The 209,227-nt window shown below is 43.5% G+C and overlaps 4 protein-coding genes and 1 long non-coding RNA gene across 7 annotated transcripts in view; 2 read left to right on the top strand and 3 right to left on the bottom strand.

Moving 5' to 3' along the window:
• Positions 1-20,649: 20,649 nt before the first annotated feature.
• Positions 20,650-23,389, bottom strand: LOC309515374. Its single transcript, XR_014212432.1, has 3 exons — positions 23,087-23,389; positions 21,764-21,918; positions 20,650-20,807 (listed from the first exon to the last, which is right to left on the bottom strand). It is a non-coding gene; the product is annotated as an uncharacterized lncRNA (long non-coding RNA).
• A 1,379-nt stretch (positions 23,390-24,768) lies between these two features.
• LOC309515845 (transmembrane channel-like protein 2) lies at positions 24,769-187,490 on the top strand (the record flags this gene model as incomplete). The annotated part of the gene is made up of 18 exons (XM_082194059.1): positions 24,769-24,787; positions 120,667-120,871; positions 122,737-122,827; positions 130,488-130,569; positions 132,654-132,760; positions 139,010-139,108; positions 142,756-142,901; positions 147,723-147,870; positions 149,197-149,385; positions 161,226-161,405; positions 162,682-162,834; positions 169,406-169,534; positions 173,081-173,148; positions 176,662-176,901; positions 179,656-179,781; positions 180,499-180,577; positions 182,537-182,657; positions 185,681-187,490. Coding segments are annotated over 18 exons (2,418 nt in total), but the record flags the coding sequence as incomplete, so codon positions are not given.
• LOC309515629 (uncharacterized protein) lies at positions 113,510-118,654 on the top strand. Its single transcript, XM_082193603.1, has 3 exons — positions 113,510-114,005; positions 114,447-114,494; positions 117,833-118,654. Exons 1-3 carry the CDS (start codon positions 113,951-113,953, stop codon positions 118,156-118,158), a joined length of 429 nt encoding a protein of 142 aa, XP_082049729.1. The 5' UTR covers positions 113,510-113,950; the 3' UTR covers positions 118,159-118,654.
• A 2,350-nt stretch (positions 187,491-189,840) lies between the features above and the next one.
• Positions 189,841-196,352, bottom strand: RPSA (ribosomal protein SA). The gene is made up of 7 exons (XM_082193178.1): positions 196,198-196,352; positions 194,025-194,191; positions 192,761-192,879; positions 192,338-192,583; positions 191,686-191,814; positions 190,207-190,378; positions 189,841-189,990 (listed from the first exon to the last, which is right to left on the bottom strand). The coding sequence occupies exons 2-7, from the start codon at positions 194,155-194,157 to the stop codon at positions 189,896-189,898; spliced, it is 894 nt and encodes a 297-aa protein (XP_082049304.1). The 5' UTR covers positions 194,158-194,191; positions 196,198-196,352; the 3' UTR covers positions 189,841-189,895.
• A 6,172-nt stretch (positions 196,353-202,524) lies between these two features.
• SLC25A38 (solute carrier family 25 member 38) overlaps positions 202,525-209,227 on the bottom strand; it is an 11,877-nt gene continuing 5,174 nt past the window's right edge. For all 3 annotated transcript variants that reach the window (XM_082193129.1, XM_082193127.1, XM_082193128.1), the window contains exons 4-7: positions 209,103-209,227; positions 208,780-208,948; positions 207,362-207,528; positions 202,525-204,035 (exon numbers count right to left, since the gene is read on the bottom strand). The exon at positions 209,103-209,227 is cut by the window's right edge and continues 55 nt beyond it. In XM_082193129.1, coding sequence (XP_082049255.1) covers positions 203,913-204,035; positions 207,362-207,528; positions 208,780-208,948; positions 209,103-209,227 — 584 coding nt within the window. In that variant the 3' untranslated portion in view covers positions 202,525-203,912. The remainder of the gene's footprint in view (positions 204,036-207,361; positions 207,529-208,779; positions 208,949-209,102) is intronic.

Here is a 209,227-nt window from a genome sequence, read left to right as displayed (position 1 = left end):
TGGCATTTGGACCAATCATATGTTATGACCTATACTTATGTTTCATTTGCTGTAACAAACAGCCCGGCCATAACTCTCCCATAGTGATAAAATGAACAGTATTCTCTGGAGCTTCATTGTAGTAATTGCAAAAGAACCCAAGATATTGATTTATGAAGAAAGCATGCTACCTTCAACCCGAAGCATTCTATTTTCATTCCTCAATATTGGCTATATTTCCCAAATAGCAACTGCCATCAGATCGCCTTTATTAAAAACTAGCAAAATGCCCATCAGAATGATATGTGGAGAGGAAAGTACTTTGTGCTTTCTCCTTCCTGCCCTCAGTCAGTCATAGAGGTGACTGTTGGAAGAGGGAAGTTTTTAATGTTTGATGCTGTATTTTTTTAATATTCGGTTGGAAGCCGCCCAGTGTAGTTGGGGAAAGCCAGCCAGATGGGCTGGGTATAAATAAATTATTATTATTATTATTATTAGGCCTGGTGAGCAATGTATTTTGTTCCATGACAGCAGCAGAGGCCTAGGAGAGCCTAATGGGCCACTCCCCGTAAGCTGACAAGGTGGCTGCTAGGATTATGGACCCATTAGCATTTTCTTTCTGAAACTAGAACTTAGAGCCACTAATCTTACACTATTCCTTAAAGATCCCCAAGGTCATATTATTAATGGCACAGGATGCTTCAGAGCCTGTAAGTATGTCGTGGAACGGTCATGTTCCATGAATACGAATTGCCATTCAGGAAAGGAAAGTTAGGATCCAACTCAAAGCCATTAAAATTTATCCAAAATTTCAACCTAATTCTAAAATCCACTGCTTCTTGTTTCATTAGGCAGGAAAGACCATTCTTCTTCTTCTTGACCTCATTTCAAGTATATGATAAATCCCATAACTTTCCTCTCCTTTGGCCTAACTGGACCTATCTTATCAAAATAAATTGCCTCCCAGTGGACTTAGCATCCTCACAATTCTTCCCCAGTTTGTCCATGTGGTGACCTGCAGATTCATCTTGAAAGGAGAACATTAGCAATATTGTTCGCTCATAATATATGATCAACCATTGGGAGTGGGAGTTCTTCAAGCTGATCTTTGATCACCCAAGGAGTGCTATTATGTGTATTTCTAAAACGGGTTTGTAACAAATGGTAATACCAATCGGCATCACTGTGTTGTAAACAACAAAGGTCAAAACTAATTTGCTGCATCACTAGGCACATAGTAATACAACAGCCGTGCCTATAAATATTTAAAGGGCTTAAAATATTTAATGTGCAGTCCTAAAAATACAGACGCTATTTACAGACTTATTATGCACTTGAGGCCTAGAGTCAAATTTCCACTTAATTCAGTTTTTCTGTAAATAGCTGCTTCTGGTCACTATGTGGACTAGGATGGTAAATCACATGATGGATAGATGGATGTGATTCTTCAGTAGCATTCATCTTCCTGACACCATGCAGAATCAGGCCAAGGATGAATCCAGCATCCTGCCTACAGTGGGGTGCAGACGATGGAAAGCCCAAAAACTTCTAGGAAGTCTGCAATTTGGGCACAATAGCCAACACCCTCCCCAGTTGCTTGTCCCCTCCAGGACCTGGTGCCGCCATTGTGTGAATTCCAATCCTCACAAGGTGTAAAGCTCCCCAGACAGAGGTGTTGTTCTTGGTAACTCCCTTTGTAGTTAGGCCATTTCTTGACTCTGCAACTTACTTTGCCTCTTGGTTCTGCCTTTTCTCTTTGACTACAGTTGAACTTTGGGCTGCACCTCTGCACAAGCCTCCAACAAGCTTCAGAAGATGTGGACAACAAGCCAGCCAGGCCACCCACCCACCCAGGGATCAAGAAATGAAAAAGGAACTGAAAGAGAGCAAAGAAAAACACTTGCTCTACAAGTAGGTGGCTTTAAACAAGGAAATTGCTCTTGGACTGCAGCCAAGGACCAAGGCTGTCAAGCCTGTTATGCAAAAGTGGGGAGGAAGGTGTTTGTTCTGGGTTTCCACAAGAGACATAAAAACGACACCTCTGAAAAGCTGAGGAAGAGAGTGTGCACTTGTCAGAGCTGCCCGAGGTCCCAGCTCACAAAGGACCAACGCCAGTCCGTTATTATATACAAAAGTCTTTATTGAAGTTCAGTTCTGCTTTCACAGCCGCAGCGCGCAGCTCTACGTCTTAGACTCTAGACCGCTGAAGCTCCGTCTGAGTCTCCTCCCCCGATACACCAGTTTAAGACCCTAGCCTTGCTCCACCTCTTCCTTTGTTCTTTCCTCCGCTGGGTCCGCCTGTCAGCTGGGGTTTCTCCCTTCCTAGACTCTTCTGACGCTGAATTCCCTGAGTCTTCCCCCTGCCTCCGGCGGGCTTTAGGACCTGGTTCCCGATCCGGGCTGCCTGCTGTCTCGCGCGCCTGTACATTTGAACTTGGCGCGCGCGCCCAGCCGGTAACCTTCCTCCTGACCGTTTCATTGCTCCTGTCACTGCTTCCCCCTTCGGGGGGGCTAGCTGGACCTGACACCTGGGCCTCTTCCCCCCCACTCTGCTCTGGTGGGGAAGCTGGTCCTGATTTCCAGCTGCTGCTTTGGGAGTCCCTGCTGGCCCCCTGTTTCTGGTGTGTCCCCCCTGGGACCCCCCTCGCCCTGACCATCGGCGGCTCCTTCTGGGAATCTTCTGATTTGCTGGAGAAGCTCATGGAATCTCTCGGGTCACTGTCATACTCCCCTATGCTGCCCTCAGATCCCTCCCCTTCGCTCTCCATCTCCTCTCTCCCCTGTGCCTCTGTCCCTGAGCCCCTGACATCCCTCATTTCACCTCTGGGCTTCCCAACCTAGGGAGCAGGATTATTTACATTGGCAATGCTGCTTCTGCTTGGTAACTGTGATCTTCATCGACTTCCTCCAGTTGTGGCCTTTGCTTTTGTCCCTAATCTTCCACGCCAGTGCCAGGAGCATATTGTTGCAAAAGTTGGGTGCCACCCCCACTCTCTGCCAAGCAATAGTAAGTTCCCAGAGTGTTCCAGGCACTCACCCATGGTCTGTGTTCCTTTGGAGAACTGAGACACGACAGATTGTAATAGCTTTAAGAAATGTGTTTTATTCACCTATTTACACCTACGGCCTGCATGGAGGGAGTCCAGCTCTTACAGCATGGTCCTTTCAAGAGGGGCTTGTAAGCCACAGCAGTGCAGCCCTAGAGTCCAAGGCATCTCTCCCAGCCAGCCTGCAGCCAGCCTGCCCAAGATGGATACTAGTATTTCTTCTCCCCATAACACCTTGCTAAAAGACTCCCTTTTTGTGGCACCTCACACCCAGTTACCCTGACACCATCTGTCTCCCCAGGCCAAAGGATCCCTATCTGATGGCCCACCAACCCCTTCTGTCATATGAACAGATTTGCTCTTCGCTCGGCCAGCCAGGCTGGTTTGCATAAGTGGCACTGTGGTTTAGATCACAGCGCCACCTGCGTGGTATTGTTACCTTACAGTGGGTGGCTAGTTCACACTGGTTCTCCAAGTCAAAAGAAGACAGCAGTGCATGGAAATTATTCAGTTTTTATTCTAACCACAGGGAGAATACAGTGGTGCCTCGCAAGACGAAAAGAATCCGTTCTGTGATTCTCTTCGTCTAGCGGTTTTTTTGTCTTGCGAAGCAAGCCCATTGACGGATTAGCGCTATTAGCGGCTTTTAGCGGCTTAGCGGATCAGCTGATAAGCGGCTTAGCGGCTTAGAAAAAGGGGGGAAGGGGAAAAAACCCGCAGGAACTCGCAAGACATTTTCGTCTTGCGAAGCAAGCCCATAGGAGATTCGTTTTGCGAAGCACCTCCAAAACGGAAAACTCTTTTGTCTAGCGAGTTTTCCGTCTTGCGAGGCATTCGTCTTGCGGGGCACCACTGTAATTTGGAGAGAATTCTCCAAATTCTGGACAGAGAATACAAAATTCAAGACACCTTTCTAACTTCTTACCCTGTGCCCTGATTCTTCTAAACACAGGAGCCAACTCCTAGGGGCTTTGGCAAAACAGATCATGGAGTTCTCTTGATGGTGGCTGCTGCCTCTGCCTGGTTCTCTTGCATTGAGGGAGCATTGCAACGTGACAGACATGCCTCCAGCTCAATCTCCACAGATTAGTTCCTTCTGTGTGTGATAGGTCGGCATCATCATCACCTCTACCACAGTTGGCAATTGTAAGTGTTTTTCTTCCATTTTCAGATTTCCCAAACAACTTGTTTCCTCTCTCCTCCCACCTGTGTATCGCATATGGCAGCCTTTCCACTCAAGCAGTGGTAGTGCATCTTCAGACCCAACATAACTGGAGTACAAAATTGCTTGGCCCATCATGGTAGTCTTTCCAGCAGCCTTTTCAGCGATGACAGATGCAAGGAATTAATTTAGCTTTTCTGCAGATTCACTATCATTTCCCAGTCATTCTTTCTCAGGTTTGTCATCTAGCACTAGAATTGCCTCTCTGGCCAATTTCTTGATTCGAATGCATTTGAAGAAATGTGCACTGTTTGTTTTAAGCAATATAATCCTCAAATTATTGTGCTTTTTACAGAGTTGTGCTTCTCTTATAGTTTTCTCATTTTGGTAAAGCCTCCACCATTTACAATAAGCTTTTTGCCTTTCCTCATTTCCTTGTTTGTTCTTCGGCTTGTTTGTACCTTTTCGCCATGGCTGTGCTCTGACCTGAAGTCTGGAGCGGGTGACCAAACAGAAATCAGAAGAAGAGGGCAAACCAGAAGACCAAACCTGGAAGTACCAAACACAGCAGAGCTCAGATAGAACTTGTTTCTAAAGCTCCAGTGAGGCAGGAAGTCTTATCCTCCTTCCTGTCTAGGAGGAACCACACTTATCTGTGCCTAGAAAGCCAGAGGCCAAAGGTCTGTGCTTTCAAGTGCCATGTTGGAGTCCTTTCTTTCTTTCTTTCTTTCTTTCTTTCTTTCTCCCAGTGCTTCCCCCATGGAAACCCATTCTTTACTGCTGAATCGACACAAACATTATTCTGCTTCTATCATAGTAGTTTAAGGCTCTGTACACACTTAAAACACATAGTGCCCCCTCAAAAAAAATCATGGGACCTGTAGTTTAAGTCGCTGCCATTTATAGCTCTGTGAGGTGTAAACTAAAGTTCCCAGGATTCTTTGGACTAAGCCATGTGCTTTAAATGTATACTGTGTTAAAAAAAAAAAGGTAAAGGACCTCTGGACAGTTACGTCCAGAGAAAGGCAACTATGGGATTGCGGCACTCATCTCTGCTTTTAGGGCAAGGGAGCCGGCGTTTGTCCACAAATAGCTTTCCGGCTTATGTGGCCAGCATGACTAAACCACTTCTGGCACAACAGAACTTAGTGACCAAAACCAGAGTGCACAGAAACGCCGTTTACCTTCCTGTCGCAGTGGTACCTATTTATCTACTTGCACTGGTGTGCTTTTGAACTGCTAGGTTGGCAGGGGCTGGGACAGAGCAACGGGAGCTCACTCCATCACAGGGATTCAAACCACCGACCTTCTGATTGACAAGCCCAAGAGGCTCAGTGGTTTAGACCACAGCGCCACCTGCGTCCCTGCATACTGTGTACACAGCCTTTGATAATATCCAAGCTTCCTGAAGATATTTGAGACTCTTGACTGTCCCCTTCCAACTTCCTTCAAACTAATCCCATCATGATTTTAAAGAGTTTTCTCTTCTGAAATTAAATATGACTGTGTTAGACTTTCTGGACAAGTTTTCATATTTCTTGAATTTAACAGAACTGTCCCAAGTGATTAAAAAACACACCATGAACCAAATCCTGGGCATCCCTGACTAAATGTACAAAGAGACAACCATTTATCTAAAAGTTTTGTCTTTTTGTCACAAGTTGCTCTCTTAATCTCTTTGTTAGGTCCTGTTCTCTTAAATGACTCCACCTAATCTCCTTTGCTTCCTCCTATGCCTGGCACACTATAGAGCTTTTACACAATGCCAGTTCACTCTCTTCCTCCATATTCCTTGCCAATAATCATTTTTTCCTTGTAGGTTTCTCCCCTTAACTCCTTAATCCTCATCTGCAGGCATTTTGCTTTTAAAGTACCATATATTGAGATGTCATCCTCATTTGTTCCAGGACCAAACACAAGCACAATTTCCAATGCCTTAATTTCCCAGCTTCCTTGGCCCAAACAAAAGCTTACTCAGGTTTTTTCCTGGCGATAATATTGGTACGCATGTGGATAAACATCATTCAGTAATTGGAAATTGTGATTAGTCTTTTTGGAAAGATTGCCAAAAGTTCCCGTAATGTGTATGCTGAGAACACAATGCTCTGATAATGAAATTGTGGTGTGGTTAGTAATTTCAGCTATCACCGAGTCATGCAAAATTCGAAGCATGCAACCCTTAGCCAGAATCTGCTGCAAAAGGGTAACTTCCTTTTCATGTTGGCCTGAAAACGTAAGAGCCCTGCTGAATCAGATTCAAGGGTCTATCTGTACACCATCCTGTTTTACACGGTGGCTGGCAAATGATATTCTGTTTTTTTTTTTATAAAATTTTTATTAGGGTTTCCAAAAGGTTTTTTAGACAAACACAACAACAAACAAACACAGCACAAATGGCAAATGATATTCTGAGATATACTGCCTTTGAATCTGGTGGTTCCATTTAGCTATTTGGGTAATGCTCATCAACAGACCTGTCCACCTAGGTCAAAGAAAGACTTCTGGTGTTCTTTACAGTCTGCTTTGAATATTACCACCCTGAACAAGTTGGTATCATCTGCAGAATTGGCTGCTGAGATTGTTCCCAATACAGATCCTTGGGGGTCCACACTGCTTCCTTCTCTCTGCCATGAAAACTGCAGCAAGATACGTTGTTGATTGATTTTTCTTGTTGGCTTTCCAAGTTAAACCCTAGGTGTTTTTGTTTTGGAAAATATGGATAATGTATTCACAAAGCTATACAGCAAACTTTCCTCTTATAAATTTGAATAATGGAAGTTACATATGCAGGATGCTAACACCTTACCTACACACACAATTGTTCTTAAATTGTCTCTGTGAAATATCTCCAGAGGCACTTTTCATGCATTAGTAGCCCTGTTTCAAAAATGTAAAACATCCCGTTTTTCTCATTTTCTTAGGGAAAAGGTTAGTCATACTCAGTTGCAGCATTGTTCACACAAAACATGGCCTGGTAGAAAATAAATCTGGAAAACCTGCAATGCAGGCAAAGTATAAAAAATCAATTATTTGCCTCTATTAGAACAACATTTTTTTAAAAAATCCTCAAATTTGTTTGAAAGCAGGGGGTGGGGCAGGGGGTGGGGCAGGGGGTGGGGGTTTGAAAGCAGGGGGTGGGGTTTCTTTCCCAGAAAACCATCAAAAGAACTTGTACTTCTAGCTAGTTCTTCTTGCTTTGGAAGAAATACGTTTTTGAACCTGTTAAACATCTCATATGAATTGAACGATATCAGATATAAAGGGCAATAGAGCTAACTCTACATAGCCATATTATTCTTGCAAATCTGAAAGAGCTGCTTCACACAAGGGCTTTCTGCTCATGCCTGGGGTATAAACATTGTTCTGTTTCGCTGCTAAGGTATAAAAGATGCAATATAATAGATCCATCCATACCAATGTTCAAAGAGTTGCTCTGGCTTAGCAAAGTGTTAAGTATAGAACAGAGTCTCAAGTGCAAGATGCTCAGTCAAAGTTCAAAATAAGAGATAGTCCGGGACAACATTGCCAAGCCTAAAGAAGAAGAAGAAGAAGAAGAAGAAGAAGAAGAAGAAGAAGAAGAAGAGTGTTGGATTTGATATCCCGCTTTATCACTACCCGAAGGAGTCTCAAAGCGGCTAACATTCTCCTTTCCCTTCCTCCCCCACAACAAACACTCTGTGAGGTGAGTGGGGCTGAGAGACTTCAAAGAAGTGTGACTAGCCCAAGGTCACCCAGCAGCTGCATGTGGAGGAGCGGAGACGCGAACCCGGTTCACCAGATTACGAGTCTATCGCTCTTAACTACTACACCACACTTAACACATTTCCATTGAACCTGGCTGGCAGATACTATCAAAAAGGATTTTGGGGGGAACTATTCGACACTCAAAGAAATCATAAATAGAACAAAGTAATACATGCTATTGTGCTGCGTATCATTCCTAGTATAATTTTCGGGATTTCAAATGCAGTTGCAGTTACAGGGAACCAGGCAAGAGGGCCTTCTCGGCAGTGGCACTCTCCCTGTGGAACGCCCTCCCTTCAGATGTCAAGGAAATAAAGAACTAAACAACCTTTAGAAGACATCTGAAGGCAGCCCTGTATTGGGGAGTTTTTGATGTTTGACGTGTTGTTATGTTTTTATTTGTACTGGAAGCCACCCAGAGTGGCTGGAGGAACTAAATAAAACAATAAAACAAAATAATAAAACAATAACATAACATGTTGTTGTTGTTAAATATGCACTTGCAAAGGTACCAGCTATATTGAATGTTTAGTTGGTGTAATGCATAATTTGGACATACAGTACGTTTCTGAGTACAATTCAAAGTGTTGGTGCTGACCTTTAAAGCCCTAAACGGCCTCGGTCCTGTTTATCTGAAGGAGCGTCTCCACCCCCACCATCTAACCCGGACACTGAGGTCCAGCGCCGAGGGCCTTCTGGCGGTTCCCTCACTGCGAGAAGCCAAGTTACAGGGAAGCAGGCAGAAGGTCTTCTCTGTAGTGGCGCCTGCCCTGTGGAACACCCTCCTGGCAGATGTCAAGGCAATAAACAACTATTTTACTTTTAGAAGACATCTGAAGGCGGCCCTGTTTAGGGAAGTTTTTAATGTCTGATGCTGTATTGTTTTTAATATTTGGTTGAAAGCCGCCCAGAGTGTCTGGGGAAACCCAGCCAGATGGGCGGGGTATAAATAATAAATTATTATTGCCTTTCTCCTGGGCATGGTCGGCCAATTGGTGTTAAAGAAGGATAGAACTTTTTTTATGTATGCAACAACAGCAGCAAGAAGACTCATCGCAAAATATTGGAAGACACAAGATTTACCCACCAGGGAAGAATAGCAGATGAAGTTGGTGGACTACATGGAATTGGTGGAAATGACTGGCAGAATCCGAGACCAGGGGGAAGAGTCGGACTGGAAAAAGTTTAAAGACTATTTACAGAAATACTGTAAAATTAATGAATGTTAGAAAAATGTTGGAATTAAGTTATATGGCTTTAGTAGAAATGTTACAAGGAATTAAGTATAAATAGATTAATAGAGCTTTAAAGGGGAAAATATGGTTAGAATGTGTTAAGACAATTATAGGATAGAAAACAGAGGAAGATGGAAAGGAATTGCTGAAACAATTAATAGAAGTGGAATACAAAAAGGGAGGTGTGAGGAGGTCGAGGAAATAAGGGAAAGAAAGATAAGATGTTGAAATTGGATTGTGTTTTAAATGGTTTTTGTTTTGTTTTGTTTGTTTCTTTTTTTGTATTGTATTGTATGTTTTTTTCCCTTTTTTGGTGCTTTGTAGTGTTGTGTTTAATTTGTTGGAAAACTAATAAATATTAATTTTTTTAAAATAAATAATAAATTATTATTTTTATTATATACAAGATATGCTAAAAGATGTTGATACAAAATCCAATCACTTGTATTCACCATGCAACTACGGTATATTTTCAGTCATTCAACACAACTCATTCAATACAAGGAGGGGATAAGCAAATGATGAAAACAAAGCAAAGCAAAATAAAGAAAAGCATTGAAACATCCGTTGGGAGTCTGCAGAATCTTTAAATGATGTACTAGGATGCTGCTGAATGACAAATCGCATCCCACACGTAGATAAGAATTACTCCAGTCTGAGTCCCATTACAGTTTTCTGGCATAAAGTTCCCATTTAAGTGAGTTGTTGCTCGGTCCCTGCTCTTGCCAACCTAGCAGTTCGAAAGCATGTCAAAGTGCAAGTACCGGTAGATAAATAGGTTCTGCTCTGGCAGGAAGGTAAACGGCATTTGCGTGCGCTGCTCTGGTTTTGCCAGAAATGGCTTAGTCATGCTGGCCATATGACCCAGAAAAACTGTCGGCCAGTAAAGCGAGATGAGCACCGCAACCCCAGAGTCGCTCATGATTGGACTTAACTGTCAGGGGTCCTTTACCTTTACCTTTTTAGCCTTATCCTGTGCTAGAACATGTAGACAAAAATGCCATCACAAAATCCAAATTTTGAAACATGCCGCTGCCATTCAGTAATTATTTGAGTCTATATGAATTCAGCATATACATTGGATCTTATTTGTATAGATCTATTTCTCAGAGAGGCAGTGAAGATATAGCTGGGCAGCATCACTTCACACCTGCAATCAGAAGTGGCCAAGACACAGATTTACCACCTCAAAGAGAAATAGGCCATTCATAGGTTCCATCATTTGCCAAATAAAGAAGGCATAGAAATAGCCATTTGTTATGTTTGATCCTCCCTATGTAGTCCTTTATGCAACCAGATACCTGTACACATACCCTCCAACATTTATCTGATGAAAATAGGGACATCCTATTCAATGATGAGGATTATTATTATTATTATTATTATTATTATTATTATTATTAATACCCCATCCATCTGACTGGGTTGCCTTAACAAATTGAAAAACCTAATAAAACATTAAACATTAAGTAAAACTTCCATATACAGGGTTGCTTTCAGATGTCTTCTAAAGGTTGCATAGTTACTTATGTCCTTGGGGGTAGCATGACTCCATACTTTTCAACATTTCTCTGATGAAAATAGGGACATCTAAGGAAAAGCAGGATATTCTGTGATCAAATCAGAAACTGGACAGCTTCTGTAAGTCTGGGAATGTCCCTAGAAAATAGAGACATTTGGAGGGTCTATGCACAGCATCTAAGAGCCTCATTTGAATGTCTGCTGTCACCTTTGCCTTAAGTCTCTTACCAGATGCATACTAATGGGGCTTATCCACACTTACTTTTCCTCTGCTCTTTCCAAGCATAAACCAATTTAAAGCTCTGTGTTTGAGCACCCCCAACTTTATTTCTTAATTTTTTTGCTCCAGAACTTTCCCCGCAAAACCCCACTCTTTAAAGCTCAATTGGAGGAAATGTCAATCAACAGAAAACCCAAATAGACGTTTACTCCGATTCTGCTTTAAAGAGCAGATTTTCACGAGGAAAGCTTGGGGGAAAACAACCAACCAAACACACTTGGGACATGGAGCTTTAAGGACGGGCCTCTGTCTGGAAAGAGGGGGGCAAAATGTAAGTGTGGATGAGCTCGCGGCCTTGTCACTACAAGTAAAAATTTTTATTCCACCTGAAGGAAGAGTTCTGGAGAACATGAAAGCATGCACATTATTTTGTGATCTTTTGGTTGGCCCTGGTGGGGATTTTGGAATTTTCATTATGGGACAAGATGACTATCTTTACTTTTTGCACAGAGTGTTTTCAAAAACCGTGTAAAGCACCACACATATATCAACTCTATAAAAGCCATTATTGAAATAAATACTTATGTGTGGTGCATTTTAATCTGTAGGAACCAAACAAAATGAGAGTTAAAAAGCCAGATTAGTAAACAAATTATTTGCTTGCAGATGAAGCAGGTCAATTAAAAACAACTTGTTAATTTCATGGTTCAAGCACATGCTCTACAATGATATTTTATTTTCACTGGAGAATGAACATAAGACTTTGCAATTTGGTTGCAATGTTCACATAGCTTCGCTCAGTAATCATGACAAACATCAATTATGTCTTGTGTTGCTTATTAGAAAGCAGACGTCTGTGTTACAAATGGGGTATGTGCACACTCAGCAAATGTTTAAATGAATTGCCAATATTGCAAAAATTATTTCTGTGAACGAATATTAAAATGAACAGAAGACATGTGAAGTAATGACCTTAACTAAAAGGAAAAGGGGGCGGGAGCTAACATTACAGTCCTATCTGTGTCTACTCAGAAGTAATGTCCATTAAGTTCAACTGGGTGTACTCCCAGGTAAGTTTCTGCAGCATTCTAACCTAATGTAGCGAAGAAGTTAGGCCGCAATTCTAGCCCCTCTTACCTGGAAGTAAACCGCACTGAATTTAGAGGGATGCATTCCTGCGTAGACAAGAGAGTAGACATACATCATTACCTGGCAATAAATCCCATTGAATTCTAAGCATTAATCATCTTGCACATGCATAGGGTTGCACTTTTAAGGAAACAAGAAGGTAATGTGCTTCTGTCTGCCTCATTATTAACATTCAGACTGAATTTTAAAACATCCCTTTTCACATAGGCCAGTGGTTTTCAAGGTGTGCCGTGACACCCTGGGGTGCCTTGAATGATGGTCAGGGGTGCCGTGGGCAACACTGGCCTCTGTCCCCTTTTCCTCCCCTCGCTCCTCTGATGCCCTCTCGCGTCTCTGCCTCCCAAAGGCTTGCACAGCTGTTCGTTGCAGCAGCCCTGGCTACAAGCTCCCCAGGCGAATGATGCCTCTGGGGCTGGCCAGGGGGTGTTTCCCAGGCCCCTGTGGGGCAGTGTGAGGAGGCACCTCTCTTTGGGGCAGGGGGGGGCAGCAGCTGCTGCAAGGGGTGACCTAACTGGACTCCTGAGCCCCACAGGGCTGCCGCAGAAAGCATATACAGTAGTACCTTGGGTTACAGACGCTTCAGGTTACAGATGCTTCAGGTTACAGACTTCACTAACCCAGAAATAGTACCTCGGGTTAAGAACTTTGCTTCAGGATGAGAACAGAAATCACGTGGTGGCAGTGGGAGGCCCCATTAGCTAAAGTGGTACCTCAGGTTAAGAACAGTTTCAGGTTAAGAACGTATTTGCAAAATCATATTGAAAAATCAGAACTCCTATTCGAATAAATAAGTTCCATTATAAATACTGAAATACTAAATAAGATGGATAACAATGTGTAACAGAAAAAGAAGTAGAAAGTTGGTTTAAAAGTGTGGGAAAGAAAGTAATAGAAGTGGAAAGAAATTGCAATTGAGTACTGGTAGATTGGAAGTCTAACACAAGGGTGGGGTGAGGGGTGAGGGATGGTGGTGGGAAAAGGAAGTATGTGTGGGATTGAGTATGGGTATGTATGAATATCTTTAAGGATTGTATGAAATGTATGTTTGTCTGTATATTCGTAATATGTATGTATTAATGTTGAATTATTTTAATAAAATAATTTTTTTTTTAAAAAAAGAACAGTTTCAGGTTAAGAACGGACCTCCAGAATGAATTAAGTTCTTAACCCGAGGTACCACTATAGTTGGTCAAGGGAGCCATGGACACAAAAAGTTGATAACCTCTGACCTAGGCATTTGACCTTTAAATTTTTAGCTGCAGAAGATATTTTTGAAATGTTTTTTGTTTTGTTTTCTTTTCTTTGTTTTTGGCCACCCAGCAGTCCTTGAAATTAAAGGTGCAATAGAAATTTAATAAAGAACAACAACACAGGAAATATCTGTGAAAAGGATCTAGGAGTCTTGGTTGACCACAAACTTGACATGAGCCAACAGTGTGACGCGGCAGCTAAAAAAGCCAATGCAATTCTGGGCTGCATCAATAGGAGTATAGCATCTAGATCAAGGGAAGTAATAGTGCCACTGTATTCTTCTCTGGTCAGACCTCACCTGGAGTACTGTGTCCAGTTCTGGGCACCACAGTTCAAGAAGGACACTGACAAACTGGAACGTGTCCAGAGGAGGGCAACCAAAATGGTCAAAGGCCTGGAAACGATGCCTTATGAGGAACGGCTAAGGGAGCTGGGCATGTTTAGCCTGGAGAAGAGGAGGTTAAGGGGTGATATGATAGCCATGTTCAAATATATAAAAGGATGTCACATAGAGGAGGGAGAAAGGTTGTTTTCTGCTGCTCCAGAGAAGCGGACACGGAGCAATGGATCCAAACTACAAGAAAGAAGATTCCACCTAAACATTAGGAAGAACTTCCTGACAGTAAGAGCTGTTCGACAGTGGAATTTGCTGCCAAGGAGTGTGGTGGAGTCTCCTACTTTGGAGGTCTTTAAGCAGAGGCTTGACAACCATATGTCAGGAGTGCTCTGATGGTGTTTCCTGCTTGGCAGGGGGTTGGACTCGATGGCCCTTGTGGTCTCTTCCAACTCTATGATTCTATGATTCTATGAAATAGACAACCAATCACTTTTCAAGCATTTAGAAGCAAAGGAAGCCATTCTTAGCAGTCAGTGTAGCTTTAAGCAACAGAAAAGTAGAAGAGATAAACCAAATGATTCTTCTTCAACTCTGTAAGCTTATGAAAAAGTTATGTTTGCTTGAAGATCTTACCAATTTAAGTTAATTGTGAGAAGAGAAATAGATAAGATACAAATATTTAGTTGTTACATTTCTAACTCAGTGGAAATGAAACGTTATTAAATTAAAAACAAAGTTAAGGGGGGAAGGCAAAAGCAAACACACATGCACATATATTCTACCAATTGCAAAGTCACTGCAGTGAGCTTATAAAATGAAAAACGCAGATTAATCGTTTTTTATTGGGTTTTTAGCCTGATGGAAGCCACTCAAACATAATTCAGACTAAAGAGAGGGGTATGAAAGTGCATGTAACAAATGCAACCGATTCACAAATAGGTCATTTTTTCTATTCTCCCCCTTAAAAGGGTTTTTGAAAGCATCTGATGGCTTGTTACCAAAAAGGAAGCAATTGCACAGTGTTTTTTCAGTAGCATTAGATTTCACTAGACAATCACTCAAGTAGTAAATCCTTCATCAAATCTATTTGCTTCTGTGGAGAGAAAAACTTCCAGGTGAAACAGCGGCAGCTGTGACTGTTCCACAGCAAGACTTCTCGCTCTTGCTTATCTTTTAATAGTGCTCAGATAACACACACACACACACAGAGAGAGAGAGAGAGAGAGAGAGAGAGAGAGAGAGAGAGAGATATGCCTTTAGGTTTTCTGGCAATATTATTGGAAATGTCTACTGGAGCAACTCCCAAAGGCTTTAATTAGAATCAGTCCTCCATTGTACTAGGCACTATGCAAACACTTGCGAATTCATTTTGCCCGTCCCTGCGAGCTTATGCCACAAAACCACTCCAATTCCCTTTTCACATTTGTATAATCAGCTCAACCAGCTACGCTGTAATAATAACAATAATAAACCCTCCTTCTACCTCCTACTCAATAATAGCATTATCTTGATGAAGAATTGCATTTGCCGACAAATGCAAAAAATAATCTTGTCATTTTAAGGAACTCGAATTCTCCAAGGATTGCCCTACCCTAGTTTTGCAAAACTGTACAGTATACTCTATGTTAATATTTGCATTGAGTTATGTATATACTATGAATATTGTTCCATGCCACGCCAATCTCCCAGCAGTATGAGATTCCAGGGGTTCTGGGTGCTTACCAAAAGATTGCTTTCCTCAGCATGAGGAACAGCAGAGACTGTGCAAATCTATGGTTTATTTACACATATACCGTGAGGGGGGAAAGTATTTGATCAACCAGCCAGATGTCAGGCTACCTGGTATCTTCACTGTATGTAACGAGCTGAGATTAGAAGCACCTGCTGTAAGGGAGAGGTCTTACCTGTAATCCCAGCTTGTTACAGTACCTGTACAAAAGACACCTGTAGACAGAAGCAATCAATCCAGCAGATTCAAAACTAGCCACCATGACCAAGACCAAAGAGCTGTCCAAGGATGTCAGGGAAAAGATTGTAGACCTGCACAAGGCTGGACTGGGCTACAAGACTATTGCCAAGCAGCTTGGTGAGAAGGTGACAACAGCTGGTGCAATCATTCGCAAATGGAAGAAACACAAAATAACTGTCAACCTCCCTTGGTCTGGGGCTCCATGCAAGATCTCATCTTGTGGAGTTGCAATGATCAGGAGAACGGTGATGAAGCAGCCCAGAACTACACGGGGGGAACTTGTCAATGATCTCAGGGCAGCTGGGACCATAGTCACCATGAAAACAGTTGGTAACACACTACGCCATGAAGGACTGAGATCTTGCAGAGCCGCAAGGTCCCCTTGGTCAAGACAGCACATGTACAGGTCTACAGTTTGCCAATGCACATCTGAATGACCCAGAGGAGAACTGGGTGAAAGTGTTGTGATCAGATGAGACCAAAATTGAGCTCTTTGGCATCAACTCAATTCGCCGTGTTTAGAGCAGGAGGAATGCTGCCTACGACCCCAAGAGCAGCATCCCCACCGACTTCTCGCCGGGCTCCCAAGGCTTGCGGATAGCAGCCTGTTCTGCTTCCCCTGCCCCAGCCCCACACCTGGGGGGGAAATAATTTTTTTCTTTATTTCCCCCCCAAAAAAAAACTAGGTGCCCCCTATGGGCCGGTGCGCCCTATGGGGTGAAAAATACGGTATATATATATTTTTAAAAGGGCTAAGTAGCTTCCTGTGTTTGTTCACATGCATCACAAAAGCCCTCCAAGTGGCAGCAAAGTCCAAGTGACAGCAAAGTCCAAGTGGCAGCAAAGTCACAGGGATAGGCAACCTAAGGCCCAGGGGCCGGATGCGGCCCAATTGCCTTCTCAATCCGGCCCGTGGATGGTTCAGGAATCAGTGTGTTTTTACATGAGTAGAATGTGTCCTTTTATTTAAAATGCACCTCTGGGTTATTTGTGGGGCATAGGAATTTGTTCATATTTTTTTTCAAAATATAGTCCGGCCCACCACATGATCTGAGGGACGGTGGAATGCCCCCCTGCTGAAAAAGGTTGCTGACCCCTGGCTTTAGCAGTTCCCTTCGAAATCTGAAAATGATGGGTTACTTTTTCTGAGAAAGGTGGGGGGGAGGGGGGTTACACCAATAGTCCACATTAATAACAGAAACATCCCTGTGTTGCAACCAGTCTGGCTGCAACTAAAAGGGAAATGACCAAAGGTTTTTAAGGGTAGTCAGCCTTAACTCCTGGGAAAACAGAAAGAATATACAATTTGCAGTCTAGGAGTGGTGAACGGCCAATAACGATGCCAATTTCCTTGAGAATTTGTGCCGCTTCTTGGCCTTTTGCTAAGATCACGCAAAACCATTATCTAATGACTAGGTAATTTGTGCGACTGCTCAGTCTGGCTGTCTGGGTGCTAACTGGAGTTGGGCAGCTTCCAAGGTCCTTGCTATTTTTGTACCAGTCTTGGACAGCGCAGCTCTTCAAATAGTAGATGCCTTCAAAATAGAGGACTCTCTTCTGTAAAGCAAGGTGCACGGCCACCTCGTTTTTAGCCATTCCGCTACACCAAGATTACGACAGCATTTTTCTGTGTAGTGACAGCTATGGCATTTTTATCCTTGAGGGACTTCAAAGTGACAGCCATGTGATATTGAAGAATAATAGGTAGACAGAAAGAGATGTTTGTGAAAACTGATGGACCACGCTGAAACAGAGAGAGAGAGAGAGAGAGAGATCTGAAAGATGTGGTGGTAGAAGTGGACTTGGACAATGACAAAGACAAGAGGAACTATGATCCATCTGTCTAAGTGTAGCACAGATCAAGATAGGACAATATATTACTCAAAGACTGCATAGTTATAAGTGGCCTTTACTAAGCCAAATTAAATAAAAATTAGCAGAGACCTACCTACCAAAAATGCCACTTTAGAAAAGTGACATATATCATTCATTTACTACAATTTTGAGGCTGGGGGAATCTGCTTTTAATGACTTGGTTTTTTTTGGGGGGGGGGGTTTCAGGCCAGAGGGTTATTTGATTTTTAAAGGCCACACAGGTCCATATATTCATTTAATGAGGAGATTATTTGATTGCTGAATATTTGATACAGGTTATTGTACTGTCAGTTTCATGTGTTGGGATTTATATAGACTGCAACTACTCTCTTTATCAACAGCTGTTGATTGAAGTATTTAAAACACTAATTTACAGATGTACAATCAAAATAAGCATTTCATAAAGATCTGGGTAATCTAGGGGTAGAGGGATAGAAAAAGGTTTTAAGAAAACAGTTGCTAACAGAAATTGAATCCCAACAATATTCTTACATATAACTTCAACTATAATTAATGCATAGGAATAAAGACGTCATTTTTTTTTTTACTATTAAAGGAAATTAAATGAAATATATTCACATTCTCTTACTCAGAAAATGTTTTCCTTAAGACTGCATTAAATATTATAAAGCATCGGTTTCAGGATCGCTTTCACCCTCTACTAACCTCTTCATGGAATGAGAAATCATCCCCTCTACCCAATACAAAACCTTTTCTGTTAAAAATTGTAATTTATAACTGAAACAAGTTTCACCAAATGCTGCCAAGAACACATTCTTAGCAGGATTTCTAAATCACATGCTACAGTAATTCATTAGAAAATCGCAAAGACGTCTTTGCTACTGTAACCATGTCCACATTATCCCATTTCAATATACTGCCATTGTACAAGGTTTTAACTAAGTTAGCCACGTGGTGTCAAGAAACCTAATCATAAATCCAATTCTAACTGTTTGCATTCTTCTAGTAATAAATGCACTTATTGTATAAAGAGTTGCTGTACTGAGTAATAAAGGTCAAGCACAATCTCCGTTAGAGCTAGGCTCTGCTGTTGTCCCTGCTTACTAATGGAAGTTGTAGTCTTCTTTCAAGAACATCATCTTTTTTCAAGGTTTATTTCTTATCCAGGCCAAAGGTACCAGAGTTACAGGAATTCTCCAGTGGTTTTTCCCTGGACTGTCAGGCACGGAATGTCCAGAGTGAGGAATTGATTCTTTATTGTCAAAAGTGAACCTAAAAGTTAGGGAAAGGCCTGTCCACAAGACCAAAGTCTCTTAGCTACTCCTAGGTGTGCACCAGATGAGGCGGTTGCCGCAACAAAGCTCTGACCTCAGCTTGTGTAATTTCCCAAGCCAAGCTGCGTGCAAACAGTCTAAGACTTTGTCTGTGCGTGACCTGCTCCTGCTCCTTCCACTTCAATCCTTGCCTGGTCCCAGGAGAGGAGAGGACAGGAGGAGGAGTGGTGGAAACCCATGACTCTACACCAGCCAGACCTCTCTCTCCTTTCTCCTCCACCTATCATTCACCCTCTGCCAGGGCTGGGGAACGTGCCCTCCCTCTCCTCTGCTTCCCTCAGAGGAGGAGGGGTGTGGGGGGGGAATTGCCCCCACTTCCCCAGTAGTTTCGGGAGAAGAGAGAAACAGGATTGAATTACAGCAGAATGCAGAGCTGCCAAGTTATGAGCTGTTAGGAGAAGAAGGAGAACTGCCAGCAGAGACGTCCTTGGAAAGCAAAGAAAGCATAGAAGCACCACCATCCCCTTATACTCGTCACTCAACTAGAATTCAAGAGCAAAGGGCTCAATGACAATTGATTCCCGAGGCAAGGACAATTGCTGGGGAAAGGAGGGGAGTTGCTCAGAGTGAGCAATGTCACTATGGAGTTAGGAATGGATTCTTTGTCTTGCAACACAGGAACTGAATAAAACCATAATACGAACTTTCTTGTTTCTTCCTTGATCCTTGATGCTAAGGGGGAAGGAGAGAACTCCCCAAGCCTGACACCTTCCAATCCTGCAGCTTCTCCTGCCTCTGACTCTCGTCTCTTGGCTGTTATAGGTTCCCCTAGTTCACTGATCCCTTCTTCCAAGTCAGTCTCCAACCCCACTTCTCCTGGTGCCCACTCATCAGTGCCCAGCCACCATGCCTCAAGAACCAACCAGTCCCTTATATAGTTTGACAAAGCACAAAATACTGGAGTCCACCAATGCATGGTATCCTCCTGATGTTGTTGGACTCCCACGTCCCATCAATCCTTGTCAGCCTGGCCAACAGTTGGGGTGATGGGAGTCGTAGTTCAACAACATCCGGAGGGCACCACTTGGCTACCCTTGCTTGAGTCCTAGTTCCATAGCTGTCAACTTACAGATTTGAAAATAAGGGACCAGCAGCCTTGAAAATAAGGGACCAGCAGCCAAAATAAGGGACCTGCAGCCTCACCTGTTCCAGGAACTCCAGTCTTCCTGTCCTCCTGCAGTCTGGTCAAACTCATGCTGGTAGCTTCGAGAACACTGTCCAACCAACTTGGTAACCAGAGGTTTAACTGAGTAGAATCTGAATCACATGCACCACAAGGCCTATGCAGCCTCAACTTAAGATGGCTCCCTGGCCTGGCAAAGTTTGCAGCAGCACGTGCAACAAAAAGGAGTCCAGCATTCAAAAAACCCCTCAGCTTGCATTAACTAGCCACACACAAGGCATGCAAGCTCCACCCCCCCAGTCGTTCTTAGACTTCTTATTGGGTGAGCAACACAGCCAAGCAACACAGTTGGAGCCTCCCTCCTCCCTGGTCGGCAGGGAGGGAGGGAGAGGAGCTGCTTCCTTTGAAATTTAAGGAACATCATTTAAGGGACATTTAAGGGACATCCATCAATAAGGGACAGCAGCGGGACATGCCGCTGGAATAAGGGACTGTCCCTTCAAATAAGGGACACTTGACAGCTATGCCTAGTTCAACAGAGCCTCACCATTTCTGCACCTACATAGCTCATGGATACAGTTGGGAGTTAGGAGGCAGGTAAAATAAAGACAAGGTTAAAGATGGCTGGCTCCAAAAGAAGCCAGAGAGTCCTGTGGCAAATAAACAAATCCAAATTGTAGATAGCTTGGGTCAAGGCTACATGCTGACAATAGCAAGGAAATGAAGGACACATGAATCTAGCTTCTGTTTTTACCCATTTAATTAAATGGGTTAAAATCCACTTGCAATTGGATGTCCTCTGTTTTTACGCTATGCAGTATAGAGTCTGGTGAAAAATCATGACTCTTCCTTTTAGTTTCTGGCATTGGTGTACTTTGGTATTTTGCTGGAATGTGCCTGCTGAGGACAAAGAAAATTAAGAATGCACTGGAGTCAGAAATAGGAGTAATCAAGGTCGCCCTGCACAGCTCCCTGCCCCTTCTCATCTATCTTAGGCCTTGTTACCATTGCCACTGGACTGTCATCATTACTCACTTCTGGAATGTTTTCTGGTTGTGATCCTCCATCAGGCTCAAAGGCATCCTCAGAGTTAGAGGAGGCATCACCTGTGGAGTCATCAACCCCCACTCTCCCAAACCATCCAAGCCAAAAAATGTGGTCTAGTCAGACACCTCTGGCTCAGAGGATACCCCTCCAATGCACCCATCATTACCTCCTTGCTTAGGAGCCAGTGACTGCAGAACAGAACAGACCTTTTAAATAAACAGACAGCTCCTTGCAAGGGGTGGACCCCCAAGTATATGATTTGCCAGCTATTAAAAGGCTCCAGGGACGCGGGTGGCGCTGTGGGTTAAAGCCTCAGCGCCTAGGGCTTGCCGATCGAAAGGTCGGCGGTTCGAATCCCCGCGGCGGGGTGCGCTCCCGCTGCTCGGTCCCAGCGCCTGCCAACCTAGCAGTTCGAAAGCACCCCCGGGGGCAAGTAGATAAATAGGTACCGCTTACCAGCGGGAAGGTAAACGGCGTTCCGTGTGCGGCTCTGGCTCGCCAGAGCAGCGTTGTCACGCTGGCCACGTGACCCGGAAGTGTCTTCGGACAGCGCTGGCCCCCGGCCAATAGATGTGAGATGGGCGCACAAACCCCAGAGTCTGTCAAGACTGGCCCGTTCGGGCAGGGGTACCTTTACCTTTACCTTTACCTTTAAAAGGCTCCAGCATGCTGCTGAGGCAACACTAGCCCTAGGGAGCTCTCCAGGGTCCTGAACAAGCTATCTTTTGCCCTGCCCTGCATGGGACAGCAGCCACCTGGAACGAATGAATGGGTTTGATGTTACCACTAGACTCCACTACTGGACATGCCTTGTCCTCTCCCTGCTCTTTGAGATAGTCCAATGAGTATCCTGGCTTCAAGTTGGGCTCCACTGGGACACCAATCCAGGAGAAGACAGGACAACTTCCTTGCTATATCTATCATGGCGCAACTGTTCTATTTCAGTGAAAGCCAGGTATTAAAACTAGAAAAGAAAAACCAAACCAAGCAAACAGCACATATGGGATTGTCAAGGTGGTGCCTGTGGTTGCAGTGGTGTCCTTGAGTACTTCACCTGAAAAGTCTCTGGAGCTTTTCATTTACTGTCTATGTTGCCATGAAGTGGTGAGGGTGGTTACCTCTTTTCCTCTTGTAAAGGGGAGCTGAATGAGTTGGAAAAATGATGGCTTATCCCACTTCTCTGTATGCAGCCCTGTATGCTTTTCAAAGCTCTGATAAGCACCTGCGTAGCTGAACAGAGCAACTGAGAAGACTGGAAGTTTAAAGGAGTGATCTGGGAGACTGGGGGGCAGGGAGAGAGAACAAGACAGTGGACAAAGGACAGCTGTGGGTGTCAGGGGAGAGGTGGAGAATGATGCACCAGAAAGAGAAAGAGAGATAAGTGCATGCACATTGCTCCAGTAAAATGGTACTTCTTGAAATTGTGTATTTTTTCACAGGTTTCCCCCTGCCCCCAATCAAAATACACATAACATATATCTCCATTGACTGAACTGTAAAAAATCATTGATCTGGCACTTTCCAGTGGTGTTGTGATACAAAAACGTAGATCTGAGACACAGATCCTTATGGATCCTCATAATTTTCACAAGGGATGGCTTTGAAACATCAGGTGCATTCGGTGATTTGTTGGTGGTTTTGTTGTCATTCTGTGTAAAAATCATTAAGTTCCATGGCGATCCATGCCTTAGATCAATATTTTTGTGGAGCTGGCAAGCGCCAGATTTACAATTTTAACTGTGTCTTCCAAAGCAAGCATTAATTTCATGGTGTTTGAGGGTGGGGTGGGTGTGGAAGGACCCTGTGTAAAATCATGCAAATTCAGGAGGACCCAATTTAATTGAAAAACAAAGTGTGCTCACTCATGCACAGGCAAGTGGTCTGGTGATCCCTGCAGCACCATTTCCACAGAATTTAGAGCTCCGTGGTGCAGAAATGATTATTCACCATTCAGAGTATATTCAGCACATGCCCAGAAGATGGACTTCAAAATGGTTTCAGGGAGATTTTTTAAAAATGTTGACTATAGTATCTCTTGAACTGGTAGTAAAATAAAATAAAATGATACTGTTGAACACCGCCCATTGGTATGATTAAAATGAAATAAATCCTTTCAACTTTTGCCAGCGTACGGCTCACATCGCAATCCCTGCTGGGCACCAGAACTTCAACGAACTGTTTGCTTCCTTTCGCCTTTGCTCTTCAGTAGCTTGGATGGAACCCTGTTTCTCTTCAAGAGACCCCTGTGGGGGAAGAGCTGCTGCCTGGCTCACAACAGTTTGCTAAAGCTGAGTTTTTGTTTCGCGTTTTGTCTTGAAGTATAAATCTCCTGGCTCTAACTCCATGCACAGTTGTTTGGGGGAGCTTGGATTCAGAAGCCAGAGTGCAGAAGCATCTTCAGAGACTGTAGTGTAGCATTGCTTCTGATAGGCTCATCATAAAGCCACTTTCGAGCTAGAAAGGAGGTGGGGTTGCGGGCTTCACGCCCCTCCCCACACTTGCGGGGGCTGCCTCCAGCCTCCGTGATGTCAGGGAATCCCCGGGCCAGCCAATGGGCTGCCCTGGGGGGCGTGGCCTCACACATTTAGGTCTGGCACGGCCAAAGCTCTCCCTCTTTCTTGCGCCGCAGCTAGCCAAGGTTTTTTTCCTTCCTTCCCACCCGTTAGGATAGGCGCTATGACGATGCTATGGGCTTCGGCCGGTCGCCGTCAAGGGGCCTGGTAGGAATTTTTCCATTTGGCAGATTGGCACCAGCCACTTGGTTTTCGCCTGCCTCATAGCAATCCGTCACAACTCCCCGGTATTGGCGGTTAGGCATTGGTAGGGGTATGGATCTTTGTTATGCAGATGATGGGGGGGGGGAGAGAAGCGTCATCACCTTCCCCCAAAGCAAAGGGTAGTCCAGTTAAGGATTCCAGGGGGCGTGGCCTTGTCCTAAGCCTATGGAGGTGTGGGCCCACGGCACGCCCCTGAGCGGTAACTCCAGAGGAAGCTCCTAGTTGACATGCCTAAATGCATGCAGGACTCCCTCTACTGGTGGTTAACCCTCACCGGTCTTCCTTTTTTTATTTTTTTAAAAAGATATTTATTAAAGTTTTTTTAAAATATAACAATGAAAATGAAAAATAAAAAGAAACAAAATACAACATAAAAACAATTAGAAAGACAAATAATTTTCCATAACATATCTTCCTTACACTTATTTCCCCAGACCTCCTCATACCTCCCTTCTTTGTATTCCACTTCAATTTGTTAGTTCAGCAAATCCTTACCATTAAGTTTTTACCCATTTGTAAACCTCTTTTTTTTCGTATCCCTAAAGCATTACAGCTGGAAACCCCTTAGTTTCTATCCAACATCCTTCTAGCATTCATTAATTTTACAATATTTCTGTAAATAGTCTTTAAATTTCTTCCAGTCTTCTTTCACATCTCTTCTCCCTAGTCTCGGATTCTGCCAGTCATTTCTGCCAATTCCATGTAGTCAATCACCTTCATCTGCCAACCCTCACCGGTCTTCCAGCCAGCGGGCTGAAGCTGGTTAATTGTTAGGACCAATGCCTCAGCCAATACCGCTCAATTCTGTAATCAATAAAGTTGTGGCCTAATTTGACCCATTAACTCAAATTCTTGTGTCTCGTGTCTTTATTTCTAAGGGGGGAGGCGGGAACTCGCCACACAACCAGTTCTCTTTTTTCCAGGGGGTACTCAAGGATACACAGTACTGGCACCTCTTTTGTTGTGGTTGGTGTTGAAAAGTGTGACACTTACTGTAACAACTTCATAGTGAGTACTGGCCATAACCTTCCCCTTCCCAATGCAGGGCACATTTGTGTAGGGGGAGAAGGGAGAAGAGGCGGCTGTGGGGAGGGAATCGGTCTGTTATTCAGAGTTACTGGAACAGCAGTCCTTCAGCAGAGCCAATAAATTTAGCAATTTAATATGAAGTAGCAGAGGACTGGGGTGAGGGTGGGAGGGATGGAGGAAAAAACAACAATAATGAAACATCACCAATCTTGAAAAACCAGATTCTTCCAAATGACATCAATGCGTTAAATGAATAAAGTGAAAGTGGTGCTTCTTCTATTTATCCATTATAAAATACTTTCGATTTGCAAGTTCATTTACTATCTGTATTGTGATTGCCTGCAACATATGCCTATGTTGCAGATCAAATACTGCCCACACTGAGCACAAGGTTAATTGAGGGAAATCTGTCTTTCGGTGATCCTTTACAGCTTCACATATTTTTGCTCATTCTTCCTCCACATTAATAGGTGTATTTTTTATTTTATTTTTAAAAACCACACCTCTCAAAATGTATTATTTTTCTTTTAAAAGCAATGTTTAAATGCATGCTTTGATATGTTTATACTGCCAAGAACATTGAGAGATGTGCGAACTCAGGGGAATAGCTAAGTTCCAGTCTACAGATTGGTCCAGTATCAGGTTGTTTCATCTAGGAATTTGAAAAGATTGAAATCCTTAAATATGAGACAATGTGGCTTGGCCAAGGCTCTTCCACATCTAGAAGCAAATGGTAAGTTATCCAGAGCAGTCTCCACTGAATAATAACACCATGTTCTTACACAACTACCAATCATTTCAATGGGGCTTGTTCGGAAAAAACTTTCTGGTGGATTGTGGCACAGGACCTTACAAAGCAATTTTTTTAAAAAAAAACCTCTCACTTTTTTATTGAGAAAGCTTGCTTGTCTCTACATGAAATTATATAGCCTAGCCTTCCCCAGCCTGGTCCCTCTGGATATTTTGACTACAATTCCCAGCATCCCTCACCACTGACCATGCTGACTAGACTGATGGGAGTTGTAGTCCAAAATATGGGAGGAGGGGCAGGTTGAGTAAGGCTGACATAACTTTTAAAAAGAAAGGCACACCATAGAAGGAAGCTACGACTGGTTTCAAGGAATGGCTGACAGAGAATATAGAAAGTCAAGAATAACATAGAAAATCAATAAATTAGGGCCTTGGGGCAGCAAGGAGAAGAGATGGCTCCAAAAATGTTTGAACCGTTAATCAATTGCTCTTTTACAAACCCCTTTCTCCTGTTGATGATTTTGAAAGACTCTGTTGTACTTGGTGGCTATTTCCACAAGGGCTGTGCTACTTTCATATCAGTCTGAGAAGTATCTTTCCAGCTTTGTGTATCTTTGTATATCTCCGAACAGTTTGTTACTGTGCAGATTGATCAAGCATTATAAGCACTGGCTTACTTCTAGAAGGAGAAGAACACACACACAAACACACACCCCCTTCTGTCATTGCTCATAACCTGGGACAGGAGGTCAAATAATTCCCAAAAGTGTAAATATGACTTTGGTGACACTAAGTAACAAGCATTCATAAAAAAAGATTTACAACAGTGCAAGGCTGTGCATGTTGGGATATGAGTGCTCAGCAGCTGCGAACAAGCAGTTCGATGTTTACATCACATGATGGGACTAAGCATGGGACAGGATATTCCAGGCGCTTCTCGGGGCTTTGTTCTGAGTGTAACTTGAGGCCTTCATGTTGTTTGTGTCCGGGAAGTCTGAGGCAGTTGCTCGGAGACTTCTGAGTGAGCAGACATGTTTTGTACAGTGTACAGTCGGGAATAAAGTAGAAATGAAATCGACTACTTTCTGACTGTTTTCTTTCTCCTGCTGCTATGCAAGGGGGAATGGGGTGTGCACCTTTCATTAGGGAGGTGTCGCCTATCAAGATCTCCCTGGTCTGCCGGGACGTCAGCTAGGGTAGGTCACTGGCAACAGGCCCCGACGAGTCTGGGAAGAGGAGTCAGCCTTTCCCGAGAGGGCCAGTTTCCAACAGTGCATGCCTACTCACAAGTAAATTCAATTGATTTATATGATGTAAGAAGTGCAGCAGGAGTGCAGTCAACATTGCTAACCTGATTTGCTATTTAAAAAAATGAAAGAAAGAGGAAAAGTTGAGACTACATTAATGTTCTAGATGAAATTCTGCCACATCCATTTTATTCAGAAGGGCTTCTGTGGGCAGCATAATTATTCATAGTCTTCGAATTTGAAGATTCCCACCCCCTTCCATTAACCAAGACAACCATTCAAAGCAATAACCCCAAGGGCAGAGGGGTAATTGCAGGCAATTGTACCGGAACAGGCATTCCTATTTCTCCTTAATACGATACAATATGAAATGAAAACAACCTGAAGCTTTCTGAAGCCGCAGCAAACTGAAGTGGAGCAAGAGCAAAAATCACAAAAACCCCCGAACTGCTGCAAACCAGGATTGTATGGAGATAAACTAAGAGGCCTTCCACACTTCTGTTCATCCCGTGATTCCAAGTTCCGGGTCTGAGAAGGTTTTCTTTGCTCTGCTCTTTTCTCTCCAGTCAACTAAGCTGTGAAAGCTCTCTTAGTGTTTGAGTGTGTTGCAATATCTTCACATCTGAGAAAATGAGGCCCTTCTTGCAAATGGTTTGCCTATCTTTGGTCCCCAGGTGCCAAATCTATGCACGCATCTATAAGATGAAACAGTCCACCGTCAAGACACAATTTAGGTATGTCAATTCTTCACACTTAATAATCAATAACCCTCCACGATAACTAGGCTGGGGGCTCTTCAGATCTTGCAACCTAAATGCTTGTTTTCCACACTTTGGCTCATTTTTGCGCCCATCATCACAGTATATCAACTTTAATTTCCTGGACCAACATTTCTAATGACATTTTGGCAAGGTTCCCAGGAATGAATTTGCACATGCTGTCATTTTGCTGCTAGGGCGCACCTCCTCGTGATCAATGTGCATCACCCATCAAACAATCTGTCACACTTAAGTTGCCTCGCCTTAAGTGAGGGACAACATGGGGCCATGTCACTCTTCTTCCTTCCAAACACGTCCATTAATGATGCAAAAACAAACTCGTTCCATTCAGCTGGAAACTGTCAGAGTGGAGGTGGGGGATACGCAAAATATTCTACCTTCTACCTTTAATAGTTGCAAACTGTGAAGTGGGCAGGTGTCATAAGCAAGTCTGTCAAGCATTTTTACAAGATCATGGGTCAAGTGTAAATACAGGGGGTGGTATTCAACTGAGTTTTACTCAGAGAAGACTTATTAATGGCCCTAATGATGCCCTCTTTCTTGATTTGCATAGGTCTACTCTAAGTAAAACTTAGTTGAATTATTATTTCTATACTTCTCTTCACCTAAGGATCACAGAGTGGTTTACAATATAGAGACACAAAAATAAATGCCATAGCAACAAACAATAACCATCCCTCCTACAGTTTAAAAGACCATAGATTGTTTAATTAGCCAAAGGCCTGGAAGAAGAAGGTTTTTGCTTGGCACCTAAGATAGGTAATGAAGGAGCCAGGTGAGCCTCTCTAGGGAGAGCATTCCACAGGTAGGGAGCCATCACAGAAAAGGCCCATTCTCATGTTGCCACCCTCCAGACCTTTCATGGAAGAGGCACATGATGAAGGGTCTCAGATTATGGTCACAGATGCATACCACCCTTGATCCATAAGCTGGTGGTATCTTCCAATGGCTCAGCCGTTGGCAGGAGTCTGATGTGAGCCAGGGGCTGAGAAGCATTCTTGCAGTCAGGATTAAAGACCAAAGCAGGAGGCGTGTTTGAGGAGCTAGCAAGGAGTCCGTGGACCAAAGACAACAAAGAATACAGAACTCAGCAGTAAAAAGGAAGATGTTTTTGCTCAAGCAAGGCTCCATTGGAACATGACTCTACCTAACTAGGAGGAGCCAATGGCTAACCTGGGTGGGCAGAGTCAGTCCAGGGCTGACCAAGAAGACTTCACTGAGAAGGCAGTTCAGTGGCTCAGCAGATGGGGCAACCGTCCACTGATTCCTTCTCCTGACTGCGGAAAAATGAAGACGCAAGAGCATTGCCAACAGTGGGCAGTGTCAGACACCCAGAGAAACAGTCCAACTACCGTGCATTAATGGGAAGAAGAAGATTCTCTTTGTTTATCAAATGACTGTCATAGGTATTAAGTATAATAGAAAGGTTGGTAATTCATGTGGAGTCTGTGCCAAACAAAATGCAAGAGGACAGCCATGCTTATGTATTCACACACCTTCACCATTTAAAAACCATAAAATGTAGGGCAGGGGTCTAGTTTTTACATGTACAGTGGAACCTCGGTTTTCAAACTTAATATGTTCCGGAAGACCGTTCGGCTTCCGAAAATTGTTCAAAAACCGGAGCAGTCACTTCCGGGTTTTCGGTGTTCAGGAGCCGAAATTTTCTAAAACAGAGGCATTCGGGAACCAAGGTTTGACTGTAATAGAATGAGCAGGGAAGAGGAGAGACTGCATCCTTTTTCTTTATTCTTTATTGCTTCTAACAAGGTTTACCCAACACATTTCTAATACCGGGAATGAGGGAGGCCATAGCTTGAAGCAATGAAGCACATCTGGGGAAAGCGGAAGAGACCAGCTAGCTTTACACCCTTTCTCTCAAACAGTCCCTTTTGTGCAAAAACAGAAAGAGGTTCCACCACTCACTTTCTATGCCATCAGGACAGACCCTCCTCCACCACCATCACATCCAGCTTAGTTCTTCTGGGCAAGAATAATTAGAGAATCTTAAGCGTTGGAAGGGGCCACAAAGGCTATCTAGTCCAACCCCCTGCAATGCCCCAATGACCCTGAGATTATGAGTCGCATGCTCTACCAACTGATCTGCCCCGCCATCAGTGTTTGACACCTTCCTAACAAGATTTTCTGAGTGCACCTGCAGACGTGGGAGAAAGCTGCAAGAGTCGTTTTATGCTTGCTAAACCGTGGTGTGAGTGACGGGGCCATTAGAATATTGTTCTCTATATGATCCAAAAGAACAAAAGAAAGAAAACTGTTTCAGGCATTTTCTTCTCTCCCATAGGTTTTCCCAAAGGGGGGAGGTAAGAACAAGGCTTTCTCGCCTAAATGTTACAGGGCCCCTTGGAATGTCTAGCTTAGGCAGTAAAGATAAGAGCAAGGTTGAATAGGCTCCAGTCGGGGGGAGACTGAAGACAAGAAGGCCAGGGGGATAATAATGCGGGAAACAAAGCCCCATTTTATTGCCACTAGTATAAATCACATGTTTTACATTTGAGCACGTGTTGAGGTTCATGGCGTGGAGAGGTGGTGCAAGCAAGCCCATATAAGGTCAAGCCCATATAAGGACATAGGAAGTTGGTAAAATTATGATTTCCCAGAAATCATGTGGCATTATTCTGCAAATGTATAAAAAGGGCTAGCAAGCCCAGAGAGGGCGGGCAGACATTGGGTAACGCGTGTCTGTACCATTACTTTGTCATGACAAAATAAGTATTTTACTGCTGTCTGATTGACTCTTTGAAGCAAATTCTGATACTCCAAAGGAAAGGTCTATCATGAGTAGGACCCCATGGGGAACAACTGAAAAGGAAAAATAACCTTCCACAAGAGAACATCCCAATGTCAAGGCAGCACCTTGGATTTTAAACCGAGGTGCAGAAGCAGGCAATTTGGTAAATATTTAATGAAGTGCTCTGTTCCTAGATGCTACCAGAAGCATAAATCTTCCCTAGCCGCAGACCCCCAGCCTTCCTCTGAACTGTCAAATGGGATAATGTGCCGGCACAGCATTCGTGTAAGAGAACAAGCAAGGGCAAGCTAATCAGCAGAAAGTGCAGTAATGTCTGGAGCGCTCGTGTGCTGCGGAGACTGGCTCCCCAGAGCTCTTCTTCGCAGGCAGCTTGTGGCTTTAGCCACTGCCAGTTCCGAAAATATGCCACGCTTTTTCCCAACCTCCAAACAATATGACAGCTGCCAATGTCAGCCATGCGCCTTTCCCCATTTCCCCAAACACCGAGCTGAATCACAGACTTATCCCTGCCTTTGATTTCAAAGAGGCTCGCAAGCCACCTTTTGTATGTTCTCTTTGGAGGGAGGGAAAACGTTGTGTTTGGGCAAAGGCAAAACTGCTACACTTTTCTTCCAGCTGGAAAAAAAAAATTCTTCCACTTGCAAGGATGCATCTTCTTATTTGTTTCACTGATGCCCCACTCCCCCCCCCAACAAGGAAACATCGTAAGACACATCATGCTCCACCCACCCCCTGCCAAAAAAAATCATCTCTACAACAACCCTGTGTGGCAGGTTAGTCTAAAAAAACCCGACTGTCTGACTCAAATGCACCTGTTAAGTCTCTTGGCTGAGTGGGGATTTAAAACTGGGCTTCTCCTCTGTCTTGGCCCAGCACTCTGAACCACTAAAACACACACCTGACCATGTGCACAGCCTGGAGAAAGGTCAATGGAAATAAAGTTATTCCAGTGCCTCTGAAATATACTCAGAGTCGCAAAGTGATTTCATGCTCTTTATTCAGCTCATAGTGGTGAGGAGGAATGAAAGTCCCCTCACAGTATCTGCTTTATATACATTATTTACACAATGGGCTGCACATGATTGGCTAATTCCGGAATTCTACTGTAAGCCAATCAGGTTGTGGATTCACTTCTATCTGGAGCAGGATTGGGTGGTTCCTGCCAACCAATCATACTGCTGCATTGTTCTAGGACCAATCAGACTGCTGCATTCTGAATCCTATTGTTCTAGGACCAATCAGACTGCTGCAGTTTGGATCCTATTCAACTCAGTACATAACAGCCTCTCTTAAACATACTGAACACAGCTTGAGGCCAACAGGGATTTCTGCTTTTCATCTATGAGGCAGAATACTTTTTAAAAACAAACTTTTCTCTTTTTCCTTTCCAAAGGACATAGTACAAAGAGCGAATGTGAACAGAAAATATACCTTGACAGTAGGGTTACAGTACTTGGTATTGTGTTGCTTAGTTCTCATTCAAATCAGGAGACTTTATTTGCCTCCAGAGCAGAAAAGGGAAGCTCTGTGGAGTTGTGCATGCACAATGGAACTGCTACATGGCCACAGGTTGCATATAGAAGTAACTGCATTCTAGGCTGTGGGTGCCCCATTTGTTAAAAGCTCTGAGCACATAACAGTTAAGTTTTCTGTCAAAGCGAAGCTCAGTTATTTTCTGTCTGCTCCGATGAGGCCCATAAACTCTCACAGACTAGGGGGCAATACTAATTGGGCTTTGCTTAAATGGCAAATCCCTTTTCAACTTGTCTGATTTTATAAATGTCACATTTTTATATGTGTGACCTTTACTGACTTTTCTCTCAGACTTGGAAGGAAAGAGGGAGAGAGAAGTTCAAAGATGGGAAGGGGAGATCTCTTTGATAATAACAGGGAGATGCATTTATTTCATCATCATCATCATCAACAACATTGTTTACTTGACATTCATAGTCCACCCATTAACCATGCCATCTGGGTGGTACACAGCTGAGCTGTGTGGTTTTATTTTTTAAATCAAATATAAACAAAGAAATCAAAACAATAAAAGCAATGCAACTATGCACACAAAGCCAATGCAAGCATCATAAAATCATGCTAAAATGGCATTAAAAACGCGTAAAGACAATATATTCTGAATATTATTTTATTATTCAGGTGGAGATAAGCTCACAAATAATGTCTGCTCTTTCCATTGTATCTTTTACATGCCAACCCCAAATAATTAATTGGGGGGGGGGAGGGACAGAGGAAGACAAAGAGGAAGACTCCTTCCCCTCCCTCCTTTCCCCATCTCCAACAATTTCTCACCTAATCCACTAATAAGGAAATCAAAGCAGTTTTCTGCCACCTATCACTTGCTAAATGTCCTGTGCTGGCCAAGGGTACAAACCAACATGGCAGGACAAAATTCCCAGGGAACTCCCACAGAAAGACACACAAGTTGCTAAATTGCTAAATGCCCTTTTTATTGCAGTTTACCAAATAGGTATGAAAAATGTGCAGGTACAGCAAGGCCTATCAAACACAGAGAGGGGTCCAGATTTTACAAATATATATGAATTGAGAGCGGGGGAGGAGGGCTAGCTTGGGCCTCATCCACTGCCAGCACTGCCCCCCCCATATGATCCTTGAACACTTTCACCCACAGAAACACAGCCTTTGATATCAAACATTTTCCCCACTTCTGATTTAAGGAACTGAGTAATCCTGTCAATTTTAAAAAGCACTGAATATTGCAGGCTTGTATATCACTTAATTCCACTTAGCAAAGGAGCTTTTGATCTGCTTAACCAAAGGGAAAATAACAGCTTAAGGACTCATTGACCGAAAGAGATGGCGTGCTGATTGTTCTAGAGAGCTACATTTTATTTTAATTTGGAAATAAAGCAGCTAGATAGCTAAGAACCCAAGTCTATTACAGCCCACTCTTCAGCTATTGCATAGAGGGAGGGCAGGAGGGGGAGAGGTCTGGGGGGCAAGAGGATGTTCCCTTCTTCCCAGCTATGGAGCAAGGAAGGCCAGATGAAGCAAGCCTTGTCACCATTTCCTATCACGCTGGTCTCTCACATCCCACTAAAGGAGCTTGCCTTTGCCTCAGGCAAAGGTTTGTCTTTTTTTCAGTTGTGGCTTCCATCTTGTCCAGTGCTCTTTCCTGTCAGGATGTTGTCAGTGGCTCCCAGCTGGTTGCCCGGGAAAATATAAAGACAAGGAAAAGTTTCTTACCCTCCTTTTTTATTTTAATTTTTACAGATTACTTCAAATCACTTCAAAATATGTTTAATCGTATAACTAGTGGACGATATTGCTGGAATTATTCAAATGCCGCTACGGATTTTAAGTCAGTATTATTAATTTTCAAATACTTCCCATTTTGAAATGAATTCTTTCCTTGGTTTGTTTTTTAATTTTTCGGATAAGCTATCTAATTCAGCATAATCAATCATTTTTTTGGACCCGCTCTTGTCTTGAAGGAACTTTTTCACTTTCCCACATTGTAGCTCATCCATCACTTCTATGGGTGCTGCTCTCTGTCTTTGAGCTCTTTACTCTCCTACTTTCAAGGCTCACCGGATTCTGGGAGATGGAGGGTCTGGAATGCTTTCGAATGACAACGTGCCAGCCAGGTGTTGCTCTGGCTCTCCCATGATTGCCCAACTTTCCCCCTCATCTGCCTCTGAGCTGCCACCTCCCTTAAACCCCTGTTGTAAATCTATACTGTCTTCCTCTTCCTCCTCCCTGGAAGGGTCAGGATGGGGAGGTGGTCTCTATCATTCCTCCTTTGCCCAGTCCCTGACATTTCCAGCAAGACTCAAGGCTGTCTGGAATCCTGGGCATGAAATTTTCACACTAAACTGTCCTGTTATGAGTTCCACTTGTCCATTATTCGTTAAGCTGCTTTACCCAGAAGGTTCTCAACAGTTTGTCCAAGGATATTGCAAGTTAAAATACATGAAATGTTGGAGAAGGCTGAGTATTTGTCCTGGAACAAGAGCCCATTTTAGGCATTTGTAGATGAGCATCCTCCAAGCACTGAGACCCAACAATCCTGGACCCCCGTTCCTTGACAGTGAGAACCTGAATGCAAAAAACGGACAACAATGGACTGTCAACTGTGAAGGGTAAATCCAAATTAACCACATTTTTGTTTTAGCTATAAGATCAAATCTAAACATGCTGCTTCTGGTTAGCAGAGCCACTGTGTCAGCTGCTGAGTTCTGAATGCTAATTCTGGAATCCAGGAGCTTATAAGAAAAGGTTAAATGTATTTAAGAGCTCAGGAACAGAAATCAGATCAGTACAGAAGAACGGCTTGCCATCCGTCCACTGGGATAAATGGAACATATGATTCTCCCTCTAGATCGTCTTTGTTATGTTGGATTTGATTTAATTATTTGAACCAGTGGTTTCAGAGCCTGTGGTTAGTTAAATAATAAACGTTTCAAAATAGTGCCATCCAGTTAAATCAATCTACATGGGGCAAATCATTCTCATCTGCCATCAGCAATCAATATGAAGGTCTTTGGCTTAATTAGAGCATTACAAAGAGAGGTTAATAGATATTCTTTTATATCAAAATGAGACTTCAGTGAACAGACTAGTTAAACAAAAAATAAAAGACAGACTTGCATTTTTGCCTACATTGTTTGTAAATGGAATTTGTGTGGGCCAAACACCTTGTGAAAAAAATTCTTCATCACCGAGTGCATAGTTAAACTATGGAATCCATTCCCACAAAAGGAAATGATGACCACCAACTTAAAGTGATGGCTTTATAAGAATATAACACATAATTATGGAAGTTAAGGCTAGCAGAGGCTACTAGCTACAATGGCTATACTCTCCTCTATGGTGGGAGGCAGTATACTTCTGAATACAGTGGTACCTCTGGTTATGAACTTACCGTACTTTGTTCCAGAGGTCCGTTCTTAACCAACAACTGTACGCACATAGAGTCCAACCAGAAAAATCCAAGGGTCCTCAGTTTTGCAGTCTTCAGATTGTCAGTCAGCACCTATGAACATTAGACCTAAGTTCAGCTTTCCCCAGGTGTGGCCTCTGTGTTTTTATCTGTGAGACAGGTTTTGTTTGAAAAGAGACTGCTAAAGTGGTCGACACAGTCTCTTTACTACGTTAATAGCTCAAGCCAAGTCTGTTAACTGTCTCTTTGCAGGTCTAAAGAGTTCTAGTGACTAGTTGACACAGAAGGTACTAGCTGGAGATGCTTCCATTGTCGTGTACATATATAAAAATAATTTTTGATGCTCTACAGTGTCTAGACTCTTTATATTCAAAACAGCTTTACTTTCATAAACACATAACTGAGAAGAGCATATCTACAATCTCATGCTTATTCACTTTGTTCCTTATAGAGAGCACAGGTTTCTCCCTATTAACATTTAAGGAACTTCCTCCCTCTTCTTCACCCCAGACTGACCACACCAACACACACTGCCTCAGCAGCATCCAGAGAAACCTCTCTCAGTAGCCATTCTCTCTCTCACTCACTCACTCTCTCACCCTCACACACACATGAGCAGAAAGCAGTTAAAAATGACAGTTGCTTGAATAACAGTCACAACAGAATGGAATGCCTTTCTCATGTGACTCACAGTCAGCCAATCACATGAGAGAGCTACTACCAAAGGAAAAAACCCCATGCAAAAAATACACAGCAATTCAGCATAAGCACACTTTCCCATTTCAGGAAATTAAGCCATTATCCTTAACATCTAGAAGCTGGTCTATAGGGACCAGGCCTCCCCTGGCTGGTGGTGATATCATTAGTGAGGGTAAAAGAGCTGTTGTAGGTTTGGGGGGAGAACAAGGAGAGATCCATCTTGGGCAGGCTGGCTGAAGACTGGCTTGGAGAGATGCCTCGGGCTCCAGGGCTGCACTGCTGTGAATGTAGCAAAGCAACATCTTCCAACTGCAAAAATCCAGTCCTAGGCACCAGAAGCACACAAACCGCACACAAGGAGCACTTGCCTGGAGGGGCAGCTTATATATTACACGCTAGACTGAAAGTCCCTGATTTGAATCCCAGGGTATATCCTAAACTAGGAAAGTTTTTTGAGGGGTCATGCACAGCTGAGGAGGGATGCGGGTGACGCTGTGGGTTAAACCACAGAGCCTAGGACTTGCCGATCAGAAGGTCGGCGGTTTAAATCCCCACAACAGGGCGAGCTCCCGTTGCTCGGTCCCTGCTCCTGCCAACCTAGCAGTTCAAAAGCACGTCAAAGTGCAAGTAGATAAATAGGTACCGCTCCGGCTGGAAGGTAAACGGCGTTTTCGTGCGCTGCTCTGGTTCGGCAGAAGCGGCTTGGTCATGCTGGCCACATGACCTGGAAGCTGTACGCTGGCTCCCTCGGCCAATAAAGCGAGATGAGCGCCACAACCCCAGAGTCGGTCATGACTGGACCTAATGGTCAGGGGTCCCTTTACCTTTTTACACGGCTGAGGCAAGAAGGAAGAAGGACAGACACAAACAGAAGTCAAGAGGAGGGAAATGCTTTCACTAAAGCTTGAATGAATGTGAAGGTTGAACGAATCTCAGTTGTGAAGCTTGAATGAAATTGCTCCACTGACTAGGGTATGGCCATTGTTTGAAGGAGTTACAGTGTAAGTGTTTTCCTTCCTTGTGTGGCCCAAGCCCCAGACATAAGTCCACCCCTTTCCATCCTTTCTGATAGTGTGTATGAGGCATTTCACTCAGAAGCAGCCAGTGTGGTAGAGCCCTGCCATGCCACTACTCTCCTGACAGTGGCAGCGATGTTGCTGTCAGAGAGGAGCTCTCCACTACAATGGCCACCGCTTAGTTCCACCTGTGTACATGTTATGGTGGCAGTGTATCTGGTGTTCTTCTGGCACTGAGAGAGGGATTCCGTCCTTCAGCTGGTGGGTGATGAGTGCAGGATTACGCCCTGAGGCATTTGTGATTCCTTGATCACTGTGTTCCTTTTGAGTTCACTCCATCAGGGGGATTCAAACCACCAACCTTCTAATCAGCAAGCCCAAGAGGCTCTGTGGTTTAGACCACAGGGCCACCTGCATCCCATTGCTCTGTCCTAGCTCCTGCCAACCTAGCAGTTTGAAAGCACACCAGTGCAAGTAGATAAATAGGTACCACTGCGGCGGGAAGGTAAACAGTGTTTCCGTGCACTCTGTTTTCCATCATGGTGTCCCGTTGCACCGGAAGCGATTTAGTCATGCTGGCCACATGACCTGGAAAGCTGTTTGCGGACAAATGCCGGCTCCCTTAGCCTGAAAGTGAGATGAGCGCCACAACCCCAAAGTCGCCTTTGACTGGACTTAACCATCCTGGGGTCCTTTACTTTTACCTTTACTTGCTCCTTTTGAATGGGAGGGAAAACCTCCAGCCCATTAGCTCCCCAGATGTCCATCATTCAGGCAGACTGCAAAGCAGCAATACTTTTATATCATTCCTACCTAAAGTCATGCAAACTTTGTCAAATCCCAATACCATATTATTACTTCAGATAATGGGTCTTTCTCCAGTTACACAATTATTTCCCCTGTCTATCTGGCTGTCTTCTTATTTTTGAGGTTTTAACACTGATTAAAGACAAAGGTGTGTGTCACTGCTAATTTTAACTTTAAATTACTTCAAAAGAAGAGCTTTTACACTAGGGCATATTTGAAGGAAAAAGAATGTCTCTGCTCAAATAAATTATCTTTTCTTTTTATATTTTTTTTCCCTTCTCAATATGATTTAATATCTTTTGAGTTTGAAATTGAGGTCTCATTTCTCTCTGTATACCTAGAGATATAACTTATTTGATCCTCAGCGATAAAACTAAAGATACTTGTAATTCTCTGAACTTTATCGCAGTTCCACTGGATTACCATTCAAAGGAGATTCTTCCCCCAACACCCCAATGGCTTTTATTTGAAAAAGAGATTGAAAACAATATTGAGTGAGAACATTTTTTATGTATGCCACAACAGCAGCAAGAATACTCATAGCAAAGTATTGGAAGACACAAGATCTACCCACTCTGGAAGAATGGCAGATGAAGGTGATAGACTACATGGGACTGGCAGAAATGACTGGCAGAATCCGGGACCAGAGGAAAGAGACGGCGGAAGAAGATTGGAAGAAATTTAAAATTTATCTTAAGAGATATTGTAAAATTAATGAGTGTTAAAATGTTATGATTATAGAAAGTAAGTGGACTACAGCTGTAAAAGATTAAGTAAAAGAAAAGAAAAGAATATAACTAGATAAAATTAAGGGTGAGGATTTGCTGAATTAAATTTGAAATTGGAATGCAGAAAGGGGAGGTATGAGGAGGTCGGTGAAGTAAGGTTTAAGAAAATAAGGTTTTGAAATTATACTTGTTTGTTTTTGTGTTTGTTTGTTTGTAGTATGTCTATATAATTTGTGAAAATTCAATAAATATTATTATTAAAAAAAAGAGAAGCAGGGCCAGCCCATGACACATTGATGCCCAAGGTGGAACAATAAATGGTACCCCATCCAGATGCAGACTACCCAAGGCAGGGCCATCTTTGGCAGATGCGGTGCCGGGGTGCAAATATCCGCCCAGCACCCCCAAATAACCAGGCAAAGCTGTCAGGAGCTCAGCCTACACTTGAGTAGGACCCTGGCAGAGACACATGCCCAACTGGCATGTTCTCTCCCTCCTGGTCGATTGTTCGGGAGCTTCAAAAGCTTTCTTCAGCCCGAATATCACAGCAACCGATGCCAACTGACACCGGCACACTTGGGGATCTGTGGAGTCTGCGCAGTTCGCGTGACAGAACTCAGCATTTTGGCTAATCTACTTTATTTACATATAAATACACACGGAGCACTGCAACATGGCTCCCTCTCTCTCTCTAGCATCAGACAGCAAAGAGAAAAAGAACAAAGGATAACAGTCCCACTTCACGGAACACAGTAACAGACACATCCTGTCTCTGTCACTTCCCACTCTGTGGAGTCAAAACATATACCGTCATGTCAAAGACAACAATCCCATGACTGCAGTCACGAAGCAGGAATTCTAACAGAAGCTGCACACTGCCAGCCATGGGGGGGGGCACAACTCTCCCCCATGCCGTTGTGGGAGAGCAATCCCCGCAGAGGCTTGGGAGGGAAGCCACATGCCTGCCATCCATATAGTTGGCAGGGTGCAGCTTCCATCCTAAGCTTCTGCAGCGATCACTTCTGCAGGGAAGATAGTATAGATATACAACAGGGGTTTGAGGGACGTGGCAGCTCAGAGGCAGATGAGGGGGAAAGTTGGGAAATCGTGGGAGAGCCAGAGCAACACCTGTCATTAGAAAGCATTCCAGACCCTCCATTTCCCAGAACCTGACAAGCCTTGAAAGTAGGAGAGCGAAGAGCTCAAAGACAGAGGGCACATAGCAGCACCCATAGAGGAGGTGATGAGGATGGCGAATGAGGACGTGGGAGAGATGGGGTGTTGGGATTCACTCGGGACAACTCCATTATCCAAGAGGCTGAGTTCTATAGCCTCTCTCTGTAAAGATTGAAATAAAAAAGGACAGTAAGAAACATTCCCTTCTTTGTACTTTCCTGGGCAACCAGCTGGGAGCCACTGACAGCATCCTGACCCCGTGTTTGATGTTTTAATTTGTTAGAAGCAGAGTGGCTGGGACAACCCAGTCATATTGGTGGCATATAAATAATATGCTGTTGTTGTTGTCGTCGTCATCACCAACCTCTCTTCATTTCAACAGTTGGAGGAGTGCTGAAGAAGTACAATACAATGGTTGGCAGTGATGCTGGATTCTTAAGCCAATGAGCCTGGAGATGCCCTGGCCAAGGAGATCAGAACTGGTGTCTTGTTTCTGAGCATCATGGCCAAGGATAATCCGGTTCTGCGGACTTGAAAAGTTGGTCTCCTGCAATTTAAGCTATACATGAGTTATAGCTGTAAGGTGGCCTTCCCCTCCAGATTCTTTGGACTTTAATGCCCACCCCTACCTCCAATATGGTCAATATCCAGGATGATGAAGCACTCTCAGCCACTTCTTAAGACTGTTGAGGGAACGGGATTTATTCAGTCCATCATCTGTTACATCCCCCATGCATGACCTGAAAAATACATAGGGCATCATGCACATCAGTATGCAGTGAATACTAATACTACTACTAATAATAATAATTTATTATACCCCACCCATCTGGTGGCTTCCAACAAAACACTAAAATACAATGACCTATTAAAATTAAAAGCTTCCCTAAACAGGGCTGCCTTCAGATGTCTTCTAAAAGTCTGGTAGTTGTTTTTCCCTTTGACATCTGGTGGGAGGGCATTCCACAGGGCAGGTGCCACTACCGAGAAGGCCCTCTGCCTGGTTCCCTGTAACTTGGATTTTCGCAGCGAGGGAACTGCCAGAAGGCCCTCGGCACTGGAACTCAGTGTCTGGGCAGAACAATGGGGGTCGAGACACTCCTTCAGGTATACTGGACCGATATAAATAGCTAGCATGCCCACAGTCTCCATGAGAAAATCCCTAATACTCATCACAGAAATACTGGCAGTTTCAGATTGTGACAGGTCAATGCTCAGAACCAGTTTGCTGCATGTGCACGTTCTGCTTTGTACAGCAAATTGAAAAATACTCCCCTGCACACACACAATGGCCACATGTCTTATCTCTTACTGCCATCTGCATAAGAAATCTAGAAGAACGGTTGTTTAGGGAGATTTGGTGGGGAGGTAGAGTTGATTAACATATTACTTTAAACAGCATAATAAAACCATCATCCTCCACCTGCCTAGAAGTATCAAACTGCCGTTTAAACCCAGGCTTGTTTGTGAAGGAGGTTTCTGGCAGAAATGAGCATGGGATGCTAATGTTCTGATTTGTATTCCAGTCACAAACTGCGCTAAAATTGCCACCTACCATGAATATTCCATCAATAAAAATTCAGCCAGCATTTCTCACTCGCAAGTCAATGATCACAATAATTTATTTACTAAGGAGACCTATTGGCAATAGTTCCCAGGCGCTACATGCATATATAAAAGAAATGGGAAAACTTCAATAACCAGTAGAATAATAAAGCCTCAGAACATCTTCTTAGTGACTGAGCTTCTGTGAACTTTTACAAAGATCATTTGGTTGGTGATTAAATAAAAGCAGGGGAAATCTGCAAATGGTAGCGGTGAACAGAGGTACATTCTACAAGGTTTAATCTTGCATGGGGGGGGGGGGAGCTGATCCAGAAGTAAATAGTGGGGAGGGAATAGCTCCAGTGTATAGCTGGAGGATAGTCTCAAGTTTGTTTCCACCTGTAGCTAATGGGTGCAACAACTGCTCACAATAAAAACAGAATGAGAAACATTCTAGGAACTCAAAATAAAAAATTTTTTTCTTCCAGTAGCACCTTAAAGACCAACTTAGTTGGTCTTTAAGGTGCTACTGGAAGAAAATTTTTTTATTTTGACTATGGCAGACCAACACGGCTACCTATCTACTCTAGGAACTCAGTTACATAAGTAAAAACAAACAGTGTTTTGAATGGGTTATAAACATGCAACACCAGATGGTGCTGTAGAGCAGAAAACTTTTCTACACAGTTTTACATAGGGTTTTTTTCTCTCTTTTGTTATAACGATCTAATTTCTGATTTATTTAAAGCGCCCCCCCCCCCATGTGTAGATCCACCCCAGGCTGCCTATACCATACTATCCAATCTTGCAAAATCTACACCAAGCTCTAGTTTCAGCTCTGGTTCATAGTAAAGTTGGAAGAGTCCCCACCACCGCTGCCGCTCTGCCCTCAGACCCAGACCCACAGTTCATCTCAGCCCTGAGAGAAATGCCATATCTCACTTCAAATCCTTGTGGGGGGAAAGACACATGCAACTATTTTGTTACATACCCGCCAACATTTCTCTGATGAAAATAGGGACGTCCTATTCCATCATCATCGTCATCACCACCACCATATCCTGCCTGTCTGATGAGGTAGCTTCCAACATTTATAAAAACATAATAAAACATTAAACATTTAAAAACTTCCCTACACAGGGCTGCCTTCAGATGTCTTCTAAAGGTTGTATAGTTACTTATCTCCTTGGCTCAGGGATCGCAAATTTAATTTAAAAAAAATTATGCAGTATAGCATATTTTTAGTTACAACAATCCTACAAATTACTTCATCGGCATGATCATTCCTTTACCCCTCAGGTGAGGTTGAGAAATAGTGGCTTATCTTAAGGCCACTAGTGCATGTTTACTTGGGGAAATGAGAGGTGTTCCCGCCGCCCCAAAAACATATTCCCACCCATTCAGAAAGTTGTCTGCCACCACTGGAAGCCCAAATGGGAGCAGAAGGCACTGAGCATTTCCCCCAGAAGCAGCTTCTAGCTGACTTGCTTGGGATTTGTCTTTCTCTCAGCTTGCATGAATGACCCAGCTGGCAGAAAGCCCCAGGTGCACAACTTTATCTCTTCTGCACTGACATCATCTCTGGTTAACAGTTAAAGGTTTGAAGGTAACCCTATGTGAACTATGGACATCAATGGAGTCTACATCTTGTCAAACCTCTGTAGAGGCCAATTCAGTTACAGACTCCCTATACCAGGGGTTGTCAACCTGGTCCTTGCTGTCCACTTGTGGGCATTTCAGGGTTCTAGGTGGGCGGTAGGGGGTTCTACATAAAAAACTGAGTCCTCCTTCCATTGAGCACTGGTGGGTGGTAAGGAAATTTTACCATCAAGAAAGATGCATTAGTGGGCGGTAGGTATAAAAAGGTTGACTACCCCTGCCCTATACAAACTTTGCCAATGAAATGCGGGGTGATGATGGTGAACTGGTGGGTGCATGACCTTGAACCTTTTCCAAACTGGAGATTATGTTTCCTGCTTTCCGGCTGCAACCCTTGCTTATCCTTTCAGTTTTCTCTAAGCATTTTGCTGCACTGTACTGAAGCTGCTGTTATTTATAGTAAAATAAGCAGACACTTCAGGCAAGTGTTTCACATTCCATTCTGTATGGTTATCAAAACCTTTGCACTGCGCTCTCCCTTTCTGTCTCTCTCTCTCTCCCCTTCTCATCTAATATAATCCTTTCAGCATTGCTTTGGAGCACTTGATCATGCAAGTCTGCAATCAATGTAATTTTGGTGTGTAACACTTTGGATATCGTATGGATTTTGATACTTGTTCAAACAGGTTGCCATTATCTTTCAAGCACATGCTTCTAAGGAAGATTACTGATTTCCGATTCACGCCATCATATCTGCTGTTCTCAGAAAACGAAACGACAGTGGAACGGACTCCCTCAGAAAGTGATGGACTCCCCTTCCTTGGAGGTTTGTAATAATTGTAATAATAATAATAATAATAATAATAATAAATAATAATTTTATTTATACCCCGCCCTCCCCGGCCAGAGCTGGGCTCAGGGTGGCTAACACCAGTAAAATTAGAGTAAAAACATAACGGGGGGGGGGGACCAATTTAAAATACAGGTTAAAATGCAAATTAAAATGCAGCCTCATTTTAAAAGTAGCCCATAAAACCATAAGGGGAGGGAAACATAAGGGTCAGACTGAGTCCAAACCAAAGGCCAGGCAGAACAGCTCTGTCTTGCAGGCCATGCGGAAAGATGTCAAGTCCCGCAGGGCCCTAGCCTCTTGTGACAGAGCGTTCCACCAAGTCGAGGCCAGTACTGAAAAGGCCCTGGCCCTAGTTGAGACCAATCTAACCACCTTGTGACTTGGGACCTCCAAAATGTTGTTATTTGTGGACCTTAAGGTCCTCTGCAGGGCATACCAGGAGAGGCAGTCCCGTAGGTATGTGGGTCCTAGGCCGCTGAAACGAGCACTGTTTGTGTATACAAGTCATTATATGGGGGAGGGGTCTGTCTCTAATTACGTAATCATGCTTATGAACAAAACCAAAAATGCTCTGAAGGATGCGGAATTAAATCATGTTGCCAAAGAAATTTAATTCAAAGCCTCCTGTTCATTTCCATGTTTGTCTCCCATTAACATGGGTGCTGCCTACTAGGAGCTGAACACTTGGCAGGACCTGTGACCGAGTCTTCTCAGTAGCATCTCCATGGTTGCAGAACACCCTCACTGGTGAGGTGGGTTCATTATTAACATTTAGGAGGATTTCCAAAACATTCCTGTTCACCAAGGTTGTTGCTGGCAACCTTGACATTCTTAGTTGTGAATGTATGTCCTTGTTTTTAAATGTTTTCAGACATTTTTAAATGTTCTTAATGTGTTTTAGGGTCTTTTGCTGTGTTATTTTTACTGCTTTGTTTTTCGCTGCCCTGGGTGCCTTTATGAGGCAGTATGGGCTAGATATTTAATAAAGAATGTTGGTTATTGGTTTGTTTTTGTTTTCGTTGTTATGTTATGTAACCCATAAGGCCTATTACTGGTAGAAATCAATCTTCTCTCTCTGCTTCTCATCAAGAGGTTTATGGGTTCATAAATCCTCTCACTTCAGTGGAAACAGAGTGTTTGTATTTGAAAAGAATAATGAAACAGTGCAGAGTGAGGTTGAGGTCTTTTATCATAGCAACGGGGTACAGGTTCATTCCTACATCTTTCCTTATAAGGACCCCAAATGAATGATGTTGGGAAAGATTGAGGGCACAAGGAGAAGGGGACGACAGAGGACAAGATGGTTGGACAGTGTTCTCGAAGCTACGAACATGAGTTTGACCAAACTGCGGGAGGCAGTGGAAGACAGTAGTGCCTGGCGTGCTCTGGTCCATGGGGTCACGAAGAGTCGGACTCGACTAAACAACTAAACAACAACATCACAAGGCTAGGGGGCCACAGAGGGATGTGACAAGTGAAGAAAAAAATCATTTTAAAACTAAATAAATAAATAAAATAAAGCGTGTGGGCAGCTATAGTATTTTATCTAGGCAGCCAGGGCTCCTATGGATGACAAGATCTTTTTGCACCAGGTCAGTGAAGACCACTTGCTTTTTAGAATTCTCTCATATATACAGAACTCCCTGTGTACCATTTGGACTGTATCTGCAGGTTTCCCCCTCTGTGTCAAATAACTGGGGTCAAATAAGCGTTTACTTTTTATAATACAGTGGTACCTTGTTGAGCATCCGGGATCTGTTCCGGAGCCCCGGACGCTCGACTGAGCATTGCTCTACGCATGCATGTGGAGTGGTTTTGCGTTTCTGCACATGCGCGAAGCGGCAAACACTGGAGTAACCTGTTCCGGTACTTCTGGGTTTGGCGCAGACGTCCACCGAAATGGACGATCAAGGGGGTGGACATTTGCGGAGGTATGACTGCACAGTGGTACCGCGGGTTAAGAACTTAATTCATTCTGGAGGTCCATTCTTAACCTGAAACTGTTCTTAACATGAGGTACCACTTTAACTAATGGGGCCTCCCGCCTCCGGGTTAGCGTAGTCTGTAACCCGAAGCGTCTGTAACCTGAAGAGTCTGTAACCCAAGGTACCACTGTACATGGAAGATGGATCTCCCTTGGAAGCCTCCTGACTCCCCTTCCTTGGAGATTTCTAAGCAGAGGTTGGATAGCCATCTCTCATGGATACTTTAGCTGAGTTTCCTACATTGCACAATTTACAAGATGATGTTAGACCACATAGTGTGCCTGGGGAAGAGTTTAGGACTTCCCTTTGTTTATTTTTATTGCCTGAAACTAGATTTGTTTTCATTTGTCCCTGGAGAACACACTTCTTGATTTTCACTCAAGGTGCATTGCAGCTATCACAGCACCTCTATTTTAAGGAGGAATTTAATTTATTCTCCTTCATTCACTTGCTCTGTACAGGGAGCTGCCCTCCCCTCCTCATTGTTGATTTTTAAATAAATCTTGGAAGCATTTTGGAAATACACAACAACAGAAGTATAAACCTTACACAGGGAACCTTAGCTCAAGGTCTATTTTAATTCCCTGCAGATCTAAAGACAAAGGTAGGTCGTGTCAACTGAAAGTCACATGCGGATTTTCTCCACTGCTCTGCCCTTGCAGCTCTTCAAAGTGACCAGAAAGCTTAGAAATGGATAAAATCGCATCACCAGCTGCAATGAAAGATGTTAGTGCTAGTGTTAATATTGTTATTACTTGTGGGGCTCAGTCAGCCACCAACTTGCAACTGCACCAGCTACAAGACATTCTGTTTCAAGAAATCACCCCAGCTTCCCTGTTCTGTTCTGCAGAACCATTTTGCACCCGTTTTCACCTTCACCCCCATGCTGATGCCCTCTTCTCTCACTTCCTATTCTGCAGCACCCCTTGCATACAGACAACCATCATGGCAAATCCCTGCATCCTTCCCTCCCCGCTTCCCCACAGCAACTACTAGGCACCCTTTTCACATTCCATCCAGTTATGAAGCCACCATCCCCTTCTCTTCTGAAGCCCACTTTCTCCTTCACCTCTTTTCATGACTTCTACTCATTCCTTCTTCTGGGCTATTTTTTTTCCTAGGAAAAAAGGTGCCATAACTCACCATGAATGCCTCCCTTGTTCTCTAATAATGGCAATGGCACCCATTGGAGAGGTGCTGGAATGGCGTTCTAGTGAGTTCTGGCTGAAAAAAGGCCCTGCTTCTTGCACCCCCTCTTTGCACTTCTTTTTTTTTCAAATTCTTTTTTATTTTTGTTCCATAAAGACAAACACACACATAGAATAAACAAAACACAGGCATATAAAAAAAAGAAAAACTTATCAACAAAAGCTAAAGAAGAAAAAGATACACAAAATTCTTATTTCCATAGTTCTTTCATAACATAGTTCTTTCTTTTGGGACTTCCTTCAGCCTGGCCGCAAATCATACGAAGCAAGTAAATAAAATCACACGTTTCATCATTTATATTGTCATTATATCCAGTTTTGTTCCCTATTTTCCTTATACAATAACCTTGGTCTATCACAGTACATCTCTAAACCCCTTTAGCGTTATTTGTCCATCACTGATGTTTTCCAGATAGTTTACGTATTTTCCCCAGTCCCTGATGAAGACTTGGTCTTTTATATGTCTAATTTTTCCCGTCAATTTATCTAGCTCTGCATATTCCGTTAATTTAAATCTCCACTCCTCCACTGTTGGGGTTTCCTGTTGTTTCCATCTCTGAGCTATTAGGATCCTTGCTGCCGTAACCGCATAGTATACCATTTTACAATCCTCCTTTTTTATCTCTCGTTGTAATATTCCTAATAGGAAAGTTTCTGGTTTTTTTATAAACGTGTACTTTAATATCTTTTTCAGTTCTGTGTATACCTTTTCCCAGAACTGTTTTACCCTTCCACACTCCCACCACATATGGTAGAAGGAACCCTCTGCATCTTTACACCTCCAACACTTGTTATTCACTTTGTACATTTTTGAAAGTTTCACAGGTGTTAGATGCCACCTATAGAACATCTTCATAACGTTTTCTTTTATCGCCGTACACGCTATAAAGTTCAATCCCTCTTTCCATAATCTTTCCCAGTCCTCATATTGTATACTATGGCCTACGTCTTTTGCCCAACGGATCATCACTGATTTCACTTCTTCGTCTCCCAAATTCCAATCTAACAGCATCCTATATATTTTAGATATATTTTTCACTTTGTTGTTTATTATTTCCGTCTGGAATTTTGAGTCTTTATCTATATACCCTCTTTCTTTAATATCCTAACAGAGCATCTGGTTGACCTGTTGATGACCTCATCAACATCATCATCATCATCATCGTCATCCCCTCTTTGCACTTCTTTCTTTCTTTCTTTCTTTCTTTCTTTCTTTCTTTCTTTCTTTCTTATTCTCTCTCTCTCTCTCTCTCTCTCTCTCTCCTTCTCCCTCCCTCTCTCTCTTTCTTTCCTTTCCTTTTCTTTTTAGGACTAAAAGTTTTGTTGTTGTGGTTCAAGGACCCGATCCCCACTTGGAGGAATAAAGACACGTGGACACAGTGTATAAGGTTAATGGGCAAGAAAAGGCCACAACTTTATGGATTACATCAAGTGAGAAGGTATTGGCTTAGGCATTGGACCACGGAAGATTGACTCCACCCACTCAGAGAGGGGTGAGTCTGAATAGGGGTTAACCACCAGTAGGTGGAGCCTGTTGATGCTAATACAACTATAAGCTCTCCCCTGATGTCACCGAGGGTCGTGCCATGGCCCCCCGCCACACAGGGCATCGGACAGGATCCACGACCGCCGGATTCCTTTAACGGAATACCCAAATTTGAAGGGGTAGGCGATGGCCACACCTTGCCCTTCCACACACCAACAACACATTCCATCGCGGCGAGAAGGTGAAGCAATGGGCAGGATGGCTGGTGCGGCTGCATCTTGAGCAGCAAACCACACCCCCACCAAGCCGCCCGATTGGGCACTCAACCGGGGGCGTGGCACGCCAGCCATGTGACTGGGGCAGGGGGCATAACGCCCCCCTGCGTGATGCAGGAATCGCATCCTGCCCACAACACCTCCCCTCCGGAAGGAGGAGAGGCCTTGCTGCTGCTGCTCCTGCTGCTGCTAATGATTTTCAGTTTTATACATTTCAGTAATTTTACAATCATTTGAACATTTCAAAACTCGACTTCCTTTCCCCTCATTCTGTGGTTCCTTAATTTTTTTATCCCCCCCCCCGCATATTCCAAATTAACTTAATTTACTCATTTATCCATCTGCTTTAAATATATACTCTTTTAAAACTGCAGTTCTCCATTTTCACCCTCACACCCTTTCCCTTCCAATGGGGCCGGAACACTCTGACTATATGCAAATCCGGAATTGCGACGTGGTGCTACAAATCCTCCCAAAGGAGCTATGCAATGATGGACTAGCATAGATATATTAAAGGGAGATTATCATTAGGAATTTATACCTTGCTGGCTGCCGGGCATGTGAGGAGCCAATGCCCTTTCAGCTGGTGAGGCACACCTCCTGGAAGAGGCCACTCACTGGCCAATTTGTAATCCAACAGCTGGCGGAGAAACTTGGGAAGCATCCATTATAGGGAGATTATTATTCAGAATTTATACCCACGCTTCCAATAAATTCCCAGGGTGACTATGAAGGACCTAAACCACTAGAAACCATATTGCCACTAACACCTGAGGTTCCTTTTCAGGAAATCTTCAGAGCTACATAGAAGCATGCTTGAGAGAGAGAGAGAGAGAGAGAGAGAGAGAGAGAGAGCACACCGAGATACTCTGGAGGCTGAATTCTGCATTCTTGCCACATCCTACACTGATTTTACACTCCTGTGTACATCAACCTGCCTATAAGTCCACATGGGGTCACTCAACAGATAATTTCCATATTTTTAGCAGTGCCCAGTTGGGCAGTGAGAGGACATGCACACAAACACCTCTGCCTCTACCTTTGCTGTTTCTGTTACTGCCAGAGCTCCTCTCAGATTCTCAAGCAAGAGCACCGCATTTTGCGACCTCTTGCTACTCTGTCTGAATAGCAATTTGTTTGGCTTGTTCATTAGAAAAATACCCTCTGGCGAAATCACACTGTCTGAAAGCCGAGCTAAAATTTTTGTTCAGCCATTTAAAGCCGTAGTCTTTTGCTGTAGGTCATTAGTGTGCACATTATCGTACCCAAGAAACTATTAGCATTAAGCATGGGCTCTGGGGGGAGGGAGTGGATTGAACCTCAAGCATTTCTGCCTGGGAAGCAGCTTCTTATCTTTTTTTTTTTTTAAATATTTTATTAAGGATTTTCTTGTTTTACAGAAGTGTAGTGCCTCATATATATTTTTTCCCCATGTAACATTTTTACAAATCCGTTTCATTTGCTGAGGCATTAGGGGGAGAAGAAAATAAAAATAAAAATAAAAAAGGAGAGAAAAAAGAAAGGGGGGTGGAGAGAGGGAAGATGGATGAGGGTGGGATTGGGTGGTGGTGTTTCTATTATGTTTAATGTATGTAGAGTTTGGTGTCAGCGTGCTTTTGTTGTTCACTTGTGTTCCTTTGGTGGTGAGAGAGGTTGGGGTTGGCCTAGGGTGTGATTGTTTGCTTGTGATTGGCTGTGGTGATCTTTGTTTTCGTGTGTGAGTGAGGTGGGTGGGTGTTTTGGATCAGGTTAGCCATATTGATTTGTATGCTGTTGGTGGATTATTGTCATTGTCCTGTTGGGCTGTGTGTGTGATAAAGGGGAGCCATACCGGGGTGAAGGCATCTTCTTCCGTTTGTCCCCGTGTCAGTTTCAGTTTATTAGTTAATTTTTCTAGTAGGGCTGTTTCCCATACTATTTGATACCATTGGTCCATGCTTACTCCTGACAGGTCTCTCCAGTGTCTGGTTATGGTGTTTCTGGCTGCTGAGAGCAGGTGGGTTATGAGTTCTTTGTGGTGTAAATGGGCATTGTTGTCTTGGAAGATGTTTAGTAGGGCCAATTCTGGGGTGGTGTCTATTACTTGCTTAGTTATTTTACAAATTTCTTGTATGGCTGTTGTCCAGAACAGTTGGATTTTGGGACACTCCCACCACATGTGGAAGTATGTGCCTGTGGAGGTGCACCCTCTCCAGCATTTTGGTGAGGTTCCTGGGTGTATTAGCGCTAGTTTCCTTGGTGTTAGGTACCACCTGTAGGTGAGTTTCAGTGTGAGTTCTTTTCTTTTCGTTGATATGGATTTAAAGGGGGGTTTAGACCACATTCTGGTCCATTGAGTGGGGTTTATCTCATAGCCTATGTCATTCTCCCATTGATTTTTGATTGCGTCTAGGGGATTTGCGAGATTTTGGAGTAGTATTTTGTATATTGCGGATACCATCCCTTTACCGTTTCCCTTTGTTGTTAGAAGGAGGTTTTCGAAGGTTGTCAGGGGCCTAGTTGCTGCTGATTTTACTGTTGGGTTGTTTAAGAGGGCATGTAGTTGGTGTTGTGTTAACCAGGGCATTTGGGTGTCTTCTAGTTTGTCTTGTATTTCTTGTGTTGACAAGGGTTTGTTATTTTTATAAAAGTCTATTAGGCGATACAAGCCTTTGGTTCGCCAGGTTTTTATCTTGAGGTTTTGTGCTGCATGGTGGAATAATGGGTGGTATGCCAGGGGGATTAGTGGGGATGGGGTTGGGGATAGTTTGCCTATTTGTGTTTTCCATGCTTTGAGCATGGTCTGTGTGTACCTGTTAAGTGTTGTGGGAATTTTCTTTAGTTTGTTTGGGAGGAGTGGGTATGTTGTGGTGCAGGTGTTTTCAATTGTGTCCTTCTCTAGGTGTACCCATTGTTTTGTCTCATCTTCTAGTATATATGGGATTATATGGCGTATTTGGTTGGCGTTGTAATATGCATCAGGACAAGTCCTCAGACAAGCCATCTGCACTGCTGCAACTGGAACTTGAATATTGCAGCCTTTATAAAACGTTCATTATGGTGAGCACTACCAGTAGCTGAGTAATGCACCAGAAACTGCAACAGCACATGCTATATTCATTTTCAAAGTCAAGCAAGGTTTAAACAATCAACAAATATCGCCAATGGAAAGGATAGGCATCAAGGTTCGCAGCAATGTTTACGTCAAGATACTCCACATACTTCCCTGCAAAAATCAACTGCAGACTACATTTCTTCCTGTGATATGCTTGAACGTAGCATAGCGCTGTCACTCAGACCTTAAAACCATGCATCGTTTATCACCTTTCCTTTCTTCGCGGCTGGGTCTACATGCCTCCTGCTGCCATCTTCTCTGGCCCTGTTCTTTCCCTTCCTCTTCTGATCTCTTTGTATTCTGCAAGGGTGTCACTATCCATAATTCATTCTCTTTATGAGTTTCTGTACACAGAGAGCTCTAAGGAAGCTGCCAGCTTCCCCGACTTTCAATAAGGCACTGCTAAACACAGAAGCTGATGTTCAAGAGAAAATGGGCAGTGAGGCTCATGGAAGCGAAAGGCATTTACGCAGATGGTAACAAGCAACAAGTTGTGCATTAAATGATTATGGTTTGGACAGCTCCTAGGATCCCATTACAGGTATTCCGTAAAAATCAAGCCTTATTATTATGTACAATGAAGAACCATTTCAAGGGTCACTTGCCACATGGGGTGAGGCAGTGGACTGGCACACACACCAATCCTCCAAGTGCCCCTATTTTCCAAGGACAGTCCTGGATTTATAGAAGCTGTCCCAGTTTCTGATTTGATCCCAGAATGTCCCGTTTTCCCTTAGGATGTCCCTAGTTTGAGCAGAGAAATGTTAGAGGGTATGGAGTTATGCGACTCCCGAGCCAAGGAGAGAAGTAACTATATAACCTTTAGAAGACATCCAAAGGCAGCCTTATATAGGAAAGTTGTTTAATGTTTTATTATGTTTTTATATATGTCGGAAGCCGCCCAGAGTGGCTGGGGCAGCCCAGTCAGATGGGTTTAAATAATAAAATTGTTGTTATTATTATGGAATGCTGTTTATAAGTCGTTTAGTCGTGTCCAACTATTCGTGACCCCATGGACCAGAGCACGCCAGGCACTCCTGTCTTCCACTGCCTCCCGCAGTTTGGTCAAACTCATGTTAGTAGCTTCGAGAACACTGTCCAACCATCTCGTCCTCTGTCATCTCCTTCTCCTTGTGACATCAATCTTTCCCAACATCAGGGTCTTTTCCAGGGAGTCCTCTCTTCTCATGAGGTGGCCAAAGTATTGGAGCCTCAGCTTCACGATCTGTCCTTCCAGTGAGCACTCAGGGCTGATTTCCTTCAGAATGGAGAGGTTTGATCTTCTTGCAGTCCATGGGACTCTCAAGAGTCTCCTCCAACACCATAATTCAAAAGCATCAATTCTTCGGCGATCAGCCTTCTTTATGGTCCAGCTCTCACTTCCATACATCGCTACTGGGAAAACCATAGCTTTAACTATACGGACCGTAGTTGGCAAGGTGATGTCTCTGCTTTTTAAGATGCTGTCTAGGTTTGTCATTGCCTTTCTCCCAAGAAGCAGGTGTCTTTTTATTTCATGACTGCTGTCACTATCTGCAGTGATCATGGAACCCAATAAAGTAAAATCTCTCACTGCCTCCATTCCTTCCCCTTCTATTTGCCAGGAGATTGATGGGACCAGTGGCCATGATCTTAGTTTTTTTGATGTTGAGCTTCTGACCATATTTTGTGCTCTCCTCTTTCACCCTCTTTAAAGGTTCTTTAATTCCTCCTCACTTTCTGCCGTTAAGGTTGTGTCAGCTGCATAACTGAGGTTGTTGATATTTCTTCTGGCAATCTTAATACCAGCTTGGGATTCATCCAGTCCAGCCTTTCACATGATGAATTCTGCATATAAGTTAAATAAGCATGGAGACAATATACAGCCTTGTCGTACTCCTTTCCCAATTTTGAACCAATCAGTTGTTCCATATCCAGTTCTAACTGTAGCTTCTTGTCCCATATAGAGATTTCTCAGGAGACAGATGAGGTGATCAGGCACTCCCATTTCTTTAAGAACTTGCCATAGTTTGCTGTGGCCGACACAGTCAAATGCTTTTGCATAGTCAATGAAGCAGAATAGTACATCCTTATTTTCATCGGAGAAATGTTGGGTATGGTGGAGAGAGAGAGAGAGAGAGAGGAAGAGAGAGAGAAACTGATTATAAACCTAGAGTCTCACTACATAAACAGGATCTTTAAAAGACAGAAACAACAGAATGTTTAACCAATAACTGTTTGAACTGGACTAATATCTGGACCCATTCATGAGTAGGTGTCTATATAAAAATGGATGATTCTCAGGAGCCTGCATGCTTCACTTGGTCATTAACAGCATTTATTAAATCAATAAATCCAACAAATGCCTTTGGCAGAAGCAAATACCCAATGAATATTGATGAATCCAACAGAATTTCATTCCAGATTAGCCTTTCCACAGAAAAGTGCAGGTGCCAGAAGAAATATATTTTTTCCTCATCTCTTATTCAAAACAACATTTGAGAAAAGATGGCTCCTAGATCTCAGAAATTTCTTAGGAGGAATCTGCCCCCAATTCACCTACCAAAAAAATGTCAAGGAAAGGTTGCTAAGGGAGCAAAGCTGGCAGACATTTATGAAATTGAAATCTGAAAGTGGAACAGAGCACAACTCTTCCTATCATTCTTTTCATGCACAGATCTAAGGAGAAATGAAAAGGACTACAATTCACAGTTTACTGCTGAGGTTACTCAAGGACACAGTAAAGGAAAGTGACTTGGCTAAGTTTAGCAAATGATTTAGTTAATAATAGTGACTAGAACAAAGGTACCTAGAATTAAGGAAGGGAGCAGATACTTGCAGTTTCATAAATCGACACTGCAATTTGTCACATAGCAGTAATGGTGACAATCATATTCCTGAAGGGAAAACAAAGTCGGGGCGAGTCTCCAGAGGCCACCACTTTTGTTTTAATCAGATCTGTCATGTTGGGGGTTTTATATTTTATTTTTGTTAAAATAAACATGCAGCCTTATCTATGGAGCTGCTTGTCTTTCATATGATCACACAGTCACTGTGATCATCTCTGGAAGAATGTAGCGTCGTTGCTACTACCAGACTCTGTACGAAACAGCTAAATAACTGCTTTATATTTTTCATAAAAGCACATTTTGACAGAAAGCATGAAAACAACCCAGTGTAACTCCATGGGAGCTGCTATCCTAGGCTGAATGTTTTGAATATCTGAAAGAAATCCCTTTAGGGATGTTTAATTATGGCTCTCCACCAGGAGCATCACTGATAAGCTGAAGGCTTCACAAAGCAGCAGCAAGAAGTTGCATAATTGCCTGAAAGAACGGTAGAATATGGGGTGGGGGGGGATCCACCTGGAATCACCATACTAAGGCCAGGAAAGATATTTCCATTGCACCTATTATTTGGTTTATTTGGTGTGTGTGTGTGTGTGTGTGTGTACACCCACCCACACACCCCAAATGCTATAGCAGAGACGGAAAAGGACAATATACATGCACAACGGATGGATGAATTGTATACAGTTTGAAGACACACACGCCCATCAAGACCAGCAATCTTTAAAGAAGAAAAGTATTTGGAAAGCAGCAGCAATATTCAGGGATGAGAAAGGCACCTCTCCAAGTGTCAATTTTCTTTTCAAAACTCACCAAATGGTATTCTTCATTGCGTATTAGTTTTAGGCCTGAAAATGGCACAATGTCCCATTCTCATAAAATTGTTAGGTAGTTTTGCTGCATGGAAGAACAGGCTTACTGTGAGTAGACACTAGTTTTTCCGCTTGTTTTCCCACCTGAGGTCAGTCATCAGAATTGTGGCAGGGGTGGAGGGGGAGAGAGAGATTTAACCAGCCAAGAAAGTTTAGCTCTGCCTACTACAAAGATCGAAAGGTCGGCAGTTCGAATCCCCGCGGCGGGGTGCGCTCCCGCTGCTCGGTCCCAGCGCCTGCCAACCTAGCAGTTCGAAAGCACCCCCGGGTGCAAGTAGATAAATAGGTACCGCTTACCAGCGGGAAGGTAAACGGCGTTCCGTGTGCTGCGCTGGCTCGCCAGATGCAGCTTTGTCACGCTGGCCACGTGACCCGGAAGTGTCTCCGGACAGCGCTGGCCCCCGGCCTATAGATGTGAGATGGGCGCACAAACCCCAGAGTCTGTCAAGGCTGGCCCGTTCGGGCAGGGGTACCTTTACCTTTACCTTTACTACAAAGTTCAGTTACTATATGCACATTTCTAGGGTTGCCATATTCCCAAATGTTGTTGCTGCTGTTTGAGCTTTTTGGGGGGGCAGGGGGACATCTCCGTTTCCTGGATACACATTTCCCCAAGGCCTGCTGGAGATTCTGCATATTGACTAAGCCTGGTCAATGTGCATACTGTCCAGTTGTTATGCACATTAACCACTAAATTTACATTCCTCTTCAGTAGTTCATTTATGCCACCGCAATTCAAACATCACAAACTATCACAGCAGGACCGCTGCATTTTACATGAATCAGTTCTGCCACATTTCCAGTATAACGTCTTTGCAATACAACTGCTTCCTTGAGGGAAGACACCTGAATTTCCTGTAATAGCTAAGTATTTATAATGCAAGTCATCTGGAAAGGTCAGAATGATAAAGTATTGGAAGACCTGAAGCAAGTAGCTGGCCTGTCAGTAAAAATGAATAGCTGATAGAACACAGGCAATAATTGCCAAATTGGTCCAGATACCTTAGATAACTTAAAAAATAAATTAAATAGCTAGACTCAATACATACATGCATACAACCTTTCCACAGTTCAAAGCATGCCCGAGGCAGCTTACAACATGAAAAAAATACATGACTACAACCAGTGCTTTTTTTTCTAAAAAAAATGTTTAGGGGTACTCTCATTTTCCTACTCATATTGAAATACTGCCCCTCAATGAGGCCAAAATTAGATTCACAAAAGGTTTAGGGGTAGGCATACCCTTGTGTCCCTCCAGGAAAAAAAGCACTGACTACAACATACAGTAGTAGTAATAAACAATAAATACAACATCGAAAAATACGCAACCAACCTGAACAATTTCCACATATATCACAGTATCTAAAATAAAGATACAAAAAACCATCTGCAACAACAGCAACAACGTCCCACAACAAATACAAACAAACAACACCCAGCCTTAGTTATCCTAAATAAATTGGTACAAGTTGTTCCAGTGTAGGGAAATGTTTTACCACTTAAGCCATACCGTCATCGAAACAGGAAGCTTAACCAGTACAGATCAGACTCAACTATAACAGATAAATAAAGGGACTCAATGAGTTTCTGTTCAGGTCAAGTAGAGATTGATCAGTGGTTCAATAACCCAACTTCCTACAAATGAAAAGTGAAATGAAATATGTTATCCTTTAAATAATCAATAATCAAACGAAGAGCTCAAATTTCAGAAAGTCGAGTTTGCAAGTCCACCATCACATCCAAACAGTGCGCATTTAAAATGCTGGTTTTCCCACAAAGAATTCTGGGAACTGTAGTTTGTTCCTCGCTGAGCTACAATTCCCACACCCTTCACAGACTACAGTTCCCAAGAGTCTTTGTGGGAAGCCATGTGCTTTACATGTATGGTGTGACTCTGCTGCAAGAGTGTCTAGTTTATAATCGAAAGGCAGCTGTGGATTCAAACCGACGAGTATTTATGTATCTCCAGGTGTCTTTGTACATTGAAAAGACAACAGCAGAATCACTGGTAAGACAATTATGCCTTCGGGTAGCGCTTCTGAGTGTCACATTAAAGGATAATTTCCCTACTTATTTCCATATAGTCTTCAGGGTGTTGAGCAGGAGTCCAGACACTAGAATTGAATTCTTCCACATTAATTATCTGTTTGTTTAACTAATGAACTCTAGCCTGCAGGATTCAGAAGAGCTATTTATCTGCTGTTGAATGGTAAACTGCTGCAGGGGTAACTGGTAAAGAGCAGATTTTTTTTTTAAATCTCCCCTTCTAGCTTTTCACCACTATAGAAGCATTTGCTTCTAAGGACTGAGCCAAAATACACAGTATCCTATTCAATCCATTTCTGAACTACATCTCAGGTCATTTCAGATAATCTGGAACAGCAGAAATTTAGTTTAAATGCATCGCTCCTTGCTACCCCACCTCCTCACCTCCCTCTCCAAAATTATGACTTTGATATGATAGATACAACATTACATATGTATACAATTCATTTCTGGAGGATGTTTTCAAAGGGTATATTTCTAATTTGTGCTTAAATAATCTCCCCATGAGCCACTTAAGAGAGAATATGTAATGCTACACATTTTGAAGGAAACTACCCCAATGGACTGGAGTAGATATTATGTACATTTGGTGTTTGACACATGGCATTACTGTCATATACACTAATCCTGGCATGCTTCCAGGGGGAGGGCGAATAAGCATGTAATGTTTAAGCGTCTTCCCAAACATGGTGCCTCTCAAAATGTTTGGCCTACAACTTCCACCATCCCTGGCCATTGGCTGTTTTTGCTGAGAGTGTTGGGGATTGTGGTCTAAAACATCTAGAGGCCGCAAGGTTGGAGAAGGGCGACACAGAGATATAATTAGATTCACTCAATATAATGCATGTAATAATTGTGGGAAAGTTAGTGCCTTGTGTGACCCTTCACATCACTGAAGCTCTACTCTGGCTAAGCTGTGGATGGATGAAATTAACCAGTCAGGTATCAGGATCTGAAAAGCTAACTGTGGAGTGCTTGGGTATGTCGAGTGAATTTCTTGATTTGTCTGTTTTAACAGCATTTCTTCTCATGCACCACTAGGGCTGGGCAATATACAGTGGTACTATGGTTCTCGAACTTAATCCGTTCCGGGTGTCCGTTTGACTTCCAAAACCGTTCAAAAACCAAAGCGTGGCTTCCGATTGGCTGCAGGAGATTCCTGCCCTCAAGCGGAAGCTGTGTCAGACGTTCAGCTTCCGAAAAAACGTTTGCAAACCAGAACACTTAATTCTGGGTTTGCAGCATTTGGGAGCCAATTCGTTCGGCAACTAAGCCGGTCAGGAACCAAGGTTTGACTGTATTGATATATCATCCAGAACCGGTTTGAAGTCCGTATTGCGATATCGGTTTCATAATTTTTTACCTGGCAATATATTGCAAGTCATGACGTGTGTGTGCTATGCAAAAATCACAATGTGGGGAGAACCGTGAAGCCAGCCAATGCTTCTCTTAATTTCTGCAGCCCTTGTTAACTCTGCCAGCTCAGCTCTTCCCTGCCTCATGCAGCAGCAAATCACAGGAGCAGCCACCGGCAAAAATCACGATGTGGGAAAAGCAGCGAGCCTGTCAATGCTTCCGCATAGCTCCATCCTTATTTCAGACATTGCCATATATCACAATGTTGAAAACCAGGGATTGCCCAACCCTACCCCATGCTATACTGTGAATCATAGAATCATAGAGTTGGAAGAGACCACAAGGGCCATCGAGTCCAACCCCCTGCCAAGCAGGAAACACCATCAGAGCACTCCTGACATATGGTTGTCAAGCCTCTGCTTAAAGACCTCCAAAGTAGGAGACTCCACCACACTCCTTGGCAGCAAATTCCACTGTCAAACAGCTCTTACTGTCAGGAAGTTCTTCCTAATGTTTAGGTGGAATCTTCTTTCTTGTAGTTTGGATCCATTGCTCCGTGTCCACTTCTCTGGAGCAGCAGAAAACAACCTTTCTCCCTCCTCTATGTGACATCCTTTTATATATTTGAACATGGCTATCATATCACCCCTTAACCTCCTCTTCTCCAGGCTAAACATGCCCAGCTCCCTTAGCCGTTCCTCATAAGGCATCGTTTCCAGGCCTCTGACCATTTTGGTTGCCCTCTTCTGGACACGTTCCAGTTTGTCAGTGTCCTTCTTGAACTGTGGTGCCCAGAACTGGACACAGTACTCCAGGTGAGGTCTGACCAGAGCAGAATACAGTGGCACTATTACTTCCCTTGATCTAGATGCTATACTCCTATTGATGCAGCCCAGAATTTCATTGGCTTTTTTAGCTGCCGCGTCACACTGTTGGCTCATGTCAAGTTTGTGATCAACCAAGACTCCTAGATCCTTTTCACACTTCCAAAGGTGGTTGTCTGATAAAGAACTGCTGTTTGAGCAGGAGAGCCCCAAATTTCTGGACACTGAGGTCCAGCTCCGAGGGCCTTCTGGCGGTTCCCTCGCTGCGAGAAGCCAAGTTACAGGGAACCAGGCAGAGGGCCTTCTTGGTAGTGGCACCTGCCCTGCAGAATGCCCTCCCATAGGTTTCAAGGAAATAAACAACTACCTGACTTTGAGAAGACATCTGAAGGCAGCCCTGTTTAGGGAAGTTTTTAATGTTTGATGTTTTATTGTGTTTTTAATATTCTGTTGGGAGCCGCTCAGAATGGCTGGGGAAACCCAGCCAGGTGCATGGGGTATTAATAATAAATTATTACTATTATTATTATTAGAGTTAGGGTTAGGGTTGGATCCTAGCCAAGATCCTCTGTTCTGCACACCTATTAAGAGCACGGGAAATTCCTCCCTGTGCCAGTCATGACCAAGCTATTTCCATAATGCCATTTTTCACTAGGGGCAGATGAATCAACAATGCTAGATTCAGAGGAAAATTTATAACATCCTTAGTTATAATTCAAACCAGGCTCCACGTATGCCCCTGAAATAAAGCATGTCATGCTACGTAGTCATCTAGTATAGGGTAAATGCTTCTGAACACCATTTTAATGAGATGCAAATAAAAATACACACTCATCACTATAATGGTTAACAGCAATAGCTGCTGACCTTTGTCTGCAACCACAACGTTTTACAAAATGGTTGAGAGATGATAGGCTGAATCTGCCAGATGTATCAACTGAGCAAACAAGGAAGTATCTTCCACCCCTTTCTCACCCCCCCCCCCGAACTGTTACCAATAGCAAAACCTTTCTGAATGGGAAAAGTCATTACACATTTCTGTGAATGAGTTAAAATATTTAAATTAGTGGCAGGAGGGGTGCATCATTCACATCTGCATTTTTTAACATAATGGAAACCAAAGAAAAACACAAGCACAATTAGATGATCTATCAGAAAAAATAAAGAATAAACCAAAACAGGAATTTGTTTCAAAATGGGAGGTTTTCAAAGAATATTTGAAATATAATTGCAGTAGTTTAAACTCTGTTGCAGCATTCAAGGAACTTCAGTAATAGTTGCAAGTTAGACATAAGAGTTAAGATATATTAAGAAAGTGTGTATTGGAAATAAGTAATATGAAATTGAAATAAGGAATAGACGGGAGGTGGGGTCTATAGTGTTAAGACCAATTTATGTTTTATTTGTTAAGAAATTTTTGTGTTCATTGTTATTCTTGCATGTAATTCTGTATCTGTGTTTTCCGTTTTTTTGTTGTACAGTGGACACTCAGGTTGTGAACGTGATCCATGCGGGATGCACATTCGCATCCTGCAGCGTTCGCAACCCACAGCTGAGCATCTGTGCACGTGCAGGTTGCGATTCGGCGCTTCTGCACATGTGCGACCGCCAAAACCCGTAAGTAACCTGTTCTGGTACTTCCGGGTTTCAGCGGTCTGTAACGTTAAAAAATGCAACCTGAAGCATCTGTAACCCGAGGTATGACTGTATCAATAAAAAGAAAAGAAAAGAAAAGAAAAACACAATCAGAAAGTGAGCCCATAAATTAAGCTGCAGACGTCGTCTCTAAAATCCATGTCATAAGGAGCACACTCTAGTCCAAGCGTAGGAAAGATGTGGCCCTCCAGATGTTATTGTGCTACAACTCCCATCATCCTTGTCCATTGGCTATACTGGTTGGAGCTGATGGGAATGAGAGTCTAAGGACATCTGAAAGGCCGCAGGTTCCTCCTGATGTAGACCTTCAATAAGTACAGTTCTCACAAGTTCAGTTCTCTCAATGCAGCCCTGTTTTCCTCCTCTCGGTCTATGCAGATAGACAGTGTGCCAGACCATTATACCAGAAAGGTAGAATCGTAGAACAAGGTCCTAGCCTCCAGAACAGGTGAAAACAACCTGGGGCAGGAGATGGCTGGAGAATGGGCCACTTTGGTTGCAATCCCCATCTTTAGAATGCACTCCTGTTTCCTACTCTGATATCATGTATGGAGGCATGTAAAGAACACAACAGGCTGTTTACCATAACTAGTCTGAGGTTGGAGTTGGGTCGGTGGGGGGGCAGCAGGACAAATTGCTCAATACTTGAAGAAACAGCATGCTATTATTGTCATTACTCTTCTTCCCACTCTGGTCTCATCTTTTATTCTCCTTCATTTTTTGGATGTGATATTGGAATACTAATGAGCCAGTGCTGGATCTCAGCCCAGACACTCACGTTCACCTTAACTCATATCCCAAGATGCCCAGCACAGTTGCTTTCAAATCATTTGCACAGTGGCTCGGTTGCCAGATTCGTGCCTCAGAGTGCCAATGTTTTGTTTTGCTTTCCCCCACTTGTTGCTTTACTGTGTTTGCTCCAACAGGTTTATCGGGCTTATTCACATATAGTTTGGGTTGGATCTTAGCATCTATAAGCCCAGGATTGTGTTTGAAATCTGGTTAAAAATTAAAAATGCATTTAGGTGTCATGCATAGTTGCTAAATAACTAGGAAACCATGGAAAGCCTTGTGAGACCATGGTAACTAATTGCTTAAGTCAGCCTTTCCTCCCCATCTGCCCCCCTCCAAAAAGTAATGTTTTTGAATATAAATTGTGCACTAACCATTCTCAACAAGAGCCCTATCTAGGGTTGCCATACTTTGAAGAGCAAAAAAGGAGGGTACTATGACAACTCTCATTTTAGATACATCTACAATATGTAGGCTATAGAAGTTGTGATATATTGCTGAGAGGGGCAGGGGAAGAGAAGAGGAAAGCAGGTCTTCAGCCACCAGTTATGTCTATGTCTCATCCAGAAAGTATAGCCAGAGACAATTTGGCAAATTTAAAAAATCCACCCGGACAGAAATTTTACCCCTGAAAAAGAGGACGTGTCCTGGAAAAAGAGGACACATGGCAACCCTAGCCCTACCACCATGTAAAAATTTAGAACAGATTAAGAAATGGGTCCACAAATGTTTGGTTGGGTTAAAAGTAGGCCCTGGGTCTACAAAGGTTGGTGATACTTGCCTGTCAGGGGCTGGACTGAGGAGGAATGGTGGGGGCTGCCCCACTTCTCCTGAACCTTCCCAAGAAAAGGAGGACAGTATAGATTTAGATCAGTGGTTTGCAGAAGGGCATAGTGCAGAGGCTACAGAGGCAGAAGCTGGGAAATATTGGAAGAGGAACAGCAGGAAGAAGAGGAAGCACCAGGGAGAGACAGCTGACAGACTCAGTGTCCTTGGAAAGCATTCCTGACCCCACTTCTCCTAGGACCAGACAGGCATTGAGGGTAGTAGAAGAGAGAGCTCAGTGGCAGAAAGCTCAGATCAGCCAGTGCAGGACTGATGTAGAACAGGGGAAGATGGGAGCAACACCATTTCTAGAGAGAGACCACATTCCTTTGTTTCTCGCTGTGATTACTGAATAATAATAATAATAATAAATTTTATTTATATCCCGCCCTCCCCAGCAAGGCCGGGCTCAGGGTGGCTAACATCAAAATATAAAAGGTAAAGGAAAAGGGACCCCTGACCATTAGGTCCAGTTGCGGACGACTCTGGGGTTGCGGCGCTCATCTCGCTTTATTGGCCAAGATGCCGGCGTACAGCTTCCGGGTCATGTGGCCAGCATGATTAAGCCGCTTCTGACCAGTTGCACGGAAATGCCATTTACCTTCTCGTCGGAGCGGTACCTATTTAGCTACTTGCACTTTGTGCTTTCAAACTGCTAGGTTGGCAGGAGCTGGGACCGAGCAACGGGAGCTCACCCCGTCACGGGGATTCAAACCACCGACCTTCTGATCGGCAAGCCCTAGGCGCTGTGGTTTAACCCACAGCTCCACCCGCGTCCCTAACATCAAAATATATAATACACTAAAACATTAAGTCAAACAATCGATTAAAACACAGCTTAAAATTAGGTTAAAAGTGAAATGGAATCATATGGCAACCTACGAATTATAACTGTGGGGGTTGGGAGCATTAAGTGCTCACCAATTAGAATAAATTAATTGGCAAGAACTCTTCCCCTTTTTATCTGCTTCTTTGCTGCCATCGGGGGAGGGAGTCTGAAACTGCCCTAGACTAGAGTTAAACCATGAGCTATAACGCAGCCTCACAAACCATTGTCAATTTCAAGTCTCCCCTCCCCCTGGGCATTCTGCAGAAATAACTTTGCACCTCCGAATGGCACTTCTCTTTAATAGCCTCGTAAAATTCAATTTGCAGAATGCCAAACTGCAATATAAGCTGGAAGTGTTACGTGAATTGACTTGCCTTTCACACAAATTATTGGGAATGATTTGGTTGTCATTGACATTTCAGCATAATGCAGGTGTCTGAAGCGTCTTTCACACGCCTTCTTTGGCCATAGTATGCTCCTGTTCACATCACACATCACACTTCCATTATTATTTGCTTGCCTGAGTACTGTCCTTCCCATCATGTGCTTCTGTTTAAGACTGGTAAATAAACAGCCTCTCATACCGGTTATTTCCCCCTTAGAAGCAACATCCTTATTTTTAAAAGGGAAGCATGGGAACTAAATAGCCAGCCTCAAAACCTCAATACAACAGAAGACACCAAATTGGTCCCTCTGTCCCTGCTGTTTATGAACCCTGCTGTGAGACTCATCTCATGCATTCGCCAGCGTAGTATTTACACGTCCAGCAGCTAAACCAGCAATTGTAGGGCAAAACGTATTGGTTTTTAAATTGAGTAAGTAACAGAAATGGTTGATATGTAGCTTGACCTGGTTTCCCAGGGAACAGGGGGAGGGGAGAATTACTTAGGAAAAAAAGACAATCAAAGAGTCCCTCCCACCAATTAAATTTATAAACTGGGATTTTATTGGTTTTTGCACACATGTCCTGATTTTTCCAGAAACACTCTGGATTTCTGTCATGGAGAATTGAGAAATTGCTTTCTTCTTGATATGGTGAATGAAAATAATTAATGGGTTATTAATGTAAAGATGTCTTTGGAACTTGTAAAGATGTAAAGATGTCTTTGGAACTTGAATGTAATGTAAAGATGTCTTTGGAACTTGTTTGTCCCCAGCCATCAGGAACAATGCGAGGATGTCATGGACTAGCTGGACGCAGAGGAATGTTGGGGGGAACCAGCTGGGGAACCCCTAAGGGAAGAAGGCTCAGAGCCGGGGGATTGGTGGTGGGACAGTGGTGATGGTCAGAGGGAGAAGACTGGGAAGAGGTGGTGTCAGAAGCTGAAGAGATAACAAGGTTTGGTGAGCAGGAAGAGGCTGTGGCAGAGAGCAGCCCAGAAGCAGAGGCAGAAGCAGAGGCTGGAGAGGAGCGGATCCAAGATTCAGAGATGAGGCAGGCTGGTGAAGAAGCCAAAAGGTCTCCCCCTCCTCTTCTCACAAGCTCCTCTCCCTACCCCAGCCTCCCAGGACCAGGAGAGGTATGAAGTGGGAGCAGCAAAGACCGACACACTGGCATAGTCTCAGATTGCTTGAAAAAGACCCTGGGGAAGAGGAGACTTAGGCAGCTATGGGAAGACAGGGACGTTCAGGCTCCACAACTCATAGGGGCAAAATCTACTGAAGAGTTGCTGTGCAGTTCCTGTTTCTTCTAAGTTCACTTAATCAGTGTGATTTATTGATGGCTTGCTTTGGTTCGCTTCTGGCAGAGAATAATGAAATAGCTTCCAAAGAGGACAGCCAGAATAAAGCCCATCTTCTTTAGCCAAAGATGTCAAGAGAGCCAAGGATGCTTACTAGACTCTGAGTGAACTGGTAAAATGGGCAGACCTCATTGTGAAGTGGAGTGGAATGGGATTGGGTTCAAGTTCCTTGGAAGTTATTGAGCTAGGAGATCCCAATGGGACAGTTATCCCAGTTCAGCTGGTGCCAAACATATCACTCTGCTTTCCTTTGGACCACATCAGCGAGGCTGAGAGGGGAGGTCATATCTTCTGGGCAGCTAAAGACCTACACACACTTCTCAGGCTTGCGCCCCAGGGAGGTCACTTCGGTACTGCTAATGCAGTGGTTTGACTTCACCCACAGAGGCACACTCCATTGCCTCTCAAGACAGACAGATGACAACAACAACAAGAAGAACAAAAAGTTATAGGAACAGGATGACGTGTGTGTGTGTGTGTGTGTGTACATGCGCACGCTTAACCACACAGACTGTATCAACGAGTTGCTTAAAACATCCAACATACTCCTTTTTTAAGCAGCACTCCTGCTTCAGTTGTGCATTTCACCTTTTCAGCCTTCCCTCTGCTCTGTGATTAGAGCTGCAGGACATTCATTCCCCCCATTTGTGGCATTAGCACAATTATACCAGCTGTGTTGCCATACACTTCCCATGGTTGCACTTAACAGGATTAAAAGGTATTGAGATGTTTGGAAATGTTTTTTTTTCCCCCAATACAAAACACCAACGTGAGACATCCAATACAGATTATGTCAAAAAGGATTTGCCTGCAGCCGGGGGGGGGGGGACTCTCCCATTATACCAACCTCAGCCTGTTCTCAGCCAGCCAGCCTGCCTGCCTGCCTGCCTTCTTCCCTTCATTCCAGGGAAGGCACTGCTTCCTTTCCCTTGGCCTCAGTGCTGCCCTTGTATAACTCAGCATGGAGAATTGTGGGATAAAACTAGAATTAGTTAGTTCTCGCTGCACCAACTATTGGTCTCCCTGTATTCTGCTTAACCCATCCCAATGGGCACCACCCACCAGTCATGGATGGCATTCAGACTTCATTTTGCTCAGAGTAGACCTATTGAAAATAGTAGCGCTCAATCCTGTTTTGTCACATCGTGTATTCTGCACCAGCGCAGGGCTGGCCCATCGTGAGGCAGAGTGAAGCAGCTGCCTCGGGTGGCGGAAGTGCCAGAGGCAGCATCACCACGGGCAGCCCACCCAGGGAAGTGGCACCAGCTCCTGCTGAGATCTCACTGAAATCTCTCAAGATCTCGCAGAGTGCACAAGGTCTTGTGAGATTTTGGCGGGATCTCGCCAGAAACTGGTGCCACTGCCAGCGCTGCTTCTCCAGAGTAGAAGATGGGGTGAGCGACGAGGTGCCTCGCTTGGCAAAACAGGGCGCACCACTCCTGCACTGGGAGGTGTTTGATCCTACTGCTAACTCCTCTTTCCCCTGCTTCTGCATTCCTGCGTATACATAGCAGCAGCCTGATCTGTCTATCTGATGAAGTGAGCTCAGATCCACAAAAGAATATATCGTAATTTTTTTTAAAAAGATATTTTTATTCAATTTTCAAACATAAGAAAGCATAAGAAAGAAAATCACCAACCATGTATCAAACATACACAGTCCCTTCACCAAACAAATAACAGCTAACAAACAAAAAAAGAAAAAACAAAACATATACTTACACCAATATACAATACAAAAAAGAAAAAACATAACTATTTATAACTCTTTTTATATAACTAATTGGACTTCCTCACATCTCCCTTCCCTGCGTTCTCTGTAATAAACTAAAAAACAGCAATTTATTACCTTATTTCAAATCTTATTTTATACCTCTCAAGTATTATGTCTCTAAACTTCAAATAGATCTTATCAACTAGTTATAACTTAAATTTAAACAGAATATTACTTTAAATTTCAACCTTTTCTTACACATCACTTAGTTTCCCGTATCTTTCAACTAAATTACTAGACCCATATTTTTTCCAATTGTGCAATTTCTTAACATTCATACAGTTTGTACTGTTTTTGTAAATAGTCCTTAAACTTTTTCCAGTCCTCTTCCATTGTTTCTTTATATCGTAATAAACTGGCTAGTGTCAGGAGTGCGTGCAGGAGCCAGGCCCTGTGACCAGTAGGGCTTCGCAGGACTGGGGCCTTCCTAAGTTTGTTCTGCAGAGGCAAGGCACGGCCGCACAGGTGAGGCTGCTTGGTAACTCACTGCACCTGGTGGCTAGAGCCGGAAGGGATATAAGGTCAGCATTTCCCTTCGGCCCTTTGCCACAGCAACTTGTTTCCTGCCTTGCTGCGTTTGGCTTCTTGCTTCCTGATCCTTGGACCTCGGCTCCTTGACTCCTTGCTTCTTGACCCTCAGAAACCCTTGACTTTGTGACTCCCTGCTTCCTGACCCTCGGACCCCTGGCTTCTGGACTCTCGTTCCTGCTCCCACCCCGCCATCTTGCCCCCGGTCCCGACGTCCTCAGCCGGGACTTCGATCACCCATAGACCAGACCGTGACAGCTAGTCTTTAAAGTTGCTACAGAACTCTGTTGTTTCTGCAGCTTCAAATTAACACAGCTACCACTTTGGAAGTGCTCTGTAACAGCTGATGTTCCCCCAAGGCACCCTCACATATAACACAGAATAGAAATTAAGCCTAGAAATCTCTGAGTCTAAAGGCCATTTTTTTATTCCCAGAAGGTGATGCAGCTGGCATTCTGACTAAAATTGGGAGAAGGCTCTCCACAGTACATGGATAACACTAAGGCATGTAGCACGTGGCTGCTATCTGCACAATAGGACTTTCAAGTAGGCTTCTCCATTACTACCCCACACCTAAAGATGGGCAAATCTCTTAATTTTGGTTTCTGTTTCTCATTTTTCCTATGTTAAGTTTTAGTTTGCCACATTTCTACATGACTTCGTATTAAAAATGAAAAAAGAAAAGCATTCCAGAAAATTCAGCAGCATTTTAGTTTTCTTTTTCCCTGATGTATGCATTATTACAAGTTGGTTAGAGAACTCTACCAAACAATCCAGAGACGTGTGACTTTCAAAGGATAGTGGAGATTTGGTTCATGTATCACTTCAGGAACTTCAAACTGGGTTTGTTTGCATTAAAATGGAAACTGACCCAAATTTCTCCCCCACCGCTCTCCACATCCAGGCTGACCACTTGAATTTTTGTCTTTTACTTATTGCAAAGGCCATTAAAGCCTGAAAAAAGATAAGTGCATTCCAAAATATGCAATGGTGCAGTTAGTGTTGTTTTTATTCCATGACCGTGTGATAGGTCTAGATTCACATAAATTTTTAAAGCCACCCCGGGAGCTAAGAGCTATCTCATTTCCATTGTCTTTTCCTTTGTAACCATGAATATACAATGTTTCCAAACAGATTAAATTTGTACTTTTTATGGGCAACGCAGCCATTTGGAGAGACTGATGTAAAATTGCTTTGGGAGACAGCCAAATCAGTGACCAGAGATAATGAAATTTCATTTGTTGCAGCCAAGAAACATGCAGTAGTGACCCAGAATAGTGATGTTTTAAACCCACTAAGGTGGGGGGGGGGAGAGAACATCAGCAATGCTTTTAAAGAAACTGAAGGGAAATGGTCAGGAAAGAATACAGAAGGATGGTTATTTTAGAAAGGAACCTATCTAGTAAGAAAATATTTGTTGATATTTATAAGTAGAACAGTGACCAGATTCATAGGAGCATTGTGATTCCATTGTGATTCTGTAGAGTCACACCCGTAAGGGGAGCAATTCACCTGAAATGTCTCCCACGTGGTTCAAAATTGATGAGAACTACACCAGAAGAGAGGACACGGGTGGCGCTGTGGTCTAAACCACTGAGCCTCTTGGGCTTGCCGATCAGAAGGTTGATGGTTCGAATCCCCGCGACGGCGTGAGCTCCCGTTGCTCAGTCCCAGCTCCTGCCAACCTAGCAGTTTGAAAGCACGCCAAAAAGTGCAAGTAGATAAATAGGTACCACTCTGGTGGGAAGGTAAACGGCGTTTCCATGCACTGCTCTGGTTTCGGTGTTCCATTGCGCCAGAAGTGGCTTAATCATGCTGGCCACATGACCCGGAAAAACTGTCTGTGGACAAACGCCGGCTCCCTCGGCCTGTAAAGCGAGATGAGCGCCACAACCCCAGAGTCATCTGCAACTGGACTTAACTGTCAGGGGTCCTTTACCTTTATCTTTACATTTTTTTACACCAGAAGAGAAACAACTGGTAGCAAGAATGGCCAGGAGTCTCTTGCAGAAGAAGATGAAGTTATTTATAGAGGCCTCCAGACTGACAGTGTTCTGTGGGAGGCATTCAAGCACATACTAAAACATTAGGTTCACGCACTTAAATGAACTAAAGCATTCTAGCACGAAAATCCATTTTAAAAAAATTAACCAGACTTCTTGTGGTTTGGAAAGTCACATGGCAATGTTTTGAAAAGCGTGGGGTGAAGCCATGATGGAAACAACCCACAAGCACAATGGGATGAGAGCAGGATGAATGGCTGTGGCCATATAACCACTCCGTAAACGAATTGGAACAAATCCTCAGTAAAAACTGGGCATAGCTTTGCGCAAGCCAATCGGGATGAATGCTAAATCTGGAGGACCCCTGCTCTTAATCTGTGGTCATCAGTAGGTAATCCATCCATTTACACACACAAAATTCAATACCGCCCTTCATCCAAGGATAACAAGATGGTTTACAACATAAAAACACACAACAGAGTAACAAAAAATAACCGTAACACACACACACACAGTTTAAAAGGCCATTTGTTGTTGTTTAGTCGTTTAGTCGTGTCCGACTCTTCGTGACCCCAGATTGTATAATTAGCCAAAGGGCTGGGAGAAGAGAAATGTTTTTGCTCAGTGCCTAAAGATATGTAATGAAGGTGCCCGGCGAACTGCCCTGGGGCGAGCATTCCACAGGCAGGGAGCCACCGCAGAAAAGGCCCGTTCTCGGGTTGCTAGTCTTCCAGGCCTCTCATGGAAGAGAAACATGAAGAAGGGCTTCAGATGATGATTGCAGATGACTGTCCAGAAGGCTGTGGGATAGTAGCTTGGTCAAAGAAGAAATGATAACACCAACAGCAAGGCCTGGAGTCACCACGCAGCATCATCAGACAGCTACCACGCCCTAATACCTGCTTTGATTCCCGCCCCCCGTGCTCAGTATTTCCATTTCCCGCAGTACCCCCAATATAAGTGTCTGAGATAGCTCAGAATCTAAGGTTTCTTTTGTTCCGCAATATGATACTTCTATTATGCAAAAATTGGAGGTTGGGGGGAAGAGACCTGAGGGAATAACTCCCCATTTGGGGAACAATCTCTGAATTAAAATTATACCCTTTGTTTTTTACAGGGAGTATTCCTCCTACAAACTCTCCAACTCTTTCATACACATTAAGAGAAATCTGATGAAAGTCCCCCATTAACCTTGTTATAGATATCAAAAATTTCTGCTTAAAAAAAAAGTTTGGTAACACTTTGGTAACATAAAAGTAGGCGAATTACAAGGGACCCGCGAGAAGATCTGGTAGGAAATTCCCACCTCAGAGAAAATCCCCTTTCACTTTAGACTTCATACTTCCTCGTGTAGTTTCTTGTGGATTTGGAAAAGTAAGAGCCTCTTGCATTGTCCTTCACTCTTGAACTATTCAATCCAGCGAGGCAAGAACAAAAATGGCCTTATCCTCCTGCTATTTGTGGTTCGAGGACCCGACCCCCGTGATGTGAAATAAATACACAAGGACACGTGATATAAGGTTAATGGGCAAGAAAAGGCCACAACTTTATTGATTACAGCAGTGAAAAGGTATTGGCTTAGGCATTGGATGTCTAAAACAAGTGGGTTTATTCACCAGTAGGTGGAGCCTGTTGATGCTCATCCAACTATAGGCTCTCCCCTGATGTCACCGGGGGTCGTGCTATGGCCTCCCGCCAAGCAGGCATCGGACAGAATACACGACCGCCAGATACCTTTAACGGAATACCCAAAAATTGAAGGCATAGGCGATGGCCACACCTAGCCCTTCAACACACCACAACACATTATTCCAATGCCTAACCTACCCACCAATACCACAAAAAGTTGTGACAATTGCTACGAGGTAGGCGAAAAAACCAAAAAGCCTAATGCCAAATGGAAAAATTCCTACCAGGCCCCCTAGACAACCAGGGCGACCAACCTAAGGTCCATAGCAAGGCCAAAGAACAAAGACCCTGAGCTAAAAGGGAGTGGAGGGTGGGTGACTCGCAACGAGACGATGGCGAAGAATGAGGCCGAGGAGAGGCTGGCGCCGCCGCAAAAGGCTGCTGAACACGCCCCCTCGAAGGCACCTGGTTGGATGCCTGCCGAGGGGGCGTGGGCGCCAGCCAGGTGAGAGGAGAAGGCAGGGGGCTAATGCCCCCTGCTAGGGGCGGTGCCCGGGCTCCCGCCCACAACCACTCCTCTCTCTTCCAGGGAGGAGAGTCTTTGTAGAACTGTCACATGGAGAACACTCAGGATAAAGAGCACAGGAAGCCCTCTTCTCCAGCCCTCCCCTGTGCTAAGCTTATGCCTCAGGGATAGCTGATATGGTGCCCACCATATGTTGTGGGACCCCAACTCCCATCAGTCCCAGTAAGCATGGCTAATGGTCAGGGTGGTGGAAGTTGTAGTCTAGCAACATCTCATTAGGATGTTCCTAATGAAAAGACAGGCAGCAGCTCTGCTGATACAACAAATTCTATGAAACAGCGATAGCTTCCTGGCAAACAGGAATCCAATGGCTATCCCAGGTAGCAGTAGAAACCAAACAGGTGCCAAAAAGTGCTCAGAAGAAAATACTCATTTTCTGAACATTTTGGTGGATTTTTTGGTTTAGGACAAATTATCTGGTGTCATGAGCATACTGGCTAAAGTGAATTGACATCTTTCTAAAAGAGGCAAAGCATTGCAAAATTAAGCTCACAGTAGTATCACTGATATTTTTTGGGGGGGGATGAAGGTGAAGAGTGGCGTCAATAGAAAAAAGTTTTTATTTTATTTTAATTTTTAATTGTGCTAACATTGTGATATATTTTGGGAGTAGAGCATTGGGGAAGGGACTGAAATAGTTTTCCGTGCTGGCTGACTGGCTGCTTTTTATGGGCATGGGAGCTCTGATATATATACAGTCATAGCTTGGTTCTTGAACGCCTTGTGACTCAAACGTTTTGGCTCCCAAATGCCGCAAACCCAGAAGTGAGTGTTCCGGTTTACGAACATTTTTTGGAAGCGGAACATCCGGCGCAGCTTCCGTAGCTCCTGCAGCCAATCGGAAGCCACACCTTGGTTTCCAAACGTTTTCAGAAGTCAAATGGACTTCCGGAATGGATTCTATTCGAGAACCAAGGTACGGCTGTATTGTGCTTTTTTATTTTTATAACATTTTTAAATGGTGAAGTGTGCCTGCTGTGGATATGGGCTCTCCTTAAAATGGCAGCCTTCTTTGAAACAATGAGAAGGTCCATTAGCTTGAAGAAGACTTTGGAGGAAGATCAGCCCTGTTCAACTGTGACTCATGATTTCCTGCATTTTCTTAAGTCAGTAAAAAAAAAAAACATTTCTGCATATTCTTGCTCCATATTTTCTTCCTTTCTTCCCCTCCTTTCTAAATATATTGGAGCAACAGGAGCTTAATGTGCCAAGTAGAACATTTCATGGAATACTGAGCAATTTACAGATATTTTCTGTGTGATTCAGGGCAGCCTGAAGGATACAGAGATGTGTAATTAAAATGCAAAACTCAAAACAGCAAATTCAAATCAGGATGCTTCCATTTCTGCACACTCTTACCATGCCATCAAAGAAAGGCATCTAGATTGCAGACTGCAGGCTCCTCTTCCTGCAGACCCTCCGTCTTTCAAGATAACAGACATTCCCGAGTAGTTAGAACAATTTAAATCCCCTTTAAATTCTGGGGTTTTTACAGAATGCGTTGCAAACCAGAGGCACAGCCAATGGGAGAATGCTATTTTAATAAGCGTACAATCTGCCAGCCTCAGGAACGTGAGAAAAGGGAGCAGCAAAGAGAGAGAAGATGGAACACTGGAGGGGGACAAATTAAATGGGCACATTATTTAAAGAGCTGTTTGCAAGAGTGATAGAAATTTTCTCCTTCTCCCATCGAAAAACACTGTTTCAGTAACTGAGCCATCCGAGTATCAACTCCTTTGCTCCTAAGAGTAAGCAGGTCTGATGCTGGTTAAATCTAATCTAGAATTATCCATAGATGATGATGATGATGATGATGATGGAATTTTGTTGTTGTTTAGTCATTTAGTCATGTCCGACTCTTCGTGACCCCATGGACCAGAGCACGCCAGGCACTCCTGTCTTCCACTGCCTCCCGCAGTTTGGTCAGAGCTGTAGCTTTGTCCAACCATCTTGTGCTCTCTTGTCCCCTTCTCCTTGTGCCCTCCATCTTTCCCAACATCAGGGTCTTTTCCAGGGAGTCTTCTCTTCTCATGAGGTGGCCAAAGTATTGGAGCCTCAGCTTCAGGATCTGTCCTTCCAGTGAGCACTCAGGGCTGATTTCCTTCAGAATGGATAGGTTTGATCTTCTTGCAGTCCATGGGACTCTCAAGAGTCTCCTCCAGCACCAGAATTCAAAAGCAAGAAAAATGTTGGGGGGTATGTAGAGGCACGCCCACATGGCAAAGGGTCAAGCTCCCCACTTCCCTCACACCAGGGTGCCACTTCAAATCAGTTGAAACCCATTTAAAAAGGATCATTAAATGTTAACTTCTGCTGTTTCAGAACGAAGTAGCATCTGCTTCCTTCTCAAAGGGCTTCAGGACAAATCTTTGTGCCCTCCACTTCAGCCTCGACATCTCCGTTTTCGCCGTGGCGTTTCTTGTTTGACACAGGCTTGCTCTTTACCATAAAATGCCTTGGCAGAGACGGCATGCCAAAGACCACGGCACAGAGAGCTTTGACACTGCTAGTCATTAGAGCTGTGCTTCAAACATTCTTTCCCCCCCTTTTTCAAAGGCAATACTGGTGCTTCAGAGCTACAGGCCTGATTGCACTGTTCCCTGCAGCTCTTAAAGAGAATAGCTGTACCTTGAAATAAAGAGACTTTCACTCTGCCTTCCTGGAATACAAACAGCACTCTCCAAGGGAGGAAGCTGGGCATAAGACACTTCACTTTACTTCCTACTTCTTTATATGGTTCTTTTTCACATTTGGGGGCTGCAGTCAGTTGTAATTTTTTAAAATGCGCATATTTGCACATGGCTGAATACCTGTAGTTAGCGATCATTTTCCCAAAGTGTGGAAGAAGAAAAGAAGAAGAAGAAGAAGAAGAAGAAGAAGAAGAAGAAGAAGAAGAAGTCCTCTCCAGAGGACTGGCAAAATAGATGGGAGTGCTCAACTCAAACATCAAGTTTCCAATATGGTTCATTGTATGAACTTCTGTGAATTAAGTAGACTGAATGTTAAGCTTACTGTAAAATCTTCCTGTCCTGAAATAAAATGGCATTTTTTTACAATGGATTTCTCAAGACAGAAGGAATGACTGTTGACCCCTTTAGCAACATTAGGCCAGGGTGTGTGTGTGTGTGTGTGTGTGTGTGTGTGTGTGAGAGAGAGAGAGAGAGAGAGAGAGAGAGAGAGAATTCATTGGTATGGAATACTATCACTTCTTTTCTTTTCTTTTTGCTACCCATGGCAGACATTTTGTGTTGGCACCCGTAGCACTTTCATCAATATTTTTTTTTTTATAATAATTTTTATTACATTTTTTCCAAATTACAGAGAAAACAAAAAGAAAGACAGAGCTAAAGAAAAAAAGAAAGAAAAAACAGAAAATCTCAACCATTTCGACAACTTATTTCAAATTTCCATTGGACTTCCCCACATCTCCCACATGAGTGCATTCTTGATAATAAAATTGCCAGCAAATTATACCCTTATTTCATGTGTTTCTTTACATTTTCAGTTGCAATTTAAGTTTAAATCTCTTATTCTCCAATTACTCTAAGAATATAACATAATATCCTTTTTACCCGTTTAAACTTTGATTCTTTCATGAATGTTATCAGTTTCATAGATAATTAAATTTCATTTCTGGGGCTAACGTTCCAAATCATACGACGTCTTATGTTTCATACAACTTATAATACTTCTGCAAATAGTCTTTAAATTTTTTCCAGTCCTCCTCCATTGCCTCTTCTCCCAAGTCTCGGATCCTTGCAGTCATCTCGGCCAGTTCCATGTAGTTCATCAATTGCGTCTGCCAGTCCTCCAGTGTGGGCAAATCTTGGGTCTTCCAATGCTTAGCAATAAGGATTCTTGCTGCTGTTGTAGCATACATAAAAAAAGTTCTATCCTTTTTTAACACCTTCTGGCCGACAATGCCCAGAAGGAAGGCCTCTGGTTTCTTGGGGAAGGTGTACTTAAACACCTTTTTTAACTCGTTATAAATCATTTCCCAAAAGGCCTTCAATCTTGGACAAGTCCACCAGAGGTGAAAGAATGTCCCTTCAGCCTCCTTACATTTCCAACATTTATTGTCAGACAAATGGTATATCTTAGCAAGTTTGACTGGGGTCATGTACCACCGGTATACCATTTTCATAATGTTTTCTTTCAAGGCATTACATGCCGTAAATTTCATACCGGTGGTCCATAACCTTTCCCAGTCTTCGGACATAATATTGTAACCAATGTCTTGAGCCCATTTTATCATGGCTGACTTAACTGTCTCATCCTGAGTGTTCCATTTAAGCAGCAAGTTGTACATTCTCGATAATACCTTGGTCTTTGGTTCTAGCAACTCTGTCTCAAGTTTCGATTTTTCCACCTGGAATCCTATTTTTTTATCTAGCTTAAAAACCTCATTAATTTGGGCATAGTGTAGCCAATTTTGCACCTTATCCTTTAGTTTTTCAAAGCTCTGCAACCTCCAATTACCTCCGATGTTTTCTATTATTTCCCAATATTTCGGCCAATGTGCCTCCATATTGGCTGTTTTCCGAGCTTTGGCCTCTATTGGTGAGATCCACCTCGGAGTTTTACTTTCCAATAAGTCTTTGTATTTTTTCCAGACCATATATATTGCTTTCCTGACAATATGGTTTTTGAACATTCCATATGTTTTCCCCTTGTCATACCACAAATACGCATGCCAACCTAACGAATTGTTAAAGCCTTCCAGATCTAGGACATCAGTGTTTTCCAATAAGATCCAATCTTTCATCCAGCAGAAGGCCGCAGCTTCATAGTATAACCTTAAGTCCGGCAGGGCAAACCCCCCTCTCTCCTTTGCATCAGTTAGTATTTTAAACTTTATTCGGGGCTTTTTGCCCTGCCAGACAAACCTAGAAATATCCCTCTGCCACTTTCCAAAACATTCCACTCTGTCCACGACCTGCAAGGCTTGAAACAGAAACAACATTTTTGGCAAAACGTTCATTTTTATAACTGCAATTCGGCCTAACAAGGATAATTTCAGTCTTGACCAAATTTCAAAATCTTTTTTAACCTCTGACCAGCATTTTTCATAATTATCTTTGAATAGATTCAAATTCTTAGAAGACAGATTAACCCCCAGGTATTTCACTTTTTTAACAATGTTTAGTTCTGTTTCCTTCTGGAACCCCTCTGTTTCAATAGCCGTCAAATTTTTCCCTAACACCTTAGTTTTTTGTTTGTTCAACTTAAAACCCGCCACCCGACCAAATTTCTGAATCAATTCCAAAACTCTTTTTGTACTAGGTTCTGGCTCCTGTAATGTTAAAACCAAGTCATCTGCAAATGCTTTCAGTTTATATTGTTTCGCTCCGACCCGTATTCCTTGTACCTGCCGATCCTCCCTTATCATATTCAGCAAAACCTCCAGAACCGAAATAAACAACAGAGGGGATAGGGGGCACCCCTGGCGTGTTCCTTTTTCAATATGAAGTTCTTCTGTCACCACATTGTTCACTATCAACTTAGCTTTTTGTTCTGAATAGATTGCCTCTATTCCATTCTCAAACCCCCTTCCCACTCCCATCCCTTCCAAATTTTTCTTCATAAATTTCCAAGAAATGTTGTCAAAGGCCTTCTCCGCATCAATAAAAATTAACACTGCTTTGGTGTTAATATTTGTTTGTAAAAGTTCCAGAATATCGATAATGTTCCTGGTGTTGTCAAACAAATGTCTGCCTGGGAGAAAGCCTGCTTGGTCCTTATGAATTACTTCATTTAATACTTTTTTAAATCTATTAGCTAAAACATCCGCAAATATTTTGTAATCCACGTTTAGGAGTGAGATGGGTCGGTAGTTCTTAAGTTGAGTCTTTTCAGTTTCCACTTTAGGTATCAGTGTGATGAATGCTTCTTTCCACGTATCTGGTGTCCTCCCTCCCCCCATAATCTGGTTACAAACCTCCATTAATGGTTGTATCAAGTAGTCTTTTAAAGTCTTATAGTATTTGGAGGTGAGTCCATCAGGGCCTGGAGATTTGCCTAGCTGCATATTCTGAATGGCATCCTCAATTTCCTGTTGTGTTATTTTACAGTTCAAGATTGATCTCTTTTCTTGTGATAATTCTGGAAGGCCGTTTTCTTTCAAAAATTGTTCTATCTCAGTCGCATCCTCGGATCCTTGTGTATACAATTTTTTAAAATATTTCTGGAAACACTTTCTAATTTCTCCCGGTTTCTGAATGTTCTTTCCTTCAACTTCTAGATTGGTAACGTAATTTAATTTTTGTCTCTTTTTCAACTGCCAAGCTAGCAGTTTCCCACATTTATTCGCCGACTCAAAAGATCTTTGTTTCATTTGTTTAATCTTCCATTCCACTTCTTGATTAATCAGTTTCGCATATTGTGACTGGTGGAATTTAATTTCTCTTAAAGTCTCCTTTGATTTTGGGTTTAATCTTAATTTTTTCTCACCATCTCTTATCTTCTCCAATATCTTATCCTTTTTACCATTCCAGAACTTTTTCTTGATCGTATTCTGTTGTATCAGAAACCCTCTCATAACAGCTTTACTCGCGTCCCAGATTATTCTTTTTTCCACCGAGGTATTCAAGTTAATTTCAAAGTAGTCCTTTAAAGCTTTTTGGGCCTTCTTTACAATCTCTTGATCTCTTAACAGGTTGTCATTCATTTTCCATCTGAAGGAATCGGCAGTAGTAAGTCTCATTTCCATTTTCAGAGCGTTATGGTCGGAGCATGTCTTTGGGCAGATTTCTATTTTTATAGTCTTAGGTGCCAGCCCTCTAGTTGTCCAAATTTGGTCGATTCTTGTCCATGACAGATGGGCCTCAGAAAAGAAAGTTCCTTCTTTACCAAGGGGGTTTCTCGTCCTCCATAAATCAATTAAATCCATATTGTCAGTTAATTCAAAAAAGGTTTTTGGTAGTCTTCCATCTTTGGTCAAATTCTGGTTCTGTGACTTATCCATAAAAGTAGAGACAACCCCGTTCATATCTCCCATCATAATGATGTTAGAATAGTCCAGATAGTCCAGTAATGTCTCATGCAGCTTCTTGTAAAATTCTGATTTCCCCTCATTTGGTGCGTAGATTCCTAATATCAAAATTTTCTCTCCTTGGGTCGATATTTCAATAGCCAGGATTCTTCCTTGTTCATCTTTGAACAAGAATTTTGGTGAAAGGTTCTCCTTGGCGTAGATCACCACGCCTCTCTTTTTAACTCTGTCTGATGAAATAAATTCTTGGCCTAATCTTTTATTTATTAACACCTTCTTGTGTAACCTGGTCACATGAGTTTCTTGCAAACAAACTATGTCCAAATTTTCTTTCTTTAGAATATGGAAGATCCTTTTGCGTTTTTCTGGGGAATTCGCGCCATTAATGTTCCAACTATACAGCTGCAGAGACATCCTGTATCGATCTGTTGTTACTCTTTATTGGGTGTCTTCTTTTTTGTCCGAGTCCGAAGGTGGTGGCTCTTTCCCAGACTCTGGTGGTGGCCAAATAGCTGCTGCTCCTTTCTGCAAGTCTTCTCCGTTGTCGTGTAGGAACTTCTGGCTATCCTCTTTCGTTTTGATTTTTATCTTCTTTCCTTTGTATTTGAATGAAAGGCCTTGTGGAAACTCCCACCTGTATGGTATTCCGTTACCTCTCAAAAGTCCAGCTAGGTCAGTATAGTTAGATCTGAGATCCAGTAGTTGCTTAGGGATGTCCTTGTAGATTTGTGCTCTTCTGTCCTGTATCACAAGTGCTTTGTTAAAATGTAGGTCAAGTAGCTTGTCTCTCTCCTGTTTAGTCCTTAAGATGATCAAACAGTCTCTAGGCCTGTCTTTTCCAACGACTCTTCCCAATCTAAATGCAGTTGTTATTTTAAAGTCTGTGTCTTCATTAATACCCCAGAATTTAGAGAATTCTGCTGTTAGAAAACCTATCAAGTCCTCTTTCTCAATCTCTGGGATAGAGCGTAATCTCAGATTATTTTCCTTGTTTCGCAGTTCCACCAAAGACAGGTAGGCCTGCTGGTCTGTAATATGTTTGTGGAGCGGTCTTACCTCTCCTTTCAGTTCCTCCACTCCTTTTGCTGCGGCCTCTGCTTTTTGGTTCGCAGCCTCCGCCAATTTTCGATTTTCAGATGTTACGTCGTTTAGATTTCCAATGTCTTGTGAGTGCTTAGCCACCTGTTCTGAAAGTTTGGTAATTGAGGATGTGGCTAAATCAATTTTTGCAGTTTGGTCATCCACTTTTTTGTTCAAAATTGCAAATTGTTGTAACATTTCCTCTAACAAAGTGTTAGACCCTCCAGATGCCATATCCTCACCTGTTAATTGTTCAGCTTCTTCAGTTAGAGTTGTTGGCGAGGGTGCAGTTTGCAAGACGGCAGGGACTGAAGATCTGCGTCCCTGAGAAAATAGGGTTGTTTGTGTCAGTTTGCCTTTCCCTGCCTTCGACGCAGCTCTTGTTTTTACTCTGTCGCTCATTCCCCACCTGTCTATGGATTCAAGGTCAGGCTGTCAAAAATTTCATGAGAAAGGCAGGCCTTGGAGTAAACAACCAAACCACAGAGAGACAAAGCAAAGTTGGTTCTCAGGAAATTGTAAGTCCCAAACTCCACTAGAGGGAGTACTGTTGCAGTTCAGGGAGGAAGAAACAAAGTTTCAGTCGCCATTAAAGTTCCTGCAATTAAGTAAATTAACAATAGTCTTTGGAGAAGACCTTTTCCCTCTAGCAGAGCTCTCACAATGTTGCCACAAGTCTCTTAAGAGGTGCAAAGTACAGTTATTAAATTGTATCCAACAGTGATGCCTCTAAATATCCATTTCAGATTTGTAAGTGTATCTGCAAAACAGCCTTTTGTCCCGCTGCAAGTCCGGGGCTTGGGTTTTTAAAGTCTTTAAAATTTTTTAGTAAGTTTAGCAGAGGAGAAAGTCCCCATAAAGAAAGATAGAGCCAGTCCCAAAGAAATAAAAGTAACTTGCCTTTCAGTTTCCAGCTTCTCTAAGCGTATGATTTCTCTTGTTTTAAAGCCCTTCTGTGCTGCTTCCAGCCTGTCAAATCCTTTGCCTTTGATCACTAAGCACCATCGGGAGACGGACTTCCTTTTTCTCGTCTCCCGCTTTCAGCCAAATTCATAAATTTTGTAATCCAATCTCAGGTGAATCTTACTCACGAGTAGTTGGTTTGTAATCCAATGTAGAAGGAAGAAAGGTCGGCGCTCATCCGTAACAGCCGCGCGGCTTCACTCCCGCAGAAAGAGCGATGAATCCACAGCACCGCTTCCCCTCCGCGCTTCCGGAGCCCCTTACGGGGTCCCTTCTTCGTTTTGGGGGTCGCTCTAGGTGCCCGCCGGATCCCACGGCCACGAGCTCGCTCTGCTCGTGGTTTTTCTTAGTGGGTCGTCGCTTTGCCGCAGCGAACGACCCTTTTCTGCGGAGCCCCTCTTCGCAGCGCGAAGAGGACCGCCATTACTTGTTTCGCGCCGCCTCCGGAAGTCCGTAGCACTTTCATCAATATATGAGTCCTGCTGTCCATCAGTCAATGGCTTTTTCCATCTGCCTTGCCCCACCTTCCAGCCCTAGGAGCCCTTCCCAGACCTTGACTTTGAAAACAACAGAAGCGGCTGGGAAGAGAGAAGAGGAGTTCATGGATGTTTCAATAAATAAATACAGTAAATTATAATAATTTATGTGTGTCATTGTTTCTCAGTTTGATCCTTTTAGCTGGTTCTGTATGTTTTGTGGTGTTTTATGCATTAGACTGGCCATTATTTTGATTGATTATAGTGTAGTAACTCTTTATTGTAACTGTTAAGTGTAAACTGTTTAATTATTATTTGCTGATATATAATTTTACCGTTTAACATTATATTCTAATGGGTTATTGAATATTGCTCTATTTGATATAAGTTGTTCACTTTAAAGTTATTGTGACTTTTTTTGTATTGGATAAGATTGTTGCTCGTGTGATCTTGTTGTTTCTTCAGCTTGCAGACCGCCTTGTGCATAGTGATATAGAAAGGCGGTATACAGGTTAAAAGTGAAATGAAATGAAATCTTTCACCAAAAAAGAAAAAGGGGGGGAAAGGACACTGATTAGGTCCCTGTAAAATGGAGCACATGAGAAATTCTTTTCCCCCATACTGGCTTTTTCTTGCTTCTATCATTGAAAGCAGTATTCCTCATGCCTATCCTGTTTCTGGGTAACAATCAAGTAGACAGCAAGATTGTCCACTGAAGGCACTAGAGGGTTGATGGTGCAAGGATTACTCAACCTTGCGACTGAAGACATGTAGTTGACATGTGCAGAGGACCTTGGGATGCAACTCGGAAAGAACAGAAAGCTTATCCCAATCCCAAACACTGGAAATAATAAAAGCCCATTCCCACAATAAAATAAAAAGAGTATACAGAACTTGCAAAACTAAGAAGCTCATGACAACACATAAGAGCAAGGCAGAACTATATCTATCACTGCTGAGTAAATGGTTTCAGTGATAGGAGATTCTATGAATTTCAAGCAGGCTAACCAGTTCTGGAAGATGAGCTGAGAAGAACACGCTCCATCCATCAAAACCTCAATTACATCCAGACATCCAACAAGGGCTGCATTTTTTATGTACTGGCTGGAGTTTGCCGCTTGTCAGTTTTATGCCTCATGTGTCAGAGGGTTTGTTTGTTTGTTTGTTTTCCAGTAGGCTTGTCAGATTTTATAACAGCTGGATAGTGAAAACATATATATTTTCAAAGCTGTCACAGAGAGCCACATTCTGCGGCTAGAGGCCGTGCTCATTATCCACACAGTATTCCTTGAGAGAATGAAAAGGAGACATGGACGACTGAAGTAGAGAGCATCAGGTCCAAGATGGGATTCTGGTGTTCAGGAAAGCTGCACATTTTAGTACAATATTTGCCAGCCACCGAAGCAAATGCTTAGCCAGTTTTTTGTTTAAATCAGAAATGTTCATGTCAGGGAACTGCCATCAGAGGCACGGGAGAAGGAGAGGGTCTCTGATTCTGCAGGGGAAGGTCCAAGCGCTAGAGGGAGACTCAGCCAGGAAGAAGGGGAAGAGAATGAGTGTAACACCAGGGATCCAGGAGAGCAACAGGACAGGGAGGTGCAGGGGCTCCAGGACTCTTCGTTGGAAGTTAGCGAGGAGAGCCCAAGCACCCCGCTGCCCACGCCCACCCTGCGCAGGAGACTCCCGCACAGTGAGAGGCGGAGACGATTGGGCGTCAAACAACTCTTATGTTGGCAACGCTTTAAGAAACGCCCACAGACAGATTCTACGAGTGACTAAGGGCAGCCACGCTGAGATGGGCTGTGCAGTCCGGAGGGTTTAACCAGGCAATCTAATGCTCAAACGGAGCAGGATTACGCACGAGTAACTCCCAACCCATTATAGTTCAGAAGGTGAAACAGTTGAGCTGGTAGGTATGGCAAATGTGCCTTACACCAAGTTAAACCATTTATCCAGTTAACTGAGTATTATCTACTTTGAATGGTGGAAGCAGTTCCCTGGGGTCTCAGGCAAAGAAAGGTTTCCCCTATCATTTCAACAAGAGATGCCGGAAATTGAACTAGGAAACTTCTGCAAGTTAAACATGAGCTCAACCGCCAAGCTATAGTGGTTTCTATTGGGAAATTGCCTGCAACATAGGCATGAGCATTGTGTACTGGCTTCCGTTAGTGGTTTATTCAACTGTGTTGTCCAAAAGCAGATGCTCTAGGAAATCCTTGCTCACATTCACATTGTACATTTAAATAACTCTTACAGCACTTTAATAGTCATGACTTCCCTCAAATAATCTTGGAAACTATAATTTGTAACAGAGCTACAATTTCCACTTCCCTTAGCAAACTACTGTTCCCAGGTTTCTCTGTGACTGCTAAAGTAGGATAAAAAAGGTAAAGGTAAAGGACCTCTGGACAGATAAGTCTATCCAAAGGCGACTCTGGGGTGCAGTGCTCATCTCACTTTCAGGCCGAGGGAGCCGGTGTTTGTCCATTGACAGCTTTCCGGGTCATGTGGCCAGAATGACTAAACCGCTTCTAGCGCAATGAGACACCATGACAGAGGCCAGAGTGCACGAAAACGCTGTTTACCTTCCCGCCGGAGCGGTACCTATTTATCTACTTGCACTGGCATGCTTTCAAACTGCTGGGTTGGCAGGAGCTGGGACAGAGCAGCAGGAGCTCACTCCATCGTGGGGATTTGAACCGCCAAGCTTCCAATTGGCAAGCCCAAGAGGCTCAATAGTTTAGACCACTCCATGTGTGTGTGTGTAGGATAAGGGATAAGGGTGCCTTAAATGCAGGGTGGGTGGGTGTGACCTTTGTATAATGCAAAATTGCACATTTGGAGAAGTGTGAATTTTGAATGATGGGCTACATTTCAGTTTTTGTACTGTTTCAGAAAGTGTGAATCCGAGGGGAGTTGCATTAAAACCTCAACCAAATGAAATTTCTCCTGTGTTCGTACTTGCTGGATGCTACTTAGCACACTCTGCGATTCAGTCAGTGGGGTATGGAAGCTGGAGCATTGGACTATGATTGAAAGACCTGAGCAGTGTGACTGATTCCTCCCCACTGGGAGCCGAGCTGAGAGGGGACCCTCTAAGCCATGCGTAGGCAAACTAAGGCCCGGGGGTCAGATGCGGCCCAATGCCTTCTCAATCCACCCACAGATGGTCCGGGAATCAGCATGTTTTTACATGAGTAGAAATGTGTCCTTTTATTTAAAATGCATCTCTGGGTTATTTGTGGGGCATAGGAATTCGTTCTCTCCCCCCCCCTTCAAAATATAGTCTGGACCCACCACAAGGCTGAGGGACAGTGGACCGGCCCCCTGCTGAAAAAGTTTGCTGACCCCTGCACTTGCCCGACTATGGGAAGGAAGTATGACCGCTCTGACAGGGTCCTAGAGTCTTCCTGTCTGCTTCCCAAAGCTTACTTAGTGATTGCCCAGCTTTGGGAAGGGGGTGGGATAGCTCTAGGACCCTGCCAGAGCCCTCACACCTCCTTTCCAAGGCCCAACATGGCACGAGCACTGGGTGTGTATGTGCGCCAAATTTTGGCCTAGCTCAGGGCGCCATAGTACCAATGTCAAGCCCATTGCCAAGTCTCATCCTAACCAACTTCATGTGATGATGAAAAGGTGACCCATGTGCACCAGCCTCAGGTCCTTGGAGGAAGTGTGGATAAAACTGTAATACACACAGTTGCTGTTGTTAACGCCCATAGCAACTCCCAGTGGGTCAAAAACATCAAGGGGGGGGGTGTTTCTGAAGCCCTATTTCCAGGCTTTGCAATCTCACAGGTTCATACATTTATCATTATAAAAGTTAACTTTTTTGTACAGTCACTTTCCCATTTGACAACTGATAAATAAGAGTTATAAATCAATTTTTATGCAGCTGTGCTGTCGCCGAGTTTTAAATCATGAGACACTGCCATATATTTTGATGAACCACAGGCAGTGCCATGATCCATAGAGTTTTAAAACCTAATTAAAGACTGGGGTGAGAGATGGCATTTGTTTAGCATGCTGCTCATTCAGTTTGAAAGCGGCAGAGTGATTAAGACTCTCCCTGGGGTCCTCAGGTGGAACGCCACCCAAAGGTCAGTGTTTATTTAAAACCAGCTGATGGGGCAAATGTTTAGGAGTTATACCCTGTAGTCGTCATTAAAACCTTTTTGCCAAATGCATCATATAGTTTAAACATGCAAAATGTGCATATTTATTCACCTGCTGCACAAAACTCAAGGTCACTTTGCAAAGTGTCATCAAAATCATACGATAAGAGTCCTCAAAGATCTGCATTGGCTCCCAGTAAGTTTCTGAGCACGATTCAAATTGTTCGCATTGACTTTTAAAGTCCTAAACAGCTTTGGCCCTGTATAACTGAAGGAGTGTCCCCAGCCCCGTCATTCAGTCTGGACACCGAGGTCCAGTTCCGAGGGCTTTCTGGTAGTTCCCTCCCTGAGAGACGTTAAACTATACTCTGACTGCTCATTGTCATCTCAGCACCAGTCTCCTGGCTCTGAGACTTCTTCCCTTGGGGACTCCCTAGCTTGTTCCTCCCACCATTCCTCTGCATCTAAACCAATCTGTGACATTTACTACCCTGGAATGTTGCAGCTTCCTAAAAAAGCATAGTCCCAGATACAGGGGATGCGGGTAGCACTGTGGGTTAAACCACAGAGCCTAGGACTTGCCAATCAGAAGGTCGACGGTTCGAATCCCCGCGACGGGGTGAGCTCCCGTTGCTCGGTCCCTGCTCCTGCCAACCTAGCAGTTTGAAAGCATGTCAAAGTGCATGTAGATAAATAGGTACCACTCTGGCGGGAAGGTAAATGGCGTTTCCGTGTGCTGCTCTGGTTCGCCAGAAGCGGCTTAGTCATGCTGGCCACATGACCCAGAAGCTGTACGCTGGGTCCCCCGGCCAATAAAGCGAGATGAGCACCGCAACCCCAGAGACGGCCACGACTGGACCTAATGGTCAGGGGTCCCTTTACCTTTACCCAGAATCAGTGGTACCTCGGGTTACAAACGCTTTGGGTTACAAACTCTTTGGATTACAAACTCTGCTAACCTGGAAGTAGTTACCTCGGGTTGCAAACTTTGCCCCAGGATGAGAACGGAAATTGCACGGCGGTGGCACAGCGGTAGTGGGAGGCCCCATTAGTGAAAGCACACCTCAGGTTAAGAACGGTTTTGGGTTAAGACCGACCTCTGGAACGAAGTTTGTAATCTGAGGTACCACTATATTTGATATCCAAGTCCCAGATCTCATTAATTCTATTCAAAATGTACTCCCACAAGACTTATTTCCACTCTTACTTACTTCTAGGTAAATAGGTTTAAAATTGTGGCCTTCCGTCTATGAATAAAACCAGACTTCCCAGAAATGCTAATGTAAGTTACATTGTATAATGCAAACTTAGGGTCGTTGTCTTTTTATAACTTATGAACCTGCTGCTAAGACATAATCACATTTTCTTTATCTAAAAATAATAAAAATGCACAATTAACCATTCTATCTGGAAAGTGTTATAATCTAGGGGAAATCATGTGGCCCCGAAATTTCAAAAATGTATTATTTATTGCTCTCCTATACAGCACTTTCTTTTCCTCTTGAACCTATATTTAAAATAGGAGGCATCTCACTAGATTAAAACTCAAAAACCTAAAAGAGCTTTTAGCAGGTTTTAGGCAATTATTGATTTTGCTATTGAAGTAGAAAGGATTGTTACCATAGCAACTAGCTCAGGACTCGGTATGTACAGCACTGCTTGCTCTAAAAGGCTTAGTCCTCATTTTTGAAGAAATATGCAGTCACTCTCAAAGCAAGGCCGTGAAGAAATGAAAGGATGCGAGATCCTTTCACTGCCCACTGACTGCAGCCCAGTTCAGAGATGCATACGGCACACACATCTAATACAAAGTTGCGCCCTTATTAAAAAGCATTTCAAGCTCACTCTGTGCATAGAGAACCTATCCATAAGGAAAATGGCTACACGGCATCAGATTCCTGGTTCGGATTATATGTTATTTCTAATTTTTCAGCTTTTCATATAGCAAATGCTGTCGCTATCAGAGAACAAAAGGTTAAGTCACTAGCAAGCTGCCAAGATGGGACTAGGAAGACATCTGAGAACTCCTTTCACAATTCAAGGAGGCTCCCGGCTCACCCATAGAGGTTTTCTATTCTGGTTCAGTAATTCTTATATAACCCTGCCACGAAAAGATTAATCTCAGCTGGTGCAGCAGAGCTCTTCTGAGAGTCAAACCCAGACCAGATCTGGCCGCCAGAGCTATAGTACTAAATGTAATTGGTTTTAAATGCATCACAGCTACTCCCGTGGAAGCTGGAATACATTTTTTATATTGCAAAACACATGGAAATATTAAAGGGGCACAACTACCATCTCTCTTGTACACAGATGTTTATACCGTATCCACATTTCCACCAGTTACGCAGTAAATAATGTTCTAAGCTACAGCATCACATATTCCATCCCAAACCTGATGTGGTATATTAGTATGCTCCAACTATTTCAAATTTCTCTAGATTTACTTTGATTGTTTAACATCACAATTAATTTATTGAATCCCAAATATTCCTATATTTTCCTAACACTAACCCCACTTACTAACCTTATTTACCTCGGAATAAGTCCTGCTGAATTCAATAGTACTTAATTGGTCAGGATCATAGAGTAATTCTGTTTTACTAGGCTTTTCATCATATTACATCTGCTTCTGGGCAAACACTGAAATATAATATACAGTGGTACCTAGGGTTACATACGCTTCAGGTTATATACGCTTCAGGTTACAGACTCTGCTAACCCAGAAATATTACCTCGGGTTAAGAACTTTGCTTCAGGATGAGAACAGAAATCGTGCAGCAGTGGCACAGCAGCAGCAGAAGCCCCATTAGCTAAAGTGGTGCTTCAGGTTAAGAACAGTTTCAGGTTAAGAGCAGACCTCCGGAACGAATTAAGTTCTTAACCCGAGGTACCACTGTAGTTTAGTAAATCTAAATCTGTCGAAACCCTACCTCTTTGCTCAGTCATTTCCTCATTGTTAATGTTGGGTTGCATAGCCTATTTTTTCTGATATTTTGATACTTGTTTTGTTTTGATGTATGCCTGATTATCGTCTTCCAAAGCAACTACTCTATTCCGAACTTAAAAATGGAAAGCGTAATGTTGGTGGTCAACAAAAGAGGTTTAAAGACTCTCTTGAGCCAAATCTTTTAAAATGTAGTATAAACACCAACAATTGGGAAACACTTGCCTGCAAGCGCTTCAATGGAGAACAGCCTTTACCAAAGGTGTCATGGGCTTTGAAGACGCTCAAACTCAGAAAGAAAGGAATAAATGTGCTAAGAGGAAGGCAAGCTTGGCAAATCCTCACCGTGATCAACTGCTGCCCAGAAACCTATGTCCCCACTGTGGAAGGACACGTGGATCCAGAATTGGCCTCCACGGTCACTTACGGACTCACTGTTAAAACCGTGTTTATGGAAGACAATCTTACTCGGCTATGAGTGATCACCGAAGAATAAGAATTTTGAATATTATAATTTTTGTTCCTATAAACCACTACTTCCAGGGTTCCTTGGTGGCAAAAACATTAGAAACATGTGTCTCTTTTCTACAGGGCATCATGGTACACCTTGCTGCAATAAAATTGCAGTCATGTTGAAAAGTGGCAGGTTCTCTTACACCATGAAGTACAGAAGATATCTTTCCCATAACCTTGGTTCCCTGGATTCCAGGGGTCAGCCAAGACTGTTACTGAAGGATTCACTATTCTTGGATTGTGGAAAACACCTTTGGAGAGGTGACAGAGAGAAAGTATTTTGAGACAGTTATAGTTCTTGTTGTTCTCTTTCTTTCCCCATTCTTACTCCTCTTGACAGATAATATATCTATAGATACATATTTGGGGAGTCAATGTTTTTCAGCTCCATGTTCCTTTCACTATTCTGATGCCACAATTTTAAGGAACTCCCAGGGCAGAGATTAAAACAAATGCTTATTAGCATGGAGAATACCAGATGCACCTAGGGTACGTATGTTCAACTCTCGAAGGCACAACACATTTGGTTTGCCGGCGTTTGTGAAGGAATGCCACAACCCACATCACAGCTGACACACTACATTTGAGATACAGCTTTATCTCCACCCAGAGGCCTGTGACGTTCCAAAAATGATGTGCTACAGGCCACACAGAACAGTGTGGTGATATGTGCACATGCTGATAAGCAGTATCAGCAGCCTTCTGATAATGCCGTAGGAGGATCAAAGATCCAGCAGAACAAATGACAAGCGAACATATTTTCATAGTCAAATAAGAAGGATAAAAACCAGTCTTGCCAAAATGAGCTTAACTTTGGCCCCGAAACAAACACAGATATTTTCAACATAAGATGTATTTGTGAGAGAATTTAATATAGCAACAATTCTTGGCAGTTAAACATGCGAAGGAAAGCTAAGAGTTGGTGAGTTTATTCAATGCTTTTAGGGAAAAGAGCTTCAAAGCATTTGATTCCAGTTACTATTATGCAGTTCCCTAAAATCTATCAATGCTAATGAACTGATGGATACTTACAAATGTTTCTGTTTATTTTGGTCCCTTAATAAGAACTAGATGTCTTTGGAAAACCCTCACCGAATTCTAAAAAAGGGAAGTTACCAGAATCTCACCAATTTTCAGATAAAGAGAAGTTACAAATAATGTCACCATGGTGATAGTTTCTAGAGCAGGGATAACCAACAGGTCTATGAAGCAATTTTATCTTGGCATCTTGTGGGTCTGTCTAATTTTATCTAAACTATGACTAAAAAGTGTCACCCATCAGTTCACTTATGATGAAAATAATATTGCTTTCACAAGTTGCACATCTGAAAAAGAATCCAAACATTAATGTCTGTTCTCTGCTTGGGTTTTTAATATAATGCCCTGGCTATATGGAAGCTTGTATACTTTAAAACTTAATGCAATGAGGTACCACCTTTATTATAAATCCTGATCACATATGAACAGTGATGTGCTATGCAATAAAATACACTTCTGGCTTCTGGAATGTTGTCTGTTCAGTAAAGTTTTCCCCTCCCAAACTGCTGAAGTGGACCCTCTCTCGCTACATGGGCAGAAGGTTTCTAAGTGCATAATATACAGGTATATAGAAGACAAAGCAATTTATAGACAAACCCAGATCAGAAACTGAGAAGTCAGTGGAGGTAACGGAGTCATAAATTCAATAATGAGAGCCAAGGCAAATGTTCTAACAGATGAAATCAGAGCTAACAGCAAATAGCAAAGCTATTGCTGGGTAGAAGCCAAAACAAGAAACCTAAAAGGCAAAAGAAAAGATTGATACTAAGAAAGGTGGAACAGCAGACAAACCAAGATCCAAAAACCCCAATTGTATATCCTTACTATTGCTTGTTCACCCCATGGAACTTTTTGTAGTGGGCAGTTCTGGTTAAATCAAGAATTGTGTTGGGTGGGGTGCTATAGTTTTCGCTTACTTTTTCAGCACTGTGGACAGCTCCCTGGTTACATAATAGTCATTAGAGTGTTTTAAAAAGAGTGTGGGCTTGGCTTGGCATAATAGTCATTAGAGTGTTTTAAAAAGTAGTGTGGGCTTGGCTTGTTTACCATCCATTGAGCAGGCTTAGGAGCGATCCTCAGGTTTGCCTGCCCTGCTTCACTGTTCTTAAAGCCTTTACTATGAACTAAACCCTATGAATTATGCCTCACTCATCTTTGTTCACTCAATTTTTTAAAAAATGCAGTGCACAGGTTGTTCCAGTAGGGCTGACTCACGCAGAATTTACACATGAGCTCTGGTTCATTTTAAAGGTTTCCTCTACATTGGGCAGGATGCATGAATCCAGGGCTCGTTCTTGGGTGTACACATGCCACACACCGGGGCTGTGTGTGAGCCAGCTGTCGTTTCAGTAATTCTGAAGCTCTGCAAAACCCACAGGCATGCAATTCCACCCCACGTAAAAGCAGTCTATGAGCTGTAATCTGGCGTGTTTTACATGGAGTATATCCATTAGGTTCCAGAGAGTCACATGTGGTTTTCACATGTGCACATGGACTTTTCCAGTTCCCCTATTCCCATGGCAACCCTGCCACCCAAAGCTGTTCCTAAAGGCTGGAGGGGTGACATTCAACACAGCTGGAGGTGGGGGAATAGAAGCTCCTCCTTACAGACTTTTTTGCTTTTGCAAGGAATTCCTTGGCTCCTGTCTTCTGAGAATAAATTCTGCATTTCCCTAAAACAGTATTTAGTGGTAGGAGAGCCTACCTGATTATAAAGGAGAAGTCATATTCTTGGCTTCTCTGAACCCCCTGCTAACTCTTCAAACACCTTCTATTTCATTGAAATTGGAATGGATGTACAATTAATATAGTTCTCTAGGAATGCATTCATAAAGTAAGAGTGCTTAAAGCCAACGGGGATGGGGAACCTGTTTAGGATCTTAATCAGAACACAGCCTTCTGCTGGCTAGTGTCATGGAAACAAAGCTGTGCAAGACAGACATCCACTTGCTAGAATGTTGCCATAAATTTGATGCAGGAACTTTCATGTGGCTAATAAAAATTCTCTGCCTTGGAATATGATTGATATATTGTTTACAGAAGAATAGCTTCAGAGGAGAGCTTTATTTTTAACTTCGCCAATGAATAAAAGTCAAATGCAATAAAAGCAATGGCCCGATGGGCAAGCACGTACAAGGCAATATCATCTATGGCAACTCTCTTGCTTGGAGAGCCCATCAGTTTGCTCCTTCTTCCTCAGTGGAGGAGCAAGAAACAATTTTAACTTATTCATCCATCTTGTGCTACTGTAAAACCCCCACAATGATGGGTGGGAGAAATTAACTAGAAGTTGCTGGAGGTTGTTATAAAAAATAAATAAAGGCAGAGGGAGACAAAATGCCCATTTAGCTAACATGTTATTTATTTGTGGGCTTATTTAATTGATGACCCTGGGGTCGTAGCACATAGCTCGACAAAGATGGCGACCCGGTGTGCAGCAGCTGTGAAAAAGGCGAATTCCATGCTAGGGACAATTAGGAAAAAAGGTGAAAATAAAACTGCTGGTATCCTAATGCCATTACAGTGGTACCTCAGGTTAAGAACTTAATTTGTTCTGGAGGTCCGTTCTTAACCTGAAACTGTTCTTAACCTGAAGTACCACTTTAGCTAATGGGGCCTCCTGATACCGCCGCGCCGCCGGAGCTAGATTTCTGTTCTCATCCTGAAGCAAAGTTCTTAACCCGAGGTACTATTTCTGGGTTAGCAGAGTCTGTAACCTGAAGCGTATGTAACCTGAAGCATCTGTAACCCGAGGTACCGCTGTATACAAATCTATGGTGTGGCCATATTTGAACTACTATGTACAGCTCTTGTCATCTAAACTCAAAAAGGATATTGTAGAGTTGGAAAACCCAAGCAATCAAGGGAGTGCCTTGTGAGGAAAGATGGCAGTATTGGGGAGTTTTTATTTTAAGGGGGGACGACGACAAGTAAGAAGTGGCATGATAAAAGTTTATAAAATAATACATGGCACGGAGAGAGTGGAAATAGAAAAACTTTTGTCCCTCTCTCACAGCAGCAGAATTCACGGATATGCCAAGAAGCTTAATGATGAAAATTCAGGACAGATAAAAGAAAGTACATCTTCACACAGTTAAACTATGGAACTCCCTGCCACAAGAGGCAGTGATGGCCACCAATCTGGATGGCTTTAAAAGAGACTAAGACAAATTCATGGAGGATAAGGCTAACACTGCCTGTTAGCTATGGTGGCTATGCTCTGCCTTCATGGTCAGAGGCAGTAATGTTGCTGAATATCTGTTGTTGTTGTTGTTGTTGTTGTTGTTGTTGTAGAAGAAGAAGAAGAAGAAGAAGAAGAAGAAGAAGAAGAAGAAGAAGAAGAGTAGTAGTTTGGATTTGATATCCCGCTTTACCCTAAGGAGTCTCAAAGCGGCTAACATTCTCCTTTCCCTTCCTCCCCCACAACAAACACTCTGTGAGGTGAGTGGGGCTGAGAGACTTCAAAGAAGTGTGACTAGCCCAAGGTCACCCAGCAGCTGCATGTGGAGGAGCAGGGAAGCGAACCCGGTTCACCAGATTACGAGTATCGCTCTTAACCACTACACCACGCTGGCTCTCCAGCATGTTGAAAACTAGCTCTCCAGCATGTTGGAAATCGCAGGAGGGGAGTGTGCTGTCATGCTCAGGTCCCGCTTACGAGTTTCCTGCAGGTGTCTGGATGTGAAAATAGGGTGCTGAATAAATTTACGGCCTGTAATGCTTTGAAAGAGAATATGATGAAAATGATGTATAGATGGTATATTACAGCAGTAAAATTAGCTCAAATGTATAAGACAAATAATAAATGTTGGAAATGTAAAGAAAAAGAAGGAACATTTTATCATATGTGGTGGGAATGTCAGAAGGTAAAGAACTTCTGGGAAATGATATATAATGAGATGAAAAAGATGTTGAAATATACATTCTTTTAAAAAAAACAGTAGTATTTTTACTTGGTATTCTAGGCCAAGACATTAATAGGCAGGATGTTAAATGGTTCTTATATGCAACAACAGCGGCAAGAGTACTATTAGCCCAGAAATGGAAGCAAGAAGAAATTCTGATGAAAGAAGAACGGCAGATGAAATTAATGGACTATGCAGAATTGGACAAAATGACAGGAAGGATTCAAAACCTGCGGAACCAGAGATTTACAGAAGATTGGAAGAAGTATATGAATTATTTGAAGAGCAACTGTAATCAACAAATTACGCTAGTAGGACTACAAGAAGTTTTGTAAGGAGAAATATACAAAGTGTTACAAAGTAGAAAAAGATAGAGATATTGGTTATGAGTTTGAAATGTAATAGGGAAGAGAAGAAATGCATACAGAGATTAGATTGGAAAATTTACAGACAGGACTGATGGAAGTCCAAAAAAAATTGAATAAGATGTAAAAGTATGTTTAATTACTGTTGAAAATGGTATGTTAAAAAACACACACACACACACACATATATATATATATATAACTTTAGACATTTCTATACCACAGCTGATTTCTATACTACTCTTCAGCCAATGGATGAAGTTAAAAACAATGTTGTTGCTTGTTAACATGCTCTTATGTCACCCACATAATTGCAGGCAAGTCCTTAAAAATGGATTCGATTCCAGCACTTCTACTATGGCCGTTTGAGGCCCTGGAAGGCCACACTGTCACTTGCATCTTTGGATTGGGATGGGAGAAGTGGAGACGGGTTGCTTTGGGCATTGTATTCCAATAGGAATTCTCCCTCTGCTTCCCAAATGCCTCCCATTATTTCCCTCCACACCTTGTGCTGCCCATTTATTTCACTAGTCCATCTTTTTAAATACACAGCCTACCCTTTCCCTATCGCTAACACACATAATTCACTCTCTATGGCCGCCAGCTACCCTCCCTTCTTGTGGTATGGACCTGTCTGGGGTCTGCTTTCCTGAAGAACATCAACGCACAGTCTCAAAGATTATGTGCATTTCTCCTTTGCTTCCTGCGTCTGAAAGCTGTCGATTTTTTAAATCAAAATTGGCAACAGTACAACTGGAAGGTGGGGGAGGAGGAAAAGTTAAAAACGGGAATGGTTATCTGCTCTCGGAATATGAAGTATGTTATGTGAAAAAGTAATTGGACTTGCTGCCACCTAATGGCCTTGACTCAGCAGTGCTGATGCATGCAGGGACTTGCCAGTCGATGCTCTAAACTCATAGCGGAGAATCCCTTTGCGCCCTCAAGACCTCTCCTTTCCAAGAATGTCTTTCCGCAAGGGCCAACATTGATGCCGAAATCCAGCATCGCCTGAGCTCTGCGAGTGAGGCTTTCTCCCAATTGAAGTGCAGTGTGTTTGAGGACCGGGACATTCGCAGGGAAACCAAAATGCTTGTTTACAAAGCTATTGTACTACCAACCTTACTGTATACTTGTGAAACATGGGCCACTTACAAACACCATCTCCAACTCCTTGAAAGATTCCATCAACAGTGTCTCCGAAAAATTTTACACATCACTTGGGAAGACAGGCAAACTAATACCAGTGTACTGGAAGAAGCAAAGATCACCAGTGCTGAAGCAATGATTCTTCAACATCAACTTCGTTGGACTGGTCATGTTGTGCGGATGCCTGATGATCGTCTTCTGAAGCAACTACTCTATTCCAAACTTAAAAATGGAAAGCATAATGCTGGTGGTCAACAAAAGAGGTTTAAAGACTCTCTGGAGGCAAATCTTTAAAAATGTAGTATAAACGCCAACAACTGGAAAACACTTGCCTGCAAGCACTCCAATTGGAGAACAGCCTTTACCAAAGGTGTCATGGGCTTTGAAGACACTCGAACTCAGGACGCAAGGGAGAAACATGCTAAGAGGAAGGCATGCTTGGCAAATCCACACCGTGATCAACTCCCACCCGGAAACCAATGTGGAAGGATCCAGAATTGGCCTCCACAGTCACTTACGGACTCATTGTTAAAACCATGTTTATGGAAGGCAATCTTACTCAGCTACAAGTGATCGACAAAGAAGAGAAGCAGAAGAAGCAGCTCTTTGGATAAGGCAACTGTTAGAATCACAGCTGTTGTAAATGCATGAATTGGCCACTTTGCTTCTGTGTGAGGCCTCGGCATAATTTTCTGGATAAGCAGTTTTTATATATTTACCCTGGCTTGATGAATGAAAATACTTCCATTTTGGACTACAGTGCTTGCAGTTATAACCTTCTTGGTTGCTTTTACGTGCACAGGGGCATGCAATAGAACAGGGCTCACAGCAACAGTGGCGTAGCGTGGGGGGTGCAGGGGGGCCGGCCACACCGGGCGCAACATCTGGGGGTTAGGGTTAGGGGGCGCAAATCCACGGGTTAGGGGGCGCAAATCCACTGGTTAGGGGGCGCAAATTACTTGCCTTGCCCTGGGTGCTGACAACCCACGCTACGCCACTGCACAGCAATGATGTTAACTTTGGGGGGGGGGGAATCAAAATCCAGAAAGAAAGAAAAATTGAGTCATTAAGGGATTAATAGCTGCCACCCATGCATGTTCTCTTTTTGCTGAAGAAGTACAAAATGAGTTCCAGTCCTGGAGATCTCATCCTGTATTTTTTGGAGGTTTCTAAAATATTTAATTTTATTTTGTATAAATGTGCTATATTGGTTGTGAAGTTGCAGTTTTGTTCATACAGTGAGTGAGCATAACCAAGTTGCCAGTCCCTGTGTGCAGGTCAAGTACAAATCAGAGTTTGTGAATTTGGACTAAACAACAAACTTTTGTGTGCCACAAATCAGGAAATGATGAGGAATTGTGGTGCACAAGAGAAGAAGTCTGTGCCTGTGAGTCTTTCAAGGTTTATTTGCAAAATATTAAAAAGATGGCTTGCCAATACATCTAAACCACCACACACATTTATCAAGATGATGGGGTAACATAAAAGCAAATTTCTTTGGTAACAGAGAGAGATGAAATATATGTCAATAGAATAAAAGAACTATCCTTATTTTTTTAAATTATTCCCCCCACCCCAGTGCTGTTATTGGGCCTCTAAATGGGCAACAGATAAATTCACTTGCATAGACCTGGTGCTCTTATGCAAGAGTCCAAATTTGAAGTGGAGGGGCAATCCATATGCATAAAAATCAATGAAAGGTTTTATTTACCATTTGACTTCAACAGGATGTAGCTCATTCATCAGAATGACTATGAATGGGAAATGATTACACGGAATAATTCTAAGTATTCTCTAAAGTTTCCTTAGCACAGCTGCTTGCTGCTGCTGCTGTTTCTCAGATGATTGCAGGAACTCTAAATTATATCCTTACAATTGTCCGTAATGAGCCTGTTGCCCTGGTTCATGATAAATACAGAACAGGTTTTTGGGCTGCCTCTTAATGTAAAACTATGAATCAGTAGATAGTCGTTGCCATATCAGTTCCAAAGCGTAGGAGATGCAAAGCAGTTGGAAATGTATATCACATTCATTGACCCAAGGATATGCCAGCTTTCAAGTTTCACCAACATCCTCACCAAGCAGTATTGCCTTATATTGGAATTAATTTGAAATATCAATCAAGATGGAAGGCAGATCGGTGAGGCTTCCAACCTCAGACAGGCTTCCAACTTCTAACTATGAACTATTTCTATATGATCCTTACTCAGCCTCCAAATCAACATCTGCATTTATAACGAACTCCAAACACGGAGCCCGAAGGAAATTGCGTCATCTTATTCTTTGTAATCATAACCCAGAAACTAGCAGGTACTATTATCTGCATTTGCTGAGAGCAGTGGAGAGGACACTTGCAAGTAGCAGGGATATTGTATGTATACACACACACACACACACATCTATATATATATCTATATATATATATATATATAGATAGATAGATAGATAGATAGATATAGATAGATATAGATAGATATAGATATATATATAGATATATCTATATATCTATAGATAGATAGATAGATAGATAGATAGATAGATAGATATATTAAAATGGTGCTATTTCCTGATGTCTGGAAGATGCTTTATTCCTTATTTACTCCCTTGCTACACTGAGCTAAGCCAAGGTCCCCTTTACCTGACTCAGAGCTTGTAATATCCTGAAAGAGGACTTGGCTGGCTGGCTGGAACCCTGAACAGGACCATTCCTTTTGGAGAATGAGGATGCACTGCAACACTGGTTTTTTCCCCCAAGTTCTACATTTCAAGGTACTATTTTTTGTTGGGTAGAAATGCAAAATTTCCCTGGTGCTGTTTGTTCAGATACGTCGTTTAATACATTTTTAAGAAGGCAGTTTCTAATGTCAGGGTAAAGATAAAAATAGGCCAAAGCTGCGGTCTACAAAAGGGATAAACAGGGACTGTGAAGCCGATAAGCAATTCCTTTCGGCATTCCATTGTGTATAAGCAAATGCCTATTTTTGCACATGAAATACTGAAAGTCCCCTCCTAGTACAGCTTGGCAGAGTATCAAATTTGATTTCTTTGTCTGATGATTGACTGGAATCTGATTGCTAACATGTCATTTTGTTTTTCGTCTGCGGCAAAAAGCCTTTTCCTCTTGGTTTCCTTTTTCAGTCTGCATCTTTCAATTCAGTGTCACCCCCATTTCCACAAGTTCTGAATGGGTGCAAGGAAGGCTGTGATTACTGGGGGTAGGGTTCACTTTTATTTATGCATTGGAGTCTGTACTCCTCCAAACACAAAATCTGGTCAGACTGGTGACGCAAAGATGCCCTTTGGTTAACCCAAGTCTTCTCCTGTCTCTCGAATAACCTGATATTAGATGGTGACAAAGCAGTCCTTATTGATGGGCACAGGTATCTGCTCCAAGCTTTGGGGATTTATATTACTCCTCATCTGCCTAAGTGGAGGCTGGATCATGGCCATGGATTTTAAATGTAATGCAGATTTTGATATGCAAAACTCATGCCTCCTGATATAGATACAAAAACGGGCTATAGGTTCATGGGTAGCCTCATTACGGAATCTTCCTTTTGATGAGAATGCACTATGGCGTCTTTTATCTTTTTGATATTTTTCCAGCATATCATTTTCAACATTGTAAAACATACTGTTATATCTTATACAATTTTTTTTTACTTCCATCAGTCACACCTGAATTTTTTTTACTTAATTTACATTTCTTACCTCACTATTACTTTTAAATATCATAACTAATGTGTCTCTTCTTTATCTCCTTTGCAATATTTCATATATTCCTCCTTACAAAACTTCTTGTAGTCCTACTAGTGTAATTTGTTGATTACAATTGTTCTTCAAATAGTTCGCATATTTATTCCAATCTTCTGTGAATCTCTGGTACCGCAGGTTTCAAATCCTTCGTATCATCTTATCCAATTCTGCGTCTTTATCTTTTTGTTCACACACACACACACACACACACACACACACACACACACACAAAATGTATGATTTTGGAAGCAAGCAGACTCCTAAAGAAAACAGCATAACCACTAATCATCATTAGATTGCTGGGGCAACTGTGTCAGGTGGATGGGGTACAAATTATTATTATTATTATTATTATTATTATTATTATTATTATTATTATTATTATTATTATTATTTTCCCCTAATGCTTCATTCAATTAAGCCAAGCCCAACCAGACTTCCCTATCTGGAGAATAGAGAGCCAGTGTGGTGTAGTGGTTAAGAGCGGTAGACTCGTAATCTGGGGAACCGGGTTCGCTTCCCCGCTCCTCCACATGCAGCTGCTGGGTGACCTTGGGCCAGTCACACTTCTCTGAAGTCTCTCAGCCCCACTCACCTCACAGAGTGTTTGTTGTGGGGGAGGAAGGGAAAGGCTTTGAGACTCCTTCGGGTAGTGAGAAAGCGGGATATCAAATCCAACCCTTCTATCTCCTCCTCTTTCTTCTAGACTCCGTCTGCAGTCAAACTTCAAGTGCCATTTTTCTGCCCCGCCCAGTAGCTGAAGACTGAGAAAAGATTTCCAGTCAATAAAAAAATAAAGCCCCTTTGTTAAGCCCCTGATCACCCATCCGTTGCCAGATGGTATGCAATTATAACAATTAGTCAAAATTAAATACATATATATGCCTCCTAAATACATATATATGCCTCCTACTGAATGCATTTAGAAAACAGAGAATGTTTCCTTATTCAGGGACAATAATCTATCTTTATATTTGTTTGTTTCTCCATATACAATACATAGTGATCTAATAACTTTTTTTTTTACTAGATCTTTGAGAGTGGAATCCTTGATTATTTCATCAGTTCTTTTGTCACTCTCCACAGGAACCTGTGGGTAATTTGCTTAGTAAATTCTTCTCTACCCAGGAGGCCTAATAAATCTTCCTCTGTATATGATTTTGAAGTTTCCACACAAAAAGTGTTAATCCCAAGGTATTATTAATAACATTGTAGTGTTCTGATTATATATATATATGAAGAAGGAGTGAAGGGCAATGAGAACATTTTAAGATAATTCTGGGTTTTGTATGTGGAGAACAGGGGAGGATTTTGATAATCCAGTCACATCGGCGACACTCTGCAGGCCATGCAAAAAGTCATACTGCTTATATCACAACATCTCCACAGGCATTTCTGGCTCATATATTCACAGAATGAAAAGTCTTCTTTAAAAAAAAAAAAACCAAACGGGAGTATGCTTTACTTGGTAAGAAATGCTTTCTCATCCTGTCATTTCATACATATTTGATTGGCTGGTAAAAAGAATGCAACATTTCCCTCAGTGAATTGGATTAACTACAGAGGGGAAGAATAATAGAATCATAGAATCATAGAGTTGGAATAGACCACAAGGGCCATCGAGTCCAACCCCCTGCCAAGCAGGAAACACCATCAGAGCACTCCTGGCATATGGTTGTCAAGCCTCTGCTTAAAGACCTCCAAAGGAGGAGACTCCACCACACTCCTTGGCAGCAAATTCCACTGTCGAACAGCTCTTACTGTCAGGAAGTTCTTCCTAATGTTTAGGTGGAATCTTCTTTCTTGTAGTTTGGATCCATTGCTCCGTGTCCGCTTCTCTGGAGCAGCAGAAAACAACCTTTCTCCCTCCTCTATGTGACATCCTTTTATATATTTGAACATGGCTATCATATCACCCCTTAACCTCCTCTTCTCCAGGCTAAACATGCCCAGCTCCCTTAGCCGTTCCTCATAAGGCATCATTTCCAGGCCTTTGACCATTTTGGTTGCCCTCCTCTGGACACGTTCCAGTTTGCCAGTGTCCTTCTTGAACTGTGGTGCCCCAGAACTGGACACAGTACTCCAGGTGAGGTCTGACCAGAGCAGAATACAGTGGCACTATTACTTCCCTTGATCTAGATGCTATACTCCTATTGATGCAGCCCAGAATTGCATTGGCTTTTTTAGCTGCCGCATCACACTGTTGGCTCATGTCAAGTTTGTGGTCAACCAAGACTCCTAGATCCTTTTCACATGTACTGCTCTCAAGCCAGGTGTCACCCATCTTGTATTTGTGCCTCTCATTTTTTTTGCCCAAGTGCAATACTTTACATTTCTCCCTGTTAAAATTCATCTTGTTTGTTTTGGCCCAGTTCTCTAATCTGTCAAGGTCTTTTTGAAGTGTGATCCTGTCCTCTGGGGTGTTAGCCACCCCTCCCAGTTTGGTGTCATCTGCAAATTTGATCAGGATGCCCTTGAGTCCATCATCCAAGTCGTTGATAAAGATGTTGAATAAGACCGGGCCCAAGACAGAACCCTGTGGCACCCCACTAGTCACTCTTCTCCAGGATGAAGAGGAACCATTGATGAGCACCCTTTGGGTTCGGTCAGTCAGCCAGTTACAAATCCACTGAGTGGTAGCATAGTCAAGACCGCATTTTACCAGCTTCTTTACAAGAATATCATGGGGCACCTTGTCAAATGCCTTGCTGAAATCAAGGTAGGCTACATCCACTGCGTTCCCTTCATCTACCAGGCTTGTAATTCTGTCAAAAAACGAGATCAGGTTAGTCTGACATGACTTATTTTTCAGAAATCCATGCTGACTATTGGTGATCACAGCATTCCTTTCTAGGTGCTCACAGACTGTTTGCTTAATGATCTGCTCCAGAATCTTCCCTGGTATTGATGTCAGACTGACTGGGCGATAATTATTTGGATCTTCTCTTTTCCCCTTTTTGAAAATAGGGACAACATTTGCCCTCCTCCAGTCTGCCGGGACTTCGCCTGTTCTCCAGGAATTCTCAAAGATGACTGCCAGTGGTTCTGAGATCACATCTGCCAGTTCTTTTAATACTCTTGGATGCAGTTCATCTGGCCCTGGAGACTTGAATACATCTAAACTAGCCAAGTATTCTTGTACTATCTCCTTAGTTATTCTGGGCTGTGTTTCCTCTGCTGAATCATTTGCTCCAAATTCTTCAGGTCGGGCATTGTTTTCTTTATCGGAGAAGACTGAGGCAAAGAAGGCATTGAGGAGTTCAGCCCTTTCTGTGTCCCCTGTTTGCATTTCACCATCTTCTCCTCTGAGTGACCCCACTGTTTCTTTGTTCTTCCTTTTGCTACGGACATACCCATAAAAGCCTTTTTTGTTGCTTTTAACCTCTCTAGCAAGCCTGAGTTCATTCTGTGCTTTAGCTTTTCTGACTTTGTGTCTACATGTGCTGGCTATTTGTTTGAATTCCTCTTTGGTGGTTCCCCCCTTTTCCATTTTTTGTACACATCCTTTTTTAATCTTTTTTAATGATATTTATTAACAGTTTTAGAATTACAGAAAAAAAACAAAAAAGAAAAGGAAAGAAAGAAAACAAAATAAAAACAAACCACAATCAAACAATACAAATTGATAAAAATCAAAATCAAAAAATAACACAACACAATCAAAAGACAAAAATAAGCCACAAACATTTAAAAACAAATCCAATATTCTCAAATCCTTAACTGTCATTACCTTCTTTCTTTGACCTCCTCACTCCTCCCTTTTTTTGTATCCTAGTTGTTAATTGTCACAGCAAATCCTTTCCATTTTTCATAATATTCTGTCATTACATTACCTTAGTCTATTTTAACCTTATCTTACTATAAAAGACCCTAAAACTTGAAACTTAGATCTTATTTATACCAATTTCTCATAACCATAATATTCTTACATAATTCTTTTAACATTTTTGCTAAAGCCAAATGATTTCGTTCCAACATTTTTCTAACATTCATCAATTTTATAAAGCAATCCTAATAAAAAAAAAATTCTTCCAATCTTCATCCGCCGTCTCTTCCTCCTGGTCCCGGGTTTTGTCAGTCTTTTCTATCCCATCAATCTAGCGCATTAACCTGGTAATCTTATGTCCGAGGCCCTTAAGTCTCTTCCATGTCCCTTCCGCGGCTCTTCTTCATATTTATACCTGTACTTTACTTTATCTCCTGCTCCTTTCATTCGTGGGAACTCCAACTTGACAGTGTTTTTGACCCTTCTCGACAAATCAGTCCCTTTTCCATATTCCACACTAAACTCCATGTGGTATTTAAAAGCATGTTTCAGAGTCCCTCCAAAATTAAGAGCCCCCACAACCCCAAACATCTCACGGCCCATTGCCAGACTTGAAAAGTCCAAACATCCCTGCATAGGGGAGTCTATCCAATCCCCCATTTCCAAACCAAACCAAACTTTATCTTTCCAAATCTGGCTTTTTCCAAGTTCATTTGTCAGAACCAAAAACTCATATTCCTGCTGGGCCACAGCTCCCTCCATCTCTGGTGCCTGAGGTTCAGCAAGATCCTCTTCCCTCATCTGATCTGTCAGAGCACACTCCTGATTTGATTCCTGGGTGGGCTCTATATAGTTTCCCACTACCTGTCCAAAATTTCTAATTGCAACAGTCATCAAGTCCGTCTTCTCATGTAGCTGTTCCAGTAGGGCACTTGTTTTGCAGAAAACACTCACCAGAGTTTCTGGATACATTGTTCTGCAAGGTCAGAAGTCTATTCCCATGATTGTAATCTGTTGCAGCTGCAGAGCTCCCCGATTCAGATTTAGTAACAGTTTCACAGGCTCCCTCTAGGGGAAGAACTTCTATTTGTTCTTTTCTTTTAAAGGCAGATCTAACAACAAAGTTTCCTTTTTCAGATATTTTGTCAATATTTGTTACTTTAAAATGCAAAGGAGAACAATGGAATTACTATGTTTCTCTTCTTTTAACTATCTGTCAAAGACGTTTGTCTCTGGTCAATGAGCTTCCCAAAGAACGTCAGTCCTGACACCCCGCTCCCAGGATCAAGACAGTGGAAAATTACTTTGCTTTGCACTCTCTTCTGCAGGTTTAAACAGTCCAGAAAAATCCCCCCTCTTCTCCTGCTTCCGAGGGGGGTTCAACAGTTTTAAATGATGAGAGTTAATCCTTTACAGGCGATTTTCTGAACTCTAGTTTGCCATGTTTTTGCTTTAATCTATCTACAAGAAACGGAAGGCTGACTTCCTGTTTAGACCTTCCCGTTTCAGTGCCAAATTGAGATGAATTTCTTAGTCCAATTTTCCTTTCTGCTCGCAAATCATTATTTGAAGTCCAATTGTCCGAAATTAAAGTACTCACGGGTAGTTGTTTTAAAAGCCAAATTGTCCCAGGAAAAAGGCAGCGCTCTCCAGCAACGGCTGTGCAGCTTCGCTCCATGGAAGAAGCAGTTGACTCTCAGCACCGCGCCACTTCCCTCTCTTCGCTCCGGAGCCCGTAAATGGGTTCCTTTACGGGTTGGGGGGCGCTAAAGGTGCCCGCCGAGTCCCATGGTCACAGGCTTCATCCGCCTGTGATTTTTAAAAGGGTCCCTGCTTCGCCGTAGCGGGAAAGACCCGTTTTCCGTGGAGCTGGTCCCTCCGAATCAGAGGGAATCCGCCATTACGGATGGCGCCACCCCGGAAGTCTCCCTTTTTTAATCTTAACTCAGTTAAAAGTTCTTTAGATAGCCACCCTGGCTTCTTTAGGCACCTTCCATGTTTCCGTCTCATTGGTATTGCCTGAAGTTGTGCTTTTACTATCTCCCTCTTAACAAACTCCCAGCCATCATGAACTCCCTTTCCTTTTAGTATTACTGTCCATGGGATCTCACCCAGCACTTCCCTAAGTTTTATGAAGTCGGCTTTCTTAAAGTCAAGAAATTGAGTCCTAGTATGCTTGGCTGCTCCTTTCCATTGTATAGTAAACTTCAGAAGAGCATGATCACTCGCGCCTAATGATCCTTCCACTTCTACCCCACTAACCAGGTCATCAACATTGGTTAGGACCACATCTAAAATGGCTGTTCCTCTTGTTGCTTCTCCCACTTTCTGGACAATGAAGAGATTCTGATGCTTCTCTCAATGAGATTAGCAATAAGAGCACTCAGTTGGGCTGGCCAGTTTGAGAACTGCGTAACTCAATAAAGCAATACATAAATGGCAGAGGGAGAATGAAATACAAGAACAGAAACAGTCCCAGGCGTAAGTGCTTTGGAGGAAATGAACCCTGGGTAGAACTCCATGACAAAACATTTCAACCAGTCTCATTGCAACTTTTCATAATATCAGAGTTATTTTTGTTTATCGAGATTCAACTTAATTACAGATTTAGGGTTTAATTTGTGTCTACCTCTTGAGTCATATGGGACAAAGGTGGCACTGTGGGTTAAACCACAGAACCTAGGGCTTGCTGATCATAAGGTCGGCAGTTCGAATCCCCGCAACAGGGTGAGCTCCCGTTGCTCGGTCCCTGCTCCTGCCAACCGAGCAGTTCGAAAGCACGTCAAAGTGCAAGTAAATAATAGGTACCGCTCCGGCGGGAAGGTAAATGGTGTTTCTGTGCACTGCTCTGGTTCGCCAGAAGTGGCTTAGTCATGCTGGCCACATGACCCGGAAGCTTTACACCAGCTCCCTCGGCCAGTAAAGAGAGATGAGCGCCGCAACCCCAGAGTCGGCCATGACTGGACCTAATGGTCAGGGGTCCCTTTACCTTTACCTTTACCTTTACCTTTACCTTTACCTTGAGTCACATATCCAAGAATTGACTTCTATATACAATAGGCAATTTCCCCCTTCTAATGAAGGGATGTGGCTCAGTAATACAGCACATGCTTTGCCAGAAAGTGGTCCCCAGTAAGCATCTCTAGCATTCCCAGTTGGAAAGACCAGGTGGCAAGTGATGTGAGAGCTCTTTACTTGAAATTTTGAGGAGCCATTGCAAGTCAAAGCAGGCAATACTGGGCTTCTACATATATATATATATATATATATATATATATATATATATATATATATATATATATATGCTTTCGTAGATTTTCACGGGTACAGGAATGCAGGTTTTGGTGTCTTCGGGTGTCTTCCCGTGTAAGAGTCGGGGTGTCTGTGCGACGTTTCGACGAGGTCTCACTCGTCATCTTCAGGCTGGTGCTTTCGGCTTCTTGTTACTGGAACTGTTCCAGTAACAAGAAGCCGAAAGCACCAGCCTGAAGATGACGAGTGAGACCTCGTCGAAACGTCGCACAGACACCCCGACTCTTACACGGGAAGACACCCGAAGACACCAAAACCTGCATATATATATATATATATATATATATATATATATTTGTGTCTGAGCAAAGATGCTAACTCTGGAGTGGCTAAGAGAAATTGACTAGTGCAGCTTACCTGTGATTAATGTGTAGAGTGGATTAATGTGTAGCTTTCGGCTTCTTGTTACTGGCTCTGTTCCAGTAACAAGAAGCCGAAAGCACCAGCCTGAAGATGACGAGTGAGACCTCGTCGAAACGTCGCACAGACACCCCAACTCTTACACGGGAAGACACCCGAAGACACCAAAACCTGCATATATATATATATATATATATATATATATATATATATATATATTTGTGTCTGAGCAAAGATGCTAACTCTGGAGTGGCTAAGAGAAATTGACTAGTGCAGCTTACCTGTGATTAATGTGTAGAGTGGATAGTAAAACTACTGGGTAAAATTACATGACCTTGGACTTAAGCATCACAAAAACATGATCCACCCACAGAATTCAGAAACTAGCTAAGCATTGTATTATGGTCAGGACGGCAATATATAACATATTTTTAGACCTCACAGTATTTGTAGCAGTTATTGGAAGAAAAAAACTCTTGTGGGACCCTAAGTTGTGAGGTTTTTCTTTATTTGTTAAGTGAGGTTATATTACACACAAAAAAAAAAAGAAAAGAAAAAAGGAATGGGCATTACTACAGATCCATACTTGTGCTTGGAGAAATGAGAGAATACTAGTCTCAGTTTCCGTGTAAAAAAATAAAATTCTCTCTCTCCTTAAGATAGGGAATGGATGCTTGAAGGCACATACTGAATATATGCCCAGGAAGTGACATCTGTCTCAGTCTGTGATCAAAATTCCCAGCTCTTGAAGTTTCTATTTATATTGGGAGAAAAATAAGACAGCTTGCCTAACTCTTCCCTTCAAACACATAATCCAGAATTTTTAAACCTGTTAACTGTAAATTCTGAGACTATAAACAACTGAAAAGTCCCCATCTATTTTCTTCTTTCTCCTCCCCTCCCCCCAGATTCTAACTTCACTTCCATTATGGATTCCCGCATCACTTATGCTAATTCATAAAATGGGTCCACACTGTGAAAAGGGCAGTGGAGTCAAAGAGTTGGCCATACTTTTAAGGTTACATGGGTCTGGTGTGGATGGTTGAACAGGGGGGGACTGTCTACACACGGGCTTCCAGTGAGCTGAACCCCTGACTGTACAGGGCCCCAATTCATGGAGACATCTATGTATGCAGACTTTTCTAGACATCAACGCTCAACATGTGGATGTTCGAAACTGAGGCAGGTGAGCTCTGCCAGCAGCTTTCAATGCATGAATAGGGCTTAACTGATTCTCCCAGCGGCTCAAAACACTTTTCCCCCTAGGCTGTCCCGCTGTCAATCACCTAAAGAGCCCCACCAACTTTCTAACACACCCAGTAGGTGTCCTGATAGGAGAATAACACATTGCTCTGCAAGAAGAGGGAACAAATCCAGGATTATCATTGCAGAACACAGGGCTCTTTGCAAGCAGGTCTTTGCTATGGAAATTTGCCATCACAAGAGGGAGCTCTTAATTGCTTTCTTAGTGAAGGTTACAGATAGGTAGCTGTGTTGGTCTGCCATAGTCAAAATAAAAAAATTCCTTCCAGTAGCACCTTAAATTGCAACTCATTACCAAACTCAAAACCATGGAGAGACCTGGTCTGAACAAAGACATTGGATTCTTATCTCATTATACATGACTAAGCCATTTCTCACCTTCTCACCCCTTGCCTTTTCCTGTAAGACCTATTGCAGTCGTTAAGAGTCGTCAACAGGATCATCTCAGCTATCTGCCAATCTCCCATTCCCACCACCCTTCTGAGTAATACCCCTCCCCACTTTCTCACTATATAGAAGGATCTGGCAACTTCTGTTTCAGTGTATCTGAAGAAGTGTGCATGCACACGAAAGCTCATACCAAGAACTAACTTAGTTGGTCTTTAAGGTGCTACTGGAAGGAATTTTTTAATTTTTTCTTAGTGAAGCCATTCTATTCAGTGCCTGAATCACAGAATCATAGAAGTGGAGAGCTGGAATGGACCACAAGGACCATCTTCCAGTGTTTCTCAACCTTGGGTCCCCAGATGTTGTTGGACTACAACTCCCATCACCCCTGAGCTCTGGCCTTGCTAGCTAGGGATGATGGGAGTTGTAGTTCAACAACATCTGGGGACCCAAGGTTGAGAAAGGCTGATCTAGTCCAATCCCCTGCAATGCAGGGATTTTTTTGCCCAGTGTGGGTGGTTTAGATCATATGGAAAGTTTTCTAAGGGGCCCAAAAATTCTGGGAACTGTAGTTTAAAGCTGTTGAGTGTTGCTAGGGGACACCCCCCAAAATTCACTTTACAGAAGTGGGCATATGTTCAGGGTATGCCTTCAAGCTTTCCTTCCCTATGTTAAGGAGGGGAAATGTTTTGTTTTTTACATCGAAACTGATACTCTAATGTTCTCTCATGTCTCCAGCTGAACATAAGTATGAATCTATAACAATGGTAGAGCCATATTCTGTCTTTCTAGAAAAAAGACACACGCCCAAATGGCTTTGTATTTAAGTCAGAAAAAGCTACCTATGAAGATACATGCTATATATCTTTTCTCCAACCTTTCTCCGATGAAAATAGGGACATCCTATTCCATCATCATAGGGACGCGGGTGGCGCTGTGGGTAAAACCTCAGCGCCTAGGACTTGCCGATCGCATGGTCGGCGGTTCAAATCCCCGCAGCGGGGTGAGCTCCCGTCGTTCGGTCCCAGCTCCTGCCCACCTAGCAGTTTGAAAGCACCCCTAAGTGCAAGTAGATAAATAGGGACCGCTTTATAGCGGGAAGGTAAACGGCGTTTCCGTGTGCTGCGCTGGTGCCGGCTCGCCAGAGCAGCTTCGTCACGCTAGCCACGTGACCCGGAAGTGTCTGCGGACAGCTCTGGCCCCCGGCCTCTTAAGCGAGATGGGCGCGCATCCCTAGAGTCGGACACGACTGGCCCGTACGGGCAGGGGTACCTTTACCTTTACCTTATTCCATCATCATAATATTTTTATTATTTATACACTGGTTATCTGACTGGGTTGCCCCAGCCACTCAGTGGCTTCCAACATATATAAAAGCATAATAAAACATCAAACATTAAAAAAAAAGCTTCCCTACACAGGGCTGCTTTCAGCTGTCTTCTAAAGGTTGTATAGTTACTTATTTCCTTGACTTAGGTGTGGCAAAACTCCGTACCCTCCAGCATGACTCCAACCCTCTGATGAAAATAGGGATGTCCTTAGGGAAAGCGGGACATTCAGGGATCAACTCAGAAACCGGGACGGCTTCTTTAAATCCAGGACTGTCCCTGGAAAATAGGGGCACTTGGAGGGACTGCTAGTAAACATGTGGTTTGGACCTTAATGACATTTTTTTCCCCAATCAAGAGAAAATTCAATTTAACACATTTATATGGGAGTTCCAAGCACTTATATTAAAGCCGTTAGGTAGCTTATAAAAATGATTAGGTAAATTAATGGCCTCTAGGTCTGTCGCTGGCTATAGTCCATGATAGTATCTCCAGGTGCCTGTGTGCTCCAAAATGCATCCGGTTGGCCATAACTGCAAAAAGAATATTGAACCAGATGGATCAAGTCTGATCAGATGGAGCAGCACTTTTTATCTTAAGCTCTCAAAACAAGTCTCAGAATGGAGACACCACTGACAGCAGCATCACACTTGTTTATAGGCCTCAGTCTGTGTGCATGAACATAGCCAGAATCTAATAAATTTGTCCCATGGTTCTCATGAGACAAATTTAGGAATTGTTCTCTATGTGCGAGGCTTCGTGGGAGCTATACAGAAGGTGGCTGAGGCAAGGCTGAAAGAGGAGAAATAATATGGAGGAACTTTGGGAACAGGAAAAATGCCTTTACCACAACTAGCCCTTTGTCCACGCACATACGTATGACAGCAGGGCTTCCAAGATAGGGAATGAGTTTGTGGGGCCGCCTTCATCTACGGCACTTTGGTTTTAAAACAAATTAAGCACATACAGATGGCGGTGCACTGGAAAATTTGACTGGTTTCAAACTAGTCTTCGTTTTCTTCCTAGCAAAGTATTTAATTGATCACTCAATTTAAAGATTTATGTACAGTCAGGCAACGCTTCCAGGATGATCAATCAAAGCAAGGGGTGTGTGGGTGTGGGTGTGGGTGGGTAGGGGTGTGTGGGGGTGTGTGGGTGTGTGTGTGTGTGTGTGTGTGTGTGTGTGTGTAATATTTATTGAAAAGGTAGTAATGGTGGTGCCACAAAGGTGCCTCTAGGGAGGAAATTCAAAAATGAGGTGCCACCACTGAGAAGGCTCTCTGTCTCAATTTATCTCAGGGACCTAGAGGACAACCTCCCACTCTAACCTCTGGTACATAGCTCTTAAGCCTTGTAGGGCTTTCAAGGCAAACGCCTGCACTTCAGACTGCGTACTTGGAACATATAACTACCACCAACAACTGAAAGTCTAATGAGCAAAAGGGAAAAAAAGGAGCTGCATATTTCTGTGAATATGCAGGAATCAAGTATTAGCACTGGGAAACCTGCTCAGCTAGGGATTATTTATAGACAAGCTGAATGTTGAATAAACGTAACCCAAGGATTAATTAGCTAAAGCCTTATGTTAACCAAAAACGAAGAAAGAAAGGCAACACTATCTGGTTAAATATTAAGGAGTCTGTTGTGTGTGCTTTCAGGATCCAGTTGCAGTTTCTCTGCTAACACAACGTAAAGGGGAGGGGGTACAAAGTTGTCAGAAAACCCTTATGTCTGAAATTTATTAAAAATCATAAGGTAACTTGGAAAGTGCTGGTGTCCACTCAAAAAGAGAGGTGGTTTCTTGCCACCCTCCGATCCGCCCACTATGTAATCCAGTCCAGTCATCCCCAATGCCTTGCTACAGCCCTGCAAATTGTTCATGCTCTGCGCACTAGTCTGACATTTACATAAGTAATTGTTTAGGTTCGCAGTTGCACATTACTAATTTATATCTTGCACAGAGCAAGCTCTGGAGGCAAAAAAAGCAATCTGTTAAGTTATCAGCCCATAACTCTGAGGAAGAAAGAAAAGCAGCAAGACATTTTATCCTCCTAGGAAAACTAATCCCATATGCTGAGTGGAAAAAACAGAAGATGTAAATGCTCGCCGCTTAACAAACGGGTGAGTAAAATTATGAGCCACACTGAAGGCATAAATCTGTACCAACTATCTGTGGAAGGTTTCGGGCAGGGTCTCCTTCTGAGCAGGGGAATAAACGGGGAACCGTTTCACAAAGCCACGTTCAGCTTTGGGCGGTGTGTGAGGCAATAAAAACGAAGGTGAGAGACCTTATGGACTCCTGTGGGTTAGGAGATCAATCTTCTAGGTCTCCTTTGACAAACAACCACTAGTCCTCACTACTGCAGACATGGCCTCTTCTCTGTCATGTGGGTCTGCATAGACCCCAAGGTCTGTACTTGATGAGGGGAGAGGGAGAAAAAATTGTTCATTGAATTCTAATTAAGCAATCCCTAGCATGTATGTCCCATCTTCTAATGCAGATTCTCTGTCTTGCCTTATTTTTTGCTTCAGTGGCCCCTGGCTAAATCATACCCCTTTCTTTCTCCTGCTCTCACGCACCATCATGTCTTCTATCTTGCCTGGACAGATTCTACAGAATATTTACATTTCCATCTATCTGTGCCATGGAGGAAGGACTACCATACAAAGGGTGCATCATTTAAAGCATGGGTAGGCAAACTAAGGCCCGGGGGCCGGATCTGGCCCAATCGCCTTTTAAATCTGGCCTGCAGATGGTCCAGGAATCAGCGTGTTTTTACATGAGTAGAATGTGTGCTTTTATTTAAAATGCATCTCTGGGTTATTTGTGGGACATAGGAATTCATTCATTTTTTTAATTTTTTTCAAAATACAGTCCGGCTCCCCACAAGGTCTGAGGGATAGTGGACCGGCCCCCTGCTGAAAAAGTTTGCCGACTCCTGATTTAAAGGATATAAGAAGATTCCTGCCTGCTCCATCAGTTCAAAAATCCATCTGCCACACAGCAATATGTTTCCAATAGAGGCCAGCCAGTTGCTTCCAGGAGGCCGCACAAGGATGGTGTAACAGAGGGTGGTCCAACCCACAGCCTTTGGGCCACACGAGGCCTGTTTTTTAGCAGTCCTCAGCAACAACGTAAACTATTAGAAAAAATGTATGATCATCTTTGGGTACCTTGAGTACGGTATCAGAAGCAATAGCTTTCAGTGCCAACAGATGGCACTGAAACATGGCATGACTACCAGGGATGCCAACTTCAATAACATATGGGGGGAGCAGGTAAGCCCCACCCCACATAATTGATCCCAAGATGTGGTGCACGCACACCATTTGAATGGCAATGCCCATCAACTTGGGGGCAGCCCCCTCAAATATTTTATTGAAGGAGCCAAAGGGACATCAGCAACTAGGAGTTGGCTCCTATGATGGCTACATATACGTACGACATCACTTGAGTCTTCACCTGCTTTCATATTTTGTAATTAATTATATATATTCAATTAAAAATATTGTGTATATTCAATATTAACTATATTACAAAAAAATTGTGATACAGAAATTTAATTCAATGCGTGGGCCAAGGGTTCTGTGTTGAAGTACTCTTGTGGCCCACTAAATTCTTCTTTTAATTTGAATGCCAACCAGATCACCCCAAATCTGTTCATTTGCTCCCAATTTTCCAACAGATTCTGCTCCGGAACAATTCCATTATGCTCATTTAATACCCTCCATATGCTCCGTTTCTTCATAATTCACCCAGGAATATTGGAAACCCTTAGATAAAAAGATCTGGGGCCTGTGAGTCATGGGCCCGGCCCCTCCAGGAACACCTCAAGTTTCGCAAAGGGTTTGGCAGACATTTCTGCCATGAATGAGAGCCTCAAGCCATCACAGTGCTGTGTACACTAGAATTTGCATTGCTCTCCAAAGACATTGCAGAGCATTCTCCAAAGGGCTTTCCTTCATGTTTAAGTAATGTTGTGCAATGTAATGCCAACAGGTGCTTTCCGTGTCGAAAAGAGATCAGAGCTGAAAGTGGCTGGATAGGATTGGTACCGCGAATCTCCTCTCAGCCGGCAGTCTGTAAGCTGAAGCGGCTGTGTAGCAGAAGAGCAATGTCTGGGAGAACTAGTAGTGGCAAGTTGACTTGACGGCAGTGCTTTGTGAACAGCAGTAGGTAGTCAAAGAAGGCAGCCTAGCACGCAACTGCATATATATAACTGGTGGCCATAATATCCTCGAGCAAGAGAGAAAAAGATGCCGAAGAAGAAGAAGAAGGAGAAATGTGAATTAGAGGTCATTATGGAAGATGGTTTGTATGGAATCACCTGTATTTGGTCACCATTTCTTGGACCTTGTGGGAAATAACTTGGCTTTAAATTCATACCCAATGCTCAATGAATATGTATTTGAGATTCCTTTGCAAGAAAAAGGAAAATCAGTAATTTGCACACTGTTAAAAATAGAATTGTATATGGTTTTAAACTTGATTTGATTTGAACTGATTTTATAATGAAATGATTTTAGAATGTTATATTATTTTACTGTTGTTAGCCGCTCTGAGCCTGGCTTCGGCTGGGGAGGGCGGGGTATAAATAAAATATTATTATTATTATTATTATTATTATTATTATTATTATTATTATTATTTTCTCTAGCCCAAAGTTAGGAGATGTTTTCCCCACCCCCTTTTATCTACTGTTTGGCTGAAGTACTAACAATAAACGTGATCATTCCGTTTGTTGTTTTGCAGTCGGGATGGAGATAGATGGCCAACTGGAGAGCGACTCAGAAAGTGAAGGTAAATGATAGATTAATAGCAGCTGCCTTTAATGGTGTTAAAGAATTTATTTTCCCAAGAATTACATGCAGTGTGTATAAACTGATGCATACAGGCAGTGACATAAGCAACTGTTCAGTGATTGCCAGCCGTCGGGTGTATGTGTGTGTGTGCTTGCCTTAAAATGGGTGGCTAATCCTTTTCAGGCTGACGGTTTGGGCCAAAAGAGAGACCAAAAGGAACTGGCGGTGGCGGTGGGGTGCGTCCAAAAATGCTCTGGTTTCTCTTCAGATCATATAAATCTTTCGCCTTCCATGAAAATGTTTTGGCGTCACACAATTGCAGCTGGGAACTCATGGGGTGGTCAGTATAAACATATTTATATTATTAGGGGGGAAATAAGAATTGTAAAATACAGACAAATCTGGGGGTTCCTTAGGAGCCCACAAAACATTTTTTTGGCATCATGGCATGATAATGGAAGACCCATAAAGTTTTTTTGTTTTTTGTCTAAATGGAAATGGTTTTTAAACTAAAAACTGGGGTGGAAGGCTCTTGGAAGGCTACAAAACCACACAGCCTTTTGACATTATGGCTTAACAATGCAGGGCCATAGGCGTAATCAAAGTGACAAACTGGAGGAGCAGAAAAATAAAATTGCAGATCCAGATGCAGCCCATGGGCTAAAAGGTAAAGGTAAAGGGACCCCTGACCATTAGGTCCAGTCGTGACCGACTCTTGGGTTGTGGCGCTCATCTTGCTTTATTGGCCGAGGGAGCCGGCGTACAGCTTCCCAGTCGTGTGGCCAGCATGACTAAGCCGCTTCTGGCGAACCAGAGCAGCGCACGGAAACGCCGTTTACCTTTCCGCCGGAGCGATTCCTATTTATCTACTTGCACTTTGATGTGCTTTCGAACTACTAGGTTGGCAGGAGCAGGGACCAAACAATGGGAGCTCACCCCGTCACAGGGATTTGAACCGCCGACCTTCTGATCGGCAAGTCCTAGGCTCTGTGGTTTAACCCACAGTGCCACCCGCATTCCTTTAGCCCATGGGCTAAAAGGTAAAGGTAAAGGTACCCCTGCCCGAACGGGCCAGTCTTGACAGACTGTGGGGTTTGTGCGCCCATCTCACATTTATTGGCCGGGGGCCAGCGCTGTCCGGGGACACTTCCGGGTCACGTGGCCAGCGTGACATCGCTGCTCTGGCGAGCCAGAGCCGCACACGGAACGCCGTTTACCTTCCCGCTGGTAAGCGGTACCTATTTATCTACTTGCACCCGGGGGTGCTTTCGAACTGCTAGGTGGGCAGGCGCTGGGACCGAACAGCGGGAGCGCACCCCGCCGCGGGGATTCGAACCGCCGACCTTTCGATCGGCAAGCCCTAGGCGTTGAGGCTTTAGCCCACAGCGCCACCCGCGTCCCACAGCCCATGGGCTACCTCTGCCTTAATACACAGTCTCTGGTTCTTATCGAGAAGTACTTTTGCCTATTAGATCAGTGGGATTCTATTCTATGGGCTGAGTCAAACGTTCTTAGTGTAAATGACAATGTCAGTGGTTTGGAAGGGGTACAGCAGATCATCTACAGTGGAACCTCTACTTATGGACGTAATCAGTTCTGGAGGTCCATCCGTAAGTTAATCCGGATCGCTAGTAGAAGCACCGTTGTGTGCAGGCACATTCGGCGGCAGCATGCTTCTGAGCATGTGCAGACAACGGCAGCCGCTTCTGCGTGTGCACAAACAGCAGAAGCCGCTTATGCACGTGCACGAATCGCAGCAAACCCGGCATTTACTTTCGGGTTTGCCGCGGTCACAACTTGGATTGGGCCCAAGTAGAGGCGGCCGTAAGTAGAGGGTCTACTGTACTTCATCCCAAAAGAAGAATCAAGGTGTGCTGGACTTGAAGCAACCTATCAGACGCATCCCCACCCGTTCACCTGAGAGCAAGGAAATTCCATCACCACTCAAAGGCAGCTGATTCCAATGAACTCCACTTACAGTTAGGGAGTTCTTCGTAATGCTGCATCAAAACTTTTGTGCTGTGGCACTGGTGAACTACTAAATCCATACTGGAGGGCTAAGCATGGAAGTGGAGCTGCAATGGAGTACTAAATTCACAAATTTATAGTTTTGGCAAGACTTACGGCAGTGATAAGAGTATAAACAGACCAAAAAGTGATAGAGTGGGATTGTGTAAAGGAGTATATGGAAAAATATGGATGTGAGGGCGATCTGGCTGAGACATCTGTCACCCCATTGATCGCCAGGGTTGATTCAGCTGATCTGGCTGGCTAGATTCCCTTCCTCCCTCACCGCTCCATGTGCGTCCCTCCCGAAGCTCCATGCTCGGTGGAAGAGGACGACCCTCCCAGATAGAAGGAGTGTACCGTTCTTCGGTCAAGGGTATACGATATGAATATTGTTCTGGTATAAATATACAGTGGTGCCTCGCAAGATGATAAGAATCCGTTCTGTCATTCTCTTCGTCTAGCGGTTTCTTCGTCTTGCGAAGCAAGCCCATTGAAGGATTAGCGGATTAGCGCTATTAGCGGCTTTTAGCGGCTTATCTGCTGATCGGATCAGCTGATAAGCGGCTTAGCGGCTTAGAAAAGGGAGGGAGGGGGGAAAACCAGCAGGAACTCGCAAGACATTGTTGTCTTGTGAAGCAAGCCCATAGGAAATTCGTTTTGCGAAGCACCTCCAAAACGGAAAACTCTTTCGTCTAGCGAGTTTTCCGTCTTGCGAGGCATTCGTCTTGCGGGGCACCACTGTATTTATATGCAATGAATGAAGTTTGCAGGGTAAAGATAAGGAGGAATTGGTTATAAGAGGTATAAAGGTAAACTAATATTAATAACACAACAATCAAACTTAAAATGAGAGAAGGAAGTCATATACGGGTGGAGGGAAGTCAAGATTATATGTAACTTTGTTTGGACTTTTATATTATGGATTGATATTTTTCCTTTTTCATTTGTGGCTGTTTTTTTGTTTGTTTGTTTTGTTTATGTTGTCTATTCTATTTGTTTTCAGTTATTCTAATTAGCAATTTAAAAAAAAATCCACAAATTTCCTATAAGGGACTCACCCATGGTATTGCCTACTATGTGAATGTCTTAAAAGTCTCCCCTAACATACTTGAAATAATAGTATTATTAACCTTTAGGGCACTTGACTGACTGTTAGGATAGATACACAAGTTTGTTATAGTGGTGTGATACAAAAACCAGGCTGATCCAGAGACCACGACAGTCATTGAGGATGTATATTCATGCATCTGATTACTTGTCTGTACTAGTAGGCTATTCCGTATTAACTGATGGGAGTTTTATTGAAAACAAGCATTTCTCCCTTAGATACAGATGAGGAAGAGGATGAAACGATAGTCAGAAGGAGGAATACAAAGGAAACTGCTAAGGCAACAAAAAAAGAAAATGAGAGGGATGCTGATGATGAAAGTGATGAGGATGATGGAGAGAGTTCCAGGAGGAAGAAAACAAATAAAAAGAAAAATCAGAAAGCGGGGGATGATGTTGATGGAGATGAAGAAAGTGAAATGGAGGAAACAGCAAAAGGCAAGAATAAGGGAGGAAAAACTGTTTCCAGCAAAGAGCAAAAAGATGCTGCAAACAAGAAAACAAAAGGAAAGAAGAAGAAAAAGAAAAATGCAGATGAGAGGTAAAGACCACAAAATGTGCTTAAGGACTTTGATATTTGGGCCTTGGGTACAGAAAACTATTTACAAAACGTCTATGCTTTTCTATCAGTTCTGAGTGGCACACAAACATTTAAATCACTGCTTTTCTTAGCAAGATAAACATCTGTGGAGTCCATTGCTTTCCCAGCACCACTTTGGTGTACTCCACGAAGATAAATTGAGATTTAATGATGTGTGCCTTTCAGGAGTAATGCAAATACAGTGGTGCCTTGGTTCTCAAACTTAATCTGTTCTGGAATTCCATTCCAAAACCAAAGCATTTCAAAACGAAGGCGTGCTTTTCCATAGAAAGTAATGCAAAATGGATTAATCCGTTCCAGACTTTTAAAAACAACCCCTAAAACAGCAATTTAACATGAATTTTACTATCTAACGAGACCACTGGTCCATAAAATGAAAGCAATAATCAATGTACTATACTATATAATAAATAAGACAGTATTGTAGATGATTAATTTTTTTTAAAAAAAATTCTTACCTGCACTGATGATAGTCATTGCTTGGATGGGGGGGCTTTTATCCATTTCCGCAGTCACTCACTCACTCAATCAATCAATCAATCAATCAGTAGCTAAACTGGGTTCCACACAATCACAAAAACAAATTAACCAGAAAAGCCTCAAAAACTAAAACACAAAATAAATAGCAAAAACAAAAGTGCCAAACTTAATCCGTTCCGGAAATCTGTTTGACTTCTGAAATGTTCCAAAACCAAGGCCCGGCTTCTGATTGGCACTGGGGCCCCTGAAACGATAGCCGACAACTGCATTGGGTGGTGTCCTTTAGCTCTCTATATTGGACAAACAGGCCAAATCCTACGTCAAAGGATAAATGGACATAAATCTGACATCAAGAATCACAAGACAGAGAAACCAGTAGGAGAACACTTCAGTCCCCCCAGGACATTCTATACAAGATCTCAAAGTAGCTGTCTTATTACAAAAGAATTTCAGAAATAGACTGGAAAGAGAAGTTGCTGAATTGCAACTTATTACCAAACTTAAAACCATGGAGAGACCTGGTCTGAATAGAGACATTGGATTCTTATCTCATTATTGAAATTGAAATACTTTATTGTCACTTGTATAACTTGTATACAGTGAGATTACACGAGCACCTCCCACTCAGCTCTTAGTCTTAATTCCCCTCGTTTACTGACGCACACCCACCAGACCCAAAAGTCAGTTGCCCTGTTGTTATCTTTTCATTCAGCAGTCTAACAGCCCACGGATAGAAGCTGTTCTTTACCCTGTTGGTGCGACTAATCATGCTTCTATATCTTCTGCCTAAGGGCAGGAGATCAAGAAAGTGCTGGCCAGGGTGTGAATCATCTCTGAGAATTTTCCTCACTCTCCTGAGGCAACATTCTTCCGCTATTTCATCCAGCAGATTCACGGGACAGCCCATAATATCTTGTGCTGTATTCACCACCCTCTGTAGGCACTTCCTATCAGTTGATGTCAAACCAGCGTACCACACTGTGATGCAGTATGAAAGGACACTTTCTATTGTGGACGGAGATCATCAAATATTGATTGACATCTTTCTTTCGCAATACTCTGAAGAGATGAAGTCTCTGTTGGGCTTTCTTAACCACTAAAAAGCTATTTTTAGTCATCTCACCCCTTGCTTTTTCCTGTAAGACCAACTACAGTCATTAACAGTCATCAAAAAATGTACTGTACTATAAAATAAATAAGACAGCATTGTAGATGATTTAAAAAAAAATTAAAAAAATCTTACCTGCACTGATGATAGTCATTGTTTGGATGGGGAGCTTTTATGCATTTCCGCAGTCATACAATCAATCAATCAATCAGTAGCTGAACTGGGTTCCACACAGTCACAAAAACAAACTAACCAAAAAAGCCTCAAAAACAAAAACACAAAATAGCAAATACAAAAGCGCCAAACTTAATCCGTTCCAGAAGTCCGTTTGATTTCCAAAATGTTCGAAAACCAAGGTGCACCTTCTGATTGGTGTAGGCGCCCTGGAAACAGTAGCTGACAGCTGCATTGGACGTTCGGCTTCCGAAAAACCTTCAAAAACCGGAACACTTACTTCTGGGTTTTTGGCGTTTTGGAACTAAGGTGTTTGAGAAGCAAGGCACCACTGTAGTCTGTTGTGTATTCAGGCATCAGTGTCCACTTTTCATCCTCATTTCCATCCTTTATCAGTAATGGATAATATTGACCAAGTCACCCAGTATCTTAAATCTACCATCACATCACATGTTTATAGCCAAATCACATGTTTACTGAACACACAATAGCCACAAAGTATGTGACACATGCCAAACTATCCATCTATCCATGGTCAACACCTGTCATCAAATGCAGAGTATTTTTGCATGTGCTACTCCTGTTTTTGCAATGAACACCAAACGCTGGACCCTGTGCATAGCAGTGACTGCACATGGTGAGCTGAACGCATTTGATGAGCTGATACATGCAAGGTTTCAAAGCACTCACCACATGAACAAAGGAATGAACTGTCCCTGGTGTGGTCCTGTCTTTTTGCTCCTAGTTCTTCCTCATCTCCCAACTCCTCAGACGATGAGTCTCTATGCGAAGAGGAACTGGCCAAGCTAAAGGAGCAAGTGGAGGAGAAGAAGAAACTCATTTCGATCATGAGAAACAAACCCTGGCGGATGGCAAAGAAATTAGCTGTGCTGAGGTAACCTGCAACACTCCCCCCAGTGATGTCCATTTTCACAAGGGATAGGTATGTGTTTAGGCTTCTCTTTCAAAACGGCAGAAACTGCCCTGCAGCCACTACTATATCACTTTGGGAAAGCAACCAATGTTTGCCATATCGGTTGCCTTAACAGGAAGAACACTGAAAGCAGGAATCTGTTATCGGTCTTTGTAACTGAAGGCCAGATGATGAGTAGAAATCTCAACTGATACCCAGCTTTGGCTCATTTTATTGCTTCAATTAAAACACACAGGCCTAAATGCCTGGCTTTCAGAAACCTTGTTGAAGTAAGCTCTCTGCTGTTCTTTGATTATTTATGCTTTTTGCTATATATACGAATCACAGTGATCCTTTCCCAAGAGCTTTCAGGTGTTAGACATTTGGAAGCAGTTAGGAGAAACATAATGCACCAATTACTGATTTGTGGAGTACAGCTGCCAGGCTCTTCCAGCGAATGACGCAATGTGCCCTCAGCTAATAATGTTTACTGGCCAGCATCAGGGAGTGGCTAAAGCTCAATGGTACAGCATACAGCTGGCTTGCTGAAGGTCTCAAGTTCAGCCCTTGGCATCTCAGCAGGTGAGAGGAGAGCATTCTGCCTGGGACAGCCGCTGCCACTCAGACCAGACAACTGAGCCAATTGTCTGGTTCAGTATAAGGCTTCATGTGTACATTAACTGTTTTAAAACCTAATGGTTCATTATGGCTGTTTAAGAAGGCCCTTGGCTGAATATTATCTCTTTTTGGCATATTTATGTTTATCTAATAGTCATCTTGTTTTATTATAGTCTTGATTTTTCTGCTGATATTTTGATTTATGATTCAGTTGAACTGTGGGTTATTTTATATTCACCATCAATTTCAACTGAAAAATGGGCAGTATATTTTTCATAATGATAATAATAATAATAATAATAATAATAATAATAATAATAATATAATATAGTGCAAAATGATGTCCAAATTATTTCATACAAAGACCCACATGTAGAGCTAGAAGAGAAAGCAGGGAAGTTACTAGATGCTAAAGTATCAAGGAAACACAACAGAAGGAATTAGGGTTGTAGTTAATTATGCCCTACTCAGAGTAAACCAACTGAAATTAGTGAACTCAAGTGAGTCATGTCCAGTAACTTCAATGCCCCCACCAATTCAAGGCACCACAGAGAACCATGTAGATCAGTAACCCCTCATGGAAAAAATGTAGCTTTTGTGAGAAGATACATCCTTTAGTACGCACTGAAAGTTTCAACTCTTGAGTAAACTGTTCAGCTGACATTTGGAGTTTGTCAGTTGAAGTAACTAGGGAGACACTGTGTATCTGAAGAAGTGTGCATGCACACGAAAGCTTATACCAAGAACTAACTTAGTTGGTCTTTAAGGTGCTACAGGAAGGAATTTTTTTATTTTGATGGCAGACCAACACGGCTACCCATCTGTAACTAGGGAGACACAGAGAGGACTACCTCAACATAATGTGGCTTGCCATCTTACTAAGAAAGTTGTTCATGGACAATGATGCAACAATGACCGAGTCACTGTGCTGAGAGAGGAGAAACCATGGCAATTAAACCAGTTTACATTTATAGTGTAAATATCATCACGGAGGAGAAATGTTGGATAAGAACCCCTTTGTATAACATGACAGCAGACATGACTTCAGATTCCTTCATGACGAAACTCAGCCCTTCGCACTGCTTTAGAACTCAAGCACTGAGACTTCAGTGGTTGTATTGCATTTGTGATCAACACAACGGTAAGTGTTAAAGCTTCTGCCAACTTTCCAAGATGCACTATTATTGCTGTTGTCGTTAATATAACCATCTTTTCAAACTTTAAATTAGGGAGGCTCAAGCTTTTGTTGAAAAGTTTGAAGGTGCCTTGGGGAAAGGCAAAGGAAAAAAGTTGTATGCCTACAAAATGATGATGGCAAAGGTAAGCGACACGAGGAACTCTGATGAATGTAAGTTTTTCCCGTAATTTGAATGGTGCATTTTTGCTGCTGCACTTGACACCACTGAAATTAGCTAAAATTTACAAATTAAAATCCAGCCTATGTTCGAAGTGTCAAGAATTTGAAGGGATGATGTACAATGTCTGGTGGGGCTGAAAAAAGGTAAAACGTTTCTGGGATATTATACATGAAGAAATAAAAAAAGATGCTTAGGAGCCCCATAGAAAAGAAACCTGAGGCTTACCTACTGGGCCTTTTGGGGAAAGATATTCCACAAGAAAAGAAAGTAATTTTCCTGTATGCTACAGCAGCTGCCAGAACAGTATTAGCCAGTAAATGGAAAAGTGAAATAATTCCCTCCAAAGCGTATGTAAAATGAGTCATTATATACAACAGGCAAAATTTACAGCAGCCATAAGGTTACTGTAATCAAAAGTTAAGATTACAATGGAAATGCTTTGAAGATTATATAGATAAACACTGTTCACAAAACAATATGTTGAAATGTACAGATTAAGACTGTAGAGTTTACAAGAAGAATGATGTTTGAAATGAGATATGAAAGATAATTCAGATAAGGAGTGTAATGTAAAGATTCAATATAATAGATAACAGAAATCAGGATGTGGTGGAGGGGAGTCAAGGGTGGGTGGTGGGATTATATATGTAATTTTATTTATATCATCTTTTTGGTTTGGTTTTTGTTTTGTGCCCCCTTTGTATTCTTGTGTACAGTTGTACCTCGCAAGACGAATGCCTCGCAAGACAAAAAACTCGCTAGACGAAAGGTTTTTCCGTTTTCGATTTGCCTCGCAAGACGAATTTCACCTATGGGCTTGCTTCGCAAGACGAAAACGTCTCGTGACTTTGTTTCCTTTGTCTAAAAACAAAGACATGTTTTGTTTATAAAGTTAATTTATTTTCCCTTCAATTTTTGAACTGCTCTTTACAGTATGTGTGACTTTAAAGAGTAGTTAATAAACTGTTGTTGTACCAAATTTGGCTTTGTTTGGACTTTTTTTGACCATAGGAACGCATTAATTGATTTTCAATGCATTCCTATGGGATTTCGTGATTCGCAAGACGAAAAATTCGTTAGACGACAAAACTTGCGGAACGAATTAATTTCGTCTTGCGGGGCACCACTGTATTCTTGTATTGTTTGTATTGTTTTAAAAAAAGGGAAAGAAAGGAAGGAAGGAAGGAAGGAAGGAAGGAAGGAAGGAAGAAAATGCAGACGCAGGAATTCAAAATGTTGAAGTTGAGTTTTTAAAGCCATATAGTGGTACCTTGGGTTACAAATGCTTCAGGTTACAGACTCCGCTAACCCAGAAATAGTACCTCGAGTTAAGAACTTTGCTTCAGGATGAGAACAGAAATCACGCGGTGGCAGCAGCAGGAGGCCCCATTAGCTAAAGTGGTACCTCAGGTTAAGAACAGTTTCAGGTTAAGAACGGACCTCCGGAACAAATTAAGTTCTTAACCCGAGGTACCACTGTACTTGAAATACATATTTCAAGCACAGTCAGTGTTGAAATAAATGGAAGAACCAAACCACTGCTAAATAGGAAAGGCAGTATGAACAAGGATTCCTTACAGTACTTAGGTGTCTCCTCACTTTAAGCAGGGCTTCCCAGCATATTTTGTTGCCAAAGGCAAAGAAGCAAATGGCCTCTTTCAGGTCAAGGCGCAGAGTATCCAAGGCCAGTTAAGTTATTCTAGCACTTTTGACAAAAAAAAACAACAACCCACATACACCTCTCCTTGAGAGTAATAGTAATAATAACTGTCAGGGAACTGACATCGGAGGAAAGGGAAGTGGTAAGGCTCCCAGAGACTGGGAGAGAGTCAACAGCCAAAGCAGGGACCAGCAGGGGGAGCGCGGGGTCTCTGGAGGAGGATCTCAGTAATGCTGAGAGAGACGCAGCAGCCCAGGCAGGAAGCAGCAGGGGAGAGAAAGGGGTGAGAGACACTTCGAGCGAAAATAGCGGGGAGGTGTCAGAAGCAACTGCAGGGAGACCCATGCTTCGCCGGAAGCTGCCACGTCGTGAGTCCAGGAGACGCGTTTCCGTTAAGGAACTTCTTTGCTGGAAGCGCTTCCGCAGGCAGCCACTGTCAGACTCTACTAGTGACTAGAGCAGACATGTCTGAGGAGCTCTGTCACACACAGAGGTTTGTGGGGTCGCACAAACTCTGAAGGGGCACAATTTTAAGCACAAGCAGCTAATCATCCCCTGACAGCAGTCTGACAGTCTTTGTACGCTGCCTGTGCAGGAGAAAGCATCATGAGCAACCCAGTCGGAACCGGAGACGCAGGGGTTGGAGCTGGTCCAAGCTTGGAAGAAAGGTATCAAGCTCTGGAGGTCCAACTTGCGCTGCAGACGGCGAGGCTCGAGGAGAGAAGGGCTCAGGATGCTGACAAAAAGGGGAGAACCACTCAGTTCCCCAGAAAGGTACCAGGATTGGTGCAGAAGTTTGGGGGGGACCCCAAGGATTACCATGCCTTTAGGACTGAGATGCAATATGCTCTGAATGTGCAGTTTGATGAGTTCCCTGATGAGGAATCGCGAGTTGCGTTCGTAATTGGGCATCTTGAGAAGGGGGCGCGGGACTGGGTTCGACCCCTGATGGCAACGCACAACGATATCCTAAAGGACACTATGAAATTCTTTCGTGCAATGGATATCATGTTTTCCAGCGATATTGAGGAAGGGGTGGTACGCAGACAGCTAATGGCTTGCAAGCAGGGAAGCAGATCTGTCCGTGAGTACTGGACTGAATTTACCATGCTGATTCACAGATTGGGGTGGGATTTATCGGCGGCACCCATTCAGATGCTATTTGAAGAAGGTCTTTCTTCAGCTGTGAAAGACGAGCTGGCCAGGAGCCCCAGGGCGGGGTCTATGGATCAGCTGACCAAATCTGCGCTGACCATTGGAGCGCGCCAGGAGGCAAGAGCCTTGGAGAGGCGGGAAGGGAGAGGGGAACGTTGGAAGGAGTTACGCATTCCAGACATTCCTGAGCCAGCTTTCCCGCCGGCAGAGCCGATGGAAATCGGAACAGCCCGCGCGCGCGCAGTTTCAAAGCCCAGTGAGGGGGCGAAGAAGGAGGGAAAGGGAGCCCGGAAATGCTATCTCTGCCAACAGCCAGGCCACTTTGCCAGAGTCTGCCCCCAGAGGAAGGAATGGCAAGGGATGGTGGGAGCTGTTGAGGGGGAAGAGCAGGGAGAAACGGAGCAGGTAAAAGCCAACGCCTGGTTGCCAGCAGGGCACTGCAGCCAGGCCAAAGAGCAGTGAAAGTGCCCCTTCCCCAAGTGCCAGTGCCAGAAGCTCCTCGACCTGCTCTAGTGATTGAAGTGTCGCTAGAGCTGCAAAATGGACACCCCCTAAAAATAAAGGCGCTGTTGGACTCAGGCAGCTCCTGCAATTTCATGAGCAAGGAGTTTGCTGCTGAGCACCAGATACAGACTATCCCTTTAAGCAACCCCCTGCAGGTGACCACGATTGATGGCAGGGAACTGTTGGGAGGAGGCGTCAGCTTGCAGACCGTCCCAATGATAATGAGGGTGGCAAGGCACACAGAACTGATAGCGTTTAATGTGGCCACCTTGGGAGGCGCTCCCATTATTTTGGGAATGAGCTGGCTAGCCCTACATGATCCGCTGGTGGGCTGGCATCAAAGAGTGGTTTCCTTCGGTTCCGCACACTGCTTAGAACACTGCAGGGCGGAAAAGGGGTCAGCAGGGGCCCAAGCCACCCTAGCAGGGACGGAAGTGATGGAGAAGGGGAAGGTGCCACCACAGTATGCTGATCTCAGCGACGTGTTCAGCGAGAAGGAAGCGGACCAACTACCCCCGCATAGGCCCTTTGATTGCCAGATCAATTTACTCCCTGGAGCACAGCTTCCTGTAGGCAAGTTGTATGCCATGTCAGACAGGGAGATGCAGGAGTTGCGAGCGTTCATTGACAAGAACCTGAAGAGAGGCTTCATCAGAGAGTCCAAGGCAGCGGGGGGTAGCCCAGTGTTTTTTGTGGATAAAAAAAACACGGACAAGCCGAGGCTGGTATGTGACTTTCGGGCCCTAAATGCAGTGACAGAGCCGGCGGCTTTTCCTATGCCCAGGATTGATGATATTTTGACCAGGGTGCGAAAAGGAAAGATTTTTACAAAGCTGGACCTAAGGGGGGCGTACAACCTGATACGTATAAGGAAAGGGGATGAATGGAAGACCACCATGTTCACCCCTTTGGGGGCATTTGAATACCTCGTTATGCCTTTTGGATTACAAACAGGCTCCGCGTGTTTTCAAGCCTTTATGAACCATGTACTGGGGCCTTTGCTCTACAAGAATTGCGTGGCCTTCTTAGATGACGTGTTGGTGTATTCGGAGAATGAGGAGCAACATGTGAGAGACGTCAGAGAAGTGTTGAGCAGGCTGCAAGCCAACAGACTGTGGGTGAAACTGGAAAAGTGTCAGTTTCATACCAAGGAGGTGGAATTCCTGGGGTACCGCTTGTCAGACAAGGGGTTGGCCATGGACCCCGGCAAGGTTCAAGCGGTGCTGGAATGGAAAACACCCAAGACCAAGAAGGATGTGCAGAGGTTCCTAGGGTTTGGAAACTTTTATCGTAAGTTCATCCGAAACTTCGCCCACCTGACGGCGCCCATCACGGACTGTCTCAGCAGCAAAAAGAAGTTTGTTTGGACGGGGGAGGCGGAGCGAGCGTTTGAGGAACTGAAAAGGGCCTTCGCCTCTGACGAACAACTTCTACATGTGGATTTACAAAAAAAGCTGAGGGTCGAAACAGACGCTTCTGACAGAGCCATAGGGGCGGTGCTTCTTCTGCAGCCGGGGAAGGAGGGGTCAGAGTGGCGACCGTGTGCCTTCTTTTCGCGAAAGCTGAACAAATCTGAGAGAAACTACACGGTGCACGACCGGGAACTTCTTGCGATTTATGAGGCCTTCCGGAGATGGAGGCACCTACTAATTGGTGCACAACAGAAGGTGCAAGTGTGCACGGACCATAAGAATCTAGAGTATTGGAGAACTGCGCGAGTGCTCAACCAAAGGCAGTTGAGATGGGCCCAGGAGTTCTCCAAATTTAACTTTGAGATTTGTTACGTACCAGGCCCGGAGAACGTTAGGGCGGACGCTCTCTCACGCAAACCTGAATATTTGGAGGGAGAGGGTGCACCCGAAGAGACCCATGTTATTCCCGAGGACCGCTGGGTGTGTGGGGCGGCTTTGGTGGGGCAAAGGGAACTGGTAAAGGGAACGGTGCAGGATGAATACGCCCAGGACAAACTCAGGGGTCTCAGGAGGGAGGGAGACAAACCCGGGGGTTTTGAGGAGAGAAACGGGGCGTTGTACTACAAGGGAGCGTTATACATACCTGAAGGGGAATTGAGGGAAAAGGTACTCAAGCAACTGCACGATAGCCCCACAGCAGGGCATTTTGGGCAACACAAAACCATGTGGCTGGTTACCAGGGAATTCTGGTGGCCCAAGGTCAGGGAAGATGTGCGTGAATATGTGAGAGGGTGTGACCGATGTCAACGAGCCAAGGGGGAGAGGCGGGCACCGGCAGGTTTATTAGAACCACTACCCACGCCGGAAAGACCATGGGAGGCAGTGGCAATAGATTTCATGACTGATCTGCCCAGGTCCAAAGGGAAGACAGCCATTATGGTTGTGGTAGACCTGTTAACCAAGATGGCCCACTTTATAGCCTGCTCACATGCGGTCACAGCAGAAGAAACCGCTAAATTGTTTGTGGAAAATGTGTTTAGGTTGCATGGTGCCCCCTTGAGGGTGGTTTCGGACCGAGGGAAACAATTTACTTCCAGGTTCTGGAGGAAGCTCATGAGCTTATTGCATGTAGAGGTGAATTTTTCCACTGCCCGTCATCCAGAAACCAATGGGCAGGCGGAAAGAGCTAATGGTGTCCTCCAGCAATATTTGAGGTGTTATGTGAATGACAGAGAGAATGATTGGGTGGAGAAGCTGGCGTTGGCAGAATTTGCCTATAACAATGCAGAGAACGTGTCCACGGGGATGAGCCCTTTTTTGGCCAATCACGGGTGTCATCCCCGAGCCTTCCCAGGGGGGGAGGGGGAGAACTGGAGCGTTCCTGCCGCAGAACAGTTCGTTGAAGAAATGGAAGCGATCCATCGCCAGCTCCAACTTAATTTAAACAGGGCGAAGGAGGAATATAAGAGGCAGGCAGACAAAACCAGAAGGGAAGGGGAAAGCATTAGGGTGGGGGACCAGGTGTGGCTGTCCACCCAAGGGTTACCATTTAAAGGAGGTTGTAAGAAGTTAAGACCCAAAAGACTGGGCCCATTTGAAGTCACGCAACAGGTCAACCCAGTGGCTTTCAGACTCCGGTTACCGAACCACATGAAGTTGCACCCAGTGTTCCACAGATCATTGCTGTCACCGTATATAGGGGACAGAGAGGGGAGGGTCAATAGGGGACCAGCTATGGAGGAAAAAGAACACAGCTACCATGTAGCGGAGATTCTCGATTCCAGGTGGAGGGGAGAGCAAGTAGAGTATTTGGTAATGTGGGAAGGGGAGCCGGAGTCGGAAAACACCTGGGTCAGGGCAGAGGATGTAGATGACGAGGTTTTGATTGAAACTTTTCATCAGAGATTCCCTAGAAAACCCCAGCCAGTGGCGAGGTTCCGGAGGGAATACTTCGCCACCACCGACGACGAAGAAGAGTTGGAGGGGTTCGCTGATTCCGAGGTGGAGGAGGATTCAGCGAGTCGGAACGAAGACCGATGGAGGGAATTGTTCGAGACGTCTGAAGATGAAGAGGATTCTTTTAGGGGTTTCAGCTCCTCACCGCCCAGAGGAGAAAGTAGGGGCGGGGGAGAGGGGGGCCCTGGAGGGGAGGTGGATGTCAGGGAACTGACATCGGAGGAAAGGGAAGTGGTAAGGCTCCCAGAGACTGGGAGAGAGTCAACAGCCAAAGCAGGGACCAGCAGGGGGAGCGCGGGGTCTCTGGAGGAGGATCTCAGTAATGCTGAGAGAGACGCAGCAGCCCAGGCAGGAAGCAGCAGGGGAGAGAAAGGGGTGAGAGACACTTCGAGCGAAAATAGCGGGGAGGTGTCAGAAGCAACTGCAGGGAGACCCATGCTTCGCCGGAAGCTGCCACGTCGTGAGTCCAGGAGACGCGTTTCCGTTAAGGAACTTCTTTGCTGGAAGCGCTTCCGCAGACAGCCACTGTCAGACTCTACTAGTGACTAGAGCAGACATGTCTGAGGAGCTCTGTCACACACAGAGGTTTGTGGGGTCGCACAAACTCTGAAGGGGCACAATTTTAAGCACAAGCAGCTAACCATCCCCTGACAATAACCAACCAATTTGCTGCCCTTTCTTGGCACTCAGAAATCAGCCGCCTCACTCTGTCTAATGGTAAAGTATACTGCTGGAAAGAAAAGTCAAAGTAAAGTCCACTTGTTCTCCCTGTCATCGATCAAAAGAGCTCAATGTCACTGTCTAGTTGAAATCCAGCAGTTTTAGATGAGGGGCTCATCTTTAGTTTTTCAGGACAGCAATAAATAATTTTAACAATTCTACAATTCTGCCTGCAGCACCGGAGCAACGTTACCTTCTACTGTGTTTATTTCCAGAAATGGGTCAAGTTCAAGAGAGATTTTGACAATTTTAAGACACAATGTATACCATGGGAAATGAAGATAAAAGAAGTGGAAAGTAAGTTAACATTTCTACTTATTTAATAGAATGCTTGTCGATACTGCTTGGAAATCCCTAAAAAGAATCTTCATAGACCAACCTTAACATCACAACCCAAACCTTTCCCTCATTTGAAACATCCCATGCTTGCTGTTTCACAAAACACTTCTTTTGTTTACTAAGTTTAAGCACTGCTTTTCAACTTCTGTTTCCAAAGCAGTGTACAGATAAAAAAGATTTTATTAAAAAAGCAAGCATCAAAGCTACATTGCATGCTTTATTTTGGAGAACTTCAAAATAACCGACTTAATCATTTCTTTCTCAGTGTGGAAGGAGAATGCTACTTATTGACCACTTAAAAACTTGTTGTCTACGTCCAATCACTATACACCAACGATTTCAGCATATGCTGATTTCTTTGCTTGTCCAGTACAAACAGGGGTAATTGAAGATGTGCAGGAAACAACATTTTAATATTAGTCCTAAGGTGTGGTTTTTTTAAAAAAAAAAACCACTTCAATTTTAGTTCTATGGGAATAACTACAACCCTCTTCAGGTTGACTCCCTGATATTTCTCCAGTTTTTCACATGCTGGCTGCTTATTCCTACATCAATGGTTTCCATTTATTCACTGAAGCCAACACGGGCAGTTGTCCCATGTCCTCAAAAACATGAGTATGGCGTGTGCTTGCCTGAGGAGATGCCAAACTTGTGCTTTGAGAAGTTTTGTGGTGCTGATAACACCAAGATTGCAGGTTTGATTCCTGTATGGGTCAGTTGCAAATTCCTGCATTTCGGGGGGTTGAACTAGATCAGGCTTCCTCAACCTCGGCCCTCCATATGTTTTGAGACTACAGTTCCCATCATCCCTGACCACTGGTCCTGCTAGCTAGGGATCATGGGAGTTGTAGGCCAAAAACATCTGGAGGGCCGAGGCACCTCGGGGTCCCTTCCAACTCTACAGTTCTATGATTCATTTCTTGCATTATTGTCACCATTGTCTCTTCTCCATCTGAACCATAGGTGCCAACTCCCTGCCTGAGCACCCACAAAATTCCCCATGAAGGGGCTGGACACCCACAAATTATGGTGCCAGGGCATGACACCCATGGCCCCTGGCACCCTCGGTCACCTGGCCACGTTGGCACTCCTGATCTGGACTGCATCTGAATGCAGTCACAATGGCCAGTCAGTTTCCCTTGAGGCATCAGCCAGTTTCTCTCATTGATACAGGCAGCAGAAAGTGTGTGGGCACAACCTTTCCCTCTGAAGCAGGTAGAACCATGTGGGCACAGTTTCGTTCTCTCTTATAAGCACAGCTCTAGGCAGAGAAACATCAGGCAAGGAGAACGTTAAGTGGCAGGTGCCTCCGTTGTTATAGGGCTTTACTTACAGAGAAGAGAGCTACCTGGCACCAAAGACATTTAACAGAATGAAGGTTGACACGGGAGTGTCGATAGTTCACCAGCGATAAAAGGATGGCCACCTGCTCAGTGTGTCAGAGCCAGGCATGGTTTGTGAGATAAACTGGTAAGCTGTTGGCAGGCTGAAGAAAAGGCAGCCAGGAGCAGGACATGGCAGAGGGACACAGTTATGGTGGGGAGCAGAGGCGAGGTTTTGCCTCCAGTGGCAAAGCATCCTGGGCCAGCCCTGTGTGTGATAATAATAATAATAATAATAATAATAATAATAATAATAATAATAACAACAACAACAACAATAATAATAATAATAATAATAATAATAATTTATTATTTATTCCCCGCCCATCTGGCTGAGTTTCCCCAGCCACTCTGGGCGGCTTCCAATCAAGTGTTAAAAACAATACAGCATTAAATATTAAAAACTTCCCTAAACAGGGCTGCCTTCAGATGTCTTTCAAAGAGAAGATAGCTGCTTATTTCCTTCACATCTGAAGGGCGGGCGCCACCACCGAGAAGGCCCTCTGTCTGGTTCCCTGTAACCTCACTTCTTGCAATGAGGGAACCGCCAGAAGGCCCTCGGTGCTGGATCTCAGTGTCCGGGCTAAATGATGTACCTGTACCACAGAAAATTCTGCCTGAACTCAGCACTTTTCTAATGACACCTTCTCATTATTAAAGGTCATTTTGGTTCTTCAGTGGCCTCCTATTTCATATTTCTACGTTGGATGTATGGAGTGAACTTGGTGCTGTTTGGCTTGATATTTGGATTAGTTATAATTCCAGAGGTAAGTATGGAAATAATAATCCTCAGTAAAAAAAAATGGGTTTGGACCCAGAAGACATTGAGTTGCATCAGCTCATGTTGCAATAAGCCATACCATCTAAACGGGATATTTAATACATGGCATATAGAACGCCGGGGCAGACCTCTAGGGAAAGGCTGTCACTCAGGGGCAGAAAGCATCTGCTTTGCATTCAGAGGGTTCTAGGTTCATTCTCCATGTATGTTGAGAGACCCCAGTCTGAAAGCTGGGACAGCTGCTTCCACACCGTGTAGACAATATTGAAAAAGACTGGCCAGTGGCCTAGAGCCAGCATGTTGTTGTTGTTTAGTCGTTTAGTCGTGTCCGACTCTTCGTGACCCCATGGACCAGAGCACGCCAGGCACTTCTGTCCTCCACTGCCTCCCGCAGTTTGATCAAACTCATGCTGGTAGCTTCAAGAACACCATCCAACCATCTCATTCTCTGTCGTCCCCTTCTCCTTGTGCCCTCCATCTTTCCCAACATCAGGGTCTTTTCCAGGGATTCTTCTCTTCTCATGAGGTGGCCAAAGTATTGGAGCCTCAGCTTCACGATCTGTCCTTCCAGTGAGCGCTCAGGGCTGATTTCCTTCAGAATGGAGAGGTTTGATCTTCTTGCAGTCCATGGGACTCTCAAGAGTCTCCTCCAGCACCATAATTCAAAAGCATCAATTCTTCGGCGATCAGCCTTCTTTATGGTCCAGCTCTCACTTCCATACATCACTACTGGGAAAACCATGGCTTTTACTATACGGACCTTTGTTGGCAAGGTGATGTCTCTGCTTTTTAAAATGTTGTCTAGGTTTGCCATCGCCTTTCTCCCAAGGAGCAGACGTCTTTTAATTTCGTGACTGCTGTCACCATCTGCACTGATCATGGAGCCCAAGAAAGTAAAATCTCTCACTGCCTCCATTTCTTCCCCTTCTATTTGCCAGGAGGTGATGGGCCCAGTGGCCATGATCTTCGTTTTTTTGATGTTGAGCTTCAGACCATATTTTGCGCTCTCCTCTTTCACCCTCATTAAAAGGTTCTTTAAATCCTCTTCACTTTCTGCCATCAAGGTTGTGTCATCTGCATATCTGAGGTTGTTGATATTTCTTCCGGCAATCTTAATTCCGGCTTGGGATTCATCCAGCCCAGCCTTTCGCATGATGAATTCTGCATATAAGTTAAATAAGCAGGGAGACAATATACAGCCTTGCCGTACTCCTTTCCCAATTTGGAACCAGTCAGTTGTTCCATATCCAGTTCTAACTGTAGCTTCTTGTCCCACATAGAGATTTCTCAGGAGACAGATGAGGTGATCAGGCACTCCCATTTCTTTAAGAACTTGCCATAGTTTGCTGTGGTCAACACAGTCAAAGGCTTTTGCATAGTCAATGAAGCAGATGTAGATGTCTTTCTGGAACTCTCTAGCTTTCTCCATTATCCAGCGCATGTTTGCAATTTGGTCTCTGGTTCCTCTGCCTCTTCTAAATCCAGCTTGCACTTCTGGGAGTTCTCGGTCCACATACTGCTTGAGCCTTCCTTGTAGAATTTTAAGCATAACCTTGCTAGCGTGTGAAATGAGTGCAATTGTGCGGTAGTTGGAGCATTCTTTGGCACTGCCTTTCTTTGGGATTGGGATGTAGACTGATCTTCTCCAATCCTTTGGCCACTGCTGAGTTTTCCAAACTTGCTGGCATATTGAGTGTAGCACCTTAACAGCATCATCTTTTAAAATTTTAAACAGTTCAGCTGGAATACCATCACTTCCACTGGCCTTGTTATTTGCAGTGCTTTCTAAGGCCCATTTGACTTCACTCTCCAGGATGTCTGGCTCAAGGTCAGCAGCCACACTACCTGGGGTGTATGAGACATCCATATCTCTCTGGTATAATTCCTCTGTGTATTCTTGCCACCTCTTCTTGATGTCTTCTGCTTCAGTTAGGTCTTTACCCCTTTTGTCCTTTATTATGGTAATCTTTGTACGAAATGTTCCTTTCATATTTCCGATTTTCTTGAACAGATCTCTGGTTCTTCCCATTCTGTTGCTTTCCTCTATTTCTTTGCATTGCTCGTTTAAGAAGGCCTTCTTGTCTCTCCTTGCTATTCTTTGGAAATCTGCATTCAATTTCTTGTATCTTTCATTATCTCCCTCGCATTTTGCTTGCCTTCTCTCCTCCGCTATTTGTAAGGCCTCGTTGGACAGCCACTTTGCTTTCTTGCATTTCTTTTTCATTGGGATGGTTTTAGTTGCTGCCTCCTGTATAATGTTGCGAGCCTCCACCCATAGTTCTTCAGGCACTCTGTCCAGCAAATCTAAATCCTTAAACCTGTTCCTCACTTCCACTGTGTATTCATAAGGGATTTGGTTTAGATTGTATCTTACCTGTCCAGTGGTTTTTCCTACTTTCTTCAGTTTAAGCTTGAATTTTGCTATAAGAAGCTGATGATCTGAGCCACAGTCAGCTCCAGGTCTTGTTTTTGCTGACTGTATAGAGCTTCTCCATCTTTGGCTGCAGAGAATATAATCAATCTGATTTCGATGTTGCCCATCTGGGGATGTCCATGTGTAGAGTCGTCTCTTGTGTTGTTGGAAAAGCGTGTTTGTGATGACCAGCTTGTTCTCTTGGCAGAACTCTATTAGCCTTTGCCCTGCTTCGTTTTGATCTCCAAGGCCAAACTTGCCAGTTGTTCCTTTTATCTCTTGATTCCCTACTTTAGCATTCCAATCCCCTATAATGAGCAGAACATCCTTCTTTGGTGTCGCTTCTATAAGGTCTTGTAAGTCTTCATAGAATTGGTCAATTTCAGTTTCTTCAGCACCAGTAGTTGGTGCATAGACTTGGATTACTGTGATGTTAAAAGGTCTGCCTTGGATTCGTATCGAGATCATTCTATCATTTTTGAGACTGCATCCCAGTACAGCTTTCGCCACTCTTTTGTTGACTATGAGGGCCACTCCATTTCTTTTACGGGTTTCTTGCCCACAGTAGTAGATATGATAGTCATCTGAACTGAATTCGCCCATTCCCGTCCATTTTAGCTCACTGATGCCCAGGATGTCAATATTTATTCTTGCCATCTCATTTTTGACCACATCCAACTTACCCAGGTTCATGGTTCTTACATTCCAGGTTCCTATGCAATATTTTTCTTTACAGCATTGGACTTTCCTTTCGCTTCCATGCATATCCGCAACTGAGCGTCCTTTCGGCTTTGGCCCAGCCGCTTCATCAGCTCTGGATCTACTTGTACTTGTCCTCCGCTCTTCCCCAGTAGCATGTTGGACACCTTCCGACCTGAGGGGCTCATCTTCCAGCGTCATAACTTTTATATGCCTGTTGTCTTTGTCCATGGAGTTTTCTTGGCAGGGATACTGGAGTGGCTTGCCAGTTCCTACTCCAGGTGGATCACGTTTGGTCAAAACTCTCCACTATGACCTGTTCATCTTGGGTGCCCTGCTCGGCATAGTTCATAGCTTCTCTGAGTTCTTCAAGCCCCTTCGCCACGGCAAGGCAGTGATCCCCCCCCCCTTCATGGATCAGAGCCAGTATGGGGACCCTCAAAAGCAGGTTTTTGGAGTGCCCAGGAAGAGGATAGGAAAGCAGAACTCTGCTCTCACAGCACTGGATACAAACAAGGGTGGTGCTGTGGTCTAAACCACTGAGCCTCTTGGGCTTGCCAATCAGAAGGTTGGTGGTTCGAATACCCATGACGAGGTGAGCTCCCGTTGTTCTGTCCAACCTAGCAGTACGAAAGCATGCCAGTGCAAGTAGATAAATAGGTACCGCTGCGGCGGGAAGGTAAACGGCATTTCTGTGCGCTCTGGTTTCCGTCACGGTTTTCCATTGCGCCAGAAGTGGTTTAGTCATGCTGGCCACATGACCCAGAAAGCGTCTATGGAGAAACGCCGGATCCCTCATCCTGAAAGCGAGATGAGTGCCGCAACTCCACAGTTGCCTTTGACTGGACTTAGCCATCCAGGGGTCCCTTGCCTTTACCTACAAACCTTAGTCTGGACCCTGGACCCCACCTTACATTGCTTCCTAATTTTAATATGTGCAGGCAGCAACGGCACATTTCTCTGCATGGAGCTATCAAATTCACCCTAGCATCTTGCTGCTATCATCTATCAGCCCCATCATCCTGAATTCTTGCATGCACGCGCACACACACGCACACACACACACACACACACACAGCACAGCACAAACAAATATTACTTCACAATCTTTGGGATGTTGTACTACAAAGCCTCTCTCCAGGCATGAACAATGCCCCCAACTTGATCCAGCTATTTGTAGAGGAATGTGTGCTGCATAGAGAGATAAACATAATCCTTTTACGGCATTCAGGGGAAATATAACCCATGACATCCCCCAAGAATTCTGCCATCAGCTGAAAATGAGCAGAATTCAGATTACTGCTATGTAAAATATGATCTTCACACATTAATTGTGAAAGGAGAATGTTTAAGTGTATGGGTGACTGGGGTTTTATTCTGAATTATCTTAGTTTCAATATTTTATTTTATTTCCAAGCAGGAAGGACAGTACAGATACAAGCCATGCAAGGCAACAGATCAGTGTTAACTATATGAAATGGGAGACCACTGTAAAATCACAATATTTCTTAACTAATAGGAGACATCATTCTCATTCTCTGGTTCCTAGTCTAATATACTGCAAAGAACTCCATGTAAAAATTAGCCTTCAGATTTTTACCACCCTTATTCTAACAGATTTTGTTAATTTGAACATGGCATCCATATACAACATCAACAATGCCATTCTGGTGTCGATTTGGTTTTAAACGGAGTTGTACAATGTTTTGTTGCTAAAAAATCAGAAGAAATCTGTTCATAAAATAATGGTTACCAGTTCCCTTAATGTATTCAAGTAAAATTCCATATTTATATAGATTGCAGTGCCCAGATATAATTTTGGCACTGTGAATATTTCACAACTAAGCCTGCTTAAAACGGGGGAAGGGTAAGAAGCATAATTTAATTCAGAGAGGCAGCTGTGTTAGTCAGTTGCAGCAAAAACAACAGTCTTGTGACACCAAAGCAGTGGTTCTCAAAGGAGGATGTGGCATGCCACACTGGTGTGGCAAGAGTGGTTGGCAAATGTGGCAGGAATATTCAAGGACTATCAAAGAAACATTTGAACATTTCTGTGGAGAATGGATATACAACCAGCAACAGTATCCATGCCTCACTCCCAGAGCTTTGTGTATTCTTTGACAGTTCTCCATGACAAATTGTTGTGAACGGGGATTTTCAACTCTGACAAAGATGAAAGATTAGAAAAGAGAAAGGCTTCTTTGTGTTGATGAGGAGATGAGAGTTTGTCTCAAATTAGACTTGATATAAATGAGATTAGCCAACGAAAGCAAGCTCACACCTCTCGTTGAGTTATATATACGTACGTAAGATACATATGCCAGAGGCTCATTATAATTATATTTTGGGAACGGATTGTGTTCTTGTGCATTTACATTGTTTTATATTTTATGGAGGTCCCACGATCATATTATAAAGTAGTTGCGCTCTGTGTTATAAATCAAGCACTGCTAGTTGTTTCCTCTTTGTTTTCCAATGTATTTCTTACCAATAGCAAAGTTGGTGTAGCGCAAGCAAATGTTTATTCTGAAAGTGTGACCCAGAGGGGGAAAAGTTTGAGGACCACTGGACTAACACAATTACTTTGGCATAGGTGGGTCTAGAGAAAAACTGTAAAAAGTAGGGTCTAATGACAACAAAATGCAAAAGAAGCACAGTCCCTGACAATTCAGTAAAGAGACTATTCACACCAACAGTAATTGGTGATAACATTGAGGATAACACTGGCTTAGAATGAATCTCTACATTTTGCCTCAAAACTTCCTTTCTAGGAGGGCTAGAGACTTTCTTAAAAAATATAACTAGGGGCTGCCACCCCAAGCTCACATTGCTTGCCAGCTCCACCTTTAGACCTTCTCAATCTCCCACCTCTTTCCTCTTATAGCTAGCCCCAAACCCACCTTCCTCATCTATTAAAGCTGGAGTGCAGAATATTTTCTGGATAGAGGGACAGATATTTCTTTTCATATAAATCAGCCCATTTGTCTCACATTTTAAAAACAACACACCTTAACAACAGGAAAGGCAAGTTGCTGTGTTGTTATTGATGGGTCAGGAAATGAAAGGACATTTTCAACGCTTCAGAAATTATCTTTTAAAAAAATTATGATTAACTTGTTCCAGATATTAATGGGAGCACCATATGGAAGCATACCAAGAAAAATTGTACCCAGGGCTGAGCAAAAAACTGCCATGGATTTCTCTGTTCTTTGGGATTTTGAGGTAGGTGTCTTCAGATTTGTCTCAATTATTTACTGATACTTCATTTGTATACCACCCATAGAACTGATTTTCTGGGTGATTGCAAGCCATTAAATATACAAAATACAATGCAACACTTAAATGATACAAAAACAAACTAAAACCAGCATATAAAACCAGAAAGGTTTTATATAACGTAGTGCAAAAGATCTGAAAGCACTAAAATAAATATGCCTACTATAATTGAAAGTCCAAGGACAAAAATGTCTTCACCAAGGTCCAAGAAGACCAAAGTGTTGGGCATCAGCCAAACCTCTCTAGAAGGGCATTTCTCTAGATACTAGGGAGGGTCTGGAGGATCATTGAAGATCTTAAGGTTGGGGCAAGGACTTAAGGGAAAAGGCAATCCTTCATGTCTCATGGCCTCAAGCTGTTTAGGCATCACTGCCAAGAAGACCCCTCTGCCTGGTGCCCTGAAACTTCACTCTTCTCAGTGAGGGAACCACCAGAAGACCTATGGAGCTGCATCTCAGTGTCTGGGCTGAACTCAAATCAAGCAATGTAAAGGTATGTGTGAACCAGTCCCAAGAATCCTCCTTTGTGTATGGGTAGAATAACATTAATCTTCCCCTTAGTAGGGATCCATACACCATATTGCTGCCTCAAAGGTCCACAGAGCCAATCTGTCTGCAAAGGCGCTGAAGCTCAGCACAAACTGCACCATAAGCATAATATCTGGGAAATGCTGAGATGAGATGGAAGTAGATGAACAGTCAGCAGCGCTGATCCCGGCAGACCCTGCTTTTGAAAGTGCGTATTGGAGAGAGACTGTAAGACTTTCTCAACAAATGGGTTACATAAAAGAGGACAGAGGAGGAAAAAGAATAGGCTTCATTTGAGCTCAAGACAGCATTCTGACTGAGTGTTCTGGAGGCTATAATCTTCATTTTATTCTTGCAGTGGGGAAAACCAGCAAAATAAAATGTAAGCACAAAGCGAGACCCCAAGCTGAAAATAAACTTTCTAATGAACACCGAAACAGAACTCGTTTGTGTTTGACTTTCCGTTGTGCTTTTTGCCTTTAGCTGTCCCAACAATGTACACAATAGATTTTGACCGTGTATCCACAGGGCTGGATGGTGCCCCTTATTTGCCTTCTTCCCACGGCCTCAGTCTCAGCAGCGACTCTGCTGAGGCAGAGAAGAACAAAAAGAGCCTTTTGTACACAGCAAGAGTACATTCAGACATCATGCTAGGTCAAACTATGGTCCATACAGCTCCTACTCTGCTCCTCCCTTAGTTGAGGGGGGACACAAACCATAGACCAGCTGACTTTCGTATTATGTGAGGTTATCATGGTTTGTTTCCTCTCCAAACAAAGCACAAACTGAAGCCAATGTTTATTTTTTGCTTCCCAGTGATGGTTTGCTTGATTGGGAGAAACCAGCCACAAGTGCTGGTTCAGATGTAACACGAAGCCAGCCATTCCATCGTAAAGTGCGAAAGCTCAAGCACACACCAGCAAGCAGCTCATGGTTCAACAAGCAATGCTTTGTAGATCAGTGTTAGGTCTGAATGCAGCCACTGGTAGATATCATACTGAAATGGTTGTATATTCCAAACAATTTACGCAAAAACAAAAGAGGCTTTGGCTGATATATCCTATGCCCTTTGAAAATGTGGTTCTTTTGGGGGGGGTATTGGGTTGTTGTTTTTATTTTGACTATATATATATTGTGGTTTTATATATATAGTCATTATATATTGTGGTTTTATATTTTGATTTTGTTCTGTGAACCGCCCTCAGACCTCTGGGTATAGGGTTGTATACAAATTCAATACATAAATAAAATATATTAAGTTAGGGCTTATCCACACTTTTGCCCCACTTTTTCCAGGTACAGGTCTGTGCTTGGGGGGTCTTTTATTTGGGTGGGGGAGGGTTTGCCCCTGACCTTTCCCTGTGAAAAACTGCTCTTTAGCAATTGCCAATATGTGTCCTGAATCCCTGGCCTACCTGGCAGCAAGTCCGGGGGTCAAGTCACATGAGCAAAGTCAGGAAATGCAATCCAGGGTCAATCCAAGTAGCCAAGTCTGAAGTCCAGCAGCCAGGACACAGTCCAGAGTCAAACCCAAAACATAGTCTTGGAGCATCCAAGCCAAGGTTCATCAACATGGGCAGTTGAGCAGACACAAGACCTCAGCTCTACTTCCAGTTTGTTCTTGGCCTGCTGATTGCAGCACCTGGGCTTGATGAGGCCTGTGACCCTCATCTGTTGTTAGCCTACTCCAGCTGAGGAATCACACCCATCTTCCCAGAGCTAGCAAGCCCTACCTGGCCAGCTAGGGAGATGGTCTGTGGGGCCTTGTCTGCTCAGCCTCCTGGAGCACCCCTTCTGCTGCTCCCTATTCTTCAGAGCCCATCACACTCATGGTGACATGGGGCCCTCTGGCCCATGATGGGTCTTGCTGCTCTGGTTCCTGTGCACTGACCCCCATCCCCTCATCATCCTCTGTCACCCCATGAGTACTTCCTTCCCTGTCCCCTGCTTGCCCCTGTGTGTCCCAGTCCGGCAACATCCCTTGCCAGGATCCTCTTCCTCCTCCTCACCGTCATCCTGGCAGTTCATGGGAATTTGGGTTTTCCATGAATTGATGTTTGTTCCAATTGAGCTTTAAAGAGCGGTTTTTGTGGGGAAAGCTCTGTGGCAACAAAAAAAAAGGACACCAGGGCCCAGAATTTTTAAAGTGCAGACCATGCCTGGAAAGAACGAATGAAAGGTAAATGTGGATAAGCTCTTGGACTCAGAGTAGACCTATTGAAATCAGTGAACTTAAGCCCAGTGATTTTAGTGAGTCTACGCTGTGTATCACCCTTTGACTGAAGGTGGAGAGGGGAGATTAGAGTCTCTTCTAATATTGTTTCAGAAGGCAGACATGTCACACTCATAGAGATATGAAGGCATAACTTGGGAAAGGAAATCTATCTGTCTGTCTTGGGGACAATGGAGCTGATCTGGAGATTGTACGAGAATTCTGTCTGACATAGTAACGTCTATGAAATAGCAATCTGTGACCTCTCTGCTCGACTTCTATTTTTGCTTCTTTTCTCGCACACACAGCAGAGGTAGCAGCACACAGATAACCTGCAAAGGGATAATGAAAATTAATTTTAGCAGCCTTTCCTGGATGCTGCTTCACTGGGGCTGTACGCAGGAGTGAAAAATTGATCCCTGCAAGAGGGAGATGCAATGCAATACATTTCATCTCCTAATGCCGAGGAGTTGCTCATCAGACTAGGACTGTTGCCACCCTAAGCACAATTCCTGGGGTGTAAGACACATTGAACTCAGTGGGAAGTTTGAATAAGCAATGGGCTGAAAAATTGCTTAGCACAGCCCAAAAGGAAATGCAACTAAAGCTTCTGCTTATATGATCTCTTGTGCCCAATCAAAAGCGCCCGCCACAATGGTAGGCGTCAATCAGCCCACCAGCGAAGTCATAAATGGGCATCTCATTCCGCAATGAGGAGTAAACTGAATTCAGGTTGTCGCCCTCACTAGGCTTGCTTCCAATACTGATTACGAAGTTATGTTTCGATCTGATATGCATAAAAACGAACATCTAATATGCTCAAACTGATTTAGGTTGTTTTGTTCCCCTTCTAGGGCTACATTAAGTATTCTGCTGTTTTCTATGGCTACTACAACAACCAAAGGACAATTGGCTGGCTAAAGTACAGGCTACCAATGGCATATTTCATGGTTGGCGTTGTCGGTGTATACGGATACAGTATAATAGTTGTCATAAGATCGTAAGTCCAGCTCTTACTTTAGCATGGCTTTTTCGGACAAACTGGTAGTGTTAGCGTATGGTGCATTCTTGCCTTGTGTGCTGAACAGGTTATGCTCAGAAAAGCCTGTCGCCCACCTTCCTTGCCCTAGCTGAGTTTTCAAACTCCTCAAGCTCCCAGTTGAGTTTTCTCTGGTAGTTGCTGCCACCGCCCCCCTAATCTTGCAGCCCTGGTGGAGGGGACCTGGGATGCACCAAAGCAATTATTTTTTTTTACAAATAAAGGCTCTGAGCCATTGTTCTTTGCACTCCTTGGTCCCACAACTCACTAGGGAACACAGGTAGAACTTCCAGCTGCCGTATCGTACGCCTAGAGGCGGTTTTAGGGCAGTGCCAGCGGTTCGCCCACATTGGGTACGGAGTCAGAGAGGGCACCTTCTTAAAGCCCATTCAGTGCTTGCCCAGATTCAGGAAGGAGGCAGGAGGGCTCTGACAGGGTCCTAGAGCCCTCCTCCTCCTTCCCAAAGCCTGGCACCTCTTACCTGACTTTGGGAATGCAGGGCGAGGGATGCAGAGGGTGTCAAATACTGGCCTCACGCTAGGCTGAATGAATATTATTATTTTGGTCACAGACCAGTTCCAGCCCACATACAATATCAAGGAAGTCATAACACACGATATGGTGTTGCGGCGCTCATCTCGCTTTATTGGCCGAGGGAGCCGGCGTACAGCTTCCGGGTCATGTGGCCAGCATGACTAAGCCGCTTCTGGCGAACCAGAGCAGCACACCGTTTACCTTCCCGCCGGAGCGGTACCTATTTATCTACTTGCACTTTGACGTGCTTTTGAACTGCTAGGTTGGCAGGAGCAGGGACTGAGCAACGGGAGCTCACCCCGTCACGGGGATTCGAACCACCGACCTTCTGATCAACAAGTCCTAGGTTCTATGGTTTAATCCACAGGGCCACCCGCGGCCCCAGTACAGATATAGCAACAGTTTAAAAATATATAAGTTAAAACTTAGTCACTAACATATAACCTAAAATTATCATTTAAAACCTTAATCATTATGATAGCACAGCTTGTTCCCTAAGTTTTATGGCAATCGCACAGAATTTGGCTACACTTAACATGATCTCAGGATCCTTGTCCTCTACCAAGGATTTTAGACATTGAAGTTCAGATTCATTTGGAGATTTTTGCATGGCAGGGGTAATAAATACTGAGCGTATATCCCCGTAGAAATGGCAGCATAACAAGGCATGAGAGACAGTTTCTATCTCCATCAAGCCACAGGGGCAGACTCGTTCCGCATATGGTTTACCCTCAAATCTGCCCTGCAATAAGGCAGATGGCAGCACGTTGAATCTAGTGAGGGTAAATGACCGTCTGTATTTAGGTATTTGTAATTTTGACAAATAATTTGCTGGGGTAAATCGTCTCCCATTATCTTTTATTGCTGGGTGTTTATTCATCTCGCTCACGTGGCATTGCAGTTCCACATCCCAGATTCGTTGGCGGATTATTGCTCTCGCTTTCTCATAACCTACAGCTATCAGGGCCTGTGCGGAAAACCCCAAGCCTCTTAGCTTTTCATGCAGTGTAGCTTTCCATTTGGATTGGTAGGAATCCAGTAGCGTTAAGGGTGCCAACCCAACAGGGAAAAATATAAGTTTTAACCTATAATGGATCTTCATAATCCATATCCGAGAGCTAACAGGTGACATAGCAACAAAGTCTGCCCCTGCTACTCTGAGACCAAATCAGTTTGCTTCTTTACATGGCAGACCCCCTCCTCTAAACTTCGTAAAACCCAGGAACTCTTAAGGCCAACACACCCTGTGTTTCCCAGACAGTCCCTTATAAATTACTCAGAGCACGGGCAGAACTAGGCTTTATTTCACCCGGTTCAAAGACCCAGCTTGGCACCCACCCCACCCCATGAATTGTTCATTACACACAAATGCCGTGCTTCATTGCACCACTGGGTAACCCATGTTATGAAAATATGCGGTTGCACCTTAGTTAAAAGCAACATCTTCAAATGCATGCAAGGACAGGCCCACATTAAAGCCCCCTAATTACAATTCCCACAAAAGAATCATTCTTTCCAAGCAGTGCTTTCTGTCCTGGCACAAATTGCTTATTGTTATCCATAATTCTCTCCAATTCTGTCCCCGAGAAGCTTCTTGAAACAGGGCAAGTCGCTGCTCTCATCCATTCAGTTCTTTTCTTGGAGTGCTAACAAAGCAGTTCCATTGTCACTCGATGTAATTATTTTTTTAACGGCATCATTTTAGCAAGCAGGAAAGTGCACTGAAACCCCTAGCAGTTTATAAAGCTGATGTACCTTCTATTTTAACCGCACCAGGTACACGGCGTGAAGAAAAGCTCCTAAGAACAAGCTGCTTTAAAAAGTGGATGTAGGGAGGAAAACACAAGGTAGACCCCAGACTCACAAGCCTGAAGTCTCCCCTCCAGATTTTCCAGTTGGTTGGGACCTGCTGATAAATCCTACATGAAGGTTGTGAAGGAAGGCCCTGATCACACACCCCCATCTATTTTGATAAGACAGCCCCGCACAAATGCTGCAAAAAGGGTACTTAAGATGCCTACCTGAAAGAAGACCTGGCCAACTGGCTTTGGTGCCCCACTGGTCAGAGGTCACTCTCTCAAAGGCAGGGGAGAGAGCCTTTCAAATGCTAAGCTCTCTTGCCTCTAGGTCCCTCCTATCATCAGGGTCCAGACTGCAATTGCTGTATCACCAGGAAGCTGATTATCCTTGCTGCCTAACAACTAGATTTATCATATTGTAGCAGCTAGGGTTAGGGCTCGTCCAGTGTTAGAGCCAAAATGCTCTGCTTTATTTTGTATTCTGTTCTGACTTCCTACCTTTCCCCCCGACGTTTCATTTCAAATACAGCTTCACAGTTTGACTGCTGAACTGTGTGCAACTGCCAACATCAGGATTCTAGAATCCCCCTGTGTCTAGCTAGGCACTTGGAATTAATACGACTTAAAGTTTAGAATTAGAGTCATAAGAGACCAGCACGTTCTTTGAGTTCCCTTCCAACTCATCAATTGGATTTTGAGCTCTGAGAGAGATTTGGGGAGTGTGGAGTGCCTTTGCACTCTGAGACAGCACTACCACATATTTTCATAATATGGCTTTGCCTGTGGTGCATTGAAGTGCAGCATTTGATTGTAACGAACGATTCAGACATGTGGGTACATCTCTGGCAAAGCAGTTCAGTTTTTTCTTGCAGTTTTCCCCTCGGTCAGGTAAAGGATTGGAATTAAGCCCAGCAAGGAGGGAAAATGCATTTTAGGAGGGATTATAGGAAAGGGTTAGGCATCTCCTGCCCCGTCCCCCCACGACCCTCCACAACTGCCTCCTCATCCTTTATAGTTAAACTGCAAGCACATGTTTGAAAACTCCAAGTTTGTCAAGGAAACAGAAAGCGTCACTATGGCGCTCCAAAACATGGTGCATAGATAGTCCCCTCCATGTGCAAATAGCAGCTCCGGAGGGAAAGTTTTTGTGGAAGCCCCAGCAGGAAATCTTTAAAGTTCCCGCTCCCTGACCATTGTGGTCCTGGTGAGGGGCTCCAGCAGCTGCTATTAGGTGGGATGAAATGGCAGCCTCAGACAGTAGGTGCTTGGGGATGGGGAGCAACAGGAAAGCGTTGGAGGACAGGCCTGGGTGTGTCACACACCCTGCCCTATACCCCCCTAAGCAAGCGTGCTGCCTTCAGGTGTGCTAGCCTAGTACTGGCATTGACATAAAATTCATCGGCCAGTCTGGTTCAAATGGGGAGGTGCCCTCTTGTCATTGCCTCAGGCAGCAAAATATCTTGGACTGACCCTCTTTGAACTTTTGAAAAGATGTGTGCGGAATGAAACCATATGCTTAATGTCCTGTGGGAGTTTAGCCTTGAGTGACTTACGCCCACCCCCTGTGGATTCTTTGTGCAAAGAGGGAACTTAGTCCCAACAAAGTGGAAAATCAAGATGCACATTCATGCTTATCACTGTGGCGAAGGGGCACACATTTTCTCTTTGGCCATCACACTGGAATTCTGAACAAAGCATGTCTGGGTCACTTACACATCCTTTTTCTTTTTTTAATGCTTCTGCATAACATGTGAAGATGCCCTCAGCACACTATGGGAACATTTTTCCTGGCTTGCAAGTACATTGAAGGCTATCAGAAAGCTAAACAAAGGAACATCAAACATTTAAAGTGAGCTTCATGAGCCATATACAAAGCCAGGAATAGATTCTTTATCTTACAACTCTCATTCCAACCCTTAATCCCACAAACCTAGCATTCGAAACTCCCATTGTTCTAGGCGCGTTTTGTGACAAGGGATTTCATTAGTGTGAGCAGTTTCTGAGCTCTGGCGCACTACTGTGCCTAAGATTTCAGATTAAAACTGCAGAGTGGAAGGAAAGGAGGGCCTTTTTCTGCCTCCCCACTTCCAGCCACTCTCTGAAGACTGGAGAAGAGACCCTCTTAAGAATATGAAACATGAAATTGTGATTAAAAAGTTTAACCAAAGTTGTTTTACTGGTAGCAGCCTAAAATGGAATCTTCCCATTCAGAGGCAAAATTAAATGACAGTTTCGTGGCATCATAAATGCACGCATGTAGGACTCCTGAATCAGCGCGCCCTGATGTGTATTCACAATTATATATATTTGCTGCCCGAAATGCCCACATAGAAGTCTCAAAGAGCTGTGCTGCCCTGGAAAACACAGACCTCTCTGCTCACAGAAGAGAGGCATCTAGTGGCTGAATAGCAGATTGTAAGCAACCGTATATGACTTTGTTGATCTGCAGAATGGCCCGGAATGCCCATGAAGACACGGGCGATGGGGATGATGAGAGCTTCATCTTTAGCTGGAAAATGTTCACTAGTTGGGACTACCTCATAGGCAACCCAGAGACAGCCGACAACAAGTTTGCATCCATTACAACTAGTTTCAAGGTAATCACCACCTTAACTTTCCTCTCTGCAGCAAGATCCTTGTCTCTCGAGATGCTACTGCACTGCACCTTTGGCAGAATTTCAATCAGGGAAGAATACTCATTTTATATAGCTAGGGAGTCACGTTTAGACACACTTTTGTGATTGTATCAAAAGCTTAATGGTGTTTTTTCTTTCCACATCCCAGCTACTGGCATCATCCATCAGTCTCTTCTTTTGCACTTTCTAGTTATCCCATTTCACAAAGGAAAGCTTGACAGTATTGTTGCATTGTACAGTGGAGGCTGAAAACCCAAAAGACGCATTAGAAGCATCCTAAATTCTTTGTGGGTTTTTAAAAAAAAATCAGTTTATGATTCTTGAACTGAACACAACCCATATAATAATGCAGTTGATTCCGATATTTCCTGCTTTCTCAGGGACAATGCCCAATACTACTAAACTTTAGCTTCTCCTTAACAAGCTTCAGTCTTTCTAAAGTTTAACTTTATTTTAAAATATTTATAGGGCTGCTTTTCAGAGTAAAACTCTCTCAAGGTGGCTTACATAATAAACCGGCAATACTAAAAAAACCCACACAACCTGCCCAGAATATATAATATGATGTTAGCTAAAAGGAATGCCATAACAGGCTGAAAATATCGCTCACGCATGCATTGGTTACCCAAAACAAATAGATCGTCAAAGCCTTCCTGAAAGACCAGAGTGAGGAAGCTTTTTTAAAAAAAAGTGATGGAAAATGCACTAAAAAGTGTGGGATTAAAAAAATGTATTAATGGGACAGCGTATAACCACAGTGCAAGCAAATCGGGATGAAAACGCAAGCTTCACATAACCTCTTCACAAACAAAGCAGAACAAATCCTCATTAAGGGCCAGTTATTGTCCAGCGTCCACATCAGATTTGTGCAAAAATCAAGATGAATGCTCAATAAAGAGGTTGTCTTGAGGAGCCTCGAAAGCCATTGGGCCACCAGGAAACAGCCCCTTTCTCCATTGTGCCCACCAATTTTACCAGTCATTGCAGCAGGCAACCAATGAGAGCCTCCATCACTGATCTCAAAGTGTGGGTTGGTTGATTTGGATGTGGACAGTCCTTCAGATAACAAAGACTCAAACCATTCCAGACTTTAAAGGTTAAATCCAACACTTCAGTGCATCTTTGGGGCATATGGAATGCTTTGTTTAGAAACCACCAATGCAATTGTTCCACAAGCGGCTCCACAATCCAAAACACACTAACGGGTGGGGATTTGTGTCCAAGCAAGCACATATATATGATCGGGCTGCAAATCATCTCTCCCTGTGGCTTATTGCATTTCTTAAGGAGTCAATTGTGGATGAGCAAGAAAGCAACAAAGATGAGAACATCCACCTGAGAAGATTCCTGAGGGTTCTGGCCAATGTACTTATTATATGTTGCTTATGTGGAAGTGGCTATCTTATTTACTTTGTCGTTAAGCGGTCCCAGGCCTTTTCAAAAATGGAAAACATTGGCTGGTATGAAAGAAATGAGGTAAGAAGAGTGCAAGCATTTTAAAACTGCCTCAGTCAAGTAAAAGTCAATGTTCCGCTGCATTTCTCTGTTGTTGATCCCCACCTCTGGTATTCAGCAATTTACTGCCTCTGAATGTGGAGATTCTATTTAGCTATCATGGCTCACAGACATTGGTAGAATCTGGATCAGGCCAAAGGCCTATCTGCTCCAGCATTCTGCTCTCCCAGTGGCCAACCACATATGAATTAGCTCAGCCTTTTTTTTTCCTCCAACCTTTATAGCAATACATGCAAAGATAAAAACATGCCTCTTGTGTGCCCTTTGTTGCCACGATGGACACATGGGCCAACTCACAGCTGATTGCAGTCTATAGGCTTACCTTCTTTCTCCCAGAATTGTTCTTGGATCTGGCAAATCAGTTAGTGAAACCCTCAAATGGACAACCTGCAATGATGCAAAATAATTATGAGGGGTGGGGATTCAAAAGTTGTAGAACCACGTATTTTTCTTTGCTCCTAAAACCTTTCTGCTATAAAGCCCATGGCGTCATTCTGAAAGCAAAGTTATCAAGCTTCCTTCTCGATCCCATTCTTCAGAAACACATATTCAGCAGCAGTGCACGGTCACCACAAAGAGAATAGTGGGAGCTTTGACCAATTTGCTCTGTATGCTCACTATGCCTTTAAAGCACATTTGAAACTCATTTCCCCCCTTCAAAGTGTTATGTACTGAAGTTCTCACCCTGGGCCAGCAGGGGGATACTGTAGATAGTTTTCACTCAGGTCCGCATATGCAAATAAGGGATTGAAAGTGACGTTCAGTGATTGGATAGTTACAGAAAGTGGTTACTGTTACGTCCTAGTGGAGCTCTATATAAGCAGGCTGGCTGAACCCCTCAGTTCAGTCCTGTTCTGGCCTGTGAATAAACAAGAGCTGTTTGAAGAATCACTGTGTTGTCTGATATGTTCACCCACAACTTAACACAAAGAATTCTGGGCATTGTAGTTTACCCCTCACACAGTTGCAATTCCCAGCAAACCTTAACAAACTACAGTGCCAAGAATTATTTGAGGGGAAAGAATGTGCTTTGAATGTACTTTATAGTGGGCACACGGCCTATGATAAGCAGCCTTCTTCCAACACTGGGCCCCATATGTTGTTGGACTACAACTCCCATCATTCCCAGCCAACTGAGCCAATCACCAGGGATGGTGGGAGTTGTAGTCCCACAATGCCTGAAGACCCAAGGTTGAAGAACTCTGGTCTGTAGTAACCTGACAAACGGAAAAGTACTCCCCTGCTAACTATCATTTACCCGTATTTTTCGCTCTATAACACGCACCCGACCATAACACGCACGTAGTTTTTAGAGGAGGAAAATCCGTAGGCGTGCCACCCATAGGCATTCCCTCCATAACACGCACAGACATTTCCCCTTACTTTTTAGGAGGAAAAAAGTGAGTGTTATGGTGCAAAAAATACAGTATATCCTCTATCGCTTCATGTAACGGGTCAAGTCAGTATGGGGCAACCAGTACTGTAATTATTCAGTAACACCCTTTATCCATTTGAAATCTCCCAGACCCTCACTACAGACACATTCCTCTCATGATTCCCTAGTTTCTGGGAAGCCATCGCCACAATTCAGACATGACACCACACCATGGTCAAGGCACATGATGACTTAAGGTGCCCATTTCAAGAGGAAAAAACTAATTTTCTTTAACACAGCTTATGGCTAGGCTTTTGTACTGCAAAATTTATTGGCCTATTAAAAATAAGATCGGTGCATCACAAGCCAGACCCAAGATTTAGAGTTCTCTGAATAGAAACCTAGTTTAGCACCTGCTCTTCCTGGTTCTCTGGTCTCTCCTCCAGCTCTGTTCTGTTGATAATGATCAGCCTATATCCTGATCTGACCTAGAAGGAAATAAGCACGTTGTGGTTTAGGGTTGCTAGGCAACCCTGGGAAAGCTCTCATCACACATACACACACACACCCTCCTAGTCAAACAATCAGAAATTACTGGGAATTGTCCTGTGTGTATTTAAGCAAAGCCAAAGTACTTCTTTTCCATTTTCCTGCCGCCACCCGCCAAACTGACCAAGCCAACAGGTAGAATAACAGAACTGTCGAGCTGGAAAAGACCACGAGGGTCATCTAGTCCAACCCCTACAAAGCAGGAATCCTTTTGCTCAACATGGGGCTCGAACCCGCAACCCTGAGATTAAGAGTCTCTTGCTCTGCCAACTGAGCTATGCCAGGGATTGCCCCACTTATAAAATGTATACAACTTTATTCCCCGAGCCAATAATTTAGTTTGAAGATACAGATATTTGTGACGTTTGTGTTCTTACACTCTCACACAGAAATCCCTACTGTCGGTTTCATCCCTTGCCATCTCAGCAAGAATAAGCCGTGTATCCACTTGGCGTAAGAAGTGATTTCAAATTGTTCCTACAGCAGGCTTCACACTTTCATTTTATGGAGCGTACATGCTCCTGTGCAATTCAAACATGTGGATTGTCTCCAACTTAGTCCAACTCAGAGTAGACCCACTGAATTTAATAGGACAAGGTTAGTCAGGCCCATTAATTTTGGTGGGTCTGCTTTGAGTAGGACTCACATTAGATACTACTCTGTATTTTGATTTAAGTCATACTACTTGTACTGGTATCCTTTGAGGGCACCAGACCCTCAAACCTGATAATATTCTACTTTGTTGGTTCACTTTTTTGTTGTTCCTATTAAATTTACACCATGCCTTTCTGCAAAGGGATACAGGTGCTTTCAGAGCAGCATTGCAACTATTAATATCTCCCACATTGTATTCATGAAAAGCTTAGCCCAAGTGTTGAGGCACATTTTGTTTGTTTAGAAAATGTATAAACTGCTTGATAAAAAAATTAAAAAGCTCTCCAAGCAGGTTACAAATAAAGTAACCCAGCAAAATCCACAAACACTGGTGGTTTTCTCCAGGTTAAAAACTCAACACAACTTTAAATGTAGACAAGTAAATCAGGTGCCTGGGCAGAAACGTTTTCAGCAAGCGCCCAAAACAATATAGATATTGGATACTATTCCTAAGATACCATTTTTAAATATATTCAAAAAGTTCTGGTGCAGTTTCCCTTTTCCCTATGTTCACCTGAGAGAGAGAAAGCTGAAGCAGAATAATCCATCCTGTCAATGCCCGGCAGCATGGGAGTATAACTGCTCCCCTCCTGAATCTCTTGAGAGAAAATATTGGGCCTGGAGACAAGGCCCAAGACATTTTGCTGGTTATAGCGCTTCACCATCACACAAGGCAAGGTGCATACTAGTCACCTCAAGGCCGGCTAAGTTATTTTCTGTACCTGAGGCAGAAAATCCAGCAAGGATTACTCCTCCTCTCTGGCATCAAAAATGTAACAATAATAAATTTGCTCTAACTAGTAATTTCTACCCTTCCATAACACTCAAAAACACCAGCCTAAAGTGGCCATCTCGCTATAGCTTTGTTACCGGAATTTTTATAATGGTTTGTTTCCAGTTAAATGGGACACTGCACCCCCAGACCATTCCCCAAACCAACACTGTTAGAAGTTATTCGTGGAGACAAATAGACTGAGGACTTCAATATATAAGGATAACCCTTTTATTGTTCGCGTTTGCAAAGGCGGACTCTCCGTACCCGTGGATACGAAGAGCCCTGATCAGGCATAGACACAGTGTTTTTATTATCCCTACAGCTGCCGCCCCTCTTTAGGAGGCTTGGCTTACATTCTACCTATCAGAGTTCAACACATCTCTAATACATTGTTCAATCTACACTAGCCGTTTAACTGTTACTAAATATAGGTATACGCATTCCACCCCTGCCGTTATCTTGCAGACATGGCGTTTAGACTCATAAAAGACAAAGACTCTTTCTCCTGAGTTTGAGACACTCTCCGTACCAATCTCTCCTCTGTCTCACAATCCCCCCTCTTTTCGATACTTTGCCTCAAACTCACATAGGGCAGTTTAACATGTATGCTCTTTCTCCGGCTTTGTTTGCTGTTTCTCCCTTATACCCATACACATATATACTGGACGTAATGGGCCCCACTGCCAGGGGCTCATAACATTCGGTCTTATTTTCTCTTGTCCTGCATCGAAAATATTGAGTTTGGTTATGAACACAGGGGTCTAACTTTTCTACGCACTCCGGAGCAACATTATAATACATTAAGGTTCGGGTAACCCTATTTCCAGTTTTGGTGATTTGAATGCACTGGCTACAATTTTGATCTTTCGCTGCGCTTGTAATTATTCCTATGGCCAATAAACTAACTCTTACTATAGTCCCTCTCATTCTGATTTTCGTCTCAATTGTTCTAGGGCTTGTACTACCGTGGGGGTCCTATTCAGATTGCAAAGGACCTCTCCTTCTAAAGTAACTATACAATATTGGATAATTACATCCTCTATAAAGATTATATCACATAGTTCTGTGCAATGTACACACAACACACAACACTCACAATGAACACAGCAACAACACTCATAAAAGCACTTGCAAGTACAAAACAAACACATTAAGGAAATTGTGTCAACGTCCGAGCCTGTTTTGGTTCCTGGTTCCCTGATTTGTAAGCGTCACCTTCAACGGGTTGACTGGATCAGCGGATATTGTCCAGTCCTGCGGAGCTTTCTTGACTCTGTGATAGTGAGTCCACCCGTGCTCTCTGGTCCTTACTGCCGATTCCGTGCTAAGCAGCACTTGAAATGGACCTTCCCAAGCAGGGTGAAGCTTCTCTGCTTTCCACGCTTTTATCAGGACCCGGTCACCAGGCTGAAATGAGTGCTGATGCTCCAACAATGGAGGACGCTGAACTAGTACTCCACGCCTATGGAGAGATAACAAAGACTGGGAGAGTGACTGCAAATATTTCCTTAAAAACAGATCCTTAAATTCTACCAGAGGTTGACCCAGCTGGGCCAGATATGGTCTTCCCATCATTAGTTCAAAAGGGGAACCCCCCCCCCCCAGATCTTTTCTGGGGGCTATACACATTTTTAGCAATGCCAGGGGAAGGTTCTTTGTCCAGGGTAGCCCATTTTCCAAATATAATTTAGTCAAATGTTTCTTAATTTCAGCATTCGCCCTTTCTACCTTTCCACTGCTTTCAGGGTGCCAAGGGGTGTGGAGGTCCCATTTGATCCCCAAGGTTGTCATTACTTCTTGCAACACCCTCTGGGTGAAGTGGGTACCCCTATCTGAATCTATTGCCTCAACTACACCGAATCGGGGGACTATGTGTTCCAATATGGCTTTGGTGACTACCTGGGCTGTCGCCTTCCTACTTGGGAAGGCTTCCACCCATCCGGTGAGATGGTCTTTGAGCACCAACAGATATTTTTGCCCCCCCCTTTTTCCGGGAGTTCCGTAAAGTCTATTTGTCTACCTTTTGGAAGGGCCACACTGCGAGCGGCCTTCCCCCTTTCTCAGTTTTCTTGGCTCTAGTCTTGTTTACCTTTTGACATATTAAACACTTCCAAGCTATGGAATGTGCCATAGGCCACATGTCCTTATTCCAATATAAGGATTTTACCATATTGACCATAGCCTCGGTCCCAAAATGCCCGCTTTCATGTACCTTTTCTAAAACTCCCATCATTAGGGTTTTTGGTAATACTACTTGCCCTTCCGGGGTTTTCCATTCATTATCTATCTTCTCCCATCCCTCCTCAGTCACATACTCAGCCTCCTGGGGGGCAAAAACCAGACTTTCTGTATCAGCCCTTGTCAAAACGGGTACCTTCAGGGTGTATTGGTGAACTATCATATCATTTGGAATCCCTCTAGCTGCCTCTTTGGCCCTGAGATCAGCCCACCTGTTCCCCACCTCTTCAGGACTTGTTCCCTTAGTATGGGCTGAAACATGTACCACCGCAACCTTTTCAGGTCCGGTAAGGGCATCCAATAATCTTTCTAACAGTGCCATATGTTCTATCTGTTTCCCATCTGCCTTAACATACCCTCGGTCTCGCCACGCTTCACCAAAGGCGTGGACCACGCCCCATGCGTATCGGGAGTCTATCCATATCGTTACCTCCAACCCTTTTCCCAACTCGAGGGCCAGTGTTAGGGCCATGATTTCACATTTCTGAGCTGACCAGGTTGCCGGCAAAGCCCCGCTTTCGAGAATCTCCCCATCTTCTTTAACGACAGCATACCCTGATTTCCTCCTCCCTTCTTCTACATAACTTGAACCATCAGTGTACCATCTTTCCCCTGTTGCCAACGGCGTTTCTAATAAATCTTCCCGGACCTTTGACATCAACTGTATGGTGCCCATACAGTCATGTTCATCCGGCTCCCACTCTCTCCTTTCCCCAATCAAGAATTCAGCTGGGTTTAGATTTCGATCAGTTCCCAGAGTGATATTGGGGCTTGTTCTCAAAATAGTTTCATATTTTACCAGACGCCCATCGGTCATCCAGGTAGAGGCCGCCCCTGTCATTACTGTGGATATCTGATGGGGGCTATCTATGAACTATCAAGGCCCCACCGAACGTCAATTTTCTACTCTCAACCACTAGCATAGCCGCAGCAGCCACCGCCTGAATACACGTGGGCCATGCCTTTACTACAGGTTCCAAAGTCTTACTGAGATAGGCAACAGGCTGATACCGCCCCCCTCTCTTCTGGGCCAATACCCCCACAGCAGTCTGAGAACTGATCGTCACATACAGATGGAATGGTTGTTGTAGGTTAGGCAATGCCAGAACTGGAGCTCCGGCCAATACCTTTTTTATTATTATTATTATTCCCTCCCATCTTGCCTCATCCTCTTTGTCCCAGGCCACCTTTCCGTCTCCTACAAGTTTTTGATTCAAAAATTGGACCATCTTTGCATATTGGTCAATCCACAGCCTTACCATATCCCAATAATCCCAACATCCTCCTCACGTCTGTCTTATTTCTTGGGGGTTGTAATTCTAAAATCCCTTTCACTCTTTCAGGGTCTAATTTCCTTGTTCCCCCCTCTAACAGGTGTCCCAGATACTTTACCCTTCTCTGAACGAATTGCAATTTTTCTTTACACACTTTTACTCCCAGTTCTCCCAACCAGTTGACATGGTAGGTTCTAGCAACCCCTGCTCCAACAATCCATCCACTACTGGTTGCAATCCCACCCGCCCCTTACGTGTCATGGGGTATTGAGGGGTCCAGGACTGGGTGATCCCTGGTTTCACTGTGATTTTAATGGGGACTATATCTAATCTTCCTACCGTCTTGCCGTCTGCCCAAACTGTTGGGTCTATTTGTCCCTCGTCTTCCTCCTTTAAGAGGTACATGGGGATTCCCTGGTCTAAGTCTACTAACTGAAAACCCAGTCCTATCATCAAATCCCTTCCCAATAAATTTATTCCTGATTCTGGTATAAACAGCAGTGATCCCTCCACTACCCGGTCACCTCTCATTATTACAGTTTCTTCCAACTGTACAACTTCTTTTGCCGCACCGCTCACTCCCACCACTTTCAGATTTGAGGTTGTTTTTCCTACCCCGGGGATAGGTATACAAACCGATGACCGCGTAGCTCCAGAGTCTACCAAAAAGATCAGTGATTTTTTTTTAAGGGGCCCTACGCATAAATTCACCAGTGGCTCATTCCGGGCCTCTACGGTTGAGCCAGAGATTCCCTATTCATATAAACTAAACAATTCTTCAATCCCTGTCTCCTCATTTGTCCTGTTTTGTCCTTGGGGCTGACTTCCCCTCTCTGCATTGGCCCGTTCCTGCACTTGAGCTCTTGGACTTCGACACCTCTGTGCGAAGTGACCCGGTTTGTTGCATCTATAGCAAATGATTCCGGGGGTCTGGGGGTAATTTCCTCGTCCCCTTCCGGGCTCATTTTCCCTCTTAGCTGCTCTGATAATTGAGCAAAATTATACAAGCGTGGTGGGATTTTACTTACCAGCACACAACACATAAAATCTTCTACAAAGATGAAGTATACTACTTCATAAAACTTCATTTTTGTTGTAATTAAACAAATTGTATTTAAGTTTGGCTTGTGCTGCCAAAGCAATCAATAGCATTCATTTTATTTATTTTGCAGCAGGCTGCACTTTTATCTGCAGGTGTCAGACTCAGTGTTTACCTTTAGTCAAGACTACAATGTTCTTGACTTGTGTGCTTTTCTGAATAAAATTTAGGGCGGAAAATAACAGGCTTCTGTACAGTTGGAAGCATTTAACGCCTGACAAATACCACAAGGGAGGAAAAATAATAGCACATGCAAATTATATATTGCTTCTTTGACCCATAAAATGCTCTGTTTAAGATAATGAGCCATAACCTTGCCTGCACTATAATTCCAGAATCTTCTACAGGGTATCGTCAACACACAAAACACACACCACCTCATGGAAGAAATCCCTCACACCTTGAGCCTAAGAGAAGGCGGCTTTTCAGGCTACCAGAACTGTATCCAAACACTTCTCCCACTTAAGATTCCCCCCCCCCAAGATGCTACAATAAATCACAACTTTAGCTTACACTTTTCAAAAGCATCTTCCAACACGCCACTTGTCCCCAGGTGGTCTTAAATACCTAACAAGTAGAAATGGAGCACAGGTTCTTTTTCTTTTTCTTTTTCTTTTTCCTCAAGAGCCACAACTGCAAAGGATTATAATTCATTACTATTTGCCAGTCTCGTGCAAGGTGTGTGTGTGGGGGGGGGGCTAGTCAGGCTGCTCCTCCATCCTTGTGCTTTAGTGAAAATAATAGTGCAACAAGTCATTATTTACTTAAAGGGCTGCAACTTTTCATTTTCTCTAAGGCTAAAAAAAAACTTTTAGCTAAGCATTTTCTATGTAACAAAGGTAGCTGAATTAAAACAATGCCTTTCGCTCTCAGGCCAACTGACCTTGGCAATAGCACATTTAGTTTGTTGCAAACTCTCTTCCGGGAACAGAGCCAGGGAACAAGAGAAACATTTCTATGTAAACCTATGAAGGGGGAGAGGGGAAAAGGGGGTTTTGAAACAGGATAAAAACCTGCTTGTAAAATGTTTTCAGCGGCCTGTTTTGTGAATCCATCACACAGGTGCCTCTGCCTCCCCCCCAATCTGCCCCCTTCCGGCTTCCAATTATACGTCCCGTCTGGCCCTATGGGGTACTTTGGCCAAACCACCCTGCAGAAATTAATCATAATGACCTTTGACAGGCTGACAGTATATTGCCTTAAATACTCCTCATTCCACTGCACAATACCTGTCCCAATAGACTATTGGGATCTATGGGATTATTTCCATTGGATTCCTTCTGCCTCTTACTTTGATTTTTGCCCATTATTCACAATGTCTCCAAATTCACGTTCTCTCACAATCGCACGGAATCGCCTGGCCGCTTCCCTCGCGGGAGAGACGGAACCGCAAGCTAATCCTCCTGTCAGGGCCGAACCCTGATCCACACTCACGCGTCCGTTTGGAGCCTCTCTTTCACTCAAGAGACGATTCTCTCGCCCCCTTTCCCTTTTAATACCTCTCCCTCGTCTACTCACCCAATACAGTCCAGCGCCGCTTCTCACGACTAGTGAACAGGTCAGGAGACGAATCTCTCACCCCCTTCCCGTCCCTTTTTATTTCTCTTTCTCGTCTACTCACCCAATACAGTCCAGCGTCACTTCTCGTGACTAGTGAACAGGCGGGCGTCCCCGCTGGGTTCTCGCGGTCCCCGACCGCCAAAAAGAGCTCAATACTTTCCTCCCATATATTGAGTCCTGTCTCTAGCCCTTGTGCGCCGTCCCGGGCGGGACTCGGTCCGAGTCACTCCGCAATAACGGAGGGGCGCCTACCCGGGGTCCGAATTTCGCTCAGGCAGCGCGTCAAAGGCCCCACGTTCGGGCGCCAAGAATTGTTAGAAGTTATTCGTGGAGACAAATAGACTGAGGACTTCAATATATAAGGATAACCCTTTTATTGTTCGCGTTTGCAAAGGCGGACTCTCCGTACCCGTGGATACGAAGAGCCCTGATCAGGCATAGACACAGTGTTTTTATTATCCCTACAGCTGCCGCCCCTCTTTAGGAGGCTTGGCTTACATTCTACCTATCAGAGTTCAACACATCTCTAATACATTGTTCAATCTACACTAGCCGTTTAACTGTTACTAAATATAGGTATACGCATTCCACCCCTGCCGTTATCTTGCAGACATGGCGTTTAGACTCATAAAAGACAAAGACTCTTTCTCCTGAGTTTGAGACACTCTCCGTACCAATCTCTCCTCTGTCTCACAAACACCATTCACTTTTGTAAATACATTGGTACCTCAGTTTAAGAACAGCCCTGTTTATGAACTATTCGGTTCACGAACTCCAGAAAACTGGAAGTAGTGTCCCGGTTTGCGAACTTTAGCTCAGTCTGAGAAAGGAAGCCGAACGGTGGAAGGGCACTGACGGAGGGAGGCCTCATTAGGGAAAGCACGCCTCGGTTTAAGAACGGTTTCGGTTTAAGAACACACTTCCAGAACAGATTAAGTTCGTAAACTGAGGTACCACTGTACCCCCATAAAAACTCACCACAGTTTTGCTGCGTTGTATCTTGTTCAAGGTCGCACAGTCTTCACCTGTCCCAGGTGCAGCAAAACCTTCAAATATTCATATAAAATCAGCCCCATGTACGGATCAACACCATTCCAACTTCATTTTACTCAGGGAACAAAGGACTACCGAAGCGGGGAGCTTGGGACATGAGTGAGGGCAGCCATAATCCCTGAAGCCTGTGATAACTACACAGCAGCCTCTTGCACAAGAGATAATCACTGGCATCCTGGCAAATGTGTGCCAGACAGGTAGTCATCACATGGACAATAGGAAACCATCCAGGAAAGGATTGGGTTCTCAGTCAGGACAAAGAAGTGTGAAACCCAGGAGTTTGTAAATATTTCCTTTGATGGGTGTGAGGTGGAAGGCAAGGGAGAGATAGGGGCAAACCTGATGAACCGGTTCTTTGTGACATTTGTATGATGTATCTGTGATGTATGCATGATGCTTCAACAAAGCTGTTTATGGGAAAAGGGGAAACCTATAAAAGAGGAAACATCCCTTTATTCAGGGCCTCTTCCTGCTTCTTCCATGTGGTGGGTGGAAGTCCTGTTGCAACAGTCTTTGAATAAAGATCAGGCCTACCGGCTGCTGTTTTGCTCCTTATACTCCTGGCTGGTGTCTTTGTTTGGCAAACCAAGTGAGCCCAAGGATTTTCCTATACCAGCTTGGTACAGTGGTGCCTCGCAAGACGAAAAGAATCCGTTCTGTGATTCTCTTCGTCTAGCGGTTTTTTTCATCTTGCGAAGCAAGCCCATTGAAGGATTAGCGGATTAGCGCTATTAGCGGCTTTTAGAGGCTTTTAGCGGCTTATCTGCTGATCGGATCAGCTGATAAGCGGCTTAGCGGCTTAGAAAAAAGGGGGAAGGGGGGAAAAACAGCAGGAACTCGCAAGACATTGTCGTCTTGCGAAGCAAGCCCATAGGAGATTCGTTTTGCGAAGCACCTCCAAAACGGAAAACTCTTTCGTCTAGCGAGTTTTCCGTCTTGCGAGGCATTCGTCTTGCGGGGCACCACTGTAGTGTGAGAGATCTATCCTGCTTTGCCCACAGAAGGACAAAGGCAGCCTTTGCCTTGCCTCCATCCCCGCAAATCGGAACAGCCAAAGGAGATGCCCAGGGCCGGCCCTACCATTTGGCAAAGGGAGGCAGCCACCTCAGGCAGGAGATGCTGGAGGCTGGGGATGGGTGTCGAGGGGCAGAACTGGTGCCAAGGGTGGGCGTCAGCTCATTAATAACACTGCAAAATAACAAAGCTCTCTTTTCGGTGTGACAGGTTGAAATTGTTATGTCCTTGCTAGGAATGTTTTGCCCTCCACTGTTTGAAACCATTGCAAACTTAGAGGAGTATCATCCTCGGATTGGACTGAAATGGCAACTTGGACGCATTTTTGCACTCTTCCTTGGGAACCTTTATACTTTCTTGCTGGCCTTAATGGATGATGTCAAAGAAAAGGTGGGAATCTAAAAAGAATATCCATACATTAATTCCCAGAGGGGTAGCTGCATTAGTTTGCTGTGGCAAAAACAGAAGAGTCTTGTGGCACCTAAGTAAAGCCAATATTGCCCCTGCTAGTGAGTTTATTATGGTTGTGGTGAGATTCAAACCAGTCTCTTCCCACTATATTATATCGACTTTTACTCTGTGGTTTGGATTCCCTGAAGAGAAAAGATCCAGACAGATCTATCTGCTCTGGAGCAGAAAGTGCAGCCAGACTCACTGGAGGAGATGAAATCAGTCAGTTGGAAATAAAGAGTCTTTGCTGAATCAGCAATTACAAAAAATTGTAGGCTGGTGTGGAGGTATAGCTGCAGAGGAGTCAGGGACATCTGGAAGTGGCTGTCAGGGCTGAGCCACAGAAAAGACTGAGCGTATTGGAAAATCAGATCTATTCATGAGTCAGAGTCCATCAAGCAAGGCAGCGGGTGTATGAGAGGCAAATAAACCCTCGAGCAAAATCAAGGCCTTGTCAAGACGACTCCTCTGTAGAAATATTAGCCAGTGTGCCCATCAGGCCCAAATGGAAGTGTACTGCATTTGACTAAAAGATTCCCTAGAAGGTCTGTCTGTCCCCGTTCAACATGACATGTCAAAGAAACGGTTGGAGAGAAGAAAGGAGACTTCTTGACAGCTATTCGACATGGCCTAGCTCTTAGGCTTCTTACACAATCTACCCCAAAGAAGGATAATTATTCAGACCCCCATGGCTGTGAGTCAGGTTTATCACCATTCAAAACTGGTTCATTCTCCATACACCCTTACCAAGATTCAAAATGATGTATGACGTCAGTCTTGCTATAGGAGATGAAACAAGGGATTTAAAACAAAACAGACCAGGGCTTTGGAGGGAAGAAGCCCTACAGAGCTGCAATATGTTTGGAATATGAATACTTGTTTGCACATCTTGACAACCACATTTGACCCCTTTTCTCAGCCACACTCACAGTCCAAGTGTGCACTGTAATGTAGCCAGCTGATTTTCATTCTCAACCAGTGCCTTTGGACTGCCTTGTCCATTCTGGCATATCTTCAATAGATAGTTCTTGGAAAATGCTTTCCAGGTGCTTATCCTGGATAGTACAGCTTCTCTGTTGTTGTTAACAACGTTTAACTGCTTCCATTTAAAGTTTAGATAATTTATGTCGCCATTATGAGGATGCATGTTTACCCAGCATACATTTTATGAGAATTAAATGTGATTATTTTAATACAAATATGTTTTCTGTTGTAGCTGGTTGAAGAGGTCAGCATCAGGAACATAACACATTGGACCCTCCTAAATTATCATAATTCGTCTGTGGCGAATGGAAGTGCTGTTTCTCTACCTTCCATGGATCCAGCCGATATCCCTCGAGGACCTTGCTGGGAAACCACTGTGGGAATAGTAAGTCCTTCCATGAAACTCTTACCTTAGCATGCCTCAGACAGGGCCTGGTAGTGTGAGCCCCGTTCAACCGAGATCAGAGCAACACAATCCATCAAACTGAATTGTGTTGTGCACCCATGGGACTTCTGTACCATTTTGTAGCCTGAACTCTTAGTGTAGGTGTTGGGAGTTATAGTTCAGCAGCATCTGCAGGGCCAAAGGTTCCTGAAATATACTCAGAGTCGAGAGTGGATTTCATGCTCTTTGTTCAGCTCATAGTGGTGAGGAGGAATGGAAGTTCCCCCACAATATCTGCTTTATATACAGTATTTACACAATGGGCCCCACGTGATTGGCTAGAATCATAGAATCATAGAGTTGGAAGAGACCACAAGGGCCATCGAGTCCAACCCCCTGCCAAGCAGGAAACACCATCAGAGCACTCCTGACATATGGTTGTCAAGCCTCTGCTTAAAGACCTCCAAAGAAGGAGACTCCACCACACTCCTTGGCAGCAAATTCCACTGTCGAACAGCTCTTACTGTCTTACAGGCTAATTACAGGATTCTCCTGTAGGCCAATCAGGTTGTGGATTCACTTCCACCTGGAGCTAGATTGGGTGGCTCCTGCGGACCAATTATACTGCTGCATTGTTCTAGGACCAATCAGACTGCTGCATTCTGAATCCTATTGTTCTAGGACCAATCAGACTACTGCATTTTGGATCCTATTCAACTTAGTACATAACAGTTCCCATCATCCCTGGTCACTGGCCATGTTTGTTGGGACTGATGAAAATTGTAGTTCACCAACATCTTGAGGACCAAATGTTCTTCCATAGAGCCAGGTGCACTTCCTCAAAAGACGGAGATTTCCAAATACAGTCAAACCTTGGCTCCCGAATTTCTCCGTTCTGGAACGTTTTGTCTCCCGAACACCGAAAACCCGGAAGTAAACGCTCCGGTTTTCAAATGTTTCTCAGAAGCCAAACGTCTGACGCGACTTTCGCTTGAGTGCAGGAAACTCCTGCAACCAATCAGAAGCCTCGCCTTGGTTGTCAAACATTTCGGAATTGAATACGTTCAACAACCAAGGTTTGACGGTACATAAAAAAGTGTCAGCAGTAGTATTTTTTTCTGCTTTATTTATACGATTCCAAAACAGAAATGCACAAGGAAACATAAGGTTTGTACAACATGGTAAGCCAAACTGTGACTCACTGGAACCACCCAAATGTAGAGGTCCTAGAGGAGATCTCACAGTTACTTTGCTCCTCCCCAATTTTATTTAATCCCATGCCACACAGAGCTAAACCAAGGTTAGCATACCATTTGGACCCAGGCTCATGGTTTAGCTCTCTCTTCACTAACCACAGGCTGCAGTTAAGAGCAATAACCAGACCGCTGTCACCAGCTTCTTAAGTTAGAATACTGTCCGAGCTAAACTGTTCCTTCTCCTGTTCAGAGCTATCTCTTTCAAGGACCTCGTAGTCTCAGTAGTTGCACAAAGGTTCTTTATTTACCGGGTCAAGTGTTCAGTGAGCAAAGGTTATCCTAACCTAAGTCCAACACAATCAATAATTCAAATAGTCCAAGAATCAAAAATCAAACTTCATGACTCACCTTTCACAACAGATGAAATCTATATCACGGTCTTCTGCAGGAGCAAAACGGTAACTTCCTTGTGGGTACTCTTTCTTCTTATGCTTCAGGGTACCTAATATCCAGCCCTTCTTTAATAGGGCATTTAGGGCCCATGGTTTTCTAGATAGCAACCCTATGACTACTCTAAAGTAAGAACTCTCCTCCCACAGGACTGGCACAAGTTGTTTTGGTGCCTGAGGAGAAGTAATAAAACCTTCTCACCCTTCTCAAAGTGCATATACTAAGGCTGGCCAATTTATTTTGGAAAATGCCACAGACAAGGCCTCTCCATAGGAATAAAACACAATAATAACAAATAACCCCTCAAGACAGCCTAAAGTAGCAGCCTCGCTTTGTAGACCTGGGACTCAGCTATACAGCTGCAAATAAAATGCAATATACAAATGTGGCACTAGACGGCAACAGTGAGCTATGCCAAATCCAATGTATTTTTTAAAACGTTTTTGAAAAAAGCATTTTCATCCCAACCACGGCTTTTATCCGATGCAAAGAGCACTAGGAAGCACAAAAAGTGGAGATTCTCTTCTTGAACCAACTGACCACTTCGGACCTTTATATCAACAGCAGATCTGGAATGTTCTGGAATCCCATCTCCAATGGTGGAGCGCTTCTTTCAGTGGCCAACCAAATACCTAGAGCATAGCTGTCAACTTTTCCCTTTTCTTGTAAGGAATCCTGTTCGGAATAAGGGAATTTCCCTTAAAAGGGGGGGAAAGTTGACAGCTATGACCTAGGGGAAGCCAGCAAAGAGGACAAACAGAAAAACTTATAAGGCTGATACCTTTGCATTCTCCTGGTCACATAACTAAAGACATTGAATATAGATGTGCTTTTCCACAGGAATTAACACCACAGAGATATAGCGGTTTGGGTATATGTAAGAAAATAACAACATAGACTTCCGGGTTAGCGTGATCAGCTAATGGCGGATTCCCTCCGAGCTCCAGAGGGAATCGGCTCCGTAGAAGACGGGTCTTGCCGCCGCGGCAACGCGGGGACCCTCAGAAACCACAGGTGCTGTAGCCTGTGGACTTGGTGACTCAGCGGGCACCATTTGCGCCCCCCCGGCCCGCAAAGAAGCCTTTTTAAAGGCTGCGGAGCAGGGGACGGGGTGAGGCGTGGTGCTGAGAGTAGACTGCTTCTTCTACGGAGCGAAGCCGCATGCCATGGCCGGAGAGCGCTGACTTCTTTCTTTGAACATTTGGACTTTAAAAGTAACAACCCGTGAGTAGTACAGAAATTGGATTTAATTTTTTTTTCTGAATTAGGCACGATCGGGGGAGGTGCTAAAAGGAAGTCCGTCTCCCCGTCTAGTAGATACATTAAAGCAAGAAGTAGATAACTAAGGTCGAAAGAACATTCCTTTCTTTATTGGATAAAAGCTACTAATTTCACGACTTGGCAGTATAAGTAATTTTGCTGGAGGATAAGAGATGATTTTAAGAGCTGAAGTGCAACCCCCGGGACCCGGGAGCGATCCGCGAGAGAGCCTGTTGAGGAGACATAAAGAGTTTGACAGCTGTCAAATTAGCTGTCAAAGTTGGGAAAAAAGAAAAGGAAATTGGGCTTCTGTTACCTTTGCTGGTTATTTTTGTTACAATCTGACTTTAAACTGTTGAAAACAAAGAAGAATAGAAACAAATTAACTTGACTGTTGGATTGGAGTTGGAAGGAATATTAAGTAACCAGAATCCCTCTAGAGGGGGTTCTGAGTCATTACAATGGCTGCAGGTGGAAAAATACAGGCTGAGCTGGACAGAATGTTTTTTCTCATGGGAAAGTTACAAGGTCAGAGTGAAGCTTTGGCTACAAATGCTACAAATTTGAATTTAAAAGTAAACAAACTTGCTGAATCTATCAGGGACTTGACTCAAGAAACCTATGCAGCTGAACAAGAAGAGATATGTGCTATTTCAGAGGAGTGGGAAGGAGGAGCTGAAATGCCACAGACGACAAAGGAGAGCCAGAGACCTGCTAAGATGGACACTAAGAAAAACAAGACCTGGATAATGAGAATTTGGTCTGAATCGGAGAATGAAGAATGGAGGGATCTCCCTATGGGGAGATCTGAAGACCTATGGATTACAAATCTGATTAAGGCGAAAGTTGGAGCTTTTGGGACATTTGGGACATTTGGACTTGAAAGGAACAAGAAACAAGATTTGGGCTCCACTTTTGAATATGGAGGTCTGGTTGGAAGAAACATAGACCCTATTGGGACAGAGCTTCTCCGAGACTTGATGTCTAATATAAAGGACTACCAAAAAAACTGGCAGAGAGGGACTGAGAGAGATTTGAGGGCCTTGGACGTGAGATCTCCAGGCTGATAGTTGACAGATTGAGGGACATTTTTGGGGGATCGAAACCGGGAAAGGGGGGGTGAGAGTTTTAGAATCCAAAGGGTGTATAATTATATGTTGTTTCTCTGTTATTTTGTTTTGTAATTAATATAAAAATTGGGAAATTTGTGGAAGGGAATTTGCGTCGACCTTAGAAAAGGGTGTAAAGAATGAGTATTGTTGTTTAAATTGAGGTCTATAAGTTAAAATTGGTTAATTAAGATCAATAATAATAAGGTAAAAGTTGGGGACAAGAACTTGCTGAGCTAACTATTGGAATTGGAATACAAGAAGGGGAGGTGTGGGGAAGTCAGGGAAAGATGTTAAGAAAATAAGGATCCAAAATTATACTTGTTATTTGTGTTGTGTTTGTTTGTGTTTTTGTGTTTGTTTAAAAATTTGTGAAACTTTAATAAAAATGTATAAAAAAGAAAAGAAAATAACAACATAGTGCCCCAGCTGTTACCTTTGTGTGTGTGTGTCTTTTGTTTTCAGCTTGCACCATCTCCCACTGTATTTCAACCACCAATAGGCAGAGTCTGCAGGCTCCATTAGGAATTCCTCCTTTAAATGAAAAGCTTCCCCCTGCAGCTTCAACCCATTTTATTGCTTCCTTGGAACAGTGCAGGTGGAAGATTAGTGCCCAAGTGCCCCTGATTGGGTCAGTTTTCGTTCCTCATTTGGGGGCCGGAGGGAGGAAGATGTTTATAAAATTACTTCCCTTCAGTTATATATATTTTTTCTCCATAAGAACAAAGGAGTGGCAGGAGATAACAGTGCAGCTTTGTGAATCTAAAGTACAGGAGACATCTAGTGGTCACAGCAGAAATGAGAAGTAGATGCCTGCAATGGAATCTCTCTTTGCCTGACCAATAAGAGAGAGCAGGTTTGAAGAAGAAGTTAAGAACTTTGGGGATTTGAAAAAGAAAAGAGCACTTGAAAAGGCAGTTGGAGAAGGGAGAAGGAGCAGGAGGAAGAGGGCTAAGGGATTGTGAAACAAATATGGGTTCTTAGTCTCCTCTTTGCCTCATGGTGGTCAGAGGAGCCAACTCCTAGAAGACCGGGGTCCCTTTGGCTCTGCCCAGTAAAATATTTGACGGCCTTCCCCCCCCAAAACCATTGACAGACATTCAAATGATCGATTATGAGGGGTGGGGCTTACCGACCCCCCAATATTTTATTCAACTGGGTCCCCCCTGCTCATGGTGCTCGTATTTCAGGGAGAAGCCAAAAAGACACACACACCACTGTCCTGCTACTTTATAGTCCTGTCACCAGCAGACAGATGCTTTGCTTGAGAAACACAAAATGTGTCCTAACCTAAAGGAAAGACATGGGAGTCTACGAGAGAAGAGGAAGAGATGGAAGCAGTAGACTCAAGGCTCCTTCTGAGGCAACAAGTCTGCATCTGGGCCAGTGGCGTAGCGTGGGGGGTGCAGGGGGGGCCGGCCACACCGGGCACAACATCTGGGGGTTAGGGTTAGGGGGTGCAAATCCACGGGTTAGGGGGCGCAAATCCACGGGTTAGGGGGCACAAATCACTTGCCTTACCCCAGGTGCTGACAACCCACGCTACGCCACTGATCTGGGCTGCGCCAGTTCAGGCAGCAAGAGGGAGCTTGTCATGGAGAAGTCTCTCATGGCATCGAAAGAAAAACTCTGCACTTGCAGCAGTCAATCAAATGAATCCTCATCTACAGACTGAAGTGCTACAGCATGGGTAGGCAAACTAAGGCCCGGGGGCCGGATCCAGCCCAATCACCTTCTAAATCAGGCCCGAGGACGGTCCAGGAATCAGCATGTTTTTACATAAATAGAATGTGCCCTTTTATTTAAAATGCATCTCTGGGTTATTTGTGGGGCATAGGAATTCGTTCATTTTTTCCCAAAAATATAGTCCGGCCCCCCACAAGGTCTGAGGGGCAGTGGACCGGCCCCCTGCTGAAAAAGTTTGCTGACCCCTGTGCTACAGCATGCACACGGGTTTATTGCCTCAGTTAGAACTAGGCAGATGTTTTGAACAACACAAAAGCTGGCCAGCTCCCTTGGCCAGGAAAATAGGAGGAACATTGGAAAGCCAGCACAGTCTTGGTCCAGCTCTATTTCTTTATGTATTTATATTTATTTATTAGATTTATATAGTGCCCTTCGTCATAAGATCTCAAGGCAATTTCAAATTTTGCTTCTGCTGTAAAACCCTCCAGTGCCATAGTCCTAAAATATCTTTTCAACTCTGCCCAAGGAGTGTTGCTAGACCTTTGGGGACTTGAATGACCAGTTGGCCAGGCTGCAACTTCGACAAATTCAATTGAGGCAAAGGAGTTCTGAGGTAAAAAGTGAGCTTGGTTCAGCACCAGGTATAACCGGACACTTAGATTGGCCTACAAGTCCCAACGCAGTCTTTCTAAGGAAGATTATACGGGAAATTTGGTGGCTACTGAATTAGTGACTTCTGAAAGACAATTTTCTGTTTTTAATGTTTATTTCCTCTTAAAATAATAAATATGGCGGGTGGGGGAGTCTTAGAATACAAACTGGAGAACATGCTAGCTAAATGCTTATCACTTTTTGTCCCCGTCCCCCCAGGAATTTGTGAGGCTCACTGTGTCTGATATACTTGTGACATTTGTAACCATACTTGTGGGAGATTTCCTCCGTGCTTGCTTTGTCAGATTTGTCAACTATTGCTGGTGCTGGGACCTGGAGGCTGGATTCGTAAGTAAATGAACTGTAGATGAAGCAAAGTTCTTGTCTTACAATAGAGTTTAACCAATGCTTTGAGCCACATTTTAATTCTGTCCCCTCCCCCCCCCCCCCACTGAAATGTACATTTAGAATCCCCACACTGCAGATAAGGCTCGTGTAACTGCTCAGGCAGACTGGGGCATGTTATGACTTATAAATTTGTCATGACACTCCATTTTGCAACAACTGCAGCATCTGAACTTGCCTTAAGGGCAGTGGCATACAGAACAAATGACTGTAACCTAGCCTTGAGATTGCCAATGCATTGATCACTATAGCCAGGCTCTTGTCTCTTCAGCAGCAGCTGAAGTTGGCAAAAGGCTTTGTCTAGTCTGCAGCAATCTATCCTGCATGGACTTAAAAGCCAGGAAGGTAAAGATATGCTAAAAAAACTTAAAAGTCCCAAAATCTCAGATTATCAATAGTCCAGGACTCAGAACATCAGGCTATGCAGTGCATGGTACTGTCATGTGGAACCATTGATGTGCATACAGTGGTACCTCGGGTTAAGTACTGAATTTGTTCCGGAGGTCCGTTCTTAACCTGAAACTGTTCTTAACCTGCAACACTACTTTAGCTAATGGGGCCTCCTGCTGCCGCCGCGCCGCCAGAGCACAATTTCTGTTCTCATCCTGAAGCAAAGTTCTTAACCTGAGGTACTATTTCTGGGTTAGTGGAGTCTTTAACCTGAAGCGTCTGTAACCTGAAGCTTATGTAACCCGAGGCACCACTGTATATAAGAAAGACAAGATTATTCTCAGCGCTCTACCCCACCCCGTTCAGAGATGGAACTTGCAGGGATACGGAGGAAGCTGAACTCTACCAACTGCCCGAGTTGATTTGATGTCAAATGCATCACGATAAACCATGCCAACAGTTTTTAAAATTTAATGGCAGAATGTGGGGAGGCAATTTTAACTGGGAGCTCAGCCCATGGAGAAGTTTAACCATTCCCTCCACAATCACAATCTAAAGAGGGGGGGACCCTTTTCCTGCTATAAGTCTTTTGGGGGATGACTCCCAGTGCTGTCAATGGGAACATTTCTCTTTTTTTTATAAATATTTATTGAGTTTTCACAAATTTAAAAACACATACAATACACACAATACAAAGATATACATACAATAACAAACACATATAATTTCAACTCCTTTTTTTCTTAAACTTACTTCATCGACTTCCCCATACCTCCCCTTTCTGCATTCCAATTCCCAAAATTGTTTCAGCAAATCCTTCCCCTTAATTTTATCTGATTTTTCCCTTTTCTTTTCTTTTACTTAATCTTTAACAGCTGTAATCCCTTACTTTATATAACCACGACATTTTAACATTCATTAATTTTGCAATATTTCTTAAGATAAATTTTAAATTTCTTCCAATCTTCTTCCGCCATCAATTTCCCCTGGTCTCGGATTCTGTCAGTCATTTCAGCCAGTCCCATGTAGTCAATCACCTTCATCTGCCACTCTTCCAAGGTGGGTAGATCTTGTGTCTTCCAATACTTTGCTATGAGTATTCTTGCTGCTGTTGTAGCATACATAAAGAATGTTCTGTCCCTCTTTGACACCAATTGGCCGACAATGCCCAAGAGAAAGGCCTCTGGTTTCTTAAGAAAAGTACATTTAAGTACCTTTTTCATTTCATTATATATCATTTCCCAGAAGGCCTTAATCTTCGGGCACGTCCACCAAAGGTGAAAGAAAGTACCTTCAGTTTCTTTACATTTCCAACACTTATTATCAGGCAAATGATAGATTTTTGCAAGCTTGACTGGGGTCATGTACCACCTATAAATCATTTTCATAATATTCTCTCTTAAGGCATTGCATGCCGTAAATTTTATACTGATGGTCCACAACTGTTCCCAGTCAGCAAACATAATGTTATGACCAATGTCTTGTGCCCACTTAATCATGGCTGATTTAACTGTTTCATCTTGTGTATTCCATTTCAGCAACAAGTTATACATTCTTGACAGATTCTTAGTATTGGGTTCTAAAAGTCAATGGGAACATTTCCCCCTAAGGCTCATAACCACAGCAGGGCGGGTGATTTTCGTTCGGATCACAGTGATCTTGGGCCAGTCATGAAGGCTGATCTACCCTCCCTGGGTTATTATGAAGATAAGTGTGTGTGCCACCAAGCTCCCAGATGAAAAAGTGGGATGTAAATGTGACAATAATAATATTAAATAATAAAATTCGGTCTTCCAATGGGTGCTATTTAAAAAACAAAGCACTGATGTGGCTTCTAATTACATCTTTCCCATCCCACTAACAACATTTGGGCATTCCCACCCCCACCCCCAAGGCAAAAACTGGGACAACAACAAATAGAAGCAGCAGCACATATTTACCAGCAGCAGCTTCCAAAGAATGAAAGTTGTCCCCTGTAAGTAAGTACACAGACGGAATATATGAGAGCTGATGGTAGTCACATTAGGCTAGAGAGAGAAAACTGAGTCATTATTAGACAGCTCATTATATCTCCCAATTTTTACACAGCATCTGTAATTCTTCTTTCCTGACAACCCCAACATTATGAAATTCTCCATCTATGGGGTCACATTGTTCCCGCTTGTCACTCCAGCGGAAGACAGGCAGTCCTGAGTCACACATATTGTTTCAGCAATCCTATTATTGTACTCCCAATTTGCTGCTTTCCACCCACTCCCCAGTTTTGGCGCTGCCATTAGTTTCTCTAACAAGGTGGAGGCTTGGTTCAGCAGGAGGATGCATAAAACCCTACCAACAGATGGGAATGGAGGGTCGTGTGTCTTTATGTACTTGTTTGCAGAAATACAAGTAGAATTCATTTTACCTGAGATGCAGAAATAAGGGATACGAGAAACGTAGCATATGCTGCATCCAACCAGCATTTCGCTAGGTCACTATTTGAAGGAATTATTATTTTTAATCCACTTTAAAAACAAATGATCGAAAATGCAGAATCTGGGAGACAAGGGTGCATGTCTATACAGACCATAATGTCAGGCAGTGGCGTAGCGTAGGGGGTGCAGGGGGGGCGGGCGCGCCGGGCGCACCGGGCGCAAAATCTGGGGGTTAGGGTTAGGGGGCGCAAATCCACGGGTTAGGGGGCGCAAATCCACGGGTTAGGGGGCGCAAATTACTTGCCTTGCCCCGGGTGCTGACAACCCACGCTACGCCACTGATGCCAGGGACAGAAAATGACTACTGTGTCTTCGTTAACTTTTAACTCCACCCTACAGGTATTAGTTTCAAAGACGATAAATGTACAGGAAGCTTTTTACAGCCATTCAGTGATAATTTTATATCTAATGCAACAATAGTTGAATTAGGGTACTCCTTTTTGAAATGAGATATCAGCAATCTCTAGGCCCCTTTTATATTTATTCAAATAATCCAAAGGGTAGAAGTGAATGGAAACCCAATGTTTTATTTCAGGTGAGAATCCTTTATTTTCCCCTTGATATTTCTGTAGTCCTCCAATACCAAAATTTAGCATTCAGTCATATTTCCTCTTTTTCATTACAGCCTTCATATGCTGAGTTCGATATTAGTGGCAATGTGCTCGGTTTGATCTTCAACCAAGGAATGATCTGGTGAGATATTCTTGTCTACTGTAGCCCTTTGCTAGAGAAAATGCTAAATTAAAACTTAAGAAGTGTACCAGACTGAGGTCTGCTGTGCATTTTTGAAGGCCCAACAGAGACTCCATTTCCTTAGGGTCTTGCGTAAGAGCAGTGTCAAACAAAAACTGATGATCTCCTTCTACCGGGCCACAATAGTGTCCTTTCATACTGTATAACAGTGTGGTAAGCTGGTTTGACAGCCACGAACAGGAAGTCCCTACAGAGGGTGGCGAATACAGCACATGACATCATGGGTTGTCCTCGGAGTTTGCTAGATGACATCACGGGAGACCGCTACCTCAGGAGAGCGAGGAAAATTCTTAGGGACGACTCACATCCTGGCTAACACTTCTTTAATCTTCTACCTTCGGGCAGGAGATACAGAAGTATAGTCAACCGTACCAGCAGGTTAAAGAACAGTTTTTATCTGTGGGCTGTTGGGCTGCTGAATGGGGAAAAAATAGTGGTGTAATTGACTTCCGACAAGCACACAGAGTGTGAACAAGACTGAGTATATGGGGGGGGGGCTTGTTTAATTTCACTGCACACGGGTGGTGTAGTGACAATAAAGGTTTATTATTATTATTATTATTATTATTATTATTATTATTATGGCTCCTCTAATCACTCAGAAGTGCATGCTAGACACATCACATTTTGGTAACTTTTACTCAGAACGGTGGTTTTAGAACAAACACCTACCTATTTAAAAAGGTTCTAGGATATTCCCACAGGTCCATAGGATGCAGTGTCAACTTACGCAAGCTGGGAATCCGTCAAAGAACAGGGGCAAGGAAGAACAGCCTGTTCAGTTTGTCACTAAAACAGAAATGTGGAGCCCATTCTCATGGGGTTCATTTTCTATATGAATGATGAGCAAGATCCTACATTTTTCCATATTCTGCAGTCCAGGGAAGGTCCATAGCTCATTGATGGAACATCTGTTTTGCATGCAGAACACCCCAGATTCAATCTCCATTATCTACAGGCAGGGCTGGAAGAGACCCCCATCTAAAGCCCACGAGAGCTGCTGCCAGTGACTAGAGAGCTAAACTGATCAGTGGTCTACAAGGCAGCTTTCCATCATCCTATGTTCCTTGATACTCACGGAATACTCCTTCCCTCTTTTCCCCATTCACGTATGCTCCTTAAATTTTTTTAGCCTGTGCACCTGAAATTGAGCAAGTGCTATAGATTCTTCTTTCTCAGTCCAGTGGGAGGGAGAGATGGATCATGTGACACGGCTTGGGTGACTTGAGCAGGCTCTGCGCTGTTTCTTCTCCTGCCTCACCCAAGTGATAGCTCCACTCTCTGTCCTACTTTCTGTTATTTCAGAAATGAAAAAGGAGTTCTCATACCTTGAATTTAGCTGTTCAATCTCCCTCTCTCCCCTGGGAATTACAAAAGAAAAAAGAAGTCAGAAGTCAGGCTTGGCGCAAAGGACAAGAAGGCAATGTTTTCTTCTCAAACAAGGAAGAGAGGAGCCAGCCTCATAAAGAGCCCCTTATTTTTCTTCATATAGGCCCTTTTTTAGAGACCCCAGGGCTTTAGCTTCACAGACCCCCATGTGCCTGCCCCAGATATACCAGTGAAAGTCTGTGGAATCCTACAAGTCCAGTAAGCCCACTAAACAACCACATTGCCTCTTGTAAGAGACTATCTGGGGCAGCTACTCCATCAAGTTCTCCTTAAAGCCCAGACAAATTCCACAGCTGGAAGACCTCCTGAACCAGTCTCTGTTCATTCTCAAGGCAAGGGCAGGTGCAGGGCAACCCAGTCAGATGGGGAGGGTACAAATAATAAATTATGGTTATTATTAGGCCAGAGGTCCTTCCAGCTCGCAGTTATGCAATAATAATAATAATAATAATAATAATAATAATAATAATAATAAATTAATTTATATCCCACCCTCCCCAGCCAAAGCCGGGCTCAGAGTGGCTAACAACAGTAAAAATACAGTGGTGCCCTTCAAGACGAATGCCTCGCAAGATGGAAAACTCGCTAGACGAATGAGTTTTCCATTTTGGAGGTGCTTCGCAAAACGAATCTCCTATGGGCTTGCTTCGCAAGATGAAAATGTATTGCGAGTTCCTGCAGGGGTTTTTTCCTTCCTCCCCCCCCTTTTCTAAGCCGCTAAGCCGCTTATCAGCTGATCCGATAAGCCGATAAGCCGCTAAAAGCCGCTAATAGCGCTAATCCGCTAATTCGTCAATGGGCTTGCTTCACAAGACGAAAAAACCGCTAGACGAAGAGAATCACAGAACGGATTCTTTTCGTCTTGCGAAGCACCACTGTAACACAGTTTACATAAAATCACAATCAGTTAATTGAAATACATTCTAAAATCAATTCAGAGTCAAATTAATGGCAACATTGGGCTAGAGTTCTATGAGGAGTACAGAAGAAGGGGGTCAGACTGTGCCTTGGCCAAAGGCCTGGTGGAGCAGCTCTGTCTTGCAGGCGCTGCAGAAGGACATCAAGTCCTGCAGGGCCCTAGTCTCTTGTGACAGAGAGCTCCACCAGATCGGGGCCACGGCCGAAAAAGCCCTGGCTCTGGTTGAGGCCAGCCTAACCTCCCTGTGGCCCGGGATCTCCAAGATGTTTTTATTTGAAGACCGGAAGGTCCTCCATGGGACATACCAGGAGAGGCGGTCCCATAGGTACGATCCAAAGGCCACTTGCAGCCCACTTTGTCACTCCAACACCAGGGAGTTCATTTAGAAACAGACAGGGGTGTGGAGACCTTATCAGGCTTGGTTCCATGCCCACACCTTCTATAAGCTCCTGTTGGTGTTCCAACATGTCCTCCATCCATCCAAAACACATGGCTACCTTCCTTCATCTCACCCACCAAGGCAATTTTATTGGTGCACATTCCACCTAGATGTTTCTCTCATCCTGGGACATTGAATGGGACATTGGCTACTTACTGTGAAAGTCAGTTCTGGTCCAGCATGAAGGAGACACCCAGTCCCACTGCAGTAGGTGGCTGCTGATGTGATAGAGCTCAAGATGTCTGGTTCTGGCAATGCTATCTCAGAGGAGGCTATCCATATGCTGACCTTATTTTCCCTTCGGCATCCAACCTTTCTACTGTCTTATGCATTACAAAGGAACTAAGCTGGAGACTCTTCTGCCTGCTCAAGTCACCCAAGCCATCTCACATTATTATCCTGTCTGACCTGGGTAGTGGGTGGAGACAGCTCATCTGGATGTATCCCTAATGCTGAAACCGAAGGGACTGTCATAATAAGTAGCTATGGTTCCATTTTGCAAGCCAGGCAGGGGAAAGCTCTATTTTTAAAGAGTTTGCTTTATAGTACGATCCCATTGTAGTCGCTAACTACTTCCTTCCTGGCAGAACTTGCGAGTCCATCCTTAATAGCATGCTCTTCTATAGTTGGCTGTTTCTGAAGTGGATGCAGCTAAAGCCTTCCTGAAAAGCTTTCTATATTTCTCTCTTTTCTTCCTTCCTTACAGGATGGGATCCTTTTATGCACCAGGCCTAGTCGGCATAAATGTGCTACGTCTATTAACCTCCATGTATTACCAGAGCTGGGCTGTTATGAGCAGCAATGTTCCCCATGAGCGAGTGTTCAAGGCCTCCAAATCCAATAATTTTTATATCGGGCTCTTGCTGTTGATCCTGTTCCTAAGCCTGTTGCCGGTTGCCTACACCATAATGTCCCTGCCTCCCTCCTTCGACTGCGGACCATTCAGGTATTGGGGGATCCTGGTGGAGAACACCTCCTTAGCGTGAGACCAGACTCCTGCTCATTTGTCCTACCATGCACACTAGACCCGATCCTATGCACATTTACTGCTGTGTTTAATGGCCCTTATTCCCATGGAAGAGCATACATAATAAAGAATTTCTCTTAATCTTCAGGGTGACGGCCAACAATGCCGGGCTGCTTCCACAATGGGGCTTTCCTTGTCCTCCTCTCCCCTGCGGCATGCCTGCTTCCTAAATCTTCTCCAGACCTTTGCAGACCCTCTGGAGCAGAACTTGCATGTGTGCAGTGGACTACAGAGGGGAGTCCTATCAAATGTGCTGGTGCAGTGTTAGCTATTGCCCTAGATTTTCTTATCAGCCCCATAACTGCATATTTAATAGGTAGAGGAACGTCAATTGTTGTGTAACTTTAAAGAGTTTTAAAGAAAGTGTACTCTGTTACTCCAACTACTGCTAGCTCATTGGACACTTGCTGTCTCTCCTGACTTTCCTGACCAGTGTTTTCTTTCTTTCCTTTCCCTGCCTTACCTCTATGAAAAGAGATGAGCTGTTGAAGAGTAGGACAGCATCCAGGGTGAGCAATTGATATATTAAAGGAGAAGCCATGGACAGTGAGCAGTCTGGTGTGCCCTAGGTGCCTTGATATTCCCTTGTTGCAGAGGGAACCCCCCTATGGGGAACTATATAACATATGCTCCAACATTTCTCCGATGAAAATAGGGGCATCCCATTCCATAATGATAATTTTACTATTATTCTGGCGGTTCCCTCACTGCGAGAAGCAAAGCTACAGGGAACCAGGCAAAGGGCCTTCTCGGTGGTGGTGCCCGCCCTGTGGAACGCCCTCCCACCAGATGTCAAAGAGATAAACTACTACCTGACATTTAGAATACATCTGAAGGCAGCCCTGTTCAGGGAAGTTTTTAATGTGTGACATTTTAATGTATTTTTAATCTTTGTTGGAAGCCACCCATAGTGGCTGGGGAAACCCAGCCAGATGGGCGGGGTACAAATAAATTATTTGTTTGTTTGTTTGTTTGTTTGTTTGTTTGTTTGTTTATACCCCACAGATCTGACTGGGCTGCCCCAGCCACTCTGGGCAGCTTCCAACATATATGAAAACATAATAAAACATTAAACATTAGGAAAACTTCCCTATACAGGATTGCCTTCAGATGGCTTGGTGATCAGATATCTCCAAACCCTCCAACTTTTCTCCAATGAAAATAAGGACATCCTAAGGGAAAGTGGGATATTCCGGGATGAAATCAGAAACTGGGACCAGAGTCTCTAAATCAGGGACGTCCCTGGAAAATAGGGACACTTGGAGGGTCTTTATATAAGACTGTGCACTTAACCTGGAAGATGGGAATGGATCAATACATAGACTAAAACTCAAAGTACCAGAGAAGTCAGAGAAGCTTCAGAAATAAAGCCCTGCTTTCCAAAGCAACTTTTTCCATCGCCTCCCCATCCAAAATCTGCAATGTAATATGACCGTAGATGGTAAAAGAAAAACAGGAACTGACTTCTTCAGAATATGCTCCACTATCACTGTATTAATAAGCATTTCTTACTGCCATTCTGCATCAGCTCTACACAAATTGCTCCACAGACTGGATTAACATGTCAATGAGCCCTAATTTGATTTAGTAACTGTTTCTTGCTGCACTGCTGGCTCTGACTCAGCGTGGAGCCAGTGCAGAACAAATTGTTCCTTTTGCTCCACTGTCCGGACCATTCTTTTGTTAATAAGCGGTGTCAGTAGCAATCTCTTCTCAGACTTTTGAGGGAAGAAGGAACGTACACAGTTTCTTTAGATTATTTTAGACAAGTCTCTTTGCATGTAGCTGTTTTACCCTTTAAGACTGCATCACAGCACACTGGTCTGTGGGCCACTTGACCTTGCACATATGAAGAATATGGTACTGTATAATGTCTGCTATCCTGAAGTAACTAGATGCCCTCGTTGAATCCCAGCTGGTAAATAACCTACCACACTCTTGATAGTTGTGAAATGGTTTAGGTTGATAAAAAGACATTCTTGATCCAGCTCCTGCTGAACATAACACGGTGTACAAAAGTTTCCAAAGAAGAGGATTGCTTGTCATGTTCCCTTTAGAAAAGAAAATTGAATACGTCCCCCCCCAAGTCTATGTACAGTGGTGCCTCGCAAGACGAAATTAATCCGTTCCGCGAGTCTCTTCGTCTAGCGTTTTTTTCGTCTTGCGAAGCAACCCTATTAGCGGATTAGCGCTATTAGCGGTTTAGCAGCTATTAAAGGCTTAGCGGCTATTAAAGGATTAGCGGAATAGCAGCTAAAAGGCTATTAGCGGATTAGCGGCTTAGAAAAGGGGGGAGCGGGGGGAAATCGGAACACTTGCAAGACGTTTTCGTCTTGCAAAGCAAGCCCATAGGGGAAATTGTCTTGCGAAGCAGCTCAAAAACGGAAAACCCTTTCGTCTAGCGGGTTTTCCGTCTTGCGAGGCATTCGTCTTGTGGGGCACCACTGTAAGTGGACTTTTCACTACCTTTTATGTAGCTGAAAACTAATTTCAATTAAATATTATGTTTGGGGGAAAAGACAAAATGGATGCAAGCACCTGCGTCTTGACATACTCAAAAAGAACTACACAATCTTGGAATTCCTCTGAATGGTGCGTTTCCGAAAGAAGTTGATAATGGCCTCTAATGAGTACTGCATGCTGTCATTTATATGTACCTGTTTACCATTCCAGTGGGAAAAAGAAAATGTACGATGTAATCCAAGAGACCATCCAACAGGATTTCCCACCCTTTGTGGCCAAGATCTTCGGTTATGTGGCAAATCCAGGACTAATTATACCCGCCATTCTACTTATGATGTAAGTTGTTCCAATAGCCTGGGGACCTGAGAGCGAAGAAGAGTTTTATTTTAGCAAGAGGTATCCTTAGGTTATTGGTTTAAAATTTGCTAGGATTTAAAATGTCGTGCTGTGCATGTAGCCTGAAATCAAACCAACCATTAATGGATTATGCAGAATCTGTCAAAAATGTCTTCTCACCCTAATTCATCTCCACTCCTTATATCCATAATACAGATTATTTTTCCACCACAGCAAAAACAACAATACTTTTTTGTAAGCCACTTTGATATTTTTAATGATATGCTTATATATAGTTTATAAATATTCTGTTTTAGCCTTTAAACGCCTGCTGAAAACTTTTCTATGCTGCCAAACCTATCCAGGCAATTAAGACAATGTCTTTCTTTAACAGTTGATGGCCTCTGATTTTAAATTTTTCTGTGGTTTTTATTATATATAGATTCTCGTAAGCTGCTTTGATATTTTTTGCTAGAGTTGTAAAAGAAAGAGGTTTTTTTGTTTGTTTTTTTGTTAATAACTGATAGGAAATGTGGATATTAACAAAAACACTCATGAAAGTGTTTAACTGATATTGTATTTCTTAGATCAGTATTGAGAGAATGCATGAATTAGGCAATGTGTTTTGGTCTCCCAAATAATTAAACCTGCCTCTTTTGTCTACTTTTAAGCCATTGTAAGGTGTCACAGAAGTTTAACTGATATTTGATTTTGTAGCCTTGCTATATATTACCTGAATGCTGTGGCTGAAGCTTATCAACATGCCAATGCGGAGCTGAAGAAGAAAATGCAAATGGTATGTTTGTATTTTATCAAATTAACTTACAAATGAAAACACCTCAGGTGTTTTGGTCCATTGTAGAACTACATGGTTCAAAAATCCATGTGCCAGTTCATGTGCTGATTGCTACATTCCTAGCATTCCTTAAGTACATATTAGCTCACCCTGAATTACCTGCTCCTTCTTTATATATTAAAACCACATAATAAATTCTCATATTCCCAACTTTTAAAGATGCACTTAACACTGATGCTACAACATTTTTATAATATGAAATATACCCGTGTGCAGCTCTATCTAGGGGCAAGCATTTGAAAATATATGATGTATCCAGCCCCCCAGCCCCACTCCACTGGCATAAATACACTCTCCAGATGAATGTCTCACCCCACCTGAAGAACTCCATTCTGAGAGTACACAGAGGCTTTGTGGTTTTTTAGAAAACAAACAAACCAGTTTTAACAAGGAAAAATGTTGGGTACAACACAGACACTGACACAACACAGAGCCTTTTCAAATTCCCTTCACACTGTAGTCAGATCTTGTTTTAAACTGCCAGTCCTCCCCCAGTGTCACCCCTGCTCACTCTCCTCAAAACTCTGACACTGTTTAAAATTTGTGGTTTAGAACCTCGTATCTACGGGACCCTCTCTCCTGGTATGCACCGCAGAGGACCTTAAGGTCCATGAATAGTCATAGTTTAGAGGTCCCGGGCCCTAAGGAAGCCAGACTATCCTCCACCAGGGCCAGGGCCTTTTCAGTGATGGCTCCGACCTTGTGGAATGCTCTGTCCCATGAGACCAGGGCCCTGCAGGATTTAACCTTCTTCCGTCAGGCCTGTAAGACAGAGCTATTCCACCTGGCCTTTAATTTGAATTCAGCCTGATATTTTATTTCCCTTCTCTTCCCTTCCCCTCCCTTTTTATGAAGATCACCCGCTCTGAGACCCCACAGCTAATTCTCCCCTGGCCTCCTCGCTGGCCCAAGTAGGACCAATTCAGCCAGCTAGCCCTGGGGATTATCTAATTGATTTTTGATTTTTATTGTTATTCATGTCTTTATACCATGTTTTATGCTGCTTTTATAATTAAGTGTTTTAAAGCGTTTTAAATTTGTTGTTAGCTGCCCTGAGCCCAGTTTTTGAACCAGGAAGGGCAGGGTATAAATAAAAAATTGTTATTATTATTAAAATTGCCACTTTTCTCTCTCTCCACGATCCTCTATCCCTGCTTAATTCAAACCTCTGCTGCTGTTTAAACCACAATTTCCTTCTCAGTAGCTCTTTTACCACAGCAGAAGTTTGAGTAAAGCGGGGAGAAAGAAACTCTGAGAGGAAAATGGCAGTCTTAAACACCGGCAGAGGTTTGAAAAGCAGGGATGGCAGGACATTGAGAGGTCGTTTTTTCAAAACGAACCAATAGGTTTTTTAAAGGGGAAATAGCAGCAATGAGCACAACACAGAAGCTGACACCAAAAAGCTAACACAACAGAGCTTTTTCAAACACCCTTCTCGCTATACCCCAACATTGTTTGAAACTGCCAATGTCCCACCCTGCCCATTCTGTTTACCCTGGAATTGTTTTAAATTGCCACTTCCATCCCGTCTTTACTCAAACCTGTGCTGTTGTTTTAAACCATTTTTCCTGTCCTGTTTCTCCATTCTCATATGTATAAATAAATAAATAAATAAATAAATAAATAAATAAATAAAATTGCTGCATTTCAGGTAATTTTCCAGTTTTCAAAACATCAGGATTATATTGAGTACATTCAAGTCTCGGCCTCTGTTTTAGTTTTCCCTTAATTTGTAGCTTTTACCATAATTATTTTAAAAAATTATGATGATGCCTGAGAGCTGTGTCCAACGCTAGTCCTACTCGGCGTAGGCCAACTGAAATTAATCAGCTGGACGAGCTTAGGTCCATTAATTGCAAAGGATATGACCCTAACGTGTTTACGTGCCATGCTCTGTAGCAACGTGAAGATGAGAAAAACAAGAAGAACAACAAAGCTTCCACCAATCCAGCAATGCAAGATTTGGAAGACTTGCTTGTTCCACGTGCAAAGGCCACGGATGGACCCAAACCAACAGAAGGTAAAAACAGCCCAACCCACTAGCCTTCCATCAATGCTTGTCAATGTATCGTATTTTTCGCTCTATAACACGCACCTGACCATAACACGCACGTAGTTTTTAGAGGAAAACAAGAAAAAAAATATTCTAAACGAAACAGTGGATGTATGATTTTTGTGGTTCATGCTGTGGCCACAGACATGTGATCTGACGGTGAGTTTGGGGTAGCCCAATGCAAAAATCCTGAGGATCCATGTGAATCCGTGCTTTGTGACCACGTTTTAAGTGGGGAGGGAAGGAAAAGCACTCAAGGGACAAGGAGCATGCGTGGGGTGTGTGGAGAAGGATGCTGCTAATAATGCAGAAGAGGGGTATAAGGGGAGAAGGCTCCTCTCCTCTCCCGCTTTGCTCCTTTAAAACAAGCAGGCTCTGCTTCTCTCCCTCCTCCCCGGCTTAGAGAGCTGAAATGTTTTGCTGCTATTTAGCGAGCTGAGTGGGGAGGAGAGAGGGACAGAGAGCACGGTTTAAAGCAGCCAACCAGACAGGAGCTGCTGTTTCAAAGCGAGCCACGGAGGAGGGAAGGAAGGGGAACCATGGATCCTCTGCTCATGACTGCAGCAGATCCCCCCCCCGCCCCCACCACCCATAGGCATTCGCGCCATAACACGCACAGATATTTCCCCTTACTTTCTAGGAGGGAAAAAGTGAGCGTTATGGTGCAAAAAATACGGTAATTCTTTTGGTAAATCCCTGGGCTCACTTCAAGGTTTTGGTATTGGTATACAAAGGTTTAAACAACTTGGGAATCAGTAACCTGAAAAAATGACTAAGATTTCCTGAGGATGCCCTGGTTGTTATTCCAGTTTTAGTTTCTGTTGGACAGGTGACTGCATGAGACGGGGTGTTCTCAGTGCCCCCCACATTATGGAACCCCCCTCCCTAAATGACACCAAACTGGGAGGGGTGGCTAACACCCCAGAGGACAGGATCACACTTCAAAACGACCTTGACAGATTAGAGAACTGGGCCAAAACAAACAAGATGAATTTTAACAGGGAGAAATGTAAAGTATTGCACTTGGGCAAAAAAAATGAGAGGCACAAATACAAGATGGGTGACACCTGGCTTGAGAGCAGTACATGTGAAAAGGATCTAGGAGTCTTGGTTGACCACAAACTTGACATGAGCCAACAGTGTGACGCGGCAGCTAAAAAAGCCAATGCAATTCTGGGCTGCATCAATAGGAGTATAGCATCTAGATCAAGGGAAGTAATAGTGCCACTGTATTCTGCTCTGGTCAGACCTCACCTGGAGTACTGTGTCCAGTTCTGGGCACCACAGTTCAAGAAGGACACTGACAAACTGGAACGTGTCCAGAGGAGGGCAACCAAAATGGTCAAAGGCCTGGAAACGATGCCTTATGAGGAACGGCTAAGGGAGCTGGGCATGTTTAGCCTGGAGAAGAGGAGGTTAAGGGGTGATATGATAGCCATGTTCAAATATATAAAAGGATGTCATATAGAGGAGGGAGAAAGGTTGTTTTCTGCTGCTCCAGAGAAGCGGACACGGAGCAATGGATCCAAACTACAAGAAAGAAGATTCCACCTAAACATTAGGAAGAACTTCCTGACAGTAAGAGCTGTTCGACAGTGGAATTTGCTGCCAAGGAGTGTGGTGGAGTCTCCTGCTTTGGAGGTCTTTAAGCAGAGGCTTGACAACCATATGTCAGGAGTGCTCTGATGGTGTTTCCTGCTTGGCAGGGGGTTGGACTCGATGGCCCTTGTGGTCTATTCCAACTCTATGATTCTGTAATTCTATGAAATGACATCAGGTTGTCCCTTGTTGGCCTCATTCAGGCACTATGTGAAAACTAGGTTAACGCAGGAATATAATCAACATTCTTGATGACACCATATATATCTCTCTCAAAGGTGCAAAACCCTTTTTTGCGCAATGACTGGATTATAGTCTGGCTCACTTTACATAGACCATTTTAAACATCATTATGCCATCAGGTGACAACTTCAGTGCTATCATTTCTGGCCTAAACAGAGACAAAGGATTTTTAGCATTGTATTAATTAGCGGACCAGTGCCAGGATGTCCGTTACACCTGATTATGTAAAATACCACTGTTAATTATGTAATTCTCAGATTTTACACTTAGCCAAATCCTGTGTATTCATGAGAATACACCTGCATGGGACGTGAGTGGTGCTGTGGTGTAAACCATTGAGCCTCTTGGACTTGCTGATCAGTAGGTCGACGGTTCGAATCCCCGCAACGGAGTGAGCTCCCATTGCTCTGTCCCAGCTCCTGCCAACCTAGCAGTTCGAAAGCACGCCAGTGCAAGTAGATAGGCACCACTGAGGGGGGAGGGTAAATCCATGTGCTCTGGCTTCCTCCGTGCGCCAGCAGCGGTTTATTCCTGCTGGCCACATGACCCAGAAAGCTGCCCGCGGACAAACGCTGGCTCCCTCGGCATGAAAAGCAAGAATAGCACTGCAAACTGTTGACTTTGACTGGACTTAACCCTCCAGGTGCCCTTTACCCTTTTTACCTTATAGTCTGGCTCACTTTACATAGATCATTTTAAACATCATTATGACATCAGGTGACAACTTCAATGCTATCATTTCTGGACTAAACAAAGGATTTTTAGCATTGTATTAGCTACCAGTGCCAGGCTGTCTGTTACGCCCACCAATTATGTAAAATATCACAGTTAATTATGTAGTTCTCAGGTGTTACTTGTTAGCATTTCATTGCCCTCTGACCTCACTGATACTTAGCCAAATCCTGTAGCTCATAGGATGTCCCTTCATGCATCTGGTAAGGTGGACTGCAATCCCTCTGGAGGTTGATGTTGAACTATTATAGAAGTTTAGCTAATGCAACAACTAATAGAGATATCAAGGGGAATCTAACTGCTTGCCTCAGTGGCTTTGCTGTGCACAAAAATAACAGCTAAATGAGACCTGAAGGATGCATGGATGGGTTAGTTAATATGCGAAAAAGCACTGAATGTTCCTTTCCTTTTACAAGATAACAAGCCTGAGTCTGCCAACATTAAAAACACTCCTGCAATGAAGGAAGAAGCAAGCACCACCAGAAACAGTAATCCTGAGAACCCTGCAAGAGGAGCCACACTCCAGCCTGCTGTTGTAGTGACTCGGCCACCAAGCCCAAGAGCCGGGCTGCCTAACCAACCAAGACCAAATCCAAAGATGCCACAGCCTAGGGGACCACCCCCTGGAATGGGAAGGGGTAAGACTCATTGACTACCATTAAAATACAATTCATCTACGTGCACTGGAAATGTATGCTGCACATCAATCCCTGCAAGTAGAAATTTTACACATCCACATTTGAGGTCTAAAGTACGTCACTGTCAAAAGTCCATCATATAAAAACAGCCTTCTGTGATCACTTCTTCAAACCCCCTTTTCCTTTTGAGCATATGCAGTGCTTAAACCATCAGGAGCATGTCTTTTTTGAGGTGGGTTCAGAATGAGCAATGCTAAGACAACAGGTCCCCCATTCTTTTATTCCCCTTCCTTCCTTCCCCTTTTTTATGAAGTTTACCCGCTCTGGGATCCCACAGCTAATTCTCCCCTGGTCTCCTCGCTGGCCCAAATAGGACTAATTTAGCCAGCTAGCCCTGGTGATTATCTAATGTTTATTGGATGGATTTTCCCCCTAAATTGATTTTTGAATTCTGAATTTATTGTTATTCATGTTTTATATTGTATTTTATGCTTTTTTTGTTGCATCAATTGTTTTAAATTTGTTGTTAGCCGCCCTGAGCCATTTTCTGAACTGGGAAGGGCGGGGTATAAATAAAAATTTATTATTATTATTTGAAAATATAGACCTAGGAATGAAGGCAAGAAGCATGAAAAATAAGGTTGCAAATGATAACGTTTTCATTCACTTCCTGGCTTTTAAGAGGTTATCTTTAGATGCATTTACAGGAGAAACCCTGAATGTCTCTTTAAAGGTTATAAAAGTTTTCCAATGCAAAAGCAGCTACATTTTAAGAACTGTTAAGAGCAAAAGAAGTGACGTAAAAGCCACTGCTTCAAAACTTCTTACTCCCAGCTCAAAGGATCCCACTCCCTGGATTCTCACCATGATCTATCTGCAATATGAGAACATTACTTCTAACCTACCTCTCATGGTGGGTTCAAATGCTAGCAAAATATGTGAATTGATGCAACTCTCCCCTCCCTGTGCACTTGAAGCCCTCTCCAGCAAAAATGCCCCATATTTTGGGTTGAAAAAAGCATTTTACTGGCTCCCATAGGAATCTTTTTTCCCAAACCTCACTGTGGCAGGTTTGATTAAGAACAGGTGTGTTTTGTGTCCCTTTGACTTTTATCGCTTATGACTTTTGTTATATTTTGTAAATCTTTTCACGTCGTAAGCCGCCTTCAGCATGGCTTAACTATGAAAAGGTGGCATACAATTAAACAATGATGTTGTAGTATCAGGTCCTTGGGAATTTGTGTATTATAGTATGTCCTTGCGTTTCATTTTCCAAACCACGGCTGACATTTAGCTATTGCTTGGACTCAGATTATCCCATTAGTGAAAGTATGTGTGAATTATATGCATGTTTGTGTAAAAGAACTGGCATAGAGCTATAATTAACTTTAGAAAAAACCCTGAAGTTTTGCCAAATATTGATGAAAGACATTCCTAGTAAAGGGATGCTTCTTACTGGAGAGCTTGGGTTGGGTCTTTTGCCTCCATACCATGGGGAAGAATCATTCGTCTAGCCAGACCAACCCTGCCTGAACCTCTAGATACCATTACTTGTCAAAAAGTCAACAGAAAGCCTAATAAAGGTCTTATCTAGCTTCTTGCCTCCTCTCCAATGGCAGGAGCCATCCCACTTTCCAGACGGACCCTGCTTAAGGTCAGACTGATCTCTGAGCAGCACTGTCTTTATTGGTCTCTAGAGTGCTCTTTCCCATAAGACCAGGGTGCTATTTGAAACCTACAGTATCTGAAAAGGTTTCCTTTGCTTATCTGCTAACTGCTCCTACACAAATTCTTAAGACTTTCAGCAAAGGCACACCAGCTACCTTTTTCTCCCCATCTTTAACATACAGGCGGGTGAAGATTTCTCAAGTACAGGAAAGCTTACACACTGTTTTGTAACATTTTGGTTGACCTAATAAAGGTGGTGTCCTTTTTTCCTGAGTGGCTATGACGTTAAACTTTTGTGAAACATGTTACAGGTAGGTAGCCGTGTTGGTTTGCCGTACTCGTAACGAAAGGAATTTTTAAATTTCATTTTGTGCTACAAACCAGATTCAGCTCTAAAAAAAGCCCCCAATAATAATAATAATAATAAATTTTATTTATATCCCGCCCTCCCCAGCCGAAGCCGGGCTCAGGGCGGCTAACAACAATAAAACAGTACAAAAGTACAACATAAACAACATTCTAAAATCATTCATTATAAAAATTAATTAATTCAAGCCACTAGCAACCATTGGGCCAGAGCTCTGCGAAGATTGCCGAGGGAGGGAGTCAGGCTGTGCCCTGGCCAAAGGCCTGGTGGAACAGCTCTGTCTTGCAGGCCCTGCGGAAGGATGTCAAGTCCCGCAGGGCCCTGGTCTCTTGTGACAGAGTGTTCCACCAGATCGGAGCCACAGCCGAAAAAGCCCTGGCTCTAGTTGAGGCCAGCCTAACTTCTCTGTGGCCTGGGACCTTCAAGATGTTTTTATTTGAAGACCGTAGGTTTCTCTGTGGGGCATACCAGGAGAGGCGGTCCCGTAGGTACGAGGGTCCTAGGCCATATAGGGCTTTAAAGGTTAAAACCAGCACCTTAAACCTGATCCTGTACTCCACCGGGAGCCAGTGCAGCTGGTATAGCACCGGGTGAATGTGATCTCGCAGCGAAGACCTTGTAAGGAGTCTCGCTGCAGCATTCTGCACCCGCTGGAGTTTCTGGGTCAGTCTCAAGGGCAGCCCCACGTAGAGCGAGTTACAATAATCCAGTCTGGAGGTGACCGTCGCGTGGATCACAGTGGCTAGGTCAGGGCGAGAGAGGTAAGGAGCCAACTGCTTAGCTTGGCGGAGATGGAAAAATGCCGCCTTTGTTATAGCTGCAATCTGCGCCTCCATGGAAAGGGAGGTGTCGAGGATTACACCCAAACTCTTAACGGACGGTGCTGGCACTAATTGCGCCCCCGCAAGAGATGGGAGTTGCCCCCCCAATCCCATATAGCCCCGTCCCAGCCACAGGACCTCCGTCTTCGAAGGATTTAGCTTCAACCGGCTCCCACGTAACCATCCAGCCACAGCTTCCAAACATCTGGTCAGTGTGTCCGGGGCCGAGTCAGGATGGCCATCCATCAACAGATAGAGTTGGGTGTCATCGGCATACTGATGACAACCCAGCCCAAAACTCCGAACAAGCTGGGCGAGGGGGCGCATAAAGATGTTGAAAAGCATCGGGGAGAGTATCGCGCCCTGAGGTACTCCACACACCAAGGAGTGGCGTGATGACAATTCCCCCCCAAGCGCCACCCTCTGTCCCCGACCAGAGAGAAACGAGCGCAGCCATTGAAGGACTGTGCCCTGGATCCCCACGTCGGTAAGGCGGTGGTCCAAAGGTTCGTGATCGACCATGTCGAAAGCTGCTGATAGATCTAGAAGAATCAGCAGCCCCGACCCGCCTCGATCCAGCTGTCTACGAAGGTCATCTGTTAGGGCGACCAGAGCCGTCTCGGTCCCATGACCAGCGCGGAAGCCGGACTGGAATGGATCCAGAGCCAATTCACACAGAGGAGAAATGGGTTAAAAAGCACTTTGCTGTGTCTTTTCAGAAATTACATACTGCTCAAAGTTAATGTGCTGGCCCAATAGTCTACTTAATTCAAAAACATGACCACTAGCTGATAAAATTTATCAGCTGCCACGGGGGCCCTGCCCTGTGTAAAACACTGTAAGGCATCATAGCATGGATGTGACCAAAATTATTCAAACATGCCCTGTAAAATACACAATCACTATAAAACATCCTTGATGCATAAACTTCTAAAATTTATCAAATGTCAGATCGTAAGATTCTGTAACATTGTGGGTGACTTGATTGTGCATGTGCACGATGCCTATTTTATATATATATGAGCTCATGGATCTCAGAGCACACCAGGATAACACTGCATATCAGAAAAGCAAGCAAAGCCTTGTATTAAGAAAGATCTTTATTTTTCACTGTACTCATGAATTCCTGTAGATGTATTAAGACCATTCCGTGGCAGTCCCTACCCACTCAGTTGCCTGAGCAGTGGGGGCTGCAGACCAGTCTTCAGTGGCAGGCTGTGCACTCCAGTCCTCTGGGGAAAACAACATACGTAAAACCACCATCAGAAATGTTAAACTCAAGCAAACACCCCCAACCCTCCCTTGTCATGTTTGAGAACTAATAAATCTCGAGATTTTATCACAGAAACCTCTGTTGGAGAAGATGGAAACACCACTGACGCAAGTGCCAAATAACTTTACAGTTCGCTGTCATCAAGAGATGTAGTTTCATCTTTCAAGATACTTACCAGCTGGGAATGTTGTCTGTATTGGCACAGACGGCACTTGCACTCCTTCAGACCAATCAGCCACCTCAGGCTGCGGCGGAGCAGTGAATTCGGGTGCAGGCGCAGTCCATTCGCCTTGGAATTCCTCCTTTGTAACCGCCTTCTCAGCTGCAGCCTGCTCCTCCTTTTCAATCTGAGAGAGAGATTAACGCAAGCTAATGTTACAGATATATTCTGCGACGGACAAGCTATGGGCCTGCCTCCTGGTGACCCGGCAGCTAATGAGAGCTGGAGAGACCCAGAGCAAATCAGGAGAAAGCAGTATTTAAGTTAGATGCAGAGTTTTAAGAGTCACAATAGAATCAGAGTTGGAATGGACCCTGAGGCTTATCTAGTCACCTGGAGTACTGTGTCCAGTTCTGGGCACCACAGTTCAAGAAGGACACTGACAAACTGGAACGTGTCCAAAGGAGGGCAACCAAAATGGTCAAAGGCCTGGAAACGATGCCTTATGAGGAACGGCTAAGGGAGCTGGGCATGTTTAGCCTGGAGGAGGTTAAAGGGTGATATGATAGCCATGTTCAAATATATAAAAGGATGTCACATAGAGAAGGGAGAAAGGTTGTTTTCTGCTGCTCCAGAGAAGCGGACACGGAGCAATGGATCCAAACTACAAGAAAGAAGATTCCACCTAAACATTAGGAAGAACTTCCTGACAGTAAGAGCTGTTCGACAGTGGAATTTGCTGCCAAGGAGTGTGGTGGAGTCTCCTACTTTGGAGGTCTTTAAGCAGAGGCTTGACAACCATATGTCAGGAGTGCTCTGATGGGGTTTCCTGCTTGGCAGGGGGTTGGACTCGATGGCCCTTGTGGTCTCTTCCAACTCTATGATTCTAGTCCAACCCCCTGCAATGCAGCTATATGCAGCTCTCCCGTACAGGGATCAAGCACCACACCCTAATCAACTGGGACATGCACCTTTCAGAGAGGGCAGACACGGATTGTCTGCAGGTTAGACAGGGACCTAGCAGATAGGTATTTGACTCTCCCTGTCAAGAGTCGGGCTGTCAGTGTGAGCAACTGGGGTTTGAAGCATCTGAGTGGGAATGGCTAGGCAGGGCAACCCAGCTTTGACCCCATCAGAGGAAATTAAATCCCAGAAGGGGCTGAGTGGGTGTTGCTGGTTAGAACACCGATAGCCATTCTAGCTGGAAAAGGTCTACCAAAGACTTGGTTCAATAGAGCTGTTGAAAGGTTCCTCTAGAGTTTATGTATGTGACTAACTTTGGTGCCCCACTAGTGAAACCATCAAGTGTCAATCACACATAGTGTAAACGTTAAAGAAACATTTTGCTCCAGAAGTGCCTCCTCATACTGTGAACCTCTGGGTAGGGACTGAGCGGACAGGGTACGGTCCATGCTGCTTTGCCAAGGTTATGCTCTCCTTTTCCTTCCTCGTCCTAAAATCCCAACACAATACTGTGTGCCAATCCGAGCTTACCTCTTCAGGATCCCGGTAGAAGTAGAGATCAGGCATGACCTCCCACGGGTGCTCACGGGAAATAGTACCACGCATACGCAAGACCTCACGAGCCAACATCCACCACATCAGGCCAACTGAATGAGCCCCCTGGAGCACAGATTAGATATTTAGATATTTAGCCATTAGGACCAAGATTCTCAAAATAATAATAATTCAGAAAATTATAGGGTAAATTGGCAAAAATCGTATTTTATTAAAAAGCCACAGGCAATCAAGTTTTGGCAAGACTGCTCAGCAAATTCAAAAGCAGAACAAAATAATTAAAAATAAGGTAGGTATGTCCCTCAACTACCTGTATCATTTCTCATAAAGGTGTGGCAAGAATCACTATCAAACTCCACTCATTGGACCGTGAAAGTCCTTGTGGCGTTAGCGAAAAATCCTGCCAAGATTGATGTAGCACAGTTCCTACACTCAGGAGTTCATTGGCCAGAAACTGACCTCAGCTCTGAGCTCTAACAATGTGCACACAACCCGTTTCCCCCCTCCAAAACTAGTTGCTGCCTTCTATCAAAACACAGCAGTAAGCTTTGACTGCAAACTTTGAAAATCACACCCAGAAAATGCCTTTAAAAGAAAACCATGGATAGACATAAAGAGTATACACTACCTTGTTGTTGCATGGGATTGCAATATCCACATAGCGCAGGGGAGAATCGGTATTGCACAAGGCAATGGTAGGGATGTTTACATATGATGCTTCAGTCAGTGGCTGATGGTCAGCTCTCGGATCAGTGACTACCAAGAGGCGGGGCTCACGGAAGGCAGCCTGGATCTGATTGGTGAAAGTGCCAGGAGTGAAACGGCCAGCAATTGGTGTAGCTCCAGTTGCAGCAGCAAATTTCAGAACGGCACGCTACAGTGGGGAGATAATAAGAAAGGTTGAAATAGTTGAATTTCTTCTACAATTTATGCTGCATTTTCAACAGAAACCTGGCTTGCGTGGTTATTTGGAGACAAGTGCTGACACATTTGCAAAAATACTAAAGCCAACCCCATCACACAATTCGCATTCCTAGACATACTCCCATACCTGTCCAGTATTCCTGGAGGAGATAACGCTCACATCAGCCGGGTTCTCGATGGCAACAATGGCACGAGCTGCCAAAAGCAGCTTTTCCCACGTTCTCTTCAGATTGATGATGTAAATACCTACATAAAACGCAATGGTGCTTTAAATAACAGAAACTGGCAACTGGACGCACTTGTATTGAATCTTGCTTCCCGACTGCAGTTGTTTGCACTTGTCTTTCCCCCTTGTTAAAATGATACGAGTGCATGAGAATGAAAAATGGCTCCAAAAAGACATGGGGATGTACTGATTTCATCCTCTGGTTTGCCTTCATCTGGGAAGTGACGATTCAAAGGAATGTGCAAGTGGCATGAGGGTTCCTACACTTACTGTTTTGCTGTGGTTACACTTCAGAGGACAATTTTGCAGAAGGGGGTGCTTCCCTTCCCACTCATAGTGCCTCAATAGTAAATGCAGAGGTGCACGTTTACAAAGTATTATTAAACATGTCCCTTCACTTTATCAAGCTTGGCATGGCTGTGGCAGTGACTACTATCAAACTCCAGTCATAGAGCATAGCTCTCCTGGCGTTAGCGAAAATCCTGCCAGAGTTTACTGTAGCACACTTCCGACACTCAAGAGTTCATAGGCCAGAAACTGACCTCACCTCTGAGCTTTAATAGCGTGCAGCTAAAACCAAACATGCAGATCAAGCTGCCTGAAATATATCGCATCTTACTCAAGCCACCAAAGCTATTCTTTGTGACATGTCTCCATGATAAACATCAAACACAAAGAAGTAAAACAAAGTACAAAAAAACCTGTCCTGAAATGTAAAGAACCCCTAGATGTCAGTTTACTCCAAGAGTACTGCAAGATAGGCCAGGGCAAGGAACAGGGAACCTGTGACCCTTTCCACATATTGTTAAGAGAGTTCTCCCATCAGCCCTAGCAAAAATGGCTAATAAACAGGGATGGTGGTAGTTGTAGCCTAATAACATTTGGAGGGCCAGAAATTCCCAGCCCTGGCTTAGACATAGAACAATTGACAAAAGCAATTCACTTATTTGAATAGGCAAGTTCAGCATGTGCATTCTTGGCAAGGAATAGGACTAAAGGAAGTGAAAAGCACTAACAGTAGTATATAGACTGAATATATAAATAACTGAACAGAAAAATGTAAAATCCAATGCTACTTTGCACTCATAAGCCACTGCTGAGTCTAGCATCGCCACAAACAACAGACTATTAAAAAAATCACCCTGACATTCTACAAGATTCTTACCATCACTTTTTCTTTTATAAATGTACTGTTCCATCTGAAAGTCAAGATTGGTGCCTCCCAAGTGGGTTCCTGCAGCAAGGAATTTGAGGACATCTTCCTCCTTCATCTGCAGAACATCAAGACCTCCGGACATTGTGAAGTTTCCTTTTAAAGCAACGACAGGAAACCTAAAACAGAATCAGCTTATATTAGTATGGGATAGGAACATCACTGTCAGGTCTCCATGCCAATCTATAAAATAAGAGCAATAGTGAACTACTGTCACTGCAGAGGCAAATATATGATTGCAAAGTCCTCTTCAATACAAGAATGATAAAAAACCTTGGGTTCTGCATGTGATTTACAGTAACTTTGTGATTTAAGAAAGATCTTAAAGGTAAAGGTACCCCTGACTGTTAGGTCCTGTCGTAAACGACTGGGGTTGCGGCGCTCATCTCGCTCTATTGGCTGAGGGAGCCAGCATTTGTCCGCAGACAGCTTCTGGGTCATGCATGACTAAGCCACTTCTGGCGAACCAGAGCAGCAAACGGAAACACAGTTTACCTTCCCGCCAGAGCGGTACCTATTTATCTACTTGCACTCTGACGTGATGTCAAACTGCTAGGTGGGCGGGAAAAAGATCTTATATAAGATCTTATATAGTGGCAATTGAAGAGGCAACCTCATCACATGTCTGGCCTAAAACTGTCATCTAAAAGCAGCCATTAGGCTGCAGCAGAGGCAGAGATTGGAAATAGGATCCCTGCATCAGCTTTGTTGGGCTTCTCTTCTCAGCCGTTTCCATTTATGCTGGTCATTTAAAGAACTTGGAAGCATGCAAACTTGGGTGATCCTAGCAGTGGTTTTATGCAACCTGCTCTGGGAACCTTTTTTGGCTGGAAGATCATAAAAGTGCTTCAAATAAATAGGGCACCTTACAACAAACTGCAGCAATTCAAAATTAAAAATTGCAACCTTTATGCTCAGCCTATTATATAAAATTAATTACTATTAAGTTTAAATTGGTATCAAAATTATGTTTTCTTTATATGTTTCTAAAGGGTTTCAACCTTCCTGGGAGGCTATTAAGCAACAAAAGCCCATGATTCTGCTGCCAAGCTCAAAATATACACAACCATCATATAAAAGCGACTATGGTCTCCAAATCAGGGGAAACCATTCAATGCTTGCAATGGAGTAAAATTTCTTAGAAAGGCCAAAGACGACTACTCATCTGGGAGCTTTTTTAAAAAAATGGAAGCAGATATTTTGAGGCAAATTAACATTTTGTCTGTTTTATTTACATTGTACAGTAGATGTTATTCCCAGACTCTGGAACTCCCTTCCTAGAGAACTTAAAACCGGCTCTCTCCTTGCAGTCTTTAGAGAGACCTTACAGGCTTTTGGAAACTGACTGCAATGAAAAGGCTGGTGCAGCACAGTTTTCACTGTCCTTTTCAATATCATGTATATACACCTAATATGTTGTCCTTTCTAACGATCGGCCCCCCCCCCCCGCATCTATGTCCCTATTTTATCTGTAATCTGCCTCGAGTCCTTGTCAAAGGGGGGGGGGGAGGAATGGCAAGGAACATCAAATTAACTATGTAACGACGTCAGGATTCAGAATTGCTTCAGCTAGAGGTGAAGCAAGGAGCGATCGCCGGCATCCATTACCTTTAGGCACCAAGGAAAAATTATTCCTATTCTCCATGACTTTTGGCTAACTGAACCGTCCAGGGCCATTTAAACAGTGTTCGGGTGTGTTATTGCTCTTGCTTGCAACGAATTTGTGTGTTATATATGTGATATATATCACATATATATTTGTGACATATATATATGCATACATATATATACATTTGTGCTATATTTGTGTTATTATAGATAGATAGATTGCAAAGCGCTCTGCGGATGAAGGGCGGTACGGAAATCCAGTGATAGCAATGTATATATTCCTGATCTGGGTTAAAACCTCAGCACGGGTTGCGCTCGGGGCCTCTCAGGGCGCCCCCAAGGCCGGGCTATTCCGCTGCAGCTGCGAGGCCTCGAGCGAAGGGCCCACCAGCGGAAGGGGGACCAGCCCCGTCTTCTCCCCCCAAGCTGCCGCCCCGGCTCCCTCTTCCTCCTCCGAAGGCGCCTTTTCTCTCTCCCCCCCCCCCAATTCCCCGCCCGCTTCCCCGCGCCAACTCACGCGGCTACAACGCCGTATGGAGGCCTCCCTGGGGTCGGAGAGAAAGAAGGCCGCGGCGCCTCGTGACGCCTATATATAGTCGGCCGGCCCGCCAATCGCGAGGCGCTTCCGCCGGGAAAGGTGTGGTGACGTCAGGGACTCGGTGCAGGGGCGGGGGGAAGCGGGACGCGCCTGGAGGGAAGAGTTCGGCGCCGCATGCGGCGGCGCCGCCTCTCACTTCCGGGGCTCTGTTGGAGCGCCGCCATGTGCGGGGAAAGCGGAAGAGGGCGCGAGGCGTCGCTGAGCCACGCAGCTATTCACCCTCCGAAGCTTTTGCGCTCGTCGGTGTGCTTTGCGCAGTCAAATCCACGCCCCACTTGCGCGCTGGAGGAAGAAGAGGCGGGGCATGAATGAAGGGGGGATTATAATTAAATTTGAATTTAATTTAATTTTAAATTTCAATTTAATTTAAATTTAAATTATATTTAATTTTAAATTAAAATTATATTTAATTTTAAATTAAGTCAACTTTTAAATTAAAATTATATTAAATTTTAAATTAAATTTTAAATTAAGTCAACTTTTAAATTTTATTTCATTTTATTAAAACTCGAGAGTATATAGACTCACCAGGCCCAAGGAGATCCCAAAGTTTGCAGAAGGACAAAAAAAGAAAAATTGCAGGGGAGTCTAAACAATCCAGTGAGGACTGAGCATGCTCAGTGGCCACAGAATGCTGACTTGGGCGGGGAGCGGAATGGAGTATCCTGGAAGAGGGCAACCCCTGAGCAGCAGCGTCCATGAGAAACGTTTTGTTGCAAGACCCCCTTGCATATTTTGTATCTCTATAAAAAAATTCCTTCCAGTAGCACCTTAAAGACCAACTAAGTTAGTTCTTGGTATGAGCTTTCGTGTGCATGTGCACTTCTTCAGAACTAACTTAGTTGGTCTTTAAGGTGCTACTGGAAGGATTTTTTTTATTTTGACTATGGCCGACCAACAGGGCTACCTATCTGTAACTTGCATCTCTATAGTTTAGCAACAGCACTGAATCACGTGGAGTACCAGTAGTAGCCTGTGAGTGGCAACAGAGGCCACTTGTTCGCCTTCCCAGTATTTACCATTGCTTCTTCCTTCTTCCACCTCATTTAAGGAACAGCCTTGAATAAACGGAGCTGACGTTTTTTGGTAGGCAGATAAGACTACAATCCTACAGGAAGCAAGTTGTATTGAAGTCATAGATTGTGTGTGGGCAAATATAATGGCATTTGGAAAGCATTTATAAAAATAAATATATGTATATCTGTTAGAATAATAATTTCACCTACGTACATTTGTATTTGACAGGTATGTGAGGAATTTTAGTGGAAGGTTTTTGTATTTTTAAAGCATTTTGTTTCCCTTTTTTTTAAAAAAAATCACTTTAATTGGAATACCTGCAGTAAAATATAAATATTTTTAAAGGGCATACGTCTGAATAGGTATGCATTGAAATACACTCAGTCCAGCAGTCAGTGAACCTGTGTAGCTTAATCCTGATTACTGAGAAGCTCCATCACTCATCCAATCCCCAGGCAGTCATGTGTGGGTCCTATTCTGTGTCGATCATTCATTTGGTAAGGCTTATTCCCAAACAAGTGTGTGTAACTTCCAGTGCCAGATTTACAAATAAGCTAAACAAGCTATAGCTTAGGGCCCCATTCTCTTGGGGCCCCCCAAAAAATTAAAGGAAAAAAACACCTGGATGTACATTTACAAAATATAAGATAAAAAAACAACATACAGCAACAGTGTTTTGTGTTGTGTAGGCTCCTGTGATGTAAGTAATGGGCATCGCCTGCTAGCCTGCTCCCTAAAATATCACAGGTTTGCTCATTTCTATATATAGGGTGCCTACATTCTGCATGCACTGGTTGAATGGCAACATGTGCAAATGGCTTTAGATACCTATTTGGTCCATAAATTACCATATAGCATATACTCAAAACAAAAAACAGCGACAATTTGTTGTTGACAAAGGACAGCTGGACATATAAAGGGCCCCATTACCTTCAGTCGCTTAGGGCCTCCTCAAACCTAAATCCGGCCCTGGTAACTTCAGAGTGATGTGGCCCAATCCTAAAGCAGAAACAGGCTCCATTCACTCCTGCACTTAGGACTGCAATCTTCCCGACCACCTGATTCTTCCGCAGGTATATTTACAAGGTGAATGTTCCTCATCCCTTCAGCACATGCTATGAACAAAGCGGGTGCCAGAATTCATGTTAGTTACTGTCTTACAAGATCCAAACTCAAGATCCAACGGGAAAAACGTGTTTGGATCCAGTAGATCTTGGGCTTTCTCAGGTGTGCTGTGGCTACACCAGCAAAAGTCCATCACCTGGGTTCAGCCAGGGCTCAGCTAAAAGAACGCACACCACCGTAACTTGCACCAGCAAAGTCCAAAAAGTGGTGGCCGTGGGCAGAACAGGCAAGGAGAGATTTACACTGGGTCATGTGACCCAGGGCCCAGTCCTCAAAACACGAGTCAGTGCTATGGGTCAGTTTGTCTGGCTGTTAACCAGAAGGAACTGCTGTGGGCACGATTCCTGTGTTGCAGGGGGTTGGACGTCCCTTCCAACTCTACAATCCGGTGATTCTTTGATCATGTCACACTCGCCAGCCAATGGTAGCTTTTCCCAGAGACTCCTGAACGGAGTTTAGAATAGGGGCACCTTAAACCTGTGTAAATTATGCCAGTTTCCTATAGCTAGGATTGCTCTGTCTGTACAAAGTTAAGAAGCAGGCCAGAAACGGTCTAAACTTTGCATTGTTGTTGCGCATACAACATCAGTAAGGGGCAAACATTTCCAGCCTTTTCTGTGTCTGTAATGAGCAAAAAGGCCTTAAACAGCCTTGCTCAGAGAAATAACGACTTTCCAAAAGAGGGGTAGGCAACCTAAGGCCAGGGGGCCGAACACAACCAATCCGCCTTCTAAATCCGGCCCACAGACAGTCCGGGAATCAGCGTGTTTTTACATGAGTAGAATGTGCCCTCTTATTTAAAATGCATCTCTGGGTTATTTGTGGGGCCTGCCTGGTGTTTTTACATGAGTAGAATGTGTGCTTTTATTATATTTGTGGGGCATAGGAATTTGTTCATTTCCCCCCCCCCAAAAAAAAAATACAGTCCGGCCCACCACATGGTCTTAGGGACGGTGGACGAGCCCACGGCTGAAAAAGGTTGCTGACCCCTGCTCCAAAAGAAGCTTACGCAAATCAGCATATAAAGGTATGCGAAAATAAATGCTGAGGCAGTCTGCTAACTGCAACAGTTCTGCTGTGTAAGGAACGAGGATGTGTACTAGAGTTTGCCACTCAAAAAGGACACACAACACAAGCTGCATCTTTAAAGCACGTTCAGAACACACACATACACCCCGAATCTGAGTACTGTGGTTTCTTAAGGGTTGCTGGGAAATTTAACTCTGTGAGGGGTAAACTAAAGTGCCCACCATTCTTTGGGGTGCGGCAAATTGCTTTCAAGATATAGCCACAGGTATACTCCACTTGCCCCAATCTTCCCCTCAAAAACACAGGATATTCCATTAGGTGCAAGGTGCTGTTTTGACTGTTTGTTGCTATAGCCTCTCCTGCGGTCTGCGGCTGTTTGGGGCTGATAAGCAAAAAGCATCTCCACCCAACTTCCTTCTGATAAGACAGATAAGACAGCCTGTTCAGCAGCTGCCCCTAGGCAGAGCATAGCTGGATTAAGACCTTTAGAAGCCCTAAGGACTTTAAAACATTTTGTTGCCCCCATATATATCGACTTCAAAATATAAAAAATAAGAAACTTTTGTTTTTTTGAAATGAAACAAAACCTAGTAAGATGGAAAATAATGATTATTTTTGTATACTTCCACTTTATTTACATTTGAAAAACTTCTTCCTACTTTTCCCTAATTGCAAACTGTTTGCTCAGATCCTCAAAACTAGTATTACGTACCGCCTCTGCTTCTATTCTTAAGTCGAGATAAGGCGTTCAGCCTGCCTTGTTGCTCTTCTGTTGGGATTCTTAATTTGATCCCAGAATGTCCCACTTTTCCGTTGGAGAAATGTCGGAGGATATGGCATGAAGCTCTTAATGCCAGTGATGAAAAGAGCTGAATACATCATTACCATCACGCAAGCACTGTTTCCTCAACAGTATGCTAGCAACCATCAGCTGCAGTGTAGTCTGTGTTTGAAGCTTTCTTTACCCAATTCGGTTCCATGATCACCCAGTTCTACAACAATCTATTAAACTCTTCCCATTTCAAATGTGTGGTTGGCACTTAAGCAATTTATGAACACATAAAGCACAGGCAGAACCTGCAAAGGCAACCACCACGAGTCTCTTGATTACACTAGGGCTGTTTTGATGTAAAAACGCTATAGAAGTCCTAGAATCGCAGAAATGTAGCGTTGGAGGGGACCCTGAGAATTATCTAGTCCAACTTGCAATGCAGGAATATGCAGCTGTCCCATACGGAGATCCAACCTGCAACCTTGGCGTTATCAGCACCACACTCTTAACCAACTGAGCTATCCATTGTTTCATCTATGAGACAACCACAGGCAGATTTTCTCACCACTTAAAATAAGATTGAACCACATGAACCGGGTGGTGCACATGCAGGGACGCGGACTTATAAAAAATATTGGGGGGGCCCGGGAAAGCTCATGAATAATAAATAAGCTCATGAATATACAAATAAAGTGGCTCCGGCCCCAAATAGGGCAAGCCACGCCCCCCAGCCAGCCGATTGGCTGGGGGTGTGGCCAGTCGGGATTCCCCTGTTCTCGCGGGGGCTGAAACGAAGCAGCGAGGCAGGAGCCCCCGCCCCCGGGGATTCCCTAATCTCGCGGGGGACGGCTGGGGCTCTCAGACTAGGGCGCGCGGCTGGCTGGCTGGCTGGCTGGCTGGCGAGGGAGCAGGTGGGGAGGAGGCAGGGGATGGCGGCGGTGCTCTGCTGGAAGGGCGCCCGAGATTATTGGGGGGGCTGAGCCCCCCAAAAAAATTTTTTGAGGGGGCTCGAGCCCCCTCAGGCCCCATGGAGTCGGCGCCTATGTGCACATGAACTGGCAAAATCAATGACTCATTTCAGCAATGTAGAGAGCAGTTACAGCAATCTAGCCTCATTCATGTTTTGCATGGATAGCCAAAAACAGACACAGCAGAAGCAAAAGAGAGGGAACGTCTAGGATTCTAAGCCCTCCAGCACCTAGTTCCCTAACCACATACCCCCAGCAGAGACTGGTATCAGACACATCACGGGGCATTTGTTTCCCCCAACCCCAGAGAACGACTCCATGCTGTACATGCAGCAAGCCCCAAGTTCAAATCCACAGCGCAACCCCACTCTATACAATGTATAGGAGAGGGAAGGTTGTGAAGAGGTAATCTTTATCTGTTTTAGTATTGCAACTTTTGCTTGTTTTGAAGTATGGTTGTGAATTTTTCTCAATTGTATTGTTTTATCTTTTTGTAAACTGCTTCGAGGTATGTTTTTTTAACAAGCCAGCAGTGTATGAATTTCATGAAAACAAATAAATATGCTGATATGTGGGCTTTGTTGCTATTTCTATGGATGTGGCTTCCATTTTAAGATTTTCCAAGTTTTGCATTTTCCACTCCCTTCTTTAGACTGAGCACGTATAGAACACAAGAGCGCATCTTTCCCTGCAACCAATATAATAAACTCCAGATTGATTAGATCTTGCCATCAGAGGCATGGCTCATATCTAGGAAGCCGTGCATTTAGTATTGTAGGCCCAACCTTCTAGAATTCCCTTCCAGTTGAGGTCAGACAGGCACCCTGGGCCCAGCTGAATCTCCATTGCCTATTGAAGACATTTTTAAAAAACTTCAGAAGGAATTTTAACATAAGTTTTATTTTTATAGTTTGATTTTATACTGTAGTTTTATTTTTATAGTTTTAATGGATTTATACCTTTTCTGTACTGTTGTATACCACATGCATTTAGACAATTTATATATTGTTGAAATGAATAAAATAAATAATTTTGTTCTGGAACTCAAGTCCATGAGACCTTGATGAGATATTTAGTTGTGAAGACTCACTTGATTTTTCACATCTGGCACATACATTTTCTGACTGCTAGAGCTTTGACTTATCCATGCACATTGCTGAAGGCCAGATGAGTCTTTGAAAGTCAGCCTTAAGCCCAATTAAAATTACTCAGCCTCACAGGTGATTCACAGGTTTACTACTAATCTGTTTAGGGCATTATAACTGTCAAACTTTTAACTGTTGAAGTATTGGAACCACCAAAACTAAACTAGAAGAATCTAAGTTGGAAAGAAAATTATGCTTGCAAGCTTTTTTCTTTTTCTTTTTAATCAGCAATTTAAAAATTCAGTGCTTCTAATAATAAAATAAATGGCCAAAACAAGTTTCTCCAAGCACTCCAAAGTCAAACACAGTCCTTTCAGAGGCCAAAGAGATCACCAAGTCCTTTCAACATGTTTCCAAGGCCACAGATCTTTGGACCAGGTTTCTTATGAACATGGAAAGTACAGACATGACAACACAAATATACTTTAAATGCCATTCTGTCCCCAGTTTGCTTTTCACCCACTCTAATTTATTCACACAAAAGACAACTGCGGCATGGCCTCCGATGCTGATCGCTGGAGCAAGGAGTGCAAAGAAGGGGAAAAGTCAGGCAATACTCAGCTAGGAGAAAGCTAAATAACAGCAAGATAGGACAGTCCCCCTTGCCGAAGGCAGCTGGACTAACAGCAACATTTAAACAGATAGCTTAAGAGGGATTTGTCCCAGCATCTGAGTTGTGCCTTAAGTAGATTTGTTCTTCCACTGTTTCGTGCACACAGAGGAAGACTGAAGAGACACAGGAGTGCTTAATGGCAACCATTTAAACTCACTGACTACAGGGTTTGGCACACTAAAGCAATCCCACAAGGCAAGGATGGGGAACCTGTATCCTTCCATTAGTACTATCAACTCCCATCAGCCTCAGCCAACACTGGTAATAAATAATCAGGTTTGTTTTTTCTGGTAATAGGGATGATGGGATTTGTAGTCCAACAAACAGCTGGAAGGCTACAGGCTCCCTGCCCTTATTATAAGGAATGCTAAATTTCTGCGTCCCACTGTTGCTTTCCGGCGATGCCACTGTTTGTTCTTTCTTACCAACTGCACCAGACACACTGAAACAGACACACTTCCTGTCGCCTCTCCTCTTTACCCTGTTTTTGTTGGGCGTACAAGCAGAACGCATTACTCAAGAGGAGAGCAGGCAGGAGAGTCAGCACACAATTTAGGAGTCACCGGTTCGGGGTGCTAGGTTCAGCCACCCCAACACCGCTTTCTTGAGAGTCTTTCCTGTGTTCTCTTTGGAAGTGGCTCAGGCTGAAGAGGACTTCTGGGAAAGGGTTCTTCTGAATAAGGTGGGCCTTAGCAGCACGTCTGACACATGCACCTGACACCAAGAAGTGCACTCGTATGTCAGGTATGGCAAAGTCTCCCTGGAATGCTCTTCCCGTCATGACCAAAGCAATATTTGGCTCCCCTCTGTCTCACTTACAAAAGCCTGGTCCACAGGCTTGGGCAGCGTTACCCCATAAACGGGTGCAAGTCACCTCCCATATGGATCAGATCACCAGTTTCACAAAGCAACTGCAGCGAGTGGAAGAACTGGATTAGGCCGCTTTGTTCTTTGGCAGAACTCACTCAGGATTTTAAGCCCATTTTAGACATCATCTGTTCATAGACAGTCCACGCCATGGCCGCCATCAGTGTTCGTCGCAAAGCTCTTGGGACGGCACCTCGGAAGAAGCCTATTAATCCGTAATCCTGTAGGAGGAGAAAGAAGCAAGTGTTGTTGTTACTCTCAAGCATGCAAACCCTTCAGCAAGGCACATTAATGCTGCAGCAAATGTTCACCAAGTTTGATTTTCGGCTAGAGGTTAGGGTGGTTAAAGAATTTTCTAAGAAAAAAACCCCAAACCTGAATGAATAGTCAGCGTTTTCCAAAGCTGTCACAGCTGCTATCATTTCTCCTATCTGCTTCTGCATCAGGTTTTTATTCTGTCTAGAGACCCTCCTTCTTTGTAAAAAACCCCAGAAGCTTTCCTTTTGGGAATTATAGGGACAGAACTACCTAAACCGTATAGAAATTTATTAATGTACCGTATTTTTCGCTCTATAACACGCACCCGACCATAACACGCATGTAGTTTTTAGAGGAGGAAAATCCGTAGGCATGCCACCCGTAGGCATTCCCTCCATAACATGCACAAACGTTTCCCCTTACCTTTTAGGAGGAAAAAAGTGAGTGTTATGGTGCAAAAAAAAACGGTATGTGACTACAGCGGCAAGAATGTTACTTGCCCAAAAATGGAAAGAAGAAGTGGTCCCAGCAAAAGGAGAATGGATACAAAAATTTATGGAATACGCAGAAATGGGAAAACTTACCGATAAAATAAGAAATCCAGATACAGTGGTGCCTCGCAAGACGAAAAGAATCCGTTCCGCGATTCTCTTCGTCTAGCGGTTTTTTCGTCTTGCGAAGCAAGCCCATTGACAGCCTAGTGGATTAGCGCTACAGCGGTCTAGCGGCTTTCCGTGATCAGCTGTTAAGCGGGTTTTCAGCGGAACAGCTGATAGGCGGCTTAGGAAATGGGGGGAGCGGGAAAAAACCCGCGGGGACGCGCAAGATTTTTTCGTCTTGCGAAGCAACCCCATAGGGAAATTCGTTTTGCGAAGCGCCTCCAAAACGGAAAACCCTTTCGTCTAGCGGGTTTTCCGTCTTGCGAGGCATTCGTCTTGCGGGGCACCACTGTAATGTTTTTATAAAAGAATGGAAATGGTTTAGTGAGTATTTACAAATAAATTGTAAAGAGATAGGAACATTGGCAGGATTACTGTAATAACTTGCAGTTTTATAACAGTATATATTTAAAGTGCGTAGATGAATAAATGAGTAAATTAAGTTAATTTGGATATGCAGAAAATATTCAAAATAAGTTTAAGGAACCGCAGAAAGAGGGGGAAGGAAGTCAAGTTTTGAAATGTCAAAATGATTATAAAATTATTGAAATATATAAAATTGAAAATAATAAAAACATAAAAATAATACTAATGAGACACTCCCTCTGTTACCTACGGGTTTAGCATTAGCTAGGCAAGGATCACATAATGAAAATTATTACATGGTACTAGGTGTTAACAACGCTCCACATTCCTTTCTCTGGGTTTCTTACTAAAGCTGGATGAAAGGAATCTGGGGGTGCTCAAAGTGTTTCAGAAGTGTGTTTAAAGGAAATCCAGGTTTCTGAAATGGAGTTGTGTACATTTTCGTCAGGGTTAAGAATGGTCAATATTATTATTATTATTATTATTATTATTATTAGGAGCAAAACATTAGCCAATAGGCCTGGTCTTTATTCAAACGGCTGTTGCAACAGGACTTGTATGTCTTAATAGGACTTAATAGGGGGTTGGACTCGATGGCCCTTGTGGTCTCTTCCAACTCTATGATTCTATGACCTCCACTCACCCCACAAAAGCAGCAGGAAGAAGCCAGAATGGTCAATATAATTATGACCCTACCCAGGCAGGTGAGAAGGAAGGAAATTCATGTGTGCATTCATTGAGCAGATAGTCCTTTGAGCCAACCCTATGCCTTGCTCTTGTTCCCTTAACCTAGATAGCAGTCTGTCTGTACCATAACTTCAGAGTCCCAAGTAAGGTATTCTCATGTTGCAGATAGCAAAATATATACCAAATGCTTACAAAAAAGGGGCAAGCATTTGCCTTATGGACACAACAATGCTTAGGCACAAATGCTGATGAAGGAACTTGACAGATTCTCTCACTTGCGAAGACGAAAATGTTTTGTATCGGTCCAGCTGATCAGCATAGAAACCTAACAAAAGAAACTGCTCAACAGCTACTCTTTGAACGACGCTAGGAATTATTCAAAAGGATATACTTGTGCATCTAGAACCATAAAAGATCTAGTTTGGTGAAGAGCAGAACAAGTGAATCATTCAGTGATACCTTAGCTTAATGAAATATTTCTAAACTAAATAAATTTCTCGGGAAGGGTTGTGTTATCTTTCTCCCTTTTAATTGTGTGTCCAAAGGACAAAGATATGGTTTACAACCATTTGTTCCCAGAGCAGAGCTAGCCCAGAATTGCTTCAGTCTGAAAGCAAGCCAAGAGTGATAAAAAACCCTAAAAGTAGCACATCCAGATCCTATAATTTAGCTATTCATGAAAGTATATCTGTCATCAAAGTACGCTCTGCCAGTTTAAGAGCCAAAGTACTCTTTCAGACCTGGTACAGTCGTACTTCGGAAGTCAAACGGAATCCATTCCGGAAGTCCATTCGACTTCCAAAACGTTCAGAAACCAAGGCGCGGCTTCTGATTGGCTGTAGGAAGCTCCTGCGACCAATCAGAAGCCGTGCCGGATGTTCGGGTTCCAAAGAACATTCGCAAACCGCAACACCAATTTCCAGGTTTGCGGCATTCGGGAGCCAAAACGTACGAGTGCCAAGACGTTCAATTTCCAAGGTACAACTGTACTGCAGTGGGCATTCTCTCCACATGTAGGAAGATGTCAGGGAAGGTCTATGCATACACAAAACAACACTCTCACAATTTTGCAACCCCGAAACAAAGTTGTAAAGTCAGAACAACATATGCTAAGTCCAAAAGGTTGATGTGCAGTGATTCTATACTGAATTTGTAAAATTCAGTATAGTTTTGGAGGGGAGAGTGAGGAGATAGCAAGCCTAGAGAATGGGTCACAATGTGTGAACAGGGTTTGCATGTAGAAGTTCCCAGTTTCAGTACATAAACGATACTGACCTCTAGGTCCAATGGTCAGATATAGTGGTATAGTGCACCTTTCTGGGAAGAGAGTTGCTCACATCACTGAACACTCACTAGCAGTTTTTGGGGGTTACAGATAAGAACAAGCTCAAACTGCGTTTCTGAGAATCTGTTATTATTTTGCCTTTCCCCCCTAAAATGGACTCAAAGAGACTTACAGATAAAAATAAGAACAGCCGATGACGCCAGTCTACTCTTGCCTCAAACATAGCTGCAAAGCCTTAGAAAAAAAGAACAGTATAAAAATGTGATTAGTTAATGAGCAAACTCAACCTTACCCTGAAGATGAAGGCAATGGCTTGGCGCATCCGGAGGTGTTTGTCGGATGACACCTGCACGTGGGTTTTGATGACGTCAGCAGGCTGAGTTGCCAGCGATGCCAGAATCCCTGCAACAGTCCCACAGCCAAAGTTCACTAAAGGTGAGAGTGCTGGGTCCACTTGGTCTGGAAAAGAACGAGGAAAAAACCATTTCACAATCAGCTTTCCGCAGGAGAAAAGAAGGGTCACAAAGTCTTATGCCAAATCTTTCTTAATCATCTTAAAACCTCAGTAACAGCCACTTATTCCACCTAAAAAGTACTTGGATAAAAGGAGATTTCAGCTTCCTTAAGCAACTTGTCACATTTTCCTAACTGTTCCTCCACTTAAATCTAGCTTCATTTTATATACAGAGCTGCTTGTTCCATCTTCCTTGTCCTATCTTTAAAATTATCCCAAAACTAGCCAGTCCCCTTACCCAAATTTGCCTATTCCTCCCAAACCTTGCCATGTGCCTTGCCCTATTCTGAGCAAGTTTTTACTCAAAGCAAACCCACTGAAATAAATGAACCTAACATAATCCTGTTCATTAAATGTAGCTCCGTCCTTATGACTTTCTAGTTTGATTTCCCTGCAGCATGCTTTCAAACTGGCTCTGACATTTCAAACAAGTACTAACCAGTGTTGAGCGTTTGTCACAGTCCTATTAAGACATACAAGTAAATAAAGTAAAAGGTGTCCGCCAAGCCAGCTTCAATGGCATTCAACTTCATTGTGGCATCATCCCATTGCTGACTCAGAAATGTGCTCTGCTGTAACTTCCTGGACCTTACAGTGTTCAGTGCTAATCTGGCACAGCTAGGTAGCTGACTAAACAGATTACTCAGCAGATTACATCATGGTGTTTTCCCCCTGCAGAGTAAGGCGGCAATTCTATTATGCAACAGACTTACTTTTCTTTTAAGTAAACATGCTTAAGACAGGGTTGCAAAGAGACCAGGCACAGAATAGACTATAGGCAAAGGACTATGTTTAAAAGGAGTGTTTTAGAAGCAGCATCCACCACGACGAAATTTCAGTCACAGAAACAATCGTGCATAGAAATATTCTTCACCAATTATCAGGTGACAAGAAAATGACACGTCTCCAAAACTCTGCCAACTCTCTCGAGTGTAGCAATCTGCAGTTATGTACACCAACAATGACTGGTGCATAGCAAATATTCGCCAAGCAAAATTACATTGCTACAAATATTGAAATGTGGCCTGTCAACCCACCATTCAGTCATGCAGCTCATTCTCTGGTCAACCAGGTGAATAAATACTTCAATGGCTCATCCTGATTCTGTTGGAAAAGCCTGATGTACCTTATCTAAACCCTGCAATTTAAATTCCGGGAACAGGAAGCTGTGAGGACAACATTACAACCACCCTTACCATATGGTGCTATCTTTTTGGTTTGTGTGTAGAACATCAAGTAAATGCCAGAAAAGGGTGCATCACGCAGGAGTGTTGCAGTCAGACCGCTAAACAAGCCCTGGACACTTTCTGACCGATAGATGCTCCTCAGGGCTCCATAAATACTTTCATAGCCGTACCTTCCACACTGCAAACCAAACACAAAAGTGAAATTTAACACCTAACAACGAAAGTGTCCTCAGGCTGTATAGTTGAAGGGCAGCAACTGACCTATACGGACCGGTTGAGGGACTAGTACAGCCATTATTATTATTATTTTTTAAAAAGGTTACAAAACTCACCTCATACCGTGTTTTCACTACAGTGATAGGCAGCATGCAAACCACAGCTACAGTACGCGAGGTTCCACCCAGCAAAACAGACTCCAGGGCTGTAGGAGAACGATCCAGCAGAAAATGCTGCTTTA

This window comes from Podarcis vaucheri (genome assembly GCF_965113315.1).
Source record: "Podarcis vaucheri genome assembly, chromosome: 12".
NCBI classification, from domain to species: Eukaryota; Metazoa; Chordata; class Lepidosauria; order Squamata; family Lacertidae; genus Podarcis; species Podarcis vaucheri.
The sequence above is the reverse complement of the archived record's forward strand: the minus strand, read 5'-3'. Positions and strand labels throughout refer to the sequence as shown.

Excerpts from the sequence above, each read along its gene's own strand:
- LOC309515629 (XM_082193603.1), top strand. The coding sequence starts at position 113,951 with ATGCCGAAGAAGAAGAAGAAGGAGAAATGTGAATTAGAGGTCATTATG. Across the intron at positions 114,006-114,446 it reads AGAGGTCATTATGGAAGATG|TCGGGATGGAGATAGATGGC; the intron begins GTTTGTATGGAA and ends GTTGTTTTGCAG. Across the intron at positions 114,495-117,832 it reads GAGCGACTCAGAAAGTGAAG|ATACAGATGAGGAAGAGGAT; the intron begins GTAAATGATAGA and ends TTTCTCCCTTAG.
- RPSA (XM_082193178.1), bottom strand. The coding sequence starts at position 194,157 with ATGTCCGGAGGTCTTGATGTTCTGCAGATGAAGGAGGAAGATGTCCTC. Across the intron at positions 192,584-192,760 it reads CCTCCAGGAATACTGGACAG|CGTGCCGTTCTGAAATTTGC; the intron begins GTATGGGAGTAT and ends TCCCCACTGTAG. Across the intron at positions 189,991-190,206 it reads ACAGACAACATTCCCAGCTG|AGGACTGGAGTGCACAGCCT; the intron begins GTAAGTATCTTG and ends TGTTTTCCCCAG.